Raw genomic sequence first — 288,358 nt, 5'->3', positions numbered from 1 at the left:
TTGCTTCATAACTGTATAGAAAGTTATTCTACAAAGCAGTCACAAAATGCTGAATGAGGGCTGATACATTGATTACAGTAGTGTTGAGAGAAGGTTTGGGCCTAAAATATAGGCTGTTTTTGAAAATAACATTCCTGGCGGAGAGGTACGTGAAGGGGTGTTGTTGGAAAAGTAGTACCCAAAGAACCCAAAGAAGTTTCTGCTGTTCATCGTTACATATGTAATGGAGAGAAGTAGGTACACTGGTGGTTTTGAATTCTGCAATACTGCACCAAACGGTTGTACATATATATATATATATATATATATATATATATATATATATATACCTTTATTTGTATATAACAATGATGGAAATGTTGGATGTAGACACTGTTGGGTCGTCTTGTTGCATGTCCAAAACCTCAGACAGAGTCGAGCCATAAGAAGGAAAACAACTGCTAGTTAAGATCATCAACAGTACATGTGAGCCATTGTGTTATCCCACTGGTCCTAGTTGTGCAGTATTTAAATGTGGTGGTGCAACTGGACCAATACACTATATGTCCAAATGTTTGTAGACACTCCTTCTAATAAATGCCTTCAGCTTCTATAAGTTGCATCTATTGCTGACACAGATGTGCAAAATCGCACACATGGCTTGTCTAGTCCCCGTAGAGAAGTATTGCCAATAGAATTCAATACTCTGGACCTGATAATCATGAACCTATTGGCACAATGTCTAATACCTGCCGTGGGCTAGAGGGGTATAAAGCCTCCCAGCATTAAGCTGTGGAGCAGTGGATGTGTTCTCTGGAATGAAGATCATCCAACATCCCGACCTCACTAAAGTTCTTGTCTGGATGCAATCAGATCCTCACAGCAATGCGCCAAAATCTAGTAGAGAGTCTTCCCTGGTCAATGGAGAGAGTTACTCAAACACAAGCAGGATACACTCTTTTTAATAGCCTTGATTTGAGAAGAAACGGTGAAGGAGCTGGTGTCTGATTACTTTTGTCCATATAGTGTGAATAAAAAAAAAAGAGCTCCGTCCTATAGCCTTCAAATACCTATGTGATGTATTGGTGTACTCTGATCTACAGATGTCGAGTACTGCAGATTGTAGCGGGACAGAATGACATTTGGTGTGAGGGAGATTCTTGGAAAGACAGTTTGGACTGTTAAGAGGAGATGTAGTTTCACTGCTTTGGGTAAAATATCCCAGTGTTGGTTGAACACCTGTGTTGAATTCCCTCTTACATTGTTCATTTGTGTCCAGCTGGACTACTTGGAATAATTTCAGCTCAGGGGATTCAGTAATTTATTGACTAATCCAGTGCACATGGCTTACAGTAAGGGATGAACAGTATTGAGATGTCCAGATGTTTTTGTACGCTTGCTTATCCAGTGTTTCCTCTGAAACCAAGCATATTTATAGAGCTAATAGAGGCCTCTACTCTTCTGCGAAGGCCTCACACGAGATGAAGGAACATTGCTGTGAGGATTTAATTGCATTCACCTGTAAGTTCATTTGCGAAGTCAGGTACATTCTCCAGAATAAAGGTACTACAAAAGGTTCTTTGAACAATGCCATAGAAGAACCACACCTGGTTCCACATTCTTGGTTTTACAAAAGTAGTTTATGGTACTTTATGGAACCAAAAGTGGCTCATTTCAGGAATTGCTTAAAGAACCTTTTTAGCACCTTTGTTTTTTTAATTATTAGTTCTGGATCTGGATTAATTATTAGTTCTGGATCAAAAATGTCTCTCCAGCTCATCCCAAAGGTACTAGATGGAGCTCAATCACTCGGGAGAACACAGTTCCACTGCAGGTTTGTCAGTTGTCATGTAAGGTATTTGTAGATGTCCTGTGGCCTTATGAATACTGGCTTTCAGGCTGAATGGTAGTGCAGCATCACAGTTAATTGAACGTTTTACCTCGAATATGATTCATGAAAAATTGTATAAACTGCTGGAGTTGCTCAGTTGGCTTAGTGTTCTGAGTTCTGTTGCTTCCATGTTACAGACTGGATGGGGCGGAGTACATGGCTAAACACAAGGTAGTATCATTTTAAGGGGACAGTACATAAAAACACATTGGGTAAAGTATTAACATAAAAATAAACCAAGATTACGTCTGTTTCATTTAATTGTCCAGCACTACTGGATAGTGCGAAATTAGAGTATTCCATGTATTCCACACTGAGCAGTCTACATATTCTCAAGCTAAAATGTGACCTTAATTTCAAGTCATGGAAGTGATGTTTGCATTTTACGACCATCCATTGTGTCTCCTGCTTACTGAATCATCATGGCAGTCAGACAGAGCCCTGAGTATTCCCATCGCTAATGGAGAGGCATGTGCTATCTGATATGGGCAGGGCCTTCGGTTGAGATTCCTGGAGCAACTGTTGGAGAATGAAGGGACTGAAGTGGTCCGTCTTTTACACGGCCTCCCTCCCACCTTCACTGTGGTCTAGTGCATTAGGGTCATTTGGTTTGTCTGCTGCAGTCTTTTGCACTCTGCTGAGGAACCGTGTAGGCTGTTTGGATTATTGAACACTGACTGATACTGTCCTCTTGGGATAAATATGCTTTAAAGAAAACCTTTGCAGCATCATTGCGAGCGATTTACAATTAGACAAACCATAAATCCAATCACCATGCCGGTCAATTAGCCTTCTTCAGGTAGTCAATAGCCTTCATGAAAGAGTGGGTGGGGTCAAATCTATGCTGGTGGCCATGGTGATAGATCTAGTATTGAAGATGCCATCTGAGGTTTTTCAGTATTGAGACTAAATGTGCAAAATGTCTAAAACGCTGTGTTTTGTTGTTTTGCTGGAAATATAAATGTTGATGTTTGAAAAAAAAAGAAGAAGATTTTACATGTTTTCCTGATAAGTTGTCAAATTCACATTCACACCTCTGCACAGGTTAAGATATGTGATAATGGTTATTTCCCCATTTTTTTCTTGTGTGTGTTTCTTTTTTTTTTAATCTATTATTTCTGTTTCTGCTAAATTATTAATACTTTACATAAAAAATGTATTAATATGAATCTTCGGTAACAAAGTTTAATATTATTTAATGTTCAATGTCTTAAAAAGATGAAAAGGAAGTACATGCAAGTAAAATAAAATGAATAACAATTGTGTGGATACATTGCAAAAAATTTTGGTTTAAAATGAACAGAATTGTGCTTGAAAATAATCAAATACCTTCTAAATTAATTTCATTATTTTTTATATCTTTTATTTAAGTTGTAAAAACTTCAAAATACAATTATTTGAATATTGAAATTCTTAATAAAAAAGTTGAGAAAATATGTGAAATAAACATATATATCTTAAATAATAAGTAATACATACAAAGTTTAAATTGTTAATTATTAATGTATTTGTATTAGTATTCTTTTAAAAATATGCAAAACTACAAAATACAACTACTCTAATATTTCATTTTTAATGAAAAAGATTATAGTAAATAAGTAATACAAAGAATTTTTGTATAAAATAAATGAATAACAAATGTGTGGACACATTGCAGAAAAGAAAATGATGGTTAAAAAGAAAAAAAAAATATATATATATATATATATATATAATGTATGTGTACTGTTTATCTGCATAACAGCTGACACTCAAATACTGTATTCATGAAAATGGTTTGAGGCTTTTGACCCACCTTACTTTTGAGCCTCTGTCGCTCTTGTGAGTGATCTGTGCTACATGAACTGAAACACTTCCTAGAAGCTCAAGCTACTAAACTATCAACAGGCCAAACTCGTGTGCTGGGTAAAAGCAACTCAAAGCAGTGTAAACTGAACCTTTTATGTGTCCTGATTCCAAACCAGTACAGCTCTTAATGCAATACCGAGTTGAAGCCAATGGCTGAAAACCCTGCAGTGTGCTCATCGTTGCTGCTGACCATTAGCAGGAAGGTTAAGTGGGTTGTTTGTGTTGTTGCACTCATGTTGTATGACTGTCGTTCTCTGGGAGCGTTTTGTGGGTGAGGTCTCCATAGAAACAGACACCCCGATCTTCCACTTCAGTGAGCGGTTTTGTGACAGAGCTTGTGAATGGTTACTTGACTGGAAAAGCTGCAGAAAAAGCTGTTGAGATCAGCATGCCTTTTACATGTGAATGTTTGCAGTCAGTGTGTCACAGACTGAGGCACATTCACATGTAGATGTTCCGAGCACTGTGATGTATCAGGTTGAAAACGAAAAGCCTGACTCTGCTGAGCTGTGCTGTGTGCTCATGATGCAGCTTCTTCTGACACAATCGGGTGGTCCTCAAAGAAGCTAGTGATGAAAATTGGTTACTAACTTAAGGTGCTCCACTGTTTTAATAACCAGGTACCATACGCCTGGTTCTTGTGAGCATTGTAAAGTCTTCAGTAAGTAAAATCTGTCGCTTATTTAAAGGTGCCATAGAACATTCTGCTTGCCGTCAGCAGCCGGAGTCAGAGAGAGCACCTGGCCTTGGCCTTGCTCTCTCAGGTGTGGATTGATGGCACTTTGTCTCCACATCTCTCCTAGTGTGATGTTGGTTAGCACAGACGTCTGTTGGGTTTATGTGTGTTGGAGGAGACATGTCCTGGTCTTCATCCTCCTAGTGGGGGGTGGGTTCACATAAACAGGGATTGGGTATTTGTCCAAAATTGGGTAGAAAATGGGGTAAAATTAGGAATATATTATTAAAGGTGGCATAGAATGCATGTGACATGTGACTTAACAGGGTTGTAAAATTGTCAAATTAATCTGAGCATGTTTCACTTGCTAACTTATTATTTTGTTTAAAATGAAAGATGCTGAGTACTGCTTTGATTGATTGGCTGGTTTACACCACCACCTCGGCCCACAGCTGCACAGCATGCCATAACTTAGCTCAACATTGTAATCAGTTTTTGTAATTATTTTCAAGTTCTACCAGATAGTGTTGCTGTCCTCTTGTTGTCCTCTTGGTGCAAGGTGTGGTTCAAGAGATTGTAGCGGGTCGGCTGGGTTACCTTTTAGTCTAGCATCCTCTCAACAGCCATTTGCCGCTATCTCTACGACACACATTCAATGTATTGAAAAAGGTATTGAATCGAGACACACCTGTATTTACTGAATGAAATTCAGCATTTTGTGACTCGTTACACATCTAGCAGATTGGCGATTGGAGCGCCTTTTAATTTAGTTTTGGCCCTGTTTGGCCCTATGGGTAAATTGCCTGTGGTTTGATATCTCACACCAGCAGCCACAGTCCACCTCTTTGAAGCATAATGGTAGAGGTTTCCATGGTCCATCTTTCTAATGCAAAGGAGGTATATGACCTTTGAGTTTTGGACCACTGCTTCCATAAATGTGCTTGCACCAAGGTCACTCTGCAGTGTTGAGCCTGCGGGCATATGCAGTCTTCAATAGGCGTATAAATCAGTGGGATGGAGGGTCTGTTAGTGGATGCCCCTGGGCTATGCTGCTATGCAATTGCAGTGAAGGGTGGTCAGCAGTGGTCGTGTTACCCAGAAGCTCTAGGAAGTTGCAACACATCATTATTAAATGGGGCACTGTGGATACTGTGTGTGTGTGTGTGTGTGTGTGTGTGTGTGTGTGTGTGTGTGTGTGAACCGACAATCAATACATGAAAGATACTCATTGAAACAAACTATATTTCTCTATGGACAACAAGCAAGTATGCTGACAGTCATATGATGTGTTCGCTTCTATACATAGTGGTAATTGCTTGGTATGCATGTCATGTGATATGATAACGACCACTGGCCCATTCGTCTTAGCTCTAGGGAACCAACATCCATGGTATACATAGATACAAAGTATGCAGTGACCAATAAATGGCTGATGTAAACCATGTAAATACATGCCATTTCTCCCCTTATAGTGTAAACCGGGCAGTCGTACTCACCAATCTGAAGGCTGATGTGGTTTGTCCAGAACCGCAGGCATCTTCAACAAAACCATGCACCCCCCCTCTTTTGTTCATTCATTCATCCAGTCGGCCATGCTAGCATTCCATGTGTGTCCATAGCCCGGATGCACATCCTGCACTAAAGTAATTAACAAGCTTTTGTTTTTAAAATAATTGAGTAAAAATGAACAGGTCCATAATACCACCTCCTATATGTTGTTGCTGTCACTTAAATAAGCTTATCTCTGTGTTTCCTTTTTTCAATTATTTTGCATAATTTAAGAACTCCAGTCACCCCTTAGGTTGTATCAACATTGTGTAATGAACGGACTACAGAAACAGTCCAAAATTTCTATATAATAATTTTGTATCATTTTGGATCTCCAAGGGATTGTTCCAACAGCAATGATTTGTAGAGCCTATTTCACTCATTTCTCTCCCACTTGTGCTATAATGCATTGTGCTTCTGTGCTGTAGCAGGTTGGGAGTGTTAGACTGCTGTGCCTGAGTGTTTAATGTTTTTACCATTTCAATCACATCAGTATCAGCAGATACTTACTGAGGATATTTTATGATTTGCTATATATAAGAGTAGAGTAGTGCTTTTACTGCATTTGTAACCAGTTTTAATTCAAACTTTGCTGGATGTATTAATGAAACCCTCAATCTTCACCTCAATCACATGTTGAATATTTTACACTTTGTTCTCTGAGACGTGAAGGTAATCCACATGAGTGCATGGTGATCAGGCTGGAGTAAGGTTTATTCTATTATGTCGGTTTACGATGTTATTAAAGAACGGCTCATTAGACTGATGGCACTTAGCTCACTGAATGGCACTGCTGGGATGTGGAGTGGAGGGAAATATAAGCAGAGCATCTAAATGATCTCAGAATGACACAAGGACTCCCATCTAACTGAACCGCTTTTCACAAGGCAGTACATTAATCATAATATTGCTGAACAAACAATATTTGAAATTGTATTGAAATATATGCAGCTGCTCCCACTCTAGATTTGCCAGAGAGCATCCACATGTTTCCTACCTCTTCTTTCTCCGCCTGACCCCTGATATGAGCAGATGTCCAGTGATAATGCAAGTTCATGTGACAAGTTGTCTAACACATGACAACTAAACATCCCATTAAATAACCCTGGTTAGTTTTATTGGAAACACTTGTAACCAAAACTGTCACTCCTTCTTTCACCAGATGTTTTCTTCCCAATTTAGTCCTCCCCAATTTCACCAAGGACCTTTAAAACACTACCAGTGTTGTGCATGTGCTTCATCTGTGTCACACAAAATCAGCCAACCTTAGTGGACATCTACTCAGGCTTGGAGGTAAACACTAACTAGCAGACCCATCAGACAAACCCACACTAGCTGGCATTGCTCCATTCCACCGCATCGGTCACTGGGAGAGCCAGGTTATGCACTCTGGGATTCCTACCCCCACCGATGGCTCACAGACATCTTCAAAGATTGAAGCGGCAATCATCCAATGACAAGGTCTTCACTCCTTTTATCATTTTTATATGAGCATTTTTCAACCTCTCTTTTGTCTTTATACTACAATGTACAGGTTTGTTTTGTTACTGTGCCATTAAGAGTAATGGAAATAATAATAAATACATGTTTATTTGTTGTTGGAATGCTTCACTTTACATTCATCCCACCATGCTTCTGAATACCCAATGTTTACCGTATGTCAGAAAAGGCTAGTTGACTGTGGAAAACACACTAAGCATCTCTGGTGCTTAGCAAATCTCAGGGCAGCAGTACAGAATATACTCATACTGGCACAGGGTGTGTTTCAGGACCTTCACTTCATACACTCCCAAAATGAAAGTGAAACTGGCTGAACACACAAGCGTTCACTGAATGCTGTGGCTTCATCATGTTTTTAACTCCTTCATAGAGGCACACAAAATTATTAGTAGCATTCCCTATAGCATCCACTGGAGAATCAGCAGCCTATGCTGCTATATGCATGAGTGTAAAGGAATCGTAAAGGAATATAGTATATTAGACCCCTAAATAACCGAACCTCACTCTAAATTGCCGCATGTTATTTAAAAAGTGTGTCAAAGTGTGTATAAGTGGAAAAGGCTGTTTCACCATTGGTTTTATTATTCCAGTGTTGCCAGTGCATACTAAGGAAATTAGCGTGGGGGGGGGGCGGTGGGTTTGTGTACTTGCAGCATTGTTGATGTTAAGGCTGTTTTAAGAGCTGCTACAGTTTGGGGTGCTTGTAAAACTCAAGCGAAAACATCCAAGGCTCTCAGTTGGCTTCCAGTTTGTGCTGTGATCTGTGGTTTTACTCAGAACCCTCTTTCAGGTTTTTTACTCTGGGCAATTAACACAGGCTGGATATAGGCCATATTAAAACCTTCATTCTTTGTGTGTGTGTTACCAACCAAGCAGTTTATTACAGTTGTACACCTACTCATTCGTGCAATGATCTAATCACAGCTTACCCATTATTTTTTTTAACCCTTTCGCAAGTATGGTGCCACGCGTGGGATCCAAGCTCTCGGCTTCGAACATGACACAACAGTCATCTTTAATTCTACTGAATTCATCTGCAAATAAGTCTTCCCACAACATACATTGTGTCCCAAAAATGCAGCTCCACCATTAAAGGACAAATGCAACAGATCAGCAGCAGAGCTAAGGTTGGGCGATATGGTAAAAGTACTATATCACAATATGTAAAGACATTATTATGATACGCAATATTTGTCACGGTACATGTAACCACAGACAAAATGCATCATTAGTGACAGATTCTTAAAACCTACTATTCAGATACTCTCCTGTAATGAACACAGTGATTCTTATTCAACATCTGCTGCACATCTAATTAAACCGGTCTAATTACACTGTAATGAAACCTGCATTCTTTTAGCACTAGCAGTATCCTTTATATGCTTAGAAAAGTATAATGTGCATCACGATAACAAAAAGTATCACAATACAATGAAATATCGTTAGATTGCCCAGCTCTGAGCAGAGTTCTTACTTGTGAAAGGGTGACGGCTACTTCAGTATTAGTATAGTGTTCCTTATAAGGTGAGTGTCATTTTTTTTGTCATAGAATCTTTAAACATTCCATTAATGAACCATTTCATGGATTATTAGCAGAGTTCTGTCTGCTACCATAATGCTAATGGACATGTAACGCTCTGTTTAGTATCACTTATATAATTTTGGTATTTATGGTGTGTGAGAGATGCATGTAATGTTCTGTGAGTATTTTTTTCTGTCAAACCAGCATGAATCATATTAATCTTCTGAATATTGTCAAGTGCAAGCATGTCTTTACATATGTCAGGGCTGTGTTTCATATATATAGGTGTGTTCATTAGCCTGCAAAATATCTTTGTTGCTCGTTTCCAAAAAGTCAGGACACTAATTGAGAAGGATCCTAACCACTGACCGCTGTCCAGCTCGATTGCAGAGAAACTGGAAACGTTCCACCAAGGCTCGTCTCTGCAAAACTATTGCCGCCACTGCTTCAGAATTCCCAGAGGGCTTTTCATGTGAAACAAAAGATACAGGAAGTGGAGATCTGTGATAGGGCCCAACCAAGTCTATGCACCCAACAAGAGGGAGGGGGAAATAAGAAAGACAGAGAGGAGAGAAGCACTGTTGCGCACTGTATGTGCCACACTGTGCCACTCCCGTATCACACGTCGGTCCATGCAGGCACTTTTCAATTGCTCAGAGTCATGTTGAGACCAGAGAAAGCTACAGTAGACCATGTGTGAGTTAAAATTCACACAGAGAAAGGCATACAGTCTTTTTTTAACAATTAAATGCAAAGGCCCTGTACCGTTTGTATCTTTCAGCTTGTAAAAATACAGCTCACAGTGGGGGTAAAGATGGCATATGTTCAAATGGATCTGGGTCTTGAATCTTCGAGGAAACGCTGGCTTATTTATTTCATGATCAGTGCAGCCCTTAATCACATGACTGGTTGACTTGTATGTAGGGGCCAGGGTGAAACACCCCCATGACTTCAACATGAGTGGATGGAGCTGATCTGCCGGCTGAATAGACGAATACATATCCTGTGAATTAATTCATTCATTTATGGGTTTTTGGGACCCATATGTGGACTACATAGACTATGGAGGCAATGGTATTTGTGTCCTTAAAGTGTGGAAAATAATGTTTACATTGGTTATCAAATCTATTCTATATTTAAGAAAGTGAGAGGTTTTGAGATATTTGATGAATTGAGATATGGGCTCTTCTAACGGATCTCAGCAGTGCCAATTTTTCCTGAAGACGGAATTAGGTACAGCCTCTCGCTCAGCTTAGAGAAAGCATCATGAGCTTTTCAAAGCCGTTCTTTGTCACTTGTTCTTCGCCTCCTCCTCCAGCCCTCTCCGCACTCTTCGTCATCCTTGCTCGGACCAGCTGTCTCGCTGAAATCTTCTGAAAGGCATGAAATGATCTAACTGAGAAAGCAGGCAAGGAGTGAGGAGGCAATGTTCAGGTTGGCGGGCCAGCAAGAAGTGCTTCTCAGCTGAGTGGAAAAACATCTGTTATAGCTCAATTGCGTGTCTGATATGATTCCTAAAGGCAAGAGAAATGCCTCGGATTCCTGCTTTTCCAGAGGCTGCTTTTGGACAGGAGAGCAAAAAGCATCGATAGAAGCTTAATTGATGGAAGATGTGATTAGTTTCAGAAATGCGCTTGGAAACCTTAAAAGCACTTGAGGAGAAGGTTCTGTTGTTGCATGTTTCTCTGCGCTGCCGCCAGCGGGACACGTTGGCCTGTTATGCTTGTGAAGTGATATGAATTAGCTGGCCTGTCCTTTTAAAGTAGCGGAGAATCAGAAGTCAAACTAAGATCGTCACCCTCAGAAAAGAAAAAAGGATGAGCTGATGGTAAAACTCTCACAAGCAAATATTTGAACTTGTGATCATGAAGTCGATAGTACACTCACACAAGTCTGCTGCCTGTGATATTTCATTATTCCTCTGTGAGTACTTGCAGGAACAGCTTAGCAAGGTTTTTTACAGATTGAGACTAGGGATATGCACAAGTACTCTGCTAGATAGCTAGCTAACTGTTTGAGATGTGAGTAACAGCTAATATAGAGTAACTGCTCTCTCTACTAACATTGTCTACATTCAGAAACACTAGTAATATGTGTCTCGGACTAACTAGCAGGTTAGCACATCATCTGTTGATACGGAATTAGACGAATTAGACACTGCATTGCTGAGAATAACCCACTATCCAAATAATACCTGCTCTGTGGTGGTCCTGTGTGGTCCCGACCATGGAAGAACAGGGTGAAAGGAGGCTAATGAAGTATGCAGAGAAACAGATGGGCAACAGTCTGTTATTATAGAACTACAAAGTGCTCTTATATAGGAAGTGGAGCTGATATAATGGCCCAAGTTCATTCCAAACCAGTGGGGCCATAATATTCAGATATGACCGTGTACATTAGGTTAATACTCTCTAAAATGAATGATCATCTGGAATGATGGTCATAATGATGATGATCTGTGGATGGATTCAGTACCTGTTCATTGTGGAACTTCTTGTATGTGGTGTAACACAATTCTTTGGTGTGTTGGGTGTGTTGGTCTGATTGACGCAGACTGATGGATGACTTCACTTAAATGTGTTTAAAATCTTTGGACACATTTTATTACGAATTGAAAATTTGAAATTCGGAAACTTCAGAAAATGTACTCTGTGGCATGTGTAGAGTTGAGACTCTTGTGCTGTGGTGGTGTATTGACCTGATGACCAAACTAGTCCTGAGACCCTGCCATTGTTTGTGCTAATTTAGCATGTGACTTTGGGGAGTTTGCATCTGAATGCTGTGCTGAATTTGACATTCAGCTAAGTCTGAGTCTCTTAGGCCATAAAAAGCCATAAAGCTCTTTCTGCATTCAGTCCGAGTCTGTAGGCTCTTCCTCTGGAACATACCAGTGCCCCTTTCCAAGACACAGCGTATTTCATAGGCTGCCTTATCCAAGGACACTGGAAGCAAACTAGTATCTTCTTAGACTCTCTGTGTGGTGTATTGTCTTAAAAACGATAATCCTGGTACATGGTGTACAGATCCGAAAGGAGGCAGTTTGAGAGCTATTTGCTATTTGTTACTCCACTATTTCCCTCACAATACTGATATCATGTACTTTTATGCCATATGCCAGATGCCCTTATGCAGACCAAGCAATGTAATCATGTTCCACAGCTATGAGAATATTGGAGTCTTGTCAAAGGACTCTTACAGTTGTAGCATTGTGTGCTTGCCCAGGTGAGTAGTCTACTATCGGGATGGCAGTGGTGTTACCCACTATGCTATTCCACATTGCAGATGACTGTAAATGAACCTTTTAAGCAGTCACTGAATGTCTTATTTTGGTGCTTTGAGCATCGTGATTAACCACAGATGGTAGTCATCTGGGCGATATGGCCTTGAATCAATATCATGAATATCAATATTCAATCAATATTCTACCTCAATTACAGTTAATGAACGATTATATAAGCTGCTCGAGTTGCTCAGTTGGCTCGGTGCTGGAGTTCTCCTCAGTGTTGCTTCCATGTCGCAATGTGACTACACACATTTTTTTTAAGGGGACAGAACATGAACACAAACAGTGGGGAAAGTACTAACGTCAATTAGAGGTTCTAAAAATCAGTTTTTAATAATTATCAATTAAGTCCTATTTTCTGGGTGTTTGGATGAATCAAGATATTGAATCAAAAATCATGCGAGTCAGTGTTCAATCATGTCACATCAAGACTTCACCTATGCTCAAGTTGTGACACACCTCATTCTAACGCTCACTCTCACACTCAGTCATGTTTAGCTGGCTGATGATGCTCCACTGGGAAGCATTTTTTTTTTCTTTTTTTTCTTTTTTTTTTTCTCTCTGATATCCCATCTAAAGGTGGACGTATTTGTCAAATGTCAAAATGTGTCCTCCGCATTTAACCCATCTGTGGTAGTGAGCACACACTAGTGGACTAGGGGCAGTGAGTACACACACACCCAGAGTGGTGGGCAGCCAACTCCAGCGCCCGGGGAGCAGAGAGGGTAAAGGGCCTTGCTCAAGGGCCCAACAGCGGCAGCTTGCCAAGCCCGGGAATCAAACCCACAACCCTGTTATCGATAGCCCAGTGCTCTAACCGCTGAGCCACCACTGCCTCTTTAGCATTTTCTACTGATATCGGCCTGATAGCGAGACCCATCAGTACCGATATATCTTCTTTAACTGAGTGATTTTTACTATCCTATATAAACAATAAATTATTTTGTCGCTGTCAAACATGCTTGTCTCTATTATTATTGAAAGCAGTAACTGTTCTTAAGTTTCTATTAGTCCATTTATATTTCATAATGAATGGACTAATAAAATGCTCCATTGGAATTTTAAGTTGCTTTACATGAACTTCCATTAAAAGTATTTTGCCTTCTCCTGTAAAGTTACCATTTTTAACAGTGACCATTTGTCTACTACAAATTTCCGGCAATGATTCACCTACAAATTCTTATTTCCACTTAACAGTGAGCAGAGTGCACTTCAGAAATATCCCTGTAGGCCTAAATTCTAAAGTTTACATTTGGACAGACCAAGGCAGACAGTTGCACTGCTGCTGTCCACCACTGAAGCATGTAGGCTATAGTGGTGCCAGAGTGACCTGTCTGTGCCTGAAGACCAGACTAGCCCTGAGACCCTGTCATTGTTCCTCTTAGCTCTGTCTAATACACATGTGACAGGCGAGGGAATTAGCGTTCGGACGCTGCGAGACATATGATCTTCATTTCCTGGATGATCCCGGGTCTGCAGCTGTCCGTCTCTCAGAAGAGCAGAATCTGGCCAAGATGCTGACTGCGCCAGAGGCCGACGCGACGTTGCGTAATGTTGAGTGCGACGACGCTGACCCACTAACCCTGAACGTGTCCCTGCAGAAAATGAGCTGCGCCGCGTCCCTCGTTTGCTCTGTGAGTTGGGAGTGTGTTCGTGTTTGTAAGAGGGCTGCTGTTTTTGCTGTGGCAGCCGAGTGCATTATCGAGCTGGCGGGCCGAGCTCTGCAGCATTTTTGTGCTGCATCCTGTCATGTCATCCCGGGAGCGAAAAGTGCTGAGTGGGCGTACCTGATCTGGCCAGCCTGTGTGTGTTCTGCAGCAGCCAGGCGCGGCTTAGCATGACGCTGATCGTTAGCACCTGATTACGCAGAAGACTGGGAGCGCTGGGGTTGGTGTTAATGAAGGGTTTTCAGTTTTCAGATTTGTGTTCAGATTACTTCGCCTCTATGCCGATTTCAAAAGCCTTATCAAATAAGATAAGGCTAGGTAATACAACATGTAAAATACTGGCATCCACTGATATTGCCGTTCACTTTTCATTTTTAAATATATTTTAGTGATAAACATTCACCAAACCAGTTATTAGGCTGAACATTGCTCTCAAAACCACTTCAGTTTTTTGAGCCTGGGCTTTGCGACATGGTGCGCGATCATGCTGGAAGTAGCCATTAGAGTTACCATTAAGTTACACCAACACAACCAGCCTGGGCTGTTGACACAAAGCAGGTTGGGTCCATGGGTTCATGCTGTTGGAGCCAACTTCTGACCTGACCATCTGTGTGCTTCTGCAGAAATCAAGATTTATTAGACCAGGCTACGTTTATCCAGCCTTCAGCTGTCCAGTGTTGGTGAGCCTGTGCCCACTGCAGCCTCAGCTTTCTGTTCTTGACTGACAAAAGTGGACCTTGACCTAGGGTTCTGCTGATGTAGCCCATTTGCCTTAAGGTTCAACGTGTTGTGCACTCTAAGCTGCTTCTCAGCTTCACAGAGAGGTTAGCGGCTTCACAGCACTGGAGTTAGCGGTAGCCTTTCTGTCGGCTCCGACCTGTCTGTTGAACTCTCATCAACCAGGTGATTTCTTCCACAGAACTGCCTTTCAGTGCCCTTTACCTTATTGCACCATTCTGAGTAAAGGCAGTAATGAGAGGGTGTACAGGACATCGTAATAAAGTTCTTAACTAATGTTTTTGATAGACCATGGACATCATACACATAGACTAAGAGTCATAGTGGTGTAATATTTAGTTTTCTAGTGCCTTTTACTTCTTATTTATAGAGTGCATATCAATATTGGTGGCTAACTGTATTGGAATGAGATCAGTGGAAAGATATTAGACATTAGAGGGAAAAAAGAACGACTTCCAGTCCTATAACAAATCTATCCTGATAATGGCTTGTTTTAAAGGCGAGTAGCTTAGAATATTTTGGGCTGGTATTGGCGGATGGTTTCTAGTGGAGCTAGGCCATTTGAACTGAAATCAGTATCATGATTAATTACACATTTTACCTTGATTATGATTAATGAACGATTATTTTAATGAAAGACAGACAGCATTTTATTTGCTCAGGTTGCTCAGTTGGCCCAATGTTTGAGTTCTCCGCCATGTTGCTTGGATGGGGTGGAGTCTTTATGACTACACACACGGTAGTATGTATTTAAGGGCACAGTACAAGAACACACACTGGGGAAAGTATTAACAGAATTAAGTCTAATATAAGTTTTGCAAGTTGATTTCGATTCATTTTCAATTCGTTGCCCTAATTTTTGCTTTAGGAAAAGAAAAAGTGGTATTGAGCCATCTCCAGTGTTATCCAGGACAAGGGCGTGCCTAGACTGTTCAGAGACCCAGGGCTCAGCCCCAGATGAGATACTGCCCTATAAATGTGCATGAAACTGGTATCAAAATGAAAGCAGACCTTCCAGTGAGAGACTTTAGTCTTTTACAAACAGAAACAGATACATAAACTACTGCTGTTTTGCACAAATTAATACAAATGAATATAATCATTACTACTACTTTATTCAAACCTAAATCTATATATAGTGAGCTAAGATTTCAAGGCATTCCCAGTAATCAATCTTTTTTTGCAACATTCACTGAATGCTGGTTTTACTGAGGCGGTTATTTTACTCGATTCTGCTGCTTTTTAAATGATTATTATTCTTCTTATTATTATTATTATTACTATGATGCTATAGGGCCCAGTGATTCCAAGAACCATGTTTATAACAGATCTTTGAGTTTGTAGAACCTTTAAATTGGTGAAGAGCTAGAATATCAAGTAAAGGTTTCTCAAACGTTCCTAACACTAATATATTCCTATTACAAACATGGTTCTTTATTGAACAAAATGTGGCCTCGCTCAAAGAACCCTCTGAAGTACCTTATTACCTACACTTTATTATTGATCTATGCAAGTGTTAAGTGAGTTTCCTGGTTAGGGTAAACTGAATTGGATGCTAATGTTAGCTTAGCATAAACACTTCAGAAGATTGCCAATTCCCAATTTCGTTGCTAGACTGAAGTGCATGTGCATAGATTTATATTGTACTTATGAAGAACACTGTGCATTGAATAGCTATAGCTTGTCTAGATATGTAGGTAGGATTTGAGGATGCAATTGAAGAGATGGGTTTAAGGGATTGGTTTATGGGATTAAGCACAGTATGCTTAATTATATTGTATTTCTATTGTATTTCTATTGTATTACAGTGACTGTTCTGTAATACTTGGGGTGGGGGTTGTTAAATTATGATCTAGGAAGACAATTTTCCAATACATTTTTTTTGCAAATGTATAAGGATTAACTATAATAATAACTGACTCAATAATAATATTATGAGTCAGTTTCAGTTCCATAACTTCCAATTAACTGTGTATTAAAAATGCATTTTCAAACCTATCAAATTCTGTTTAAATGACTGTACTTGATCTGGAAACAAAGGTTTGTAGTATTCAAGTATACCAAGTTATTAAATAAATTAAATGAAGATACGTAAGCTATGTAGTTATGAGCGTGAGGAGCTGAAATATGGACACACACATGGGAACCTTGGAGTTTAGGGGGTTAAACAAAGTGCTATAAGTAGCATACAGTATGTACAATCAGGGACCTCAGAGGGTTAAATTAAGACAGGACCTTGATTTGGCTTTAGCAGGAAGACTACAGCATTCCGAGAATAGCGCTGTAGTGCTATATTCTTCACCACGCTCATTCACCTCTGCCTCCTGTTTGTACAAGTGGTGTGTGTTATGTAGAGGGATGTTGGAAGCGTGTGTGCGTGTGTGTGGAGGGGGTGGGGGGTCTGGGGGGCGTTTGGATGGGAAACACATGGCGGCCTGCAGGGTGTCAGGGAGTGGGGCAGGGCAGGGGCAAAATCCACGCATTCCTCTTCTCCCTCGTGGCCAAGCTCCTCATTTTTCAAACGCTCTGACCCTCTGTCCCTCCGAGTGGGGCAGGAGTCCAGGGGCTCAGACAGCCTGTCTGGAGTCTTTTTAGGAAACGTATGACGGCCCCTTACCGAGAAGTGGGAGAGTTGGTGCACGCATCTGTCGTTTGTTGTTGACACAGGCTACAGATCTGAGATCGGTTTGCAGTGATTCCCAGTCTAGGTCTTGGAGAGTGCTTTACACCAGTCTATAATACACCTGATATAACTTTATACAGTACTGTACAAGTATGTATCTCAGCAGTGAGTGTGTTATTGCCTGTAGAAATGCTGTATAACTTTAGAATAAATACAAATAAGCATAACGTCAGTGGTCAGAATGTGCTGTTGGTCAGTATGTTGGTTAGAAGAACACAGGTTTGGCAGCTGTGACGTCTCTGTGATCTCCAGGCACTGTGTGGATTCGTTCACTTCCACCATAAGCTCACCTGATTGACTTTAGTGTAGGATTGCTTAGATGAGTGGTTCTCAAATGTTTGGCAGCACTGGACTCTCTTTTAGACTCATACACACACATAGACACACACATGCATGCATGGCGAATGTAATGGGGTCTTGGCCAAGGACTACTACTGGTGTAGTTTGGAGGCCTTGCCTGGCCAGGGATTAAACCACCGGATAGGTGGTGAAGCTACGCTACTCCAACTGCAGTTGTGTGTACCAGTAATTTCAAATAAAGAGCAAAGCCCCACCTGTTAGAGCACAAGCCTTGCCTTTTGCCATCCTGATGGGGAAGTATCTGTGCAGCTTGGGCCACACTACAGGTTTTCTTACATTTTTACAGATCTTGAAAATGTGTATCCATACACAATACCTGTTTCCACCCATTTATTTGGCCTTATCCCTAAGTCATCACAGCCCCCACACTACACGATTTGAATAGAATACTAGAAACTGTCCGATTACACTTCCGAACCAGAGAGAGGACCAGAAGAACAGTTCTGTCTGCCAGGACCTTCACTCTTGCAGAATTATGGCCTTGGCTCCCCTTTCAGTTCAGTTCACCATTCAGCTCTGTTCTCATTGGTTAATGGACATGGGTTTCAAATGAAACCAGCGAACTATATAAGATTAAGTTGGCCACGACTGAACTGTTAGCTAGGGAAGGTAAATATTGGCGTATGCAAACCCCACACCACAGGATAGTCTGAGAAAATAAGAATGTAAAACCTGCCCGGAAATCCCATATTGTGGTTGCTCACTGAGGATCCACTAGCCTATATGGACCTGTTTGAGGGTGGGACATGTATACATCATTTAACAAGCCCTTCTTGAGCTGACCAGGATGAGGATGAGGACGCTGTCCTCATGGTTAAACAGGCTACCAGTTCCATAATCCGGTCTTAACTATCTCTACTGTAGGCGCGGCTAGTGGAAGGAGCTTCTTTTAGGAACACTGTCGTTTCTATGAAACATTCTTTAATTCCTGTTGAAGTCCAACAGCATGAAGCCAAAGTTGAGCTAACCCAAGTGCACAATCATGCAGCGTAGCGGGGCCTCTGTGCTGTTGTGGTTGGCCTACAATGAGAATTGCTCAAATGCTGTGAGGAATATTGCAGGAGACTGAGCATTGCTTGCTTAACCAAAGACCCTATGATTGAGTTCTCGTGAGACTCCACCAAATTACCTTTGGTCTAGATCTATGTTTCTCTTCTCTCTGTTTAATAGAATGTGGCTGCAATCCTAAAGGGCCTCCACGCAGTTTCCCAGCCCTTTCTGCTTCTGGGGATTTGGATGTAGCAGCTAAGAGTCAGTATTAACCATTTAACAGTAACACAAAGAAATATCCTCATTTTGCAGACCCATTCCAGAAGAGAATCTGCAAGTCAACCAGCCGGTCGACTTGCCCACTTAGGGTAATTCTAGGCATGAACTAACAAGTATTACAGAACAGTCACTGTTAAACTATTAATACAAAAGTACTATATTTACTGTGCTAAATAAAACATGGACACATATGCCCATCCCTTCGATTACAGCCTCACATACATGTTGTATTTGTAGTAAGATGTAATGTTTATAGCTACCTACCTGTCTAGATAGCTGTAGCTGTAGCTATTCAGTGCATCGGTGTTCTTCACTGAGGTTCAGCTATAATGGCTGTGGCAGGATAATGAGTACTATCAGCTCATATCTCATTTTGTAAAGGGTTAAAGCTTTAAATAATACAGCAAGCGTATTGATTATATTATCTTGTGTCAGTGTTTTTGCTGAGCTTACATTAGCCTCCAATTCTGTTTACCCTGTTTACCCAACTCAACTGAGCGGTCACACACACATAAAGAGATGCATTTTATTGTCACATTTCTTCCATTTAAAATACAATAATAATAATAATAATAATAAATATTCAATATTCATATTTTTCTTCCTTAACTTTTCATGTAGCAGTAAATGACCTCCTTTTAGGACATTGCCACCCAGTGGATATAATCTGCATTACACACTATTCAAAGAGGGGATTAAGGTCAAACAGCCAGAGATGCCAAAGTTTTGAAGAGTGCAGTGCCTGTTACAAGGTTAAATGTCATCGTGCACAGCCTGTTGTAGAAGTCTCATACAGTGTGAACATTAACATCTGGGCTGTTATCAGAGGACATGGATACCAAGACTGTAAATCTTAACTGATATTTGTTACGCATGCGGCTGAAATTACAGCCAAAAAAGGGTGAGCAGTCTGGGGAGCACTGCAGCAAAGTCCTATTCCACATCTCTGTGCTGAATGAAAACCCTAAGAAAAAGTGCTAATGTCTGGTTTTGGGTGTGTCTTTGTGTGTGTGTGTGTGTGTGTGTGTGTGTGTGTGTGTGTGTTGGTGAGCAAAGTGAAAAAGCTAGAGTGACTTGGAAAGGAACTGAATGCCTCCCTATTCACAGACTCAGTAGCTTATTGAAAATTCACAGAAACTCCGGATGCCGCAGTGAAAACACAGCGGATTGCTTTAGTGAGGGGAACGCAGCTTCCCTCTCACCCCATTGTCTCTCTTAAAGATGTGTCTCACTCATTTTCTCTCTCTCTCTCCCTCTCTGGCAGGATGTCTGAGGCACTGTCACAGCAGGAGAGGCTCCAGGCTATAGCAGTAAGTCAGATCCTCAAACCACATGTTCTCCCAGACCCCCTGTACCCTCTTAGCAAAATCACCAACTTCATCTACCTTCACATTCTTAATTTATGAAAAATCATTTTAATCTCCTCCCCCTCACCACGTATATGATCACCCAGAACATGCTTGATGTTTGGTGTCCCAGATGTTGCTACCGTAGTTTTACACTAGAGCTAGGGTTGTCCTTATATCCAAATTCTGATTTTACTTTAGACCAAGTGACCTAATACCACACAAAACTCGGTCAAAAAAAAATAATCAATGAAGACCAATGAAGTCTCATCTTGGACTACATTGATTTTGGCCGTGACATGGTTGATTCAGGTCCTTTGCTGTTGGGGATGCATGGAGACACTTGCGTCAACAATGGGGTCTCAATGCGTCTCTGACCACCTTCAAATGTGGTTTCAGTAATTATGATGCATCCTCGATATGTGTTGTGTTGGCCACTTTTGAATGGATCACCTAGGATATATGCCAGGTCTAATATACACTGGTCAGCCATACCATTCAACCCCCTTGCCTAATTTTGTGCAGTTCTTTGTGCAGTACCCAAAATCCCGCCAAAACCGCTCTGTCCCATCAAGGCATGGACTCTACAAGACCTCTGAAGATGCCCTGTGGTATCTGGACCCAAGACGTTAGTCGCAGATCCTTTAAGTCCTGTTGTTTTTGAGGTGGAACCTCCCAATAATTGGGCTTGTTTGTCCAGAACATCCTGCATGTTTTTTTTTTTTTTTTAAAGAAAATTGGATGCCAATTTTTGGAAGCTGTACTGGGGCGAGAGAGAGTATGAGAGCGAGAGAGAGCGCACAAGAGAAAGGAAAGAGAAACTGTTAAAAGCTCAAACAAAATCAAAGGAAGCAGACAGGAAGGGAATGTTCATCCAGCTGTTCGGGCAAAGCCTCCTTTCATGCGGTGTGGGAGGAGTAGGCGTCATAATCAACCTTCTTCTATTACTTCTATTACTAACAGGCTTAAATTATTAAACTGTATTATATTATATTATAGTTATAGCACATTTCTTCTGATTGATTGCACACACAGCCCATCAGCAAACAATAGGAAAACTGTTTGATGCCCCCCCTCATCCCCCCCCTTTTAAAGGGATAGTTCGGAGAAAATTTTAATTTATATAATTCATAACTTAACCCAGATGCTATCGATCAGCAAAAAGGAAAAAAAAAACATTTACTATCTGAAACTTGCTTCTTTAGTTTAGAACAGGTGATACTAGTCTAACACTGCTAGCAAACACTGGAGTTAGACTGTCACCGATCTCATCTCCATAAACACACAACCAAACATCATACTATGGTTTTGAACATACTATGTCTTACTGTAGTCTGCAGAGCTGAATAGTTGGGAAGTCCAGTACAGTGGCCGGAAACAGTATAGTGGTGTGTTTCCCTCGTTATTCTCTAAAACAGCATGTAAATGTTTCGCTTGGTCAGTCACACCTCTCGTCACATGACCGCAGCACACCATTTCTTACTTCAAATTCAGAATGTGCCGTTTTCTGACACCAGTGCGGCAGAAGCAATCCTTCTTGGCTTCTTACTGGAATTTTCCATTCCACCTTAAGAAGAAGCTATAGGCGGCACAATGCTGACCTGCAGCGTTATTCTAAGGTGGAATTCCAGCTTAATGCTGTGAGATTTTTTAAGCGCACTGCAAACCTTTTGTGTTGTTAATTTCTTTAAAATGTATATTTTTCTACATTTTATCACAGTCAGATCCAGTCAAGACATAAATCCAAGTCATGAAGTGTCTCATTTTATTAAAATGGGCAAAAAAGGCTATAATAATAATAATAATAATATAGTATTAATAATAAATAAATAAATAAATGTATATAAAGTAGCACAGGATTCTTGAGCAAACCCTGTCTGAACATTCACATTTACATTTATGGCATTTAGCAGACGCTCTTATCCAGAGCGACTTACAAAGTGCTTTGCTATTTACCCAAGAAAAGCCTTAGCTAGTTAGAATAGACTAATAATACAAAAGATACCTCCAAGCTTAGACATTGCTAAACACAATACAATAAGGCGTCCATAGAACTATTCGTCCAAGTACATTTCTTGCCTGTTGATTCTCCACACTGCTCTGCAGATGATGTGCAGCTGACTTGCTTTAGATATCAAACCTATCTTGGCTGATCAACTGCATCGGGGTCAGTGATAAATCATGTTATGTAGATTATTTGTCGAACAGTTCCATTAACTATTGACTGACTATTGCTATGCCTAGAAGGACTATGTAAATAAAATGGAGAAATCATGGCCACTCGCACCTTCTCCCACCCCCAAAATTTGTGCTTTTACTTTTCTCAGAAACGTGAGGTGATTTTTAATCATCCTTGGGCGCTCTGCACAATTCAGCATTGCTTTCAGCTGGATTGATGTTTGTGCCCAGGCCTCTTTTGAGTCGAACAGTAAGTAAACAGAAGCGTGTATGAAGTCACATTCCAACCTCCGCATCCTTCGCCCTGGTGCCAGAGGGGGGACTCCTGCTCCTTTATGTGCTGTGTTTCTCAGGCCCACCCAAACGTGTGTATACACACACAGCCCCACAACCCAGTCATTACTCCGCCTTCCTCAGATTCTGTTCGCAACAGGAAGGAGCTGAAAGGACATAATCCACCCCAGCGATATTAATTTGGCAGCACACACGAATATACAGAAATGAATGTCCAGGTTTTCTTCAGTTTAGAGTGTATGTAATCTGCAGCGGTTCCCAGTTCCACAGTCTAGCGCACTGTCCTCTTAATAATAGTATGAGTAGTAGTAATGAGTTCGATCAGGTGTGCCAGGTTGGGGAAAGCTCAAAATGTGCGTAGTGTGGGGTTCTCAGCACTGGGTTTGGAAACCCATGGATGCACTAACATAGTGGACTGAAGGTAAAATTAATGTGTGTGATTTTTGTATCAGCACCAGTCAGAGGATTCTGCCTGGTTGCTGTGCTTTTTAACAGCGCACAGCCATTAATCTTCACATGATCACCAGTTTTAATCACCGCCTTCAAAGTACACACACACACACACACACACACTTTTTGTGTGATTGTGTTTTGCTTACCACTTTCATAACACACTCCTGTAATGACTTTTTTTTTCTTCTCAGGAGAAGAGAAAGAAACAGACAGAGATTGAGAACAAAAAACGGCAGCTGGAGGACGACCGCAGACAGCTACAGCACCTCAAGGTAAGACATTTATGCAACATGCACTACTACATTTTGAGGAGCAACAAGATGATATGAGAATATGAATGGTTGTAGCTTAATATGTTATATTAACGATATATGAATATTAAGAGCAATATATGAATATTGTAATAATTCCATATGAATCACCCGGGTTACCTTAGCAACTGACTAGCAAATAGCACCACCCTTGCAACTACTAAGCAACTCCACATGAATACCATAGCAGCCATGTGGCAACACAGTAGCAACCACTAAGCAATACCATAACAGCCATATAGTTAGGTGGTGTTGCTAAGTGGTAAACATCTAGCAACCACCTGGTATACCATAGCAACCATCTATCTAGAAAACAAAGCCATATCCTAGTGACCAACTGCCTGGAAGTGGGATTGAAGACGTATTCTGAAGAAAATTCATTTTCTGTGAATGTTAACATCAATATCTTAATATTGTAATAACCCCATATGAACCACCTGAGCTACCAGAGCAACTGACTAACAACCACTTGCAACCACTAAGCAACTCCACATGAACACCATAGCAACCATCTAACTACACCATAGCAACACCTATGCAACTACTAAGCAACTCCACATAAACACCATACCAACCATCTAGCTACACCACAGCAACACCCTTGCAACTACTAAGCAACTCCACAGCAACATCATAGCAACCATCTAGCTACGCCATGGCAGCCACATAGCAACCATATAGCAACTCCCTAGCAACCACGAAGAAACCCACAGTAACCACCAAGCAACACAATTGCAACACCACAGCACCCATCTAGGAACACAGTAGCTACTACTAAGCAACACCATAGCATCTATCTAGTTAGGTGGTGTTGCTAAGTGGTAACCATCTAACAACCACCATTGATTAATGTCATTACATTTCGGATTCATCAGGAAAAGCAAAAGTACAGCTTTTGAATGATGGGAAGCAGCGTTTCTTGATGCACTTTGTCATTTCCATCATAGGAGCTAACATGCCTTCCTTCAGCATGCGGTCGGATGACACCTGACCCTCTATTGCTATACCACTTTCCTGGAGCTGAAGCTGCAGTATTATCTACTAGCCTCACTTGCTTTGCTTTTACTTGTTTATTTATGAGGGCTGCGCTGTTTGCTGGGCCCGCCGTCCTGTGCCAGTAAATAGCCTGCTTTCTTGGCATCATTTCCCCACACGGCAGGGGGAACTAAGGCAAGTCATAAAAGTTTTAGGGTTTAGGAGAAGGGGGGGGCTCTCTGAGCTGGACACAGCAGGGGGGGTCCTTTGGGACGAGAGGGGATTAAGCCACAGTTTTGGGCATCTCAATGTGAAAGTGTTCTAGAGGTGCTAGCCCGGGCCAAGGACACTCATCCATCAGACACAGGAAGAAGAAGAATCTGGATTTTGGGGAGGTGGGGGGAGGGAGCGGTAATAGGACATCCTGTTTTGTGTGAGGGGGGACACTATGCTTCCTGTAGCTAAATAGATGTTGATGTTCCCCAGTTATAGTGTCTCTAGGTTTGGGACATGTTGTTTTTTTTTGTTTGTTTTTTTCCTCTCGCTGTTTCCCTCTCTCTCGTTGTGTTTAAGGCCTTCTTCAGAACATTTGTTACATGTTAAAATGGTCTCAATGTTGTAACCCCTGGACCTTTTTCCGCCTGGTTTGAAACAACAGTTCAATTCGAGTGGAGCAACTGAAATGCCCCAAAACCTGACCACTATCCCTAACATTGCACTCCACCACCAGGGGCATTAATATGGAGTTGCCTTCACTCTTCTGAAAAGGCTTTCAACAAGATCTTGGAGTGTGTTTGTGAGAATTTGTGCCCATTCGGTCCAAAGAGCATTTGTGACCTCATCCGGTGCTGTTGAGCAAGGCCGGAGAAGGCATAGCTCAGAGCTGACTTTCTAATTCATCCAAAAGTTGTTCAGGGGGTTTGAGGTCAAGGCCAGTGGAGTTCCTCCACATGAAACTCACCAAGCCATGTCTTTATGGACCTTACCTTCTGCACACTGACTTTGTTCAGCTTTAGAATTACAGTTACCCTTCACTAGAACATTGGGACACCCAGGGGAAGTTCGTTCCACCACTTTGGTGCCAGGACAGAAAAAAGCCTGGACGCTTGTCTTCTGTGGATTTTAGTGAATGGTAGGTCGAGCCGAGCCGTACTTGAAGCTCGAAGGGCGCTTGGTGCAGATCGGCTTTTGATCATTGCCATCAAGTCTGGAGGGGCTGAATTTTGAAACGTTGAAGACGGCCCGTGCCGCTGCATTTTGGATAAGTTGCAGGGGTCTGATGGTGCGCAGAGGGAGACCAGCCAGAAGAGAGGTGCAGTAGTCAAGTCTCGAAGTGACGAGAGACTGAATAAGCATCTGGGAGGAAGGGCCCTAAAGATTTCTCCAGATAGCAACACCATAGCAGCCGCATAGCAACATAGTAGCAACCGCCTAGAAACCACTAAGCAACACCATCTACAACAACCATCTAGTTAAGTAGCATTGCTAAATGTAGTAAATGTCTAGCAACCACCTGGTATACCATAGCAACCACCTTGTAAGCAAACAAAGTTATATCCTAGTGAGCACGTAGCAACAGCCTCACAACTGTCTAGAAGTGGGAACCATTTAAGATGCACAGCCATTTTGCATTTAAGAATCTATACATCAGGTTTACTCCCTCAGATTTTTGACTACATAGTGTACACTATATGTTCAAATGTTTGTGGACGCCCTTCTAATGAATGCAATCAGCTACTTATTTTTCCTGGTCAGTAAAGACAGTTACTCCAACAAAAGCAGGATGAACTGTTTTTAATACTCTTGGTTTCAGAAGAAACAATGATTAAGCAGGTGTCCCAATACTTATGTCCATAAGTATTTAACATTTTGTGGGCATGAAGATCTTCAAACTAGGAGATTTGAAGCGTTTCATATGATGGACACTAAACAAAATCACCATATTAATTTTCATTTTGTAAAAGAAATGGTAGATTTTTATTCTCTGTGTTTTTAGAGTTACTGATCAAACTTTACTGAGCAGCTCCAGCAAAGGGAGACTTTTGCTGTGTTAGCCAGAGATAAGATCCAAAAACTCTCCATTAGCAGTTTCCATGGAGCTTGGATTCGCAGTCAGCAAAATGCAAAATGAGAGCGTGCGCGCGCGCGCGAGAGAGAGAGGCAGAGCGAGGGGGGAGAGAGAGTTGGTTGAATGCTCAGTGAATGGGGAGTTGTGGGCCTTTTGAGACAGAGGGGCCACTGAGAGTCTTTAACTGTATATAGTTCATCTCTGATATATAGTCATACGATCACAGAACAATACTGATGCCTTTAAAGGCAATGAGGTGCCTCTTTTTATATTTAGCACGGCATCAGCAACCATTCCTATAGTAACGGTAGGCTATATTGCAACTGATATACGGATATGGCTTCACAATTACTCATATTTTATTCTTAGCATCTCGGTTTCTGCATTTAACACACTGTGAAAAGCTGCAATGACAGAACGGCATAAATGGAATAGTGGCATGACTGAACTAGATTGGTGGGAATGCAGCAGTGTCTGATTTAAGAGTGGGGTATGCTCTCCTGAGCCATGCTCGAACCTCAGCCTTCTATGTTTACAGCTCCTGACTTAACTACTCTGCTATAAAGATAATTACAAAGAACACAAACCGTTCTCAGCTTAAAAACTGCTTACTATCCTTTAAAAATGCATGAGACTCTGCGTGTAAAACGTGTGAAGCAGTAAAGCCACAACAACAACAAACCTGTATTACCATAAGGAGTGTAAGGAGTTTTCATTCCAGAATGACGAGACAACTTCAGTGGTCTAACTTTTAATTTTTGTTTAAAGCAACACTATGGAGAATTGGTATTTCTTGCTCCTGGGCTCCCCCTACAGCCGAGAAGTGTTATTCATGCTTTAAGCCAGATTTACACTAATGTGGTACAGTAATATTGGGTTTTTACACTGGTTACGCAGAGTAACACATGCCTCACGAACGTTATCCTCTCTCCTTCTTCAAAGTTACATACTGCAGTTAGCAGCATGCTGAGATACTAAGTCATTATTCAGAGATACTATTTTATTAACATACTATGTCATTTTGAGATACTGTTTTTAAAAAGACAGTCATTCTGAAGAACCAAATCATTATTCTGAGATACTGTCTCATTATTTTTTAGATACTAAGTTATTATTTTTAAATACTACTTCATTATTTTTGAGATACTATTTTATAAACAAACTGTCATTTTGATTTTGAGATATTATTTCATATTCTAAGATACTCATTTTTCGAGATTTTATAAAGAGACTGTGTCATTCTGAGATACCAAGTCATTATTCTTAAATATATATATATCTTTATATATATATATAAAGTATTTATTTCTTTTATTATTATTGCGATAGGAAGTTATTTTGAAATACTACTTACAATATTTTTTAGATAGTATGTTAATAAAGTAGTGTAATTTTGATTGAGATGCTATCTAATTTTCTGAGATACTCAATATTTTAAGATACTATTTCATTATTCTGAGATACTATATACTCAATAATGAACTTGCAGCTGAAATGAATGACTTACCATCTCAAAATAATGACATAGCAGTTGAATGTTTTTGGGCTTCCATTTATTTCTACTAAAAGTACTATCAGTCGTAATATAGAATTGCTATTTCTTGTATGTGTAAAGGCCACTCTTAACCACGCATTTCATGAGAAGAAAGGTGGTGGTGTTTAATTGTTAAATTGTTTTGGACAGAATTGTAATCATATTTCTCATCATCATCATCACAATGTCCAACAGCTTTAGCAAAGATGTCTTTAGGTCCACATCATGCAGCTCTAATATGCAGACTGACAGCTTTCTTTTTAGGGAAAATTTCCCCCATTTTTTATTTTGATTCGAGGCATAATTTTAGTCACTTAAAGGGAAAAATGTGACATTGATTAAACTTTAGCCTGTTTTTACTACAGTGAACCGGATGTTCATAATCTGAAACCAGATCCTGTATGAAAATACACATATTCAAAACAAATATAGTTTATATATAGGAAAGGGTGGAGGTAGGGTTATGGTCAGTGCAGGATGGAGAGCCTGTCCTGCATGTGATGCTTGAACACTCTCAGATAAAGCCTCAAGGATGGAGACAGGCTCCAGGATTAAGGGTTTAGGAAATAAATTAATGTCACGAAACTGAAGTGGAAGTTATTTGAACTTTTGGTTCTACCTTAAATGATGCTTAATAATAATCTGACTGCTGCATCATTTAAGTTGAGCCACTTTCTGCTTGGGAGGGAAACTTTCATACAAGTTTACTTATTACAGTTCTGTATTATTAACATACTGATTTCACAGCCGCGGAGTCCTGTAATCACAGCATACATCAGAAACCTTTTTACACATTCACAGCAGACTGTGGATATACTTCACTACATAGTCACTACTCAGCAGGATGTGTTACTGATGTGCTTTGGCTCTTCTTTTTCCGCTGTTTTGAAACACTGGTTAACGAGCACAGGCTGATTAAAGGAAGGCTGCAGTCCAGGAGTTCATTAGCACAGGATGCTAATAGAGCTAATTGGCCTGCATTGGTGTGATTGGTGGTGTGGGACAGGGTATGGGTCTGTAGACTGAAACACTCTTTGGTCTTGTTTTCAGTCACCAGTCTGTCCAAAGTGAAGCTTTTTTTCTTTTTTTCTCATGGTCAATTTTGCCATTTCAGAACAATGGCAAGGCACCGGATGCATATGGGGGAGCTCATGATGCTTTGTCTTCTATTTTTGAACTCATTGTATCATTGTGGAGGGCGTGTGTGCATGTGTGTGTGTGCATGTGTGTGTGTGCATGTGTGTGTGTGCATGTGTGTGTGTGCATGTGTGTGTGCGCTACATGCTCCCACAGCAGCCCTTATGGGAGTATTAAATGAATTGAAAGGAGTGTTCAGCACAAGAAGCAACCCAGCATAGTCACGGTCTGAGAGATTGAAAAAGAAGATTGGATTCCTGCTCATTTAATGATATACCACAGTATAAAAGACTTTTTTGTTGTTGTTTTACAGTAAAATACAGTAAAATTCCATAGTTGGGGCCTTAACAGTTTTGAGGTCCTGCAAATTTAAAATTCACCCAAATGCTACCTTTAGTATGAGAATAACATGCACGTTAGGGCATCAATAACAAGTGTGTGGAAGCAGGGCTGAGTGAGGAGTGGGTGGGGTAGAAAGGGGCCAATCAGAGATTTTTCTGCTTTGCAAGTCATCAACATCAACATTCCGAAGGTTGCCGCCCACCGCTTTGCAATAATGGGAAAAATCCCCTCTATTTCTTCATCAATTGAGGCGGAGTTCTGGAACTGAATTGTCATCCACTTGGGGGCGCAACAGCCAGGTCTAGAACAGCAATGTGTTTATTAGCATAACATGGCTTTCATTGGACAGATCACTTGTTTGAACAAAATGCTATAAGGAGAATGTCTGTTGGAAATTTTATATAATTAATTAAATTAATAATAAATAAATTAATAATATATATATATATATATATATATTAAACAATATAAAATGTATATATAAAACAAATTATGTACATCTTGCACATTAAATGTGGTCTCTGTTGCCCCATTTTTGTCAGTCAGACTCTGATCTGTTATAGTTGTAATCTCTGATTGTTATAGTTGTAATCTCTGATTGTTATAGTTGTAATCTCATTTTAGTTATGTACAGCTTTTGTTATTATATACAGCAAAGAGTAGGGGCACTGTCATCATTTCATATGTACACTACCATTAACAAAAAATTGGAATCTGTGTTTACATGAAAATGTCACAGCATAAAGAATAAAACTGAAATTTGATTAATATCCAGAATTCTTTATATTTTCTTTATGTAAGATAAGATCTAATAAGGCATAACTTGACAAAAAAAAATATTCAATGTTCTTCAACACTCTTGATACATTGAATAAAACATACTTCTATATACAATACATTTTACATTGTATGTTATGTACACAAAAATCGACAAGTTGAAGTGCTATAGGCTGTTTTCAGGTATAGGTATAGGAGTTTTTAGTTGGAAATTATTTTAAGCATGTTCACCTCTCCAGTCTTGTATGTCACAATAATTTATATCTGGGAATCAGAGAAGTATGGCTAACAAAGCAATATTTTTCCAAGAACAGTCAGCGGAACTGTAGGGCATAAATCTAAGTATTCTGCGTTAGTCACAGAGAAGTGTTACTGGCCTTGTGCAGGGAAGCTGACTGACATCTACAAAATCTTGATCAGGAACAGCTGGGAGAGGCAAGAATGTCCATGGCCTGCAATGCATTGTATGTTATGCCAAGAAGCCTCCTGGGGCTGAACTGTAGCCAAAAACTACAACCCCGCTTGCCTGAGTGGAGTAAGCTATTGTACTTGCGCTGGTTTCTGTTTTCTCTTTTGAGGATTATGTGACAGTTGAAACGTTTGCACCCCCATTTTTTGTTCAGAAAATAACCATATATTGCAAAATTCTGGCCCTCTTTTTCAATGCCATAGTGGCTCTTTGTCATGTATAGTTGCCTTATGTCAACTTGAATTGCACTGTTGATTACAAAACTAGGTTTCTTGGTTGCTTGTGTGTGTATGTAAAAGGGACCCTCTAACAAATCCAGGGGAGTTCCAAGATCCAGATGTGTGTTTCTATGTGTTTGTGTGAGTAACGTTTTACAGGCTTTCAGGTTTTTGAACGAGTACCCAATGAGTTCCTCTCAAAATCACCCGGTTTGCTTCCATATTACAAATTCAGCATAACACAGCATAAACTCCAAAGAGATCCAGTCACATCACTCACTCCCACTTCCTGTAGGGTTAGAAATTACATTGATCATAACCTTAAATCCACATAGGTAGAGCTGGGCAGTATGACAATATTTTATCATATTATGATCAATTTTGTTATCGTTATACACACAATATGCTTTTCAATGCAAATGGAGGATACTGTTAGTGCTTAAAGAACACTGATCAACTGCAGGTTTCATTACAGACAGTGTAATTAGACTGGTTTAATTGGACGAAGAGCAGCAGATGTTGAATATAAAACACTGTATACAGCAGGGGAGAGTATCTGAATAGTAGTTTTTAAGAATTGGATAATACTGATGTATTTAGTCTCTAATTAGTAATTAGTAGTCTGTAATTGCAAGTAGTAGTGGATGCAAAAGTACTGATCCTTGCAATAGTACCCCCCCTTAAAATGACATTTTATGTAAACCCTGAACTATCAAAGCTCCTTTGGTCAGACTGTAAATGCGAAGAGCACCTAGCATTCATAGGGAACTGGACATGTAAGAAAAGACATGCACAAGGTAGGAAAAGGCTGTATGAGGAGGGACTTCATAATGGTGATGAAGTATTAGTTTTTGTATCATAATGCAGTTAATTCAGAGTGTTGTAAATCTGGCCCACTGTGTTTTCATTACATTACAATCGCAGTTATAGATATATCGCAGTTATAGAATTTTCTGCCGTGCCAGGCTCTGGATAACTGGAACTGAGATGGAATCAGGCCCGGGACTGCTGTTGGGTCCTGAATGTCTGAGCCTGTCCACTGCATTATTCTCAAATGAATGGCTGTTTCCTGCCTGCGCTTTTTCACCAGCCAGCTGATGCTGGACCAACAGCAGCTCAAATGTCTGCCAATTGACAGGGGAACAGACACTCGATGCTTGCGCAAGCTGCTGACCAGTGTCCAGTTTACACGTCTCCATTTGTCATAGGTGAAATCAGCCGAGGACTCCGAAGAGCTGATCTTGGATCGGCTGTTTTGGAGCGTTTCTTTATTGCTAACAAGCTAAGCGGGCACTTTTAGCGCCCCACCCAGTGTCCAGCAAGGCTCTCTCAGATGAGCATTTGTTGGGCTCGGAAAACTGGGGCTCAGCTGGCATCTGCAGTTCCTAATGGCTCTTCTTTATAGGAAAGGGATGCATTAGCTTACCTCAGTGTGCTGAAGGCTAATTGACTGCTAACCGCAGACTGCTTTTGCTGTCTTGAATCTGTGCGACTTGGATGAGATACGATTCTGAGAAGAGACCAGCTGTCTGAGCAATACCAGTACCAAGCTTCGACAATCCAGATTTAGCGGCATTTGCCTAAAATAGCCAAGCAAGAGGTGTTTCATGTTTAGTTAAGCAGACGAGCTGAGATTGATTATGGTAAATATGAACATTTATCTGTAATGAACTGATGCATTGACACATCCTAGGATACTTTAGCGTATTAGCATTAGCTTAGCATTATTTTTTATTTAATTATTTAGGTCAAATTTCCTCCTTTTTGCTTCGAATACCAATTTACCCACTGCCACTGACAGTTAACCCCCCTGTTCTGGCCAACATCACTTAAGAATTATTGATGGGGAGAGTGCCACCTACCGCCAACTGTGCCCTTACGGACAGCAGCCACCGATGGCAAAGCGGTATAGCTCGGAATTTGACCCCCAGGCCATAGCGGTATGTTTTTATGTTTTATTTCATTATGGAAAGATGGATAAGGCCAAACATTGATGTTTCATTTTGATAAGACTGTTAAAGATGCCATAGAATACAATTATTCAGTCTTTGGTGTATAAACAGAAAGTATGTGATATTGGTTGGGGTGACAAATGGTTGATTGTGGGTTTTTAAGCCTATTTACAGTCCTGTTCAGTTGCCTCTGAATGAACCACTGCGACAGGTCACAGTAACCATGTAGTATAGATTAGAATAGCATAGCAGTGTTTTAGTCTCTGTACTTTCACATGCATGTTGAGCGGCAAGTTTCTCCAAAGTAAAATTTGTTCGCCCAGCTTGGTCGTGTTCATGTGGTTAGTGTGTGAGGTTAAAAAGAAAACCCAAAACAAAACATTGAGGCTGTCGAGACTATGTATATGTTATGTATAGATATTTATATCTATTTATTTTTAATGCAAAATACCATGTAGTAATTGTAGATGTTTAAAAACGGCATTACTATTAAAATTCATGTACTCATTTATTATTTGGTATTTTACAGTTGATTAACTGTTTGGCCATGTTTGCATTAAACATTTCAATGTGTCCGACCTCAGCATCCGACTTCAGAGGGTGTTCATGTGACGCTACCTGGTGGGAAACGTGTCTTCCCAATAAAACCAACACCACTTGAATGCAGCCTTGAATGTGTCCTGTTGGCGTCCAGTGAGCACAGTGTGAGGTTAGCTAGCTAAAGAGATGAATTAGAGTCTGCTAGGTCAGATTTTGGTTTTAGGTTAGCACCCATGTAGCCCCTGCTACAGTAGATTACTTAATTACTTATAATATATAATAATAGCCATAAAGTATATTATCCTGACCTAAAGACCAAGAAAAGGTAAGAAAAAAACCATTACACGTTTGTGATGTTATTGGGTGCATTACAGTAATGCAGTATTTTGTACTTTTTTTTTTTAATCAGTCAAAGGCATTACGGGAGAGATGGCTGCTGGATGGGGCACCCTCTGCTGGCTCGGAGGAAGACGAGGCAAAAAAGCAGCTCCAAGAAGATGAGGCCAAGACTAAAGGACTTGAGGAGGCTATTCTGAGGTAGGCTGATTAGTCCAAATATGTGGAGAAAATGTGTGCGGTCCACAGTTCGCTAGTAATGGCAGTGTCACTGGTTTCCATGGCAATGTCGGGGCATGAAGTCTGGGCTGGGTGGGCTGGGTCAATCAGTCTCTCTGCAGCACAGAAAGGGTTCAGTAGCCAAGCTCTGGCTTATCCAATTTGTCTCCGTTTTTTCCTGATCGTGAAACAGTGGTATCAATCTCCCCCCGGCAGACGGGTCAGTGCAGCTCCCCATCGGCCTGATTAAATTCCTTTTCTTGTGCTGTGGCAGCCAGGGCTCAGAGCAGGGCTTTGGCTCCAGACCAGCATGCCACTGAATGAGTAATGCTGGAGAGCTATTGTCCCCCATTAAAGCTTAGTGTGAAAATAGAGGTTGATAAAGGAATTATCAACGTTACTGTTTAAAGGACACTGTCTGCACAGTTTTTTTATATTATAAGGAGCACAGCAAAGGGCTTTTTGTCATTGGCTGATATTGTCTTTAGTAGATTATAAAACTATTAGTTTTATCTAATATCTAATTATTCAAGCATTTCAATTTGTAGTAGGGGTGTCTTGACATTACACCTACATAACATATCCAGTGTTGTCGAAAGCAGCATGTTTAGATTTTGGGCAAAAGAGAAAAATAAACGAAAAGAACTTTGTAGTAACTGTTAAGCATGATGTTGCCAGTGGAACTCCTACATTTCACATTTCAAGTGGATGTAATAATGAAGAAGGAGGGCTATGTCAAAATCAGCTAGATGGTCGGGAAAAAAATAAATAAACAGTGAAGTGTCAGAATCAAACACGTATTACAGCATCTGAATGCTAATGATACAGTGCCCAGGAACTCCTCCACTTCATTCCACTTAAAATCATGAAATCCTGCTCAATATGCAGAATTATGCAAAACAACAGAAACAGAATGGAAATTATGTTATTTTAGTGTAGCTAATTAAGTAATACTGTTATTGAAGATGTTCGATTTTAGAGGCACATTCTGTATCATATATAGTATAATCATTATAGTAAGTTTATTTTATGTAAGCTTTTTCATTGTCAGGCTCAGTTTTGCCCTATTAAAATGGTCACAAAAACTGCTCTTTTGTTTTTTTTGGTATTTTGAGTGTCTTGAATGCCAGTTTTGGCATGAATTTGTGGTGAATCAGTAGTTCACCGTATAGCTTTATGTATCAGTATAAAAGTACTTTCTCTTTGTTTTGCATCTGCATCAAGGCCTGGACACTTTGCGATCATTTATGGAAAAATAAATTGGGGGGGGGTTCATAGGAAACTTTAGGGCAGCCAACCTTGAACTGCATTGGGTAAGGCAACAAGACAGTGACCCACACAAGTAAAGCAAAAAAGACCTGAACATGGCTGTAAATGCAAGGCATCCCAGAAATATTTCAAATTTCGATGTTCCCAGAATTTTTATGTTGGTGCATCGGTAGTTTGTTTTCAAATGTAATTGTTAAACATAGTGTTTTTATTAGCCTACATTGCAAATTTTATATAAATATACATATTTATATATAGGCTCATACTGAAAAAAGTAATTTTGGTAAAGTAATTTTGGCAAATTGAATTTCAAAATATATGTGTATTTAATATAATAAATGAGTGTGTTAATTTTGTATAAATGTAATAATACTGCTATAATAAAACTAACATATGTCAATGCTAGAGTGAATGTGTTAGTCATCACCATTATCAGATGTCAAAACCTGAATCTGTCTGAAAGGAAAATTGACTGAGATATCAGACCTTTTTGAAAGACCTTATTTTACATTGCTAATGACCTTCATCATTATCATTAACTTGTTGTAAATGTTGTATTAGTTTTTATCTTGGTTGTGTGACTGTGTGATGCCTGTGGGTATATTAGGACTGGAGGGAAGGAGGAGCGATAGGACTCCATCCTACCCTCCCCCTCTCTATGTTTCTTTTCCTCTCTAGAATGGAGCAGGAACTGGAGGAGTTGGAGACAGGTGTGTCCGCAACGTCCACTAAAGAAAGCCTCTCAGATGTGGCCCAGCAAGAGGAAACCAAAGCTGTGGAAAGCAAAGTGAGTCTCAGCCCTCCATTGCTGCAGTCACACGCACACTTACACAGCAGGCCCACCATCCACAGAGTTGCCAGTATATTAGGCACATGGTCATTTTATCATCCCCTTCGCATCGTCTGTCATAGGAGCAGCACTGACTAGATAATGTTCAGGGGCAGTGGTGGCTCAGCGGTTAGAGCGCCGGGATATTGATAACAGGGTTGTGGGTTCGATTCCTGGGCTCGGCAAGCTGCCACTGTTGGGCCCTTTACCTTCTCTGCTCCCCGGGCGCTGGAGTTGGCTGCCCACCGCTCTGGGTGTGTATGTGTACTCACTGCCCCTAACACGTGTGTAAGTGTGTGTTCACTACCAGATGGGTTAAATGCGGTGGACACATTTCGCTGTACAGTGACAAATACGTACACCTTTACCTTTTCTGTGTTATTATTATAAGTGTCATTGTGGTGAGTAGGGTGTGTGTGTTTTACTGGAGATTTTAAAGGGCCCATGTCTTGAAACCCCGCCCCCTCACTTTTAAAAAAATAAAAGTTAAATAATAGTTAGATGTTGTCAGTAAACACTGTAAAGTTTCAAATCATACAGTTATCTTCCTACATACATGTCCATATTTGCACAAAACAGCCTGTTTAGATTTTTCCATGTATATGCACATTTTCCAGCACCTGTTTAAACAGAAGTTTAGAAACATAAGGAGCATGTCAGACACAATACAGAGCTGCCAATCAGAAGAGTGTTCATTTACTTATATCACACTTAAATGCACAGTAACAAAATGAGCCTGTTTAATTCCAAGGGTTTTAACAATTGCTTACTATCCACCAACTAATCATATCCAGCCAACCATGGTAAATTGGTCAGAGTCTCACACTGTTAAAGAGCTAGGGGATAACTACTACAGACTTGGATGCATGGATAATTACACATTAGCTGTAGTCTTTAACTGTACAGATGCAAGGTACACCAGCAAGAGCAAGATGGCCTGCAAATGTAGATACAGACTACCAGTGTCGGCAGGTTGGGTTGGGAGCAGTTTCATAAGCCCATAGGTTCCTCTGTTTGTTGGAAAAAAGAAAAAACCCTACAGACCAGTGTTTGATATGGAAGACTTTCATTATGACCGATGAGATCAGGTATGCACTGGCCGAACCCTGAGGCATTTCAACAGCGGCCTCAAAGAGAATTGTCTGCTTTCATCTGTAATTATGGTCTCTGATTGTGCTTTCCTGCACCAATCAATATCCATTTCCCCATCAGCAGACACTGCATCAGTATATCTGATGTTTTCTTGTCTCTGGACGGGATTCTTCCCAAGCACATTTTGTAAGCAGATCTTTTTACGGCTGGTAATTACCACTCGACTGGCTGATAGTCCCTGTAGTATGATGAGCAGATCCACTGTATGAATTAGTTGCACCCATTGCTAACACAGATGTGCAAATAAACACACACATACACACAGCTTGTCTAGTCCTTGTAGAGACGCACTGCCAGTAGAATAGAACTCTGGAGCTGATTACACATGAACCGATCCAATACTTTCCTGTACAGTAGAGATAGTTATTCAAAAAAACAAAAGCAGGATAAACACTATAGTACCCTTGATTTTGGGAATTAATAATGAACAAGCAGGTGTCCCAGTACTTTTGTCCATACAGTGTACGTGAAGGACACTATACTGGGACCAATACCGACTGGTTACCACTTGGCTCTGTAAACATGATATGATATAAAATGCTGTGCGTAGAGTCGTGTAGTTCTTAGAGCCTTTCAATGAATAATTACAGTGAAATACAGCTCCTTCATCCTGTGCTCTGTGTTTATGTCTATTTATATCCATTTATACATTCGCACTGGCCACAGCATCACAGAGGATATGTTGAGCTGAATGACTCAGTGTGCTGTTATACACCTACATACTATGCCTCCTACCTACATGTGCAGAACTGCTACAGCTCTGTTGTGAAGAGGGAAAATATATGATGACTATGTTTTTAATGCAGTATTTGCAGTGAACAAGCTTAAATTACTCGCTTATTATTCTTAGTAGTAAATAAAGTCATACTTTGTGTCAGAGATACAAGCACTTTGAATGACTGTTGGAGTAAAGTCTAACAACTCTAACATCTCTTTATCTTTCTTTCTCTCTCTCTCTCTCTCTCTCTCTCTCTCTCAGGTTGTTGGGGAGACTGTAAAAGGTAACTAATTCTAGCTCCATTATTTCCAGTGCTTATGATCATGTTCTACCAGATTTCATGCTCATTAATTCATTAGTAATGATTTGTGTAAGTACTGTGTAAAGAGCGGACTCTGTATACTGAAAGCTTTCCACCCTTTGATTTGTGTCAGAACAGCTGTATATCATGAGCATCTATTACAAAGCAGCAGAAATTAATAAGGAATAGGGAATAAGGAATAAGGAAATGGATTTTTTTGTCTGGACCAGATCTAACCAGGCTTTCATGTGCTGTTACTGGTTTTAGACTGGTTTGTCAATAATGTCACATTGAAGAGAGTGCATAAAAGAACAGTTCTAGATTGATTTAGAATTAAAAAAATATTTTATTCAGAGCTCATAGGTCAGAGAATAAACACTAGAGAGGCCAAAAACTGATGTCCAAAAGACCATGATGATAGGGTTTCAAAGGGTGGTAGCATCTGGAAAACTGCTGACTTAGTGGGATGTTCTAAAGCTGCCGTAGTAAAGGTGTACCGGGAATGGACTTCTCACACATTAAGTGCCTTCCAGCGGAGTGTCACATTCAACAATCATAGCTAAGACCATAAACACTAGACACAACACTTTCCAGTACAGAATGATTGAGTAATCAAGGATATTCAAGGATATTGATACCCCCCCCGAAACAACTAAACTCTAAAATGAGCTTATTTTATTTGACGACACACATAGCCAAGAATTTTATTCATTAAATTCTTTTTTAAAAACATCTATTTCAGCCTGCTATTTGCTATGCTATGCTGCATTCTGCAGCCTCATTAGTGACAAATTCCCTGTTCGTGTTTTTGCCCGTCAGTGTTCGCTCATTACAATACCCATTACATTAACATTACATACAACTGTTGGCAGAGCTACTAATGTAGAGGCTAGAAAATGCAGATGTGATAATTAGCATTCTAGCAGTAACATTAGCTACCATTGGCTTCCTTCTGCATTCCTTCAGGCCAGCTAGCTGGGGGTGTTTTCAACAGCTCACTCTCAGGTATCTGCCTCATAGTGCTTGTAGTTTTTCAAAAGCTTCTCCCACCTTAAATGACATCATCAGAAAGGGATTTCCTTGTCTTTAAAACATAAAATATCCCTCTAGAGACTACCGTGGTGTTACTATTGGAGGCAAGTTGGCATTAACATAAAGCAATATGTAGCCATGTATTTTTTTCCCACTTTAAAATAACGACATTCCTTATGTAATACGTCTACTTGCTCAATCTCAGTCACAGTTTTGTTCCAGAATTTGATCAAATTCATTCTTCTTCTTTGTTTTTAATCCCACAATTTCTGCCATCTGTAATAGAAGCTCATCTTCACTGAGAGTTGAATCGAATTTCAGTTCAGAGAGCAAAACAGATGTTGAGTGTCATGTGTTGAGACACCAAACATTAACACCAACAGTCTTGGAGGTTTTTGAGTTTTTGGGTTGTTTTTTTTTTGACGTTGAGCCAAAGCTCACATCTAGGTTGAAGTGTTTTAGGCACAGCCGGACCTACTCCGTTCATCGTGTTCCTGCAGCATGCTGTCTGTACACATGGCGTTCTCCTCTCTGTCTTCTATCTTTTTACCACTCTCTGTCCTCTTCTTGGCCCTCATGTCCTTGTTTCATGACCTTCATTAGTGATCAGAGAGATCAAAGAGGTCAAAGTTCACGTCAGCCCTCATCTGGAGAAATACAGAGGTGACTCTGACATGATGAGAGCAGGTGAGTGTAGCTCATGCAGAGACACGCTGTTCATGCCTTAACTCACTCTGCATTACGCCTCTTTGCCAGAGTTGAAAGTGTGGGGTGTTTACAGTGTTCAGAATAATCTGAGAACACTTTAGTAATCCGAACGCTTACGTGCGTAGTTCACCCAGCTGATTGCTGATTTCACGTGACGTGAACCTTCCACATTGCTTAGCAGCTCGCCCATAAAACACAGCAAATATGTGCAGTACAGCGCGTAAAGAGCAGTTGCGACAGGGTCCATCTACTGGGAAATGTTTATTTGGGTTTTAATTTGACTCCAAATTGCAGGTAATGTGGTAATGTGTTCGTATTTTGCAGTTGTAGCTGTTTCCCACGCAGCTCAAAAATAAAGAAAAACTAAATGAAAAAGGTAACATGCAGGGAAAATCTGATGACTGAGCTGGAATCCAGGTCTTTTTATTTAACTCTATTTTATTTAACTCTATTTTTTTCTCAGAAATCAGAGGCTAGCGCCCTCTGTATTGGCTTTCACTGCTTAGCCAGGTGGCTAATGTCCTTTCTCTTGGCTCTTGCTACTGAGATAGAAAGCATATGCATAAATAAATATATATATATATATATATATATATATATATATATATATATATATATATGTGTGTGTGTGTGTGTGTGTGTGTGTGTGTGTGATGTTACAGATTTGAATGCTTTTAAGACTGAAGATCTGCCATATCATGGGGCCTCTACTCACTCCTCTTTCTTGCTCAGAGGTTCTTTGGCTCCTTAGTCAAACATTTACTTTCATGAAACAGTGAAACAGTAGTCGTGAGAGGAGGGCAAAATGGCAGTGAAGGGCCTCTAAGGGCACTGAGATTACCCTGGGAAAGAGACACTGATTAGTCCTCAGGCAGCACTGCCTAACTGTCCCTAGGAACCGTACAGAGTCTGGTATTCAGACTCAGAACTGCTTTACTGAAAAAAGTTTTACAGACAATACAGTTAAATGTATACAACGTGTCCAAAAGTCTACAGACACCTCTTCTGATTAATGAGTTCAGCTCAAAGGGGCATTTATTGCAATGTTTCTTCTTATGTCTAGTCAGCATGGGTCAGAAGGGTATGAATTCTCCCAGCATTTGAGGAGCTGTGGAGCAGTGAAACTTTGTCTTGTGAAGTGATGGAGCTCTGTCCAATACATTTGGGATGAGTTGGAATGACATTTGTGATCCACTTTTGTTGGAGTTGGAACTGTTGGAACATTTATTTTACATTTAAGGCATTCAGCAGAGGCTCTAATCCAGAGGAACTTACAAAAGTGCTACAAAATATCAGCTAGAATCCAAAAGATACCTCTAAGCTTAGATGCTACTACATACAAAAGCTAGTATGGAGACCACAATACTTGACACTACACTTCACCCAAGAACTCTTGGAAGAGGTTTTCAATCTGCGTTTAAAGACATTGAGCGACTCTGCTGTTCGGACACCCAGGGGAAGTTCGTTCCACCACTTTGGTGCCAGGACAGAAAAAAGTCTGGATGCTTGTCTTCCGTGAATCTCAAAGGATTGCGGGTCAAGCAGAGCCGTACTCGAAGCTCGAAGGACTCTTGGTACAGATTAGCTTTTGACCATTGCCATCAAGTACGGAGAGGCTGGTTCATTCTTGGCTTTGTAGGCCAGCGTCAGAGTTTTAAATCAGATGCGGGCAGCAGCTACAGGAAGCCAGTGAAGAGAACGCAGCAGAGGAGTGACATGGCTAAACTGCAGGGGCCTGATGGAGCGCAAAGGGAGACCAGCCAGAAGGGAGTTGCAGTAATCACATCTTGAATTGACAAGAGGCTGAACAAGCACCTGGGTGTCCTCTCTAAAGAGGAAGAATCCAGTTCTTCAGATGTTGTAAAGGAGAAGTTTGGAACAGTCCATAGATGGCTTTCTACTAGATTTTGGAGCATTTCTGTGAGGATTTCATTGCATTCAGCGACAAGAACATCAGTGAGGTCAAGAAATTGAATCATCACCACCCCACCTCATCCCAAAAGTATTGGATGTAGTCCAACCATAGTTGCAGAGAACACAGCTCCTCTGCTTCACAGGTCAGTGTTGGGGGGCGTTATACCCCTCTAGCCCACACCTGGCATTAGGCATGGTGCCAATAGGTTCATGTTTATCTGCTCCAGTAAGTCCTATTCTATTGGCAGTGCTCTTCTACAGGGACTAGACGTGCTGTGTGTGTGTGTGTGTGTGTGTGTGTGTGTGTGTGTGTGTGTGTGTGTGTGTGTGTGTGTGTGTGTGTGTGTGCCTTTAATTATGTGTTTATATGCTGAAATGTTTTAGGCTCTAAAAAACCTGCCCTCCATGAACAACTTCTAATCGTGTGTATTTTATCTAATATTGTGTGTGCTAATTCTCTCTCTCTTTCAAGCCTTTGTCTGTGTGTGTATGTGTGTGTATGTGTGTGTATGTGTATGTGTGTGTGTGTGTGTGTGTGTGTGTGTGTGTGTTGGTGTGTCCAGTCAGTGCAGTCTTGCTCTTATATCGAACCGTCCCTCGCTTACAAACACAAGAGTTTGAAGAGCAGAAAGGGAATCATTAGAAAAGTTATTTTTAGGCAGAGATTCTTTCCGAAAAGATGAGGTTGCCATGGCAGCCGCGCTCCAATGAAAGGTAACCTTGGTGCTGCTCGCTTAGCTGTCGCCATGGCAGCATGCGACTCGCAGGACACAATACTTAACTACATAACCTTTGGAAAATGGGCCACTGGCAGCTCTGTAATTGAAGTCATGATTGCCGTCTACACAACATTTATCTTCCTGTGACCTAATCCTATATTACAACACTGTCCATAATAACCACAGGGATACGCATTACACTAAACACTGCCCCCCAGAATCAGTGGCACCTTTGGTGAACATGAGAAGAAAGGCAGTGGAAAAAATGGCTTTGTTGTTAATCAGCTCAGTCTTGCACTGTGACTGAGAGTGAAATCTAATCTTTCAGTCAAGCAGAAGTATTCAAAGCAACCACTAATCTGTGACTAACTGAATCTCTGCCATATAAAATAAATGCAATTGTAATTTATGCAGTGTTCTTAAGAGCCAAGGTTGGTATCCTATTTATTATGTTTAGGGTTATAGGGAATTCTGTTCTGCATCATCTATACCAGGGGTACCCAAGTTGATTTATATAGCACTTCTAACAAATGGCATTGTGGTAGACCAGCTGTACGGAGATTACGGAGGGTTGAAGGGGTTATAGTAGAGAACCTTATCCCGTCAGATTTCTCTACAGTGGTGGAGAAAAGAACCCTTGTTGCAATATATGCAAGACAATATAGCCATTCTTTATTATCATTATTAAAATCAGTGAGATTGAATGTTTCTTCTTGGTTTAATTAATAGTGGTAAAAATAAGTATTTCTATTTAGCTTTACACCTTGTATGTACCCCTACACAATTTCATAGATTAAAAAAATATATATTATAATTTATTAAATAAAATAAGCTGGATAATATTAAAATAATAGTATCCAGCTTATTATAAAACAATAGCTGCGTTCCAAAGCCTAGGCTTTAGCCAAAGTAGGCTGCATGTCTCGTTCACTACATTGTTGAAGACTGTTCCACAATGAAGGACTCTTCGTATACAACTCAAAAATGTAGCTCATATTTAGAGCAATTTGGAGGACACCACTGATGTATCCTTCCTGGCCCTCGGTTACCCACAATTCTTTGCACAATACAGGGGGGAAAAAAGGAAAAACAGCATGGCAGAAATGGCACAAAAGGAAAGCGCCGGAACAGAGTTTGTTTTGTTAATTTATTTAGTTTTTATAATTATAATTCTCGTGATTAAATGAAAAAACAATTTTTTTAAGAGGGTGGGACCTTTTCACTGATGTCACCACGCAGCTTAGCTAGACTGTTCCATTTGTGTGACCAGTAGGCTACTGAGAAGGAGTTTTCATAAGACAGTCCTACCAAGGACCTGCCCAACCTTGGCTGCAGCCTAGGCTTTGGAACGCAGCTACTATCTGTGACCTCAGGCAACATTTATAATTATTTCTACAGATAATACAGAGTTTTAATCTGCATCACTATGAACAGTTCTGTCTTGATAAGTCTCTCTAGATCTGAGCATTTCACATCAAACCATGTTGGTTTGTGTGCAGTGATCTATTCTGATCATCTTTGATTAGCTCCCAGCAGCTATTCAAGGGTTTACACAGTGAGTGCATGACTGACTGCTTGCTTTTGCGAGAATGAGAGCGCCCCCCTTTTGCAGGATGTTAATCTCTTCTCTTGTTGGCTGCCCAGCGATGTACTCCGTAGAGATCACTGTTGAGAAGGACCTGGCCACAGGCGAGACCAAAGTCTTGTCCACCAACACACTGCTCCCCAAAGACCTCTCTCAGCAGGGGGTCAAAGTGTATGAGGATGAACAGAAAGGTGACTGGTGCAGGAGGACATAACGTCAGGCTGCTTTAGTTACAAGGCTTCTTTACGAGAAGTGCAACTGTAAAACATCCTTGTAAACTTGTTCATCTTAAAGCTTACATTCGGAAGAAGGAGTATAAGTGAAAAACAACAGCCTAAGGAGGAATAGTTTAATAGTTTACTCTGTGGAATCAAGCTTTGACAAAAAGCAAAAGAAGCATTTGCCCAGTCCAGTCATTTGAAAGGGTCAAAATGGACCCAAATGGCAGCTTCTCGTAAAGGGAAACTTCAGTTTAGCATGGCTTTGCTGAGCCATGGCGACTCTTGGAATTCTTTGTTGTCATTCTAATATCCCTAGAACTCCTTTCATTTTGAGATCCAAATAATTCATTTTGGTGTGCTTTTTACAGCATTATCATTTGCCCCTTGAAGTGAACTTCATGGCTAGTTTGTAGGCATGACGTGCACCTCCACCCAGCTTGGAGCTTTCCTGCCCTTCACACCTTTTGGATTTTGATTTTAGCACCATGTGCTCACAGCTACCTCAGATAGCACTTGTCTGGTTCTTATTTCTTATGGGGATCATTTAGGTGCATTAAGTTTTTAAGATAACGCACAGTGATTTTGTGTCTTAAAAACTTTCACATAAATCCAAATGAAATATAGGCACCCTCCACCCCTACAGACCTGCTAATCCTGCTAGTTGCTAATGCTAACCCTGGTTCTGATCCTTTGATGTGTTCACCCCGCTTAGCCCCTTTGCTCTGTATGCTAAGCTTGCCACAGCCTCTGGCAGACACTTGGACAACCAAGTGTCTACTTTCAGCAAGTGAAGTGAACTGTTTCCTCCCACAATTGCCGTCTTCCTTTGGTGGCTGTTGAATACGATGTTCATTCACTTTACCGTAAGGCTGTCATAATTTTGTAAGATTTGATTCCATCTGTTACTCTTAGCCTAAAACTTATGTTGCGTTCCATTTACTTCAGAAGTTGGATGACGGAGCTGGGAATGACGCCCCGGACGTCATTTCAAAACGTTTCCAAAAAGTTAAAGACTTTAGAGTTTACCACAACTGGTTTGATAATCCTTTACTAGTGTTTTATGGTGAATCAAACAATCCTAAGGAAAATAATTCATAAAGACATTATTCTGTTAAAAAAGCAGTTCATTTATTTACTATTAATAATACTATTAATTTTCTTTACAGTAAGAACTGCACAATATTTCATTGGATGCCTTAGCCATTACATTAGCTTCCCTGCTTAAAGCCACCTTGTAGGTGGTAGACAAGCTTAGGGTATATTTTCTTTCAAGTTTGATGCTCAGTTGTACCCAATCTTAGTCCTGGACTAATAAAACCCTGTAACACTTTAGGGGTATTTGAATAATACAGCTAGCTGTGTTAGATCTGAACTACTAAGTCTACTATTACCACAGTTACCATCCTTCCACTGGTGGCCATTGACTTGGTAAAAGCATAATAAGCCTCAGACAGGCGAGCGCATGATGCTGCACCAATAAGAGTGTTTTGGCGAGATGTACAGTCACTCTGGATATACACTTCAGCCAAATGCTGTCAATGAAATCTCCTGGACCAGGATTGAGCTGACTGATTGTGTAGCTGGACTACTGGCATGAACAAACAGATTGCCAATTGTCATGACCATCAAAGGCCAACTTGGACCATCTGAAACTGGCCACCAGTAAAACACTAGGTCTTTATAAATTGACTGGTGGTTTACATTAGCAATATTAGTTTGCTAATATGCAGTAGAAGCCATAGATGAGTAGCTGCACCTCTAACTGCAGTGTCTACTATTATGGCAGCCTTACAGTGAAGGGTACGAATGAAGTTTTACCAAACATCCAGGGTGCCCTTTATAACTCTCCCTGTCCCCTTTTGCTGTCTTTTGCAGTGGTGCACGAGGTGGGCGCAGTGGCCAACGGCGTACACCAGCTCAGCTCATCCGAAGTGGAGGAGCTTATCCACAAGGCTGACGAGATCACCATGAGCGAGGGTGACGGAGCCACACCCAAAAGAGAGGCGGAGAAAAACGAAACTGAGACAGGACCAGAAGACAGTGGGCACACGCCCATTATGGAGATCACAGGGGTTGAAGCCAAGCCAGCAGCCACTGTCCCACAGGAGGAGGTAAAGGAGGCCAGCACAGAGAACCCGGTCACCATGGTGTTCATGGGCTACCAGAACGTGGAGGACGAGGATGAGACGAAGAAAGTCCTGGGGCTGGAAAGCACCACTGTAAAGGCTGAGCTGGTGGTTATCGAGGATGGAGAAAATAAGAGCGCTCAGAGCGAAGCCAAGGAGGAGCAGGAGGCTCCCCCCAACGGAGGTCCGGCCGAGCCGGTCAAAGTACAGGAGGCATCCGAGGACGCCGTAGAGCCAGAGCCCATCGCAGCCGAGGTCAAAGGCAAGGAGAAGCAGCCGTGCAAATGCTGCTCCATCATGTGAGCTGAGGGGACGCTCCCATAAAGGTGGGGTTGTTGGAACTTGACGCTCAGAATGGTGCACCCTGACACCACGCAGACAAACCGACACCGACGCAAAACGAGAGGAGAGAAAACATCTTGTATCTTTTGATAGGAAGCTGTTGTTTTCTTACTTCATTTGTACCCTTTTTCATAATTTCCTTTTTTTTTTTTTTTTTTTTTTTGAAATTTTTCTATTTTTCTCTTTGTATTGTTTCCTCCTTCCTCCGTATCTTTCTTTGTTTTGGTTTTGTGACTGAAACGAATGCTCTCAAACGAGTGGAGCCTGTTAACACACTTTTTTTTGCAGATGAAGTGTTTTGCTTTTTTTCATTATTATTATTATTATTATTATTATAACTCATTTTTTTTTACTCTCGCGTAAAATTTGCCAAGCATCGCTCGACAAACCCCAGTTTTCCAGCTTTCACCTCTTGCGCATTCATGGATTTTTGTAGTCTTACCTTTCCATATGAAGGACTCTGATATCTCTGTATCTATATAATATATATGAGTCATTTATTTTTTAAATATATTTATTTTATTTTACCTTCTCAAGCTCCCTCATTTTTTATTTTTATTTTTTGCAGAAGCATGGTGTGTGAAGTGCTCTCTTGCCCCGCTAATGCTTTTTTTTTTTTTTTTTTTTTTTTTGTCTTTCTCCTAAAAGAGAACTTTAGGGGGGAAGAACTATCATCTCATTGTGAAATTGTGAAAAGGGACTGCCTAAGCTGTGAGAAAAAGACATTTTCCTGCTACTTCCGAAACGAGGATTAAAAGAAAAGTAATGTGGGACTCTGGAACCATACGCCATATGAATACTAAACTGGAATAGTCCTTGCAATGGATTGTCAATGGTGGGGAAGCTTACAGGTCATTTGAGTTCACATTTGCAGTGCGGCATGTAAGTGTTTGTGTGTGTGTGTGTGTGTGTGTGTGTGTGTGTGTGTGTGTGTGTGTGCGCGCGTGACTTTTAGTGATGGTGCTGCTGTTTAAAATAGTGAACCACTTCTGACCTGTCTCAGGCAGCAACACAAAAAAAGAGAGCAACCAAAAGAAACACACTTAGGCGGCACAGCACTGCACTTCCTCACCTCCTTTTATATGACCAATCCTTCCCAACCACATTCACCATTCACAAACACACACACACATGCCTGCACTCACAAACACACACACACACACTTCCCTCAGTTAGGTTAACTCTCCATTCTCTGTCTGTTTGGACACTTTCCTTCAAGCCCAACAGACAGTGGTCCTCTATATTCCGAGACATAATTAAGGAGTAACCAGTATTAAAGAGAACAGTCTTTCATATTGAAAAGTCGGACTGAGGAAATATGATTTCTCTTCCTCTCTGCTTTGATTTCTTTGCATTCAGTATTTAATTTTTTTTTCTCAGTCAGTATCCTTAGCACCTTTTAACCCCGCTGAGCCCTTTTTTGTATGGATGGCCCGTTAAAGGACTTCCCTATGTATTATGTGGATTGTAAGTTTTGCGTATTCAAACAGCCTGGGGTAGAAAGCTGGTTGTAAAGCGAGGTGGCTCTGCTGTCAGTCCAGGGTGGCACACTGTGCCAATTTACACTGCCTTCGGTCTCCTCTCAGGCAGAGCCATCCGCAGCGAGAAATTCCCGATTTGCTGGAGCCAAAACCTATGCAAGAACCCTCATTTACGCGAGTCAGCATCATCCAAGTTCATTCAGTCCGTTCAGCCTCGATTATAAAGATGTGTGAGATGGTAAATTTAACATGCACTATCCCATGCACTCACACGCCCACTTTCGAATGGCTCGGAAACTGCTAGTCACTGATTATGCGGTGTCGCAGAATTCTTAAAGGGAATTTCATCACCATGTAGTCTTGGTCTGGTAGGTAACATTACACGAAATATCTGCATGCCAAAAAGTAGAACACAGTTAAAACCGTAAACAAGATGAACAAGAAACTATCGGCCGAAGAGTAAATAAGTCACATGCATCATTTCTGCCGCAACACTTGCGGTTACGCATCCCCTTACCTTAATGACTTCAGAATCCTGCCAAGTAAAGACTGCTCCATGCTCTCGAGCATCCTGTCCATTTTAGCCCACTTCAGGATGAAAGTGGCTGGTTCAACAGATGGGATGGAACACTGGGAGCTTTGACTGATCCGCAGACCTCACCAGATCTCAATCTGAGTTATTAATCTGGAACAGAAGATAAAATGCTGCAGTGAACTAAAGTGAGCTTTAGTTCATGGTAGACTGGTCAAAAGCGGACTGAACTATCTCAAGAAACGTGTGCAATCCTTACTAAAGCTGGGCCTTTCTACTTCTTTTAAAGTAGAAATAATGAACGGCTTTCAGGTGAATCACAAGGAAGGGTTTAGGGATTAAGATCGGGTTAAAGTTTTATATTTAGTTGATAGCTCTGGTGTTAAGAAGCGAAGATATTACAGTGACTCATTTAGAAAAACATAGGTTTCATTATTTAATAAAGTAATGGAGGCTGCCTCTTCAGATGAGCTGCTGCAATGGATGCAATGGATGCGGATGAAGCAGTTTCTCCTTAGTGCAAACATGGTAGTTTGCCAGAGAAAAGTATTTTCACTCCTACTGAACCTAGATAACATCAGCTGGAGTAGTTAACATCTTGCTAACATCAGTTAAAGGAGCTAACATCAGCTAGAACAGTAAACATCTAGCTAACATCAGCTAGAACAGTAAACATCTAGCTAACATCAGCTAGAACAGTTTACAGCTAGCTAACATCAGTTAAAGCAGTTAACATCTAGTTAACATCAGCTAGCGTAGTTAACACCTAGCTAACATCAGCTAGAACAGTAAACATCTAGCTAACATCAGCTAGAACAGTAAACATCTAGCTAAGATCAGCTAGAGCAGTTTACAGCTAGCTAACATCAGTTAGAGCAGTTAACATCTATCTAACATCAGTTAGAGCAGTTAACATCTAGCTAACATCAGTTAAAGCAGTTAACATCTAGCTAACATCAGCTAGCGTAGTTAACACCTAGCTAACATCAGCTAGAACAGTAAACATCTAGCTAACATCAGCTAGAACAGTAAACATCTAGCTAACATCAGCTAGAACAGTAAACATCTAGCTAAGATCAGCTAGAGCAGTTTACAGCTAGCTAACATCAGTTAGAGCAGTTAACATCTAGCTAACATCAGCTAGCGTAGTTAACACCTAGCTAACATCAGCTAGAACAGTAAACATCTAGCTAACATCAGCTAGAACAGTAAACATCTAGCTAAGATCAGCTAGAACAGTTTACATCTAGCTAACATCAGCTAGCGTAGTTAACACCTAGCTAACATCAGCTAGCGTAGTTAACACCTAGCTAACATCAGCTAGAGCAGTTTACAGCTAGCTAACATCAGCTAGCGTAGTTAACACCTAGCTAACATCAGCTAGAGCAGTTTACATGTAGCTAACATCAGCTAGCATAGCTAACATCGAGCTAACATCAGCTAGTGCAGTTTACATGTAGCCAACATCAGCTAGCGTAGCTAACATCGGCTAGAGGAGTTAAAATCTAACTAACATGAGCTAGAGGAGTTCACGTCTAGCTAACACCAGCTAGAGCAGTTAGCTAGCCACATTAGCAATAAAGCTTTATTGCTGTATGAGCAGTATTTCCACCGTGTTTCCACTCCAACAGTGTGCTCAGGGCAGCAGGCTAATGCTTAGGTGCTCATTTTGCAGAGTTGCAAAGTGCAGTATAATACACATACTTATTCAGAAGTACAAACAATTCTGCTAGCCATTAAAATGGCGTTTCCCTGTCTAGCCTGTTGGCTTGTACACTTTCTAAATCTTCCCAAACCAAATCCTCCAATAGTGATTTCAATATTCGAATACAGACTCATCAAATAGTTTGAGGTAGCTTGTGTACGCCTGCAAATCTGGAATCATAAGGAAAGGGGCTGCGTAAACAAGTCGAATGATGCCTGCTGCTAATTTTCGGCCTGGTGTGTTTCTATTAGTTAAAGACGTTGATTTTAGTGCAAGAAGTGCTGGTTTAGGTGTATTACAGCGGCGGACTGCATTAAGGATTCTCGTGGTGCTAATAGATCATGCAACTGGTTCTTTTTTTTTTTTTAAATGCATTTTTATTTTGTTGTTGTTCAGCCAGCCCAGCCTCGCAGTAGCTACAGATAGCATCACTTACTATTCAAGTGTATAAGATTTACCCTGAGAACATCTCACGTCTGCATTTTTTTTTACTTTAAGCATGTGTGCTAACAACAAGGTCAATTTGTTTCCCTAATAATTTGCCTAATGTCATTCATTTATTCATGGTGAACAGATAGTGAGCCTCACTACTAGCTAACCTGTTTTTATTTAGAATCATGAAATTGCTTTGTGCTTTTTCAGTGGCACTGCCACCTTAGTCTGGAGGTAATATGTTCGGGACTGCTTGGTAGTGGCGTGTGCGTGTTGGTGTGTGTCCGTGCGAAGTGCGATGTGTGTGTGTCTGAGTGAGCGAGCATGTGTGCATTCCTTTCAGAACACAACGGCATTAGCAGTAATCTCGTCTGTATAACTGCACTTAATCTGGGAAGATTTCCGCGGGGAATCTTTGGTGTGTGCCTTGTGGCTAGAATAGTTCCGAAAGAGAGCCAAGGGTGGACAGAGCTAGTGGAAACCCCTTTGTGTGTCCATACGAACCACGAGACCTCCTGTCCCATTCACAAAGACGCATGTTGTTGTTGTTGTTGTTTTTATTTTTTATTTTTGCCATGGGTGTGATGCAGCATTAGCGTAGCTTGCGTGGCTATTTGGAAGTCCTAATCTTGACTGCTGCTTACCCACGCCCTGAAATGCCCGATATGGCCTCAAAAAAGTTCCTCGAAGCCCAAATGTAGTCGATCAGCCAAAACTTTGTTACTTTTTTACTAGAGCTGGGAGGCTAATATGGCGTAAACAAATTAGCATTGCGCACAGTAATTAGCATCATGTAGATTACTTAAGGCCATGTTCGTAACACTTGTTGGTATCGATGCGAGCGGGAAACTCCTTGAAAACAAACATGGAAGCTCTTCGCAGTTACGCCAGTCCAGGCACATTTTAATGAGCAGGTTACTAACTATTTGAAGCCGATCCACATCCGATATCTTGCTTTTACTGCTGTCGGAGGCTCCAGAAATGGACATTAGCCTGATAGCAGTGAGATGTGGTTCTCAGAAGGTAACAAAGCCAGGGCTCAGAGTGGCTCGGTGGTCTAATGCACTACCACAATGGCTGCAATTAGCTGATAGCGCTTTCCTCGGGTTGGTAGATGGCTTCTCTTAAGCAATGTTGACTGGCACAGACGTCTGTTAGCTGATGCTGGGGACCCGATGCTTTCCTTTCGTGACGACTGCCAGGCAATGCTGCAACGGTGGCAGGTTGAAAAGAGGCGATGGCTGGCATTTGAGATAAGATATAAAAAAATATGTTTAATGGATAAACACCGCAGTCATGGTCGAAATCGAGAAGGCATCTGCCTAGCATAGCACATTAACAACACTTATGTGAACTCCTTACACTTTCACAACACCAAATCAGCAATTTCACACATAAAGGAAGGGCATCTTTCTAAAGTAACGTTATTATCCAGAGCGACTTACATGTGAATCCTGTTACAGGTCGACGAATGTAGGGATAAAGAGTCTGGCTCCAATGCCTCTTTTGGAGTTTGTTGTAGCCAGAGTGCTTGCCTGGCCATCAAATTGAACCCTAGGCTGCCAGAGGGAAGGCAGTGGTGTTACCCAGTACGCTACACTGGCCACCAATAATCTGGGATCAGGAAAATTCATTAAATTGTGTTATATGATTCTAAACAGATTTTTAATGTAGGCGAAAACAGTTATCAGTCTGGAGTGGTTTGACTTTACATGACTTTTTACGTAAATTGGCTGTATCGTCCAGGAAAATCAAAGATCGATTTGAGATCAGACGATACCCAACAGGGTAAATCGCTACATTTATTATTATTTTTTTAATCACTTGACCTGTTTGAGGCCAATGTGGTGATCTAGCTGGCTTTTCCACACTGCTAGCAAACTGAGATGCTCAAGGTTCAATTCCTTGTTAGCTACATTAGCCACTTAGCTCCAGGGCAAAAAATGAATGAAGGTGTCAGCTGATCGACTACATTTGGGCGAAGTAGAAAATGGAGTAAATTACCCAAGGCAACGCTTTAAACCCCCAGCTGCTACGGCAGACGAGCAAAAATGACCCAAAGCGGTGAACCCGGGCTTCCCCTACCATCGCCCTGACTAGCACAGCACTGTGAGCAATTACGGTTACCTCAGACTTCTGCTCTGCACCGCCCCCTACTGTTTGTCAGTACTAACATTCCAGTTCCAACGTGTTCCACAGCCCCGAATGCCTTGTAGCCCGGCCGCCTCTGGCCGGGCCTTTCTCTTTGTAAATGTGCATGCCTTTTATAGCTATATCCATCATATATCTACATATCCATATTCATGTTGGGTGATGTCTCCTCCTCCTCCTCCTCCTCCTCCTCGTCCCCCCTGTAGTCAAAGCCTCCCCTACCTTCTTCCATAATGTCAGTAAGATAGATGTATTGATCATAGTGTCTAGAAGCATGATCAGTGAAGGGGTTGGACGTCCTGAGAGCGTGGACAAGGTCACTTCCTTTGTTCTTTCACTGAAGGACGAACCTCTCGTACCCTGGGGAATGAGTGTGCATTTGCGTGTGTGAGTGTGTGTGTGTGTGTGTGTGTGTGTGTGCGCGCGTGTGTGTATGTGCTCCCACTGCCACTGCTCTGTGCTTTGTCAGTTGTGAAGGTCTGCTTTCTTACCGACTTAAAAGTGCTGTAGAACGAGTTTGAAATGAGATATTAAAATGTGATGTGCTTTAAAGAAGTGTGTCGAGTGTTTCTTGTCCTCTTTTATACAGTCTTGTGAAGGGCCCAGATCAATTAAACGCCTGTTTAAATGAGTATAATGACCCATGTAAACTGTTAGTGTTTCCACATTTCACAATTCATAGAGTGAATCAGTCAATATATGGAAAATAAGGTGCATAATCAGTGCAAGGTTGTGATGTCAGAATTCTGAACACATTTGCAGTTTAGACCTCTCATTCGCATGTAAGTGATTAGGAGTGTTATTGCTGACTGTAGTCTCTACTACCCCCGTTTGATTTGGGAAAGAGTCACAATATGGAGATTAATGATGATCATTTACATACAGCCATTTTAAAAAACAAAAAGTATACCTCTTTAAATTATGTGGTTTTATGTATCAGGACTTCAGCAGGTCCTCCGCAGGTCCTAAAATTAGGTAAAGAAAACCTCAAATGAACAAAACACAACAGATAAAAAAATTAAGCCAAAATGGAAAAGCTATGTATGGCAAAACTAAGTACACCCCATGAATCCCCATGAGTCACCTTTAACACCAATAACTTTATTAGTCCATAGTTTATCATTCTAGAAGAATTATGGCCTGCTTTTAACAACATTGCTTCAGTTCATTGAGGTTTCTGGGCATTTCTTTATGCACAGCTCTCTTAAGGTCCTGCTACAGCCTAACAGTAAGATTTAGGTCTGGCCTTTGGGTTTAGCTCTGGGCCATTGCAACACCTTGATTTTCCTCTTTTTTTAGCCAATCTGTGGTAGATTTGCTGGTGTGTTTGGGATCATCATACTTTTGCATGACCCGATGTTAGTGAAGCTTTATCTGTTGGATAGATGGACTCACATTTGACACCAGAAAACTTTGGTATACAGTGGAGTTCATAGCTGACTCAATGACTGCAAGGTGCCCAGGTCCCGTGGCTGTAAAAAAAGCCCATATCAAAACTTCTACTTGCTGATGATCACTGAAACAATGGCTTTTGATTTCTCTCACTGCTTCTGCATTTTGGCCTATTTTTTTCAGAATCAGATGTCTTTTATTGTTGTTATCATGTCCTGATATGTTAAACCATACAATTCAAAGACTGTATTGACTACGATTTACTGACGGACACAGTAGCAAAAGCGGCTTGTTTAATGGTCTGTTTACAATGTAACACTAGGCTAATGATTAGGTGATGTTATTCAGTGGAGCATTGAAGGAAAAACTCTGCCAATGTATACAGCAACGACAGCACACTGTCAGGATAACGCTCTGTGAAGAGTTCATTTTCCAACTTTTGCTGTTGACTGCAGCAGTGGATTAAATTGTATGTTTACATATTTCAGTTTTCCTTTTTAAATGGAATATGGCATAAAATGTATTCCATATTCTGAATAGCTGAATCTGCTGAATCTTTTTGATATTTTCAGAATTTACAATACAATTCAGACATTATTTTATTGCATTTATATTTAGAAAATACACAAAATTATTTCCAATGATCTGGAAAAATATACAGTGGATGAGATTTTTGACCTTATCCAGTCCTAGCTCTACTGCAACCAGAGTGTTTTTCAATGCTAATCTAACTGAGGCCTTAGCGTTCTTGTTGCCATTGTTGGTGGCTAAAGGCCCTATGAGGTTAGGTGGGGCCGCATTATGTGGATGGTGGTCGGCTATTCTTTGCTTTTGTCTAGGGCTTGCTGATGGTCAGCAGCATTCCAGCCTGATATCCCTGCTCTCAGCACACACACTAAACTCACACATGCATGTACACACACACACACACACACACACACACACACAGCTGTAGCCAGAATATAACACCACCCGTCTGCCATCACACCCAGTTTGGGCTTTGTCTCTTTGGCTAATTCCTCCTGGACCACATACTCAATTGGTGATGCTCTGAAATGTGCGCACACACACACACACACACCCATAAACAAGCACATCGAGCTAGAATGGAGGTGGGGCTTTACCAGAGCCATCGAGCCCAAACCACTACCAGTGGGCCAGGATTTAGCAGCAGGCCTGGCCAGCAGTGTGGGAGACATCTGTACACACTGAGATGGAATAGACAGATGTCTGATTGGGACACCGTTAAGAATGAGGTGAGCGTCCATACCTCCTGTAGACATTCTTACTGAGACCAGGCTAACGTAGACTAACTGATATATCAGGTGTATTTGTTATGTGATGCAACCTGAATATTTCAGTTATCGGACATAAAAGACATCATATCTTTTTCGTATTCTTTAAAGGATAAACTGAAAAGACTGTCATTTAACTCTATGCTACAGTGTTTTATACTACAACTTGTCTAACAATGATCACCAGTATATTAAAGATAACCCATCTCTCTTTGTCTCTCTCTATCCCACACCAACATCATCCTCCAGCGTTTCCTCAATATAACTGTGTTGAGCTTGATTGCAAACTGGTGACTTACCTCAGAGAGCATTCTTCATGCCTTATCCCTGCTGTGTGGAGGATAAAGTGGCCCGGGTCAAGAGCCATGTTTAAGTACACACCTCCATGGCAGGTGCTGTGCCAGAGCTTGGATCATGGTAGTAGGGTAAGAGGATGTTTTTGTTCTGCACACTTTATACAGGTCTGACCATACACTGTATAGTGTAGGGGAAAATGAAGGCCCACAGAGGCTAACCTGTGCAGATGAATGGCATGGAGCCACTAAAGAAATTCTCCTCCACAGTCCCATTTTTGATATATACTACTACTACTATTACTGCCAAAACTTCTGCTGCTGCTACTACCGCTACTACAGTACTATTACCACTAGCACTACTAATACTACTGTTACTAATACTAATACTAATACTATTACTACTACTTCTGCCACAACCACCACTACTACTGTACTATGACTACTACTACTGCCACAACCACCACTACTAATGTTACTCCTAATACTATGACCACCACCACTACTACACTACTATTACTACTACTACTGTCACCACAACTACTGTGCTATTGCTACTACTTTTGCCACAACCACCACTACTACTGTTACTCCTAAAATCAGACTAAATTCTAATCTAATCTACTCTGTTTGTCTGTGTGTGCATTAGCATTAGCCTCGCCTTGGTGCTGCCTGAATGCATCGTTCAAAGCTGGTTTAGAACCAAAGAAAGGAGCGTGGTTCTCTCGCTGGTAGAACTGAGTATTTCCACCATAGTTGGGTTTCTAACCAGGTAAATTCAGGAGTAAAGACTGGATGGGAGTTAGATCTTCCCAAATGGATCTAATGGGATCAAATATCTGTGATATGTAATGGTAGTGTCTGTAGCAGTAGGAGTTAATGTCTTCGCCAAAGGACAAAATAGGAGGCTGGTCATATCCAGTATCCAGTATCCAGTCACTCCTGGTATTTGAACTGCTGACCTTCTGGAGAGAACAAATGACATACAAGTTTACAGATAAAGAAAAGGAAAAATAAGACAAGGGTTTTGCTAAATGTCTAAACCCCGAAGCAAGTGAAGGATGGAAAACTATAATAAAATGCTAAGATCAAATATGAATGACAAAGATAGGCAGCTGAATTCTGCATAGTCTGGAGTAAGGAATCTAGTTCCAACACCTTGAGTAAGAGGTTGCAGTAATCTAGGTACATGGTTCTCAAGAACATATAGTCAGGGGTCTGTGTTTATATTTTTCAGTCTATGAAAACACCATCCGCTGCTTACACAGAAAAGCTGAGACGAGAATCCAGAATCTATCCATTCAGTGTTAACCTCAGCAATGAATAGCATCTTCTGGCATTACAAAGTTCTTCCAGCAGATGTCAGGATTTGTGGAATTTGTAAAAGTTGTTGGTCACTTTGATTGATAAAAATAGATGCCATCCAGTTTCCACCTTGTGCTTTTCACTTGCAAGTGTTGATGTCCCTTTTTACTGAACTTTAAGCTTTTTTTCTTTGTAATTACAGGCCATGTTTATAAAACGATCATTCTAAACCATTAATATGCCTGTAGTTCAAACATGTGATTTCTATTAGTTGCAAATCATTAACCATTAATGTTAACATTAGTACTATAGCATAAAACAGCCATCAAGAAAAACTTTGCATCTCCAAAATGGTAAATTTACAGGAGGAGGAAACAACCTTCTAAACTTTCAATGGAGGTCAATGTGAAATTAATTTATTCCATGTCGTTTCTGAGCATTTCTATTGGTCTATGATTAATTTTACACAATGTCACAGTCACTCCTGGGATTTTAACAGCTGACCTTCTGGGGAGAACAAATGACATACAAGTTTACAGATAAAGACAAGGAAAAATAAGACTAAATGTCTAAACCCCGAAGCAAGTGAAGGATGGAAAACTATAATAAAATACAACCTTCTAAACTTTCAATGGAGGTCAACATGAAATTAATTTATTCCATGCCATTTCTGAGCATTTCTATTGGTCCATTCATCTATGATTAATTTCACACAGTGTCAAATGTCAAAAGGTTGAAAGCTATATACTAATTATATTATACTAATACATGCTTGTACAACACAACCAAACACTATTAGGCTAAATCTCCGGTGCAGAATAGGTAGGACATGATGTGATATAATGCAATAGACAAAACACGAGATAGGGTACATAGACAATAATTACAAAGACAATTAAATACAACAATATACAATTATGTGTATGAAGGCTGTGTGATTAAGGTTTAGACTAAGTTACTACAATAACAGTAAAATGGAATAAATATGTAGAGCAGCGATGTGTTGTGCTTGTAAATAGAAGCGTAAAAAAAGTGCAGGAATAAGTATAGCAGCTTGGTGCTCAGGTAAAGAAAATACACATCTTATGTACAGAGAAGGATATCTGTAACTATATAGGATAGTGTAATTCAGTAACATACATTTTGAAGAATGGGTTATGTTAGTGAATGTATTGTTTATCAGACAGTTTCTTCAATAAAAAGTTTAAGGACTTAAAAATGTAGATTATTTTTCAAATGTAGCAGTTTTACAGCACTTTTTTATTTGCAATTTTTCATAGAGGTTTCAAAAATGCAGAAATTTTAGAAAAATGCCACAGTGTATATTAATAAATGTAATTAACACTGCATTTCTATTACTGTCATATTACTTATATTACCAGTTGTAAAATATCTATGAGCACTAAGTGACTGATCAGAGCCAAATATCACAAGACACTTTTAATTCCTTTGTGTTCAGTGGACTTACCTGTGCTTGTGGGACGTCTCTTTCTGATTATTTAGATTGTGTGGTGTCTGGAATATAGTCCTTCTCTACAAAAACCTATGTTATGGACATATGTTATGTATTTATGTGTGTGTGGGTGTGTGTGCGCATGCGTGAGGTTTCTTTTCCCTTTTCTGTAATCTATCAGCTTTGTACAGTCTTTACTGTAAGGCCGTGTGTGGTGGGTGGGGCTGATTATATTGCTTGAACTTTGTCTGTGAATTCAGTGCAATAAAGCCTAAAGGCGGCCAAAACAGACATAAGGTGAGTTTCCAATTTTTGACTTGCTTAAATGTTACATTGCATGTTCAAGCTCTTGTTTGTTGAAGCTTCATTGAGATTTAATGCATCTAGCTCAGTAGTGATCATAAAGGTTTCAATGGGCTCTTATGGTTTGCTGGAGGAGTTTGAGAGTTTCTATTAGGTTTCAGGTGTGATTCAGTTGAGCTTAGACTAGTCTAAAGGTTATATAATGTGACTTCAATCGGTCATCATCTGAAGTGTTTTACAAGCTGTCCATTGCCTCACATTTTTATATGTGACATACAAGGAAGCGACTGATAGATAGTGTGCCATAGTACGATAATAACTGATAACAGGGAGGTAGAAGGTGAAGTCTGCCTATAATATGTGTCATTATTATTTTTTTACATGACCATTTTCTAACTTCTCTCTAAACCTTAGAATTAAACATATACATGTAATATGTATATATACATATATATGACCTCTGTTCTGATTGGCTGCTCTGTATTGCACTTCACGAAAAAACTTCATCCAGAACGTCAGGGATGAAGTTAGACAGAATTGGTGAATATACACTGTTTATCACAGTAATATCACATCCTTGTTTCTACACTTAAATGTCCATTATTTCAGCACAGCTTACTATATAGAAGCCACATTGGATCAGACCCAGAGTGGAGTTAATGTTATGGCTAATCGGTGTATACATGAATTAACAATTTATATAAAAAAAAGTTATTATAAAATAAATGAATAAATAAATACATAAATACATTTCCATAATACAAGCCTATAGAAAGAGCTTTAAAACAAGCAGTCTAACCACCTTAAAAGACAAGAAATATATATTATAAATATAAATATCTAATCTATTTTCCTCCCCAAAAAACCATAACTATATATATAGCTTTATCTAGCTCATAACCAGTGTGTTTCTTGCCCCACCCCTAGTTGTCTAACCCCCCACCCTTTAAATCTTTGCCCCATTTGACTACTGTGTATAATACCTATTGATCAAAGCCACCTGGAAATGCTTCACATGATAAAAGTTGCCATTATAAAAGTTGTAGGGACCAGTTGGCATTATTCCAATATTATCACTCTACCTTTCATTTTGCTTAGAAATTAGAGTTAAGACTAGTTCAAACTAGTTCTGCTGCCTTAGCTGTTGTTTCTATGTTGCAACCCGTTCTACAGAGAACTGTCAACATCTCAGCACACCAGAATGTACTAGTGAACGTTTGACAAATTTGGGACAACCCCCTTCGTGGGGCCTTCCCACCAGACTGCCTCACCCAATCAGCAGAGTGTAGCAGGAAGATTCCAAGAAGCAGCATCACGGCAGGTTTATCAGGGGTATGCAGTCCACTATGTCACGTATGGTCACCCTCTGACAGTCAGCCTGGGGAGCTACACTCCTGAACAACAACGTCAGCCTGTTCACATGAGCAGACTGTTATCTAATGCTTTTTACTACATTCAGACGCTCTAGTGGACATACTAGACAATTAGACATAGTAACAAGGTCCTGACTAAAATCCTCTGGGTGCTGGAAAACCTGTCATACCTCTGTGAAATAATCTCTTCAGGTAAGTGAGAGCTTTTCAGACCAAATATAGACTTATAAAGTAAAATTGACTTGGTTTTCGTGTGGTATTTCATATTCCACCCAGTGTTTAGCCTAATATTCTGCCTGACTTTCAATACTAGCTGAATTCTTCTCTACCTTAGATGAGTTAATCCTTGAGACACCCAGTATTATGTGGCAATTACAACGCAAACACCTCAGGGTGAAATCCTTTATTGTCTAAAAGCACTGGTTGCATTCTTTAGTGATAATGGAAGCTTAAATTGTAAATGATTGAAATGGGAGTGACCAGTCTCTTGTACTTCTCACGCTCCCTTTATTTGACTCATGTGCTTCGTCTTTAAAACTGGATTGCCTTGTTAGCCATAAAAACACTGTAGAATGATCTGCTGAATTTGACAGCCCCTCATGTATGGCACCTGTGTCTGTGCATTCAAGCAATTACAGCAGTGTTTTGATTTTACAGAGACGAACAGCGTTTGTATCGAGCAGTCCTCAAGATGCATGCAAACCAAGGGAAGAGCAAATTCTGAGCCACTCACATCACCCTGCTGCCTCCCCTTTTCTTGTGCGTCCTGAGGACCATTTAACATCTACAAACACAATGGGCAGCACTCCTAAACGCTGGGTCCTGAAGCCTTTGATGCCTAAGCTAGAGAAGTCTGACCTACGGGCCATGTTGAGCCCTGGCAGCGAGTCCCCCCAGTCCCCAGACATCAGCTGGAGTCGAGGCCGGGATGGAGATTCACCCACATTTGGCTTCGATAACATATCAGTGACTCGCATCCATTCCTCTGTGACTGTGTCAGTTCCTAACGGAGAGGATGCTAAGGATGTGGTGGTTCTGGCCAGGCAGGTGGCCGTGTCTGAGGAAGGCAGCACCACTGAAGACGGGCTGCCAAGCGATCCCAGCAGCCCTGGCACTCCCAGTAGCACAGACTCCCGTGTGGGATTCTACTCCTTTGTGGAAGACCCGACAAGCCCGGAGGCAGAGAAGAATGAGGCCTATATGGTTTCACCTGAGAGACAGGCCAAACTGTCCACGCTGAAGGAGAAGAGCAGTTTCAAGCTGCAGACGTACGTGGAGGAGCGAAGACCTGAGAAGCTGTTTGAAGAGAGTAATGGAGATTCACATTACAAGGTGGAGGATGCCTCAGCAGAGGACAGCGACGAGGAGAAGCCAGACCGAACAGAGATCATCAGGAGTCAGGCGCCCAAAAAGAACCTTGTCTTCAAGGAACAGTGGAGTTCTTTGGAGAACTTGGATCTCAGCAAGAATCCACACAGTCTGGTTGAAGGGTTTAGTCTGTGCTTCAGCCCTGTGAGCACTAAAAGTCCCCAGACGGAAGTAGAGCCTGGCACCATTGATAACCAGCAGATTGATTTTAACACAGCACGCAAGCAATTCCTATTGATGGAGCAGTCAAAGGAAAACCCCTTTCGGTACAGCCCTCAACAGATGCCGCAGTTTTCTAAACCATGGGTTAGGTCTCTTTCAGCAGAGGCTGACCTTTTCACAAAAGACGTTAGTAAAAATAAGAGCTCCAAGGATGAGTCTAGCCAGAAGATACAAGAGGATAAGACAAAAATGACAGTGACTGTCTATGAGGATCCAGATGACAGGATGCAGGGTACTTTGATAGATGACCTAGACTCAGGATTTGGAGACAGAAGCGCACCCGATGAAATTCTGCCTTCCATGTCCGAGATGTGGAACACCCCAACAGTGACTAGCATGAGTGAAACACCCATTGAGAGGGAGATCCGAATAGCTAGGGAACGAGAAGAGGACTTGCGACGATTGCGAGGAATATTTCGTGAAGATACATCAGAGATGGTGGAGATTAAGACTAAACCCATTCTGTCCCAGCCAGCATCACATTTAAAGCCCATCAAAGCCAAAGAGACCAATAGGGTGAGTTTTCTTATTCAACGAGAGATGGACAGGATGAGTCGGAATCAGGGACCTCATGACCAGGAGACTCCTAGCGATCTAGACGAGAAGAGGAAAACGTCTGGGTCTCAATCGTACCAAGAACCCATTAGAGCTGTTACCGTGGAAGACCCTTGGATTGCAGAGAGACCTGTACTTCTAGAACAGAGGGATGTGCCAGACTCACAGGAGACCCTCTCGCCTTGTTGCCCCCATCGACACAAAGATGAGGCAATGATCCAGAAGTGGCCCACTGAGGAATTTCAAGGCAGAACTGTCAGAACAAGTTTTTACGTTAATGAGGGAGCGACCGAGTCAGAGAAAACACATTCCCCTATAAATTCTCCGTCCTCACCACTCGAACCTGTAAGAAGGAGCAAATCCATAGCAGCTAGGAGATCCTACTGGGAGGGCTCAGGCGAGTGGCCCAGATTGCAAAATACCTCTGATGTAATCCGCAAGGAAATCGAAGAGGATCTCAGGCGAGAGCAGGAGCTTCAAGAACTACGAGAAACCAGCAACCTGACCCTCACAACAGACAGAAGCACCCCCGAGCCCCCAACCTCAGAGCCCATCCCTGGACAAAACGATGTCGAGCAGACTTCACTAAACAGTTCACGGGAGAACTTGGTGGAGGTGGAGGTGGATGCTGTGCTACCAGAAAGATCTACACAGAAGCCCACTTACAATCTCTCCTATTCCTGGAGTGGGGATTCTGCCCCTACCCGCGTGTCATTGGCAGGTACGACAATTTAACTTGCTCGAGTGTAAGAAGTGTAAAAGTGTAAATGATTTGTAATAGATGCTGCAATAGAAACAGAAAGTACATTATATGGGCAAAAGTATTTGGACACCTGTTTATTCATTATTTCTTCTGAAATCAAGGATATTAAAAAGAGTTTATCCTGCTTTTGTTGGAGTTACTGTCTCTACTGGCCAGGGAAGGCTTTCTACTAGATTTTGGAGCCCTGCTGTGAGGATTTGATTGCATTCAGAAAAGGGTTAGTAAGATCATGATGTTGGTTGATCACCGCCTACCTCATCCCTAACTCCTCAACAAAAAGTATTGGATGGAGCACCATCATTCCAGAGGACACAGTTCCACTGCTCCACAGCTGGGAGGCTTTATACCTCATAGGCATTTGTGTCAGCAATGGGTACAACTCAAAGTAGCTGAATGCATTCATTAGACGGGGTGTCTGCAAACACATGAATGGATTTCATGGAGCTTGAGATCATTCAAATTCAAGGTATTGGCAGTGCCAAAATCAGACCATTTAAGGTAACTAATCAAGGGTAACTACTAAAACCAGTGATTGACACATGTTAGGCAATGTGGAGAGTGCCTGTACAAGCCAAAGTGAGAACTACAAGAGTCTGTTACCTGATGGTACCCAATCCTGCGTCTCTATCTTCTCATGCATACATTTTTCCTATAAAGAATACCAAAAACTGAGAGTATGCTGCTCTATCCTTTTTATCAAGGCTCTATTCTGTGAAGTTCTGTTTTTGTAATTAAAAGCTTTGATATATGAGCAAAACCGTGCTTTGGAGAATGATCACTTCTAGAAAACTGTCTATTTCCTGTATATGCAGGATCTTTAGGTCTCTCACAATGATTCACTGAGCAGGTAACTGATTAACTTTTGTGTTCCTTGTTTATGGATGTCAGTGTTCGAGGATGAGACAAAATAGCTTACTTAATTAGCTTCTGAACTTTGATCATGACAAGAAAGTGGTTAATTATTGATTTTGTGGATATTGCTCTTAGAGGAACCTTCTACAGTCAATTCGAAATTAGTAAAGCTTGCTATGTTGTCTGATTAGGCTGATGCATCAATGTTTACAGAAGAATCAGCAGTGAAGTTTAGACTAGCAACAGACATTTGCTAGTTTTGCAGAGCATCCTGCAGATGTAGAATGGAAAGATGTGCTTAAGGGGTTGTCCTAGGAAACCCTTTTCACCCTTGCTGCCCCACTGACACTAAGATTAGGCACTGACTCAGAAGGGGCCCCGTTGTAAAAAGACTAGGCAGAACTGTCTAAAACACTAAAGAGGGAGCAACAAGACACTGTACAGGCCACAGCCATGCCTTTCAGAAATGTGTCCATTTAAATACTATTAAATGCTTTGTTCTCGACAGGCCCTAGTTCCAGACTTCCTTCCATGTCCATTGTGACAGCCCAACCTTGGGGCAGCCCAAAACCAGTGTCCCCTGCAGTTCCAAGGGCAGCTCCGACTGTCCTGGCGAGCCCGCGGCCTGAGGCCTTCTCCAGCTCTTCCCACAAGGGCCTGACTGAGACGCTGCTGGAGGACTTCGAGGAAAGACGGGCCAGACTGAAGCTTGAGGAGAGCTCTGTGAGTTTGAACTACTTTGGTCGACTGAACATCTTTGTACCTTTGTTCTGAGTACCTCCACCAGCAGAAATCGGTCACTCACACTGTCTTTCTCCTGCTCTGCAGTATGCTGGGATACAGCCAATTGATTCCATCAACAATGAGGTAGGAAGTGTGCTGTGATCCACATTTAACATATAAACCTCCAGCTCTCTAGAGCTACTTTCCCCTTTCCCTGATTTCTGACTGTCGTGTTGCTACAGGTTGTAGAATCGACTCGCGTAACACGGCACAAAAACACCAGGGCCCTGCGCTGGGAGGCTGGCGTGTACGCCAATGAAGAGAACTGAGTCTGCAGATGCGGTGAGAGTGGAAATGTACAATGCCAATGCTAATGCCAACACACCAACTATCTCCAGACTGGATCAACTGGACAGGCTGGGTTGAAATGCCGTGGAGACACCACCCTATAGTGACACTCAACCATGGAGGAAAGGAGGACCGTGAACAACAGGAAATTGCATGGCTTTTTTTCTGCGTCACAATAAATACGAACGCAGGCTGCTGTTTCATGATTCGAGTGTCGAACGTAGGTGTGGGGAGTTCTTTTACTGCATGTGGTGCAGTGTAGGCTATTCCTTTGGTGAGCTTTAGCTTCTAGAAGCTTTGGTGCTCTCACAAAGACACAACAACCCTCATTTTGCTGGGCCTGTCTGAAAGCATTGGCATAGGTTGCCTAAGCAAATGTTGGGAATCTCTTTCTTAACGGCATCAAAACAAGGCCTGTTTATATGTATGCAATAAAATCAGATCAGCCTTGTTAAAGTCGGTTCCAGGCAGGCGTGTCTTTTATTTTGAAGTAATCTTAAGCTCATTTTATGGGAGAGGAACGTAAGCAATCACTTTTTGTTCTTGTACATGTTTTTTGCTTTGTGATTGCAAGCAAATCCTAGTATAGCACAAAAGCTATGTTGTAATGATTGTAAAACACTGAATAATGTGACGTTATGCTTTTCTGCTTAGAAATGGAAAGAATATGGACTGCATCCGCTGCATAGACAGACTCTTAATATGATATTTATTATGACATAAGTAGGGTAAGTAGGGCTTATTGAAGGAACTAGGAACCACAAACATTTGTTCCAAAATCGTGCCGTCCAGCACCTGTGTAGGATATGCAAAGGAGCTTATTTAGGTTCCATTTGTTCCCTTGTTGAAGAGGAGAGCTTTCTTTCTATTGGAATTAGATGGGATCATGCAGGGGTGGAACAGGTGCAAGCACCTGTAGCCAGAGATTTAGAACAGTGGTTCTCACACTGGTCCACAGGGACCCCCAGATGGTCCACCTTGTGTTCTGTCTTGAGGTCTGGTTTGAGAACCACTGATTTAGAAGTGCTGGTATTTGGAATCTGCAGTGGAAGTAGAGGACACTTGACCACTAGTGGGAGCTGGTGCCATGTGTTCTTTTTGAATGCGGTGAGGCTCAGATCTCAGTGCTCTTTCATTGAGACTGTTGTTTTAACTCAACACAAAGGAAAGGTAGAACAGTTTGCACAGTATTGAACAGTATAACATGAAGGCAAGCAAGTGTGTACTGACAGTTCTTCTCACTGTGAAACAGTGCGCTACAGGCTATATTTGTACCATGGGATCGATGTCACCGTTTAGTCATGGTATCAGAAATGAGAAATAAAATGCTTAATCTAATTTAAACTACCTATTTGTACCCTAATGTGAAAGTTCTGTTTTTGATTCAAGGCTGATCAGCTGGAATTGAACGAAATAAAGTGTCAAACCCACGTTTCTGGCTTGAAGGCTTTTAAGGTTAAGGGCCTAAAGGATCCATACATTCCTAGTGCGGCACTTTTTTAAAAGTTTTTTTTCTTAGTACATGTTATGCAAAAAATCATACAACATTAAACCAACCATTAATTAGTCATCTTACCCTGTCATTTTGATGCTACTTTGGTGTTTAGTACCACTTGAGCACCACTTTGGAGAAGCGCCACTTGAGAATGTCTTCCTGGTTTGTCAGACACTAGAGGGCGCTCCCGAGCTAATCCAAAATGAATGGATTCATAAGGAGCATTTGAGTCAATCCTAGTTTATAAGTGTTTGATCATTTTCATACACATTATTTTTTATTATTTTGGTGTTTAACTAAATATATAAAATGCTGAAACTGAAGTTGGTGATGTTGAGGTGAGACAATCATGTACATGTACATAAAGGAGGCAAGAAAGTACTAGTTCTTTAAGAGCAAGGATGGGTTGAGGCATTTTTCCCAAAGATTTAAGGAATCTGGTTAAATATCCGTGTGTAGAGGGCAAGGCCAAAAAACACTTCTGATGAGCATAACCTTAGGGCCCTCAGACGTCTTAAAACCATCATGGTCTGACCTGAGATTGACAACAGATCAGTAGAAGAGTGTTTTGTGGTCTGGCAAGTCAACATTTCAAATAGTGTTTGGACAAAACAGCTGTGTATATATATATATATATATATATATATATATATATATATATATATATATATATATATATATATATATTGTCCAATACTCAGATTCTAAAGCCAGCATCTGTGATGGTGCAGAAAAATAAAGCATGTACAAACTCTATAGTGCTATATTGTTGCTGTCATGCAAAAAACTCTCCAAAATGGCAACTTTACAGATACAATATTTTTTTCAATATATTCATATGAAGTCATTTTGGAGCATTCTATTGGTCTGTTCTGTCAGACAAAGGACAACTGACATATTCAGATTTGATCATAAAGTGAAAATTGATTAGAATGAAGATGCAAGGCTTTTGCGTATTAGCGACGATATGCTGCCATCAGTATGCTGTCCTTCCACATTTTCCAGCAGGGCAACCACAGACCTCATTGTACATTCATTACAAGTGCATTACAGTAGCAGTGATGCTAGCTCTAGTTTCTATTTCCGTTAAATATGTAGAAAAATAGAAATACACAGTAGGTTTTCTTTTCTTTTTTTGGTGAAACACATCATTTTACTTTCCAAAATTTAAGGAAGATTCTGCACACAATTTTCACTTTTTTTAACCATGAAACTCCATTCACTCCTATTCATTGACTCGCTCATAGGCTCCCTGTGCTGCTTTGCAGTCAATTTTTATAGATGGGTTTTTGTGCAACATCAGCACAGGAATGTGCGCGCAACCAGGGGGCAGAAAACAACAGGAAGCTGCAGTCTTCACACTAAATGACCATGGGTTGTTATGAAGTAAACTGCACCAACTGCAGAGAAGATGGATGGAAATGTTTAATATTAACATTTTTGCCAAAAATCATAGAAAATGAAGAACAAAACAAAGAGAAAAAATCAAAACAAACAAACTGATCAAACTAAATTGTATTTTATTATTAAGTCAATAAGACTTTACAACCTAACATTACAACCTATTGACCGGCTATGTTCCCAAAGCGTTTTGGCCCCCCCTGCGCGTGCACCGAGAAATGTGTGTAAACAGGAAACCAGTCTGTATCTCTCCACTTGTCAACAAATGCACCTTTATAGCAGGTTGTATTTTTCTTCAGCAGTGTAACAGTGAACTACACTCCCTACAAAAGGGGGAGCCCCATAGAAATAAACTCCCCTATCACTTCTCGTATAAGCATTGCATTGCATATTACAATTGTTTTTACTAAAGAATCGCTGAAAATGCTCCCTTCCCTTTTTTAAACAGGCATGTATCACTACATGTTGCATAGTTGCAAGAGTTACAGGCAAAAGCGAATCATAATGCTGGCCACGGTCCACACAGATTGAATTTTGCGTGCATTACAGATGCAGAGGGTATTCCCTTTCTTCCCTCTCTTACAATTTCACTTCACTGCCGCAACTTCCCTTTAGCCAAATTTTGTCCTGGTATCACTGCAGAGTCAGTGTCAGAAGATAGGTGTGGGGGGGTTTCCTGTATAGCTGGGCACTTTTGGCATATAGTGGTTTAATTGTCACGTTGAAGTCCACTGAAGCAGACGAGTGGAGAAGGCAGAGAGAGCTGCAGGTATGTACAGTAACTGCATTCATAAGCCTAGGTTTCTCCTATGTGCTTTGTTTTATTAATGGTATGTTCAAAAGCTCCAGCATCTCTATGCTAGATTTATATCTATATCTAAAGGTGTAAATCTTTTACCTTGGAATTCACATTTTTTTCCAATTCAATGCAACTCTCAAATCTCAACACAATTGTATTGTTTTTTTAATGGACTAAATATCTTCAAGAGCAAGGATGGGTTGAGGCTCCCCAGTTTTTAAACCGATGTGTCATTAAATAATCCGGCACTTTGAGCACAAGGTTTCCCAAAGATTCAAGGAATCCAGTTAAATATCCGTGTAGAGGACAAGGCCGAAAACCACTTCTAAATGAGCATAATCTCAGGGCCTGATCTGAGATTGACTGAGATTTATGTTCTTTATATGAAACCATTTTGGAGCATTTCTATTGGTCTGATTACCTAGAAATTCTGACACAATGTAAAGAACAACTGACTGATTCAGATTAGATCTTAAAGTGAAACTCGCTAAAAATGAAGATGCAAGGCTTTTGAGTATTAGCGACGATATCCCTGCATATCCCCGGATATCCCTGCATAAGCAGAGAGTGGGGGTGCTAGATTGGCCTGCCTGCAGTCCTGACATGTATTCAATTGAGAATGTGTGGGGCATTAAAAAGCACAAGATACAGCAACAAATGCCCTGTACAGCTGTTCAGCTACAGACCAGCACAACAGAAGAACTGGGGGAATATTGCGCTTGCTAAAAAGCTCAATTTCTCTGTACATTTTCTCTCTCTCTGCTTAAAGGTTAAGAGAACTGAGACACTACTTGGACGGCGTAATGGAGCGACTTCTGACTTTAGTGGAGCCGGTGGTGATCCTCCATAAGCTGGGCACCTCCTTTTTTGAGATGTCGCTCACTCTGACAGTGTACAACCACTCACTGGAAATGGCGGATGGACAGGCTGACCAGGCCCAAGCGGCCTCCTCGCGCTTCTTCCTCATTCACTCCATTATTTCCACCATAGCAGCCATGCTGTCCATCGTGCCGTTGGGCCGTGTGGCGGACCGGAGGGGGCCTAAGGTGTTTCTGATGGTCTCTCAGCTGGGCTCAGTCTTGGGCATGTGTGTCCTTCTTGTTTTTCTGTTCTTGAAGGTACCTGTGGAGTTCCTCTTCCTGGGCTCTATAGTATATGGCCTTAGTGGGGGCGCTCCAGCGTACTGGGCTGGCGTGGTGGCGCTAGCGGCTCTCAGCTCCAAGCAGAGGCACCGCACTCTAAAACTGAATGTCGTGGATCTCTGTTACGGGATCGCTGGTAAGAATGGGCGATATCGCAAACATCATGATGCTTATAGCAATTTTTCAATGCAGGATATGCATCAAGATATGAGTGTTTGTGAACAACGTGGAACAGTACCTGTAAAAAAATGTGTGTGTACATAGGGGGGATATTCACTTTGTTTATTTGGGAGAGTTAGTTGTAACAGTGTGTTAAAACTAACCCCACCATGTGGAGGCTGTATCTTAGCCTGGCTTTTACTGAGAGTTGTTTACCTTCTTCAAAATTATTCTATGTTAAAGTCACCAACACAGTAGTTCACATAATAAAGGTGCAAAAAAACTAAAAACAATTTTTAAAATAGTCCTTTTCATAGTTAGGGGTGTAACAGTACGTACATACGTACCAAACTATCACGGTACGGAGATCATGATTCGGTGAAAGCAATCGCATGGAGAATACACAGTATGTGCTATTAGGGTAAATACAGTACTTTTACAAGTGTACATGCCATAGTGTAAGGCTTTGGATTTGCATGGTATTGGGGGAACTGCAGTGGTTTAAGAGTATTGCTGTGGTAACTGTAGCCTTGTAATTGGGTCAGTTTATGGCTTTATTCTAAAACTCAGTAAGAGGTAAGTGTTGACATCAGGCTGCTAGAGCAATCAACTGATAGCTGTCTGCGTCCGAATACTTTACTGAAACATCCCTTTCCTAGATTTTGCCTGAACTGGTAGCCTTGTGGATTCGCTAGTCAATTCTGCTCTATTGACTGAGGCCAGGAGCTACAGATCAGGCACAGTCACCAAACACAAACAGTAAAGAAACTAAAACTGTCAACTAGCTACTGCTGCACACAAGTTGGAGCTTATAGTGAATCTTGAGGTCATGTCTGTCATGGAGTCTCCAACCAAATTCATGCATTTTTCTCTGTAAGGGACGCTCTTGAATGTTAAGGCATCTTAATTATTCTTAGCTTTCAAGCATGGTTCTATGAATGATATGTAAATCGATTACTGGATAAATGAGCTGCAGCAGTTCTCTCACTAAATCAGAACTTTGGGAGAAGGCCCACCTCTCCCTCATGAAGATTCTGACACTCTGTTACCCTGTTGTCCCACCTAATATAGATGCATGTACATGTAGACCAGATGCTTGTGTGCCCCAGTCCCAGTTTGCAAGAGAAGTGCCGGTACTGCACTTTGAGCACTGGTACTGATGACACCTACAGTGTATTGTGAAAAGCATATCATGCTGTAAAACACAGTAAGACAACATTATCATACTGCCTGCCCTCATTTGCAGGGGTGCTGGGTGGTCTGCTGTCCGGGTATGTGTACCGGATAGGCCACAGAGGAGTGGTCCTGCTTGGAATGGCCATTTTATTCAGTGTGGTCTCGCTCCTCTACTCGACCTTTCTCCTGTCCAGCTCGATGCAAAACAGAGATGAGAAAGAGCTGCTGCTGTCCAGTGCAGAGAGAAGCGAGAGGACAGACAGAACAGCGGTCTGCCTGCTCATGTCCACCATGGTGCTGTTCATGCTGGGCATGATCGGAGCTGAGAACGTTCTGACGCTGTACGTGCTGAAGCCTCCTCTCAGCTGGGACTCGGTATGGGCAGGATACGGCAGGGCTGCCACTGATGCTATGTACTTGAGCAGCTTCTTAGGGGTCTTGGCGCTGTCTGGAGTGCTAGGGGACATGGCCCTTACTCTGCTGGGTATTGTGTCCAACTGTACTGGGATGGCAATCATGGCGTTCACAGAGAAGAGCTGGGTCTACTTCATGGGTAAGTAAGGATAAAACAATGATCACTACTGTCACTACTGTAAGAAAACCTACGGTAAGTTTTCTAGAATGGTAGGCACAGGTCATGAACTATCACTGAAGAGTGATATATACTAATATACTGGAGCCTTCAACCATCTTCATCAATAAAGTTGCCAGATGTTCTTTGCACTGTGTAATGGAAGAACAACTCACTCAAGTCACCTAATATTGAGTAGGTCCCCCTTGTGACCATTCGAGGCATGGACTCCACAAGACCTCTGAAGGTGTCCTGTGGTTTCTGGCACCAAGACGTTAGCAGCAGATCCTGGGGCTTCTATTAGCATCAATGAGTCTTAAGTTCTCACCAGTTCACCAGATGTCTTTTTTTGAACCACTTTTGATAGGTACTGAACACGGCCTACCAAAAAAAACCCCACAAGATCTGCCTGATGTTTTGAGATGTTCTGACCCTTTTCCTGCTTTTAACACATCACCTTCATCACCACTTGCTGCCTCATATTTCCACCCCTTGGCAGATGCCACAGTACATAAAGAGAAGTCATGTTTTTCACCCATATGTCCAAATAAGACCATTTAAGGCCCCATCTGCACTGCAGGCCCCAATTACACCTCAGGCTGGTATGGTGCTGCAAATGAATCATAGTAGTTTCATTAACAATGAACAATCTTAATATTAATAACTGAATTATAACTGTAAGGTTTAAGGTGTTAATGTGGCTTAAAAAAATCTGATGGTTTCTAGATTTCTAAATATTTGTTGTTATGGGATGTTCATACAACGTTACAGGCTTGTGTAAAACACTGTGTAAAAAAGACTATATAATGAAACATGTTGGGCTTGGATGATAGATACCAATAATATTTATTAAATTATACTAAAATTAGAGGGGAGGGAAGTCCTGTAGTGCCAGTCCTATAATTATCTACAGTTTTCCTGTGTTTTTCCCCTCCTCTTCTCCCTAAAGGTCACATCTCTGACTAACAAGAGCAATGTGGCTCTTTCCCAACCATATTTCACAATATCTGAAATAAATGGATATGGTTACTATGTTGAAATAAAAAAAATGTTACTATGTTGAAATCAACGCCAGTTGAGTCGAGCTGTCCATGTTTTTTTCACCTTCTGTATGAACGTTTCTTCACCAACAGCTCGAGGAATAATGTTGTTTGCCTGCGTTCCCATGCCGACACTGAGAGCAATGCTTTCCAAGGTTCTGGATGCACAGCAATACGGTAATTGAGACATGGAACAAGAAGCAGGATAGCTGCTGATAGTGACAAGTGGAAAAATCCCCACACATCCACATTTAGATAAAAAAACATCCTGTGACGTCTAAAGAATTACAAATAGCAGCAAGCAAATTTCACATCATCCAAAACTGTAATATGGTTATGTGTACAGTACTGGGCAGATGTATTTAAAACCATTTAACTCAGAAAAAAACTCCAGATCACGTTAGTGAATACAGTGAAAAGGAACAAGACTTTCTCATTTTGAAGAAAGTAGTTGAGAGCTTGTAAGCTAGCACAGCATGGATGAGCTCGATTCCATCACCAGCTCACCTGATTTACCATCATTAAGCACTGATTTACCAAACCAGGTGTTGGATGATAACTATAAATAATACTAGACTCCCATGAGGAGAGCTTTAGATATGTTTTAATGAATATTTTATATATATATATTTTTTTTTGTATGAATATTTATTTTATTATATTATTTATTTATATTTTATTATATTATTCATTTATATTATTTATGATGATTCTTATATTAGGGTTTTACTGTGGAAACAAACACTAACTTCCCAGATAAGTAGCTTTTTTCATTCTTATTTTCACAGATGCCTAAACCTTTTGCACAGTACTGTATATTATATATACTAGTTTATCTTTCATTAAAACTAGTAGATTTGAAACCTGTGAATCATTTCTAAAATCACTCAAATCAAATGAAAATGAGGTGGACTAGCAGATACAATCCACAACATAAACATTAGGTCATACATGAGAATCAGGAAACTCGTGAGCGAGAGATCCATTCCTTAGAATCCCAAAATTAAAAGGAGGTGTCACCACTTCTTCTTTGTGTTTTCACTCTCACTGTGTTTATACACGAAAGCTTTTAGGTGGAAGCACTTTTAGGTGGGAACTGAGTGCTGTGTCTGCTGTGATTTTAGGCCGTATTTTTGGAAGGCTGCAGTTGATTCTGGCTGTGACTGAACTCCTCTCCACAGTGTTCTTCACCTCCATTTATCCGCTCACTCTGGACTCCTTCAGCGGCCTCTGTTTTCTCCTGTCCTGCACCATCAGCTATCTCGGCGTAATCCCAGTCCTGTAAGTGTCCCCTCCCACACACTCTTTGACAGGAATGTTCTCTCAGCAGAGGCCTGAATCCGGGACTGCAGAGTGACTGATAAGCCTGGTTTCGCCATTGCAGTCGTAAAGCTGTGGTTTCAGTGGATTCAGCCGGGCAGCCAGTCAGCTGCTAGCAAACTGTGAATCGGCAACCTTAAATGAACTTGTTAGATAAAGGCAAGGGGCATGGCTGATGATGCCCAGCGAAAGGCTTTCTCTGGTGCTCAGATCATCTCTAAGTACTTCCACTAGTAATGGCAGTGTGCTTCATTTTTTTTAGGTACTTGAAGTTCAGACAGAAGAGGGAAGACTATCCACCCATATGAGACTATGCTGTAATACGCGGGCATGGACTCAACAGTATATTATATTTATTAAACACACGTATCTGAAAAAGTGCTTGGATTGTGTCTTAATGCTACTATTGTCTACAGTCTGCTTTGACTGCCACTACTGTGTAAATAGATCTACAAATGTAATAACATTAAGGCCATTAAACAGAATGTACTGCAAATTAGCCACATGAGTGTGGACTATATGACTGTTGATATTACTATTATTATTATTATTATTATTTTATTGATTGTTTTGTATCAAACCTAGAAATGACATGATCCCATTTTGTTTTTGCTAATGTGCTGCACCTGATTCTATTTTTAGGGATTTTAAGTAGTAATAAATGTGGATGTGTCCTAACTTTTGTTCTCACAAGAAACTTTTTGATCATTTTACATTACAGTTTAACAAAAATATTAATAACACTTTATTTGGAGTGGTCTGTTTTACATTAAATAAACCCCCATCAGACTCTTAATAACATCTCAACAATGTCAGTGAAAATCAGTGATGTAGCAGCAGTGAAGCTGTAGCTTATCAAGGTGCTTTTAATGAACTTCATAAATAAAGTGTGTTTATAATCCGCTGAATTCAGTTCAGGTCAGGGTTAAGAGTAGGACCAGGATGAGGGTTAGGTTTAGGTTTTGGGTTGAGGTTACAATTAGGACTATATCCAGGGTTAGGATTATGTGTTGGACTGAGGTTAGGGTTAGGACTAGGGCCAGGATGAGAGTTAGGATTAGTGTTGGGATGAGGTTAGGGTTAGGACTATATCCGGAGTTGGGATAAGATGTTGGGTTGAGGTTAAGGTTAGGACTAGAGCCAGGATGAGAGTTAGGATTAGTGTTGAGATGAGGTTAGGGTTAGGACTAGGGCCAGGATGAGAGTTAGGATTAGTGTTGGGATGAGGTTAGGGTTAGGACTATATCCGGGGTTGGGATAAGATGTTGGGTTGAGGTTAAGGTTAGGACTAGAGCCAGGATGAGAGTTAGGATTAGTGTTGAGATGAGGTTAGGGTTAGGACTAGGGCCAGGATGAGAGTTAGAATGAGGTCTTGGGTTGAGGCTAGGATTAGGAGGAGGGCCAGTATGAGAGTCAGGATTAGGTTTTGGGTTGAGGTTAGAAGAAGGATCAGGATGATGGTTAGGATTAGGTTTCGGGTTGAGGTTAGGATTAGGGCCAGTATGAGAGTTAGAAATAGGCCTTGTGTTGAGGTTAAGGTTAGGACTAGAGCCAGGATGAGGGTTCGGATTAGGTTTTGGATTGATGTTAGAAGAAGGATCAGGATGATGGTTAGGATTAGGTTTTGGGTTGAGGTTATGGTTAGGACTAGGGCCAGGGTTAGGTTTTGGGTCATAAAAATGATAAACAATTACCCGGGAGAATAAGATTCCAGCACTAAAAACAATGTTATCATGCAAAATGTGATACTTTAATCCAAATACACCACATAACCAAAAAAACTGTTTTACTCATTGATCAAGCCTGTCTGCTTCCTTGCTCTGATGGTCTGAATGCATTCACACAGGTCCTTTATAATTTTCTTCAGATGCCATCTGCCTAGTGGTACCTTGCTGTACCACACCCTGGCATCTGGGATGGCTTTAGGTTTCAAGTAGAACTTGTCTTTCATATGCGGTAATCGCCTGCTATGCTTGGTTGCATACAACTTGAAATCCTGTAGGGGACAGCGGGCTGGGTCGTCAACCAAGGCATACATTCTGCCCATACAGGGCTCAGGAGGGCTGCTTCTCCAGTCCTTCCACTCCACATACTCCACATTGATTCTGTGGCCCGAGGCAGGCTGCAGCTCGCAGACCAGGGCAAAATCTCCAAAGCACACAGGCCTTCCTTTGTCTAGGTGCTCCTTCCCAAAGAATCGCAAGTTGTTGAGCAGCACCAGATTGAGCAGGCCCTGTGGTGTCTGGCGACTGAGGACACCACTCTCTCTCAGCTCCTCTTCTTCATCCCCCTGGATGGTCAGTAGGATGTCCAGATTACTCTTCAGTTCCTGCCACAGCTGCTCCGATATCCTGGCCTGAAGAGCCATGTAAGCATTGATCATCTCCCTGGACTTGTACAAGTTAAAAGGGCAGCCACATTTCTGGATGTAATAGTTGATGGCGCGGCCTTGGGCTATCAGAAACGCGCTGCTCATCTGCTGAGTCTTGATCTGCTGGAAGTATGACACCAGAAGGTCGTCCAGCTCCTTACCAGAAAGGTTGTTGAAGGAGAGATACTCTCTTGGTCTGTGAAGGATTCTCTTGAAGATCGTGACCCAACACCCGCTTTTCTCCGCTTGTTTCCTTTTCTTCTTTGACTTTACTAAACAGGACAGAGAAAAAGGGAGCGACAAGGTCTCAGATAATCTTACAGTTCACACAGGACACACAGTCTGACAGGATGATTTTTACACACTGATAAGAGCTTTGTTTTTTACCATGTCATTATGATTCTGCTTACCATCTATATGGCAATTAACTGGCCTCTTTTGAAAGAACAATTTTTCGGGTGGAAGAACAGGACACAGGTCAGTGCTTCTATGCTTCCCCTTTTTACCCTTTTTTGACATATATAACTATTACATAATATATAAACATGGGTTTTGTGTTTTCATAAATAATATCAAGAATGCATGCTGAGGTATCAACTTGCTCATGATAACATTTTTGTTCTACTCCTTACGTATGTAGGTGTCACTATCAGAAACATACTCCCTGTTTATCACCAAGTAGTCTACCACTACCATTCCCATATAAGTTCATATGCAAAGCACCTCATAGACCTGGGGCTGGATTCACAAAAGCTTTCCTAAGGAAAAACCTCTGAAGGGTCTCAAGATAAACACCAAGAAGTTGGAAATAGAATGTTCTTAAATGCAATTCTCTAAAAAAAAAATCAAGAAGCTCTCAAATATTCTCTTAAGAAGTTCTTCCTAACATTTTCTTGTTTAGGCCATTTGTAAAATATACTTTTATGCTGCTTATGATAAATAAAAAAATTCCGATATTGAATTAAATCCATGCAGTGGAGGTAAAATGGAGGAAGACTCCTCCAAGTTCAGTAAATAAGAACTAGAAGCGAATTTTCCAGTTTAATCCAGGAAATTTGACATTCATTCTGTGATACAGCTATTTCAACAGGTCTTTTCAGAGACATATCTTCTAAACTCTTACAGTCTAAGACAAGCATATGGTTAAGAAAATATGTAAGAACATATTTTGCTGAGAACACCAATCTTTCTTAAGTAAAAAAAATAAGAAGAAAAATCTGAAACTTCTTAAGATTTTTCTGATCAATTTATATAGGAATGTATGCTAGGAATCCTTGACAGCACAACTGGTCTAGGTCTCTCTGGGTGGGTAGTAAGACCTCTTCCCAATCAATAAGCACAATGCTAGCCAGCATGAGGAGTCTAATTTAGGCCTTGTTTGACCTTGTTGATATTTTTAGGTCAGTCTTTTGGTGTCATGGGTCATTTAGTTTAGTGCTTATTTCTACTTCTGTTTATGTCTTACATTTAATATTCTGTTGAAGTATTGTTGCCAATGAACCCTGCATTAGTGTCTGATAATCTCTTGTTGGTCTGATTCCTTACAGCTGTTACAGTTTCTGTAACAGCGATGCAGGGCACAAATGTTTTCCCAGTTGCGATGTAAGTAGCTATTAGTATTGAGTAGTGAATTTTGCTTTGTGTTTATGTTCCTCTAAACAGTGAGATTTGCAGATAAATGTGTAAATAACAGGTTTTGATCCAAAGCTTTTTTCTATATCTGTCCTGTTGATTGAATAAATACTGTAACAATGATATGAAAATATTTACATTTTACAAAATTTATCACTTTTACCTCATCACTGCAACACACTGACAGCTAGTCATTTTTTATATTCCATTTTGCCACATGACATAGTTTTCACTTTGCCACAAGACTGATGATTTTGCTGTTTTAGCTCACTTCCTTACAGATTACTTGGAAACTGTTTAAAACATTAAATAAAATTCTATTTCCCTAATTTTAAAAATCAAAAACAGGATATAGCATAGAAATGACAAACAGATGTGCGACAGATAACAAGAATTAAGGTTAAAATAATTATCAAACTAAATTGTGTGAATACTGTTTATCTAAAGTGATGATTATGACACTAATATTTATAGACATGGTTTAACCCCTAATGCTCCACTACTTTTATTACAGCCTTTAACAGGATTACTCATTGGTAACTACATGCAGAGCAATGCAAACTGTGTCCTAGGTTATAACAGTGGGCTAAAAAGCCAGAAAACACCAGTGGTTCTGAGGGGTCTATGAGGTTAAGGCTGGTTTATGAGAGGGATTTATCAGTTGTTAATGTACACAGCAACTAGAAATCACCTTTCAAAAACCTAATCCTGGCATTTTCAAACATATTAAACCATATCCATATATACTTACATTATTTTACTGTTTGTCTTGTAGCTTCTCATAAGAAATATTACTGAGTAAACAGTGAACAGACCAACTACCAGTCTGACACATGATAATTGAAAGGATTGACCACTGACTCACCAGTTAGCCCTGTGCAAAGGCTGTCTATCTGTTCCTCAGCAGAAGAGGGAAGCAGAAAAAACTATCAGAAGCGTTCCCATCACAAGCTGGCTCTGGAGTGGTGCAGAGGGGTCTAGGAGAGCCACTCTTTAGAGAGCTGCACAACATCTCCTCCTTTAAAGGACTATCAACATCTAAGTGTGTGTCATCCACACAGCCAGAGAGCGAGAGAGTGTCATTGATATTGGAAGTGCTTGTGTTTCCTTCTAAGCTTGACCATTCAACATTTGACCCTCCATGCTCCTTCTCCTGGGAGTTTTCAAACGGCAGATCCGTGAAGGTGCCATTCCATGCAAATTCAGGGGGGCAGTCAGGAAGATTACATTTACATTTACATTTATGGCATTTAGCAGACGCTCTTATCCAGAGCGACTTACAAGGTAGTGTTAGGAGTCTTACCCAGGGACTCTTATTGGTGTAGCGCAGCATAGTCACCCAGACCGGGAATCGAACCCTGGTCTCCCACATGGTGTTGTTGTAACACAATGGTAGGTGGTGGTGTTATCTGTTGCGCCACACCAACCAAGATTGGGCTCTGTAGTGGGCATCAGGGGTGAGGCCGAGCCGGCTCTAGGCCAAGTCTTGTATCTGCGATCATGTTAGGGTCAGGGCTAGAGGTCATTCTGCCCAGTTCAGACACAAACCAATTCTTCTTTGAAGTGTCGCCCTGATCCCCAGAGACAGGGATAATCAGACTGCAGAGACTCTCATCAGAGTCGGAAAACTCATCTTTCTTCTTCTTTGAAACGTAAACATCATCTAGGCTGAGATCTTCCCTGATTTCTGGCAGATGAGACTTTTTGCGCTTGCCCCTGCTGCCCTTGCTCTCTGGCTCATCTGGCTGATCATGGAAGGAAGGCTCAAACAGCCACTTGTAAGCATGTCCTCCTTCACACTGCCAGTAAAGCACACAGTTTCGGTCCTGCTCCTCTGAAATATTCGGCTGGTGAGGACAGATGTCAGCATGGGAGTGAACCCAAGTGACCAATTTTTTCAAGTCTGGTAATGTGATGACACGGCCACAAGAAAAACCCTGACAATAAATAAAGAAATAAAAATATAATTATTATATTATTTGAATTGTATTTTTTAACGTTTTAAAAATGGCATTGTTACAAGAAAAAAAGTCGTGAAAAAGTAGGACTATGAAAACCGTTGTCTTTTTAACATATTTAGCTAAACATATGGACGTTTGAGCTTTTTTTAACCAATACTGACAAAAAAACAACAACAAAAAAACCCCCGAAAATTATTTGAACAACAACAATGTGTAAAATATAGCTAGCTATGGCTAATTTAGCTATCTATGCTAGCTATAAAAATGCAAAGTGAGCTAGCTAGCTAGCTATTTAATCGTAGCTAACTAGCTAACCAAACTAATGTAAGGTTAACATGCATAAAGTCTGTATTTAATAACTAACTATTTAATAAATAATAGCGATATTCTGTCAATGTAGCTAGTTAATAAACATGTAAGACGTAGCTAGCTAGCTAGCATTAGCTACAGTCATTTTAAAGGTGATTAGCTAAATATTTTCGGTGTGGAAATGGTAGCTAGCACTATTTCAGTTGATATCAGTTTTAATGAGCAGGCAGCTTTGTCATTAGATGTTATCCTAAAGAAAATAAGCTCTATAGTTTTTTAGCTAGTTAGTTAGTTATAATTTACGGCCGATAATAATGCGCTAGCTATTGAAGTGATCCACTGAGGATATCGCTATCGCTAGCACTGCGTCCCCTGCACCGCTCTTCCTCTGTAAAGTTAGCGCCATCATTAATGTGCAGCAGCAGGTGATCCAGGAGCGCAGGGGTTTGCTGATGGAACTTCGTTAAAAACAACTCATTTTAAAAGTCATCGTTTCTCTTTAAACTCGTGTTTTCTTCCCAAAACACAACGAAACACAGACTATTCTTTACATACAGCCTAATCCAGACCGCTCAGTAGTAGCTGGATCTTTAACTGTAGCTGGAAATTAAAGTTTTTATTACAGTATTTTCATTTTTTATATTCCATTTTGCCACATGACATAGTTTTCACTTTGCCACAAGACTGATGATTTTGCTGTTTTAGCTCACTTCCTTACAGATTACTTGGAAACTGTTTAAAACATTAAATAAAATTCTATTTCCCTAATTTTAAAAATCAAAAACAGGATATAGCATAGAAATGACAAACAGATGTGCGACAGATAACAAGAATTAAGGTTAAAATAATTATCAAACTAAATTGTGTGAATACTGTTTATCTAAAGTGATGATTATGACACTCTAATATTTATAGACATGGTTTAACCCCTAATGCTCCACTACTTTTATTACAGCCTTTAACAGGATTACTAATTGGTAACTACATGCAGAGCAATGCAAACTGTGTCCTAGGTTATAACAGTGGGCTAAAAAGCCAGAAAACACCAGTGGTTCTGAGGGGTCAGTATTTTCATTATTTTTGGGAATAGCAGCTTAGTGTTTTATAATTTGTGATTATTTGTAATTTTCTAAATCTGCCACAAGGTGGTGCTCTACAGCGAGTATCACTACTGCCCTCCGGCCTTCAGCTTTGGATTTATATGTAATTATTCTTCTCCTTCATTTCAAGTAAATTATGTCAAATTAATATATATGCTCTCAAAATCTCAAGAATACATTGCAAAAAGGTGAGAAAGAAATTACCAAAAAAAAAGATAAATACCACCTACGAGAAATCTTAGCTAACATGCTGAAGAAACCTTTTTACTTCTTACATTTCCATTTTAATCTCCCAAATAAAATTAATCTTTCATTTTATTCTCGCCAGTCATTCGAGTTACTGTGAATTTTTTTATTCTTTTTTTCATTAATGTTAAACATCCTTTCAAATATATCAGTGTAAAAACATACTGCCCACAACTATGATCATTTGTATTATTATGTTAATTTCTGATTGGTCAACTCCCTTCACCCCACACCACCATAACAAACCAAAAACATTTCATTTGTCTGTTAAAACTTATTTTTGGATGCTGTTTGTTTTCACCTTAGTATTTTTAGCTCCATACTTCCACTTTTACTTGCAGAACATTTTGATAGTGTCTGTACTTTCACTTTCTCTGTATGTTTAACACCACGTATTAAACTATTCCACTGTGAGCTACTCAGTAAGTGAACACAGTAAGTGCAGCATATGACTTTGCATGTAGTTAAAAAGCAGAAACTGTTCTATGAATGAATAAGTGATCAAAACAGTCAGAGCGATATTTCTGAGGCTTCGCCCATTTATATCATCAAACCTTTCTTTTTCATTGTACGTTGTGTGAAGAAGTCAAATACTTGTAGCCCCCCTCAGGTCGCCTTTAATTTAACATTATTTATTTATTATTATTATCATTATTTTCTTTTACTTTATTTGTGTAGACTTTATTATTTATTTACAGAAATAACTGAATAAATGCCCATTTATATCCAGTGATTGTAGGAAACAGTCCTTGGTTGACATGTGCATAGGTATAAGTGATAAAAACGCTGAAATGAACAAGGGAACAGATATTATATAAAGGAAGGAGAAAGAAGAAATATATAAAGAAGAAATATATAAAAAAGACAAATATATCAAATTTACACTTATTAAATGTTAAGTAATTAAGTAAACAACTCACAGTGAGAGGCAGTCGGCCTTAAGTGCAGCTTCCACACAATGAACAATACCTCAACAAGGCCCCTACTGGTAACAATAAAAGAATATCAATAAAAGAAAATGTATATATCAGCCATATAAATTCAAAGCAGGGACATCTATGCAATTTAAGGAACAGAGTTATTGAAAATGCACCACTTTGGGGTTAAAAGTCCAGCATTTGACCCAGTCTCTTTGTAGATATTGCAGATATTTGGCCTGTATTCAGAGCATTGTGTTTGGCTTGCTTTCATTTAGAGCAGAGAAGTACAGGTACTTTTATTTAGCCATTATTTCTCTAAAGTAACTGGACTTGTCACATGAACATGGCTTTAAGCTCCTTCACTCACCTCTGAAAACGCGTCATGTTAGTTATCAGAATAGTAACAGTTTATTGTCAGAGGCAAAACACTCTCTGTCTCTTTCTGACCTGTTGTTTGGTCTCCCGCTTGTTGTGGCCTCAGCTGCCTTGGAGACAATGGGTCTCAGTTTCTCTTGCGGCCTCTCAATCCATTATTTATCTTTAAGCAGGTGTGTAACCTGCACCCACATGGAAAAGCAATTTCCTGAGAGTGAGACGTGCAATTATTAATGACAATACCTGTCTCTAAAGGTCTTGTTGGACAGTCCTGTTTTCGAGAGGAGTAAATAGGAGAGTTAGGAGAGTGCAGTGTCTGTTTAGGTAGGGCGGGTCGGTATGACCATTTTTATCGTTATTGTGAGGAATGGCGTAAAAACACTGTGGATATCAGTCAGCACTTCTAGAACTCGGACCAACTGCTAGTTTCATTGCGAAGAGAGCATAATTACATTTGCCGTGGATCAATCTACATATTATAGACATGAATCCTTGAACAGAATGTGGCACTTAGTTCATAAATAGTTCATATTATTTAATGTGTGCAGTGGTTGATCACAGTTAGCATGCTCTTCTTTACTCCCGCAGAGGGTAGCAGTTGCAGGCCCTGAGTAGGTTTAATCTGTGAAATCCGGAGCGGCAGCTGTAGGAAACTTTATCTGTGGTCAAATTCATCCAAAGGTTGTTTTGGAGAGGAAAGAGGAGTCATGTGGAATTAGAGCAAACTGTGTGAGGCTCACAGCCAAAGCATGTGGCTCGGCAGTCCTGGAGATAACACAGTCCCTTGTGGGGGGGCTTTACACATAACAAAGACATAGCGCGCTTGACACATTGTTGTTTACCACAGGGTGAGACAGAGGTGATTTTCTAAAAATCTCATTCGTTTCTGCTATTCAGAAATCTAGCTTAGACCCAGAGCTCCTGATATGAGAGGTCTGTTAGCAGGTAGCCTTATTCTGCAAGTGTGATGGGATGTCTAACGACGTCGCATTCTCAGCTGAAGCCTGGCGGCACTGCTAGCCAGCTAGGGGGAGATCACTAGACCTTAAAATTGCCAGTAATTTTGGGACATTTATGATAAAAATCTTCCCAAAAAAGAAAAGAAAAACAAGAATACAAGACAGATGAGTCTCTGGCTATGTTTTATATATCTAAACATGTCTCCTCAGAGATTAATATAAGCACTATACCTGCATTTGTGCTGTAAGGTCTTCAGGTATCACAAACTGACATTTTTGCTATAAGGCCCAACCCAAATTGAATTATTATTTTACACTGATTTCAAACCCATTAAGAATTAGTCTTGCATTTTGTTTCGTCAGACCCATAATGTGACAGAGTACTTCTCCGGGTCCCTGTCTCATTGAGGTGCTTTCAGAGACATCTAGGAGACCAAAGGAAGGTCTGAATGGAACTATCAGTGCAGCTAGATAAGAGTGCGATCAGCAGACTGTGGCAGTGCTGAGGGGGCTGTTAATGGTTAAGACCAAAGGGCTACTTATCAGTCTATTGTCCAGGAACCTATCCGTCATTCTAATAATTGCTGCCCTCCTTGCTGTTATTAAATCAGATATAGCTTACACAGTAGATCATTCTCCAGAGTTTTGATATGCATTATACATTTCCTGGTGCTTTATGGTCCTCGCTAATGACAATTGGGCCCACAACCAGGGCTCGTCTGGTGGGGAGATTGTTACTGTTGTTAATGTGTTTTATGGATATTATATTTTATTTATGTTGTATGACCTTAATTCAGTGACACGATCTACATTTATTTAAATAGGTCAGCATAAATTAACTTGCAATTGCAATGAATGTCATTCGGTCAAATAAACCTTTTGTCCAGGTAAAGAAGCTCTGAAAAAAACTGTGCCACAAGTCAAAAGGTATATCTACACTCACGGATCCCCTCCATCAGTGTCATTTGAGCCCACCATCCCCCTTTTTTCCCTTTCAGTTTGACTACTGCCCATAACAGAACACGCCCTGTGTCTGTGGGTGCGTACTTGGGAGACACAGGCTACCTTATTAAATATGAATATGTGCAGGCCAGCAGCAGCATCTTCTTTCTAAGCAGCACCGTTTCAGGACACAGTAACCACCTGTCGTTTGAACATGCTATAATACAGCTAGCTAGCCTAGGTTGTGGTCTGCAGTCTGTGGGGGTTTGCAGGGCATATTCTGGTTACAAGCAGGAAAACCTAAAAAAAAAAAAAACAACGCTTATCAAGGAACATTAATCAACGCGTGACGTTTATAAATGATTTTTTTTTATGTAATATAGCTTTTTATTTTTGAACAATAAACTATGGAGCTCAGTTACTGTTTACACGGAGATGTTTAACATGTTATTTTCAATGAATCGGTTGAGCCGACTCACGAGTCCAACTGAATCGAATTATAAAGGTCTTTTATTATTGATCCATATAAATACACAACAACAAATACTACAAATAACACGCCTAAAACTAGCTTCGTGGTCCCAGTAAACAGAACAGAACTCATCACTAGTATCTGATTCACCCGAAAGCTGTGCCCGTTGTTTGTAAGAGTTGTCTAACCATCGTGGCCCCGAACCGAAACTGTATCACTGAATCTCGCATTTTGTTTTCAAACAGAACCGTTCGAAAGAATCGGTTCGGGAAACTGAACCGAACTCATCACTAGTATCTGATTCACACGAAAGCTGTGGCCGCTATGTGTAACACATAACTAACCATCGTGATCCCGAACCGAAACTGAATCCCTGAATCACTGAATCACTGAATCCCACATATATTTTGAAAGGGACCGTTCTAAAGAACTGAACCGAGCTCATCACTAGTATCGCTACTATCTGATTCACCCGAAGCTGTGGCCGCTCTTCGCGTTTATCTGGAGTCTTATCCAATCAGAGCGCGGCTCGTGTACCCCCCCCGTTTTCGCGGCGTCCAATCAGCGCAGACTGGTGTGTCCGCCTCAGCGCGCGCCGCCATTTTGTTGGGCTATAAGAAAACTCAGCCAAGCAGCAAAGTTCCTGATTAGAGCCGAAGTTCCTCTTTGTGCAATGGACGGGTAAGTTTAGTCATCATTTTTTTTTAAATGTTCGCCCTGCAGAAGTAGCTACAGTCGTCGTTTTTGTTATATCTACTTTTACAGTTCACGCATTTCCCTGCTGTATAGATAGCTAGCAAATAAATGATTTGTTGGCGAATCGGTAAATTAATGTGTTTGAGCTGCCGTTAGCGTGCACGCGCACTGCTGGGTTGCGATGGAAACAAACCGATAGCTAGTTTTCCACGCTGCTGTTAGCGACGAGCTAACTTTACTTATAGCTACGTTAGTTTTATTACATAGCAGTGCAGTGGTCTCTCTCTCTCTTACTTTGCTTTTGTAGGTCTCGTTCGAGGTGTTACCGTGTTACTAACATTACCCCCCCCACCGACATAGCTAGCTACCAACTTTTCTGCGGTAGCTGCATCGCTAGCCTACCATTTAGCTAGCTGGTTTGTTAGGCACAACTCCGCCATCCCTCAGAGCATCGCTTCTGCGACCACTTGTTGCACTGCAGTGTCTTTATTATTATTTTTATCTAACTAGCTAAATAAATAAAAGCGTGAAAGTTTTGCTAACCGAGGGCCGCAATGTGGATTTGGTTAATTGGACCCTTTCTGTAACGTTTGTCTTATTTTGTTCTGGGATCTTTTTCTCTGCAGCCGCCTCGAGACTGAACTGTATCCTATGGGATCGAGTTACGCAGAATTAGAGTAAGTCCACATGTCTTTAAAGCTTGGAGCCAGGCTGTGTCTTGTGTTGCGAGGAAGGATGTCTTCTAATTCGAACAGCCCCCCCCCCTTTTTTTTTTATAAGCAAATTTTTAAAGTAAAAATATCATCTGTTAACTATCTTTCTGGTGGGATCAGGATCATTTGCACAAGCACAGTCAAATGTCTTCTCTCACAGTTTCTGTTACCCAACTATTGCTAAGCTGTTTATGGGGAGATCCTTTGCTCCTAGCTTTATGAAGCACTGCATTAGCCAAGGTCTTCATATGCTGTGGCTTAGACAATATGTAGAGCATATCTAGGACCTTCACTTTTATTGCAAGATGCTAATTTTTTTTATTCTTTTTGCACTGCTGTTCTTTCTTCAGCTTAAACAAAATTAGTTGGCTCGGTACAGCAAAGGGGAGTTCTTCGGCCATTACGTTTCCTGTAAGATCATGAGAAACAGGATGTGGGGGTTAATCTTCAACCAGTGCCTGGCCCCAAATGCCACTCATATTTCTTGCTTTGAGAGATCTGTGGGAAAGAAAGACGGGATGCAGTTTAGTCGTCGTAATGCACTCTGGTTGTCTGTAGTGGAAAAATGTTAACTGGACTAGTTCAGGTTTTTCTGCTTTGCTTCAAGGCGGCATTACAAGTTGGTCCAGTATTCTTGCCAGCCCCCCCAACCAACCCCCCCCCCCCCCCCCCAACCTTTATTTGTACAGTGATGCTTCTTTGACTGATCTAATTAACATTTAATATGCAGCAGCAAATATTACAGGGCTTGCATACTATTCTCACTAATCCCTTTGCTAATGTACTTTGATACAAACCCCAGAGTTTGTATCAAAAGCTGAAGACTTCTATCTATATTTGTGTTTTTCTACATCACGTTTGTTTCTCTAACGTTTTCTTTGTCCTTTACAGTGTTGTCCATGACATTGCAGTTGGTACCAAGGTAAGCACTGCTTCCTTCAGATGTATTTTAGCTATTTTAAATGGTCTACTAACTGGCTGTGGGACTTCAACCCCCCAGTAACCTTACTCCCAATTCAAGTCCGCGGCTGAGGTATATCATGTAGGCTTCACCACTCCCATCAAACTGACCTGACTTGTTTTGCTCTGAAAAGAAGGATGTCTTGGTGGAATTACGCTTGCTTGGCCAGGACAATGCCCCTTTTAAGTAGCGTCAAACATTGCTATCCCATGTTTTGCTGGTTAATGTTATGGTTCCTTGGTGCGAGATGGACACGCTGTTTTGAAGTCACATCACCTATACTGGAAGTGTAACGCAGAGCTTCCATTGTTCTTCAGATCGACCTTCAAAGGTTACTGCAACATGTGCATTCCTCCCCAGTCTTTCACTAAAGATAATCATCTGTGGTATGTGGGTAGTAATGGGGGATCTACAACATTTCAGAACAAAGGAGCAATTCATAGCCCCCCAGCCTTTTTTTTTTTTTTTTTTACATGACTAGGTTTCAGGGCCACGAGGTGATCTTGGATACTGTTTGTTGTGGCATGCTACTTGGAAGACTTTAATGCTTGAGTTTTGTCTACAAGAGAAGGCATTTAGGAGATGAGAGACATGTCCCTGCACACGAGGACATGTGATTAAGTTCTGAAAACAGGCTGATATGAGACTTATTTGGCCAATGCATGTTAACAGTAATCTTTAGGTAGGTTTCTAAGCAATGTTACTCAAGGAAGTGTGATGCAAAGCTTGTGTAATTTGAGAAGCTGTTCAGTCAAGTAGGATGAAAAGCAAGCAAGAGGGGATTGTAGTGATGGATGACTAAGCATGTTAGGAATGTGGGTTTTTCCCTTTTATAATTTGATTCATTTCATCCTTGTATTATGGTGCAGAGTTTTATGGGCTTTTTAGGGTTTTATGGGTTTTTTTTGTTTAACCTATAGGTTCAATCCTAAGCAAGGCTGGCGTTGTGCTAGTTAATTGTATGCCCTGGCTCTGCGAGTAGACCCATTTTAAAAGCATTCCTCAAAAATGGGCTTGGGTGTTGACACGATGACATGAATGGAGCCTATTCATCACATGCAAATATGTTTGCCTCTCCCCTCTGTATACACGTGTGTTGCTCTTGTGTTTGTTCAGCAGTGCTGATTAGAGACAAGGTGGTTGGGGGAAGTGCTAATGGATCAGACCAGGGTTAACTTGGTACTGTTGGCCTTTTGTTGCACTTAATTCGGTTGTAAATCAGGTGTGTGGCGTGTTGTGCACATGGTGAAATTGTGTCTTTCTTGGGAGGCGAGGGCAAGGCGGAGGGGTAAATCTTTGACTAGCTTGAACAGTAGGAGAAATGTACACCTGGCCTTCTGAAGACAATCAGTCTTGTGTATTCAGGCCAGAGAGTCCTGGGTTTGGTTTCATTCACCTGCAGCCACAGGCACGTCTCCATGGTGAGCGAATGACAATCAGGGCTGCCGTGGTAACAGCCCCGTTCTTGGCGTGAATTGTTGCCTTCTCCTACCCTCCTCCCTTTCTCCACACCTTTCTAATCCCTTTAACCTGGTTTCACTTCACTCCCTTGTCCCCACCCTGAAATCAGTTGCAAATTCCTATCTTCGGTGTGCCTTTGTCCTCTTAAATACACTCTCTATAGCTACAGTACTTGATTCTCAAAGCCAAACAAATTATAAGCACATCCATATAATCAGTTACAGTCCAAGTCTCTTATAAGATTCCAGTTCTGTCTAGAGGGTTTTTTGTTTTTGAAGTTGTGCAGACCAGATGCAGCAGCAGCAGCAGCAGCTAAATGGCTAAAAGCAGCATGAAGTGTTGAAACAACGCTGTTGAACATGCATTTTCCCAGCCTTTTCTTACCCTGTTAGACCTTTTAGTGGCACCCTCCCCCCATCTGAACCTCTACATATGTTTCTAATTGAGTCCTGTGGCAGTGGAATTTTAAATGCATGGCGGAGGGTACATGCATGTGGCCTGCTTGTGCTCAAAAAGCTGCAGACTAGGATGATTTGACTCCTCTGGTCACATGATCTTGCTTGACAATGCAACTGAAGTATTTTGGGATAGTTGTTCTTCCCCCTCCTTACGGACCAAGACATCCAGTTTCTTGCTAAAATGTGCCCTGGAGTTATTCCGTGTGGTTGTCCCCTTGTTTCTGGGAAATACACCCCATCCCCCTTCTTTCCCTCCTTGCGCTGCTTCACTAATGTAACAGCTGAATTAAATAAAAACTGAATGTGGGAGGTGTATTTAACCCCACAGTGCAAGCTAGATAGCTTTTTTATTTATTTATTTTTTTTATTTCTCAATTTGTAATACAAAAAGTTGTACAGGGTCTTTCTTGTGAGCGAATCTAGCAAATGTCGGTCTGCCCACTCATTCCTCTTGCCTGATGACCCAGAAACTCCAATATCCCTCACACCCCCACCCGGCCTTAAAAAAACTCAGGAGTTCCTTCCTTGTTCCCTTTCGGGTGGGTTAAGGGAATGTTTAGGGCTGTTGGTTGATCTGTGACCCCACCCTTTGCACAGGAAAACTGAATGCTGTCACAATGCCCACTTCCTGTCCCTTTTTTTTTTTTCTTTTTTTCACCATGCGAAATATAAAATATAGCCCAAGGGTGTCCTTATTTGGTAAGCTGGCGGCCTCTTGTAAGATTGCGGGTGCTCAGCAGCTTCCTGAAGTTAAATGTTTCACCATGTCTGTTCTTGTTCCTGTAGTGTGAGGACTTGTCTGCTTGCTTGATGCTCTGTTTAGTGCATGCTTTGCCTTTAATGAGGCTTTGCAATAGTAAGAAGGGGGAGGGAAGGGTGGGGTAAAGTTGTGGGTCACTTATCAATAAAATCTGATGTCTAGTTACAGTTAATGAATGCGATTCCTTACTTTTTTTCTTTTTTCTTTTGTTTCTTGTTTTTTGTAGAGAGGATCAGACGAGCTTTTCTCCTGTGTTTCCAACGGGCCGTATATCATGAGTTCAGCAGGTATATTTCTCAGAGAAACCCTATGCTCCATTTGTCTTAGTTTGTGAGCCTGTTAGCATTTGCCTAACAAAGTGTTTTTACTCTACTGCAGCTAATGGTAACGACAGCAAGAAGTTCAAAGGTGACATCAGAAGTCCTGGTATTCCATCCCGTGTCATACATGTACGCAAGCTTCCCAGTGATATAAATGAGGCTGAGGTCATTTCTCTAGGGCTTCCCTTTGGCAAAGTCACCAACCTGCTCATGCTTAAAGGAAAAAACCAGGTATTTTAACAATGCACCCCTCATTAGAATAGGCCTATTATTGTAGGGAAAACCTGAAAGATTTAGAGCATGTCTTGCTTGGCTTTTAATGTCTCTTTGGTGGAAAATAAAACCTCCATGAATGGTCAAATGGAAAAGGTTGACCATATGGGTTTACATAAATATTTTCTTATAAAAAGGTTAGCTTGTATCCTCTGGAGGCTGTGAAAGGAAATGTGTGTTTATTTTTGTGATCTTGCATGTAGCACTGCTATTCTTATGTCCTAAACACAGCTTGGTGTCCCAATAGTCCAAACCTAGTCTAGAATTCAGTAAATTGTGCTGTCTGTAGTTTTGCAAACTCTTGTTTTGTTTGCCTAGGCTTTCCTTGAGATGAACACAGAAGAGGCAGCGCAGACTATGGTCAGCTACTACTCCTCAGTCACACCAGTCATCAGGAATCATCCAATTTTTATGCAGTATTCCAACCACAAGGAGCTGAAAACCGATAATTCACCAAACCAAGTGGTATGTGCCTAGTGAGAGCTTCCAGCTTCCTCACTTGTTGTTTTCCCTTATTCCCTTTCCCCCTCTTCTCTGCAACTCTGATTAAGCTCTGTTTATCAAATTGGTGCTGTTTTTTGCAGTTTGATATGACCATATTTCTGTATTATATTTTGCAGAAGAGTTCTTTAAGGAGTTGTTAGCAGATATCACACAACCCATGTACCTCAGGGTTGCTTGTCATTTTTTGTAGTGCAGCTGTAGCCATGATTACGGTTCCTCCAATTGCAGTGGAATGTTAATATAAGCTGAAGGGGTTGTTTACTGCTTTGCGTGTATCTTGCGGTTTTCTGTAATGTGCTGCCCAAAAACTGCCCTCCCTTTTTTAAACAGTCTCTGTGCGATCTCATGCTGCTTTGCAACCAATGCATTCCACAGCTGAGGTCTATCTACCTACTCAATCCATTGATTGAGTTGCTTAGTTTGTTTATCTGACTGGTTACGTAATCTGTTTGAATATATACTTGAGAAAGGGTTTAATTCCAAATAAGATTTTTTCCACTGTGCATGTCCCCTGTTTCCTTATTATTGGTAAGCTTTTGTGATCCGTAACATGGTGTGTCCCTCTTATGAATTTACTGTGGGTTTTCCCCCCCCCTTTCCTGTTCAATTTTATGGCAGAGGGCACAGGCAGCACTGCAGGCCGTAAATGCAGTCCAGACAGGGAGCATGTCCATTGCTGGTGTGGACCCCTCTGGTATGACTGGACCAAGCCCTGTCCTCAGGGTTATTGTGGAGAACCTTTTCTACCCTGTTACCCTTGATGTCCTGCACCAGGTAACCTCTTTGACTTCTTCACTCATCAGCTACTGTCTTTGCTGTCAACAGGAGTGTTTTTAGATCTAGAATATCCATGCCTGTATTCGGTTGGTTTGGTTTTGTTGCCCCCCCATTAATCCCTTAAAATATATTTTGTTTTTGTCAACAGATCTTTTCCAAGTTTGGCACAGTGCTGAAAGTGATTACCTTTACCAAAAACAACCAGTTCCAAGCTCTCCTTCAGTTTGCTGATGGTCTTACTGCTCAGCATGCAAAGCTGGTAAGTGCTGCCATCTAGAGGTTGACTAGATTTTGAAGAAAAAATATATATGTATAGCGTTTACAGGACAAACCAGGACATGTGCATTGTGAAGTATTTAGAATTGAAGAGGAATACCACACAGTATGATTTGTCAGTTTAACAAGATGGCTTGGGGCCCAAAGTAAAGTCTGCGCAATGCTTTTTTTTTTTTTTTTTTTTTTTTTTTTTTTTTTAAAATGATGATGACTTGGTGGGGGGAGGGGGGAGAAGTCAGCTTTCATTTGAAACAAGCCAATTACTTGATTAACTTTTGATTATGCACTTTTGGGAAGCTGTGTAGTATTCTTGGCACTTTATTTAGTTGCATTATATAAATGACAAGTGTCCTGTACTGCTTTAAACCTTTCAGCTAATGTTTCTCTAATGTTGTCTTCGTCTAGGCCCTGGATGGACAGAACATCTACAATGCCTGCTGTACTCTGCGCATTAGCTTTTCCAAGTTAACTAGTTTGAATGTGAAGTACAACAATGACAAAAGCCGAGATTACACACGACCTGATCTGCCCACTGGAGACAGTCAGCCTGCTATTGACCACCATGCAATGGCTGCTGCATTTGGTAAGGCATAGATCTTGAATCAAACTCCCTTTTCAGTCCCCTTAATGAAGCAGTAGTGCAGTTTGTCATTATTTGCCTAACCCATATATAGTAATTAATTTTAATAAAGCAGCAAGAGACCTTAGTTTCTAAACTTGTCACCTTTATCGCTGCTTGTGAAAATGTGTTTAATGTCTGGCACATGGACTTTTCTTCTGTAGCCACACCTGGAATTATTTCTGCTGCCCCATATGCTGGCGCCCATGCGTTTCCTCCCGCCTTTGCCATTCAGCAGGCAGCAGGTCTGTCAATCTTCTGTACTGCACTTCCAGTTATTTAAAAGGTATATGTGCATTATTCATTAATTGTTATAAATGTAATGTGGTGTTTCAATCACAGGGTTGGCCATGCCTGGTGTTCCTGGCGCCCTGGCCTCTCTGGCCATCCCTGGGGCGGCAGCAGCTGCAGCAGCAGGCAGACTGGGCTTCCATAGCCTTTCCGGTGGTCACTGTGTCATGCTGGTCAGCAACCTGAACCCTGAGGTTAGCAACATTGTATAATTACTGCATGTCTGTACGTACACGTGTATGCATCATCCAGCAAAATTTAGTTAAAGCCTGTTCAAGTGAAGTGGGTTTTGTTTGGAATATGCACCAGTTCTACCATAAAGGAATTGAGCGTTGGGCAGATTAATGAAGGGTTTATTGTATAATCTATGGTAATGTGGGTGGATTATTTCTCTCTATTTTTTTTTTTTTTTTTTGGGCAGTTGTGTATTGTGCGAAATGTTCAAATTTTTGAATATCTGTTTGAGCTTTGCTTTTCTCCCAGATGTTCATCCTGTCTTTGCTTAGCTTTAGATTCGTAGTCTCTCTCTAACATTTCAAGTTAATTCAAGCTTTATGTATTTTCAGCTAACCTATTTTAAATGAATATTCCAGCCAGTTTACACAAGTTCGTTGTCAAGTATTGGTTCAATTTGAAAAACTTAACAATGACTGACAGTTTGGAGCTGTGCAGGACCTGCAGCTGGAGTTCATGTGCATCAGTTTTGTTTTGGTCTTTTGTGCAAGTCTGATGGTACAGTTTAAAAAAAGTAGAATACTTGATACTGTGAACTTTGTAAATGGTTGATTTATTCTTTTAAAAAGGCTCCAGCAGTTAGACATGCCTTTTGTTTATCTTGAGGAATGAATTGCTCTTATCCTTAAATTGTAAGAGAAACGGCACTTTCTTCTATTGGTTAATTTTCTTAGTTAACTTGACCACTATTGTATTTCCGTATGTATACTGACCTTGTTTTTTTACCTCCCTTTTCTCTCCCTCCCTATTCCCCTTACCCTTTTCTTTATTTTTTGTTTTGAAACAATGTCGTCCTGCACGCACGTCCACCTCAATCTGATTTTTACACTGTCAAAACTGCATCTCACACCTAAATACACATGTGCATTTCACACATACATGTACACACATTCAACACATTCAATATACCTCAATGTCTACCCTCCCCTCCTTTTTCTGCTCCCAATCCATTAACCATCTTCATGATCCAACCACCGTTTTTCGCCATTTCCCGTGGAACTGCCTCCTCGCTGTGGATATGTTGAACCTCCATTCTGCCTCCGATCTTTACCTGTCCCCTCTTCCCTCCGCTGCCTTCCTCTGCTGTCCTCTAAAGAGAGTTACGCCCCAATGCCTCTTTATTCTTTTCGGTATGTTATCCTTAGCATCTTTTTATCACTTTGTTTGTTCTGTTCTCTTCCAATTTCTTCCCTCACAAAGCAGTTTGACTCTAAAACAGGAGTGCTTTTGGTTTCTGCTGTTTTTGTGTGTTGAGAGATGTATCCCAAAAAGCTGCGGCACTCTCAGCAACACTTCTTTAAGGGGCTGTTGCCTTATTCCAAAGCTCCAAACTGGATGAGATGCTGTATCTTTTTGTGCCTTACTAAAGAACGTTTTACTATTTTAAGATGCATGTCTTTTTGTTTCACCTTTTGTTTTTGCATGTTTTCTGAGGGAAGCTTTTAAACTTTGGTAAATAGTCAAGACTCCTATCATTCGTTTGTGTAAAAACAGCCTTTTTTTCACCCAACCTTTTGCCCTCAAGCTAGCCTTTTTTACAGCGGCGTTTCGCTCCCCCTCCCACCTAAGTTCGTTAATTCTTACAATAAGGAGGGGAAACTAAGTCCATTCCTGTTTCCACAATCTGTGAAAGTCCCCCTGTGTTCCCTTCCTCTGTCCTCTCGACTAGAGCCATTTTCGCATTGCTACGTATCTTAAATGCTTTCTTTAACACACAGATTACTTTGTTAGACTTTTATTCAGGTCATGGGATCAAAGTCCATGGCACCTAAAATGGCCAACACAGGCTGACTAAGCATTAGTAATGAAGGTTTTTGAGTGGCACTTTTTGCGTTCTATAAAAACTATGCTGCACTCATTTGATGGAGTGTCTTGATTGTGACCTGAAGTTTGTTTGTAGGGCTCAGGTTTTAAGTGACATTATTAAGGAAGTTCTGCAGCTCTATCCTGACACATGGCCCTTTTCCACTTCTATAGGTGTATATGGCGATGTGATCAGGGTAAAAATCATGTTCAACAAAAAGGAGAATGCTCTGGTTCAGATGTCTGATGGCACTCAAGCACAACTAGGTAACTAAACTTCTACCGTTTGTTCTTCCTAAATTACAATTAATGAATTGAGAAATGCATTATTTTAACTGTATAAAGTGTCGTTGGGTGCATGACTGTCTTCAACATCAGTCTCACTTGTGTGTGGTGGGTGTTATTTATTCATAATTTTTTCCCCTCCCCAACTTAGCAATGAGCCATTTGAATGGGCAGAAGTTGTATGGGAGGGCATTGCGCATCACATTATCCAAACATACAACTGTTCAGTTGCCTCGTGAGGGACATGAGGACCAGGGGCTTACAAAGGATTACAGCAACTCTCCCCTTCATCGCTTTAAGAAGCCTGGCTCCAAGAACTACTCTAACATCTTCCCACCGTCATCAACGCTGCATCTTTCTAATATTCCGTAAGCAGAAACAACTGCATGTTTTAGTTTCCCCTCCCCCTACTCCTTTTTAACTTTTGATCGAAAATGCCTGTACAATAGGTTTGACTTTTTTTCTTCTTGCCCTTTCTTTAATAGTCCTTCAGTTGTTGAAGATGATCTCAAGATGCTGTTTTCCAGCTCTGGTGCCTTGGTCAAGAACTTCAAGTTCTTTCAGTAAGTCCTTCACAACATGTTTCTTCATTATTTTATTTATATTTCTTGATACTAACTTTTATTTTTTTATTTCGATCTTTTTCAGGAAAGATCGCAAGATGGCCCTGATTCAGATGGGTTCTGTGGAAGAAGCAATCGAGTCGCTCATTGAGTTCCACAATCATGATCTTGGCGAGAACCACCATCTTAGGGTGTCTTTCTCCAAATCCACCATTTGAGAGAGGGGAGGCAGATTTAAAGGAAGGAAAAGAGACTGATTTTAAGGCTGGATTGACCAGTCCCATACAAACATTAAAGTTGAGATGACTTCAGCTTCAAGGAAGACTCAACCATAAATCACACTTCCAGCATTCCTCTATTGTATTTATGAAGTATATCTAGTGGTTCTTATCTAAGGGTTTTCTTTTTTTATATATATAAATTAAGTTTCTGTGAGGACTATCAATATCCATATTACCTTTTACATGTTTGCAACACATTTTGTTCCACTTTGTATTGAACACTTGCCATTATGGGCATTAGTCCCCTAAAAGTACAGCTCTGCTTTTCTGGAGGTGCTTCTTGTGCCTTACTGTTTCTTTTAATCTTCTGTTCTTTTTCCTAAGACTATAAGTAATGATTTCTGGTGTGAAACCAATATTTTCTGAAGTTTGGTTTACATTCCATTTGTGTACATGTAGTTAAAGGCTACAATTTTCCTTCAGCTAGAGAGCCTTAAGGAAATGAATTTTAACTTGCCTGAAAAACAGGCTCTTTACAGGCCCAGTCCTTGTATGATTCCTTTCACATATACTGTATCTATAGACATAGAATGTTTACATTCTTTTTTTTTTTAATTTAATGCAATCATTTGTGTATAAATACAGCATTAACTAATTGCCTTGATGCTGTAGGCCATTGCATGTTGGCCTCTGGTCAGTAGAACTTATTTTCCTATCCTATGCTCTTTTCTGTACCTTACATCTGAAGTAGTGACATCATGTGTTTGTGTTTTTTTTTGTTTTTTTTCTGTTTTATAACTGCTATTGTAATGCTCAGTATATTTAATGTACTCTTGTAGCTTTTTTTTTTTTATACATACACTACAGCTTGAAACCAAAGGCTCTGTTCTTAAAATCAAAAGCTCTTTTTTAAAATGACCAGTTAGAACTTCTTTAAAGGATGGGGGTTGTAGGGGTATTTGTATCTTGAAACGCCTCCATAAAAGGTTTAATTTCTACCAGTCCGCATTGGAATTGCTAAAGTTTCTTGATTTTTGTATTTTAGATTGAGGATTAGTTTTATCCGTTTCCTTTCTTTGATGTTTGGCTCTGGACCATATAATACCTGTTCCTAGCTGTCTTTCAGCAACCCATACAATGATTTTCTATGTAGATGCATGTTAAGTCATTTTTAATCATAAACTCTTAATTATTTTTTTAAACATATTCCAATGGCCTTTACATGGTTATTTACAGTAATCACCTTTGTGCTTTTTTTATCAGTGTAGCAGGTTTTGCCTCTGCATGGGACCAATGTGGTAAAATTCCTAATGGAAGGGATTGGCCTTTTATATTTCAGAGTAAAAAGTGCTGGAATTTGATATTTCTCATGTGCAAAACAAAATATATATGAAAGGAAAAAAAAAAAAAGAAATGATGTAAAATATACAGTTACTCTGTGCTGTTGAACATTTTGTACCAATGTTTTGAAAATGGCAGGACTATATCTTATGCAACATTGCACAGCATTTGACCGACCTCAGTACACATCATCTGCCTTTAATGATTTAATGCTTTTGTTTCCCCATAGAAGTTGATAGATAAGGTGTAAATATTATTTTTGTACTGCAATATAAAAAAGCAATAGTTTTGGGTTTTTTTGAAACTATGAAAGCAGATGTGTATTTTGATTACAGCTGTGGACCATGAGCATGCAAAAAATAAGTAGGGTTACACTGTCTTCAAAATCTGTTAACATTCCTTTTTTCTGGAGAGTGTACTTTCTGTGTATGTTGCCTTTATTAAACATTTGTTTACTCAAATTCTTTGTAGAATTTCTTGATTATAGTATTATAATATTCATTTAGACAACCATAGTCCTCATTCCTGCACACCTGAACAGACCCACTCCTTAAAAAGCACTCGGAGTTGGAGCAGGTCTGTCAAGTGGTCTTGCCGGGGTTGGGAACCACTGCTCTAGCACTAGGTTATTTTTGAGGATGGACTCTTAAACCTAGTACGGTTGTACTTTTTCTAGTGTGTACATTTACGGTGCATTTTAATTACGGAAAAAAAGACGTACTTACTTTGGAGGTAAATCTGACCTGCCTTTTGTTTATAGTATTGAGGTGTCGTGTCGTTTTAGTAACCTGTAGTCTGGAGCGACGTTAGCAGAGCTCTAACGGGCATGTCTATGGTTAGGTGAATTAGCTAGCTAGCTAAACTGGATTATTTCAACTGACAAGTAAAACCAAATGTATACATTTTATTTTCAAGCTAAATACTAAATAAAAACTAAATAAAGTGAATGAATAAATAAATGAAGTAATTTCTAACACTGCGTGTGTGCTGCAGTATTTCGCCCCTGTTTCCTTTCAGGACTGAATTAACAGAGGCACTGAACGTGCGTCGTCGTTCGGGACGAAACAGGAAGACCGCTCGGAGTCCGGCAGTGTACGCTGCTGTTCAGTCGCTGTCTTTAACACTAGACAAGTGAACGTCAGTTTCTCCTGACTGTCAGAATAATTCCAGCTCACGATGATACTGCGAGCTTTCCTCTCGGTGTGTGTGCTGTTGGCCGTGGCTCTGGCAGAAGGCCCTACTCCAGCGGTGCCCGCAGCTAACACTACCAAAGCGGCCGGACAGGGAGCAGCTCTGAGCGGCAGCACCAGCAAAACCAAACCGGAGACCAAAGCCGCGGGCAACTTCACTCTGACCAGCCTGAATTTGGAAGGGTCTATGATTCAGAGGGCTTTGTACGTCCTCATCGGGATCACTATTATCGGGGTTCTTTATTTTCTAGTTCGAGCAGTCCGGTGAGTCTAAAGTTTTTCACGTTAGCCGCTAGGCTAACTTCAATAACACGTTAGGTTAGCTAGTGCTAGCTAGCTTCCTGCGGGGGAGCTGGCGCTTAGTAATGTTCGGAGATTAAAACTAGCTACCTTCTTTAAAATGACCTTCTTTCTTCACCTAAACATGTCTGTTTTCGTGTCCCTGTCCTTTCAGCTTAAAGAAAACAACTACACAGAGGAAGAAATACGGCCTTTTGTCGAACTACGACGACACAGTGGAGATGGCACAGCTGGAGAGCGACGAAGAGGACACGACTGTTTACGAAGCCAGGTCCCTCAGAAGGTGACACTGCTGCTTAACGAGGACTTGCTACTTACGTTAGCTAACGTTACTTTAACCATTTAAGATACATAGGGTCTCATTGACCAGCTGTTCTTCAGAAGAGATTCCTAAAATCTACTGAGTTACTTAGTTGGGAGTTATGAGAACAGTGGGAGTCTTCGTTGTGGGAGCATCATAAAGCTTTTCTCAAGAACAAATTTAAAGACATTATTAGGAAGAGTTTGAGGAACGAGGCCCAGATGTAGAGCAACCTTGGCCATCTAACTCATGTTCATCAAGCCACTCTGTGACAGATTGAAGACTACTCAGTCACTCACCCACTTACACCTGTTCACCTCACGCAGGACAACTCAGTCACTCACATTCTGACCAATCCACTCTGACCCATTCCATCACCATCTCACTCTGTCAGTCATACACCTACTCGGTCATCCATCCATCTCAATTTAGTTCAGTTCAAGGTGTTTTATTGGAATGACATAGTGCTACATTTATTTTGCTACAGTTACAGGTTTCAATGTTTTAAAAGTAAGAGAATTTAACAGATTACCTCACACCCTTTTCATCCGTCACTCATTTGCTCATTTTCATTTTTTTTTTAAAACTTAGTTACTCACATCCTCGCCCACTTACTAGATCACCCTCTCACACGGTCACTCTCATTCACCCGCTGTCTTAATCACTCACACACTCACCGTTCCATCTACTCAATCAGCCACTCACTCACTCACTCACTCACTCACTCACTCACTCTCACCCTTCCATCTACTCAATCAGTCTCTCTCTCACTCCCACTAACTCACTCAACCTTAATCACCCTGTCTCTCAGTCTACCCTACCAGCTCTTATCCAGAACAGTTTAAAGTGCTTTGTTATTCTCTCAGAAATTATTTCTAGCTAGCGTAAACAGTCCAAAGTCCAAAGATGCCTAAGCTTAGAGACTGGTAAATACAAAAGTCGATTATATATACCTAGATAGACAAGATACGCAATACTCACCAGCTTGGGCTATGCTCGCACAGCAGGTAAAGTGGCCCAAATCCAATTTCTTACCAAGTCCAATGTTTGTTTGTTTGTTTTTGCCCCCCCCCCCAAAAAAACAAACAAAAAAACCCCACATTTTTTTATGTGACCGATGTTTGAAATTCGTCTGAACAGTTCACACTCCTAAATTGACGGGCATGCACAAAACAGCAATGCTTCACGTGAGGTTTTAGTTCACAAGGAGTTTCAGTGGCTGACAGCTGGGCTTATCACAGAGAATGCTTTCGAGCTAACTGTAAGAAGGCCATGTTATTTTCCTTCAACGCTGCAGCTGCGCCCTCCTGTGGTCACAATCGGCCATTTTCACTAGAAATTTCTTCAAAAATGGAGTACTTGCGATATGGACCATTTTGTTTGAACAGAGGGGTCACCCCAAATATTAATGAGGCCCATTTCCTCACTATCCCAGCACTGAAAACGTTCGTCCATTCCTCAGCGAATGTCGGATTAGGTCGACGTAAAAGTCACATGAGTTCCAGTCTGGCTGTTCAGGCTGCACGTTGCCCTGTATCAGATTCACTGTGTTTTTAACTGTTCACACTGCCACACAGATAACACATATGTCACCACATGCCAACAAAGATTTTGGGCCACTTTTACCTGCTGTGTAAACGTAGCTATGGTGTCTACCCAACACTATACTGTACTATGACGAAATGTAGGTTTATTACCTTGTCTTGCTTCTTAAGAGCCGTGCTTTGCCTCAGTAACCCTGTGCCCTTGTTTGCTGTCAAGTAGTGATTTTCTTTAGAGCTAAACCTTTACACTGACACCACTCTTGCACTCAATCAATGTACTGATTAGAGGTGTGGTTTTGCTGATCTCTCTGATGTGCTTTTTATCAGATGAGCCTGGAGCACCAAGAGGAGGAAGGCTAAGAGTGTAATGAAGACAATCCATTCTTTGGGGAGAGTAGAGGAGAGAACCTGGATAATGCAATGCTGGAGGTGTACAGTTGTCAGCAATAAAGTGGAATGTGTTCTTATGATGGACATAAATGACCAAAAAAAACCCAAAAACAAACAAACAAAAACAGGCCGTCTCCGAACTTTAGAGAAGGTCCTGATTTATGCATTGGAAAGCTGGGTATTGAGCGTGGGACTAAATCTGTTTTGGTGATGTCCTTGTACCAAAACAGTCTTTATTTCTTTCCAGGCTCTTATTTTTATAATGAGCTCTCAATCTGTGTACTAATCAGTCGTACTTCTGAATGACCACCCTTTATCCTGGGAACTATGATGCTGTATTTGTTTGATTCCACATTTACTGTCAGTGATTTTGTTAAATTGACCTTTTTTTTCTTTTGTTTTTTTTTAAGCTTTGTTATGCATTGCATACTGTCCTCTATGTTTAGTGGACATGCATACATTACTACAGAACTCCAGTGGGGCAGGTTTTGAAAAGTAGGCGGCAGGCACCCGTCCGTAAGTCCAAGACGGTCCCCTTTGAGAACATTCCTGTTTAGAGTTGCATCATCAACACGATATGAACGTTCCTAGAATTGTCAAATGGTTTGACACACTCTTTGTTTTGCACTTTGAGAATGTTGGTGAGTTGTTTATTTTATTTATTGTGGGCTGATGTTCTTCACACAGAAAGAGGAGGAGCAAGCATTCAGCGTTATAAAGCTGAAGACAAGCTGATGGCAGCACGCTCCTCTAACTCACATCTGATCTTTTTGACTGAAGTGCAACAGAGTTTTGTCTGTACTGCCCTACACTGTTAAAATGATTAAAAAAAAGAAAAAAAAAGGTTCTTCAAGTGGTTCCTTGAGTCGTGCCATAGAACAGTCACTTTGGACAAACAGTGGTTCTTTATGGAACCAAAAGTGGTTCTTCTATGGCATCGCTCTCAGAACCATTTCAAGCACCTTAAGTTTTAAGAGTGACTATAAACAGATTTCTTACCCCTGCGAGCCGTCGCTGCCAAAGCTGCAACCCCCGATGACCAATGTGTCAAATAGCTGTGATTCCTTCTGGAGGAAAGTGTGCAGTCTTGCTGCTTCTGTATTTGTTCTGCAATGAAAACGTGCATTTTTTGGTGTGAGATTCCTGTAATTTCATAAAGGCTAAAGTTAAGAGCTTGTACCGACCCTTACTGACTCCTGTTAAAGCCAGGGTGAAAGGCGTGAGGCCAGCTGACTATTGACCACAGTGTTTGCTGTTGTGCCATTTGGGTGGATTGCATGAGATATCTGCAGGTATTTAGTACTCAATATTCAGATGTCTTATAAAGTGTGCCTTTGAGTGTTTGGGTTTTTTGTTTTTCTTTTTTTTATATATATATATATAATTCAACAGATTTGTGATAATGCTACTCTTTGCATTTTGAAAGCTTTAATTTTCTTTGTAAAATAAAAATATTTTCTATTTAATATATTTCTAAATCCTCATCAAGGAATGTCTTGCTGAAGGCTGACAGGAAATTTGTAAACTGCTAAAATCCAGAGCTTGCCTTTAAAGGAATGGTTCACTCCCAAACATGCCCCCCCAAATCCAAATGCAGTCATCTGCCAAAATATATTTGGGTTCTGACTGTTAATGTAGCTAACATATAATATAAGTCAGTGCCACTGAAAATGGTTTTGGTTGTCACAGACTTCTATTACATTAGCTCTGGTACAACACTGACAAAACTAAATGTCAGAACCTCAGGTATCTTGGCTGATCGACTGCCTTTCAGGCCTTATTTTTGTGAACCACTCTTTAAAGAGAATATACAAGGCCTAATTAAGAATGTAATGCTTTTGCCCTGGTTTACACGGATCTGCATGTTCAGACATGATGTGTACAGTCAGTGGTTCAGACCCAAGTGAGAATGAACTCACAAAGTCTTTAAACTTTGAACAATCCAGTTTCCTTTGTCCTATGTTAAGAGATAGGATGCTGTACCTACACAGGCTGTACGGTTGTACAGGACGGCAGGTTTGAACGTGTGTCGGGGCGTTTGCCTCTGCTGCTCTTATTGAAAACTGCTGTTGACAATTAACAGCACTTCCCTGAAGTTGATTTCAAATAAAGATTCTTCAGCTAAGTGTGGTTGGAGTATTTATTTAGTTGCTCTTCACAGTATCTATACAGCCCTCAGGTGCTCCATGTTCTTGTATTTTCCCTACTCTAGCATTTCTCCAGCATGTGAGAAAGTGTCAGTTTTAGGGCCCTGTTTCCCGAAAGCATCTCAGTGTCAGGATCCTGTCTGGTAGAAGGAGTATGCAGTCGGACACTTGTTTGACCCTTTAAGGATATTATTTTTCCTGAGACACTTTTGGGAAGAAGTGAAGTGGCTCAGCGGGCTAAGGTGCTGACAATATGATCCAAGGATTGCTAACTTGAATGCCAGGTCCTGCAGCTTGCCATCAGCACCCAGAGCCTCAGAGAGCACAACTGGCCATGCTCTCTCTTGGTGGGTAGATGGCGCTCTCTGCCCACATCACTCTCACTGTGTGATGTTAGACAGCATGGGTGTCTGTTAGTTGATGCATCAGAGCTGGGGTGTTGGGTGCCCAGTGATGTTGCATCAGTTGCAGTTCAAAAAGAGGTGGTGGCTGACACTTTTGGGAAACCTAGCCCAAGGTGTGCATGGGCCAGCCAGTCAGAATAAAGGCAATTTACATATTTTACTGTTAAAGGCACAGTGACAACAATTTCCTGGTACTATGAAACAAAATTATTACTATTATTCAGAGTAGGTTTTTCCTGGTACTTTAGTTTCCTCCCACCTCCCATAAACACATAGTAGGTGAATTGGTCACAAGGTCTGACTGTGTGTGTGGAATGATGGGCTGGCACCCTGTCCAGGGGGTGTTCCTGCCCTATGCCCAGTGATTGCAGATAGACTCTGGACCTACCACCTGACCAGGAAGAGGTAGATAAGAAAGTTAAATTATTATTATTATTATTATTATTATGTTTGTATGCTCCATCGCTTGGGTGTTATGTATAATGTGTGTGTGTGTGTGTGTATATATATATATATATATATATACATACACATTTTTTATCATATATATTTTAACTCAAATGTAAGTGTCTGTTCACTTGCTGCCTAATATATACACCCCTTAACATATACCACTGTGGACAGAGATAATGATTGTTTTTCACATCACCTAGCAGTGGTAATGCTGTGGTAGTACTAATGTAATGGCTGATCGATGTATATAATAATTTTATTGTCAAGGGATTTTCTTTTTTTTCAGCACTCCTGGATATTCTCAATCAGCCACCAGGTGGCGCCATCTGTCTGTCTACATCACAGACATGGCATAAGGAGGTTCAGTTCAGTGAGATGAATGGAGGCAGCTTCCACAAAAATCAGTGTTTATGCTGCAAAACCTAAAAGAAGAGCAAACACGTGACTTACCACCACATCTTCACTTAAAATATAGAAAATAAAAATAAAAAAGATAAGACTTAATTCTCTCTGCCAATCACGAAGACTAAAAGGTCCTTCTGGATACTGCCTGTGGACGGTAAACCTTCCTAAAGTAGTTTATTTAGCTGAAAAGTAACATCAGCAGCTCTGAGCTGTAATATGCAGATATAGACCAATGAGTCCCAAAAATGTCCAGATTTCTGACCTGTTTATTAATGTATAGTTTTTTTTTGGCAGCGCCTAAGTCTAGTTCTAGTAATCTTGCTGGAATATTCAATTTATTTTCCCAGTGACCGAGTCCCGGATTATGAGAACTGTGTGATTGGATTCTGGACTCATGTCAAAAACTGCACTTTAAAAAGCATCAAGAGGGAAAGCAGGAAGGGGAACAAACACCATTGACTTGCTCGGCTGGTGCTGCGAGAAAAATGGCCCCTACATTCTTCCCCCAGTCCATAAATACACTGGGAACACAATGACCGAGCCATATAAAATTCCACGTTTTAAAAAAAGGGACAGAAATCTGGATCTGCTGAGAGAGAGAGAGACGAATTCATTCATTCCCTCCAATAAAAAGCATACTTAGGGAGAAGGTGTGCTCCGGCTGTGCGGCTCCTGCATTTCAAAGCCGGAGTGAAAACTGGAGTGTTGTTGATGATTCTTATTTTCTCCGGCTCGATTCAGCGGCCTTTTCACTTTCACGAGAAAGAAAGAAAGAAAGCCGTGAAAAGCAGCCGCGCATTGCTACCTTTTAGATGCTATTCAGCGTATAAAAAGTTACCATTGTGCCTCTTTGTGAAGGTCTCCCAAATCTGCAGGAGATGCAACGGTTTCCTGTGGAGATCTTTAGCCGCTTGTGAGGAGTGTGAGCTGTGTGTGTAAAATAACGGCCTTGCCTGACTTTCAGCACACACGAGAGCTTACATCCTGTCGCGTTCTGAAAATCGGCCTACTTGAAGGCCTTCAAACCATCTTTATGGTCTGTGGGAGCTGTGGGAGCGATGGCCAGAGGTGGAAGGGAAGGAAACTATCTGTCCAGATGATTGTGAATCAGTGGGGACCAATGTGCTAAGAGGTCTGATTTATAGCTCCCAAAACGCTCCAGCAGGTTGCTAGTTTGTGGCGACCTGCTGAAAAACAAACACAGAATAAACCAGCATGAATTCTAATCTGAGCTGGTTTATGTTGGTCTGGAACTGGTGTGTTAATGATCAGTATATTAACTTCCATTGCTAGTCAGCAGTGCTCTCAGTATTCTCATTAATGCTCGCTAATGCTCTATTTACAGATCAGCCATAACATTAAAACCTGCTGTGAAGTAAAGTGAATCACATTAATTGTCTAGTTATCAGTGGTGGCTGCTGTCCAGGGGTGGGATATATATATATATATTACGCCAGCTCTGGAAGCTGATGTGTTGGAAGCAGGAAAAATAGGCAAGCTTAAGGGCCAGAGTCACTTTGAGTAGGATGCATGGTGACTGGGTCAGGGCATCTTCTAAACGGCTGGTCTTGTAGGTCCCAGTATGCAGTGTTCAGTCCCTACAAACCAGAAGTGGTCGAGGGTTCACTGATGCACATGATGTACACACTGGTGAGTTCTAGTTTAGTGGGAAACTTGTACATAGTGGCTGCTTACGGTGCGTTAAAAGGGCTTTCGGCAACTGGTAAAGTAAGAAAATGACTTGTCACCCAACCCTGACTAACACCTTTTTCCCTGAACCAAATCGTCCACCTTTTTGGATTGAGTGTATTGCCTGTGCTTTTTGGGGAGTGTCCCATTTCTCAATCTACAATAACACAGGAGCACAAGTAATGCACATAAATCACATCAAATTTTCTCCAATATTTTATTTACTTTCTAGGAATTCTTCAATTTGAAACTGTGGAGGAACCTTCAAGGAATGTTTTTCTTAAAGTTTTAAATTGAGGAAACCCCAAACTAAAGATTTCTTTACAGTGGTGTTGATCACAAACATAGCTGTTGTATAGACCACACCTGTCTTCTGGGTTTTTATATACAGTGATGGTGATGAATCTTTTTTTTCTATTCTGCTTTACAACAACCTGCATGCAGCGCTCCATCATAAACACATTTAATAAAAACATTTTAAGCTAAAATTTTTAAAACAACTGTAAAATAGTTGTAAAATGAACTGCCTTCATTACTACTCATTTCATGTAGTAGCTTTCTACAGTTTAGCTTTAGAGGCATTAGGAGTGTCTCCATAGAGTGAACAACTGTGACTCAGTAGGTTTCTCATATGTTGTATCATTAAACCTTCAACCGTCTTTTTGACACAGAAACTGAAGAGTCATTGATTCATATGTTTACCATTAGTCTAATGCTGGTGATCGTGGTTTACTGTGTTCACATGGTTCTGGAGAACATACCGGCTGGTGGCACATCAGAACTCCTAACCTAGGATTAAATGGAATGGATTTTTTCCACTTATTTCTTCCAGTCATTCATGTGCAGCCTTGCTGTGATAAACATGAACATTCCCGAATTTAAGAAATGGTCAGGGCTGTCCAGATGTGCCATGAGTTTTGTTGGATGTGTGCTGAATGTGAATGTTTTTGATTATCGTGACAGTGCCGATCTTGGGAGGCACTTGCTGTTTTTTTTATTTGTGCACACATACAGGATCACAAGTACAGAGCAGTATGGGTGGAAAGAGGCAGTTACAACACAGAATTAACAATGTACGACAAGACAGGACAACGGACAGGGGGTGTCATTGTAGTAAAGTATTGAGCAGGCATGTATATATAAATAAATAAAATAAAATAAAATTAGTGAATTTAAGTGGAGGGATCGGCTCTTGATCATAAATTGCAAAAATGTGATAATAATAATATATAATATATATAATAATATATTTTATGGTAAATGTAAGTCGTTCCAAAATTAAATATTCAAGTAGCAAATTTTACCAGTGCTTTATTGATCATTTTGTTCGGTCTTTCCAGTTAGGTAAAATCATTTTTTTTAGCCACTGTTTTAGAAATGAGGATGAATGTTTGCAGATGTTTTGGGGTTGATAGAGAGGAAAGGTCAACAAGCAGGGCTATGGTGGGGGAGAGTGGGATGCTGAGGCTGAGGATCTTGGATAGCTCTCCCATGACCTCCGACCAAAACTTCTCCCATAACCTCCGACCAAAACTTCTCCCATAACCTCCAACCAAAACTTCTCCCATAACCTCAGACCAAAACTTCTCCCATAACCCTCGACCAAAACTTCTCCCATAACCTCCGACCAAAACTAGTTGCTGTTTTTCTGTTTGTTTGTTTTTTCTTTTTGTCAGAATTTTAATCATCTGTTCTGTGCACTGTATCCCCATTCATAATGAACGGACCAATAGAAATGCTTAAAAATGACACAGTGTAAAATCTGTTTACATTGACCTCCATTGAAGATTAGGAAGGTTTGTCCCTCTCCTGTAAAGTTGACATTTTGGAGATGCAAGATATGTAAAATCAGGTGAGAAAGAATGCTAAAATTTTCATCAATGCTCGCTAATGCTCTAAACACTGATCAGCCAGATCAGTGTCAGTGTCAGAATCTGTGTCAGTGAATACCCATGACTGTGGGATAGACATAAGATTTAGGCCTGTATGACACGTAGGCCGTAGCTTGTGCTTCATATGATCTAGCCATAACTTTTATCCATATATATTTCATTGTAGCCATATATTATCCTTAGGATATATATGGCTGCTTGGCATGTCACTGTAATTCTTATTCTGACGTAAATATTGTATCAGAATACCTAAAATTGAGGGATTGTGAGGTGAGAGTAAACCATCCCGCACACCCCCCCCAAAATGATCTTCTCAGGAGGACATCGTTATGCAGCCGTCACAGAGTTTGTGTGGAACCTCTGCTGTAGGTTCTGTCCTCTGATTGAGATTCTGGGGTTAGACTTGAACCAAAAAAAAGTGTTTGATTAATAAAGCAGGTCAGAAAAGTCTGGCAAGGTCAGATTGAGAAAGCTCTATGAAGTAAAACAGCGAGGATCTTCTCCTTTAGGTTCTTCTCCTCCCTTCTTGTCTTGAGACCACACTCCTCTCTATCTCTCTCCCTCGCTCTGTCTCTCTCTCCCTCGCTCTCTCTCTCTCTCTCTCTCTCTCTCTCTCTCTCTCTTTCAAAGTCACGAGAGAACTTTCCTCCTGACCTTGCTGGCTGCTGGATTGCCGGGGCTGCCTCTGCTTGACGGAGTGCCACAGGGGGACATAATAAACTGCGCCCTTTTCATCCAGGACACAAAGGCTGCGGAGGAGAAGACTCCGGCCTCAAAGGAAGTGACAGAACAAAAGAGACGAGACCAATAGATCTACTGAGTGGCAGAGGAAGCTTGTACAAACTCCCTCTCTCTCTCCCGCTTTCTTTCCCTCTCTCTCATTCACACATACATAATCTTTAACGGCCTGATAAACAAAGACGGTTCAACTGATGAAGTAGACTGGGATTCATCAGTTGTTGAGAGAAATCGGGGAGGCTTGCGCCTTCGGGTTTGGGGAAGTTTTCATATCTAGACAAACACAAGTAGAAGTAGACAAAGGTCCAAACACTTCCGAAGTGAAGAGCCATTAGTCAGGACTCTTCATTCATGCCAACGCAGTGGCATCAACACTAACATTTGGCCCATGGTTTGGTAGAATGGCTGTAATAAATGAAAGCGAGGCACCTGGAAGCTGTGAGGTCTGCGAATCGGTGAGGCTGTACCATGAATTTGACAATCATTGACTGCATCCCAATTGCGTACTACACACTAATACTATAAGGAATATACTCTATAGTAATCATAATAAAAAATTGGCAGATTAGTACACAAAATATCAACATACTATAACCTGTTTTCAACTAAGAGGAAGTGATGAAGTGTTGCTATGCCAACATACACCACTACAAGTTCTTGAACCAACGTTGCCACTGCACTTGCTGTTGTTCAGAGTGTTCAGATGTGAGGAGCTCGTCCCTTTTTTTTAAAGTTATATTGTAGGATAATACGGCCTGTTCACACCTGGCATTACCAAGCGTTTTCGGTGATCGGATCATGTTCGGTTTCCCTTGTCCACATGAAAATCCAGATGTTGTCCCAAGACACAGAGACGGATCTCGTCCACATTTAATTTCACTTGTCTGCATGAAAAGTCAGGTGTGAACACCCCTTAAGACGCACTGTTTACAGTTGGATCACTCAAACCACAATGTGTTTTCGGTGTTTGGATTCTGTCAAAAAAAAAAGAACCCAAAAAGTTAATACGAGTAATAATTACAGTGGACCTTGGCTTCTGTCTCTCATGTGTGCTTGTGTGTACACTCGAATTCGAGCTCATTTACTAGTAGATGGGAGCAGTATTACAGAGTTTGTACCCTTGCGGTTGAAATCGTCTGACGCATTATGGGAGTGTGAGAACCATCTACCATTCCACCGTGTTGTAGAACCCCCACATTCCTCCAAACTGTTCACAGTCCCCCCTAACTGGACAGTGTTGATTACAGTGTTGTTTACATGAAGAAAACTGAAAAAGGGATGTATGTGTTGGTGGGCTTCTCACGTGGGAGTAAAATCCGATCTCTTCTGGTCACACTGGGAACACATTTTAATGACAAGTGTAAACAGAATCCGGTCAAAGTAGATCCAGATACTAACTGCATACACAGGTCCATAGTGTCCAGCCTAACCACACCCAAAAACTGAGAATGCTTCTTGGATATTAGACCATACTCAACTTTGACACTTTTATCTGTACTACCTACTTCATACTCAAAAACTAGTTGGTATTAGTAATTAGTACGCAACTGGGACTCACCCTTTTATCTACTTCTGTTCTCTATACGTGCTTCACTGTTGAATGAAATCCACCAAGACCTGGTGTCTCCATCCAGCTAAATAGAGATCTGAGACCTGGTGGACATGAAATGCATAATACAAACTGGGGTCTTTGGATAGAAACAATAGAGGAACCCATTATTCCTTCAACAACCTTACCTTGTCTATTCAGAACAATGCAACCATTTATTCAATTTAATTGTTTGAGTTGACCTCTTCTTTTTTTGGTGGATCATCCCAAAAGATGACTTGATCAGCCAAGAAAATAATTCAAGATAACACACTCGTCATGTGATGGGCTGAGGAGTGGGGAAGTTCAGGTTATGGCATAGACTGCAGATTTACATGCCTTTTGAGAACTTTGTAGGACTGTATTGAAAGCCAGCCCCTACAGGATGTGCGAGGCCAGCAGTGAGGAACATGTGGAAGAAAGGTAATTTAGATAATTTTAGGAAAACATGAAGAGGTGTGAGGGGGTTATCAGGACTGGGGTGAACCTACAGAATACTGACACACACTTTTGTCTGTTGTCTGTTTTTTGACATGTATCAAAAATTACACAATGAACTTGTGACAGTGGTGGCAGTCTAAAGAGCTGTTCATGTTAGATGTAAGAGGTAGGACTGGCTGGGGAAACACTGTTTTATGGAAGGTTCAGGAGAATTATTAAATAATGGTTTTCTAAAACGTTCTTGGCTTAATTGGTTCTTGGTTTACATTAATTAGTTCAAACAGGTCGTTCACACTCACACACTTATCTGCAGAAGAGATATTTTGAAAGGTTCGACAGTTGTCCTTCTATCACCCCAAATAACCTTTTCTTTTGGTATCTTTATATTGTACTTCTCATTGAAGGGTTCTTTTTTATCACTCCAAAGAAACATTTTAGATACCTTTATTTTTTACAAATCTATTGAAAGTTATTCAAAATACCAAACACAGTTCTTCACACACTTTCTGGTACCATTACTTTTTTACCTTTCGATGAAAGATTCCTCAGGGAATCTTAACCATTCAGTGTAAAAGGTTCTTCAGCAAACCAAAATTGGTTCTTCCGGTGTTCCAACAAAACATTTTTGGTGCCTTTATTTGTAACCTTTCATTTAAAATTCTTTAGGGCCCAAACTTATTTCTTCTAATGCTTTAGTGAACCTAATTTGGTAGATTCACTACCAAAATAAGTCCTTTTTTAGCCATTCCTTGGACGTTTGTTTAGATACCCAAAAAGTGGTTCTTCTATCGCTGCAAAGAGACAGTACCCTTTTCGGTATCTTTATTTGTTAACATTCATTGAAAGGTTCTTCACAGTAACCAAAGTGGTTCTTCCATTGCTCCATTCTTAAGAGTATATATAAGATTTCAGCAGATTATTTGTAAAGTATCTTAGCATGTGAAACCTGATTTAGTCCAACAGTGGGGCCTACATTACCACACCCTGTCCACGTCTAGGTTGGAGGCCAGATATGAGCAGCTTTATCACTATAAAGGTCGACTCGCTCAAAGAGTTTCTGCGCCTGAGTTAAATAGGGGGTGAGGTGGGGTGTGGTGTGGTGGGGTGTGGAGGTGGGGGAAGAGGATAATAAAAAGGAACTGAGGCGTTTTTCGCTGGAGTAAATCTCATGGAAATGAGATGGAGAGATAGAAGATTTTTTGGAGAACACAAGCTAGCAGCTCTTCCAGTTCTTTAGATCCATCCCTCATCCTCTCTCCATCCCTACTCTCTCTCTCTCTGTCTCTCTCTCTTTCCCCACGTCCTCCCCTCAGTGGTCCGTGGCCTAGCATTTGCGCCGTGACACACCAGCGAACAAAGCTGGATTGTGGGAAAGCGTCGGTCACACACACCAGCCAAGCGGTGAGCATTCCACCAGAGTCATTTTTTCTTTCTTTTTTTTCTTTTTTTTTTTGAATTTTTTCACCCTCATTTTTTTGCTTAATCCCTCGCTAGCCTTTTCCCTCCTCTTCTCCGCTCCTTTTTTCCCACCCCTCCATCTGGCCCTTCCGTCCCGCTTGTCACGGGGAGATGGCTCCTGAAACTTCCCCCCGTAAGGCTGACGGACAGTTCAGAGGAGCGCGCAGACTCCCAGCCAATAGTCCTTTTCAAATAGGTGATTAAAGATTTCTCCTTTTTTTCGGCCCCTCCTTTGACTCCCTCTTTTTTTTGAGGGGGGGGGTGCGTCTCGCCAGCACAAAAGCTATGAGCCACTGTTTGGAAACAAGCACCGTCCTCAGGAACGAAGGTGGGACTGTAGACTGTGTGTGTGTGTTTGGGGAGGAAGGAGTAGGGGGAGTGTGGAGGGTGCTACTCGTGACCTTTCCCTTTCTTCTGGGCAGTTCAGCCTGGCCTGCGCCGATTCTGTACGTGTGACCCCGGTGAAAAGGAGCTGAACTCATTGTTTGTTCACCCGGCTGACCTATCGACCCCTTCGACACTTTGCGTTAATCCGGTTTGAGCCGATTCAGGAAGGGTTCATCTCTTTTTCAAGGACCTAGCCTGGGCGCATGGGACAGTCGTCCTACGAGCTTTGGAATCAAGTGTGATTGAACTGTTTTTGGTCGCTCTTTTGCAGACAAACTTTTTTTTATTTGCCTTCATTAAGAAAAAAAATCGAACACTAGAGCTTTTTCCGGACCCAGGTCTGCTTGCTCCAAGAATACAGAACATTTGGTCAAGTGTGAAAGCTGAGAGAGTCTGGGAGCGGTCCAGAGCACTGCTCCTCCTGATGTCCCGTGGTCTCTGGTTTGCTCCAAGTGAACTCTGGTGAAGTGCACAGCCAGCATAGAAGCTATCCATCCCGGCGCCACGTGTGGTGTTGTGTAATTGATTACATTTTTTACTCGACTGCTTCGTCTTATCGCCTGCATGGCTAAAAACCTACTCCCATGAGAATGGCTCCTTGTTCTTAGGTTTCCTGCAAGATGAAATGCCATGATTTCAGATAAGCGCTTCTCTTCACTGCCTGAGTGTTTGTATCCCAGGAAAATAATGAAAATCGCTATATAGATGAACCTAGGCCCTACTATTTTGCAAAGTTAACGATCCACAATTTGTATGGAATTCTTCTGTGTGAACATCAACCAGGGATAATGAGCCCCTCCCCCAGGCCAGCCCAGAATCGGTCCTGGGTGCGGTTTTGTGTATTCAGGCCCTTAGTTCTCTAAAGCCTGAGACTTTTCAGAACACAACCACTGTTGTTCTGAACATAATTTGATTTTTCATCATCATTGGATCATTGGATCATCATCATTTGATCATCATTGGATATTTACTAATATATATATATATATATATATATATATATATATATATATATATATATATATATAGTATATATAGTACATCATCAGTAATGAAAAATTAATTACATTTGTTTAAACTGTTTTTGCAGGAACTGATGAACTAAGTATGTCCTCTTGAATGAAAAGCGTGGACGTTCATAAAGTTTTCAGAACTTTCTGTGTTAGCTGGTTAGCAGAAGCAAGTTAAAAGATAAACACGTTAGCAGCAACCATCCTACAGCCCTGCTGTACTGGGTACTGGGTCCACTACTTGGAAGCTACCATAACCTCCTAAAATTAAAGTAAGTCAACTTTTAGACACTGAGCATACTGTATCTTGGCTGATGGTAAATTAGATTTTTTTTACATTAATACTGAAAAAAAAAACTTACAATGAATTCACTATCACAGGAACATGTGACTCTTCATCAAAATAAGCCCCAAATGTCTTGAAAACAGAAATAAGACGAAGAAAATAAAAGTACTGCGAAAATAAAAACGTAATTAAAAAGAAAATAAAGGTTTTTTTCTCCCTATCAGCCTTGCATAAACGAATTCGACTTATTTTCCCATAAATAATAATAGCCTTTGAAAAAGCCATTGTGGGAAGGCAGGCGTATCTGCCTCTGTGTGCCGCAAGATTTCTTTGACTGCCTCTCATTTATCTGCTGCATTCTGCCTTTGAGGTGTAGCGCACTGGGCCAAAGCAATCCCAAAAACATGACTCAAATTAAATAAATGGATTTCTTTTCATTAAGGATCACTCCATCTTCTCTATTTAATAAGTGTGCTCGGTTCTGAAGAATATTTTCTCGGGAAGGTGCTGGAAAGTACATCATTCAGTCTTCTGAGGTCCTGAGTGCTCACATAATGTGGGCTAACACAGGGGCCTATTAAGTGATATAGTGGTGCCTGAATATGAGGGTATACTGTGCCTCCTTACATGGAAATATGTTGTCAATATAAACTTAATAGAATTTACTTAAAGGCAAAAAAATGGTGTGGAGATTTTATGTAAATATGTCACATATATACGTATATAGATCTCATGTGAAAGGAAAAAATACAATTAAGGATGTGAGAGTAAAAGCATACTTCTGCTGTCCAATGAAAACCATGTATCTCCATTTTTGGTAGGTTCTTAGCTTTCTTGATGGTTTGAAGGCTGTAGCTGCTCCTGTGTACCATGCAAATCATTCTGGATGAATGGACTAATAGAAATGCTCCAAATTACTTGGAATAAACTCTTATTTTACATTGACTTCCATTCAAAGTTAAGACCGTTTTTGTCTTCTGTAAAGTCACTAGTTTGGAGATACATGTTTTTCATTGGACAGTGACGATATGAAAGATCTCAAAGCTGACTTGCTGGACTGGAAGGTAGCAGTCACTGTTACTGTGGTTCTGTTGCATTTGCTAAGTAGCATTGCATTAGTGTTATCCGTGACTTATGAGTGTGTTGGTTTGATGACTGAAGAGTTGTATGAGTAAAGAGCATGACGAGAGGACAAAAGAACGTCAGCAGAAACCTTGCAGGACACTGGCTGCATCCAAGTCTTTACATGAATCTTTCCAGCCTGCTCTCCATAGTTGTAGCCCATTGCTTTACTAATTATTATCAGAGCTGAGTGGAAATTGGCTCTACCTGGCTACCAGATCAAGCAAAACCGCTATACTCCTTCTATAAGCCTCTAAAGGACACACTGTGGACATGCATTCCTGGACAAGCTGAGAGATACAGAACTGTCAATGAATATGAAAGAAGCATGTGGACTGATGCAGGTGAGTAATATGATTTTACATGAATATTTGACTCGGGATATGCAGAATTACACAGTTCTTGCAAGTGTTGTCCTGCTAGCTCACCCAGAGTTACATAGCGCAGTTAGCGGTGTGCTAAGTTTCTCACTCTTTTTAACTAAAAGAGCTTGATGTTGTGTGTAAACGTGTGCTAAAGATTCCAAACTTGTATTTATTCTTCAGGTCATACAGGGCCTGTAGGGAACCTGTTGTTTTCACACATGCACTCTTAGACAAACATGTAATGGTAGTTAAGTGGAAAGGAATTATGTGTGAACTCAGTGACGTTTACTGGATAACCTACCTTCATGTATGCCTTTACAATTCTCTGGAAAAAAGGAATGGGAGGGCTCAACCAAAGACTTGACCATAATGAGAAGTGGCAAAATTAGAAGTTGCTGCGGGAAAAAGCCTTGTTTCGTGTGTTTTGTACATGATTGGGCAATGAGGGTGTTGTGTTGGATGTTAATGCAAAAGATGTTAAGAATTAGTCATACTCTCTGAGTGGGTAGGATAGCCCTCACTCTCCCTTCATCACTCAATGTGATGCTAACCAATGTGAGGGCCTGCTGTACGTGCTGTGTTCACCGTTCATGTCCCTGCAAGCTGCTGTCCACACCACTTACAGAATACATGGTGCTTGCCGTTTGGGGGCACAAATAGCAAGGGAGGGTCTACAAATGTGTACTGGCTAGTTGGACACATTAGCTTGCTTGTTTATTTCAGAGGCTCTCTCTTCTTACTTTCTTGTTTCCATGCTAAACGTTTTATGATAGATCATGCTTGGTTTTCAGACTGGTTTTGTACAGCTCTGCTCAGAGAAACCCTGTAGAGAATTTTTTTGCATTTAGTGAAAAAAAAAACAGTCTTAGGAAGTCACATTAAGCCAGCCAGCTTTCACCCTCCTAGCACTGTTAGCAATGTGTGATGGAGAAGTTTTAGCTAGCGTGTGGAAGCTGAAAATCAGCAAAGTGATACAAAAAAAGTTCAAACATAACATTGTACATCTGTTCTTCATTGCGAGGTATACACTTAGTAAATATGAAGCCGGGTGCTGCTAAATATACCCAAAGAATCAGCAATGATGAAAATCGAACATCAAACAGCAAGGCGTATCCAAACGTTTGAAGGTATGTACAGCCGGAGGCCTAATGCTGGAAAGCAGATCAGAAATCCAAATTACTGCCAGTTCATTTCATAGAGACTGATGAAGTGTAAGAGGGGGAGGACGCTGAGCTTACCCTGAGGATCTGATGTCGGTGATGAGGCCACGAGTGCAGGCAGAATGACTTTTTTTTCTCCAGTTTGGTTTAATGAGGTGAATATTGCTCCTTGTGAGTAATGAATTAAAGCCTGCATTCTTTTTCAAAATGAATCAGTGAGCTTCTCCACTGCTCATTTCACATCCTACACCCCCACCACCCCCCACCCCCCAACTTCCACTGTTCTTTGTATTGTGCCATTTCATAATCGGGTGTCAAGTGGCGGGACATAATAACACATAATTTCCTATTAGGCTCATGAAAAAGTCATTTGCGTTTGGGGGACTGGTGCGAGAAGCTGCCACTCTGGAGGTCTTTTCACAGAGTCATAACAGGTAAAAATAGTCCATTCAGTGTTGTTTGTGAGGTCCCAAGACACCTTTGTTAAGTGGCTGTAGAAATGGACTAAAAACTTTTGTTCTGGGAGACGAGGCCATCTGTGGTCTGCATGACTTTTTTTTAACCTCATCCTCACATGGTGTAGGTGTAGCAATTTCATACAGCACTGAAATATCAAAACAATGAAAGTTCAAAACAGGATATTGATATTAAAATCATGGATGCACTCCTCCGTACACTTCTCCGTATCTTAGAGGTACAGCTAAGATATGGAATGGAAACATGCCGTGCGGGGTTTTAAATGAGGCAGTTCAGGGGTTCGTATTGTTCACAGTTATAGTTAGAATATTGTTAGATCAGTAGTCAAGCAATATTTGAATGATTCCATTCTTGAATTCAAGCACCAAGATAACATTCCCAATGCACATGACAGCTGGACTATTTCGTACTATTTTAACAGAGAAGAAGAAAGTCACTTGCTTAATCTGCCAGAGGATGGCGCCACACACATGCCCATGTTGAGCATGGTAAAAGTATGTTTTTCGTACTATTTAAACTTTTCTGTTCTAGCGTTCCAACTACAACATGACATTCACAATGCATCTGACAGACCCGGTACCACTCCTTAAAGGTAAAGAAAGTCACTTGCTTAATCTGCCACAAGGTGGCGCCACACACATGCCCACATTAGCCATGGTCAAAACATTTTGTAATGCTGGACTAATGTGTTGAATCTGCAGAGTCTAAGCAGTTCTGTGTTTTCTGCCACTACATAACAGACACAGCAGGATCACTAACATGTTGACTGAGCACAGATTCTGAGTACGTATTTGCATTCAGGGTGCTGATTGGATTGAAAGCATGTATTATTGTCCATTTATATGAGAACAGAATATTGCTGTTGATGTGTTGTATCTTTCACAGTAGTTTTTTGTCACACAAACACTTTAAAAATGGCAGAGGTTTCAGCTTTGTTGGGTCACGTACACTGCATGTCAAGATAATGAGGAACAACAGTGCTAAGAGATCAGGTTATTAACAGGCCCCTATAACAGTAGTAGAAACAGGAGCTTTGAAGACCTGTTGGTCCTGACAGGTGGCAATTAAATTTGACTATGTGTGACCCAGTAAACTGCTCCAATTTACAGCAGTTTAACAGCTTATAATCAGCTCATAGCGGATGTGAAATCTTTTTTTTTTTATCACATCTTGTGGAATTCCACAAGAATTCCTCAGAATTCCACATCTAATCATGTTCATACAAAAAAACTGGGGTGATTTAAGATACTAAATATTATATGCTACATGGAGAAAAAAACATGAGTGATGAAGTGAATATTAGCTACCTTTCTGGTATGGAATTTTAAACACCATTACTTTTTAGGTATCATTGTTGTTCCTAGCAAAAAAAAAATCCTCAAACTGGTTAATAAAGTATTGACAAACTCTGAATCCAATATAATATTAAATCAATTCAACCATGTTGAATCATTACAGCCCTAATCTTAACTGAAATCATCTAGGAATAGCCAATAAAATGTAGTAGTCTTATCTAACACTGCATTCTAGATGTTCTGAATGGAGGATCTACCAGGCTTCTTTAGACATAACCATTGAAACTAACATGTTTGAGCTTACTTTACTAATATTAGCACCAGCATAATGCTAGTGAACACCCATTAGAACTAGCCCACTTGTTGTCATTGTTTTCAATGTTTTAAAACAACAGGGTTCAGGGGCTAAAGGCAGAATCATGACAACTCAAAGCACAATTTGAATGCTAAACTGATTCTTTGCCTGGTTAAATGGTTTATGTCCATGATAGAAAATCACTTGTAGAAGCTTCTTTACTTGTCTGTCCCTAGTAAGGTGTCTTTTATTTAAAAATGCAATTACTAAATTAACCTCAACCCAGATTCCATGTGCCTGATGTGCAAACACATGCCCTGCGCATCAAAATGCCCTCATGCATGTAGACACACTGTGAGGTGGCAGCAGCATTCACTGGGTCGGAAAGTCCTCAGGGGGCTTTAGTCTTGTGATCTGGTTTGAGGTGGGTTTCTTAGTGCGGGGGTCAGGCCGAATTCTTCTTTAGAGTGGACCACACAGTGAGGGGCTGAAAAACACCCCAGTCTTTAGGATTAAAAAAGAACTTCTTTTGAATCAGTAGTTTAAACCTTTCAAAGGATAGAGTCACTAAAAAGCCCAGATTTTCCTTCTAATCTCCAAATGCAATTAATACATTGTTCATTTCCAGGTGCAGTAATGGAGGGACGTTAAGAATGAGTCTCAGATCCTGTTGGAGTGCTTGTTTTGGTGATTTCCTTGTTTATTTGCTTCACTAATGTATCTGTTTTACTTTCTGTTTGAAAAAAAAGTGCTATCTGCTACGGCCCAGAGGAGGATAGGATTTCTTTATATGTCTTGATTCCTTTCAATGTGTCTTCCACAGTGGTTTTCCTGCTTCTGTCACCCTAAGCTTGCTCATTAGATGGGGGAACCTGCATTTTTGGAAAGCTGATTTGACCAATATCCTACAATCATATCTTTACCCAATGTCTCTTTATGACATTTGTAAGTGGGGGATATTTAAGGGGGCTATTTACCAAAAACAGACAAGGCAGGAATATATATAAGAAGCCATATAATAAGGGTGGTTGGTGTTGCCTAACAGATAACACCAATATGCCATGTAGAAGACTGGGGGTTGATTCCCAATCTGTTTGACTATGCTGCACTCAGGGGTGTTGCCAGGGATTTTGGGCCTCATGAAAAGATATTACACTGGGCTCCACTACTTTAACAATTCTGCCAAAATACTCAATTCATAAGTTTTTAGGGTGCCCTGTCAGCCACAGGCCATTAGAATAGTCCTAAACTCCCCTCAACCCCCATTCAACACCACTGGCAGCTCTACACAAGTCCTGGGGCAAGACTTCTACCCCTGTAACATAAGTAACAAGTAAGTCGCCCTGGATAAGAGTGCCAGCTAAATGCCATAAATGTAAATGACCTTTGTTTTGATTGTCTGTCTTGTTCTTTGATCCATAATAATCTGGGCTGAAATATATATATAGCCTAGTTTACATATGTGGACTGTAGACTGAAAATTACATCCATAGAAAATCCCATTCTAATAAAAGCGTAATAAACTGCACTGAAAAATTTTAATTGTGTTCTATTAATGATTGAACTTTATGTTAAAATACCAAAGTCTGTTTATGCTGACTAATTATTCTTTAAATTAATTGGTAAACTGTAGTGGATTTAGTGTTTTTGGAAAATGTGTAGCTTATTCAGTCTGCTTGCTTTTTCCAAATGGATAAAAACATGAATGACCATGAAAGATGACAGACAGCAAATTGCTAATAAACTATGGTCATCTCAAGTTTGTCTGAAGGCTAGAGGTGCTCTTGTAGCCTTTGACTGTAGGCCGCAGCTACAGTCCTGCTCCTGCGGTCAGTTCCACGTGGGAGGCTTCTCTGGCTCCATTTCACTCCGCGGTGCGCTGAAAGACAAAGTCAAATAAACTCGGAGGAAATGAGACAGAAACACAGCATCCGGACAACCCAAACCGAGGAAGCTGTGATAGTGATCATGTGAAAACACAGATATTGAGATTATCCTCTAATACCAGGAAGCACAAAGGTGGGTTTTGTTTGATTCTGTGGGGACAAAGTCAGAAAAAGAGCCAAAATAGATGTGGTTCAGAGACAGATTTGTTTTAAACAGTTAGAAGTTAATGGTCTCAAATGTCCAGATCAGATCTTACAATCAAATGTATCACTATGGAGAGGAAAGACCTGGAAGAGTCTATTGAATTAGATGGACACTGGACAGCCACCTCAAAAACAATGAGATCAAGGCCAAATTATCCAACTCTTATGTAGACCTCAATATACAAATCCAAGCATGGCTTTCTTTGCATTTGTCTCTATATCTGATGTTAAATTCCCTCTGTTTCATGTGATGTGGTTACTTCATTTTCTCATTGATCAAACTACATGGCTAAAAAATTTATCACTCCACATATCATCTCAATATTTTGGTCACATGAGATAATTTAAATTTGAGTGTGAATAAATGTATGATATGATATATGATATATAAAATAAGATATATTATTCATCTAATATCTAATATATCCCAGCTATGCTATGGACCGCCGGTGGGCCGAAAGTGTTATTACAATCTTCTGTTACCAGAGAAGAGCCCCTCCAGTTTGTACAGAAGTGCCTGTAGTTACTGAATAATACACCATAGTGTGTAACAAGCCTTGGAGTGTTAAGGGGTTAATGGAAAAGAATGGGATAGTAGTAACTGTTTGCTTTGAGCCAAATGATGAAATAAGTGATAGCTTCACAAAAAATAGACACAATAAAAGTTCTTTCCAGTGTACTTTTATTCATTTTATAGACATCATACAGTATTACTAAGAACAACTTTATACAACTGACTGGTGTGCTCGCTTATTTATACCTCATTTTGTCTCTCATAGTTGAGGTCTACCTATGATGTCAATTACAGGCCTCTCTCATTTTTTTAAGTGGGAGAACTTGCACAATTGGTGACTGACTAAATACTTTTTTTCCCACTGTATAGCAAACCCTGTCACATGGCATCGATTCATTCTAAACCAGGGGTGGTCACAATATTCTGATATGACTGTGACAGTGGGCGAAAGGCAGAAGTTGCTAAATTCGTTGGACGTTCTAGAGCTCCAGTAGTGTCATCCGAGCCAAGGGTGGTTGAATTTGGATTCAGAGGCCTCGTGCTGAGGGCAGCCATGAAGGCATTGTCAGAAGTATCTGATAGATCTAGTTAGTGGGGAAGGGCAAGTGTGTGACTGCAGGTGTAGCATGGTGGGAGATATAGGCTGCGGTTTGCATATGCTGTTGGTATAGTGTTATCAAAAGTGTCAGTAATCCTGTGATATCCAGGGAAGTGAGCTTGGAGGGTATGGGGTATTGAATGCCAGGCTTCCCTGTTGAGCTTTCTGGAGGTGTCTTGGACACTTATGAAAGGAGGTGCATGTAAAGAGCTTGCGAGGACAAGACAAGATAAGACATACATTCACCATTTGTGTTGAACATAGGTGGAATTTGGCCTTTAATCCGTGCATGCAGTGAACATACACACTTGTGATCAAACACACATGTAGTGACAGTGAGCATGCATGTCTAGCCATCACTTCGGTGCCCCAGGGAGCAGAAAGGGTTAAGGGCCCAACAGCGGCAGCTTGCCAACCCTGGGAATCAAACCCACAACCTTGTCATCAATACCCCGATGCTTTTAGTACTGACCAACCACTGCCCTCCAAAATCAGTGGAGAGCACAACCATAGTTCCTCACTACGAGAAATCATGCAGTCGAAATTCCAGCATGTGAGGAATTTGCAAGGGTCAGTGCAACCCAAGTACAATGGGCGAACCACTTTTGTGATCATGGGATCACCCCTGCCAGGCCGTGGGTGAGGAGAAGGTTATATGTAACTTTAATGGTGGGTATAGGATCTTGTCGGTTGAACCATAAACGGCCACAGCAACCATACCTGTCAGGTGTAGGATCTTGGCATTTCTGTGTGTTACTTCACTGTAAAAAGCTAAGGAGGGAGGTGTCTACCTGACAGAGCTTGAGGTATACTGGGTGATTAGAGTATGAGGCAAAATGGTTGGCCTGAGTCATGTGTAACTCCAGTTGTTAGATGCAGGATTTTGTCCCCTTTCTGTAAAAGTTCAGTAGTAACATACTGTAAATTAGTAAAACAAGAAACTGTAAAATGTAGTGTAAATTTGCTGTAAAATTACAACAGCATGCAGGAAATAAGCCTACAGTTCTGTGTCAGTAGAGTCTGTGTCTGTGTCAGATTTATCTGTGACAATCCAAGTGTATAAATTATCATTAGTGTCAAAAATACCAGCACTGACTGATTCACTGGAGTAAAATTGAAACATTCAACTGCCTTTCTCTCTCTCTATTTGTCTCTCTCTTTGTCTCTCCCTCTCTCTCTCTCTGTGAGTGGGCACTGAGTGGAGAGCCATTAAAGGGTAAAAGGAGATAAGGGAGAAATGTCTACATTAGGAAAGCTTACGCATTAGAGTGGCTCGAGAGAGCGCAGGGAGAGATGCACGAGCCCATGAAAGGCTGCAGCTCACCAGGTATGACCAACAGGCACACATACCTGATTGATGCTGAGCACCGAGGGCATGTGCGTGGAATGAGGGCCAAGAGGACGAGAGAGAGAGTGACGTAGTGTTTTCAGGTAGAGCAAGAAAGAAACACTTTGAGGGGATGAGAGAACTTGTGTGTGTGTGGTGGTGGTGGGGGGGGGGGGGGGGTGGTTGAAGAGAAAAAGAGGTTGCTGGAGTGTCTGAACTCTTGATCTTCAAGCACTGTTATTTAATCAGCTGCAGAGATACAGTATATACCTAATCTTTAATGTAGGGATAGAAACTGTTCTTTGAAAGGGTGAAAAAAAGTACTCGTATTGTCACTGATCCGAAGCACCACTCTGCTAATGGTGCCTTGTTGTGCTAATAGCACCTCCTTGCCTCTCTTAAAATAATCCTGTAGCAGTTTATGATGTAGGCATTCAAAGCTAAAACCTGCTGCAAGAGAGGGTACGGCACCACAATACATAGAGAGATAGAGAGAGAGAGAGAGAGAGAGAGCCTGATGGGATGGAAGAGTTTGTGTAGGGGGGTGGGGGGTTGGAAGAGAGTGTGGTTGCTGGAGAGCGGGACATGTGCTTTTATAGGGTTAAACAAGTACACGCAGTGTTATTGATGCAAAGCATCACTTTGCTAATAGTGCTAATAGCACCTCCTTGCCTCCTTGAAAATAAACCTGTAGCAGTTCCCACTGTTAGCATTCAAGGCTAAGACTTGTTGTGAGAGAGGGATCATGAACATGAGATAGAGAGAGAGAGAGAGAGAGAGAGAGAAAGTTTGTGGAGGGGCTGTGGAAGAGAGAGGGGTTACTGGAGTGCGGGAGAACAAATACACACTGTGTCATTGATGCACAGCACCACTCTGAGTAATAAATAGTGCTAATAGCACCTCCTTGGATCCTTTAAAATAAACCTGCAGCAGTTTATGCTGTTAGCATTCAATGCTAAGCGATAGATGAAGCAGAAACATGAGACAGAGATAACCATAGAGTAAGTTAGAGAAAAAAAGAGAGACACTCCAAGGGGATTAGTGTGTGTGCAACGCAGATCACTGGTCTGGATATGACCCCAGCAGAGAAACATTGGAATAAAAGCATGTCATGTTTTATTGTTACTCTATGCTAATAAGTGCTCAGTGATCTGACTTCTGACAAAAGGGAAATTCAGTGCAACCAACAGTGAAGGCAGCCTTGAGCTTCTTTTATGCAGGGGTAGAAACGAAGAGCAAGATGTTTGGAAAGAAAGAATAAGGGAAAAGGCCTTCATTTTTCCTTCATGCTCTCTTGGTCACAGTTCAAGCCATCATCTCTTCTCTCATCTCTTTCGATTTCCTGTCGAGTCTGTTAATAGGTTATCACCCCCTCACGCGCACCTCTGGTGTTCTGGCCCCGTCACCGTCGTTGGGTCGGCAAGTCCACCCGCTCACGCCGTTGTCTTTCCTGCCATTGATTAGGGGTTTCAAGCCCCATCTGTGTCCGCTGGCGGCCGCCTCGGAGGAACACTGCCACTGTGCGTGTATAATTAGACATCAGCTCGGGGACGCTCAGCAAGCGCCGCGTGACTGAGAGAAGAGGCCCAGAGGAGCATGAGCAAGGTGGTGCTAAGAAGCTAATTATCAGTTTCCCGGCTGTGAGTTGAACATCTTTCTCTCTTTCTGCTTCTGACATGGATTCATTTAGATCACTCCAGCTCACTTCATATAAACTCATTCAGCAATTTAGCTTCCGCTGTTCTTTACGCTTACAGGCCAAGACATGTGTTTCGATCACTGAAAATAGCAGATACAGTCTAGATGCTAAATGCTCTAAAAACGCCATTAAATTACATCTGTGTTTAGCAGGCCTGGGCTAGAGGGGTATAAAGCCCCCCAGCATTTAGCTGTGGAGCAGTGGAACTGTGTTCTCTGGAATGACGGTGGGTGCTCCATCCAAAATATTTTGGGATGCGTTGGGGAGTTGAGGGTGAAGTGGGGTAATGATCAGCCAACATCTTGATGTCACCAAATCTTTTGTCGCTGAACGCAGTCAAATGCTCCAAAATCTAGTACAAAGCCTTGTTCCCTGGACAGTAGAGACAGTTGCTCCAACAACAGCAGGATCAACTCTTTACCTTTTAATACCTTTGATTTGGGAAGAAACAATGAATGAGCAGGTGTCCCTGCTAGTACGAAATATATGTCATGCTGCTTCACCATCAGCAGCCGGAGGCTGAGAGAGCACAATTGGCCATTCCTTTCTGGGTGGGTACATGGCACTCTCTCCCACATTAATCTCTGTGTGATGTTGGCCAGCACAGGGGCTGGAGACCTAGTGCTTTTCTCTAAGTGCATTGGCTGTCCAGTGATGATGCATCAGCAGCGGTTTGAAAAGAAGGTGTGGCTGACCACACATGTATTAGAGGAAGCATAAGCTAGGTTTCACCTTACCAGTGCTAGGAGCATTGGGAGCATTGCAAGTAATAGGAGTTCTAATAAGTGGGTTGGGCAACTGCCATCTAAATAGGTGAGGATAATTAGGGTCAAACAAAATTATAATAATAATTATAATAATAAGATACGATAAGATAATCCTTTATTAGTCCCACAGTGGGGAAATTCAAGTGTCACAGCAGCAAAGGGTAAGCCAGACATTCAGATGCAAACACATAGATAAATGACCAATATATATATATATATATATATATATATATATATATATATATTTATATATATATATATACAATATAAATAATAGTAGTCAAAAGCTCTGAGGAAAAACAATATTATTTACAGATTGTTTACAGATTATAATAATAATAAGTGACATTATGTTGCAATTGCACCTTAAAATAACAGCTTTAAATCATGTCTGTCATTGTCATTCTGAGCGAGATTGCTACTTCTGCACTATAGAACTTTTGTGGAGCTGCATGAGACCTCACACCAGAACTGTGTAATGCTGCATAACGGTGTCATAACTGTGTGTAAAATCCTGTAATATTACTCCACCTTGTCAGTAGTTGGAGTGAAGTAAAAGTGGAGTAAAAGTAAACTACACTCCGCACCTGCAGGGGGAGCTGAGGAGCAACAAATTTTAATTCTCACAAAATGCGCTTTAATTAATGGCATAATTTCCACATAGCCTCCACAACTGGACAGGTGCACCAGTGGGCAGGCACAAAGCAGGAAGCCCCAGGCAGCACCATAAAAAAGCCATTTAAGTGCACATTTCCACCTGCCTCAGTGTGAGGCAGCGGCACCAGGCTGAGGCAATTCTGTGTGGCCTGAGCGCTGGGATGACAGCCGTCCCTCCCACCACACCAGCCTTCAAAAAGCCGTTTTTCAGAAGTACATTGAGATCCCAGGCTCGCCCTGGCGTTTCTGCTGTAAAGCCATCACGAGCATCCCCGGAACCCGGCCCGAGATCCATGCAGGAGATTGAGGCTGAAGTCACTGACTTATTCATGTGAGCCGCTGGAGTCACTTTATTATGCTTCCTCCGACGAAAGCAATACAGACGTCACTGTTTTTTCAGCGGAGCTCGTTCTTGCGCTTCAGTGGCTCCTCATGTTTGGGCCCTGCTCTCCGATTGATTTGTATACAGACGGGGTGTTTATCGAGGCGGCCGCACCCTGCTGCCTCTCTGTATGATCCTGCATTGAAGCGCTGGGACTTTGTCGATATTTGCTATGTCCTCCGTGCTGTCTTTCCGCACTCAGGAGGTATTGACACTCCGCAGCTCCTGCTGACAGACTATCGGCGTTCCCCTTCACTTTGCTGTCACTCTTCCCCCAGGGCCAACTAAACTCCAGACTTTGAGCTGAGTCTAATGCACTCGCGGGGGATCGGAGGTGGAGGTGGGCCATCAAAGCCCTGTTGCTCTGGTGCGACTGAGAGGTCACCCAGTCAAGTTACTTTACAGGTGCGCCAGTCCTTCATCCTTCACGCACTCATGCACTACAAAGATATGTGGGCCTCAGTGGAGGTAGCAAACAGCGGTTGTGGGGTCTATATCTACACCAGTGCATCCCAACCCCAGTCATGAGTACCCAGAGTAGGCAACCCTTGCCCAGCACATTTTGGTGCTCCAACACACTTGACCCAACTAATTGTCCAGTTAAGCCTTTAAATGCCTCATATTAAGACATTTAGCATGTACTGCTATGAGGCTACTATAAGCTTTGTCCACAGGTCACTGTTGGCTGGATATTTCTGGTTGGTGGACTATTCTCAGTCCAGCAGTAACACTGATATGTTTAAAAACTCCAGCAGTATTGCTGTGTCTGATCCACTTGTACCAGCGCAACACATGCTAACACTGCAGTGCTGAGAATAACCCAAATCATACCAGCTTTGTGGTGGTCCTGTGGAGTCCTGTTATTATTGTTATGGCTGATCGGTGTACTGTATAACTGTATGCTGTAGATGCAACAGAGATTATGTTGCAAATCCTGTGCAAAATGTGTGTAAATATTTCTTTTGCGGCCCGAGGAGGCATTTAGTTTCGTCATGCATGGCATAGATACCTTGTGTCTAGGCAAACCTCAGTCAAATCCAGAAGACAAGCCAAAAGACTCCTCAGAGGTCAGATGCTTCCTTTCAGCTTTAGGCTGGTTATCATCACATTTTTTGGGAGAGGGTGGTAGTGAGTAAATTGAGGAGCCACTCCCATCTCAGTCATTTATGAGTTTTCTTATCCCTATAAAGCCAGTCATACATTTTACAGATATCCTGTAGTAAAAATACATTACTGTACCTCTCCATATAAAACTAAACATGAAACTAAATACAAAATCATTTATTTATACTGTACCACCCTTGTTATATTGCTTTATTCTGCTGTATTGTGTAACTGCTATTGGCTGCAAAATTTCCTTTGGGATCAATAAATTATCTATCTATCTATCTATCTATCTATCTATCTATCTATCTATCTATCTATCTATCTATCCATCTAGGGCCAGCCCTTTATGGGGCCCCTAAGCAGATTTTCATTTGGGGCTCCATACCACCTACCACCACCTCAGCACCAGATGCTTAATCATACTGTGAGAGATATTGTGCAATGCGCTGAAGCACCTGGGCCTTTATCGACTACCCAAGCAGCGCATATTTGCATTTGCCCAACAGTGGCAGCAGCTAACAGCAGAAACTGATTAACCTAGTATTGCCCGAAGAAATCTTCATTTTTATTTAATCGAAAGCAGAACCCTATATAAAATAGCATTAACGCATTACAGTAAAACTGATGACTGGATGACGTTAGTGACAGGAACCAGAGTCATAACTAGATGGTAAAACTCTCTCCTCACCTAGCTGGACTTTTTTCTGCGCTGGAATACATTATGCTGTGTGTTGACGACTGAATCTTGGCCTAAGTTTCTGTTCACTGATGCCTCTGTCTGAGTCTTTAGAGACTCCTCCGGCCTTCGACCATCAGCGTCATCGATCAATCTCTCTCGTTCTACTGCTCTACAAGCTGTCAGTGGAGGGGAGTGAGAGGTGTGTCCCGTGCTGCTGTCCACACTCGCTGCTCTTGACATCCTTAAGGAAGATTGGCTAGCCTAAACGGAGCGAACACCATGCTTCAGCTGCTTCCACTCTGCTGGACAAAGGCAGGGAGAGAGAAAGATAGGAATAGAACACAAGGAAGAGAGAGAAACTCACTTTCTACCCAGGCAAGGGCCATAGCCCCGGGCTTATTATTTATGTATCTGTTTGCGCTGGCCCTTATTTATCCAGCAGATTGCCTGCGACGTGCGGGACGTCCCGGAGGCAGGAGACGCTGCCGTTTTCGTGCTGAGAGGAAGCGGCACCGATTTGGTCGCCGTGAAGTTCATTTAGTGCCGCCTCATGAGAGAACCAGCGGCATAGCTGGGAAGTGCTGATGAGCCTTACAATTACATTAGCTTCTGTGGATATGAACCAACAGATCGCTCAAAATCTCATCACAGCCAAGGTCTTTAGGACATTTGTCACCTAATTAGATACTGAGCAAACCCATTAATTACCTCACACACACAGCCTTCCTTGTGTGTGTGAGGTGGCGGGGTCATGGCGCCTGTACACTCCCTTAATGCTTTTGTTTTCTTTCAGATGAGCCTCTGCAAGAGAGAATCTCATGACAGTGTTTGTAGGCGAGTGATTTTTATAGGAGTGGATTGTTGGATTTTTTGGTGTATGAAAAGCCCTGGGAATTGTATATCTGCAGCATTCCCTGCTCAAAAAACAGCACAGCCAGCTCAAGCTAGTCATGCTGGTCTATAACACGATCAACCTGACCAAACTTAACAACCAATATGACCAAGCTTGACCCGGCTGTTCGACCAGCATGTACAAAGTATGACCAAAATCAAATGAAACATAGACTATACTGGTCAAGATCTGGTCAACCAGCTAGCTTACCAGAACCAGTGTCAGTGCATACCCATAATTGTGGGATAGACATGGGATTTAGGCATGTATGACACGTAGGCCATAGCTTTTGTTTCATATGATCTGGCCATAACTTTTAGTGACAGTCTTAGTGGATGAACATGTCTCCAATTTATCTGTTGTTTAGACTCGTCGACCCAAGATGTCATGACCGTCCTTGGGGCTCAGAACATATTATCTATTATCACATGATTACGTAATGACTTTATGTGCCTCTCCTCTGTTCAATGTATATATACTCTGCCTTTCTGACCAATAAATGGGAAATCATTTGAGTACAGACCTGTCTCTGTCATTTCTTGAGTTCCCCCAGCTGGCTGCAGGATCGGGAAGGACGGAGGGCTTCATGCTTGTACAGCTCTAGTATTGAGGTCGAACCAGAACCAGACTATCAACAGACGGTTCTAACAACAGGGTGTTGCTTAGGTGTGCTTTTGTTGAGTCGGATGGTTTAGCTGGTCTACAAGCATGATCAACCTGGCCAAGCTAGACAACCAGTTTGACCAAGCTTGACCATGCTGGTGGACCAGCATGACCTGTAAGACCATGCTGGTTTACCGCACACTATTACTGTTTAACCACTATTCTTTTTTTGTCCTTTGTTTATGTGTTGCTGTTCTGTACCAAACAGTACAACTGCTTTTTTCTTAGAATCTCTGGCTGTAATCTTAAGATTTGTGGTCCTTTTGACACTAAAACAAGCGTTTGACAGTCATATGCATGAGTTAATTAACATGTAGATTTGATCAGCTGTTACTCAGGTCTTGTATAAAATACTGCAGCTGTAAACCTTCTAAAAATCTTCTCAGTGTAGCCCAGTGTGTTTCATGTGTCGAGGTATTCCCAAAAAGGTCAGAAAGTTAAACTGCTTTCGGGTGGTGAATTAATTATACAAATGCTGGCTCATCCCAGAAACCACCGCTGGAAGAAAACAAACTCATTACTTTTTTTTACTCTAATGTGGTGGATGTGCTGAGGAGAGCTGATGATGGGAATGCCACAGGGCTTTGGTTCTGGACGCGGCCAAAGCGGTGGTCCTTATTTCATACAGCTGCGTGATGACGAGAAATGGGCTTCAGGGCCCATCACATCAATTATGCATTCTCGTTGTGATGCTTTAAATGCAGCTCGTTGGAGAAATATGTATACATATAGGGGAAAACCACAAGCACGCATTTCAGGGTGATGATGGGAAAAACATGGATTGGTATCTGTTTCTGTTTATTTACTTTGTGGAGACCAGAGTGATTAGGGGACGCATAAACAAATCTGGGAATGCAGTTGCTGCATGTTTAGGGTTAGCGAGGCTAGCCGCCGAATGATGTAGCAGCCTGTGCCTCTGAGATTCAGGTCTTCTGAAGCTCGGAGGTTTGAGTTTCTTTCTACCAGCACTGACCTGTGCTCTGCTCTGCTAGGTGAACCTCCCACAGGGCAGGAAAAATGGGCCTGTGTGTCTGTATGTCGAGTGCTGATGTCCACTCAGGAAAACTGCCAGACAAGAAAATTTGCCATTTTTCTGACTCGCTGTGAGCTAATCTCTCCTTTGTCAGCTTTTAGGTACATTTTTTTCATATTCAAGTTCAAGAGGCTTCATTGTCAACCACATAAAAGCACACATGGAAATAATGGTCCTCCAGGATCATGGTGCAAGATATAACACAACTGCATGAAGAGCAAATGTGCAAGCCCAGAGCAAAGAAATAGTAAATTTAATCATTATGGACGTGAAGGATGGTAGACACAACTCGAAATTCCTGAAGAAATGCAGAATGGTTTCACAGCTTAAGCAGTACTCACTTCCAGGCAGTTACTAGGCTGCTGCCATGCGGTCAATAGGGTGAAACAGATTGCTAGGTGGTTGCTATGATGTTGCTAGGTGGTTGCTATGGCATCCCCAGTGATTGCAACAGTGTTGGTAGTGGTTGTTAAATGAGTGCTAAAGTGTCACACGGTGGATGCTAATGTGTTTCTATGTGATTACTGAGTGATTGCTTTATGGGTGCTACAGTGTTTTAAGGTGATTACTATGTTATTTCAGGTGGTTGCTATGGTGTTGCTTAGAGGTTGCTTTATGGGTGCTGCAGTGTTTCAAGGTGATTACTATGTTATTTCAGGTGGTTGCTATGGGGTTGCTTAGTGGCTGCTAGTATGTTGCCAGGCAGTTGGAATGGTATGTCAGGTGGTTTCTATGGTGTTGCTAAATGATTGCTTAATGGGTGCTACAGTGTTGCAAGGTGATTACTACGGTATTTCAGGCGGTTGCTATGGTCTTGCTTAGTGGCTGCGAGGATGTTGCTAAGTGGCTTCCTGGTAGTTGCTAAGGTATTGCAGATGGTTGCTCAGGTTACTCTGACTAATGCCGGACTGCAGCAGACGTTTCCTGAGAAAGTGATCAAGAAGGCTAATAGAGTTGGGATGTGCCAGCTGAGTTCTGAGTGAGTGATGGGGGTCAGTTCAGCCTCTTAGTGTTGGAAAGTCTAATGGCCTGGGGGAAGAAGCTGTAGCACAGTATCTTTTGCCAGATGGCAGCTGTAGAAAGACTCTGTGTGAGGAATGGGTGGGGTCTTCTACAATGTATCTAGTGTAAATGTTCATGATGGAATGGAGCAAGAGAACTAATGACCTTCTCAGCTGTCCTGACTATATGCTGTAGGGTATGCAAGGCAGAGATATTGCAGTTTCCATACCAGACAGTGATGCAGTTGCTCAGGATGTTCTCTGCTCAGGACAGTTCCTCTGTAAAACATAAGGTGAAGATGGAAGGGGGGAGCTGAGTTTACTCACTCTCTGCAGGAGGTAGAGATGTTACTGGGCTTTTTTGACTGTGGAGAGGGACCAGGTAAAGTTGTTCGCAATGTGGACACCTGTCCTCTTCTCCAAGGTTCTCAAGGCAATGATAAGTCATACCAACGTCCAATAATTGGCTGAGTGCACCCGAGCAGAGCACATGAATGTGGAAGCTGAGAAATGGAAATTCCTGGGAAGCTCTAATCCTGGCAAGGCATGTGATTGACCACTCTTCTAACATCTGTCTGTCAGTTTTGGGTAATGCCTGAGCAGTTACCTGTTTTCTAGAAATACAAGACTGCAAAGGGCTTACACCTGTAGTAGCACTCTTACACCTTGTAGTATTATTTACTTCCTAATTTCTGCTCAAATGGTGCAAAGAAAGCCCCCTTTGCTTTTGAAGGCCTGCTTCTTTTGAAATGTGACTGCATACTCCTGTGAAACAGTAGAACAGAAGTCTTCGCTAACTGAAGCATTGCTAATACCTGTATCGCCCAGACAAGTTTGGCTTCCGTGATGAAAACATACAAGAAAGCTCTTTGAGTGAACTTTTGCGGCATTTGGTAGCAACTGTTGGAGGAGAAACAGGGAGTTTTTAAAGTGCAGCGGGGGGCATATTGACTGAGCACACAAGGTTAGCTAATGCCTGGTGAGCAAGTACTTTAAATGCTAATTCTTCAACTGCTGCGACTGCTACCCTCCCTGAAACACCAGCACGCGAGTGCGTGTCAAAAAAATACCCCCATTGCTTTTCTCCAGCCGTGCTAACTACTTATGAGACATCTTCCTGCCATATTTTGATAGCAATAAGTGCCGCTCACTCGTAGCCACCCCGTCGAATAAGAAGCCGCACAATGGCTGTCAAAGTGATCAATACAAATTGCTGTGCGCTGCTGTTGGGAGACGTGGAAGGATGTTGGGAGATGAAAAAAGGGCCTGAAGAAGTGTTTGACTTACAAGCAACAAGCGGACGATGAGTGCCCATGCGTGATTTGACATGCGAGGCAGGACGACGCTCGGATAAAGCTCGCCACGAGACCTTTCTGACAGGTCCATCGGCTGGAATGTCCGCAGCCCAGATGCCTTTGACAACTTGGTGCTTTTGCCTAAAAGGGGTATTATGCAAAGGTATGGTCCAGTGCCTCCCATCACGAGGGCTTTTTTTCCCCCTGGTGGGCAAATTCTCCACCTAATACCCTCCTCCTGCACTACCCACCCCACACCACCCCACCACACCTGCCAGCTTTTTGCCTGTCCCATTGTTTATTTACAAGAACCCCCTCCTGCGGACGGGTAATTGCTCTGGCATGTGAGACGTAAGTAATTGCCAATGTTCCTCTCACCCCAGCCTCTAACCACAATGCGCCGCTGCCGCCTTCTCTGAAGACACTATTAATTGGACACATCTTCTGTTTTCAATTACCCTAATTGGTTGCACTTGTGAGTTCCGCAGTGGGCAGGAGGGAAAGGTGCATTTTTCCCTCCTCATCCAACCTGCTTTGCACGCTACCGGAATTTTTATCGCCTCCCACTTCAACCCTGAAAGGCTTTTTTCGGATACTTTTATTGCAGGCTGCAGTTTTTCCCTCCCTCGAAACGCAAAGTACAGCCAATTAATGCTTGATGGATCCTCAAGTGAACAAGAGTGTATTTTTATTCCTTTTTTAATTCCCTTGAAAATCAATGGTGATTGACATCTGGTCCGTCCTTCAGCCCTCGCTCCGGTGCCATGCTTCTGCCTTTGGCTCATGCCTCAGAGAAAGAGGAAGACGAGGATGAAAAGCACTTCATCCTGCTTCGAGTGCTTCCTTGTTCGACCCGGTTGGAGGTGAAAGGAAGGAGGGGGGGCAGTAATGTTTCTCACGATGCAGATCCGCAGGCTGCGATCATCGCCCTGAGGGGGGCGCTGGTGACAGTAGCCTGTCAGACAGCTCCGGTGGCTCACTTTCGCTGCATTCCTTCCATCAGTATTCCTCCAGGTAGCAGCATCACTGTCAGCAGCCGCCGTTCTCACGTAGGCCACCGTGGAGAGCCTGTCCCTGGAAAGCTTTGATGAATGGCCTTGATTCTTGGAAGAATCCAGCTAAGCCACTACAGGCAGTGGTGAAGTGTTTACTGTATGCCAGAAAACAATGTTCACATAGTAAGATGCACTCCTATTACAAGTTTGTCAAAAGAGAGGACTTTGGAGCAATGCTGTAGAAGAACCACTTTTAGTTCCCCAAAGAACCTTTCAACGGTAGGTTCTTCAAATAACCCTGTTTTGATGAAGGAGACAGGTGAAGACGAAGACCTCAAAAGGTACCACAAAGGGTTTGATTCTCACTTTTACTGGCTTAAAAGAAAAGAAAAAGAATTTGGAAAAGAAATGCATGAGTGTGAAGAACCTTTGACAGGTTTAAAGAACCTTCACTGAATGTAAATGTTGCAAATGAAGGGTTTTCCAAAGACTTTTAAATTATGTGGAGGTTTTCTTTCACATTTCAGCTATCTGACTGATGTCATTGATAGAAAATGTAGTAAAAGGCTCTTTAGGGAACCAAAAGTGGCTCTATGGTGTTGTGCAAGGAACCCGTTTGAGTCTTTTTCATTTTTTAATGATTTGGTTCTTTAAACTTTAAAAAAATTCTTCATACTCACAAATCTTTTTCAAACATGGTCCTTTAGGAAAGCCAAAATAGTTTAATTCAGGCATTTTTTTGTAATGGCATACAGAACCCTTGCGTTGAGGCCATCTAGGTTTAGTTGTTTTGCTATTTGTGAAGGTTGCACAAGTCCGAGCAGGAAATAGGAGTATCTGCAGACCTTTTCCTCTTACTTTTCTCTGATGCCAATTTTGAACATTGAGTTCCTATTACTTTGACAACAGAACTTACCTTTTTTCCTTTTTTCTATGGCATTGCTATAAGAACCATTTGTGCCTCTTCTTGATTTTTTTTTAGGGAAAGTGTGAGTGCTTTAAATTCCAAACTTTTTCAGATTTTTTAGATCTGCACGAGAACCTTGTAAAACTTGCAGATGCTCGGATGAGTCCGAATCCACCCATCTGGGTTTTTTTTTTCTTTTTTTCCAAAGTGTTCCAGCCCAAAAAGCCCAGGGTGGTATGTGTTTAAGAGGCGGATCATGGTGCTGACAGCAGTGCGAAGAGACTCCTGTTATGAGCGCATGGAGAGAAAGCAGAACTCCCTGCTGTTAAAGTGAAAACCAGCAAAAGAACAGGAGGCCTTTAGTTTGAGACATAGAGAAGACAACTATCACCCTGACAACTGCAGAATTACAATTATACACAAACACACAAAGATAGACAGATGAGTGGGCAGGAAGATCCCAAAATACAACAAACAACAGACACAAGTTTCACAATGTTTTTATTTATTTATTTATTTAGATACATTGTTTATGCCTGGATCACAATGCTGACAGGTCATAAAGTATAATCTTATTTCACACCCATATTCACAGAGGTTCCTAAATGGTTGGCCTGGTGTTGACATATTGGTGCCCAATGTGATGGAAATGGTTCAATAAACGGTTCTGCAAAGCTAAATAACCTTACAGTTTAAAGAACATTCACATAAAGTAAAGGTTCTGTACCAAGTTAGGAGTTTCAACATTATATGGAATTTTTTTGATTAGCCTGTGAGTATATCTAGCTGAAGAGATTGTAGCTGGTCAGCTGGTGTTAGCTTTTAGTCTAGCATGGCTACCTGCTCGCTTTCTTGTTGCTTTTGAGCTCCTTTTTTCATGTGTGGTAAGCTCTAGCCTGAGGCAATCCAATTGGTTTTTAAGTGTGTTAATGTTAGAGAGAAGAGATGGATGCCAACAGTGGTACCCTTCTGTGGACACTAGCCCAGGAAAAGCTGCAGTCGTGAGCACTGGTTTGCATAGGGTCTGGCAGTGATGTGATGCTTTTCTCAGAAAACATCAAGCATCAACAACACCATACTCTAGTTAGGTGGTCGATGCATTGTATCATGTCACAGCTTTAGTACTGGAAAGGGCTTTCACTAGTGGGATGGGTGTATATAAATTTGGGGGACGTAAATAAAATGAGCTAAGACTGTTACATAACAACCTTGGGGTTTTAGAATTGGCCTGTTTTGGTAATGCAGGATTTTCCTTTGAATGAAGACAGCAGTGTTTGAGGTTCAAGATATGTCTCTTCCATGTACCAAACTCTCATTAGTCAACCATGCTAAGGAACATGTAGATTTCCATTGACACTTACACATCTGATTTGAAGAAATAGTTCTTCAAGGAACCATCAAGTGAAAAGTTTTTAAGGGAACCAAAAGGGATTCCATGACATTGTGCTGAGAACCTCTTTGGCACCTTTATTTTTTGAGAAGGTCCAACCATTATATTTTAGTGTTAAAATAGGTGAATTGAGGTATCAATCACTTTTAAAAGTTAATCCTAGAAATGACACAGCATTCCCTAAACAGTATCACTGCATTACGCTTCTGAGAACCACATAGCTCACAAAAGTTGAGCCGCAGAATCACAGACTCTTTGAGGCTTTGAGAAGGTAGACACTTGTTTGGGCATCGAGAACACATGTTCCTTGGTGACCTTTCCCTGCAACACACCCCACCAGCCCCTCATTGTACTGAATAATTATTATATCTGTGCTCTGCATGGAAAGGCATGAGGTCACTGTCTTCATTCAGAAGACCCAAGGGAACCCGGCTAAACGCACCCGCTGTTCCTCTATAATGTCTCTCCTCTACTGACCTATATAAGTGAATGGGTATCCTCTCTTAGTTTGGTTAAACAGCGGTGATTTGCTCCTTTCTCTGCATACCAGCAGCATGCTGTTTCCAATCAGGCCGTCTGTGGTCAGCTCTGTGTCTGGGAGCAATCGAGCCAACCCAACGCCCACACCGCCATACCGGTGATGTCATTACCATTGAAGCTGTTCTTTTTTTCTCTCCTCCTCTTTGCTTTGTCTTTGTCCTGTAGAGGTTGTCCACAGTAATGGTAATAAAAAAAACGTAGATCACAAGACAACATAATATTTAAAGATGTGTATCTGGGTAATAAGTGTTTATTTGGACAGAAAATACATGAATAGTAGTACAAATACTAAAAAACACTGAAATGCCAATATTCTCCATTTTTCTGGTATACAGTGTGGTCCTGTACACACTCTCTAATCTTTAAATCTATGCAATGATATAAGATAAAAAAAAGCTGTTTTTGCCCACCCACTGGCTAGGTTTCCATCTTTCAGGTGAAAGGGTATCCTTCAAGGAAGGTGAAGGATAGTAGGTGCTTCTGCTGAATCACATGAAGCTCCAACGCATCTTTTTTATGTCATAGACAGCTCAACACGCTTGGAGGGGAATGCTAACTGCAAGCATTACATTTACATTTACATTTATGGCATTTAGCAGACGCTCTTATCCAGAGCGACCTACAAGGTAACTCGTATTACAGAGGTGGGCCAATGTAGTGTTAGGAGTCTTGCCCAAGGACTCTTATTGGTGTAGCACAGCACAGTCACCCAGACCGGGAATCGAACCCTGGTCTCCCACATGGTGTTGTTGTAACACAATGGTAGGTGGTGGTGTTATCTGTTGCGCCACACCAACCAAGCATCATGCTAAGTAAAAGGAGGGGGGTTGTGCGGCAGAGGCTTCCAGAGCCAGTTGTGCTCTCTTTAACTCCCAGCCATAGATTGCTGTGATAGCAAGGGAATCGAACATTAGGAATCTCCTGGCGACAAGTCCACCATTTACACAGCTATGCTAAAAATGGTAGCTTTTAAAGATGCCCTAGAATGGAAAACTGTATTTGTCTTGGAACAGTTGAACAATGAGAGTTCATAAAGGCAGCTGACACATCCTGAACCTCAAACCCTGCTGTATCTGCTATCACCAAAAAAGACCTCTAAAATGAGTCAATTCTAAAACCCCAAATCTGTTACATCTTGACTCATTATATTTACGGCCCCCAAATTTGGCGCAGAGGTAAAAAGAAAGACTTAATTTAAGAAAATATATTGTTGTTGAAAATATGGGTTGCTGCGTGAACCAGACTTTGTGACCGAGGCCTTTCCTATGCCAGTGTCCGCATATGCAAAACAGCGAGCTCAAACTCAGCATGTGATGAAGTAAAAAGGAATATGTGCTAGGCTTAAAGCTTATCGTAGCTGATCGGCTTTAACCTCATCTTTTGTCCAATATTCACCTCCCATGAAAACAAACTGGACTACCTCAGTCAACACACAGCAGAAGTAAAAGCACTGGCCAAACCGAAGGGAAAGCGAGTGGCTTCTAAGCTAAAAGATAACCCGGCTACAGTCTCTTCAGCTTGCTAACCACATACTGCGCAGAGAGAATGGCAACACTGTCCAGTAAAATTCTAATATAATTACCAAAGATAATTACAGTGTTTTTGTCACAGTGGTGAGAACTATGCTATGCTAAGCTGTGTGGCTCCTGTGATCTATTGTGATGGCGTAACCCAGCCAAGAATAGCAGAGCTTATCATTTATTTCTCATGAGCCCTCAGTAAAAGGAAAATCAGTGTGTTTTATGCAGAGGAAAATAACAGGGTTGTAAATAGGCCTTTTTCGCTCCAACAGAAGTCACATGCTTAATGCTTACATCAAAGAACACGTACAAATACTCAATAAATGCATTCCTCGGCACATCATATCTCAAAGAGTTCTTTAGTTATTTAAATCTGCATAATGCAGTACAGTACAGAAAGTAAACAAATCTATGCAACGGCTGGAAAATAGAACAGAACAGAAGTCTTTATTCCGATATTATGCATTATTTCACAAGCAGAAACACGTTTCCTGATGTCCAGATCAGATTTATGTGGCTGGTCTAAGACTTGCACTGTGCTGTATGAAGTACAGTGTGTGGTCATTTAATGGCTGCTTTTATGCTCGCTTCTTTGTCTGTTTTGTACTCCCATGTTGATCTACAAGACATGTACTTCTAGTCCAGCTCTTCTAACTCCAAAACATTATGTCCTTTGTGTTTCCTTTTTTCTTTCCTTTTTCCTCCTCGATTGGTTTATTTATATATTTTCCGCGTGGGCATGTTTCTGATCTGAGTCATTACAGGGACCGGTGACGGTCGCGTAGCCGAATGTGCACAAACATCTGAGTAACAGGCACAGCATGCGGCCAAGCAAATGAATCCAAATGAACACATCCATTGCAAACAGAGCAACTGTGAGCATCGACTCACTTATTCTTCCTCCTCCGTCGGGGCCTAAACCTGGGTTTAATGAGATGATCTCCAGATTGGCCTTTTTTTTTTTACAGAAGAGAGGCTGTTAGCTAATAAAATTCAGAGAAGCGCTCCTCTATAATTTCCCCACCGGTCACGTAACAGAACTGGATGTTGAAAACAAGAGTGGGCTGAATCCTTTGACTCAGCAGTGGTCTGTGCTTGCCAAGCTCAGGAGCGTCCAGTCATACAGCACTGAGTAAAGCACTGATAGCACCGAACACTGCTAACTGCATTCCTCTGCTCTCACATCTATCATTTTGGAAGGTGAGGAAGAGCCCCTTGCAGCCCAAGGAAGTAGATGAATTCGCAGGTATATCAAAGCAGTCATCTAGGTCTACCAGCAGTGTTTCAGAATTGTGGCTGAAAGACAAGACTAAGGGACAGGGACTGCTGTCGTGTTTCGTGGCTTGTGAATGAAAATTGCTTCATTTCAAGGGAAGGAATCAAGAAGTCAATGCAGGTAATTCACAATCAATCTCTGAAAGAACTCTCTGCAGGGAACTGCATCACATGAATATATGGAGCAGAGTGTCACGCATGAGTCTGCTCAAAAATGACGAGAGTTTGTCTGTAGAATGTGATCTCTGCCACTGCTGGTAGAGCCGTATGACCATACGCTTCAATACATCTGCAAATTTAGCTACTTCCTTCAAACTATGGCCTTTATCACACCCAAATGCAATCACTCATTAAAATCTGCTTTATTATATTTATTATTTATTTATTATATATATATATATATATATATATATATATATATATATATATATATAATCCAGTAAAGTATCTTTAATGTTTATCTGTACCCATTAAAACCTGTATTTGCCATGTGTTTTTGTGTTTAATATATTCTCATATATTTCACAATAAACAACTTTTAAAATGTAGTATATATGCAATAAATTCTGACATACTGTGTGGAATTTATTTTGGAATGAAACGCAATGTATAAAAATACATTTCCTTATATTTATTTTCCTATATGAGGTCCACAATACCATTTGTGCTGTGCAAATAAAATAAAAGAATATTTATATATATATATATATATATGTGATACTAAATGAACCATGAACTACTGTGAAACCAAAGCAAAGTTCCTCATGCAAACACACTGGAACCAATAAAGCCTAAATTTGGGCCTGGAAATGCAGGTGCAACTACCCAAATGGACAGAAGAAGCGATGCTCAGCTAATTGGCCACAATCTCCCAGTCACTTGGCTGGACGTCTATTAAATGGTGCTGCTAAACATTTACCCAGTCATTATTCCTGCAGTGCTCCTCGTCCTTATTAGCATAATTAACAACAGTGCTTATTAACAGAGTAACCTAATAGCCCTGTGCTGCTCTCTCGTACAGTATCTTATTGTTCTTAAATGACTGGCTTTGAAAACTCCCAACCCCCTGATTAGCCTCAGCCTTACCTGAGTGCTAATTAAGTTCATTACATCCAAGGCACTTCTAAAGGTGCTTCTTGTAATTCTATGACGCTTCTGAGCCCCGGGTTGCGAAAGTCTCCAGCTCGGAGAAAACCATGTCTTCCCACCCTGTCATATTAAAAGATCATATACATCTTGAATTACCATCTGAATCCATAAATTATAGCTTGAAATTCTGATAAACCATACGGCCGGTCAAGAGGGTAATCCGAGCTTTGAAAGTCGCGTAAGGCCTGTAGCTGCCAGAAACCACTCAGGACGAGGTTTACAACTTCCAAGTGTGAAACTATTTATTGCCGACTGAAAGGAGAATCTTGAGATCATGGACTTTATGGGGGAAAAATGTCTTGATGAACTGAAGTGTTCATGCTGAACAAATGGAAGCACTCTGGGCTCTGGGAAGTGAGGTGTCTATAAAGGAGTGAATAAGGTGCACCTGGAGTCCAGAACTCAACTGGTGCCACAATAAATAAAGAATGGCTCCTGGCTTCTCTCTCTTGCTGTCGCTCCCTCTTGCTCTCCCTCTCTCTCTTGGTCTTTCTTTTCTTTACCAGCTAAAAATAAACCCGAGCACTAAGCTCCATTCTCTGCCCTGTCTTGTCCGTGACTACTTAGGCCTTCCTCACATATACAGTAATAGCTGAAATACTCTTTCCTTCACAGCTTACTTATGGGCTGAGGAAATCACAGAGGGCCAAACTGGCCTTTAAAAAACACAGAACTAAGCACAAATGCTTATTTCGTTGTGCTGACCTTGGACATTCTAGGTCCAGCATTTGTAGAAAGCTAGCTTCTTTCAAACTCTAATCAAACTAGACTTCTGATGCAAGCCATTAATGAACACACTACATACGGCCTACTACGCACAAGGGAGGATCCTTTCCCGTGTAAAACTGCTATTCCTTCTGTGGATGTGATCGGATCATGTTCGGATTTTACTTGTCTGCTTGAAAGGCAGGTGTAAACACCAGCAGACGCTTTGTGATCATTTGGAGGTGGTCAGAGACGGATCTCGCGCATTTATTATACAGTGTATACAGAATGTGTTTTCTGTGATCTGACTCTGTCAGGCAGGCAGAATTAGGTCTGTCTAAAAAACGTTAATATAGAGTAATAATTACTGTGGACCTTGGCTTCTGTTTTGACACTTTTCTATTTAATCCAATAAAATACAGTCTCATTATTGACCCTTTCGCAAGGGAGTTCTGGCTGTCCGTAACGCTAAACGCTTGGCACTAAAGCGTTGCTAGTAGAGTAGAGTAGGCTAGTACCAGAGAGCACACACACGCTCACTGCACAACGACCACAGGACTGTTCTCATGTCCACTTGACTCTAACTCTGAGGGCTAACTCACCATTACAAGATTAGAGGAGAGACAGGGAAGAGAATTGTGTTCAACCACATCAAATGTAAAGATAGCTAGTCCAACAACTCTCTCTCTTTCTCCCTCTCTCTACATACACACTCACCTGGACTTTCTGGACACGCTAAATGATGTTGAAAAATACAGATCTTTCTGGGGTAGAACTGCACTTAAACACTTTCTTTCATTCTGTAAAGTAAAGTTCAAAAGCTGTGTTTTAAAGATTAGAATGTTTGAAATGTACTTCAGCTGTTAAATATGTGTATTGGTAACTGTATAGTAATTACTATAGTAAATAACCACGGTCAAAGTTAGAAGTTGTGTTTTTGCTATGATGCAGTTTGCACTATAAACATTGCTTACTTACTTCATAAATTGTTTGCCATTTGTTTAAGCCCTTATTATATACATGGTAAAGGGAATTATTTTTATATTCTATGTAGCTACTCTTGACACAAAAATGATGAAATATGAAAACCTATAGAAAGTCCATGGTGTCCACAGCTTTTTACTGTATTTCTGCTGTCATAAAGATTTTTCATACACTGATGACATGGTTACATTTAAAATCAATCATGTGAAGCTAATCATCAATCAAAAGCAATTGCTTTCAGTTTGGTTTCATAAATTCTGATTTTTTATTGTAAGAAAACAGTCTATTATTTAAATATGTCACAATAAATGAATCAATAGAATTGGTCCAAAATCTCTTGGAATAAAACCTTGTCACATTAAGGTATAAAAGTTTTAAAGTATATATGTATATATATGTATATGTATGTATAAATGTAAAAGTATAAGAGTTTCCCTTCAACGTCATAATATCACAGACATACCAGGTTGCTACATCATTGCTGATATGGAAATTGCGTGGGCAGTTACGCAAATAACAAACGTGCTCGGTTAACTATATAAACTTCTGATAATGCGATTATACCAGGCTTGAGCCGGTGGTCGCCTTTTTGCAGTACCCTCTGAGTGGACACCTCCCTCCGCAAATGGATTACTCCCCGAGAATTTGAGGGCACCGATTAGTTTTATCCATTACAGTACATTTGTGTATCCCACCATAATTGCTCTCACAGCAGGCAGTGGAAACACAGAGTTCTGCTCCGGGTTTGTGTTACAGGCCTGGATGGTCTTCCATTTACATTAATGGGCCCCATTTTCCTCTGTAAAAGCCTTGTCCGTCCATTTCATACATCAGAGCCACCTCCGCTAGCCTGTAATTCCAAAATGCCGAGCGCGGGACTCCTCTCTGTCTTCTCAAGCCGTGCTGACAACACCTCTCATTTCGTTTCTCTGACCCGTTTGTGTGCAAGAAAAGCTCTGATAGATGTTTGGCAGGCCTGTTTGTTGGCAGCTGCTAAATGGCATCCCTTTCAGCTAACCTGAGACTGATGTTGTTAATATGCTGGTCAAAGATAGGATTCAGGTAGGGAAAATTGGCTAGAGCGGTATTTGCAGTTAGTTTCTCAGCTAAGACTGGGTATAATTTACATCAGAAAGGCTGCTTTGTGAACAGTGATAACACACTGGATGTCAGATTAACTGTAAAATCCCTAGATACCTGCTTGCTAATGGCTGCAATGCATTAAATTGAATTGCCACATGAATATGGCAGTAAAATACGCCAGTAGACCTTTCAGTGTATGTACTTTTGGAAGTTATGGGGGTTAATGTTGAGTCCATGACAAGTCAAAGACAATTACTAGTCAAAACTGAGTTAAGGCTGCTTGTAAAGGGGGTCAAATCCAAGGCCCAAAAATCTTCATTGAGACCAATCAATAAATAGTGATTAACCCTTTACATTTAACCCCTTCACAGAAAGGCTCATTTCACACAAAGGAATATTACTTCTGTACAAACTGAGAGACCCCACCTGGTCTGGAGCACTGAATGTAGAGATAATCTCACAGGCTGTTACAGGAATGATGGTAATGTTGAGGACGGTAATCTATTGTTCAGAAATATGCAAAAGTTGTATAGATATGAAATTAAATAATACATTATGCGTATTTTACAGAAAACTTTTTTATCATTTTATTGGAGCAGACAAGTCTTAAAGAGTAAAGGACAGAAAACCAAATATTAATTTTTAAAACATAAAAAATGCTTTTGGTGTTTAGTTGTTTACAATAAAATATATTTCACATCTGAAGTTAATTTAAGACATGTTTTAGTATAGCTAAAAAATCTTTAAGATTAAGATTCCAGAGCTATATGGTGATCAGTAGAAGATGACATGCACATTAGTATAACATGCCTGAACAAAACAGAGTCAATGCAGATACTCGTTTGCCTTGTTTGGCCTAGCATACTTAATAGTATCAGCATTCTCTCTATGTAGCCCACTGTAGTGTACCATAAATTCAAAACACTGTGGAAATGTAGACATGACAATTAAGCTAACAATGCGTATGTGTGAGCCATTCAGTCACCTAATGGTCATTTTGCTGCAGTACCATTTTTGCACCAGCTTTTATTATCACAGAAACTTTCATTTAAGACTTTTATCATTTAACTAAATATCCATGCTGCTATTGTCCTGTTTTAGTTCTGACCCTTTTATTATCATAGAAATGTATGTTTATTAGTTTTATTATTTAACTTTTTTTAAATGCCCATTTCCATCTTGTCCTGTTTCAGCCCTGGCTTATTAGCTGTTTTATTGGCACCAAATATAAGGACTTTTATTCCTTTGTTATTTTTGCTGTTGTTTCATTTTGGCATCTTCTTGTTAAGCCTCTAATTTTGTACAATAAATAAACAAACAAACAAACAAACAAATAAATAAATAAATAAGTAAAGCCTGTTAAAGCCTGGAAAATGAACCAAACAAACAGCGTCATTTTACCTTTTCTCCAAAGGCAGAATGTTAAAAGTGGATCCCCTCTGCCTTTGGCCCTTGTCCTCTTGGACGGTGACCGAGGCTGTCTAATGTATTGCTGCCTCCATTCCTTCTCGGTCTCTGCCAATATGAGGGGGCCTAATATAATTGGTGCGAGCAGCCGGAATCAGATGGTAATTAGATTGCACACATAATGCACACACACCATGCCAACACATAGGGTACACATAGTCCCTGAATCTCTGCTGTGAAGGAATGAGACACGTTAACCCTTAGTGGACCGCTCCAGCCTGGCTGTTGCAGTTCAGTTAGCCATGAAAGCTAAACTGCATGGGGATTAGCATTAGCATGGGACTTGTTGATCATTTAAAATGAATGAAATGTCTCTGGTATGTTTCTGCTGTCTTTGTATCTGATCAAATTTGGTTCTGTATTTTTTTGAATGAATAATACATGAAAAATATTTAAATGCTGCTCATTCTAGGGATTTAAATTCTGACTAATTTTGATAAAATGAGGAACCACAAGAGATAACCGTCGGATATCTGGTTAGGCTGTAAAGGACAAAGCAACAGCAACAATGACTTTAGGAAAAAGAGTGGAGTTGGAGGTTTACTTTTTGGATGATAGAGCTGGTGTTTAGGATTAGGAGGCTAATAATAAGTAACGGAGGCTGCTTCCAGCTAATGAGCTAACAGAGCTAACTGGAACTTGAATGCTGATGAGGATTCATCGTTTTCTGCACTAGGTTAGCCTGTCAGAGACATAAATGTGTACCTATATATATATATATATATATATATTTATTTAATATAATTTCATAATATTTCAATATAGCTTCTGGATCTAGATAACATCAGTCACGTCTACCCATTTTTGTAGAATAGAAGCCCAAAATTTTGCAGTCCTGTCCAAACATGTGTTCTGCTATGAACAGGATGAGCTGTTCCGCCACTGTTTTGATGCTCATTTGTTTGGTCTGCAACCATGACAACAGAGCTCTGATTGGTCAGCCTGATTTTAACGCTTCGGAAAATGCAGAAAATAGAGCATGCATGAGTGAAAGCGTTGCAGTCCATCAGTTTTTTCATCCGTAAAAGTGAGACTTGTGTGAAAGGTCCTTAACTTTTTTTTAATGTTCTTTAAGGAACCAAAATTGGTTCTTCTACGGTATCACTCAAAGAACCCTTAAGTTTTGAGAGTATGAGACAGGAGCTTTGTTTTATGAGGACACATGTTTGGTGACAAAACTCACAAGTATGATATTTTTGGTGTAGATATGAGACTGTATGGTCAGACTATACATTTTTCTTTGGAATTTGAATATTGCTGCTGTCCAATAAAAAAAATGTCCATTTTTGTCCGTTTTTAGATTTGCTTATCATTTGAACCCTGTAGCTGCTCTGTATACTGTGTGAATAATTCTGGTTGAATGGACCAATAGAAATGCTCCAAAATGTCTTGGAATGTAATCTTTAACATTGACTTCCATTGAAAGTTTAGAAGGTTTTTGCTTTCTCCTTTAAAGTCATCATTTTGGAGATACATGTTTTTCATTGGACAGCGACAGTATATGTTTTTAAAAGAACAAGTAATTAAAAATCACTGGAAAGTAATCAGATTACATTACTTTCATTTACTCATCCTCTGTTACAGTTACAGTCTTAGACAGGTAATCAGTAATCTGTAACAATACATTTTAAAGAAACCCTCCCAAGAATAGCTTGTCAAAATACAGTGAGTACCTGCATAGTAGCGTGATGCCACTTACACAATGCTGACTGCTGGCTGTTCCTTTTCATTGTCTTTCAGACTGAGCTGTTCCTTTCCGTGTGTGAGGTTGGTTTGCAGTACCGCTTGGCCTCCACAGGGGGGGTGCATAACAAAGATCAGCAAAGCCTGCAGTGAAGCTACAGGTAGGCCTGAAGGCAAGGCCTGCTGTTCATTTAACACACACACACACACACACACACACATCTGCAAGCGGTAGACCCTGATGACCAAGAAACAGCGTTGGCACTGGAAGCATTTCACCCATTGATTAAACAATTACCGTCCCATATTCGCTCTTAAGCCTCTGTAAATGCTTTAATTATGTTAAATAGAAGTTGAACAGATGGAATTGATTACGGAGGCTTTGGGCTGGTGACCCGATCGCAAACTCAAAAGCATAAGTACACTGAGAGACTGTCCTTAAGCACTGTGTCGAACATAATGCCTACTGAAGAACTGCAGTTGCTGCCATTCGTTCCTAATCCGCTCGCAAAATCTTGCTCACAGCCAGCTGTTTGTCTGGGTTTCTGTACGTGTGTGTACTATGTGTGTGTGTGGGTATGTGTAACCCACTTTTAGCGTTCAATTAAGTACGCCTGTACAAGCTCACGTTTTACTAACTGCACCATATTCCTGTTTAATCACTGTAATAATTTTGGGGATTTTAACGTGCCGTATTATGGCTTCCAGTCCTAATGCATCTGCTAGGCACGCAGACCTTGTTCCTGGTTATTTGCACCGTTATAGTAGCTCAAGTTAGATGGACGCCATGATTCCGAGTCAAAGTAGCTGGCCTGTAAGGCAGCCCCAGGTTTTCCACTACATTGGTGCCAATACGTATTTAAAGTTTATATCAGGGCATCATAAAGGGACTTTGTGACCTTCACACACTGCATTAGAGACGGGCTGCCTTCACTTCTGCAGCCACTTTAAGTGCTGTGCTTTCTGTCAGTGACACTCAGTGCTACAAGGAACAAGAGGCCAAAGGTTTCTTCAGTTACAGCCGCCTTTTGAAAGGCTGTATGGACAGGCTAATGCACATGTGTAGGCTACACACACACACACACACACACACACTCAAACAAAGGCAGGCACTTGTTTTTATACAGTGTCAGGATGTTGGGTTACACATGTATATACAGTACTGTGCAAAGGTTTCAGGCATCTGAGAAAAGTAAAAATGATGTAAAGCTATTTATCTAATCATTAAGCACAAACCCTAACACAAAATACGCTGGAATAAATAGAAATAAACATTGGGAATGTGTGGGTGTGAGTGTTAGCCTAACCATTTTTTCAAAGCTCTCCTCGATGAAGGCCAGATTTACAGTTTCCATATCTAATCAGTTCTTCATTAAAGTAACTCTAAAGGCGAGCTGAAACTGAACAAATTCATACAGAAGAAGAAGTGAAGCACACGTGTTCTTCTAACTGGATACTTACGTTTACATTTACATGTATGCATTTAGCAGCCGCTCTTATCCATAGCGACATTACATTATTCCAAGCTAAATAGCAAGAACTTTACTATTGGTTCAATGAAAAAAAACAAAACATCTACACAATTAAAAAGGCAGCTGGCTTTTTAAAAATGGTATAAAAACAGAGGGGAGTAGTAACTAACTATTTACTGTTTATTCTTTCGCATGTACTTTTGAATGTCCACTTTGAACATTCTGCCTTAGGAGGCAAAGCAAGCAAAGTGTCGCTGTTTGTTTGGTTAATTTCCTAAGCTTTTTATTTATTTCTTTATTTATTTATTTATGACAGCAAAAATAACATTAAAGAAAATAAAGGAATTAAAGTCCTTATTTTTGGTGCCAATAAAACAGCTTATAAAATGCTCAAAAATGCTGATGGATTTGTATTGTTCTGTGTGTTTTTCTATGCTTAAGCTTTTGCCTCTACATAAGTACATCTGTGAAATATGAAAAATGTCTTAATTCAGTAAACATTTAGTTAATAACATAGTTGTCTAATCAGTTGTAGTTACATATCATTGTCATGATTCATTTCAAATGATTATGTTGGGGACATACATACTGCTTTGTGATTAAACACCTCTCCTTTTAGAGCTTTATCGTTCATTTTTAAAATTAATTTTGAACAATTACATTTTTACATTTTTACTTGTACTTATATTATTCTTTCAATGAAGTAACAATATTTGCACTTGAGTACAAGTTTTGAATCAAACTGTAGCTACAGGCCAAAAAAGTTCAAACCCGCCTGTGCAATTACGATAATTTCTGCTAGCCCTGCTATCGGACTCTAATAATATGTTAGTGTTAAGCTTGAGTGCGCTTGTAAAAGTCAATACATATTTGACCCTGTTTACACCACCTTCTTCATGCTTCTTGAGTATCATGATTATATCTGGATAAGGCCAAGCAACATCAAAGAAATGCAAGTGTTATCACACCCAAGGCGCATTTAAACCGGATACATAAGCAGATACTGCAGGAGACGTGGTCTGAGACATGTTTGAGACACAGGTTATAGCAGTCTAAACGCATCCATATCTTCCCAAGATGCACTCAAAAACCTAAACTCCTCCCAGTATAACCGAAACACCATACCATCAGATTTCAGTCTGATTTACCTAAGTGTAAATGCATGTGACTAAAATCTTATCAGGATACAATCCAGATACTAGTCACATGCAGTGCCCAGGTGTAAACGGGGTCTTTGATATGATGTTTGTATGAAGTATATTTCACCCTGTATGTTGCTGTGGAACCCTAAAGGCCACCGCCTACATTTTTCCAGGAAAATACTGGTTCCGCCCACTGCAAATCTAAATATGATTGGGGTTTGAGGTTGATTCCTCTGTCAGTTCCTTATTGTGTTGGTGGTTAATCTGACATGTTACGCTTTGGGTTCTACCAGGGAAGTCCTGACCAATGGGAGAGCTCACTTGGCTGTATGTACCAGTTGCCAAGATCCCAGTTAGGAAAAACAAATACTGACTGGACAATTTTCTGTTTAGCATTTCCCAAAGTTGCCAAACAAAACTAAATAAACCTTAAAAATCAATTACCAAGATGCATTGTAGATGTAGAACTACATCATTGGACTGAAAATGTATGAAAACACACATACACACACACAGGCATCTATGTTACCCTATACTGAGATAATCCCCCAAATCCAGTCAAACGTTTTCATGGAAAATGAGCATAAAAAGCCATACGAGAAGTTTATAAAAGGGCTGTGCTTTTATGAAATGCAGGTGTGTTGCGCTCAATATTGCGCTATCGTGTCATTTCTGATTTGAGGATTCAGAATCACAGGAGTGTAATGGTTATCTCATTTATACTGGGACTCAATTATGCCAAGACTAAGCCTACTTTCTTATCCCTTGTGAACCCATACTCCTTTCCTGTGTGTGTGCGTGTCGGTATGATACATCCCACGACTGACTCCAAAGAAACCTCTGCTGCTGCCCAGCTCTAGAAAGACCCTGTTTGAAGCTTTATTAAAAAGGTATGCCTGCTCCCTCCAGGATTGTTTTACACACCCGGTGGTTGCTGGCGTGTGCTAGCGATCGTTTCTGGAAAGAAAAAACAGATGTGGCCTCTTCTCTCCCCTTTACCCACATCTCTCCTCAGGCCTATATACATTTCCAACTGACTGCTTTTCACAAAGTCGCCCGTTATGATGACAGATATATTTTTCAAACATTGTCCGGCCCTGTCAGATGATTGCTGTGTGCTGTGTGTGTATGTGTGGTGCTGGTAGTGGTGGAGGTGATGGCGGGGGGTGGTGGAAATTAGCTCGTGCACAGCCCATTTGCAGCAGCGCTAACACGGCATTTCAGGGCTTTTAATAATGACTTTCAGTGGATGCATTTGAATGCTGACTGATCTAATGCTGCTGTGGCTGCATGTAAACAAGGGCATGTCAACACAGCTCAGATGGGATGTGAGTTAATGTATTAGTCACACTGCCCCCTGCTGGCCTAGTCATGATACGGAGCTCAGTGCTTCTTGGCTACGCTCATATTTACAGGCCTTATATTCTTCAGTTCTGATCAGAACTTTTGGCCTCACTGGCTTGCATTTGTGTTTGCAAGCCGTCCTTACAATACTGTGTGAACAGACACCTGCTCTGAAAGGACTCACTCAGTTTGTCATCATTAGTCACTACGGTTAACTGTTATGTGCACACAGTGATGTGATATGTAAAAACACAGTTCTGCTCTATTGATTCTACAATATTTGCAAGTCCATGTATTGGATATGTATCCAATCTATGACCAGATATGAAAGGTTATGAGCCTTGTTTTCAATTCTGATTCAATAGTCTGAATATCTGATCTAGATATTGTCACTATCCAATAAAAACATATATCTCCAACATGGTGACTTTACAGGAAAGGGGCAAAAACATCCTTAACCCCTGCTGACGGGCCAAAAGTCTTAATACCAAAGAACAGCCCCACCAGTTTGTACAGAAGTCCTTGTAGTTAATGAGTAATACACCTTAGTATATAATAAGCCTTGGAGTGTCAAGGGGTTAACTTTAATTGGAGGTTAATGTACAATAAGAGTTTATTTCAAGTAATGTGGTGCATTTCTATTGTTCCATTCATTCAGAATTATTTACACAGTGTATAAAGCAGCTTCAGGGTTCAAACCATGGAGAAATCTAACAACTAACAGAAATGGAGGTGCATGAATTTCATTGGACAGCAGCGATATGTATCTGATCTAGATATGTATCTGATCTAGGACCACATTTTAAAACTGAGGTCAAGGAAATCACTGCACAGGTCTGAAACAGTTTAAGCAAAATGAATACTTAAGTAGTTAAAGCTACAGGAGTTTTGTGTTTACACACCTTCAAAAAAAACCTGATTTGATCCACTTACTGTGTAATTTCTATGATATGCCTTAAAATGACCTAACAGTAACTGTGCTCATCATTTTCACATGAATACAGCATGATATTACATCAACACACGCTTGTCTTTGAGTCTAGTTGTGCTGTAATGAACTGTAAAACATGGTGTTCTAACTTAAACTAGTCTACTAAAGCTCTAAAAGCTCTTATAGATAAAAGTTTAAATGACAAATCAGACGTATCTAACTGATCTATCCGATCACATATTAAAGTACTGTCTGAGTCAGCCCACTTGCAACCCTGCTGGAGACCCTGTTGACCTGTGAATTGACCCTGCTTTTCCTATTCAGCATGTTGACACTGCAGCTCAGGTGCTCGCCGTCCTAGAAGAGGTCTCCCTTTAGCCATAGGGCGAGGGCTTGGGGGGGTGGGAGTTGTTTGTTGAGGGCATTCTGACATTCATTTACAAAACCATTGCCCCCCACCCACTCCTGTAACCCCAGAACTGATGTAATTGGCCTCATAAAGCCTTCATGAGAGAGGGGGTGGTGGGGAAAAATATAACCTGTGACTCAGACGTCTGCCCTTTGCCACCACTGCAATGGAGAGATGAGTCTCTGTGAGTTGTGCGGCGGCTTCATTGATTGCACATGACTGTCAATGTGCAGACAATTCTTGTACTGTTATTTATCTACACGCTGTCACCCTTAGCTGCTAGAGTGAGTTATGGGTCTAGACCTGAGTTACTGCAGTCTGGGCATATATATATATGTATGAATAGGTCCCAACACAAAGCAAGCCTCTGTACTCCCTTGTCACATGTGCAGATTTCAAATTAAATGGGAATTCTTCAGAATTTTTACATATTTGCATAATTAATCCTTAGGACATAAATAAAATCAGTCAGAGTGATTGGATGGAATGTGCCGATGTAGAGAAATGAACCAGACATCTGAAGAGTCTCTAATGTCTCTAACAGCTATTGTACAGAGATTTACTATTTTAAAAAGTATATATATATATATATATATATATACACAGTATATATATATATATATATATATATATATATATATATATATATATATATATATTACTATGCTGCAAGGTATCATAACGAGGTAGAGAGATACATACAGGTTGTTATAAGGCAAAATAGTCCCCAAAGTAGAAGATGTAGGTTCATTGTTCACTTTAGCTAGAAAATAAAATGGCTATATTGGCGTTGTAGACATTGTGACTCCTGGTTCCTATCACCACCACTGTAATAAAATCTGAGTCGGTAATTTTCTCAGCAGGGCACCGTTTCACATTACTCTGAATGGCTTTGTAGTCACACTTTATTCAGAGAGTCTCCTGTAGATTATCCACAGATAATCAATTTGTTTGAACTGTTTTGTTTTGCTACTCAACAGTGTTAAGGTTAGGATTAGATTTTAGGTTGAGGTTAAGGTTAAAGATAAGGCTAGAGTCAGGTTTCACATTTCTATGGTTTTATGCACCAGAATTATTCAGAAGTGTACCCGACCATTTTCCCAACCTTTCTTTTTTTACTTAGAACAAAAAGAACTATTTCTGTTACTGTGCCTTTAAGACTGTTTGTATATGTATAAAAATACAGGGTACTGTATACTGTACTGTATATACCCCGTTCTAAATGTCTATGCCATTCAAAAAGCGGCAAGGCTGATACACATCCTTATAACGTTTGGGCTGCACTAAACACTGTGAACTTTTGATGTTCTTTCATTTAAAACTGTAAAGGAAGCATCACATTTCGAATTAAAGAAGCCCCCAAACGTTCCTCAAGGAACAGTGTTAGTGTGGGCTGAATAGTAATGTGTTAAATGTGTTCGTTTTCATGACATCACAAGAAAGCTTCATTAAATCATTATAAAAGGGAATGCACTGTTGATAATATCTAAGTCAGGCTGGCTTAAAACCATGAAGTCATTTCTTCCTATTCTCAGACTCCTGTCTGTGGAGGGCTGAGGTGTTGCTGGGATTCAAACGTATGGTCTCCTGTCTCTTAACTAGCCGGCAGTTAGACAGTTGTGCCACTCAAGAGCTGTAAAGCTATGTCAGTATCTGTTTTGAAGAAAGTACGAAAAGGTAAATTTACTTAGAACTGTGTTTTTATGTAGTGTATTTTTACAGCTGCTGTCCCTATGATCTAAAGGCCAATTCATCAAGTGTGAGAAGATCATAAGTGCCAATTCCTCAAGCGTTCAGTGCTCTATTCTCAAAGGCCTCCCAGTCTGGGGGCATCACGAGATAGAAGAGGTTCTAAACTGTGGATGGGAATAAACAGTAAATGAATAGATGCAGAGGAACTAAACATCGTACAAATCTAAAGCTATTTCAGCTGCAGCTCATTTACCTGTGTTTTTATTATTGATGACCAAACTGAGATGCAATACTAAGAAACAAGAACTTGAGTTTGATTAAATTGAGTTTATACAACAACAAAAATCCCAGTAATCAGTTATTTTAGCATTTTAAGTTTGCCTGACTCTAATTTCTTTATAGTGTGTATGATTAAATAGTTGAATAAAATATTAAATGGATTAATTAAATATGGGTCAGTTAAAGTTCATACAATGATTCTCTTTTCATTAGGTTCACACTCTTAAATATAAAAGGGCTACACATGGTTCTTTGAGGGATACAATAGAAGAATCATTTTTGGTTCCATGAAGAACCATGTTTATTATAGAGATTTGTGAGGGTGAAGACCTTTCTTTTGATGTAAAGGTTATTTATCAATTGAATGGTCACATCTCTATTACAGAAATGCTTTTTTTATGAAATCAAAAGCTAGGTTATGTAAGGTTATGTAAAGTTCAAAGAACCTTTTGTAGCACTTTTGTTTTTTTAGAGTGTACCCTAAACGAGTTCAACCCTAACAGTACTTTCTCATAAGTGATTATGCTACTTGTGCTGTTTCCCCCCAAACTTTTGCACTGCTACTGAAGGCAGATGCGATTAAACTACACTTTTGAATCTTCTGTGTGTCCATGCTTTTTGATTAGCCCAGCACCCACATCTTGTATTTATTTGTTTGGCTCTGAATTGGCACTCTTTTGCCTGGAGTAGAGTCATTTCAGCAGCCTCTGCCACAAGTTGTCCACTGCCCCCAAGCCCATGCATATATGCATAAAACCAGCTGAAACTTTTATAAGTGTGCACCATTAATCTCTGTGCCATTTTTAAAAAGCGGAGGAATTAAACTTTCATTTGTATTTTTCTTTCCCTCTGCCACCCTCTCCTTGGCTAGCCCTGTCCACCAGCCGCCTACCCTGATGGTAAAATATTTATCGGTGCTGAATCACACATTAGAGCATCTATGCTTCTGCTCTCTGACACAGTCACAACAGAAGCACTCCGCACACAGCAGCCAGCGGAGCAAGCGGGCCTCTCTGCTCCACAGATAACTCGAGCTGAAGGTGAAGTCGTAGGCCTGAAGTAGCCTATGAACGTACTGTTGATGGACATCTTGAAAACATCCCAAACTGTACACAGTGTAGTCACTACTGTATATGATTTAAAACTGCTACAGATGCACATTATTTTTTATTTTAACTAAAAGAAACAAAGAAATGGTTTATAGACTAGCAGATGTGCAATAGCATGTTTCTAATTCTGTGTATAATTAATAAAATATGTATAATAAATAATGAAAATATTTATTATATATCTTATAATCAATATGATACATAATAATGCACATATTGTATTAAGTCCAGTAGTTGATATTGTAAATTGATGCATGAACTGTCATGCAAAATGGTACATTTACAGGAGAAGGGAAAAACCTAACTATCAATGGAAGTCAATGTAAAAAAGTAATTTTGGAGCATTTATATATGAAAATCCATTCATTATGAACTTTTGATGGAATGTAAAGGGAAAAACAAGTTAATTAGAATTTTTTTTTTTTAAAGTTTAAAAAACTAAAATGGAGATAGAAATGACAGCGATGATATACAATATTAATAGATTTAAAATATAAACGAAATATAAGCAGTATCTTTATAGTTAACATTTTAATTATATATCACATGTAATATAATGTATAAACATTTACAGTAAACAGTATGAACACAACATTTTTATAAGCACAATATTTTAATATTTATTTGACTTTGTTTAAAAACTGAATTGTTTTATTATATTCATTAATTATGCTTGATTTGTTTTATTTGTTCAAATTGATATAATATTTATTTATTCATAATTTTTTAATTATAAATATCAGTTCGTTTAAAAAGTAGCTGCTTTTTTTAAATCCCAAAACTTTACGCTCCTCACTCTGTGTGAGGGGGGCTCCGCCCCCGCCCCTCGCGCTCAATCCTCGGCCTGTGATTGGCCGGCTGCGCGGTCACTCAGCAGGCAGGCGACACACACGCGCGCACACACAGTGAGCTCGAGCGGAGGGGGAGCGAGCGGACCGGAGTGGGAAAGAAAGCGCTGTAGGTCGGTTTATCTCAGAGTGCAGAGCCGCTGAGTGGAAGGCGACACAGCAGAGAAAGTCACGACACGGAGACCCGCTGCCAGAACTTCGGTGAGTGATGCGGTGTCCCCCCATCCCCTCCCCCTCGGACCCCTCAGCCCTCCGTCGTGGTTTGGCAGCGAGCCGGAGAGAGAGCCCTCACCGACAGCCCCGCAGAGGAGAGGAGGCAACTTTCAAACGACAACTTCTCAGTGAGCTCCCGGAGGAGGTGGACGGTACGCCCGGAGTAGCCGCACTCGTGGACTGTTAGAGACGAGGCTCTCTTTGTTTTTGCTCCTTCGCTGAGGATACTCCGCTTCTGAGAGAGGACCGCTCTGCCTTCAGTAGCCGGCGCTGCTCTCTCTCTCTTTCTTCCTCACGCGGTTGGAGCAACTTCAGCCCGGCGTGGCGCTGAGTTTGGGACGCGTTCACTTTACCCCACTCGCAGGCAGGCAGACAGACAGACGGACATGTGGAGGAGTAAGTGAAGAGGGACGGAAGGAGGGAGGCTGTGGTTCGAAGGAGTGCTTTATCTGTAGGTCGCCGCACGCATGGCTGAACGGGGGTCCTTTGAGCGGCCAGCTTCTCCAGCTTCAGCCGCCTCGTCTCAGGGCTGAGGTTGAAAGTTTTTTTTTTTAGAGCTGAATTGCCGGAGAATGGCTTTGAGAGGGCTGTTGGGCTCACGGCGGCTGACCAGAGATGTGTTCAGAGGACCTGCTTTCTTGCACTGACTGGATTATAGTGGACATGGGAGCGCACTGTGTGAAGTTGGTCAACGCCAGCGAGGTCTGAATGAATGTAAACAGCTCCAACACACTGTAGCCTAACTTCAGCCTTTTCCTGCTCCACGCTTGATGTACAGATAGAATTGAGGGCGAAGAATGTGCTGGGTCCAGCCAAGACCTTTCTGATTGGACGCTTTAGCACATAACCTTCATAACCACAGCACGGACAGAACTATCAGAACTATTAACCTCTCCTAAAGGGACTCACACACACACTTATATACCTTATACACACACACACACACACACACACACACACATATATAAAACAGTGCTTTTCTCTGATTCATATTTGGAGTGACCCCAAGGCCAGCCAGCTCTCCCCTTTGAACACGATGGACAAAAACTGCATCGCCTATCAAATGGAGTTGACACTTTTGATGGTTGCCCTCCTGTTTTGGGTCACGGTTTGGGCGGACGACAGCAAGATCATTTCAGACAGATATGCTGTATACTGGAACAGCACGAATCCCAGGTAAGCAGGGCCCACTTTAAAACCCCAGTTTGTTCCCAGGGCAGCAGGGGGCTTTTTGGTTTGGGCCAGTACTGATCATTACTTTGCTACATGCCAGTCTGGACCAGTGAAGTTATGTGCTGGTGTTTCTTAAATTTTGGTCAATTAAAAAGTAGCCTGGCAAGCCTCCATTCACTTCACTGCAGGCCAGCAAGTTGTCCCATGCATTACTTTCCATGTAGTTGGATCCATCAGGTGAGCTCAAGTGGGAAGATTTTGCCTTAAACCTGAACCTAATAATCACACAGCCTGATTGCTGTGCAGATGGCTTCCACTTGGTGTGGTAGATTCTACGCCCCATATATTCCTGGGTGCTGTAAGTACATGATCATTTTTAGGCCTCATTTGCTGCATACAGTAACCTTTGCCCGTTATCTCTCTTGGCCTACCAGTACGCTGTTGCAGTCTTGTGTTGGATAGGTTTAATGTTTGAACTAACTGCTCTGTCCATGTTTGGAGGTGGTTATTTTACCATCCACATCTTTTTTTTTCTTCGGTACATTTCTCACATGAACCAGTGTTTTTGACTCTAGTCAGCATATGGTTCAAATTTAGAGATGAAATGCTAAAGCAGTCCCACCTCCCCCCTCCCCTCCTCACACCGACTCTTGGGCAAAGTTCCAGTCCGTCATTGGCAGACGGCAGAGCTTTGTCTGTAGCCTGCAAGGTTTCATAGTTTTGAATCCTTGAAAACTTACTTTTTCGACATTTTCACAGCACATTCAGGAGCTCTCTTTCCTTGGTGATAGTGCCTGGTTGAGCCCGGTGTGTGCTAAACATCCGAAGGTTATTAGATCAATAGTTGCATTAAGATGTAGGAAGCTTTGGGCGACGGGCTTTGCAATATTGTGCGGCTGTGGCGGCAGCAGCAGTCAGTAAAGTAAACTGCTTGACCCAAGGCTGTGCATTTGTGCAGTTGGGTAAAAGTTTTCTTTGAATTATTTATTTTTTGAAGGGAAGAAGTGAGGAGGCCTTTTTCACGGTTCCAAGTTCAGCAAAGAGAACAATTCTCAGACACTCATTTGTAACTTTTAAGTGTGTACTTCTGAATCAAGTGCCAGACTTCCTCAGCAATTTCATAAATGCCCATAATTTACCGTCACCATTTAGCAGCCTATGCTTCTTATTTTGTGAAGGAAATTTGGCCATAAATTGTCCTTTGATGGAAGAAAACAATCATTCACTCAGCAAAATAAAGCCATGGTTGTTCTGCTCTTCTGGCAGTTACCTTCAGGATCACCGCTTCTTGTTAAACTACATAAAAAAGGGAAACAAAGGGGAAACGTTTTCAGAAACTTGGAAATGTGATTTTAGGGGTCTGGCTTATTCCGTACTCCAGCTTTATCCACACGGACATGAGTTAGTAAAGCTATAATGAAAACAGCGGGTTGTTATTACCTTGGAGACAGACATGTAACCGGTTCTTTAGTGTACTTTTCTCTGCTGAGCTTTCAGATGAAGTCCCATCCACAGTGAGGGAATTGAAGAACAGCTGTGTTGTATTTAGTGCAAGTTTGCAGTTCCAAGTGCATTTGTGAACACTGCCAGGATTATGTAGTAATGGGTAGATCTGTGCTCAGTTCATTTATTACACAGCTGTAAAGTAGAAGTCTGATTTTGACCTGGATAATTTATTAATCCATATCCATATATATATATATATATATTGAAACAACTTTTTTTTAAAAGCCAGCATTAAAAAAACAAATTTTTTGAGTGTTTGTATTCGATATTTTGAGTTATAATGTCCTTAAGTAAATTAGACTGATTAGAGTGAACCTGCGGCCGACAGACTCCTGAGTTCTGCAGTAAGGAGTAAAGGGTAGAAAATGAGGCCCATACTACAAATACGAGTTACAGCTGCAAGTACGTCCGTCAGGCAGTCTGTGGTGCTCATGAATTTAGATTTTCCTTAAAATGGGTTTCTGTTGGAGTTTAAAATATTTGAACCTGTGTCCAATTCACCATACTTACTTAAATCTGCTTTTTCCTGCGTTCTTGCAAATTTTTGCCGTATCAGGTAAAGAACACCCAACCACATCCGTTCTTATGCAAGTTACAGCTGCGAGCACGTACGTAAGGCACGCTGGTAATGTGTATCTTCATGCGATGAAGTGGTTAAACAGTTACTTAAAAGCTAATGAACTATTTAGCTTCATTTGTAGTGTAGTTTTTTTTTGTTTTTTTTTTGTTAGACCTACGTGTTTTTTGTTTTTTTTTCACGTTTTTTTCGAAATGTGAAAATGTGAGTTTTAAGCTCTTATATAAAGCTTTCTTGATCTGCTGTCTTAGTTCAAGTTCAAAAATAAGTTCAAATGCTACATTAGAGGTTAACCAATGCACTTCGGTTATTTTTATATGCGTTGTAAGCATTTTTTAAATTTTTTAAAATTTGCGATCCAAAAAATGCCTTTTTATGGTCTTATTGTGTTTAATGGTTGTTTATTCAAGTAAATAATTTTCTGAATATTTTCTCTAGTGTTCTTTGAAAAGTATGAGGTATAAAATACAAATATAAATAAAAAGAAGAACGCAGCATGAAAAATGCGGCTCTGTGAAAATACAAGGTCTTGAAGTAGCTTGTTTATCAGTGCTTACCATGGACACTGGCTCAGGTCTGCTGGGGACAATTTTCAGCCAGTTTCTGAGGTTTTGAATCAGACTTAAAACCAGTATTTCGGTGTAACAGACTTTCGCGGAAACAAAGCGCTGTTCGTCATTTTTTATTGGATTTTTTTATTGCACATTGCATGAAATAGCTTCTTTAACCTGGTTTCAACAGCGTTTATTTGCAGTATATTGGAGCGAGTGAAGTTTTTATGAGTGTCTTGATTATCCTGACGTCTTGTAGACCTACATTGCAGCACTGTGGTTGAGCACTGAGTCAATGCGGAATTTTTCTGTGTAAGATTTTGACGCAGTTGGGATCGCACAGCCCTCTAGGTGGCGTTCCGCTGTGTTTCACCTCAACTTACAGTTTCGTCCGCCATTTTCTCAACCTTCTGAGAGGCGTGCTTGCCCTTGGAATGGTGTAAGCTGGTGTCAAGAAATGGAGCACAGGGTTAAATTGGTTCTGATGGGGTAATGCATGAATCTATACGTTATATCAGATTAGTAACAAATGAGAGAACAACACAGGATTTCAGGATTATTGCGTGGTGGCTTTACAGTATAAAGTATGATGTTCGGTACTAATCAGCGAACTCTTTTTTTATTATATTAGTTATATTATGTCCTGATGAAGCACTTTGTCCTGAGTAAAATATTCCGCATAAGGTAAACCGAGATGTTTCTTGACGTTACATGTTTCTGATGTGTATTTCCTTTAAAAAATTTTCGAATGGAATTAAAAGCCACAGTTAACATCTGTTTATGCGATCAGGGTTGTAATATTATATTTTCCAACAACAGTTGGGATGCACTTTGGGGTCATTTTGCCTGTTTGTGCATAAATCAGCTACGTGAGTGCTTGTAATTAATTAATGGCGTCAAGAGAGTGGCAATTTACTGTTTAATTTCTTCTTCATTGTGTGTGAAATCTACCCCCCCTTGAAATTACACACAAAGCAATAATGAGTGTTCCATCTGCTTGGAACATGACCTCCTATCTTGAAGGTCAGAAAAACAGAGCCTGTCCTCTCTCTTACGGAAGCGTTCAGCGACCCAAGCGTTTTAACGTTTTAAGATCGCTGGACTTTCTAATCGCTGCTTGTCCCGTGACTTATTGCGCCGCTGTCATGAGATCCCAGTTTATCTGGGCGGTTTAATCGAATGACCTAAGCTATTAAGTCACTAAAAGTATAATCATTGTGTTTTTTTCCAATGACTCTTGTCCATTAATAAGCAGTTAGTGGGGTATAGGGGAGGCACTTAAACTGACATAGAGCAAGACGCAGCATATTCGTTAGTTTGGAAATGCGATTAAGCAGCAATAGTGGTCAGCAGTGTCTACTCGCCAAAGACACACTGCATCCTTTAGGATGACCATATGGAGTCACATTGGCTATTCCTTCATTTCTATGAGATTCCAGGCTTTTTCTGTTGGGAGAGAATTTAGTTACTGAAGTCTGCAGATCAGATGAAGGCCTGACCTTTAGGTATTGCATTTATAAGTTATAAATGTTACCGTTTAAGCCTTTAAACTCTAAAGGCCTGTATGTAGGCCCATTCACAATTCAGTTGCTTGCCCTCAAATGACGCGAGTTACACATTAGTTTCACATTAGTTAAAACTCAGACATTAGCTTAGGGCTTAGGCCATCATATTTACACTTAACATTTAAAAGTCAGTTTTACAAAATGTAAATCTTATTTATTGATCTTATATATTACGTAAATTTCTGGCAAACAAACAAACAAACAAAAAAAAAACGATGCCTACATCAGTCAGCGTTCCAGTATTTCTTTAAATTGACTTGAATATAAAAACCAAAAAGCTAAAACCGTCAGTTCAGATAATCGCTGCGGGGGAATATCTGGGGTAAATGCACAAGCTGCATTCCTTTTTTAATTTGACTTAGCTTCATTAACGAAACTTTGAGCAAATATATGTAAATTGGATCACCAGTTCAGTCCCTTTTTTCCTGAAAAAAAAATGGAAAGAGAAGAGCTCCCAAAAAAAAAAAAAAATGCTATCCATCGGCAAATTTTCTCTTAAGTGTGCCACAATGCTACATTAAAAGGGCTTGCTAACATCTCATTAAAGATTAAAGTCGATGCGTGATTTCTGCAAAAGCAATTGGTATGAAAGGGGAATTTGCTAATCAGTAATCTAGGTTCAAAGCTTCATTAAATAAAACGACCCGGAGTGAGCCGGAGCCCAGAGCTGGTTTCATATGGCAGGACACAGCATTTCATTTCCAATGTTAATCAAGGTTATGCTAATGCTGGACAGAATAAATGCTTCAGTCTTCTCTCTCTCTCTCTCTCTCTCTCTCTCTCTCACTCTCGCAATCACTCTGTCTCTCTCACTCTCACTCTCTCCGAAGACTGAACAGTCACAAATGATTGCAAATATCAGGTTTTTGTGTTTCTGCTGTAATATTATCTGTGTTGGCCCATTATCGGGGCCCGTATCCCGCGCCCCTCTCCTGCTACGGGAAGGCATGGTATGCAAGGTCGTTCAAGTAGAACGTGCTCGGCTTCCAAAACAACTTACCAAAAAAAAAAAGTTATCAAATAGTGATTAAAATATTATTATTTCATAGTTTTATTTATAGAAAACTATAAATAAAATAACTATAGTCAACTAAACTCTAGAAAGTGAATTATTTCATTTGGGCTGTTTTTAAAAGTTGGCACAAGTTATTTTTTTCCACTAATGCAGGAGGAGGTACGGGAGTATCTTAATTCTGCACCTGAAACTCATTGTGCTTCGTAATATTTATAATTATATACCTTTAGATATGTTCTTAGTACATCCCACACAAGTAGTATCATCAAGAAAAGGACTATCATTCTATCATTATATTTACCACAAACTGGAAAAATGACCTGGCTTCTTGGAAAACTACACCTACATGGAACAGCTTCTTAATGCGGTCACTATTAAGGTACATGTACAGAAAAGCGTGTTTTATAACTATTTATCTTAATTAATAACATAAACTAGCTGCATATTTCGCTTTAGTGTAAATAGTCAGATCATGCTTTCAGCATATTACCTGATGAAGTAAGGCCTGTCTAAAGTCTGGCCTATTTATTGTTCCTTTCTGACCACCTCCAGTTGAAATTTCACACTAAATACTCATTGATTAGCTTTATTCCCGGTGTTTATTTTGTTCTGTTTTTGTACCTAGCAACAGCCCCTATCTTCACGTCATCATCATGCCTTCTGCACTTCTCATAAATTTTAATGCATGACCCACATTCATTTTGCACATTGGCAGTCACGTGCAGCAGGAGGACTCCAAACTTGATTTGAGCTAGGTGCTTAAAGAACCCCCTACACCCAGGAAGAGCATGAAGAAGGATGATTTCAGAGCTGTCATATAGAGTGAAAAAAAGTTTCAGGCTGAGTTTTGCAGATGTTGGTTCTGTTTTGCATTTTACTGAGAGCTCTCAGCTTATTAAGCGCTGGACATTCCCCCTTGTATTCCTATTTATGCCCAGGCTTCCAAGAAGCCTCCCAGGGTTGAGCTTTTTTCTCGATGCCTGCCTATTCAGCGCGGTGTATTTATGGTGGAAAAAGTGGCACTGAGCCCTCTCTTTGCTGCATTATGTGTTTTAAGTGAGGTGAGAGTCAGCCTTAAAAGACTCTAAACTGCCGTTTATCCTCTTGGGATCCTTGCGAGTTGAGGAAAGCAGCATTTTTAAAGCCTGCTTCTTTACATATAAACTGCAGACATATACATTATAATGGACTGAGACATGTGCATTTTATTTTGCTTGTGGGAGATTTGCATAGTAATTTCTTTCTGTTTTAAGGAAAATACACCATAGCAATGCTTTTTGTCCCTGTAGAGGTACTGTCATAACTTTTGGCCTGATGACCCATGAAAATGTCAGACATGTGGCTGACAACCTTTTTTTTGTAACTGTTATTTTTTTCGAAACAAAGTGATCAAAGACTGTAAATATATACTCATTTTAAAGGGCAGTTTTATGGCACACAGCCTGTAGCTTTTTACCATTTTACCTGCGATTGGACTCAAAATTGATTTAAGAATTTGGTCTAAGCTATTTGTGATACTATTTTGAGAATTAATTTTAACATTAAAGATTGTGTTAATAATCTTTTTTGACAATGGCAGGAGAGTACTGTTGTATCTGAAATGAAAGGAAAAGTAATAACCGTATATTAAAGCTATTATAGCCTGAATCCAGCTTGAACAAAACCTGCAATCTGTTGTGAAAATATGATCATAACTTGTAGCTATTTAGAGAATGAATGAATGCATTTATGTAGCCTTAGCAGTGTTGTATTGCCCTCTTCACATGTTTTAAAGGGCCTATGTCCTACATTTTGTATTTAATTTTTTTCTGTAAGGCTTACAGTGTTTGTGTGTTTTTATGTTCAAAAAATGACCATTTCCAAGCTCTTTTTATCACTTAAAATAAAACTATAAAATATAGTACCTTTAAGACTGTTATAAGGGAAGTAAGCTGTGTTCTGATTGGCTGTCCTGCGCCACATTCGAAAAACAATCAGCTGATACACTTTGATCGAATTTTTATATAAATGGGTAGGGCTTACATCATGGTATGCTTAAAATTTCAGTGTATATCATAAAACATATATATCATAAATGTATATCATATACTTTATCTAATATAAACCTATTAGAAAATAGTGAGCCTGTCTTTATGATTTAACAGTGACTTATTTGCTACAAATAAACAAATTTAACAACTGAATTGTCAGTATTAATTATTTTGATTGTTCAAAATAGAGAAAATGGTTCCTTAAAATCCAAACTGAGAGTAAAAGTATTATTATTGTTATTATTATTATTATTATTATTATTACTATCAAAGTATGCTAGACTGGTCCTAGAATTGTGGAACTGTATGTCCTTGTGTAAATGAACCGTCATTTCCAGCTTTGCTTTTCTGGCCATGCACTGCCTTGTGAAAATGCTAGTTCCAGCAAGGTCTGACCAGGTGTCTGACCCTTTCGGGTTTCACAGACCCCGCTGGTTGACGACCTCACATCTAACGACTGTAATCGCAAACTGTCCTAATATTCAAGCACATGTTTAGTTTTGAGGTGATGAAACAGGTTGCTAGTGTTTCCACCTCCGGACATAACAAACTTCAGTCAGACAACTTCAGACAGACCAAGCCCCTTCTTCGTCATCTCCTTTCTGTCTCTCTTTACCCTGCCTGTCTGTTTATGTGTGGCTTGCAGCGTAGCTCTCACTGGTGGCTGTGTTCGTGTGGTTGCGTGTGTGCTAGTCTTTAGCCACACATTAGTGCGAAGCGTTTGTGCCGTTTATTATGCGTCTGCATTTTCTGATTTTACTAAATGTAGTTCTGCACTTACGCTTGTTGCATACTGGTATTAAGTTAATTACGAACAATACCTTCGGATAAACCAGTATATCATCCACTACTAGCAGGGCTAAACTGTGGTAGGCTGAATAGGCGGAGAGATGTAAATAAGTTTTTACAGCTTTTCACAGCTTAGTTTCCATATGATCCATATGGTCTGAATGATCGGGGAGGGAATGGTATGATTTAAATTGTTAACAGTGTTGTTATATTAAATGTTTGATGTTTATATAATAACTTGGTTTCATCACAGTGAAATAAATTCAGTTTTCCATGATGGGGAGCTTTAATTAAGTATAGAATATTGCACTCTGATACTGTAGAGAAGTGATCTGGTTTGTGAACCCAGATGACTTTTTTTAAATTTACCTTTTTTTTTAAAGGGAGCAAAAGTCCAAATTTGTGTTGTTAGAGAATTTCCAGGTCAACATTAATTAATTAATTAATTCATCGTTAATTCATTAATTTAGTTAAAGCAAAATAATATTTTTCATGACTACATGGCTTTTATTTGCATTTTTAAAATGTTTATTAAATTTAATAATTGATTTTGGTGATTTAAAGTGTTGTTCATATTACACTCGTATAACTTAAATTCTTGTAACTTAAATATTTGTATACAAAAAAATTATTTTTTTTTTTTTTTTTTTGGATTTCCTTAAACTCATTTCCCTGCAAAGGTCTATTTTATAATTAAACTTTTGAGCTACCCAGATACAGGGATCAGTCATTACACACGATATTAGTTATACACACTATTACAACATTTTACCACATCAGAAAAGTTCGGCTTGAGTTTATCTACGTATATTCATATAATTTATGTAACTGTAGGTAGCTTAGTATCTTTTTTAAAAAGAGCAACTTTCATTAACTTCTAATGTACACATTTTAGCGGGACAAGCTCTCGTCACACAGAGAAAAGCACTGAGAAGCTTACTGCTATGTTTTTCTTTGGCCTCTAAATTTGATGAACAGTGGTTTTGTTTCTCAAACTCACACAGAGTAACCTCTGTGTTTCTAATGCCCCCTGTTTTTATCTTAGCACTGACCGACCAAAGCCACCGAGCACACGGCTCTGTCTTTGAGCGAGAGGGCGGGCAGTCGCCATTCCACAGAGTGCAGCGAGCTTTGACCTTCAAATAACTTGAGATTTGGGAAGGGGAAGAACTGAAAAGTGGGGGGTGGAAAAAGGAAAGCCTGTGAAAAGTGTAGCATTGCATCCCAAGTCATCTGGGAGTTTTCTCTCCTGAATTGCAGACATGTCAAACCTGTCATTCTCTCAAAGACAGAGGAAGGGCTTTTATCTGGGGGTTTGATGGCAGATGGGGGCTCTGGGGTTAGGAACAGTCTGAACAGAAGTGGCCAGCCTTTCCTCTAAATACCTACTGTAAATTCAGAAATTGGACTTCCCCGGACAGTTTTGATATACAGAAGTGCTGGATGACAACAGCACTGCACGGCAAAGTCCAAGTGCTTCTCAGCTCGACAAATCCAGCTTTTCTCTGGTGGTTTCAATCGTAAACAACGCGACTGTATATGGCTTAGAGTTGCACTTCTTAACACATCGCAGGCCTCCTCGCTGAATTTAGCACTGATTTTTAGTAGTCACAGCGCGCTGGTCTACTTTTTTTTTGCACGAAGTTCGTGTCTGAAATACTTAAAAAGAAAAAGATGTTGGTGTTGATATTTCTGGATGATTAATTATGGATTGAATATCCGATATTTATTTATTAGATGGGGTGTTTATATTTTTAGACTAATTTGTGCTGCAGTTTCATGTTGGAGCTTGGCAGTAGTATAAACCTGATGTGAGTCTGTATATTGTTTATGTTTATGTAGCCTGGTGCGATTGGTTCAGTAAACTTGTATCAAATCTGTTGATGTAGATATTCATTCCAACATAAGGGTCTTATCGTTTTACCGCTTTTTCTTCAGTAGTATTTGCTCTGCTGCATTATTTCCTGCGCAGATTATGCTGCTCTTAACACACCACATATGGTAAGTGCAGACGCCTGCACTTTGTTTGAGGAAAACATGTGAAAATTGGTTTTATTTGAGCGTATTGTTCGTGCCCAGTCCTGTTTTGGCTTGCGAGTCCCTGTTTTTGGCCAGGTGGCTGGGGAAACACTGCTATATAAAATTTATGAGAGTATAAGTCAGATTTAAGAACTTCCTATGTGGGCCAAATGTCTCACACTTGAAATACACCATGTTATCCACATATGGTGTGTCATTGGTTCACATTATTGGACGAGCAGCAACAGAAAACCAAGGCTGATTTAACTCTACAGATTTAATAGTATGGATTTTTTTTCTTGCCATCATAGCGCCCTGAATGATTTGCTCTATAAAGCAGAATTGCTACAAAAGAAGGACACGACAGATTTTCAGCCGCCTGAATGTTGTTCCCTGTCAAAAGGCTTTTGGGACAGGAAAGTAGCCTGAAAGAAAGGGTGACAGCACGACCACCAGGCTGTGATATAAGAGAGTTCGGACAAGTTCAGAACTTGTTCTCAGAGACAGAATGCTGTGTTTTCTTTTGATTCCCCGTTAGGAACAGGAATGTACCCGGAACGCCTCGAGCACAAAGGCCATCAGGCCAGTGACATTTTAGAGTTCCTCTGCCAACAGAGTTCAGAGTGTAAGAGTGAGAACGAGAGAGCGAGAAAGTGAGAGACAGGAAACTTAGCAGTGTTTTTTTCCTACCGATTTAATTGTGTATAGTTTCTGGTTTCCAAGTAGATGTCCGTTCCACAAATGCAGGCTTCCACATTCACTGCTCTGCTACTTAGCAATTGGGAACACATGATGCAGCTAGAGCCTGAACCTGAACTTCAGTTTGACGTCGGCAAGATGCTAGACTCGAACCTCGAACATGTTGTGCAGATGTTGAATTTTGGTTGGAAATTAAAGTCATATATCTTCCAAAAACTCAACATTAAGTTAACATCAAGCTCCAATGTTGGACAAATGTTGAATTTTGGTTACTTAACACCATGACTTAAAACCAACAACATATCAGTGTCTAACAATGTTACTATTATAAGGTTTAGCAGACGTTTTGGGTTTTGGTCACCATATATCACAACTAAATGTCCTATCTATATAACGTTGGCATGTAGCATTTGGAATACGTTGAATTTGAATCACCTTACGTCCCAACCTACATATAACCAGATCAAACGTCTAGCGATGTTGGCTGCCAGCTAGACGTTTTTTTTTTATAAAAAAATAAAATATTAAAAATATAAAAGAGCTCAGCAATGCGTTCATCAGGGTGTGTTAAATGAAACTAATTAACTTACAAGTCTCAGTGAGATCCGAGAGCGAGAGCACTGATTGAGCTGTGCACCTGCCTCTTTGCTGTTAGGCAGGCCTGAAATCTGAAGTGATATTTTGACTGGAAGTGATCTTTTAACCCATCTTCAAGCTTTATTATGAAAGAGCTATAAAGACGGAAGTGGTACCAGGAACAAAATGGCAAATTACTCTCGGCAAAATCAATGTAGTCAGAGTCTGTAGCCCCAAAATTCATTGACTGCCTGCCAATGCGCTTATGTTCTACTTTACCTATAGCCCAATTTTAGACCCGTGGATGTAATTACACTATTACGGTATTACGTTCATTGGTTGATTGGTTTTAGCATATCGTCACTGTCATGCAAAAACCTTGTTCCTCCAATCTCCAATTTTGGCGGTTTTCATCTTTTGACATAATGTGAATCTGGTTGTTATTTTCATTGTTAAAGTTTTCGTAATAAACAGACTGATATAAACTCTCCAAGAAGACCTGGAGTAAAATCTTTTTACACTGATGTCCATTGAAGGTTAAGGAAAGGGTTTTTTTTCTGAAGGGTTTCTAAAGGGTTTTTTTACTGAACATATATGTATATAAAAAAGGAGGTGTGGTAAATATGATGCCAGCATAGTAATACAACACTGCTGTGCACACACACACACACTGTGAACACTGCGTTTTTGAGCTGACCGAGTATGAGCAGTAACAAATAGTAACTTGTGACAGACTCAGGAGTAAGTACTGAGAGGGAATTCTTACGGATTCCACATGAGAACACAGGACTGCACACACTACAGTGCTGTTTAGACAGTGTATCAGTCTCAGTGGGTATCGGTATCGGCCTGATATCAGCAGATGATGTATGGGATATCAAATCTAGTCTGAAATAGCACATTCTACATTACATTTACACTGTACGGTGTAATGTTGGCACTACTTTAAGCCTATGTTTTAGATGCTGGTCTTGTAGCAGTGAAGTACAGCTTATTTAAAAGCGTTGTATTTTTTTTAAAGAAGTAGCACTGGATCTGTATCGAAGAACCCTCTAGTGCCGTTCCATTTATAGAGTTACGGCACCTGCTGTTTTTTAGGCCTCAGTCACTAATGACTCTTGCTGAGTGATGCTTAGGAAAAGCATGAAACCTCCAGCAGACGCTTCCTTTCTGCCGGGCCTGTTTACACACACCTCTCAGGCTAGAGGACTAACTGTGATATTGCACCAGAAGATTGGGCAGTAGGGTAATCCAGGTAGAGGTGTGAATGGCGCCACTGCTCCAGCTCCCTGTGTGATGATAAACTGCAGTCTCACCTCTGGGCACTAGTGGAGCCAGCTGAACATCAGGATATGGGGAGATTACAGAGCCTGTGTAGTGAGTTTAAACAGGATTAGCCATTCCAGCTCAGGTGCTGCACTAATAGGATTAGGGACTCCCTTTTCTTGTTCATCCCACCGTTAAGCCGAATTACGGGTCCAAAACAAAGGTATGTTTTGGGTCCGTGCAAGGACATTGGGGAAGCGCCAAGCACTTGAGTGGCATCCTCGCTTTTTTTTAAACCTGGGGTGCTGAATTGTATTAATTTAATCAATGATTGATTTACTATGGCATTTGGTCAGGTCATCTAAAGCCCACTACAAATTGCAGTAACAACAGTCTTACCGGGTTATAGGTTATATGTTGAAGAGTCCATATGATGTAGAGATGATAGGTCTACTATGTAAGAAAATGACTGTGTCATGCCACCCACACATGGGCACTTTATCGGTCAAATCCAAAGATCTGTCTTATGAATTTCCATCATTTATAGGAAAAGATACACAGAGTGGAAAAAAAATTATAGAAACCCGCAACCATGTTTGACAAGGGCAAAATTGTAATGGCCAGGCGACTGGGTCGTAACGACAAGGCTTGCAGGGTACTCCGGGTCAGCTGCCGTCTGACCGTCTGCCAGAGGATAGGCCTGGCACAATAACTTTTTTTGGTGGAATATTGTCCCAGAAATAATTGCAATATATGATATTGTCATTTTAAGATCATTGAATGCCACTGATATCATGATAATATAGTAATACTGAATTTACACCCTTTAAAAAAGCAGTGAACATTTACTTGTTACTGAAACTTTAAGCTGTTATTTTCATTGTAGTACGGATCAGATTTTTATAAGCAAATATCTGCAGAAAGCAATATCAGCATGGATCCCTAATTTGTAGAGAGTTTGACTCATCTAAATAGTTATTTTAAGACTTGCAGCAGCATTTTTAAGGAAAAATCATGAATTCCTGACTGATCAGGCACATTATTCAAGAAGTTGCTGAGTGGGTTCTCAAATTTTGCACATAAGGCACTTGGTGCCATAGCATTACAGAATGTTTTACAGTCAGTCTTTAAACACCTAAGCCACATCACAGTCCTTCCAGCTTGGCAATGTTGTGTTTCTTAACAAAAAGAGTGAGTTAGGACACGAAAAGCTTCTGAGTCTGTGTATGTACGTGTAGCGTTGTGTAGACTTGAATGTCAGCAGGTCTTTCTGTAATGACTGCAACAAATGAACCAAAAACAAACAGCTGTGTTCTCCCTCCACATCTTACTTGCCAACATTGCACAATCCTACTTTCTAGGTGAAAGGGGTCAATGACTAGTTGGAGCTCTGTGGTCTTTTAGGGGCTAAACAGAAAGAATCCCCGAAGGAATATGCCTTTAATCCCTGGATTTTGCCTTGAAAACCCAGGCTCCTCTAAAAGGCTTTGAGGTGCTTGGAGAGCTTTTTATTTCTGAACCCTCTCTAATGGAGTGTGGAGAGATGTTTGGTATGAGGGGGACTTGCATGTTTCATCTCAGAGAAATGCACACAAGGCCAAAATCAATCAATTACTGGGAATATGCTCTAGCAATGTTAACCTCCAGAAGCAAGCCAGCGCTGTGTGAAATTCCCACAACAGAGTACTAATAGATGTGTGTCCTTTCAGCACTGCCTTTCTCCAACGTCTACAATTAGTTCTATTGCTCAAAATCCGTTAGAATGTATTTACTCTCACACTTTACATCAACTAATCTTCACTCCCTCCAGTCCCTAAAACACACAGTTTCTGAGGTGACATGTTTACCATCAAATGGAAAAAATGCAGTGCAGAGGTTTCACATGAAGCTGTGTACCAGATGTGTACCAGTTGTGTACCAGTTACCCCTGTCTGCTGTAGATACATGCACACATGCTAAACTCAGCTGTCAGTGCTATTTTCTCTCTCCTGAAATTGGCAATAGGAGTGTTTATGTGAACATTAGGTCCTTATGCCAGATTGTAAGGCCATAACACTGTCCACATCTGTACTTGAACCTGTTCTTGTCATCTGTCCTACTTCGCTATATTCTCTGGCCCAGGATTCATTCTCCAACTCTGTTTCAGAGAGCAAATGGGGCAGAAATAGTCCGGTCACACACGTTCTATTAGCATGGCATTTGCGAGTCCCACACAGCATCCACAATTGTTCATAAAGTGAACCGCAGTGCACACTATTATGAGCATCCCTGGAAAATAGCCTCTGTCTTGTATATCGTTTTATAGTCATATGACTCTTTTTCCAAAAAGCTTTTGGCAGCGGTCAAGGTAACTGCTCGCTCACCAGGTGTCCAAGCACTTAGTGATTTTGAAAAGACACTGTCTGGTGCCTCAGCATTTACTCAAGCCAGGGAAGAATTTCATGGGTCATTATCATCGTTCATAACCACACCTCAAGCAAAGGACTTTTCAAGATGCGTTCTTTATGGCTTCTCCGTGACGGCCCATCTCGGGCAAGAGCAGTCTGGGGCCCACACCCATCACTGGGCATAAGAGGTGTTTTTGAGTGTGAGCTCCCTGCTCGGAGGTAGACTGGAAGACAGCCATGGTGAAGCTGAAGACTATTAAAATGGAAAGATGTGGTGAGTGCCCTGAAATAGTGGGGCTGAAATTGTACAGCTATTCACTTTGGGCTCACGTTAAGAATAGCAAGCCTAGGGGAGGGTGTCATGTGGTTATCAAGAGCTTTGTGACCCCTGCACAATCTTGGATCTCTGTTCAATGCTCAAAACCACAGACCTATGGGTGCTGCCCAGGGCGTGGACTTCTCTGATTCTCGCCAAGGAAGCATCAGGACTGTACTGACCCAGAGTACAGTGGAAAATCGTCAGCGGCTGTTGTAATCTGTCTGAGGAACGTCCAGTTAGGGAATCCTTGGAAGAACCAGGCTGCTGAACTCTTTGTTACAAAGCTCACTCTATACACAGGGATTAAACTGGCCGAGAGAGACTCCACTGGAAGAGTCTTTTCTGCCACATTAGCTTCAACAAAAAGGATTTCTGTGGTCCAGGAGCTGCAGCCCCCCCCTCCCCTCTTTGCTTCTCCATCCCTGTCGGAGTTGAGCAGTTGCAATTAACTGGAGTTCCCAAAGAAAGTGCATTTGTTGGGCCGGTCACTACGAGGATGCCTCGGGCCCATGCCCGCACCCTTAGAGTTGTAATTAAAGCGAGACAACTCTCGGGTATGAAGGGACCAAAGGGGGCTAAAAGGGCTTTGTTCAAGTTCTTTTTCAAGGAAACCAAGAGTTGTTAGTTGAACCAGTCTGCATGGCTGATCAGCTTGAACAGACTTGAGGGTACGGATGGGCTTTGTGTTTAGATGTGGGCGGGTGGAGTGGTGGGTAACCAATAAAGTTCAGTGAGCACTCAGATCACTTCAAAAGCCTAGTCTATCAGACTTGCCTTTATCTAATGTGGCAGTTCAAGAAGAATGGACTCTTAGTCTATTATATGGATTATGTGTCAAAGGAGCACACTCTGACTTGAAATGTAGATGCAGGTAGCATTCAACTGAGAAGGCGAACTAACTCATGAACCTTACAAAGCCTGGAAGAAATTGTGGATCTAAGACACGGATATATTTTCGATTTGCAAAAGAGGCGGTTGGATTGCATTGCAGAGAGACGGTGGAAAAACAGCACTGAAAAAGGAAGACGGCTATAACAACAACAACAAGCTGTTGGTTGCTCTGCCATGCTTAAAGAATCCGTCCCCAGCTTTGTCCATGTCCAGCTTTACATGGTAGGACACTGTTAAACAGTGCTGGCCCCTCCAGTGCCAGGGTGGGTCGTGCTGGCACAGAGCACTGGGCTTGTTAATGCTGCCCTTAATCTTTGCCTCTCAGGGGGGCATCATGCCCGCTCTCTTGTCGTTTGGAGGAAGTACTCTCCCAGCACTCGGCTAAGTACCACTCGTTCTGCTTAGACAGGAAAGATGGAGAGTATTAGAATGGCCTCAAGCCCTCACCTTGGCTTAAATCAGGAGCCCAGCCTGAGTTGGAGCTCAGCAATAAAGTGTGTTAGTGTGTTGAAAGCTATGGAAATTAGCACTTTGTTAATGACGCTTGCCCAGGATTGTGCATTCCATGAATGTTTTGGTGTTTTAGCTAAGATTAGGTTTGTTTGGTTTTATTTCTTCATACTCCTACAGAACGTGTTCTAACAGAGCTATGTTGAAGGCATGTAACGATACACTCACGATACATACAAGTCACTTTGCACATGTGTGTGTAGTGGTACACACTCTGGAGTGATATCTGTAGACTGTACACTGCAGACTCTAAAATCTTTCATTTACATCTGAGAATTTCCCTACTGCTTCCAACTAGGCATTTATGTCTGTCAGTGGTGCCTTGAGGACAGCAGATAGAGCTCTGAACGCTGTGGTTAAAACATAGACTTAGAACTGCATTGAAATTAAAATACCGATACCCAATCTATTAAAACATGCTCGGATCAGATCGGGATATCCCTACTTCATATATCTGCACATATGCCCTTATATACCGGTCCCAGAAATAAGCTTAGGAAATTTGGGTCCACGTCTAAACGACTCCCAAAGTGTGTTGAATACAGAACACCTTTTCTAAAATACTGCAAGCTGTGGCCTGCCCTCAGCTTTTGACCAGATGGCGCAGCCAGACGTATAAAATGAATGTTTTCATTATTAGTTATTATAACAAAGCCTCATATCTGGGAATTGGATGCCCCCCTTTCTGCCTTGGCTGCACTGTTATAACTGTACTCAAGCACAAGATTTCTCTTTAATGAAAAACAAACAAAACTTGTTTTATTGCCTTTCGCTGCTCCATGGTTTGATGTACATTGTTTAACTTCCATTGAGTAATATAGAATATGCTTATGAAAAGGAGAAAAAATAATGCCCTTGGACCATTCATTATAAATGACTTCAGATTAGTGTGTGGCCTTTTTCATAAATTATTGAAAGCCAAAGTAACGCAATTGTTCATATCTTCCTCTACCCACAGGGAGCGAGACCTAGTTACACATACAGTAGGTTTGAGCTATCCGGATCAGAGTTGAAGGAAAGGGAACGGATTATGTGATGCATTTATTTATGTAATGGGAAATTATATATATATATATATATCAATTCTACAACTGAAAAGACTGAAGGTTGGATCTTGCAGCACGCTCCTGCACTTTTGCACAGTAAATCCGCTTGGCTTTCAAAGCCAGGCCCACATTGGAGTGATTAATGAGTATTGATCACGGCAAACACGAGTGTGTTGTACAGTGTATCATTCAAACATGGCCTCCCCCATCCATCATGCTGTTTGTAAGGGGGGGGGGTGCGTGTCAGGAGGGTGTTAAGGGGGAATCTGTAACATGATGCTAGTGCCCAGAGCATTCCATCAGTGTGGCTCTCAGTCTTGGCTAGGAATCAGTCAGAAGCACGGCGGTGTGAATTCCCATCCCGGTAACCTGAAACCAGGACAGATTTCACCGACGTGCATTACACAGGTAGCCGCCAGCCCCGCGTTGGACCTCTGTTGTTCAGTGTGCTTCTCTGTTGCTCACAGTGGCGCCCAGGGGGAGTCTTTATTAGGAGCATTTTCTCTGGGTAAAACCTTAACAGATTGCTTATTGATCTGAGCTGGAGCCGAACGAGGGGGAAAAAAGAAGGGAAAAAAAATTCCGCCACTTCTCACTGTAGCAGGCCCGACTCGCCTGTGCCACGTTCTATCTTTCGCGTTGCTGCAATATCCAGCCCCTGATACCCCTTCATCCTGTCCTGTTCCTGCAGCAGCAGGCATAGCACTGGCATTCTCATATATCACTGCCTTTAGTGGGGGAAGTGTGTGTGTGTGTGTGTGTGTGTGTGTGGTTGTGCACACTTATGGATAATATATGCGTGGGCTGCTGTTTTTCAAATTGTCATTTGATTAGGGTCTAACTCCAACCCCTTGGCCGCTGTAATTTTCCACGTTTTCCTGCTTTCCTGAATTCAGGCATCTTGAAGTTAAATCATCTTGTCAAGTCAGGTTTGCTAAACTAAATGTAGACTAGTTTAGTTGCATTCCTTCACCATTCCTCAGGCAGTTGATACAATGTTTTTTTAAAATGACCAGTGTGAAAAATAGAGTATTCCCTGAAGATTATCCTGGTTATTATTTTCAAGTAATTGTCTGACCGTTTGTCTTTAGGCTTTTTCTGGAGGATTAGTCATAGCGTTCTTGGTTAACAAAGGCTGTTAAGTTTGGCTCTGGAATCTACCAAATCTTTGTAAAACTTTAAGCAGTGTTCCAATGGCTGATGTCCTAAGACAAGTCCTAAGTTCAACTCGAAATATAATTTACACCAATATGCCATAACATTAAAACATTTAAAGGTAAAGTGAATAACATTGATTATCTTGTTACAGTGGCACCTGTCAAGGGATGAGATCTACATATTAGACAGCAAGTGTACAGTCAGTTCTTGAAGTTGATGTGTTGGAAGCAAGAAAATGGGCAAGTGTAAGAATCTGGGCCGTTCTGACAGGAGTCAGATTGTGATGGATAGATGACTGGATCAGAGCATCTCCAAAACATCAGGCAGGTCTGGTTCTTCTGGTATGCAGTGGTTGGTACCTACCAAAAGTGCTCCAAGGGAGGACAGCTGGTAAACCTGTGACAGGGTCATGGGTGTCCACGGCTCATTGATACAACACCTCACAACTTACTTAAACAACCTAAAGAATCTGCTGCTAATTTCTTGGTGCCAGAAACCACAGGACCCCATAAGATGTCCTGTGGGGTCCACGCCTTGATGTTGAAGAGCTGTTTTGGCAGCCTATGCAATTTTAGGTAGGTGTTTTTTTTTAAGTTATGGCTGATGGTGTATAACATACATACCACGATATGTGTAACTTTAATCATTCTGAAATGTTAAATCTTCATTAATCTACAGAAGATGGAACATTTTAGTTTAAGGCAAGTTCAAACTCGTTATTCCAACCCGTTGTTAGAGTACATCTTCCTTGAATATACTTTAATACAGTGGCAGCTCGTTTTCCTGAAATCACAGTTATACACAATTATCACAATTTATAGTTCATTAACTGCAACATAATTGGGCCTGATCGAGGATATGCTATAAAAGGCTCGTCCTGGAGGACCTCAGTTTTGCACAGCTTAGTGTGTTGCCTGCTCCGGCACACTTGATACAAGTCATAAAGGACTTGATAATTGTCTGAGGAGGTAAATCATGTGTATTAGAGCAGGGAGAACACAGCATTTAGCTGAGCTCTGGCTGGATTAGCTGTATACAAGACTGTTGAGTTTTACTGTATATTTATATTTTATATAAATAGAAATCGGAGTATTCTTTATACCTTCTATGTATTTAATAGGTTTGGGTGCTAACACATTGAGCTGAAAATGCCAAACACAGCTTTTTTTAAGCTGCTAGCAACAAAATCAGACTTTAAGGCCACTGTTGACGTCCAGTTTCAGAGAAAGAGCGAAAGCATTATCATCACAAGTAAATGCTTCTACAGTTGTCTGTTTTTAAAATGACACCTCAGAGGAAACTCTTCCCAATGATTTTGTTTATTTATTTATTTTGTTATTTTTATTATCATTATTATTATTTTTTTACCTTTCCTCAGACCCACCTAGTTCTTCCTTTCTTTTCTTTTTCCACCCCTGTACGAATGTTGCAAAGGATTGTCGTAAAGGCAGCGCAATAACTGGAGAGTTAATGGGATTATGCAAATTGGAGCGCTCTTAAAGGGCCCATTTGAAGTGGTTAATGGAGATTATGGAAATGGTCCACTGACTAAGGCGCTTGGAGTGAAAATGAAAAGGCAGTGGAAAGGTTTTGGGAGGAGGTCTGAGGTAGGAGGACGTGCGCAAATAAATAAATAAATAAATAAAAAAGAACCCAACCGGCCCATTCGTGAGGATTGGGGAGAGCCGCAAAAGACCAGGTGGAAGAGAAGGCATCAGAGCGTGGAGGAGGTGCAGCAAGGGAGATGAAGGAGGGGGGGGGGGGAGAGGTCATGCTTACTATACAGATTTTTTAATATCACACAGTTTTACCAGCCCATTGTTATTCATCCCGGCTACAACTGAAGTTAATGATACAAGATACGAAATAAATAAAGAAAGTAATACAATAAGAGAGCAGAAATTGCTGAGTGGAAACTTTACATCAGGGACGCCACAGCTTTGCTGATGTTCTTTGTGTTGCTTTTGGTTCCACAAGACATGTGAACTGGCGCCTTTCGACGATAATTAGCAGGATTTACACTGAACTCGGTTCTTTGAGGAAGATTACAATGTAAAGTCCATTATAATGAAATCTGTCCTGTCCAGTAGAAACCTTTCCCGTTCTTTCATCCTTTTTTTTGTTTGTAGACTAAACTCAGGCCCGATTTATTGGTGACCAGGGAGCATTCTCAGTGGACAGAAATTAGCCTCCGCAGGAAGCCAAGTCATTTTCCTCCAACCGGAATGTATTACTTATGTTTAATTTCCATGAAAACTCGGTGAATATTTTCCACAGTTTCTACAGAACACACAGTCTTGAGCTTATACAGGCTTAGATCGCTGGTCCCTCTGTGGCTCCGTAGAAAAAAAAAATCACCTCCAAGCTAAGCTCTCCTCTAATATATTTTAAATGAGCTGCGGTTGACTCAGCAGTTCCATATGTAGACCACCGATCACCAGCTTGGTTCCAGAAAGGAAATAAAACCTCAGAGGCAGGCTCACCTGATTAGGCTGGTCAATTGCTCATTGGACTCAGTGGGCACAAACAAGCCAACCTCCTCGCCTGCTCATTCGAAAAAAGCTGTTCCTCTCTTTTAATTAAAGGCACTTGCAGACACTGGATAACATGACTCTTAGCTACAGATTAAAAGGCTGTTAAACGAGTCGGTGGCACAGAGAAACCCAGGAGCAATGGCTCGGTTAAAGATCAGCGACAGACAGTGACCTCAACCTCAGTTTATGTATGTGTGTATGCTAAAAAATATTTTATAATAATCCTGGCCTAATTTGTTTGTTTGTTGTTTGTTCTTCAAAGGTTCTGTAGTAAAGGCAATCATTCTGTTGTATATATTACCATGACAACTTAAAGAGCTCTTTGAATGCTTTCTTTATCTGGTCAAATGATTCTTCCCTGTTGTTAGAAAACCTTTCCTAGAAGAACCTAGAAGAATGTCCCTGTTTAGCGCCCAAATCTGTTCCACTGTTGTTACCAGTCAAAGAACTGCTTCCTTTCTTTAATGATTGTGGTTATTAAAGCGCCATCTTCTACATGCTTTGTAATAATGTAGTGCTTAGTAGTGTAAATACACTCCCACGACTCTAAGGGGATATTCTTCGCTTCGGCTTGAAATATTACGCTGCGCAACACGGCAAGGTCAGTTCAGCAGCTTCACTGAGATCCGTACGCATCTGTGAAGAACATTACATTTGCAAATGTCATTAAGCACTCAGGGAGGGAGCATTATAAGGATTCTCAATGTCCTACTTACAGTTTAAGTGCACGTAATCACATACGGGAGAAATCCCACATCTTGGCCATCAAGAGTTTTATAGATATTTTTTGTGTCTTAATTCTTAATGATGTTTTCTTTTCACACGTTTCTACAGCTCGGTTGATGAGAGGTGTATTTTTCAGGCTGAATGAATGTCATCAACAGGAGAGTTAATTTTAGACAGAATTCTGAGCAGGATCACAATGATGACTTTCATTTTTAGAAAGCCAGGATTACCTGCAACACTAATTGCCATCCGTCCCAAAATCACAGAGGCTCAGTTGCTGTTATACCTTATGCTGGAGCAGTTATTTCAGTCTCTCTACAGTGCTGCGAAGCGTTGGGGAAGAACTGTTTATTTATTGTTTAGCCTGTTAATTAATTACAATAAAACCATTTTAAGTGAAGGAGAAAACACTCCACAGTGGAAACAACAAGCACCAAGAAAGTCTGGTTAAATATGCAATGACTAGCTAATGATCCCGTAACTGCTTTCCGCAGGCTCACGAGTGGCCTTCGCTTCTGCTGTTTAATCTACTTTTCACAGTTTTTAACGTGACATATCACTGATGCTGTCACATGTACATGTTGTGTAGTAATCATGCTCTATGAAAGCTGAACCCTCAGAGATTTTAGGGACCAATCAGGGCAAGAATACAGTATGTCTAAGAACTTATCATACAGCAAGAAAAACATGGTATCACTGTAACTGTAACTCCTGTACACTGTAAAGAAATATTCAACCAGTTGGTTTCCATTCCTCTGGCGGAATGGCCACTAGGGTATTGCAGTAACTGTCTCTACTGTCCAGGGGAGGCTTTCTTCTAGATTTTGGAGCAGTGAGGTCCGGATGTTGGATGACCATCACAACCAACTCCCCAAATGATCCCAAAAGTATTGAATAAAGCACCAACCATCATTCCAGACAACACAGTTTTACTGCTCCACAGCTCAGTGCTAGGATGGGGGGCTTTATACCCCTCTAGCCCACACCTGGCATTAGGCATGTTGCCTATAGGTTTATGTTTATCTGCTCCAGAGAGTCCTATTCTGTTGGCAGTTGTGTGTGTGTGTGTGTGTGTGTGTGTGCATTTGCACATCTTTGTCAGCAATTGGTGCATCTTAAAGTAGCTAAAATAGATATAGTACATATAGTGTATGTTGGTTGTAGTGGAGCAATTAAACCTAAACGATAAAACTATAAAGTGTAAGGTTGTCTTAAAGAAGTAGATAAAAAAATATATTTATCGATTTTGTATTTTTTGTGAGTAATATTCTCGCAATATGTTTTGAGAATATGGGGAATATTGTCATGGCCGCTAAAAAGACTGAATTCAAGTCATTGTCCTTTTTGTGTTTATTTTTTAAGGCTCTATTTTTTTGTCTTATCAAATTGAGTATGGTGGGATGTACTGTGAAATTGTCTTAAATATAACAATATTATTTTTTGCCATATCGCCCACCTCTACTTCTTTGAGTATCATTGTATCTGTCCTCTCTCTTTTTGTTCCCGCTCTTCCTCTCGCTCTCTCCTTGCAGTGCCACGTCACGACCAATTGTTGATTGAGGGGCACCGTGTGTAACGCTGACATTCGGCAGCCAGGTAGCGGGCCACTATTTTAAGTGACAGTCCATATGCCTCCTCTCCCCCTCTAGTCTACTCTCAGCGTCGTCTGTGGCTGCTGAATTAACACCGGCCCGGTGGAGGGGAATATCAATGAGGTGGCCAATACGAGGACAGGAGCACAGACTAATGGTGGAGTATCAGAGGAGGGCTGCATTCAAAATTTAAAACAGCTTCAGACATCCTGTTCTGTCAGGCTCACTTCAAAGTGGCTGCCAGTATAAACCAGGAAGGGTGAATCAAATTGACTTTGTGAAGTTTTCAACTTTAGTCCTCCAAATAAAACCCCCTCTTCTTGTCCAGAGTTTGGACAGAAGCTGAAAGGAAGAAGCTTCAATGCCGAGAACTTCGTGGGTCTTGCCTACACCTGTAGCACGGCTAAAGATTGATAGCGCTGGGGAAAAAATGAGTTGAAAAAAGAAAATCTCGGAATAACAAAGCATCCGTCAGTGGTAGCTGTCTGTCCTGTCAGTCTTTCCCCCAGTATGGAGGTATTTTAATAAATAAAAGTCAGAACACCCTACCCATCCCGCTGAATGTGCCTTTTTGCCTAGAAGTGTCATCCGCCGTTCTTTTGACTCCCGAGGCTTCTTTTGCCGGCCCTCCAGTGACTGGAAAGATGGGAATACCAGTCGAGGCACCACATTAGAAAGCCCTCACTGGCTCCTGCGACTTAACTTTCATTTTATATAATTGATATTGAAAGCAATGAACTGGATGAATTGCCATCAGGGACTTGGGGCTTGCTCCCCCTCCCTTTCTATGGCGAGGCCAAATGAGGTAGATTTAGGAGATGGAAGGGTATCTTAGCATTAATGTAGTTCTACTCCAGAATGCGGCGAATATATTTCAGCCAGCTCTATTATGGCATTTTCAAAAGGAAAATAATGACCTCCACATTTCAGATTGAAATTGAAAATCTCTCTCATCTTGGTCATTACTTAAACCATTCTATTTTGTGCCCAACCATCAGGCTTTTCTCGGATGATGCTCCCTGGATGGTTTTAGCAGAGAGGAAGGGCCTTTCCTCCTTCTGAAGGACCCAGCTTTAGGTGGCCCTTGTTCTTAAATGATGTGATTCATTATTTTTTTCTTGACCTTTCTTGGGTTCCTGTAGGTCTAGCATGTCTAGAAACAACGGCCTTGAGAATCAGAGCTGGATGAGAAAAGCAGAAAAGCTGATGACAAATTGCACCCAGATTGATAGCCAGCATCTTTTCCTTCCTGGACTTCGCTTTTGTTCCTCTCCAACCTGTTGAGCTCCACATAGTAGGCTGAAGTCGTTCCGTTTAAGCCCAAGCCTCCTTCTCCTCTTGGCTCCAACTTTCATGTTAACAAGTGCTCCCAGGTGGGAGTTGCCATGGCAATTTCCCTGCGGCTGCCGTGGAGACGGGATCGGGGCGGAACGAAGAGCAGTTTTTTGCCATAGACAGCTGAACCCCCCCCCCCTCCTCCCCACACTTCCCCTTCTCTGGTTTCCTCCTCGTTTTGATTTGTTCCCTGAGCATAGCCTCATAAGGCCGGGTAGTAAATCTGGATCTTGGGTCCATCTGCAAAGTCGTAACATCGCGTCACCAAAGCCAAATAAATTTCCCCAAATTTCACTCGAAGTGCAGAATTGTCCAAGTCTCCGTTTATATATAATATAATAGATACGCCTGAAGAAAGTAGTCACTAGTATAATACAGCTTTGTTTTACCAATAGAAATTTCAGAAGCGTCTGAAACAATGGAGGCGCCCCCAGAGAACCTTCGCCATTATCTGCTTCCTAATTTCATGAGGAGATATTATTGGTTCGAGTTAAACTAAGCATGTCTAATCAATTCAGTTAATTGTACGCAGCAAGTAGTCAGTGAAACATAGTCATACAGAATATCTGGAAGGATGCCATGGATGGATAGATGGATAGTTTTTGGAGGGATGCCATAGAAGAACCGCGTTTGGTTCCCTAAGGAACCTTTCAGCAGATGGTTCAGATGGAACGAGATTTGAGTGTGAAGGTGTTTTCTTTCATTTAATGATCAACTGTATAATGTAAACATCCTGGTCCAATTAACAGTTTTAGCTGAAACCATTTTGAGAATCATCTATTAAAAGGTTCCTTAAGGAACCAAAAGTGGTTGTTCTGTGACATCACATAAAGTGTAAAATTATCTAAGCAAAAGAGGTTTTTTTTGAAGCAATGTGAGAAAGAATCACTTTTGGTTCCTTAAGGAACATTTCAGGAATGGTTAAAGAACCATCTTTGTCAGAGAGAAATGCAAGTGTCAATGCCATTCCATTGAAAGGTTCCATATGGAACCAAAAGTGTTTTTTTATGACAGGAGTCAAATCTGGACCTTGAATCCAGTTTCCACTTGGTAATTCTTGGTAGGTGTTATACTAGGTGCCCTATCGATTACATTAAGGGGTCCCTTGACTTCCAACAAGAACAAAATCAGGACTAGAAACTGGACTCGGGTCCAGATGCAGACCTGGACTCTATGACATTACTTGACTTGTACAGTCGTCTGAGCAAAAACAGTTATTTGAAGCAGTGCCAAATGCAACTTACTTTTGGTTTCCTAAAGAACGTTTCAACTGATGTTTTTAAAAGAACCATCTTTGTAAGAACAACACCTTAATGTCAGGCAAAAAAGGCAAAAAGGAAGCCAGAAATGGTTATTCCATGGTGTCAGTTGACATGCGCAGTTGTCTGAGCAGGATAGTTTCTTTGCAGCAATATCACAGAACCAATCTTTGTTCTTTTAAGGTGCCACTCATCCTGTACAATTGTCTGAGCAAAAACTGGGGCAATTCCAGAGAAGAACCACTTAGGAACCTTTCAATGAAGTTTTTTCCTAGAACCCTATGTCCAAGAACCATTTAATAACCCTTTAATTTTAAGACTGTAGAAGCGGTGGACAGTGGTCCCCTTTCTTGTGCGGCTTTTCTCGTTGTTCGCAGAAACACTGAGAACACCACAAGGTGGTCCTGTTTGTTTCCACCAGGTCCCCCCTCGTTCCTGGGTGTCCACATGCCCTAGCGGCTACCGTGTCCAATTTATCACAGCGGAACCTCCTGGATGCCGCTGCCCCGGTGCTGACTAATTGGCTAACAGTGCTGCCGTGAAAATAGGTCCTCCCTCGCTCCCTCAGCTGTAGCGACCGTGTCCTCGTCGTCCCGTACTCGCAAAGTCGGGCCTGCTGCTGAGAGGCAGAGAAAAGAAAAGAGCAGTAAAGAGAGATAATGTGGAAATGGGAGAAATGGGGAGACCGGGCACAGCGCAGGAAGAATGTTTGGGCTCAGTGTGCAGGTTGGCCCCTGTGGGGCGGATCAAGCAGCTAACGGTGGATCCACCTTGGGGAGATCTATATCCTCCACAGCTCTGAATTATAGTAGCTCCTACTTCTCAGCGGCGCGAAGCAGCAGCTTAACCATGCCAGGCTTTGAGAGAGAGAGAGAGAGAAAGAGAGAGAGAGAAGGGAGAGAGAGCTGGACCTGACTTGACTCCACTCTCCAAGGATATGTTCACTGTTTAGGGCCTGGGCATTAAGATCAACATGCGGAGGCAATTTCCATACTGGCTACACTGCTGCTCAGATGCTACCTTTCATGTGCTCTAACCTTGTTTGGCCCAAATCACAAAGTAATTCACAAACTCCAGCCTTCATTCAGGACGGCGCGCCGAGGAGGACCGGGAGCCACCTCTGCCCTCGGCCGGCCGAGTGGAAGAGTGTGACAGGAGATTGGCTCTTGGACCTGATGGATTTGCTCTGGCGCCGGAAGAGTGGTGGAAAAGAGAGAGAGCGTATGGGAGAAAGCAAGAGAAAGAGAGAGAGATTGCAGCTTAACTAAATCAGAGCATGTCCTTGTGTTTGCCCAAGTGCTCCTAAGTAAGTTTCAGTGTGTGTGTGAGAGAGAGAGGGGCAGGCGTATTGGTGTTTGTAAAGGGTTGTTTACTGCTGACATAACCTGAAGGCTGTTTTAAGGCTATATATCAGTTTTTCAACCTTGATGGAATGATAACACTTCAGCTCAGCTGTTGCACAGTTGAAAGTAATGAAGTAGGCGTTTAAAGGAGGATCTGTACCACATTTGCAGGCACTTTTTAACCCCTTAAAAATCCCATTAAAATGTTATTACAAACTAGGGCTGGGCGATATGGTAAAAATACTAAATCATGATATTTAAATACTTTTTTTGCGATACATGATATTTATCCCAATACATGTAATCACAGACTAAATACATAAATAGCGACAGATTCTTAAAAACTGCTGTTCAGATAATCTCCTGTACTCATACAGTGATTTATACTCAACATCTGCTGCACTAATTACACTGTTTGTAATGAAACATGCAGCTGATTAGTGTTTATTTGTTTATATTAAGAAAAACATATTGATATCATGATAAAAACATTAAAATAAAATATCGTCATATTGCCCAGCTCTGTTACTGACTTATTCTGTACCGGTTCGTACAGACGTCCCTGTATTTACTGATTAATACACCTTAGTGTGTGATAAGGCTTGGAGTATTAGGGGGTTAAAACACTTCTCAACTGATCTGCACTGATAATAAACTTATGCAAATGGGTTTTATTTATTTTTTTAAATGTATGTAAGTATATTCATATATTTTACTAAATAATACAAAGACAGCTTTACAGCACCTTCTGTTTGTGAACAGGTTAGAGTATAGGAACTGCATTCAAACATGCACAGCATACCCTGTACCCGGAAACCCAGACCGATGGGCTAGTTTTAAACAGGTGCTAAAAAATCTGGTAAAGCGATAAAAGCACAATTTCATCAATACTATTCTATGTTGTTTGAGCCAAAGGGGTTATCTTGCTTATTAAAATTACAGTAATAACATACAGGTAAATGTGGAAAGAGACTGTGTGTCAAACACTGATATGTTTGTTTTTACTGAAAAGTAGAACAGCAAATGTCAGCAGCAAAAATGGAAAGATTTGATTTACGCATGGGTGGAAATGAGACCATATTTTGACCATATTGCCCAACCCATGTGGACATGAACTTCTCTTGTTGTTTATCCAAGCGTTAGAACTAACTAACTAAAAAAGAATTTTCACCAGATTTCTCCAGAAGTCAATGATCCAACATATATTAATAATACACTCCTGTGTATCCAAGATTGGAGTATAATAAACAATTCTGGTGAGATATAATCTGCCTCTGCCACTGAAACTGAGAACTGTGCCAATTTCCCTTTTATATCAAACAAGTTGTAGCATGATGTGTTTATTTCATTTCTCTTACATGACATTGCATGTCCTGCCATGTGACTGTTGTGACATTGTGACGTTGCGATGCAGATGCTGAAACCACATATTGTGCAGCACTAGAACTAACCCCACCATATGGAGGCTGTACCTCAGCCTTGCTAGCTTTCACTGTACTTTAAAATGGCATTAATTACAGCCCCAAAGGGGTGAATAAAACAATATAGGATCGAAATGTACTCACACTTATACTCAGCAATCAGAAACACTTACGATAGAAAGAGTTATTTTAATGGACAGAAAATCACCCTAACTGTAGCACAAATGCTCATTTACTGTACTAAAAAAAACGTTACAAAGACATGTATTAAATAACAACCCACGTTAAACAGCTCGCGCTTAGCACATTACCATTCTCTGGATGAATGCAGTATGCACTTTGAATATAGCCTATTTCTGTAACTGTGGTGAAGCTTTAGCAGCAGTGGGCAGTGGTGAAAGTGGTATTTTAGCAGGAGACAAGTCTGTGATAGTATTTGTTGTTGTAAGTGCCTAAAATGACGGCTGAACAAGCAAATAAGCAAAGAAAGGGCTGAATAGGCCTCCGTTTTAGGTTTGCTGGGGAATGATTTACAGAAATGGGTTTGAACACAGATGCACAAATTCCTGTTTCAGCGCAGTTTCAGCGCAGGGGGGCATTCATGTATAGCATTTATCTCTTTTTAACTCTCTGTTAATTTTATGTCCTGCGTAATGGTGGTAATGATTATATTATTGACCTGACGGGCAAAACAAGATTGGTGTTTATATCAGGATCTGCTTGGCTGCTGCGGTTAGCAGTTGTTCAGCTTAAATACTGGCGATTGATTTTCTCTGAACTGTTAAAAACTAGTTGGAGTTGGCGTTGCTTATGAGAGTCTTAGAAATCTGAAAGAAGTCTCCAGTGCTGTTTGTTTCTTAGATGAAAACAAAAGAAATATCAGGTTGTGAAGGGCACGAGGACTGTAATGACACACTGACTCCGCAAGGCCATTATAGAGGGAACAGTGATGCTTTTGCACTTTTTTTAAGGTAAAAGCCGTAATGCAAAGGCGTGTCCTTTTGTTAATGCTCCCTCTAGGCTGAAGCCTGAAAGCGAGGCAAGGCAAGGACAAGGGGCTTTGGCTGGCCAGGACAAGCACTGTTTTTCTTCCCCCCCTTTTTCCAGAATTGAGGGAACCATTGTGCATTGCGCCGTTGGTGCGGCCTTCCCCATCATTTAGAGACGCTCTCGTGATGGGGATTTAAAGTCTCTCGGAGTCGTTCCGGCCCTCTCTCTCTGCCCCCTCTGTCTTTCCTCGCGTTGGGAGGCGAGCTGGAGTCGGTAGGCGGAGCCGGTGGACCTGCTGGCCGAGGAAATGGTTTTTATTTAATGCATACATAAGCAGGCTCCCTGTCTGTTCTCTCACCTCTCTGCCTCCCATCCGCACACTGCTGAAGAACACACCGCTGCACCAGGACAAATATGCATTGTACACTCACTTACTCACACACTTAGACAAGACACGGGTCAGTCAGAGTATGAGCCTGAAGGCACTGCTGTGCATTTACAGTATCCTTATGTCTCCATATCTCCTTATGTCTTTTCTGTGATGAGAAAAACACAAAAACACACACACACACTTAAGGCCCTATTCTTGCGGTGAGCAGTGTCTAACATTCTTGCTTGTTTTTCGGCCACATTCCCAGAATGCTTTTAGTGTAGTCTTTTTTTTTTGTCCTTCTTCACTCGTTCCTGCTGCTCTCCGCTTTGCTTGGGAAAAGGGCCTGCTCAATAGAGGCCTGCGGTGCCCATTTTCATACTAAGTTGAATCACTTAGGCCACTGAATTGTGTGCTTTTTTAGCTATTGTTTTGGAAAAAGGGGAATTTTCACTCACAGAGGTTTTTGGAATTTTACAGTTTTTTGCTGTTTTAGGCTTTTTGTCAGATTCCTTTGTTTGATTGGACAGCGATTTTTTATTTTAAAGTCCTAGTGCTTTTGTAAGCGTTGTAAGAGTAAGAGAAACTGACCAAAACAAAATGTGACAATTCCAGAAAGTAATGCCAGTTTTATATGCTACATGGAGTGTCAGAGAAAAGAGAGAGGGACAGAGTGCAGTTTGGAAGCAAGTCACACTAAAAATAAATTAAAAAAAGACATCCAGGTTTTGAGGCTATTGTGTGTAATGGATCACTGTCAGAGCGGTGCAAGCAAAGTATCATACTGTGGTTCTGATGCTACATTGATTGCAGTGCCTTTTATTCTTAATCAATAATGATTTAGTCAATTAAGTAACATCATGTGCATGTCTTATTCATTTTAAACAAATCTACAGAAACATCTAAAGCTGCATGATATGTAACTCAATGTATTGATTTTGATGGTAATAATTGTAATTGCTGAAAAAAGTATCAGCAATAATTTTACTATTTTCAGAGTTTTAAAAACCAAACAATCAATAATATAGAAAATAATTAGGTGATAAAATATTTTTTATTATTATTAATAATAATAATAATAATAATAATCATTACCTGGAAACAAAATAGTTAGAAAGAGCTCCACCTTATGCATAGCTTACTTTCTTATTTATTTATTTAATATATATTTTAAATGACTTTTTACATATCCTAAAAATTCTTTAAAGGTCATTGTAACTGATAATAATAATAGAGTTAGAATTAGAAGTAGAATTGTAAAAACTGTAGAATTGTATACTGTGGTTCTGTAAAAATGATTTTTTTTGAGATTGTTTAAATGTGTAATCTAGAGCTGAGCAATATGACAATATTTTAGCATTATTGTGGTATGCTACCACAATATTTTTGAGCATATTGTGGATATTATCACTACCAATAAATACAGTTTTATTACAAAGTCCTGTTTAACTAGAGGTAGGAATTTTGTGAATTGAAATCATTGCACTGTTGGAGGTGAATTTTGTGAAATCTGTGTATTTACATGGTATTATCCATAATTATATCTAAAATCGTACCCAAACCTGAAAATATATCTATCGTTATACCCTTAATTATGGGCCATCATCCAGTCAGTCCCTTGCCGCTATATGTTTTTTTGCAATACTTGCAATGAGCTCGGGTATAAATTGTGACATAATTTTGCATGATGATAATAGAAATATTGTCATTTTGCTTACCCCTAATTAAAATGCTAATTTGCATATTGCGGCCTTCCGAGATATTAGTGTTGAAACATATATATAAAGTGCAGTCCTGAAACCCGTCCTCACAGGGCTCTTGCAAAGTAGACTTTCCCAGGTTTTCTCAACAGTGAACGAGTCAGAGTCTTGGATGCCCCACCTACTTTGCCCCCCCTGGCTCCACCCCCTCCGTTGTGGCTGCTCTCCTGAGCTGCACCCCTCTCAGTTTAAGGTGGCACAATGTGGAGCTTTCAACTTGCTCGGTTTAATGCTGAAAGACAGGCCTGCATAAATAATTCATGCTTCCTTCACCAACCCTCTCTCTGCATACAGTGCTAGTGTTAGCAACGGTGCATGCACGTCACGTGTGTGTGTGTGTGTGTGTGTGTGTATGGGGTGGGGGTGGGGGGTAGTAAGCAACCTACAAAGGCAAAACTAACGAAAGCTGGAGCCTGGGCTAGCTTACTGTTTAGCATTGTAGATGCACCTGTAGAGGGGTGAACTGCTCTCTCTTTCTCTCCACAAGCACATATTTGCACTTAGCTCATATCAGTGCGTGTGCATTCATCACTGCATTGGGAAAGATTTGTTGGGCTGGTATTACTACATCATTTCAGTAATCGTTCTAGGTAAAAGATCATGAGAGGAGCTGCCTGCGATTTCATTTTACGCCTCACTAGGGTTTTATTGCAGTGCAGCAAAATACAGTAGAGCGCCGGCAAGGTCACGCAGATTACCACCTCAGCGTCAAAATCTCACTTCATGTGCCTTTCTTGCTTACGAATCCAGTCAAGTCAGTTCCTTCCTGAGAGCTGTGGAAGTACTTGGTAGGTGAAGCCACAAAACCTGGCATCTCATTGAGAGGAACTTTAATATTAAAAGTAGGGATGGATGATTATGTACAGTAATGTCTACTTTTAATCATTATTATTTTCCATTTTTATTGTTTTTTACTTTTGATATAAGTAGAATCTGATTTGTTCTTTGCATTAAGTTAAAAGTTTATGATGAATCGACCAATAGAAATGCTCCAGAATGACTAGTATCTTTTCACATTGACTTAAAATCAAGTTAAAAATGTACTTCTTTTTTTTCCCTACTCCTCAGTTGACATTTTGGAGTTTAAAGGTTTTTCCATGACACTGACAATATAGTTTAGTTAGGAAGCCACTTCCTTAGGGTACTTTCCCACCTACCTTGTGTAGTCCGGACCTTCAGACTTTTCAGTTCGGTCCAAACCAAAATAGCAGGTGTGAAAGATGCCACAAACCACAGTCTGGACCAAAGGACTATGGTTTGGTTTGTTTGCAGTGTGAAAACCCACACAAAGCCCACGTTTAGTGTGCTCGCTAAACTGCAGCGTGAAACCCAAGCGAACCGGACCAAATGTAACAAATGTAACAAAACTAAGAACCTTGCAGAACTTGGTCCGGACTCACTGGTCAGGTGTGAAAACGCCCTTAGTCAAACGGAACTCAAAATTTGAGGAAGAAGCTGGTAAATGAAAAACCAACTTCTCATTTTTTATTATTTTGATGTTTTTCCACTAACCTATATTCAGCCTTTAAAAATGTGAGATGAATATGAGGAGTCGTAGCTATGACATGATTATGACACACTGTCAGGTTCATTATTGAGTAATCAGTGTTAACAGTGTTAACTAACAGCAATGTTGCTAGTTCAAATAAACAGCAATGAGGAATTGAATGGAACTGAATTCAAGTTTAGTTTCATAAACATTTTTTTCATTTTAGAAAATATGAATTGTTTAGAGGTCTGCTACATGGAGAATATATCTGCTAGGGTTGGGAGATATGCTACAAATATCATATCACCGTATTTAATGGTAATTTTACAATATGTATCTCAATATTTTAACAAAATGCCTCAGATTTTCAAAACTGTTAAACAGATTGTTACAAAGGATGAATTATGCTATGTGTGATGAAATGTAAAGTAATGTAAACCTGATAATGTTTATGTAATGTAATGGTAATGTAAAGGGCTGCTCACTTAAAATAATAAAATACAGATAAACATAAAGTCAGTGGTCAGAATGTGTCACAGGTTGAACACAGATGGACACAGGTTTGGTTGCTGACTCCTTTGTGAACTCCAGGCACTGTATAGATGTAGTTCCACCAGCAGCTCACTTGATTTACTTTAATAGAGGACTGATTGGATAAACAGGAATTGGATGGTAACTGTAAGTATAGGGCTCGAGAAGTGGTTTAGTTAAAACACCCACTTGCATCTTTTGTTTGCTTAATTATTACTGTTTTTCAAACAAATAAGGGATTTCTGCCCAGATAAATTGTTTTACATATAATTTATAATCATAAGTTTAGCTCAGTCCTACAAGAAGACTCTGGACACATGAGGACTGTTGACCTGTTGATTGTCTTTGGCGTAGGCCCTATCGTCAGCCCAGGTCTTGAACCATAGAGGACTTTTAACGCAGGTGATGACGAGTGATTGGCTGAAGGGCGGTGATGCTGAATTGGAGTTTCCTGGTAGAACTTTCACTAGAGCTTTCATTTCTTCCATGCAAATAAAAGTAGAGACTACCTAGACTGGGAAAACTGACCTCCCTACTTAAATACTAGACCTCCATTCTAAAAGTACTAATGAAGACATGTTGCTTTTTAGGAACCCAAACTATTGTACCCACAGTGCCTTTCAAGAATATAAAATATTTCCCTGTCTTGCTCTTAAGCTAGAGTTCTTTCTTCCAGCCGTTCCACCAGAAGCTTTGGTCTATCTGTGTCTCTCAGTGGTGGGAGCCGAGGGTGGTTCTGGCCATGACGAGTGGGGGCTAGAGGGCAGTGCTGGTTTCTGCATGTCCGTTACCCAGAGAGGTGCAGAGTGAAGCCCTGCAGGAGAGCCTCAGTGATTACGGGTGCATTAGGCCTCTCCCAGAGGAAGCATTAAGGAGTGCAGCTTAATTTTGCCTGGTCGCTGGCCGTGTCCATCGTTAAGGAGAGAGAACAAAATTGTGTTTAGGAGTAAAGAGCCTACGCTTCTGCAATTACCATGTCTGGGTTCTGCCGTGAACCAAATGGCGAAGAAAACCTCTCTTTTTTTACTCTTTTCTTCAGTGCTCTGCCTTGAAGGCCACTGTGAGAAAGCAAAAAGGGAAATTCCCCACTGGAACTATCCTGTCCTTGCTACACATGGACACACTCCCTCATATTTTCGGTTCTCCAGTCCTGTCCACAGCCAGTGGTGAAGGTGGTGTGTAAGCGTGGCGTGGTTGGGACGCGGGGACATTGGTTAGTAAGCATGGGGGTGCGTCCCTGCTGCGTCCCGGAGGGCCTCCGTGCATCTCTGCTTCTGTAATTGTGGACATCAGCACCCAGTCATGCAGCCCTCCGCTCTTCGCTCGCCGGATGAAGCTCCACACACACTGGCCAACTGAATCGGACAAATTCAATTCATTACCCAACCTCACGTTCGGCCCCCGGGGGAATCTTCACTCATGAGGCGCTGCTTTGTTACAGTAATTAGCTCCATATTAATCAGCCCCCTCCCTCGTTTTCCAATTCCCCTCAATTAAACAGAGTGTTTAAGTAATGGGTTTGATGACCGCATGATTGCCACCAGCGCAAAAAAAAAAAAACACACACACACCCCTAGCTTGGGTCACGTAATTTGTGTTTCCTGGCAGCGCCATCTCGGCCCGACTGGGCCTGTGTCGTGGCTCAGGAATATGTCGGGTTCATGACTCCCATGAGTGCGTGTTAGGCCTGTTCGGTGCTGCGTGGAGGAAGCTGTAATTCATTTTTATGCTCCTCTCCACGCTGCCCCTAATTGCAGACCAAGCTTCAGTTGTCTGCTTGCGCTCACCTCAAATGACGCTAATGGCTAGGTGCTGTCACAGCATGTCGGGAGTAGAAAGCGGCAGTACTCAGCTGAGGAGTGGAGAGGCACGCATCATCACTGTGGCCCGCGTTAATTTCCAAATGTGGTATTTATTGGCAAAGTCGTCTGAGCTCTTATTTATTTATTTGCGTGGTTCAGAGAACGCCCATGTCCTTGAACTTCTCCACATGGTATTGCCAGCATCTTTGCAAGCAAGATAGCAAAACAGTAGGTCAGATTTCTTCCTATGGGCCCCGCGTTCTCCTGCATTCTCTGAAGACACCAGTCAGCACACCCCATCTGACAGGTTCTCCCCTTTTCTGCCCTGTTCTTTGAAAGGGTTTTCATGTGGCTCTAGAAAAACTAAATCAATCCACTTCAGTCGTCACATGGATCACTACCAAAAGAAGTATTGGCAGTAGGGAACCGGCAAAAAGACTCCAGTCAGCAAAACAAAGCAGGCTGGAATGGATGGGAATGGGTTAAGAGAGACTGTACTGCCTATCTCAGAGTAGCCAGAGTAAAAGGAAGCCGACTTCAGAAGAAAACAAGCAAGGGTTTGGCACATTATCGTCTACACATTTCACAATGGTGTGCGCTTTAATAAGGGATCCCACTGCGTGGTAAACAATGCCGTCTTTTCTTATGGCAGAAACTGTTGCAATTGTCCAGTTTCTAAGTTATCAGAAAAAAGATGTACTTATGTACTGGCCCGTTTCTTGCCAATAAAATATTTATTCAGACACACTGGCTTGCTGTTTCTCAGTATCCCTGCCTCTGGGGGCTGCTCCGGGGAAGACTATACTCAGGCATTTCTTTGCTATGTGTTTGTTAGTGGTCCTATTTGTATTTGGTGTTGGCAGAGATCCAGAATTTTTTTATTTGTAGATTTTGCTCCCAATTTGGTCCTGCCGATTAACCCACCCGTTGGTAGCTCCCCCTAGCACTAACTTGAAAGGTAAGGACTCAACACATGTGTCCTCTGATACAAATGCCAGCCACTGCCTCATTTTGAACTGCAGACGATGCAGCATCACCGGGCAGCCGACACACTCAGGGGCAAGCGCCGGATGCGCCTCCACACCAGCTAACACTTGCCTGTGCCAACTAACAACTATTGCTTAAGAGTGATGAGGGAAGAGAGCGCCATCTACCCACCTGGAGAGAGCATGGCCAAGCGGCACGGCTCAGAATGTGAACTCGCCATAGTGGTGGCGCCTAAGACCACTGAGCCACTCGGAGTCCCAAAAATCCATCATGTTACTTTAGTTTAGTTTTTGGGGTGAAGTACTTGGTTTCATAGTGTCATCCCTTTTTCCGATACAGAGTTCATCCTTGTTCACAGGAAAACATGACATTATTCCATAGACATCATGAACACAACAAAGATATGGAAGATGTTGAGTTCATTCATTGTAGGACCGGGACATTTCCACCAGTGTTTGTCCCACTGTGGTCAACATGGAGGTGACTGAAGTGACCAGAAGTGGCATGGAAGTGGCTAAAGTGACCATTTATCAACCCAGCACTTAGCAGAGACCCTACAAAACTAACCCAAAGCACTTGTTTTGGCTCGGCAGGGTGATTAGTTGCAGACATCCTTCAGGGCATCAGAACTTTCGGCAGCACAGTAACGTTGGTTACGCTGGCGTATATTTTTACCACAAGCTCAAGTTAAAAAATAATTGCTGCACATCAGCCTACAGACTGCTGAAATATAATGTGATGTGTGAGAGCTGTTGGGATTAGTGGGCTATAATTCCACCATAATCCCCTGAAGTAAATTCACTAATGACATTAGGACCCTTTCTCTGTTCACACTGAGAAGGAGGTAACGCAGGTAACCTTGTTGAGCGAAATTACCAACTGGCGCGCTACCGTTTTTTTGCGGCACAGCAAGGAGAGTGAATTTGAATACCGACCAGACCTGGAGAAGAAGAGGAGCGAAAGCAAACGTGTATTGATTTCAGAAGCTCAATTACTGAGCAATGCAATCCCCATCTCCTAGTGCCCTTGATCGCATAGCATCCTCTGGGCTCTTCATTAATAACCAAGCACATGCTCTGTTTCTTATTAATTCGCGTGCACGTGTCCCTGTCATCGGAAGAGGACCCCCAACCCCAGCTTCCCCTCCTTCGTCCTTATTGCTTTCCCTTCCCGAACCTGCTGCGCTAAGTTGCATGATTTATACGTCAGCCCTCTCTGGCAAACAGACTCCCTCAGCCTTGTCAGACATGACAGTGGGAGAATCTGTGGGTGATTAATGAATTTGTGTCCATTACCGACTTCAAACTGTCTCCATCAAGACATCAGCGCTGCTTATGGACTGGAGCAAGCCGCTGACAGTCTTCGGCGGATTAGTTTGAGCCGGTCTCAAGGTAACCCTGCGGCCATCAATGCGAGGCGCTGAGGGTTTAATCTGGACAAACTAAACACTGCCACGACCTCCAGAAAAGCTTAATTCACTGCCTCATATGAGACGCTCTTTATTTTCTGGCCATCTTGGGAGTTGTTCTTGGAGCTTGATTGACACAGAGGTCCAGAATACACCACGTGATCAGGAGTGCTCCGCAGTGCTCGATCAGGAGGGCCATTCTCGGGCCTTGCGCTTTTTCTTCGAAAGCGTGTCGGCCAGAGTGTTGGTCGGAAATCAAAACCAGATTGTTCCCAGTGGGAGTGAGGATGTCTTAAGGCTTGCACAAGACCGTGCTAGAGTCTTCCACTGTGAGAATGGCAGCACGTATTAAGCAACTGTGTAAACGGACAGACTAAACTTGCGAGCTCCCTGTCAAAATTGCTCAGTTTCAGATCTATCGGTGCAAGTGTTCGTCTCCCTCTGTTTCCTATCAGCCACTGGTGCTGTAAATTGTTTAAGCCAAACTTGAGCAGTTCTTCTTGAATCCAGAGCTGTTGCTGTGTCCCGCGTGTCTCTTTGGATTAACTCTGGCCACTGATTTTTTTTTTTTCCTGGTGGTCTAAGGAAGCAAATGGCGAGAAAAAAACACCTTCTTCAACCTCAACGAATTTTCCAGGCCTGCTTAAGTGCTCTAATAAAGGGGGCCCAGGCATAGGTTGAACGCAGTTTATGGCCACATGCAGATATGGATGACTAGCTGCCAGTGGCCTTGTTAAAAAGTGCACTTCCTGGTTACATTTCATTAGAAAAAAACCTCCCCACATCTTTGGGTTACATTTTTGAGTATTAGTAAGGCCTCCAGACCTCCTGAGGTCTCCTCAGGTTCATCAGAGTAGATGTTGTGTTTTTTGCTTTATGTTTTTATTGGAATCTTATCATTGTTCAGGTCGTATTGACTATATGTGTCGCAAGTCATCTGGCAACGGCAGTGCTCAATATCAATACGACGTGATATTCTGTCCATATCTTGCAAGCCTAGACTTTGCTGTTCTCCTCTTTCACATGTTCATTCGAAAACTGATGAATGAGACTGAAAGTGTGAGAAAGACAAGACAAGTGAATGTCACTGTAAGGAAAAGGCCGCCAAGAAAAATGGAGCCTTCAGAAACTCTCCAAATCTCTCTAAATTGCATTTCATAGCTCTTAATCTCTCAAGAAACATTTTTTTCTTGCCGTAAAACATAAGGTTGAATGACACAAGTAAGAGCTTTCTTGACTCTCCGTTGTAACGACAGAGAGGGATCTTTCCTGCCTTTCCCCTAATCCTTTGCTTGATGGATGGTATCGCTGTAGCAGGCACAGTGGAGCAAGGGCAGGCTTGGAACAAATTATTAAGCCATGTTGCGGCTGCTGATTCATAAGGACCTGTCAGAAAAGGGGCCCTAATGAGGTTCTTGAATCAATAAGCCCTTAACGATAAAAACGCTCTGATGAAGTGGGATGGCACCCCCCCCCCCCCCTTCCGTATTTCCCTCTTCCTGTCTCTTACACACCTGCTTCGCGGGCCTCGGCGGAGATCCCAGTTGTGTGCGAATGATGCGCTCCCCGCTATGCGCCTTGTCAGTCAATAACCTACAAAAGAGTTTATTTGTAAGTATTGACAAGTGAAATGATGAAGTCAAGATAGATGTCGTTCCCAATTGGGCAGAAAATCTCATTTAACTTTCTTGGAGCTTCGATAGTGGAGCATATGATGTTATTAGTGTTCCTGTAGCCAACTATATAGTAGCACTGAAATACAAACTTTACAAATGTGATTTGTGGAATCAGCTTTTTATTCTGATGTTTATTACATAATAAAATGGGACCAAAGTTGACTTCGGAACAGCTTGTGCTTTATATTAGTGTCTTATGATGTTTTCCGGATATCTTGGAGAGCATACAGATAGTGTTGTCTCTGATTTTGCTTCTGTTACTTTGTTCACATTAATGGTAAGGACAGGCAAAGGCAAAGTGTCCATTCTATCAGGCACACTATTATCAGGCAGATCATGTCTATTTCTTAACTCATACTATCAGGTACATGCAGATGTAAATGGTAGTAGAACAAACACAGTCATATCTGAATACTATGGCTACCCCTGGTTTGGAATGAACTCCATGGCCCATTATATCAGCTCCACTTCCCAAATATGACCATTTTGTATTTCTATAATTACAGACTGTAGTCCATCTGTTTCTCTGCATACTTCGTTAGCCTCCTTCTTTCACCCTGTTCGTTAATGGTCAGGAACGCACAGGACCACCAGAAAGCAGGAGTCTTTAAACACTGTGTCCACTTACTGTCCACTCTATTAGACACTCCTAACTAGTTGCTCCACCTCCATCTGTTGCTGCAAAGCTTGTGTTAGTCGTCCCCTAGTCCTTCATCAGTGCCCACAGGACGCTGCCCATGGTCATTGTTTTTAGAATGGCCTTATTTATAACAGATAAATGGAGGCTCAATAAATTTTGTCCATGTTGATCTATTGTCTTTGTTCTAGTAAGCAACAGGTCTCCAAAAGTCAGAATGCCTGGAAAACTCTGCTTTTATTGCATGGCTTTTATTCAGAGTTAAACTCATTGAAATCAGACTTACTACAGCATTTTCCCTGTGTTTTAGTCCCAGAGTAGACCAGAATTTCCATTTGCAAATCAGATGTTCCAAGATAAGATCCTCTTGGACTGCAGGAGAAAGGTTTCTCAACTTGTCACCTTTTCCAGTGCTGCTGAGATTTTCATGTCTGCAAATTGGCGCTGGGGCACTTGAGGACATGGTTGAATCTGCTGTATGATATGCCTGTGCTAGCAGTGTCAGCTTAGTAGAAGAACGACACTTCAGCTTTGTGTAAACATCAGATCACAGTATCCTACAATGTCACACTAGCATTATGGATGAATATCAAGACGAGCACAGTTTGTATAACAGGCTGTGAACTGAGTGCAGATTCACTCGGCAGATAAGAAGCAATGAGAGTAACCCGCCACTGCGAGCGTGGCTTCGGTGAGCGCTAAATGGACGTCGGCTACAGCAGCATGTTTGGAATGGAAAATGGAAGTGAATCTCAGGGATTTGTTGGGGAAAATAGCACAATTTTGCTAGCAGTGAATTGCCCGCAAATTGCCTGAAAGTGGGCATGTGTAGAGGGGGACCTTGGGTGAGTAACCCCTGCACCGCTGGGTGGTATCTTCAGGGCTTCTAGAAGGGGGCTGAAGGGCATGTTCCTGTCAAAAGGGGGGTCATTTCTCCACACAGCTGCCACTCACAAGCAAGGCCAATGTTGCCCCGGGTAACGCGACAAAGCCAGCAATGATGAGGTCATCGGAGGTTGGAGGGAGAGCAGCACAAACCCCACTGCTGTTTTTTTTTTTTTTTTTTTTTTTTCTTGTTTTCTAGTAAAGGCTGGGCAAGGGACAAGGAAGGGGCGGGGGTCAGGATTATTGTGGGGGGGACCTTTTCATTTTTTTTTCTTTTTCCAAATCTGATTAGCCCTTGAGTTGTGTGTTGAGAAAAAGTGTGAGTGGGAAGAAGATGGCGGGAGGGGGTGTGAGATCCTCATCCGCCAGCTTTTGTGCTCAACCGAGGAAAGACCTCAATATATCACGGCAAATTAGGCTCTTAGGTTTCTGTCGTTTGGGAGAAGCTGCAGCAGTAACATCCGTGTTTCGGTTTTCCTCACACTGACCCATATCCCAGGTCTTCTTAAAAAAACAAGACCAAAAGCAGCCGTTCTCAGAGAGGGATGGGCCTGCAAAAAGGGCAAGGAAGGGGGCTTGAGCAGAGGTGGGAGAGCAGAGATTGGGCTCAGGACATGTTTTCTTTATCTGTTCTTCCTCCACGCCAGCCTGCACTTCGCAAAGAGCGGCAGATTAGTGGTAGTCCAGTTCTAAAGCCAGCTCGGGCGAAGGATGGGGGTGCTCCACAGTGCTAAACTGGGCACGGAGCCGACGCTACAGTAAATTCATGACACAGACGTTTGGCCTACACTTTCTCCCCTGTGGAAAAAACGGCATCCAGGAAGCTCTATCTCTTTGTTCGTTCTCCCACTCGCTCCACAGCCTTGAAGGGAAGGAGCCAGGCTAACATGGCTTGCGAGTCCGCTGCTGTCCGAGCAGGAGAAGAGGGCAAAAGATGTGTGAAATTTGCAGAACAGATAAAAGATGCCAGACAGCTGTGAGTTGACTCTTGCGTGGATTGGCATTTTATGCGAATAGCCATTAAAGATGGATTGAGCCTCAAACTGATATTTCATAGTCCGCTTTAAAAGAGGCTGGTCTGTTATTCGACACTGAGCAAACATGCTCCCAATTCTCTTGTAATAATATCTGATCATAAATGCACATAATGCAGACGCTGCTTCTCTTTATTCCCCCTCCATCATGCACCAAAGCGCTGTACTGAAACCTAAGATGCCTGTAGCTGAAATTGTTCTAATTTTTCCATGCCATCCCAGACACCTGTATTCGATAGCGCGCTCTAGTTGCCATTCCTCTTGAACGTGTTTTACGGCGTGTTTATTGTTGTTAAGCCGCGCTGCCTGACTTAATGTGTTGCTAATGCGATCGCGCTGATTTATAGAAAGTGCACTTTGTGCAACAGTTACCGGAATAGCTCTGAGGTGAAGGCAGCGAGAGTGCAGATACCCAGATTTCGGCCAAGTCCACAATGGAAAATGCACTCCCATTTGGCTGGAGCAAGACAGCCGTGTGTTTTCACATTGTCATTAATTTTTTTTCGGAAAAATGTTCGAGGTCAGGTTAAGCTGAGCGTAGAACCTCATCTGCATCAACTAAACGCTAACTCATGGAGGATTCCAGAAAACACTCGCAACTTGCTCTAATTAATTCCAGCTGCGAGTTTCGTTCTTTTCCAAATCAACAGAAATCAAATACAGATTTCCCCAGGAGAGATGGGACAGTGTTGTGTGCCGGAACGAGCGCTGCTAGTTTGCCATTGTTAACCCCTAGATCCACATTCCAGTCTCTGGCTGCTCCTCTCTTAAACAAACTCCCGTAGAAGCTTTCCGAGGCCCACTTGAAGTTACCGGGCTCCTTCAGGAGAACAATGGCGACGCTCTGAGAACTGAAGACCCTCTGTCTGGAAGGGGGGCGAGATCCTGTCCCTTTGTCTCACTGGAGACGAGCTCTGTGACCAATTAGCGTTTTATTGGCCTAGCAGAAAGCAAGAGCCTGTGTCGTTCGTGGCCTTCTTAGGATTGTGCTACAGGGTACTTTGCTCTTCCCTCCCAGCAACCTCTCTCCGTCCATTCAGGAAAGATACACTCTCTGTCCAAAGCTCATTAGAGGCACAGAGAGGATATTGTCGTTGGACAAAAAAGAGCCTTAAAAAATAGGTGGCCCTCGTCAAGCTGCTTTACTCTTAGCCTTTAACCAAAGACCCCAGTACGCGGAGTGTATGTAAACATGGGCCGATGAACATATTTTCCGTGTTCAAACATGGCCCCTTTTTGGAAAATCGGAACTTTTCGATGCTGTCGCAGCTCAGTCATTCTGGAGCTTCATCATTGCTCTACTTGATTGATGTGTCGTTGTAGACACTTCATGCACATCACTTTGTACACATTATGTGCTTCACTTTCTACACGTTATAGACTTTGTCCCACCCACAAACACTTAGGCATGTCCAATTACTGGTGCAGTACTTGATGCAATCAGGGGCAGTGGGGAAAAAAGCTGAATGTGGGATATTTAGCAGAAATTTGTTGTAAAAAGTTGCAATTTCTTGGTTGTAACTGACTTCATTTTTTTTTCTTTTTTCGGTTGACCATCTGCTGTGTCCATGTGTCCTGAAAAGGTAAGAATTTTTGTCTTTATTTCACTTTTTGTTGATTGTTTCTTTCTTGGTGTATTTAAAAATAACAACAAAAAAACTCTATATAGGTTTATATTTATTTACCTGTTAATTTACCCATTATTTGCATACAGATTTAAGGATCATGCCGTGTCTGAGCTCGCAATAGTCTTGTATGCGGATTGTGTTCTTTAGGTTGTGGCCAACTATTTAGGTCTTGTTTGATTGATGGAGCTGGAGACAAATCTTCCTGTTGGTGATGGCTTGCTCATGAGAACGCATAATCCAGGGTAGGATTCCACCGTAGCCCTATGCTGCTCCGCCTGACAGCGTGTGGTCTGCGTTCTCGGTCGTAATGACCGGACCGCTGGAAGCCTTCGTGTGTACACTGCAAGGATCAGGGGACCTGAAGTGGTTTTAGCCGAGCTTTGGGACAGAAGTGAGGAGGCGAATCCATCCTCTCTTCAGACTGCTCCTCTGAACTTCAAACGGAACTGTTGACTCAAATGGAGACTGCTGCCCAAACCCTGTTGGTTTTCAGGCTGTTTGTTCTTGAGGAAAAGTGGCCATTTAGGTCTGTAGCCTAGTCCTAGACCTTCGGTGCAGATTAGCAGCGTGATGTTGAGGTGCCGACAGACGCGGGATTGCGTGTGTTTATGGAAGAGCGCTGCTCTGAGAAACAAAATTTGGTTGCTTTGTGCAAAAGCCAGAAAAGCATATGGTAAACGTGCCTCGCTGCTTTTTCCGTCAGCTAGCCGAGACTTAGACTTGCTTTGGGTGGTGTGTGTATCAATACACTCTTAAAAACAAGAACGTTTGGTCTTTAGGATAGGCAGTTGTTCTATGAAAACTTAACCATGAAAACTTAAAGAACTATTTTTATAATTCTGTAATGGGTCTTTGCCTGGTACATGGTTCTTCTCTATGATGGAAAACCTCTTTTATGTGGTTCTTTAAAGGTGCTATAGAATGCATTTACGCTGTATTCTAAATAGTTTTCTGATGTCTACACAGAAGGTACAGGCCACAAATGCTCAGATGTGGTTTTACGAATGCTCAGATGCCTATTTACGACCCTATATTTTGGGCCTTTTGAATGAAACACGCTGATTTTCCTTTTATGGTGGGCTTGTGAATTATTTAATGAGCTCTGCTTTGATGGCTCACGCAGAATCTACACAGCATAGCTTTGCTATGTTTTTTAGCACTGTAACATTTGAACATTTGGATGTTTTTTTCTTACTGAATAGTGCTGCTGTCCTGTCTGCATGGCATGCACTTAGCTAGAGATGGTAAAGCCGGTCGGTTAGGGTTAGCTTTCAGCCTAGCACAGATATCCACTGGCTTCCTTGTGCCCCACTTTTTGATTCCCAGTTCACTGAATCAGGCTTCAGGCAAAGCCACAGTCAGGAGGCCTGATTTGTGTAGCAATCTGTTTTACGATTTCTAGATATCAGAGTAGGGCTGGGCGATATGATATAAATACTATATAGAAACTATATAGACTATAAATATCACGATATTTAAATACTTTTTTGCAATACACAATATTTATCATGATACGTGTAATTACAGACTAAAAACATCACTAGCGACAGATTCTTATTTAGATATTCTCCCGTTCTGAAGAGTAACTTTGTAGTGTTGTTATCACGATCACGATAACAATGATACAATACAATAAAATATTGCCATATTGCCCAGCTCTATATCAGAGTCTGGAGGTGATGTCCAGCTCTCCAGTGTTACTGAAGAACAGTTTGAAGGTCTGAGTAAACGGAATTCAGGTAACAAAAACACTGTATTCTGCTAAAGTGGCCATTGCAGTTTACCTCTTTGCTAGCCTGTTTTGGAACGATTTCGGTTATGGTTATGCCTGATTTTCTTTTTTCGTCAGGAGACAATGTACCGAACTCTCATTATAGACTTCCACCATAGTAACTAGTCAAAGGACACCTCTTCAGTATGGCATGAAACCTTTTTTGCTATGAACGTTGGTGTTGTGGGTTTGTTATCCATATCTGCGGATCTAGATTACAGAGATGTCGAAGGTTTCAGAACAGCTATTTTGATATTTGTGACTCAGGAACTCTCAGCCACATTCACCCACAGCAAACGGACTGGCAGCATAACTTTACACTAAACAGAGCTCAGCAAATTTGCCAGGCTATGTGTAATTTTCCCCTTTTGTTTATAGGCTTTTTTTCATTTACCTTTCCTTTCCCCTCGCTTCTTTTTCTTTTATGCCATGAAATGAAGACGAATGACTTTTGCTGCACTATCACATTACTCTCTGATTGGGACTACTTTGCTCTCGTCATACGCAATTCACCTCAGTATCACTCGGGAGCGGAGAAAAGGCAGCAATTACAGCTGAAGTGATATTTTCTAGTGGATGTGGCAGGATTAGGTACTTTCCATTCAAATGGGTCTCCTCATTCAGGTATATTAGAGAATTTATGTTAAAGCATCTGTTGGAAAATAACTGTCATGATTGTGCAGCGTCGCCCTGCAGCGCCGGAGCGCTTGGGTTTTCAGCCCTGGTTTTTACCCTGCTGTTGTCATTTTGCTTTAAACAGCTGCTGCCCCTTGCTGTTAAGCGAACAAGTAGTTCTGTTAATAAAACTTTAGTAAGAGGCGCTCTCCGCAGTGATATTTCATGATTCAATTAGTACTGATCTAGTTCAGCTCGTCCCAGAATAGGTTTTCTGTCCCACTCCTCATAAACCGACGTGATATTCAGTCCTCTGTTTGAGGCTAAATGGGATAAATCACTATTGGCAGTGCAGAGCACTTTCATAATCGTGAGCTCAAAAGATTAGTTTAGTATTAAGTTTAGAGCAGGGGAGAGTGGGCCACAGCTTTGGTTTTTGCTAAGTAATTTTTAAAGTGTTTAAGAAAGATTATTAATATTGGGATTGTGTGCTGATGTGTTTATGAACAATTCAGACAAAAGCAGACTGAATGAAACGGTTATAAGTAACACCAAAGGCAGGCTAACTTTGTAAAAGGGCTAAGATGATGTAAATGTAACGTTGTGTAAATCAGGTGACACATTTAGCTTTTTAAAAAAAAACTAAATACATTAAAATATGTGCATTCAAATAAATATAAAAACATAAATTACAGGAAAACATTTAAATAATTACTTTCTAATTCTGGCATATTTTATTGAGCAATAATTAGAAGAGCAAATATCAGAATTGACCAAATAAAATGTATATATATGTATATATATATATAAATGTGTATACATATATATAATGTACTACAGAGTATCTGTAGTACATTTTTTAATAAGAATGAATTTACATGGGAGACTTTCATTTCATTTCAGATTTTCATTATTTTCATGGTAGGCTAACTAACCCCTCTGTGTGGAGGCTGTACAGCTGTACAACTGTCTAGCTGGCTGTAAGTGTCTGCTATTTATTTGCTTCATAGCGATGCTGTTATGGGCACCTAGATTGTGATTAAACACAACTCAATGATCAAAAACTCACATACTGAAAAACGTTACTTTATGATACATATGAGTGAGATATTTGGCTTCTGGTTTCTATTAATGGGTTCTACTTTGTGTACAAGCATATCGCCACTGTTGGAACCAAACCTCGTATCTTCAGGAAAGTAAGGAAAAGTAAAAACACTCTTAACTTTCAGTGAATTAACGCAGTAATATTTTATTTGATGCATTTCGTACCATTTCTGTTCATCTATTCATCATGGAATCGTAACACCTTGTAAAAGACAGCTGACATTTTCAAATAAAGTAAGCAATGTAACTATATATATATATTTCATTTTAAGAATTTATAGTGCTGACCACGGTGCCATTTAGCTTTGTCAGAACTGATGAAGTTCATAAATGTAAGGTCATGAATGAGGTATTTGAATTATGAGTGCTGAAGCTCGTCCAGTGTTATTAATAGTAGTGAGCATTTTTTTGCAACCATTGGGTAGCCATTGCTCAGCACAGGCCTGATAAGGAAGCACAACAAGAAACAGCTTGTTCTAGATTTATTTGTGTAATGTGTTGGATATGCTGGAGCTTTTTTTTTTTAAGTGACCATTAATCCCCCTTAAAGTTTCTAACAAAAACAACATGCATTGTGTTTGCCTGAAAAAAGCAAATGTCTTCCATTTCCCGTTTGTGACTGGAGAGTTCAGGGAGGTGCTAGAGTCTGTCATCAGCCTCACTCAGTGAGGTAGTCTTCTGATGAATGGAAGCCTAAAGCCATCTTTCACACTGGCTCCATAGCTCACGTCTCTCTGACCTTTTCATTTTTCACTAAGGGGGATCCTCCCTGGGTTCAGGCCAGGGACAGCATGTGAAGGAAGAGCTTGTCAAGGGTGGTCTGCTGAAGCGGACCCCAGCTTCGCTTCATTGCCTCTGTGCAGGTTACTTACCTTTTGGAAGCTCCAGCACAGGTACAGGGAGCCATTTAGTTTGGTTCAGTGTAATTGATAATATATCCGAGCAGTTTAATGAACTCTCCCTTAGCAGTAAAAACGTTGTCGCTATTGATTGTGGTGGTAAAGGAATATTAATTATTTTGACAGTTAATCCAGGAATCAAATATTTATATTTTTTATAATCATAAAAAATGATTAAAACAATAAATTAAATGAAGCATGTTTGAACAAAAACAACAACTTTTAATGGAAGTTAATATTAAACAAAATATGGTATTTTAGGTTATTTAGAGCATTTCTATTGGTCCATTCATCATGAAATTGAAGCAAATTGTAAACTGTAAACTTGTAATTGTAACTGCTACATATCAAATATGTACATGTATCATATCATGTAAACGTCTAATCTAATCTAATCTAAACTGATCCAACTTAAAATAAAGTAAAACTGATAATCGAACCATTTACTACAAACTTTAAAGCTATTTTTTTATCTTAAATTATTTTTTTGAATTTATAAAATAATTTACATTTTAACCCAAGAAATGTTATAATAGCAAATATCAGCAGTTTTTAGCATATTGTTGCTGTCATGCAAAAATCTTGTATCTCCATTTTTCACTTTTTGATGTAATCTGAATCTGACAGTTGTTCTTTACATTGTGTCAAACTGTCATGATGTCAGTGATGGTATGTTGCTAGATTTTGACCCTAAACCATGGAAATTAGGTAATAATTTACCTTTTATTGATCAGTATTGGTTAAAACTTTTATGTTTTTGGTACATTCATCATAAAATAGGCTAAAATGAATTCGAAGGCAAAATGTGCAAATAATTAGCTAGTTTGCATCAGATCTCCGGTACTTGCATCATAAATATGGATGAAGAAATGAGTAAAACTATCAATTTCCAAACTTTTTTTTTTTTTTATGAACTCAACGTTTACAGTTTGTGGTGTACTCGTGACAGCCCTCTACAAACATGCAGGATGGAATAGCGTACACAAATACTGACAGACTTTGCAAGGCAGTACTAGAAGAAGAAAGCCTGCTAGAGCCACGCTTGAAGGCTTCATAGCTTTGACCTTTACCACCCGAGTGACCCTCCTCTATTCTGTCTCCAAGCTTTGGTGGTTTCTCCCGGTCATTCTTCAGTAGCCTAGCTTCAGGGGACACTATCTGCCTGCCGCCCAGAGATGGAAAACGGGACTGGGGACCCGAGCCGGCAGCCCTGTGGTCATCTCAGGGGCCACTGGGCTGGTTGCTAAGCTGCGCGGGCACTCATCTGGAACCGTCAGCACTCAACAGATGCTTCTGTCCATTCCCATGTCTCCCATGCCAAAGGCAGTCCCACTACACACATGTGCACACACACACACAAATACACACATACACACACACACACACAAGCACATGCATACACTCATTTCACTCCACTCACTACGCTCAGGCCTGCTGAAGGGCATTCATAGCTTTTCATTTAGAGGTGCCCAGCTGTTGGAGAGGTTTTCACCCCCTCCCCAAACGTCTCCATGCCTCTGTAGAGTTCAGGCCAAGCTTAGCTAATTGTTTAACCAGCAACTGCAGATTCATCGGCTGTCATGGGGCCCATTTAGTTGGTTTTGTCGCAAATCCTCCCTTTGAAAAATCATGTCGACAGCTACAAAATAGCAGGTTGGGGGAGTGGGGATACCTGAGACACTACTTTAGTTTCAAGGCTGCGTGTATGGTTTAAGCATAATGTCAAGGCTGAAATGCGGGAGTCATTTTTTTCATTGCTTTTTTTTGCGTTCAGTGACCTTTCTTCTGTTAGCAGAATTGTACCGCTATTGATGTATTTCAGTAATATTCAGCTTCTTAACGTTGAACCATAAAAATATGATATATCTTGCAGCATTAGGAATGAACGATTGGCATTAAACCGAACATTAAATCATAGAAACAGATGACTGATTTTTTTTCTCCTAATGGAAAAAGCAGACTAGACTACTGCTGTTCAAGTGTGGCCTTAAAGTGGCATTCAAGATACATTAGCACTCACCGAGTGAAACTCTTTCAAGGTTTGCCAGCTTTAGACCACAACTGTTCCTCAACTGTGGCATGAACTTTTCACTTATGTTGGTACACCTGGTGCTTTTTTTTTTTTTTTTAGGACGTAGGGTCCAAAATTCACAAAAGGGTCTTTCTTATCTCATACTTATCTCATATTTCATACTTCATCATACTTTAGAAAAGTTTTAGGGTAAAGTGTTTTTGTTCAAAATTTTTTAAAAAATATATAAATATTTTCTTAACCTTACAACAGCCTCACACTTGTCTTCGAATTCAAGTAAAAGTTCAAATAGTCAGCCTCTGAAATAATCAGTAATTAAATAGTTAAATTACTGGAATTATTATATTATTACTGTTAGCTATCTACGTAAGGAAAATTCACTTCTAATGTTTGTTAATTAATATATGTTTGAACGCTCAGTTTATTTTGCTTATCACTGCACTGAATTAACTGAATATTGGAAAATTAAAAAAAAATATTTTACTTGTTTATAATAAGCTGTGGAATGCAGTATAAACAATCATGCTACACAAGTGTCTTAAGAAAATCTTAAGAAAATAATAAGAATTTCTTTATTATTTAAGTCTTTCTTAATGACTTAATGATGAAATGTCCTGACAAAAAAGTTCACTTCAGATTCGTGATATGTTTAACTACACTCTTATAATGATGGATACCATTGTTCTCATGAATCAGAATCTCCATGAAATCTCCATGAAAATTGTGCAAGTGGGTTTTAAGAGTGTATGTGAATAAGGCCCACTTTTATAAAGTATTCTTCTGTATTCATCTTTAGATTCTTCGCAAGTTTTTTCTTTTTGAACCCACAACCCTGGTCTGCTTGTTCCTATTCCTGCTTGCACAAACATTGTAGAGACTTTGATACTGATTGCATCCCTAAGTCAATTGTAAGGGCTACTCCTGGGCAGCTCCGTTTTTCGCTTCCATCAACCAGTCACAGATCGCCTTTCATCCCATCCCAAGGGTTTCCTCCAGCAACACTGGAGCTTCTCCCCGCCGGTGGTTTAATCGTCCCAATCGCTGGCTGTGGGTGCGTTTGTCTGCGGGATTTGCATGAAATTTTAATGAATGATTGGATTAACATGGCTGGGGCTGTGCTCCCAGCAGCCTGTGGTCTGTAATCCCAGCAGTGGCAGGCCAGTGATAAGTGCACTCACTTGTTCAGTGCGATCAAGACCAGAGCGTGGCCAAGCTCTGCCGCATTGGATACCCGGATGCACGCGCCACGAAGCTGCGTCTGATTGGTCCTGGCCGATATCTCTCCTGCTCACCTATTGGTCTGTGTTATGCCACCCAAAAGCGTGCACCGTTTCAGTGGCTCAGCGAGGGATCTGCCTCCAGGAATTGGGATGATTTGGGATGCTTATGATTGGAGGTTTTGGTGGTGCACATGTGGAGAAAAAAAAAAGTTCATTTGGAATTCCATTCTGTGCCCCCCTTTTTTTCCTTGCAGTGATTTTAAATATACATATAAAAAAATTGGGCCATTTTCTGGGGAGCGAAATGAGAACAGATTAATGAGAAATAAAGTGTTAATCATCAGTCATGCAAAAAAGAAAAAAGAGAAAGCACAAGTCTTTCCATTTGGGAAATGTGACCAATTCTTAAATAATAGTTTTTACTGCACAATGGAATTACTTAAAGAATAAGGGAAGTGGTTCATGGCTTTAGAGTGCTCTGGGAGTTAATATGTGTGTGTGAATTATAGTTCTGTACTAATTTGTGTCAAAAGTATAATGGAATATGAGCCCAAATATACCCCAAAGAAAAACCTGCTGGAAAACTGTAGCGTTATATTCATACATGATTGAATGCATATAAATGTAGATGTATAAAAACAGTAGTCCGGTGTTTATTGAGCAATTAGCAAAAATATACAGCCATTTGCGTGTGGGTGTTCTTGTTTTTTTTAATGATTTTTTTCCTCCATATCGTGGGATTTGGAAAAGATTTGTGTGGCCCGGTTTGATCATTCCAGAGCCTTTTTGTTTGAGCAGTTTGTAGACTCATGTGTAGTAGGTCGGTTAAACATGTCCAGCGCCCGGAACAAGAAAAAGTAGACAATGTTTATCTGAAGTAGACTTGTTTTATATTGAAACCGCAAGTGTTTAGATCACATGTAAGCACCAAACGTCTGTTATTCTGGCCTGTCTGTGGGTTTTTTTCTTAATTTGATCATTGCTAACGTTTATAGAAGATATTTTTTGGGGGGTTGGGGGGGGGGGGGGTGTCTCCAGATCTGACTACATACAAACAGTGCATGGGAAAATCCTTGGCTTTCTCACAGGGAAGTTTTATTGTTGTCCAGCCTCTTTGATTTTTCTTCCATATCCAGTGCTGACAGGCCGCCACCTCAGGGGTTATGTGAATAAAGCAGGGGTGCGCCCAAGCAGAACAAATCCCCTACGCCTGCTGTTTGGAAGGGCTTCCCCCCCCCCACCCCCTTTCTCAAGTATTGTAGTTCAGGACACTTCAGAGGTAACCTGACCACTACACATGGTCACACTGAGGTGGAGCAAAAGGTTGGCATTCGAAAGTGTGTCAACATGTCTGTGTTGGGTTTAACATGTGCATGTTCCACGAATCCTCCAATCCAGGGATCTACAACGTCTGTTATTTGGATTTGATTATTTTCATGCAAAAACAGTCATCATTTTTTTGTGAATAGTGGCGGTGATAAGGACCAAGTCGACCTTCAGCTAGTGAACTGAAAATGAGACTATATTATTACTCCAGCCCAAAGCTGTTAAATAGTTCCATCTCTAAGCTTGAAATTTAATAACACTCACGGCATGTGTTTGGGAGAATGCAACGGCATGGGGCTTTTTTTTTTTTTTTTTTTTCTACTTTCCTCGTTTTCCCCCTATAAAACCCAGATGAGATTGAATTACTCATGGAAGTCTGGAACAAATACATGTTCTCTTTTTCACGTTTAGGCCTCTTTTTCTGCTTTAATGACTCCCCTCTGCGAAGGTCCCCCATAAACACAGTGTGCAGACAGGCCTGGGAACAGGTTCCACCCGCCCGCACTGACACGCCGCCATCAGTGCACCCTGACTGCGAAGGCGCAGGCGTCTGGTGATAAGCAAGCCACTCCTGAAGGAGCTTCGTGCCGGTTAGAAGCCATGCTCTTCTCTCAAAGCTCTGGCCTGTATTTCTTAACTGATATGATCTCTACACAAAGAAGCAACCAGAGTCATGGTGGGAATACTGACAGTCTAATACAGAGCTGTAGAAAGGTCCCGCACCAGTGCACTGCTGACAGTTCAAGAGTCATACAGTGTTGCAGTATTGTGGAAATGATCTTGTAATTATATGACGTTTTATAGATAAGGCCCAGCTTATCACTACATCCAGACACACATTGCATACATTTTGCGAAAACAGCATCCTTATATATATGTAATAGCTGCATGATTATGTATATATATATATATATATATATATATATATATGTAATATAAAAATATTAATTTGTCAACAAACAGCAGTGTCTTAGATAGGCGTACTCAAGAAATCAATGGAGTCAAAATAAGAAATAAGACAAACGGAACAAAATACAACATATATAGAACATGTAACCCAGAGTGAGCAAGCCAAAGGTGACAGTGGAAAGAAAACGCTTGAGGAAGAAATCTTGGGAGGAACCAAGAAACTCTTAATGACTAATAAATTGTATATAATAGTAGCTAGATGGTCTTGACGGTTCATACATGTTTCTTACGTATTTCTTACGCAGGATTTTTGCGCTGCGTAATATAGACCCATCACAAACAGCTGAAATGTGTAGAATTGGGTTGCTAGCGACTGTAGGCTAGCACACAAACGCTCCCCAAGGTCCCCTTTTTGTTTCGAACCTGCTTGCTTCTGCCGGCGAACTTGCCCTTATAGAGGTGAGGCAGAAGTTAGAAGTCCTATAAGATCTTTGGGAGAGGTTGTCAACCAGTGGAGTCCGTGAGACACCTCAGCCGCAGTGAAGCAGTAAATTACAAAAACTGAGCTTTAAGTGGCTTCAAAGACCTAAGGCCTAATGTTTTAAAATGATCCTAGTTTAAAAAAGAAGGTAATTCATGAGTCAAAAATAAATTAATATATGAATAAGTTAAAATACCTTGATATAACATGAAACTGTTAAAAAAAAAACGGTGATACACGTTTTTAGTCATTCTGCTCAGCGCTAGTATAAAGTCACTTTTACACCACACAAGTCCATTACTATGCTCAGGTGCACTGATATCATTGATGTGCTTAGCAGTAGTTATAGTAAGGCTGAATGCTAAATGGAAAGCTTGAAATCGCCCGTTTAAAATCTCTCATAAAAGGACATACTGAGATGTTTAAAAAAAAAAACAACAACCTGGATATGCAGCCAAACGTCAGGGAAAAATGCTACATCATACTTCATTGATTTTCTGAAGAGCTCTGGCAGAGTACTTGCAAATAGTTGAGCGAATCTACCTGTTTGAATAAGGAAAGATCGCTCGTCCTGGGACGCCGTCAGTGGGCAGCATGGATTTCATGATGGGATGCTCATGCATTCCCAACGAATGACTGTATGAGAAAGCAGAACCTGAGCCCAGGCTCCAAATGGAGATCGCTAAGACAGTGGAAAATCCTCCAGTCCATCCGTAAAACGATCCGAGCCTATTTGAAGATTAGCCCATTATCCATCGCACATATAAAAACATTAGTGAAATCCAAGCGGCGCTTCAAAAAAAAAAAAGAAGAAAAAGGCTCTAGTAGGCTGCTTTATCGCTCTCCTCTGTTAGGCATGTCACAGAAAGACGGGATATAAATTTATTAGCTTTTGCTGCAGTTGCCGCGTCGACTGGCCGAAATGAAAAGTGTGGCTCCATTGTTTGGGTTTGTGTTAAATACCTTCTTGAATGTCATAAGCTGTTGAGGTGTTGCAGGAATTGAATTTCAGCCTCTGAAGTGCTACAAATCAATGTCATTGACCCATGACTTTTACAACCCACTGAGGCTCAATGATGGACAAGCCCTTACCGAGTGTCTCTTTTGATCAAGCATCTGAAAGCTGAAAGCAAGCCTCCACACTTCTCCGTCCCTTTACTCTGTGGCTCGCTGTAAGAGTGTGTGTTTTTTACAGAGCCGTTTTTGATTAACAGCACCTCCACTGTGATGTTTGCTTTTTTGCACATGTTTTTGGCACAAGAAGTGAAATACTTCTCCTCTTCACCCCCTTTTCCAAAGAGGCAAAGTTGAAATGTTCTCACACATGGAGCGGTTAAAATTTCCACGACCTTGGGCTGTCTGACGCTGGCTTCACCGCTCCCGAGCCCCTCATTCCACTGTACTGCACTGCAGATGAGGAGGGGGGCGGAGGGGCATCTGAAGTCTGTATTTGTCTCTGAGTGAACTCTGCTTTGACGGCTGGTGAAACACTCAGGCCAAGAGCTTGTGTCAGCGGCGATAGAGCTCGAGAGCAAAAGAGTGAGGAAGGACCATGTGGAAGCTCTTTAAGAAATTAAATGCCATGAGTAATAATGGGAGACGGTTCGCTCGGCTTGGCTTTTTTTCGCCGCCAAGTTCCTCCGACTCCCACCAAAAGGCAAAGTTTTGCAAAATCGTTTTCCTTTGTCAAGCGTGTGTCAGCGTCCGGGGGTGGAATGCACCTTAATCAGACCCAAGTGACATTTTGTTAATGTGTTCCTTTTCTTTTTGGTGGATCGATTCTCCCCGCTTCAGAATTGACAGATGCTGGCCGTATGTGGGCTGAGAAACCAATAGGAATATATCTCTCGCAAGTGTCAGCACATGGTTAAAGCCTTTAAACTCAGCCACCATCGCTCTTCTGGCTCTTTTTTTCTTCTTCTTCTGTTCCTCTTGTTGTTGTTTTTTACGAGTTCTCCCCACCCTGTTTGAACCTGCCTTGCTATTCACCCTGCGAAGATGAAAAATACAACAGAATTGGTACAGATCGTTGCGCTTGTTGGTCGCTCATTTATTTATGCAAACAAATGGAGGTGGTGGTGGTGGGGGAAGAGGAGGATGGTAGCCTGGAGAAAAGAAAAGGACCCTGAAAGTGAAGACGGGCCAAAGCTTTAAGATCGCAGGCGGTGGGGGTCGAGGCAGGGCTGTGCCTGCTGCGCATTGGGCCACTGAAAGGCGTTTGTCCTCCCGATAAACTCCCCCCTCTGCGACCCCGCCTCTGTGTGAGGGAGAAGGAGGCGTCCGGGCCAGCAGCATGCAATCGATTGGACACGGCCACGCGGCGGGTTAAACAGCAGCGAAAGGCTCCCCCGGTGCCCGCCTCCCCTCTGGCAGATGTCTGGGAATCATTGGAATGGAGGTGGCCATCCAAGCGCTAATGCGCTGCGGTGATAAGTCAGCCGTCGTCCGGCTCAGAGAGCCGCTGTTGACAGACGGGACCTGCAGAGGCCCGGATGGCCCAAAGCCGAGAATGGGGTCATGGGTCCTCTTGGGCTCGGGATGCTGGGACTCGCTCTCTGACTGCTCTAATTGAGTTCCTCGTTTACTTAACGAGTAGTCTCTCAGTCACACATCTCCTACTGCCTTTGTGGAAGACGAACACAAAACATCATTAAGCAGAGGCCTGTAATTGCACTATGGGGCCGCTAATTTCACTTTGTGGAAATGCTTGCTTTAATGAGACTCAAGATCTGTGTGGCAAACACTGCCAAGCATTGTTAGGCAGATGTCTGCAGATAGGGATCGATGTAGCCTTCATACATGGTTACTTGCAGGGTGAAATGAGTTCATTTTGTAGAGAGCCAAAGCCAATATTCAGAGCGCACTTCCGATACGGAAAGCTACCACACCGCCCTGGTTCATCTTTTAAGCTAATAAACCAAAAAAAGGAGAAAGTTCAGCCACAAAGCCTCCACACAAATCATTGGTGAGCACAGGAAGAAGCTAACCTGATTACAGATGAAGCAAATAATGATACACTAAATAGACAGAAGTATTGGGACACCTGCTCATTAACTGTTTATTCTGAAATCAAGGCTATATTAGGTTATTCAGCTTTTGTTGTTTGAGTCTGTACTGTCCAGGGAAAGGCTTTCTACTAGATTTTGGAGGAGCATTGCTCTGAGGATTTGATTGGAATCAGCGACAAGAGTGTTAGTGAGGTCAGGATGTTGGATGATCACTACCCTACCTCATCCCCAACTCTCCACCTTTTCCCAAAAGTATTAGATGGAGTGCTGTCAATTCAGAGAACACAGAGCTCCACAGCTCAGGGCTTTATACCCCTTTAGCCCACACCTGACATTGGGCATGGTGCCAATAGGTTCATGTTCATCTGCGTCAGAGAATCCTATTCTATTGGCACTGCATCTCCGCAGGGGCTAGACAAGCTCTGTATCTGTGTCAGCAATGGGTGCAACCTAAAGTAGCTGAAAACATTCATTGGGAGGAGTGTCCACAAATATTTGGACATGTAGTGTGTATACATAGACTTTTGTTTGTTCTACTTAATTGGTTTGCTGCACTTTCTAGAATGTGAACCTCTAATTACCTAAAAGCATGGGGACCTCCGGGGCAGACTTCCAACTGTAACAGCAACAGAGTGATTTCTGCACAGCTTTTCTGCCTGTATCCTTTATATCAGGCGGTGTTTGGTTGTAGCGGTGTTGTGTGTTTAGTTGTAGGTGCACAGTTCAGGGAGCAGCAGGCCACCACCTAGTGCAACATCAGCTGGACACAACAGTTCGGGGCCCTGAATATTCTGCCACACACTTAAAACACAAAGTAAACATAAGTTGGTAGGTTGCTAGGTCCACAAACCCCACCAGCCCCAACCCCAAAGCATGACAGATCCACCCTCATATATCTTAGGTTTCTCCAATCGTACCCTGGACGCAGCCAAAGAGTTCTGTTATGACTTCAGTCATCAGTCTGCAGCGCTTGTTTCCAAAGGTTCCCAAGGTTAGATACAGTTAAGTTTACGGATTTATTCTTATTACTGCACAGTGGAATGGTGCACCACCCTCTTGACTCAGCTAACTACTAATGCAGGTTCTTGGCAGTCATATTCAGAGCAGCTCATTCATCTGAGTTTGTCTTCTAGATCCCGTCTTGATCTCCACAGTTCCCCTGAACTGCCATCTTTATAATTACATGTAGAAACCGCAGCCTGAAAATGCTTGGCTATCTTCTTACAGCCGTCCCCTCCCTTGTGGGCACTGATTACTTTCAGTTTCAGATCTTAAGACAGTTGCTTATAGTTGCTTATATGGTTTCTGAGTGTTGGTACAAGGTCAGAGGAAATTTGCTTGGAAATTTGATTCAGCTGACAGTTTCTAATTACAATTGGTGATATGCCCCAGGCTTGCTTTGCTAAAAGGGAACCTCACGCAAGAAAAGTCCATGTTCGAAAATCAGCAACTGCAACTGCTCTGTAAATTAGTAAACACTGTGTAAAGTTAGGCGAGCCTGAAATTGTTTTTGCTAGCTAACTATAAGTCATTTACAAAGCTAACTAAGTAAGTCACCTACCTTTTCTTCCTCCCAAACCAACAACATGATTCAAAACTTCTAAAGATTAGCATGCATTCAGCTATTTTAAATTGCACCTATTGCTGACACAGATGTTTAAATGTGCACAGAGTTTGTCTAGTATCTGTAGAGAAGCATTACCTCTTTGGATCAGGTCAACATGACCTATTGACATTATTCCTAATGCCAGGCATGGGCTAGAGGGGTATAAACCCCCCAGGATTTAGCTGTGGAGCAGTGGAACTGTGTTCTCTGGAATGACGGTGCTCCATCCAATACTTTTTGGGATGAGTTGGGGAGTTGGGGTGGTGATCATCCAATATCCTGACCTCACCAGCTCTGAATGCAATTCCAACCCTCACAGCAATCCTCCGAAATCTCGTAGAAAGTCTTCCCTGGGCAGTAGAGACAGTTACTCCAACTATAGCAGAATCAACTCATTTTATTCCCACTAATGAATGAGCAGTGTCATGTCCCAATACTTTAGTCCATATAGTGTACTTTTTTAAAATTGGCTTTGCCTTTTTAGATTTTGGGTGCAATAATGTCTCCGTGTCAGTACTGCCTAATGATCCAGCATGGCCGCCACTTCTACTTAGTTTTTTATTCAGGAGAGAACAGAGGTTTACTTCAGCGAGCTATTAGCATCAGCATTGAGCTCGATTTATACTGTCAGTCCAATCACCGGAAAAAAAAATGAAATGAGCTGCAGTGGAGCTTTTGCAGCTGCTCTTATGAGTATATATTTGGACAAAAAAAAGAGAATGAGTCCAATGAGAAAAGTAAAAATGAGGTGAGGCTGGGGGTGGTTGGTCTTATACATACATGTATAGGACTTAACCATGTGCTCAGAGAAGGCCTAATTGTGAAGTGATAAAAAGTGACAGGGAAAAGTGTAAATCATTCAGTCTGCTCACACTCTGTTGGCGCACAACAGCGTCTTTGACAGAGTGCAGTAATTGGGAAAACCTGGCTGTGGTTAATGCCTCCTATTTTTCCCCCTGCTCGCACCCGCTAAGTCTTAGCCATTCCCCATATACTCCAGCCTCAGAATCATCCAGATCCAACATGCGTGTAATTTCCAGCAATTTAGCATCCGCTTTCACAGGGACAGGTTTTATGAAACCTGAGGCCGTGGCGAAATAGGGCCTCGCTAAGAGGTGCGGCCGTGGGGCAAGACGGAGTGTAAATTCAACTCTGCGACTGGAGCTAGCACTGCACTGAGCCAGCCCCCCTGCGTCTGTGGCAATTAAATGCTTTTCTCCTTACTGGAATCGAGCAGTCTGTCATCAGGTCTGGGGCCTAATATATAGTACACATGCCTTAATGGCGAACGAAACCTTCAGCGAAATAAAAAAAAACAGGATCCAGGAGGAAGCCTTGCAGGTCAGCAGTTGCACAGTTGGGTGTGCACTTGTATGCCTCTCATAGACCTGGCAGCAGGCCCATAGTACGGTCCAGAGGCGAAAGGGGACATGCTTTTTTTGTGTTCGCGGGCCAGACCTGTTGCCATGACGGCAGCTTGGAGCCTGACCCCCCAACCTCAACTGCAGTGCCAAAAGTCCTCTCCCAGCAGGTGAGGCTTCATCATTAGCAGCAGGATAATTAATTGTCAAGCACACAAAAGGCAGGCCTGGACTTTTGGGGACCCCTTGAGACCTCTAGCCCTATGGTACCTTGTAAATAATGTGGCTGTTAGGGTCATACCTTCAGAGCATTTTTTTGCCCCCCCCCCCCCCCCCCCCCCCTCATGTTTAGGAAGGGGATTTTTCAAAAGCCCATAATGCAGGTAATACATTTTTCCCACAAAAAAAAAACACATTCCCACACAAAGCCTGTGTGGGAAGTCCCTTGTTGGAAGTTTCTTTGGAATCAGGTACGGCTTCTGTGGAAGGAATGTTCTAGATAGACGTCAAAGACATTGTACACCCTTAAACATGTACGTTCCTAAAGGGTTGTTGACTTGAACGTAAATGTGAATGAAGCAGATTTTATTTACAAATTTTTTTTTTTGATAATTTTTTAATGGTTCTTTTGGGAGCCAAAAAACGTGGTTCAGTGGTTCCTCCAAGGCATCACGCCTAAGAACCTTTACTAGATTTCATGTGTAGAGTAGTGTAGGTTTATTCTCAACAGCAACTAGCAGAGCGAGGGTGCCCCTTTAGCCAGCGAAACAGCTGTCAGGTTGGAGCAGTAATTCTTCCACTTGCACACATGTACACACACACACACACACTCAGTGTGAGTGTGTAAAGGCGTTGGGCAGCCAGTGTGTATTGGGGCAGGGCAGATGGCAGGAGGCAGTGTGTCACCAGGCACTTGAGGATCCGCCAGTTACAAGTGCGATGGGAGTTTGCGGGCCCCCGGTAGGCAGATGGGGCTTTGGTGAGGGAAGCTCCAGCCGGGCGTCCCGAGGCTGCTGGGGTGCGCTCGGGGACCCGATCTCGGCCAACTCGCGGCCGGGCTGGAAGAGATACCGAGCATCACCGCGATGGAGAGATGAAGGACGGGGCGGGGGGTTACGACAGACGGTCAGACAGACACCCCACGTCTCATTAGGCGGCCTCATTACCTCGGCGGTAGCGGAGCAGCCAGCCTCGGCCTTGCTTTGAGTTGCACACACATACAGTTAACACTTAGAGGGCGCAGTCAGCGCTGGCGAAAAGCAAAGCGTGGTGTGATTTGATATTGATTGTTTGGGACTTGTAGCTCATTAAAACAAGCAGAAATATATACTATTTTTAAAATAGTATTACAAAGGGCTCAGTGATGGCTCTTAAACAGAGGTGGGCAATATGCCAATATTTTAGCATTATCGTGATGCACAATTTTTATTTTGTGATAAACAGCATATCTTTTTGAGCATATCCTGATATTGTTGAGATAGTCAGTCCCCAAAGAACAAAGTTAGGAAAAAACACGATTGTACAGATTTTAACTGTTAAAAAATAAACAGATATATATATATAATATATATATATATATATAATTTCAGGGTGACATTTTACCGCAATTACGAGTAATGAACAATTATATATTCTGTTTCAGTTCTCTTCCATGTTGCTTTCATGTTGCAGATTGGACAGGGTGGAGTCACATAACAGTACCAGCGAAATAACAAAAATGTTTTTTTATTTGTAAATGAATTTTTAAACATAGAAATAATCAACATTGGCAAGATTATAGCGATTATTCATTTTCTATATATTTTTTAAATAATTGCCCAGCCCTAATATATATTTTATAATTATATATTTTATAAAATTGTTTTAGATTTTTATAAAATTATTTTTGCCAGATTTCCCACCACAATCTGTATTTTCCAGTAATTTATACGAACAGTTCTGTAACCACTACGGCCCAAATTTAGGGGCTAGAAATTCACCCTAAAAATTGTGATATCTGCCCGATTCTTTGAATTGATAATTATTTTACTATACTCATGTACTTCAGTAGTTTTAGTGAAACCATGCTTTACTGTTTTGAATTGTCACACTTCTTAGACTGAAATAAACAGCAGAAAACTACCTACAGTCCTTTCTGCGGTTTCAGTCTCTATCTACTGCCACACTAGTGGGTATAAGTTTGTTGGCTCTAGACCCACAGATCGGTTCTTAGAGACTAACGGGTTAAGCGCAAAGCAAATGAATGAACGCGTAAAACAGAAAAGTCCTTTTATTTTTTTCCATCCAGGAATGAAATTATAGCCATGTGGCCCCCACTGAGTGCAGTGTTCTGCTTCGATCCCTCAACATTACCAGATGGCTACTGTGATTCCTCTGACACTCGTAGTGTTCCTCATCAAACAATTAACTGTGCTAAGATATTTTCCCAGCTGGATTTTTGAGCTCCGTTTTCTTCGCAGTTTATCCACTAAACAGGCAGTGAAACGGTTTTGTGTGTGGTAGGGCTGCTGGAGATGTTTCCATATCGTTGCTGTGTATGTGTGTGCGTGTGTGTTTTGTTGTATCCATGTGTATGTGTATGTGTATGTGTGTGTGTGTGTGTGTGTGTGTGTGTGTGTGAGCAGCTCCTCCTCTGTTAGATCTGGTTGGGAGAAGTGTATTGACGTTTTTTGGGGGGGGCCCATGGGAGGCTGCAGCATGGGGAATGAGGAGCTCACGTTTCAGCCTCCTCCACTTTCATCTTCAGCGGGTGGAGAAAACCCAACGAGAGCAAGTTGCACACAAACAGAATTTGGCAAAGAGGGCCTGTCACTCGATGGGAGTCTTTGTGCATGCATCTTTCTGTGTGTATGTGTGTGTGTGTATATGTTTCTGTGTGTTTGTGTATGTGTGTATGTGTGTTTTGCGACTGTCATCCCCCTTTATTAATCTGCGCTACAATCACGCTTGGTATTTTTGTGGCTTTCTTTTAACTTTCTCCTCTGACTGTAGGGAGTTTTCGATTAGGCAGCAGAGTGACCTAATTCTTACGCGCTGAATCACACAGACCTAGAGGAGGACAAAAAAAAGCCTTGCGTGGAATTTGAACAGCCTGCTGGAGATGAAAGGGAGTGGGATGCGAAGAATGTCCTTTGAATGGAATTTAGAAGGGAAGTTTTGTAGAACACTGTGAATAAACGAATGCGGCGCGAGAGCAAACGAGATCGCACCGTTACAAATGATGTGTACACTTATCCGCCGCTTTATAAACGCTACAAGCCGTTAGGGGTAAAGGTTGCGCACATGCAATTAATCAGGGTCCTAAGTAGGTTGCCTGGGCTGTAAACGAACACTTGGGTGAAAGATTTCAGGCCTACATGTTCACTCGATGTGGACTGATCAATACACTCGCGCCTCTTGCGAGTGTAAATGTAAACGCTCTCAAATCTGCAGAATCAGGTATCAGCACAGACCAGTTTTTTATCATTAAGCAGATTTTAAATAGTGATCCTACGACTGAATGAAGAATCGAGGCTTGCTATTATTTTGCTATTATGGCTCACAAAGGATGGCTTCTTTCCAAAGGAGCTAGACAGGCTTTTTGTTTTTTTCAATGCAACACTGAATAATTATTATCCCAAATGCTAATACAGGTAAACAGATCTCTTATATACACACTCAAAAGCGCCTGCGTTTTAAAAATACAGCGTTTTGTTTCTCCCTCCACGTGAATCCAGACGGTAGCAGGTTGAAGAAATACAATAGCAGGAGCCTGCTCCATGTTTTTGCTTGGATGAAATGAAGCATTAAAATGGGGCCGGTTAGCTGGTAGTGCAGGTGGCTAAGGAACATGGAGCAGATCCCATGCCAGTGGCCGTTCTGTTGTGTGAAAGTGCCACTGCAAGCATGCAGCCTGATAATGCCATACTGCTGAAGGCTTCCAGTAGAATCTGGGCTCTAGTCTATCTGGCACAGGTTAAGTTAGCTTTGGCATTACTAGCATGGATTAAGAGCACAGCTTGGATAAATGTTGTAAGAAAATAATATTTTGTGTGTGTGTGTGTGTGGGGGGGGGGGGGTATGTACAAATGCAAGGTTGTTATTAAACACAAATGTCCAGCATTAACTGACATGAGTGTAAGATAAAATATTATCTACTGTAATGATTTGTTATAAAATATGGTAATTTCACTTAATATCTGATTTGTTTAATGTAATTTTTTTCAGATGCAAATGTTTTCTTTATATTTTCTTTAATGCTATTATTATTATTATTATTTCTTCATGTATGTATTTATTTCATTTTTATGCTAAAAAATGTTTCAATATAAAATTCTAACAATCTAGCCAAACAGGCCATGATAAGCGCTAATTCCCACTGTATAAGAAGGTAGAAAATCAGGACTGTGGGAAAATCAGGACCTTTTTCCGTATTAATTTTCCAACCACATCATGTCGATGATGCCGAGCTTGTGGTGAGGCACAGCTAAGCAACATTATACCGTAAATTTTCGGAAATTCTGTTCCTCGTAAGCCAACCAGCTGCGCTGTGAAGGGTGAAATGTCTCGCACTTATTTCAGTGTATGAGCGGCAGCCGCTGTTGCTTAAGCTCGATTGCTGGTTGTCATCACAAGTGAACCCGTCATTCCTGATTTCAGTAGAAGGCCTAATTCTGACTTTAGGCTTTTAAAAGTTGGTTACGTGTGTTTAACTGCCAGGAATTGTGACTAATTTGACGAGATATTAAATTCCTAGATTAAGCTCATAAGCTGTTGTGTTGTAAGCTCCGTGGACTGAGAACACTCCTTATTCTGGGGCGTCTCTGAGGGATTTGCGGCATCATTTGCGGCAACACCCTTAATTACAGAATTACAGTGGAATATACCTTTTTCTTCTTTAGTGCACAAAATATGTCTGTCTGTGCATGTGTTTATTTTATTATTAGCTTTAGTTTTAGTCAGAAATATTTAGAAATTGTTCTCAGAATTTTGCAATTGAATGTTATTAACTGTTTTTTAAACTTTTGCACTTTGCTGTATTGATCTGATGGGAGCACAAGCTGTTCTCCTGTAACGTGTGGCTTTAGCTTTCCTCAAACTGCTGATCTACAAATAGTGTCCAGACGCAGCATTGAGTTTCTCTGAAGATTGCTCTTCTCGTTCTTACGTTTGAGGAATTCTTCTCTTTTGCTGGTGTAATCAGGGTGCTATGTAACCAGATGTAGCTTGGCCGCCTGCCTAACTTTGGGTCAGATACATTTACTTAGTCCACTGTCACTGTTCTCACTAAAACCGAACCTGATGTGATTGGTATTGTTTGATCTTAGTTGTTTGATTTTAGTTGTTTTACTGAGTGATTGGCGTTGTGGCTTTTTGGCATATTTCATATTAAACTTATATTGACACTGAAAAACTGCAGAGAACACACTTGTACATGCTGAAGCATAATTATTGTTTAGCAGCCTAATTTAACACATTTCAAACTAAATGTTGAATGTGTACGAAAAAAATGGCACATTAAATATGTTATGTTTTATGTTTTCACATTTTTGTTGTTTAGGAACATTCTGAAATGTTAAAGTTGGTTTCCTGTAGAGGATAAATTCCCTTATTAAAACAAATGAAAAAAAAAATTATATATATATAGATAGACAAAAATCATATTCCTATATGAAAGTTTAATTCAGTTAGAAGGGTGGTGCACTGTTCCACTGTGCAGCTTTGCTTGCACAAACATAATGTACAAGCCTTTGACAAAGGGGTTAGGGGTATCCACTCTGTAAATTAATAATAATAAAAGGGTGCCCAAACTTTTGCATAAGACTATATATATAGTGATATATTAGTATAGCGTAATTGTGTAGCATACTGTGTCTCACACACTGTCTCTGAAAGAGCCTCCATTACAATGCTGACATTAATTAGAATGCATGTTGCTTTCATATGCATCTCATAATCAATGCAGTTTGATTTAAATTATTTCTATTTGCTCAGAGACAACAGCGCCAGACAGTTACACACACACACACACATACGCTTGCACATTATCCCCTCCTGAGACAGTTTTATCTGGAGGAGACGAGACAATCCCACTTATTGTTATGTATCCATTTCTGTTATTGTAACAACGTAACGTCGCCTGTTGTTGTATTTCAAAACAGTAGAGAGGGAGAGGGAGAGAGAGCGGGAGGAGACAGGAGAGATGCAGAGGGAATACTGACGCAGGAGGTTGGCTCTCCGGGGACGTGGCGCATTTCTTAAAGGTGTTTCTCTTTATGAGGCCCCAGGGTAGTACCGAGGCTGCTCGGCGTGGGGCCCTGTGGTCCGGGTGCACATGTGCAGGAGAGCTTTGAGATTGAGCTGTTTGGATGCAGCGGTGGAAGAGAGCAGGGCCGCAGAGGGGCCCCACCTGCATGCTGCCGGCCCTCTCCGGTGGCTTCAGCTCGGGGACGGAGAGCAGGCCATCGCAGCTACCTGATGTTCCTCTAATTGGCCACGGGTGAATTCCACTTGTCAGCCCAGGCAGGGCTTCTCTGAGATCAGAGAGGGGGCCGACATTAAAGTGGAACACCGGCTGCCTCGGCGCGGCCAGCCCAGGCCCTCCTTGCGTTTGAAAAACATCAGGAGGCTTCTTTATATGCTCGACCACCATCCCCACCTGTGGAACAACGCTCAGTGCCACAGTGCCACAGCTTCAGGGCTCTGGAATTTACAAAGCTGCCCCTTTTTCTGAGGAACAGGAGGCTCCAGACGACCTCCGAGTCTGTTATTTTTTTTGTTCTCCAAAGACTGTGGCCCATTTTTCATAAGCCCTTTTAGTGAAATGTAAATTGAGGGGAAAGAAAGGCAAGAAAGCAACCCCTGCCCTCCCCACTCGTCCCCCAGTGCGCCGTCTCGACTCTTGTCAAAAACTGCAACAGGCCAAGGGTGTCTCTACCTAGACTTTGGCACCCGTGTTTTTGTCGTTTTATCGCTCGCCCACCTTTCCCCTCGTCCCTTTTGCCGCATCTCCAGGAACAAGGATGAGGTCCCGTGTCGTTTCTGTTTATTTACTTATTTATTCCTGCTTTATCTGCCCCTTTTATTGGTTAACACGGCACTCCCTGCTGCTTTACTGGTGTTCACTTTCAAAGTGCCGTTTGGCTTTTAACGCCGCGGCTCTTCAGATATGCTTAAGAATGGCACTAGCTCCAGGAATATTAAAGACTTCCCCCCTTTTGATGCCTTTTCAGGGCGAAACAGAACCGGCGCTGGCATACCGTGGGGAATCGGAGTGAGGGATGCATTAAAAGGAGCGTGCTTGCTATTAGGATAGTGAATTGAAAATTACGACTCCCCCCTCCTCTCCGGCTAGTCAATCAGGAGCCCTCATCACTGGCTCTGGCGTAGCTCTCCGGCACGAGGAGTTGCCATGGAAGCTCGGGGCAGAATATGGCAGAGGAAGCCAAGTTAGTCAATAAGAAGTATTACAGTTACAGAGCTGTGATTGTGGTGGTAGAGAGGATTACTTCATCCACTGTTTATTCATATCAGTGATGCTGCCATATGAAGCTATTTGTGGACACACTTACAGTCACTCCAGTATGTTGAGGTCTTTCACAACATGTAACAAAGCTACTTAAAGGTAAGCATTTGAACCTGTAGGTGGAGATGCTGGTGTCTGGAGTCCATCTGAATAACAGGCCAACAGAACACTGATGCCAGCAAAGCATGCATGTCCAAAGCACCAGGATGCCACTTTGGCCTGCTGCTAACCCTAGTTGGATATGGATGCCATACTGTGTGTTCAGAGTGGATTTCAGATCATAAATGACATACTTTTCATTTTATTTCATTTTTATTTATTTTTCTAAATTGTTTTGATATTTCACGATACATGGATGAACCGGATAAAATTGTCCTTATGCTAATGCTAAATGTTATGACAGCGATCCTCCCTTTATATTGCTAATAACCAACTTCATTAAGCTTGCATTTTTGGCCACGGTCGAAGTGACTATCGCTAAACATTCCATGTTGAGTAAAGTTTCAGGTGCGCAAGGAGCCAGTCCGGCAGGCAGGAGCAGCGAGTCTGCAGCCGCTAATCTGAGCTGACTGGGATTAATAGCTGTTGACTGGACCATGTGGAGCCCATGAACTGAGAAGCAGGAGACAGTGGGCATGTGGAGGCCAGTGGTCCCACAGCCAGCGAGTGAGGCTGGAGGGCTAAGCAGCCCCGTCTACCTCGCTCTCCTCCTGGGTCCTTGCATTCACGTCCTTCCCTCTAGCTCTGATTGATCTGGACATAGGGTGACCTGCACTGTCAGTCAAAGTTGCCTGCAAGGTGTTCGCTGTCATACACTGCCGCGATTCCTCCGCCATGTGCTTGGCCATCTCTGTTTGCGCCGACTACACCCTCGTGCTCATGCTACAGATTCCTAGAGGGTTCGGTTGCACATCAGATGTTGGGCCTTCTATCAGCGCAGCACATTCTTTAACCTTCCCAGGTCCCTGTGACAGGTACCATTGTTTATGAGTTATTCCTTGCTTGAGTAGCTGAAGAAGTGATAAAAGTGATAGAAGTGCAAATGTGAAGCTTTCAGTCGACAGTGCATTTTTGTCTTTAGGTGGAAGAGGGGATGTTTTATGGTTAATGAAGTGTTTGATGAATAAGTTTTCATTGAGAGATTCTAGGCTAATGTAGCTAACAAGCACTAGACCTAGACTGGACCCATATCAAATCAGTAAATACATGCCACAAATGGTTTAGTAAAATACCACTAATATTTAAACATTATGCTCAAATTAAAACTACTTTATTATGTGCATATCATCCCACACTGTGGTACCATGTTTTGTAACTATAAACGTATGCGACCCATCTGTTTTGTTCTTGAAACTGAATAAATTCATACATCAGTTATTAGTAACTCTATTTGTGATTGCTATGTAGTTGCTAGGCTGATGCTATGGTTGCCAGGTGGTTGGCAATCCCAGGTGATTGCATTGGTTTCAATGGGTGGTTGCTATGCAGTTGCTATGGTTTCCCAGCTGCTTGATATGGTGTCTTGAGTGCATGTTGCCAAGTGGTTGCTGTGGTACCCAAAGTAGTTGGTTGGGTATTTACTAATGTGTTTAGTAATGTAGTTGTTAGGTGATTGTGGTTGCTAAGCAGTTGCTATGGTGTCCCATAGATGGGATAGTTGTTGCTGTGCAGTCTCAGGTGGTTGCTAGCCTGTTACCAAGTGGTTGCTGTGATACCCAGTGTGGTTGATTGGGTATTACTAACGTGTTTAGTAATGTAGTTGTTAGGTGGTTGATATAGTACTGAACGTGGTTGGATATTACTAATGTATTTGTATCATTATGCCATAAGACATCCAGGGAAGTCTTCCTGACCTGATATCCAGCCCTGTAGCAGGTAGCTGGTCACTGACTGGTCATCTGATTGGAAGAGTAGCGACAGGGGACAAATAAGACTGCTATGAAAGACTCACTGGTTCCTGTTTAGGAAGTGGAATTAATGGACTCACACTATTTTTGTACAGGCATTGATGGACTCAGTGCTCAGTGCTCAGTTCAGTCCAATGAAAACGTGGTTGGGTCCACATCCAGGTGACGACCCCTGCTTTAGAATGTGAATTAAGCCTGTGCGAGGCTTGTATGTGCAGCAGATGACAGACAGTTATTATCATACAGTGCAGAAAGGAGCTGGAACTGCGGCCCACGATTGTTTATTTAAGGCTTCCAAGGATGTCTATGTTTCATTTATGAAAGTATTACTTATGAATGTCGCATAAAGTTGTTATATAACAGCAGGGAAGTAAAGCGTTAGTCATCAGAATGTGCTCAGGGAGTTAAAGAGCTGGGATTGGAATTAGCGGTTTAAGGAATTCCTGTGATGGAAGAAAGCCTACAGCATGGCGTCACACTTAGCTGTATTCAGGTTATATTAGTTGTGCTGAGCGAAGATTAGGACTTCTTTCATTACGTTTTCAGGCCAGAATAATTCATGTCCTGGTGCTTCTCATTCGAGTCGTCGCAGAACCAAGGTCTCCATTACATTATGGAGGGAGGAAAAGGAGCTTGCTCTTAACTTTTTTTTTTTTTTCAGCCTTTTATTTTTTCTTTTTTTTCCGATCTGCGGGCCACTTAATAATAAATGGTGTTCTGAATGGGAGGAGGAAGTGCCTCTCGCTGGATATTTTTACACTGCAGACTTTACAGTGAGAAGACCGAGAGCTGTATCATGTGTGGTGTTTAGTCAATAATTCAGGGCGGCGGAGATAAAAGAGGAAGAAGTGGATTTTGGGAAGGAGTCGAAGCCGAATGAAAAGCCACTGGCTCTGATTGCTGGGCGGTAATAAGGTGTCAGGGGCGTAAACAGGTATGACAGAGGCAGATTTGAAATGACAGATAGAATGTGTGTGTGTGTGTGTGTGGAGGGGCTGTCCGTGCTCTTTGTCCCGTGGAGCGCCCCATCTAACGGGCACACATGCACACACACACACACACATATACTCACTCACAGTCAGATAGGAGTCATTGCTCAGTCAGCTGAGCTCAGTCATCTTCACTGACAGCTACACCTGCTTGCCCTGATAGGCAGAAGCACCTCAGGCCTGTCACAGGGAGTTAACCCCTCCACCCCCACCCCCCCAAGCCCCAGTCTCCTCTATCCATAGCCCCCTTGATGGGCGTTGCCTCTCTTGGATGCCCTCCACCGCAGGCAGCCACCAAACGCTCCGTCACCCACGCCCTGCTAGTTTAAAAGGTGGGGGGGATGGGGTAGGGGATGTGTTTTCCACAGCGGCCTTGCCCAAGACACCGTCCAAGCGGCTGCCTGCTGTCAGTCCGTCGCATGTGGAGGCAACGTCAGTCACCCACCGATTCAGCTGGAGCGCTCCTCTGCACATGGCTAGCCACAGTCACTGCTAGCACACAGCAGGGGACAGCAAAAAACCTGAAAAAACACATTTACACAATACCCCCACACATACACACACTATTGGTCAGTTTCCCAAATGTGGATTAAGCCCTAGTCCTGTACTGAACTATAGTGCTTGTGATAAATTGCCACTGAAAAATCTTTTAAGGCTGGATTTATGACTAATCTGGGTCTGGGACACAGACCCTACAGAAGGAATTTGTACGAGATCTACGGTTTGGTAGGCCAGCACTCACATGGACGCTCTCCTGGATACACTGTAACATTTAAACATACACACAGACGTACAAAAAAACCCCACTGTAGCGCACAGGCACAAAGCGCCGACGGACCTCCCCAGCCACCCTTCGGCTGTTTATGTGAGCCCCACTAACTTTTCAGAGGCGTGTGTGTTTATCTCAGCTAAATGTTTTGTTCACAGCATGTTTTGACTGACAGATGTGTATATTTTAACAGTTGCACCCCCTCCCTGCCTCTGCTATTGATTTTGTTAGCTGAGGTGCGGGGGGAGCCCTGTGGGATACGCGGAGGTCATGCGTGTCACTTTGTTTGGCGCTGATGGATATTTGGTCGCAGCGGTCTAGAGCTCCAGGGATTACTGGCTTAGAAAGGTCTGAGAACTGCTGTATGTGGCATGTTTCATGTTCTGCGTCGGCCAGTTTGACACTGATGCATCCCAGCATTTGCAAATATAATTTGAGGTCTTAGATGACCTGCTGATACGAGCCAACCCTACATGCAGAATGCTGATGTTTGAGGAGCGATTGGATTGTCAGGTGTGAGTCATTGATGGATGCGGTTGCGTGGTGGCCAGCAGCCTGAGGATTTTCCTGCGGAGTAAATTGTGAAATTGGAGAAGTTTTGAATGTCAAGGAAGTTCCTTAAAGTTGCACAGGTGCTTGATTTTTGGCAAAATCCCATTATGGAGCCAAAGTCGAAGCCCTCATTAATCTTTCAAACAAACAAGGTGCAAGGTTTTGTTGCAGTGGAAGTCAACAGGAGAGAAAGACCTTCGGTACCTTGCCAACAGGCAAGTTCAACCTGCTTTACATTAGCAGTGAGGACAGGTGTCGAGGCCTGCTTTGATGTGGAAATGGATCTTTCTTTTTTCTTTTTTTTTTTCTGTCCCATTGACGCTGCTTACTGGCTGTTTAGGGTGGCCAGCATGCCACTGCTGCCTGTTAGAGGCCCTGATAGATCTCACTGTCTGATCCTCGCTTAGCCACAGGCACTAAGACACAGGAGGAGAAGCAGCCCGCAAACACATTATCAATGCAAGGAAAGAGAGAGAGAAGGTGGGTGGCACGATGCAACTGGATGTAATCTTAAACACAGGTGTGACAGAAGTTCTTCTGGGACCACAGAACTTTTTCCTGGACCACACAAATCCAGCTCACCCTTGGCATTACGCAAGGAAATCGCGCTGCTTCTGCTGCTGCTGCTGCTGCTGCTGCTGCTGCTGCTGTTGACCACTCACCTCTCAAGCACACATCACCTGATGTGATTATGAGCAATGGGCGGATGCTAATTGAGAGTTCGGTAGTGCTTTACGCCTTTTCGCTCCTTATCCCGGCAAAGGAAAAGATCTTCGTGCATTCACAAAGCATCTCAATGACAGACAAGTGAAATGAAATCCGGAAAGCCCTCACAAAGTGATGATGGCACTGAATACTCCTACGTCCCTCTCTGAGTGGGGAAACAGGACGAATTTAATTTCGTGACAGTCTTGAATTGCAAATGTCGAAGAAATGGTTGGCAGCTCTCCAGAAGAATGAGAGAAGCGGGCAGGAACGCCGAAAGCCTGACAGGCTTGGCTGCCACATTAGGCAAATGAGAGGTGAAGGCAGAGCCAATCATCTGGCGAAGGTAAAAAGCTCCTAACGGCATCGCCCTGACAGTTCGAGCCAATCGGGAGAGGAGACGCTCTCGGAACAAAGTCGCAATGCAGCGGCCGGAATAAAACCGGATCAATATGAGCGATTTCGAATGACGGCCCTTAATTAAATAATCTCTTCGTGTGGGTGGAGGATCCAGTGGTTGAGCGGAGGCCATTTAGCGGGACTAATGCATTACCGATGACTATTAAACTCCATCCTGTTTTTGTGATATTTAAGAGTCTTAGAGCCCTATCGATCTTTCTCACGATCACGTCCACGGCCTAATGGTTCATTGCAACTCTCTGGTAGAGGGAAAGTGTTTTTACACTAGAACTGAGCGGTGTCATTCAGCACTGCTTGCGGTAATTCCAGCAAGTGGCCAAACTGCACAAGGCCAATCCCCCAAACGCCGGTTCTGTGCCTGGGAGTTAATTGAAGTGATAAACTGCCCATCATCTGCCATGAGAGAGCATCTTTCAAAGCGGAACCCGACACGTGGGGCACATTGATCCGGGCTAATTCCGTTCAAGATATTATTAGACCGAAGCTCAGCAGTATGTGGAAGATATCTGGAGCTGACATGTTAGGGAAAAACGTAATGGATCTTCCTCCTTCATCTTCCGTCATTCTTCACCCCATATGCGCTCATCACGTCTCCCAACTCCAGCCGTGGCCTTTAAGACACCGCTGGCACAGAGAAATTAGTCGCAGTGCTTCACCGTATGCTATGTCCCGGAGTGGATTGACCCCAAACAGTCTTTCTTGGCCCCTTCCTCGGCTCTACATTTCGTTTCATCATCCAGCTGCTCGCGCGGAGCAGCGCCTCGGCTTTGGGCTGTCAAGCCGAAGTGCCACTGTTGAAAGACTGAATCACCTCAAATCTGTCGCTGCTCATCTGAAACGAGTAGTTACAGTTATTCAAATGGACCGTTTGCCAGAACAGCACCATCGCTACCTGCCTTGACAACTTCCAAGAGTGTGCGTAAACCAATCACATTCCACACAAATGCCTAGCTTGCCTGAAGTACTTTTCGGCTGTACCATTTCAGCCCTGAAAGAGGCTATTGTTAGTACTAGGTAACAGTGTTCTACTCAAAATGATGGGTTTGCATTTTAGAATATGTCTTAGCAACTTTCACCATTTTTGCCACTCTCGGTTTTAGGGAGAAAAAGACAGAAAAGCCATATTCCAACCATTTAAAGTGTATTCAGAGAAAAGTCTGCACAGTTCAGTGGCAAACTCTGATGAGCTTCAGTCTGGAGACTATCAGGACCCGCCCGTTCCTGAACCACCCTTCAACCCGAACAGAAACGCAGATCGAATCCACACATTTTCTGATGTCCTACATCATTAAATCATCCTCATTTACACCGCCCATAAACACACAAGAGCTGGAAAGCATTACAGGATCCAGAGGAATTCACATCAGGATCTGTTGCTGGGCCGAAGCTGGTGAGCTGTTTATTTGTCTGGGAGACCGAAGGCAAGTCCCTTCTGTTTGATTTTGCCCAGAAAGTTTCTGTTTGCCCGGTTGAGGTTTTTTAGCCGTGCAGTTTCTGTTTTGGTACTGGATGGGATTAAGTTCTGCATCTTTGTATTTCTGGGCACCGTTCAGTGCGGAGTGTTGCAGTTTTGGCATAGCTTGCCTATACTGAATTCATCAGTCTTTTTGTTACGGGGCTAACAGATGAAGCCAACAGATGAAGCACAACTATAACTTTTACAGCCAGATAGAATTAATGAAGGTACTGAGCACATAAGCAGCGATCACATTAAAGCTAACCCCCTTTTTCTTCAACATAGAATTAATTTACCATGAGACATTTCACACACAGTTATGAGTTCAGCATTTTTCACCTTTTCTTTCAACATTAGCCAGTAAGTGGTCGATAAATGTTGTATCAGTACATGTAAAAACACTTATTTAGCATGCTAGACCTGCAGTGCTGGGAATGCCATCTTAATGGTGTGCTACAATCTCAAACTGTATTCATCTTGAAATATTTGAATAATGAAAATTCAGTATGTGGAAGTGATGTGATTGTTTCATAATTCAAAAGAAAATCACACCTAAGCTAAAAAGAGCTTTAAACCGTGTCAATTTCACAACCGCAAGTTAAGCTGTAGCCCTAAAGCTGCACCGTGGTGAAACACAGCGGCCACGTCAGGAGAATGTGGTGTTTTTAACATTTTTAGTCAGTTTTTTAAGACAGGCAGCACATCGCTGCCAGGCTCTGCTAGTTAAAGGAAAATTGGTTGCTACCAGGCTACGTGACTGCGACTTTTCCTGTGCCAGTGCTTGCCAGAGAAAAACTTGACGAACGAGAAAGCAAGAAGGCATCCATTCCAGGCTAAGAGCAATTCCCAGCAACTTATTTTTAAGCACATTTATTTAAGCAAGCTCAGAAAGGGTAGAATAAGGACTGTAGGACTGTTACATTTTCCACTAAATACATTATCTTTATGTCTTATGCAAAATTCCTGTATAAAGCATGACATCAGACATACTGATTACGTTAATGTCTTAATGCGAGTCTAAATCCAGAGACGCGGACGGCCTAAATGAGGCTATAATTGCTTGGGTTGGGACTAGCATCTCTCTTGGCTTTGCTCTCTAAGTTAGATGAGAGTAAGAGCCTCTCAATTTAACCTTTCACCTACCCCTCTTCCCCCATCAGCCTTACTAGCTTGTTAGATTATCCACCAAGGCCAATCAATACAGCCATTAACCGTATCAAGCTTGCTCTATTGGCATTGCTGCTGTTTCTTTCTCTCTTTGTTTCTCAGCAGTGTGTGTGTGTGTGTGTGTGTGTGTGTGTGTGTGTGTGTGTGTGTGTTCATACCGAACCAGTACGGTACAGGGGGCACGCAGTTGCAGTCACGGTACACATTATTAGGGTAAATATAGTAATTTTACAGAATTGAACAGAAGGTTTACATTTTACTGCTTAATTAACACACCACAGGCTCTACTGACTACCTCAGGGGAGACTATATGGCGCTAGATGGAGCAAGCTGTAACTTGCACAAGTGTCTGTTCAGATTAGCATTGTCCTGTTGTACAAGCCAGACTGGTTTGCTGGTATGTTATGGAATCCATTTTTCCCTCCCCCAGTGCAATAGTGCCAATGTCACTGGTGGCAACACAACCCCAAAACTTGAGAGACACTCCCATGCTTCACAGTTAGTGATGCGCTTCCTTTTTTTTCTTTTCATTGCTGATCGTGGCTGAAGACTTCTATATTGGCCTTCATCAGGTCACCTTACTTGTTTCCAAAACCCATCTGGTTAGTCTAGATGTTCTGTAGATTACTTCAAACTTGGAGTTTTGTGACAGTGGGACAGTGCACCACCACTCTTGCCTCTTTTAGCTAAGCCTTCCTGCAGGTTCTTGGCAGTCATATGGGGTTTGAATTTGCATACTTACCAACGTATTAGCAGTTTTTCTAGCATTCTTCCAGATCTCATCTTGACCTCCACAGTTCCCCAGAACTGCCATTTCTTAATTGTGTTCTGTTCTGTAGAAACCGCAAGCTGAAACCCCATCTACTTATAGCCTTCCTCTGCCTTGTGATCTTTTAGGCAGTTGCTTAGACGATCCCAAGATTGATGAGTGTTGGTACAAGGTTTGAAGAGTCTGAGAATTTATGAAACAGGATTCAGAACATGATTGAACATAAATTGGCTGACAGGTCCTAATTACAATTTTGTGACATACTTCAGGCCTGAGTCAGGGCCCTGTCAAAAAAAATCTGATCTTTTGCAGTACTTAGGATGTCTTAACTTTTGCACATTTGTGCTATAATAAAAAAAGGGCATATTGTGCATTAGGATTTACTGTAAATATTGAGCTTTATGGTTTATTGGCTACTAAGGCTGTTTTTACCATGTGTTTCATTTGGGCAATGGTGCCTAAAATGTCCATTATAACTGAATTAGTGCATATAACTCACACTTGTGAATCACAGCCTCACCTTCTGTTTAATTGGCCAATTCTATACTGTATTAGTTTTTCCTTTTTATTTCCTTGTTTAAAATAAAAGTGATTGCAAACCTCATTAACACACTTCAAAAGAAATGATCAAAAATTAATAAGCAATGCAACAGTTTGGGAAAATTAAATAATTTAGTTGTGGTGCTTATTCGTAATTCCCCTGGATTCTATTAGGAGCCATAGAGTGAAGCTGGTGAAAAATCTCTTTCTTTTGTTTTTTTTTTTGGCCCTCATACATATTGTATTTTCTCACATCACCGTTTTTCATTGGAACATGTTAATGTTTTGCATGTCATACATCAGATGTCAGGCGATCTGCGTGAATGTGTGAATCGTTTGCTTATTAACATACATCTTGTGTGAGACCGGTGGGGGAGAGGAGAGATGTACAGCGGAAATCTAAACGTAGAAGCTTCATGTCTAAACCCTGGAGACTGACGATGGGCTTCTAGGCATGAATATGAGAGAGCATGAAGGGGAATCATGTTTTGACAGATAAGATGCTTCTTTTTTCACAGATAGATAAAATGCATTGGGGAAAGTAAAGCTGGCAGAAATGTGGGGATGTTGGGTTTTTTTTTGACTGGTATGTTTTTCTTTTTTTTTTCTTTTTTTGATTGAGGTATGTCATCTTTTGGTGTCCATAGTGGTGAGGTCAGGGTTATAAAGGAGGGCAAGGGCCAGTTGTGGTGCTTTTGAAGGACCAGAGTGGGGAGGTCAGAATGACCCTTGACATACCCTTCTTGCTTTCTTTTCACTGCTCTTTCTTGTTTTGTGACAAAGATGACCGAGGTGGCCTATTCATGAGCTGAGCTGGTACTTCTCCTTTTTCCTTTTTTCTTCAATATTTGCTAGATTTCTTTAGTCTTTTATCGTTATTACTGCAACTTAATCTAATGGTCATTTCAGGTGGACAATTCAGCATTTTCAAATATTCAAAAAGTCATAGAAAATTAGGATTTTCAATATGCAAATGAGCTTCTCTCTAATATTCAGCATACCAATGAAATATAAGCTCCACTAGAGCACAGTGTAGAAGAGGTCTGGTCAGTTTCGTATCCATTTAGTTCAGCAATGGAAGCATAGAAATGCTACTGTAGCCTGCTAAAGTCTACTTCCACTGCAACCGCGTATTGGAAGATATGCTTCATGACATGCTACCCCGGCTTTTCTGGCGTCAGGCTGTGGATAGAACACAACATGGCTGTATTGCAGAAGAACGTTAATAATCAAGAAGCTGAAGTTCATTTTACATATTTTACGTATAGATTTGATCCTAATCTTCAAGTGAATATATCATTTGGTATGGGACTAACTGCTAACTATTCACAGTCTGACTGTTTGCATCCTAAAAGAAGAGGTAAAAATAGGATGCAACCAGTCCTATACTTTTTGTGACGGGGGTGTAAATGACTGAAATGGCAGCAATCTCTTTAGAGTTACTTAAAACATCAGATTGCAGAACATGTTATAGTACTGCATGTGGCATCTGGTACAAAAGCCATGAGAACAGGACACGTTCTTACAGCCGTATTGCTTTCCTTAACCTGAAGCTATTTCCTGTTCCAGAGCCAGATATTTTTCCACAACATACAGTATATTTTTCATGGAGCCTAAAGCATAAACCAAGTGTGGTGTGCATTACAAGGTTGACTGCAGGTTTTTTTTTAAGTTTTTTTTTTTTTTTTTCTGTAGTGTCAACCAGGGAACTGATAGAAGCTGCTCTACACTGAGAGTGAAGAGGGGGAAAAAACTGGCATAGCCTCTGAAATATTTAACCTAAGCTAATTGGAGAGCACTTCCCATTTCAGGATTCCTGAACCTCTGCAAAAGCAAGACCAGATCAAAGGCTTCTGCTCTTCCCTGCAGGATACTGATGAGGGAGAGAGAGAGGGAGAGTGAGAGGGGAGTGATGTTGGGAAGGAGGAGATATCTGGATGGGGCGAGTGAGAAGGGGTTTTGAGGGAGAATGTAAAGCAGAGGGAAAAGGAGAGTGAGAGAGAGAGAGGGAGAGACTGAGCTAGCGTGGCATGACGGGTGGCGGAAGAGGAGGGACTGGAGATTAAAGGGGAGGATGTAAGCCATAACGCGATGCACTACCACGCGACGCTGAAGTGTGTGGCATGGCTCTGCGAGAAGAGGGCTCCATGAATAAGAGAATAACACAGATGTGGCCCCTCTTTGCGCTCTCTTCTTCCCCTCGCTCCTTTTCTCTCCTCCCTCATTTGGGCGCCTGGCGCTCGCTCACCCCCTCCCAGCTGTTCTGCCTGCTCCTGAAAGACACCAGCAGAGGAGCAGGGCCTCTGGCCTGGCTGCTGCTCCACTCATCACAAGCTTCCTCTCGAAGAAGGGAAGGGAAGGGAGGGTGTGGGGGGGTTCTTTCATTCTTTCAGAAGTACTGCAATGGAGGCCAGCACGGTAAGGAGTAGAATGCAGGTGGCTGGCAGCCAGCTGGTGCCTGGAGACCTTTTTTTTTTAAGACTGTGGGTTTACAAGGATGTTCCACGTCCCTGTATTTGTCGCAACCCTAGCTCAATACCGCATCCCGGGCAACTCCCTCCACAACGCTGCCCCCTCATTGTGATTGACATCTAAAGCTAATTTCATAATCCGGCCTTCTTGCCTTCCCCTGGCTCTCCGACTTGACTTGAGTCAATTAAAAATCGATACAATGCTCATCTCTAATCTCCCTCCTGTGCTCCTTTGATCCATGGCTCATTAGAAGCAGGCTTGAATCTACCTTTCTTGCCAGACAGCACACAGGAGCATTAATACCACACACACACACATATATACACACACACACACACACAAACTTTTTTCTTCTCTGCTTCCCTGCTTCATTGTCACTTCCTACATCATTGTCCTTCCTGCTAAATCACTCTTACCCAAGGGTTTTCGTGAAAAGCGTCTTTTTGTCAAGGGTCTTGGAAAAGACAGAGCCGCATTGGCTACCATAACCGCAACTAATTTGGCATCTGTTTTCAGTGCATCATCAAAGGCTAGTGAAGAACTGCTCAGCTGGAAGTGCTCACAGAAGACAGATTCCTTGAAGACAGATGCCAGTTTTACACACCTGTGAATCAGACCCACAGGTGGACCCATAGCTGGTGAAAACCTTTGGTCAGCAGTCACTCAGCTGTACCTATTTGAGTGCTTCGCCAATTCCCCATCAGGTCAGTGTTTTGCGACCTCTCTCACCACCCTCCAATAAAGCTGTCCTTGAGTTAAAGAGCTTGTTAGCAGCAGGTGTGTGTCCTTGAGCGGTCAGACGGAGGCCACCCTGGGACACAGGGACATATTGGAGGTTTGAAGGATGCATCTAAGAAGGATACGTCCAACTTCCACCCTGAACCAATATTTCGTCCGGCTGCTGATGTGACGGAATCGTATCAAGTCCACAGACCATGTTTTTACCCTTTTCCCACTTGTCTTTCTTCCCTCCTTCTTGCGTTTATTGGGCTAAAATTGGGCTAGCACTGAGCCGGTGCCTATTTCCCCAGAGGAGGAGCCTATTTCCAGATCTTTTCAAGGGGTGAGGTTCACGTGGAGGGGAAAAAAGCGGCCTTGTTTCAGAAACGAGTGAGTCTTCCTGTGCAGGCGCCCCTCTTTTTTCCCTCCTTCCACCCAGTTGAGCGGCTGGAGAGGAGCACGCCAGCAGCTACGAACAGCCGTGCGATTGAGCTCCTCTTAGACACCATGTGGTCGCCGTCCTCTCGCTGTTCGGCAGCGCTGGAGAAAGAGCCTTTTATTACAGGACTGGTTATCGAGCCTAACATTCCACTTAAATCTCCCAACACCAGGAGTCTGCAGCCTGTTCTCAAGTATGACAAGTGGTGCAGTGATGCACTGTATCAGATGTTATTGAGCTCTGAGTGCCACACACATATTTAAGAACTAGCCTGTACATATTTATGACGATCGTAATTGTTAAAGTATCTGTCAGCGTCAGCTTATCTGCCTTCAAAACAGTCTTTTGCGAGAAATCCGAGTTGTGCACGTCGAAGGCTGTCACCTCCAGTGCTAAGTTATGCACATGTGGGAGTGTGCGATAATCGAGACTTCATTATGCAAATTTTGTGAGAACTAGTTATTCAATGTCACATTTTCCTCGACGTCGGTTTTCCAGAGACTGTTTCTCCCGTTCCGCTGGTATTTGTTGTGGTGCTAAAAAAGTCCCTTCCTGCAGGGCAGATTGAGACGTATTTTTGGAAGGAGCATGGCAGCCAGCCGACTCTCACCGTGTGCCGATGGCTCACTGTGCCATGCTCAATTAGCCCGCCAGTTGGCTTAATGGCCACTGGGAGTCAAGGACAACGGTTTGGCGGGACTCTGGGAAGACGTGTTAGCACGAGTCAGTCACACCCTGCATTGGGATTTACCAGCCCAACTGCTTAGCCTTGTAGCTTTTCAGACACTGTGATTTATTCCTTTTGCCTCCTGCTGTATGAATTCTGCGACAAGCAAAACCAAAGGTTCTTTTTGATGCATTTTAGAACCATTGTTATAAATGAAGGCCCATTTAACATCGTTCTTCATAGAACCGTCACCTTTACTGAAGAATCAAGTGATGTAAATACCTTTGCTGTCTAATAATAAAAAAAAACATGCGTCTCCATTTTTGTCCGTTTTTAGCTTTCCTCGTCATTTGGAACCTGTAGCTGCTCTGTACACTGTGTGATTGCTTCTGGATGAATAGACCAGTAGAAATGCTCCAAAATAATGACTTCCATTAAAATTCAGGAAGGTTGTTTCCTTCTCCTGTAAAGTTGCCTTTCTCTATCTCTCAGATAGGTCCACATTTTGTCCTCTTATCGTTAGATACACCTTTTGGGAACGTGAGCTGCTTACTTCCAAGTCCACTTCATTTAGGACTTTTCTCTAGTGACTCTCTCAAGCAGTTGCTACTTGCTTCATGTGCCGTATGTTGCCATAGTGTGATGGATTAAGTTGTCCACAGCAAACAAATCACCATGTCACAGTGAACCAGGCCTACAACAAGCCATGTAATAACCAACAGCTTTGATTTAAGAGCAAGAAACACTTCATTAGGTCCATTTATTACGGCTCCCTTTACACTCTCTATGTGTGTGTGCTAGTATGTCTATACATGGTCAGTTTAATGAGGAGGAGTCTAAGTAGTACCTAAAACTGGTTACTTCTGAATTTCGTTTACGTTATCTAGCATGTTGATTTCATGCTGATTGCCGCCAACAAATACAGTTTGGAAAACAAAGCTGTAATTAAACAAAATCCTTATCAAGACAAAAAAATAATAATGTTTAATTTCCTGATTAGGCTAACTACAGCCGACCGAACCCATGTCCATCAGCATCGACTTTTCTGTTTGAAACCTCACCATTACCAGCGAGCTGCATTCTCTGGCCAAGAGCAGCTTGCACTGAGCTCAGAATGACGTTTCCTCCGAGATGAGAAGGTGGACAGATGGAGGGTTTGGATGCTGTCGGCTCAATTAGCGCACATTTCGGCCTCACTGCTGCTAGCAACGGTGGCCAGCCAGTCCCAACCTTTTATGGTTATGGGGTGCCAGCCAAGCAAGGGCTGGACTGGATGGAGATGAAATCAATCTAGTCCCGCTGTCTGAAGATGATATGACAACAGCATCCTTTAGTATTTCAGCACAAATGCATGCTGGGTAGCAGCACTGTAGGCTGTGGAAGACCTGGTGGCGTGGTGGAGGAGAACTCGAGTGACAGGCCCCAGGAGAGCTTCTCCGCTGTGCCGGCTGCCGCCTATGTATGACGGGGAAATCGAGGCCGGGCAGCTCCGAGCCGATCCCCAAGCTGTCCGTGAATGAACTCATTGAGAGCTTGTTACAGAGCGGTGTGAGGATTTAGCCCTTGACGTTAATTTGTTGCCTACCACAGTCGAGAGAGAGAAGATCAAGCTCAGGGGGGTTTCAGCAGTACCTAATAAACAGCCGGCCAGGGAACGAAGTGCTGCAGCTGACCCCAGAGGCCATCCCACTGATGCCCTTGCCATTCCTTGATTAACAGAGTGAGCGCTAAATGCAGCACCCCCTCAACCCACCACCTTTCCCCTTTTTTCTCTGGGCTGCAACGGATCGATGGGCCAATCGCAGTTGTGTCATTCAGCAGTTTGGCTCTCCAGACTGCACAGGCCAGAGGCCATGACCCTATTGATTCATCAGTTAGGTGCTCGTCTGGTCTGGTCATGGAGTCAGTAATATGACTCACTACTGGACCAGGAAACGCAAGGGGCGATTCATCTTTAGCATTTGGCATTCCCGGTTGTAGCTCCCGGCCTCTTCCATTGGCTTGTATCTGCAATATTCAAGTCAATGAAGCATGCCTTCATTAGCCCCACTTTAGACCTGGCCGCAGACTCCCAGCAGATTGCTGATACGCAGATAACCATTGGATTTCTGTAAAGAGTTTTTCCACAAAAAAAAACCCAAAACAAAACAAGGAAAAACTGCTAGTTGTTTTATGAGATACAGAAGCATTAATGTTTAATGGCACAGGAACGTTGTAATCTGTGAATAGACATCTTACAGGAGTGTCGCATTCACGTTTAGTACTCTACGCCCAGACACAAGTTCAGCATAAGTTCAGAATGGGTCGACCGTAATCAGAGACCAACGAGGCTTTGTGGTTGGGTTTCATGTAACATGTGGCATTGAGCAAGTTGGTGCATTGGGGCTGGGCGTGATCTGGCAAAGCTTATTTTTCCAAGACTGCACCAACTGTACCAGCACTAAGTGCCTGATCTTCGCTAAAGAGAATCATCGCCAGTTTACAGTGTTCAGTACTAAAGAAGACAGTGTCTGTCGATTTCAACCAGCCCCACACACCAGGGAAGTCCATCCAAATATTATTGGAGGAAGCTGGCAGTTGAATGGATTTCGGAAAATGCTGCAAACCTGAATGGGACATATGGCAGCGATGGGCAGAATACAAATGGCAGTTCCTGCCTACAAGCTTGTGGAGTACATACATAAGGTATTCACAGTCAGGCAGGTGAGCAGGGTCTCTCCGCCCCTCCATCGCTGGAACACGAACACTGAACCGGCAGCTCTGCGTCCTCTATTGTTGTTCAGGTCATGGAAGCATGAGTGAGGTTCACTGGCAGCACCGTTTCTGTCAGGAGCGCTTTACTGTACTGCCTGCTCAATGCAGCAGGCGAACTCGCCTTTGATCCCAGAGCGCCTTTGATTCGCTGGGCTACTCCAGCCCTGCGTCGTGAAGGCAAACAAGGAGACGTGGGGTCGAGGGAGGTGGGGGAGAGGGGTGGCTGACAGCAGTGTGTCACTGACAGCTTCTCGGGAGGCCTGAACACACGTCCACTCATTGCCTTTGTTCTGTCGGGACCGCTTCCGCAGAGTGGTCGGAAGTACCTCGCCGTCGCTTCACGCTAATTGATTTCATTTCTTTGCTCGCGATTCCGAGGGGCTCTGAGGCAATCAGCGCGTCATGTACAAGGTCATGAAAAATGCATCAGCTCCATTCGGAGAGCACTTGTCCTTCCTCCTCTTAATGAGTGTCTCGTCGTCCTTTTAAAAAATATGGGATGCCCTTAAAAAAGAGGGCTTGCTTGTTTGTGTCATTGGGCACAGAAATATGGACTGAATAAGATACTTCGGGTTAGACGCTTTATCAAGTTTCTTCCAATACCTTTTTTCCTAGCCAGAGGCCTTTATATCGTGGTTTAATACTTTCCATTAAAAAAAAGTTCTTCTCTATTATGTGACCGCAAGTAGTGGAGAACATTGGAGATTTGAGAGTCTCGGATGAAAAACCTCTTACCCAGCCCAAGGAAAAATATTGCTAATACATCAGAAATATACCCAGTCTCTGAAAAAGAGAGGACTAGGCATGTGACAACAGACGTACGTGTCTCTTAGCGAAATCTGTCATCTCGTCACTTCAGGAGAGCTTTGCAGGCAGATACCTGACAGGGCCTAACTGTGGCAGTTGAGAAGACGAGTGGGTAGGCCGGCGTTATGGGGGGAAGGAGGGGGGATCCTGGGAAATGGGTGGCAGTCGAGGCTTGGGTTACCCGTGTTGCGGAGCTGTCCGCCCAGGGGGCCACGCTGTGCTGCCACTGTCTACTGCCCCTGTGGGCGTTTTAGACACACTGATCCAGTGCCCACAATAGGTTCGGGTTTCCTGCTTCCCTGCTGGCCGATGCAGGCCACAGATAGCTTTGTCTCTGGGCTTGTATCTTTTATCTCACATCTGGGAGCCCTGCCTGGGAGCTGGACGGTGACTACACTGCCTGCATTGTCCCAGCCTTGTCATTACAAGGCTCAGGTTGCGGGCGGTGCAGGCCATCCTCGAGGCACCATGGTCCTCTGCCCAAGTGTGCGGACCATCCCGCCACACACCTACCTACGAGAGACGACAGGGAGCGGACGACTATGATGTTCCTGCCCTCGGGCACGGCTTGGAACGTGCTAACTAATGAATGATGAAGAAGTTCAGTGATAGCGGTCGTCCTGAAGGCTCTCTTTACAAATTTGTCACGTTAGGACATTTTCTACATGTTAGGAAGCCTCAGTCTGTCTTCCTCCATTTCATTTCTGTCCTCCCTCTCACTCTCTTTTTGCTTGTTTTGCCTGCATGCCCACATGGTATGCAACTAGCGGTAGTACTTCCATTAGAGCACCTCGTACACTGATCCAAAAGGAAGATATAAAAGATACAGTTACATAAGAGAAAGTTTCTCGGATTTCCTGCACAGCGTACCATATCGCCTGAGAATCACATGGACTTTTTAAGGTTTTTGGGGTTTATTTGCAAGCTTAAAGCAACATTGTTGAAGAAAGCCTCCACTAAACAGCCATCCAATGAACCACTGTCTATTATTGATGGTGCCCCTGCAGATAAAGACAGCAATTTGTCAGAACGTGGTGATTTCAGCGGGAGAAATATGCAGTATGAATACGGCCGGCTTGGAAAATGATGACTAATGATGCAGAAGGTCCCCCACTTACGTGAAATATATATTTAATCAATACCTACTGTGGGGACTGGGGTAGGGGGGTGCATATTACTGTATAAATCAGTGTACAGCACACCAGTCACTTTACACTTTAAGTCATGCCTCGTAACACACTGCTAGCTAATCCATATGCTCCTGCTCAGACACTGCGGCCCCTTATGTGGAAGATGAACGCTTAATCTGCTGGTCTCTACTGCAAAGCACAGCGTACTGTCCCTGCTTCATTTGGCCTGTTGCTTTAGGGTTTTGTGTGCATGTGTAGGCTTCATGTTCTGCTTATATGGTGGTGGTGGTGTTGTTGCTGTTGAATCTGTTCTATTGTTTAATCATATTTTCGGTTAGCCCGAGCAAAATACACCTTTGTGGAGGTCTTTGATTGAACAAAGTGCACCGCAAATGTTGGTGCACCTGGGGTTAGCGGAGAGCATCTCCATTTAAAATGTTTCACAGCAGCTTTTGAAATGAGACTTTTGAAGATGCCAGTGTAGGCCGTTTGAGGCAGCTGGGTTTGTTGCTGGCTGTTTGACTGAGGGGGACAATGGTGGTGAAATGGGCCTAGTGCTCAGAGGGGGAAATAAAAGAATACATCAAGGCCCTTTAAAAGGCCTTACAGGGCAAGATGAGAGGAGTCGAGTAGATGGGCTCTTAGGCCGAACGCGTCACCCAATCCCTCTCCTGTGGACCGGGCCCAGGCTCTAACTCTATTAGCCTGCACTTTGCTAATGGTGTTAAAAAAGACAAAGAGGGCAGGCAGCGGAGAGTAGGCCTGGTGATACACTTAGCTCTAGAGTGCATGGCATCATTATCATTTTCGGCTTGGTGTGCCCCTGCCCTCCCCACAACCACCCCTCCAAATATACATGCGCTCACACAAACACACCCACACACACACACGTACCTCCTAGCACGTAAAGCCGGAAACCAGAGATGAAAAGATGCGAGGTTTGCATCTCATCGTCAAGCTGCTTTGTACATTTGCTTATGGGATGTATGAGGTGTTGGAATTTGTGTGAGTGCGTGTCTCTGTCAGTGTGTATGTGTGCCCATGTGAATTCATGAGCCTCCATGCCTCTGTAAGCATGCAGAATCACTTGTGAAGCTGCTCTTGTTTGCTTTCCATAGTGTGTTTTTCAGAGACAGGTGTTTACCCACCCCATGATGAGACAAACAGGGTGTAATCTCAGCGTCGTAAATGAGGATGCTGACTACCTAGCTGCAAGTGATAGATCTCAGAAGCCCCCTAGAGGACAACTTATGCAGAGAGGTTGTATCACATGTACCCCACACCCTCCACCCCTCCACCCCGGTCCCTATAATCAAGTTAATCTGGTAACCTGCCATGAAATCCTCCACTTTGTAAAACATGAAAGTAAGTGATTGCATATGGCAGACGCAAGGAAGGTTAATGTCCCGTTGAAGCCCTCCTCCTCTGATTCCCTCCCTATCACTGAGTCATGCACCCTAATGTTTTCAGAATGCTGAGTATGTTTCAGCAAATTAAACGGAAACAAAACTCTCGGCAAACCCGTGATTAATCTAAAGTGCTTCTGTCAATCAAAGCAAGGGAAAACTCACCTAGTCCAAATACACAGTTTTGTCACGAGTCAAAACAAATAGCACTGATTTCAGGGCAAGAGACCTGAAAATATTTGGATTCTTCAAGACTCTGGGGATGTTTTTTTCCCCTTCCAAAAGCAAAAGCTGATGCTGGAAAGTGGCTGATGTCAGTAACGGACATGTCTTCGCTAGCTTTTTCAGTAGATCATGCACTTTAAGTTATCATTTTTCATACTAATGCTGGGTGGTATGACCTCAAATCTGTATCACGATTAATTGAACATTGTACCCCGATTATAGTTAATGAACGATAATAATAAGCTGCTCGATTTGCTCAGAGTTTCTCCTTCCTGTTGCTTCCAAATCTGGACAGGTTGGAGTCATATGATGGAGTACATGAACACACACAGTTTCAAAGTACTAGCAGAATTTTTTTAAGTAGGTATCACTTTACTTGAATGGTCCAATGATGTCTTGTAGATGCTCACCTGATATTCAACTGACATTCAACTGAAAATCTACATGCAAATGTCTCTATAGTGAATGTAAATGACTGTCTGTTGAAGGTAACCCTGCACCTAACCCTGACCTTAACCTTTTAGGGTTAGATTTAAGGTTAGGTTAGGGTCGGGGTTAGGGTTGGGAGTTAGGGTTGATTCAAGGGTTTGGCCAAGGTTAGGGTTGGGGTTAGGTGTAGGGTTGCATTTAATAGATATTCAGTTGAATGTTAGTTGAATGGCAGGTGAGCATCTACAATAGCCCATCCAAATATCTGGTAATACTTTTTTTTTATTCAAATTGGAATAATCAACATGGGCAAGATTAGAGGTTATGAATGTCGGTAATTGTCGATGCATTGCCCAGCCCTGCTTCGTGCTGTATCTTTTCTTATACCTTGGGTGATCTGTCAGTAAGCTTTTATTTGTTGTAGACAATTTTTCATCAGTTATTTGTTTTGATTGAGATATGAATATATTATTTGTTGAGATTTTCAAACACAATTGTGACTGTTGATTATTTTCCAGTTCATCAGGAATTCAGTAGACCACATCTAAAACAACTATTCAGCTACTGGAAAATACTTTTTAAAAATGCAGCAGCATCACCCAATTTAGTCTTCAACAATAAAGCCTGGGAGATCCTAATGGTTCTAGCTCATAGAAAGTAACGAAAATGTGTGAGTGTGTTTCATGTGTTTCACCATGTTCATCATCCATGTTTTCATTAGGTACAAAACATCTGAATCGACTATTAAAAACTGAATCAGCTGCTAAAGCGATTAGTGTATCTCTAAACACAACCAGTATCTGCGGAAAGTCTGCAGAAGGAATTCAAACTGTAATAAATAGCAGCTGGAGTTATAGTTGTATTGGCAGTATGAAGCAGAATCATCCTAATACTTTTTTAATGCTTCTTTAAATTCAGAAGACTTTATGATTTTGCAGTGATTTTTAGTCTTAATTGACTGCTTTAGCAAATAAATCATTTCAGTCACATTCACAGCCACTATTTTCACCAGTATGTTTAGCACATGTTTTGGCCCTCAAGGAGAACACGGACAGCTAATAGCACAGCACTCAATAAAGCCGAGTACTTCATACAGCGCTAATCAGTTAAAGGAGACCCTGCAGGAACTGCTGGAGTGAGAGAGAAAGACTGTGAAAGAGAGAAACTGGTGAGCAGCGCATGGACCATTTACACAGTCAGACTCACACCTGTTAAACACTGTTTGATAGTTGCTGCTGGTGTTAATAAGCGCCTACTCATTAGGGTTCACATGAGGCCGGAGGAAGTCAGCCAGCAGCAGCTCTACGCCGGAGGAACAGGACCATAATTTATCACAGCTCTGCCAATAGTAGTCGGCTTTCATCAGCGGGCCATCGGGCAGTGGGGCAGCGCCGTGTTTGACCCACCTCTTTCTTTCTATCTCGCTTAGTCTCAGGCCTGAAGGCTGTTGATGAGGCCGGACGAGCAGAGAGGAGTGCTCTGGCGATGGCCCAGAGAGGCCAGGATTGCGGTTGCTATTTAAAGTGGTTGAAAATCATAGCCTAAATGATGCTGTAGCCCCAGACCCCCTGCGTTTGACCTGAGGGCTGTTAGATTGCAGCAGAGTGTTTGTTTGTGTGTGTGAGTGTGTGTGTAGGAGATCTCCATGCCTACGCGCACCCCCCCCCCCCCCCCCCATTCTCAAGGTAGGTGTGTGCATGTGTGTTCGAGCATTCTCAATTAGCCCCCCCATCACCCAGCCACCCGCAGACCACTCATGTTTTTGTTTTTTTTTCTCCCTAAACACACGAGCCATGGCAGATGTGCTCTGTTTTTTCCCTGCTGCTGTGGCTGTTGTGTGGGATTTAGGCAAAGATAAATAGTTTCCCCAGTCAGAGGGAGTGTAATTATTCCTCCCTCGTTCGCGGGGCTGTGGGAAACAAGACGAAGACGCGGCCTGCCTTCTCGACAGGCGACCGCAGGTATATGCAAAAAGTGCACCTTAACCGTTGCTCGGCGCCGAAATCTCGATTCCTTGTACCGTTAATGCAGCCATTGAGGCGGGGACCAAAAACACACATGCAGAGTAATTGCACATCTGAGGATGTTAATGTGCACGGTACGAGGGGGGTCATGGTAACTACCTTGATTACACCTTGCAGAACAAGCTAACTTCAGAACTAAATGACTACTGTGAGTAGCACTTCCTTGGCCAGGTTTGCAGCACATCAACAAGCAAGCAATCAGTACACTCTTATAAAGAAAGGTTTCTTTCAGCAAACCCTTCAGCCTTCTTTTTAAGATTGTACCAGATGTGGTTCTGGTGTGCTCAACACAAACATGTTTGTAGAAGATATATGTGAGTACGAAGAACCTCTAAATTGGTAAAGAACCTCTACATCAAGTGACATTCTTCACACTTACACCCTTCTTCTACAAACATGGTTCTTTTTCATCATTTATTTCTAATCATCATTTTCTTCCCAGTTTGGAAGGCCAATTACCCCATCCCCGTTCATGTGAGCTCCATGTGAACTAGCAGTGCCCCCAACACTAAGAAGGTGAAGACTAGCACACGTCTCCTCTGACACATGTTAAGCAAGCCACCGGCTCTTTTTAAACTGATGCAGGGAAAGCGTGGCTCCCCAGTGCCAATGCAACGGCTAACAGATACCTGTGCTGACCAACATAACTCTAGAATTGATGAAGAGAGAAATGGCCATCAGCCCAACGTGGTATATTGTGCTCTCTCTGACTCCGGCTGCTGATGGCAAGCAGCATGACCCAGGATTCAAACCAGCGACCCTAGTGGCAGCGCCTTAGTCCAGCTGTAATAATATCCATGAGATGGTCTTCATATTTTAAAAGATTGTTGAGAAACTGAAATGAGGGTCAGTTGGCTGCTCGGTATCTGATCACTCTTACTGTCAACACATATTACACAGGTGTGGTACTGGAAAATAGCCAGTCCCTGAAGACACTCATGACCATGCTTGACATGCTGGACAGCAATTTAGTGATTTTTTACTGAAACACGTGCTTGTGAGATTTGGTTCCACGTTACGTTCATCAGTCTCTCCACACACTTTTAGGCCATGCACACCGTCCGCACCGCTAGATTCTCATATTTCATAAGAAACAGGTTTACTGTGCTTATCGGTTGTTCTGCAGTTTGCCTGGACTGAACTGGCCATTCCTCTTTGTTCTTTTTTCTCCCACCTTTTTTCTTTTCACCGCAACCCGGCCAAGTGACTGAAAGGTCTGAGAGAACAGGCCGAAAAACAAGGAAACGTAATTAAGCGGAGAAGCGCAGCTGCCCGGTGAGGACGACGTTCTTTTATTCCGCCGCTGTCACTGCATTGTGACTGTGGGCAAACGAGGACACCCCGTAGGTTTCGACGCACGCTTTTTCTTAATGCAGCGTTGCGTAAGCCACAGCGCTAATTACCACAGACCTCCCAAAATCCAGCTGTCTGGTTCAAAACTTACACATAGGAGTGAAAGAGGGATGGTACGGGAGGGGAAAGAAGAGATCCATCTCTTTCATCTTTGCCAAGCTGAGGCAGTTTGTCCCTCGAGGCATTCTCGTTTTTTTTTTTCTGTTTGTTTTGTTTCTCAAAGTGTTTTTTTCTCTTCTCGCTAGCACTGACTGAGCGTTAGCTGGGGGTTAAGTTTGCGTAAACGCAGTGATAGGAAAATTGCTCAAGCCGAGTTGGAATAACAGGCAAGATTGCGGGGAGATGCTGGGGTGGGGAGGTGGAGGGTGGTTGGTTTGAGCTGGAGCTGAGGGGGGCTCGGCGTCTGCCTGACACGAAGAACAATAAACATGTTCCACATGGGGAGAGGTGGGCTGCAGTTAAAGTCCAAGCCGTTGCACATGGAAATGGCTTCCAGACCTGGTCCCGCTAGCACAAAGAGCCATTCTGAAACACACATTTGCGCGCGCACACACACACACAGCATGGCCTCCAACACTGCTCCATCTCCTCCAGTCAGTCTATTATAAACACTGGCACTGTTCTGTCACATGTGTTGCCGGACCTCTGCCACAAACTGACCTGCACACAAAACCTCTTTCTCTCTCTCTCTCCATCAAACACTGTCGAAAAAGGAGTCCAAACACCAGCACGCCAGTGGATGGCGAGGATACACAAATGTCTGCTATTTGCCTTCGATGAGACTCAAACATAATGGCACTGGACTTGCAGCAGAATTAGTTCTGACATGTGTGAAAAGGTTGTGTCAAGTTATTAGCTGCCTATGTTTGTGTTAAACAAACTCAGCTGGGTCATCGGTTAATTGCAGAATAAATTCATCCATTTGCCTCGTCTGGAAGTCAACAAAAGGTGAAAGACAGACAAAAATCAACAGCAGCGTAAAGGGGGAATTGCACATGATGTAAAGAGACCTGCGTTTCATATTTACTCCATTTCTGGCCCTCAGACTGTAGATTTTGTCTTCTAAAGTGAAAGGCTTGTTATTGGATTCATTGATTCATTTTGTTGAGCCTGACAGGTTTCTAATAGGGGTTATTTTGCATTATGCAGTGCCAGCAAGCTAATAATGAGAGTAAAGAAAATTCTCTACTAAAGACTTGAGACTCGACTGAGACTTGCACCCTAGAGAATCAAGACTACACCCCAGAAACATTGAGACATTGCTGGAGTCTGAGCCCTCTGACTTCGATCTGTTGGTGTAAGCTATCAGAGATCCAGCAGCATATCTCCCAGTCTCACTTAAACTCTCAAGGCCAACTTTATGACTCCTAATGGCTTTAATGACTCCTTGGCTCCTTGATTGAAACCGTCAAATGCCGTAATGAATTACGGGAGCTCTCTTATCAGATCCACTTGTTTGGTTTTGACCTCTTGCAGTGCAGATGCTTCCTGCTTCGGCCCTTAAAAGCAGGCCCAGTTACAGACAAACATTTACCAAAGGAAGTCATAAAGACCGGAGCTGGAGCACATTGCAGGCTCGGGCGAGTCTGACGCAACAGTAAATCAAGGGCGCTTCAAACCCCTGGGAGAGCGGCACCGGTTGAAAAGTTCACGCTGAGAATCTCCTTCTTCTAAACACGCCGAATGCAAACAGTTTCATCTGATTAATTGAAGTCCCATGGGGATTTTGGTGGCCAAGCAGAGCACCAACCGCTCCCGAGGAGCTTCAAAGTCTGTGCACGACTTTTAGTTTGAAAGCCTAATTGATCAATCACCGCCATGTGTTCCTTGTTGTCTAGAGTGCACGCAATCGAGAGACTGCAGGAGTTGGTCTGCGTGGGATGCAGGACCAAAGGCCCGTTGCAACGCCGCCCGTCTGGGGCACTGATATTAAGGGGAGGCCAAGCTTTGCGTTAAGGGGGACTACTTTTCTCAATCACCGTTGTTGAAACGCTTGACCTTCGATCAGTGTGGTGCGCCACAGATTTTATCTCCTATTTTGTCGGTGGCCTGGCATCGATCAGTAGTTGAGAAAGTTGATACCCCGAAGATATTATTGGAAGTAACCATAGTATTAGTGGGTGTTTGTCTCCTAATAGCTCTGAATGGGGAAATTGTTTGGGGAGGCTGATCCTAAATCAGCACTGCTCAAAGAAAGCAGAGCAAGAAGAGGAGTGATTGATGAACACAGCCCTCTTAGCTGCATGCATTAGCTCTCTCTAACGCATCGGGCACTTTTATTGATATTTTCATCTGTCATCTCGCTCCCTTTCCTCTCAGCTCCTCCTGTATCAACCAGCCGTCGTCCTTTAGGTCGTTTTTTACACTCAAGCGCCTCACGTCTCAATCAGAAGGAATCGCTCAGACTTTAGGAATGTCAAAGCATTTGGCAGCCTCAATTGCCTTTAATGCCATCCGAGAGGGAGCCCTGCTATTGATTCACTGAGACATAATGCACATTAGGAATCCAAAAGAGAGATGTTACGCCCTCGCAACGTGTCGTAATGATATGTGTTAGCCATTAACGGGCTCCTAACACATGTTTTTATGGCCAGATGATTAAATTTAGACCGCAGAGTTGCATCAGGAAGGTCCTACGACACACCCAGCTCTTTCATTTGCTTTTCTCTCCAAAGCCTCCCGCAACATATCGGCAAAGGGGTAATCTCGCTGCAAGCCCAGCACTTTTTCCTCACAAAAGAACGACCCGAGCAGGGAAGAGTAGCACCCCGGTACTAAAAGAAGTATTCTTGTGTAGATGGAGGCCAAAGTAATAGAGAGAGCTCTCTGCCGAAATGGGATGAAGTGTTCCTTTCTAAAAGTGGATAATCCCGGACAATACAGCCAGGTTCTCCTTATATTTTATTTAGGCTTTTTCAGCGCACTGGATGCTTGGCGCGAGAGTGTCGAGCAGGCTGTCAGCATTCGTGCAGTGTGTGGGTTTCAAGAGTGCCAGCGATGGAAGGAGAAGAAAGTGACATGTTGGAGGGAACAGGAGGGAAAAGGAGTAAAAAAAAATAAAAAATACAGGCACTGAAAAGGGGGATTGATCTCTGGGCAGCAGCGATAAGGGAGGGAGGCGTTTGGAGAAGGCGTGCGTGGCGGCAGCTGGAGTTTGGCCCCTCCGCAGCCCTCTGACAGTAATTCCACACCCAGATTAGCTGTCATCTGATGCCAAGCCCTACTCCGAGACCCCCTCCCTTCTCTCCCCCTTTGCCCCTTACCCCCCAATACCCCTCCCCTTCCACCCCAGCCTGGTCCTGCCCCCTGTCTCTTTCAAAGACCCCAGACTGCAGTGCTGTGTGCTGTTCTTATAAACATAGACTTAAGCCTATAGTCTAAAAAGGGCCCCGGCGCTCGCTCGCCTGTTTTGGCAGCAATGCTTTTGTAAGGTTGTGGTGTATGCTTTCTGAGGACAATGGACCAGTTTGGAGCGGAGGGGCTTTGTGTCTGGGTTTCTTTGCAGGGTTCATAATGAACCATGAACTGTATTTACACTCATTTTTGGACTCATTTCTTTTATATAAAATTCTGCAGCGTGCTGAAGACCATGCTACCCAATATCACCTAGTGTTTTCCTGCATGCTTTTTCAAACCTAATTTGGTAGAAGTTCTCACATTTTTAATTAGCGCTGTCCAATTTCCAATCTGCTTCCCAGAACAAGGACTACAAGTAGTGCAACTCTTAAAAGGCCTCTCTTTTGTACCCTGGCAGTCTAAGTGCATCAGTATGGAGCAGGTGCGTCAGTTGTGCTAGTAACAAACCATTTGAGATCTCTCTACCGGAGCCGTCACATCTCATTCACACAAAGCTCACAAGGCAGAAGAAATAGGAACACTTCCCCCAAAGAGAACACGACTCATCACTTTTCCCGGCTGTGAAACAGCGCACAAAAAAAATATTATACACGCCGAGTGCTAAGAATAGGGCCCAGGATATGGAACAGATCCGCATCCATGTGCGCCATCATCTTTTGGCATTTGACCAGGGTGTGCAGATAGCTGTAGGTTCCAGCAAAGCTGCGGCAGTCCTCGGGATTTAGCCAGCTCATGCCACCATGCAGGTGCTCAATTTGTATCTAAATTGCCCCGGCCGGCAAACTCATTTCAGCCGAGCTGGGCGAGAGCCAGACCTTGTGAAAGCGCTTAATGAAGCCGCTCTCACTCTGTGAACCCCTGTCAATCTCCTCCTGTCCCATGCTGCTTGGTCATTCCAGTCAGTCCCTCTTCAGCACCACTGGCCCACATTATCCTCACCTGATTCCCCCCCACCATCACCACCACTTCCACCACCACACAACCCCTAGTCACGGGGTGCAATGAGAATATCTCCCGCATGAGTGACATGTGCCATCAGCTATTTGCGCCGGCTTGATGAGATCATTTTGTCACTGCTAAAAGTCTGGTTATGGGGCTGGTGGTGTTAAATGGGACATATGGATTTGTGTCAGCTGGAACCTTCCCTTCATGTAGTTTTGTTTATATAGGGTCCTGTAGGGATGTCGCCATTTTCTGGGGGGGGGGTGTTGGTCCCAACCAGAGTCATTGTAATTATCTGTAAGTATCTGTAGATGTACAGATTCAGTAATTCCTGGGTGAAATTCAAAATCTGCTTGCAAAATGACTAAACTGAGCTGACAGTAAATCAAGTGAACGCATTAAACGATGTACTGTATGTAGGCTAGAGATCGTGGCACTGAAATCCAGAGACGTTTCTTTGTTTTTTCTGTGTTAGATCATGATGTCATGTTTTCAAGTGGAGCAAATCCTGTAGTTGGGAAGTTCCGGAGTGTTGTATCCTCGCTTGCTGCTCAATATAAACAGAGATTAGAATGAAGGACATTTGTATAGCTTGTTTAATGCCCCTCATAAAAAACCTGGACAGTTGCTTGTGGCCAACTTGTTTTTCCCCAAAGTGTATTTGCTCCTGCAAAGACAGGTGCCTGTGAGAGAGGTGAACAAACAATATTCGTAATCAATGTCTTATTTTCATTATTATTATTATTTTTCTACTCACCCAAATTGGTACTGCAAGTTAACCCACCCGTTCATAGCTCCCCTCAGCACTAGCAATTCTGCCAACACTAGAATATGTCTTCTACGATACAAGAAAAGCACTGCCGGGCAGCTGACACACTCAGAGGAAAGCGCTGGCTCCCAGCTTCACCACACCAGCTAACAGACGTCTGTGCCGGCGTACATCGCCTAAGAGCGATGAAGGGAGTGAGTGCTATCTACCCACCCGGAGAGCATGGCCAATTGTGCTCTCTCAGACTTTGACCGCTGATGGAGAAGCGGCATGGCTCGAGATTTGAACTTAAAGTGCCGATTTTTTGACACTTCACTGTAGACCTAAATTTTATAATTTATTTTACAAGCAAAATATTTGATCTTTTTTGGTGGCCAAAACTTTGATGCATCCTTTATTTGTGTTTTTGTGGAATGTATATCTGCACAATACACGAGTACAAGTTGGGTAGATATGCTAAGCAATCTGTTTCTACCTGTAAAATACCATTTTAAAGCAACCCTCTCATGGAGTCTTCGGTACTGTATTTTAGATTGCTCCATTATGTACAAGGTTCTCCATCCTCTTGAGTTTTAATATGCTTCTGCTCTGATTTTAAGTGTAAATTAACCAAGCTCTTTAGATTTCAGATTTGGCTCGAGACATCACCAGCATATTTAAGCTTTTAAGTCAGTCCCAAAAACGTAGCGTCATTATGTTTGCTCTCTGCGTTTTTTCTGCAGGTTCGTACACGGGGAGTACACAGTGGAGGTGGCCATCAACGACTACCTGGACATCTACTGCCCGCACTACGAGGTGCCACTGCCACAGGAGCGCATGGAGCGCTACGTCCTTTACATGGTCAGCTACGACAGCTACATCACCTGCAACCACCTCATCAAGGGCTTCAAACGCTGGGAGTGCAATCGGCCCCTGAGCCCCAACGGGCCGCTCAAGTTCTCGGAGAAGTTCCAGCTCTTCACGCCCTTCTCCTTGGGCTTCGAGTTCCGCCCAGGCCACGAGTACTACTACATCTGTGAGTAACCTGCTCTGCCCCCCCCCCTTCCCCTTACTCTTCATACAGATCCCCCACGTCTGCTGCTGCCCCTGACCAGGTGTCCTTATGGCCCCAGGGGCTAATCATCTGCTTAATTGATGGCTCTCGAGTTACCGGAACTGGGGTACATAGGGCAGAGGGAAGGCCCGCTATTGGGTGTGCAGGTTTCTCAGTGCCTGGTAATCAATAACATGTGTCACTGAGATCCATACCGGTATTTGTTATAGTGGCAGCTGACTGTGGCTGCTGTCTCTAAAGATAAATGATAGAGAAAAAAATAAACTAACATTTTGGTATTTGTAATTGATTAATGGTCAGCATTAATCAATCTTGAATTTCAAAAAGGTTTGGGCACTTTTGTTACGTGTAAACATGTCTTTCACAAGCCATAGCAGTTCTTTAGCGTCAAAACTTGTGAAGGTCGACGAGTGAAGCAGTTAAGCTCACTCTATTTAGTTCATGAATAGTTTGAAAAATGCACTGCAGGTGATGTTTTCCGAACAATTCCGGCATCAGAAACCTTCAAGTTTCTTTCTCTGTGATTTTCCTATTGTGATTTGCTTGCTGCTCATTTCTGAAGGACGATTTGATCCTGTTTTATGAAGCGCGAGAGAGAGAGGCACACAAACGGCAGGGGTTTAATTAATAGGCTTTGCTCTGTAGTTTCATTTGGCTTGCATGCCACCGTCCTCCTCCTAGGGCTCTGAACCAGCTACCGTTTTATGTCACCGAACCATCATCTGCAGTTTTGACTCTGGTTTAAACAGCCCTCACCTTTACTCACATCGCTGCCATTAGCGTGTGAATAATACATCTGCCTAATTCAAACTGTATTCAAGACAAATGGCAGCAAGCCGGGGCACAGAGTTTATCCCCACCTTCTGGACAGCCCTTGGTCCAAGTTTGCCTGACCTTCCTCCTCATTTTTTGTGCTTCAGGTGCATCCCGAGCTCTCCCCTGGATGAAAATGTCAATTTGTCAAATGCTCCATACGCTATTAGCCCAGCACTTAGCCGCGCAGGGCGAGATCGGCGCAAAACCAGTTACGGACGCCGCCAAGCGGAACATTCTCCAAATTATGCTGATTGGTCAAATCATATTTAGCAGGGGGGAAACCTGATGGGGGTAATTGCGTCCCCGACAGCCCGAGGGCGACGGTCATTACCATTTTTCGGACAGGAACAGCTAAAAGCCATTAACCTCAGGGAGGTGGGGGAGGGGTTGGACGGAGCCCGGCCCGTCTCACCGCTGACGCCTCGTCTTCCAGATCGCCCCACGCCCACCGGGCCAAGGTCACAACAGCCGCGCCCCTCCGCCTACCCGCAGGACACCCGCTCCGTCCTCCATCCACCTCTCTGCCGGTGCATGACGGGGGGGTATTTGCCAGGGTGCATCTGTCCCTGTTTTGCTAATGGCCCAGCAAAAGGTGTCCTTTGGCCTGATAAAAAGGGCTCCCGCTGGGCCTAGGCAAAAGGGAAAGGCTCAGGGCAGCACGCCGGATGCATTAATGAGGCAATTTCAGCTCTTTTTTTGTTTTCCCCTCTCTCTCTTTTCTTCACTTTTTTCCCTCTAGTGTGTGTGTGTGTGTGTGTTTTTGTCACAACCTACGAGGATTTTAGAGGAAAGTGAAGTTCACGGCTAAAGGGAGGGAATAAAAAACACAAAACGAATATGGCTTTTCATCTTAAATGAATACAGCTCATTATCTAGTGTGGTCTGATTCTTTTTTTCCCCTTCTCCCAGCCCAGTCTCATGTTGTTAGGGAGCCACCGCTTGGACAGTCGGGTTGGGCACAAAGGTGAGGCTCTGTGGTACGGAGCAGAGCCCTCCACCACTGCCAGGACCTGCCTCCAAGGACCTGTGGCTCTGCTGCACACAATGAAAATAACATATTATGTACTAGGACACTTGATCCTAAAAGCAGCACCGTACAAATGGCTCATTTGAGGACTAAAAGCACATTTGTTATAATCACTGGTTATGTGGTCATTTGTGAATGTTCGCCGCCATCTGTTGTCCTTAATAACCGAAAGGCTTGGAGGCTGGAAATGCACATCCTCTAAAGCTCTGCCACCTGCAAGTCAAAAGCATTGAGAGCTGTGGAAATCTGAAATTGTCAAGCTATCATTTCTTTTCCTCTTTAAAAAAAAGCATACAAATATATTTTAAATATACATTTCAAAAATGAAATTCACAACACACTGAGCCTAAAACCATTGCTGATTTTTTTTACTTACTATTCATTAATATATATATATATATATATATCTACAAGGTAATGAAATAAAATGTTCAATAGGACATTATGATTTCAGGAGCTAAAGTGGACCGATAACTGAGGACTAGGGTTTTTCCTAAGAGTTGCTGACACTCTTTGTATGTATCAGTGACGAGCAGTGCACACAATTTCTGTGATATAACCAATTAAATGAGGTCTGTTAACTTGAAAAATTGGTAATGTTTAGGGGACAAATTCTAGCTTTTGTACTCTTTACTTGGCCACATATTCACAATATCACTGTAATTTCAGTGGCTATGTCCATTGTAGATATTGTGCTGTATTTACATTAATTGTGTATACAGAATTTATGTATATGAGAATTCATGCTCTTTGCTGGTAGGAGTGGTAGTGAAGCAGCATCAGGCCCCTGAGCCAGAGTGCACCATGCAGCCCCATCAGGCCCAGCTCCACCTCGAACCTCCAAGGCTGTCCATCTCACCGCATATGGTCCATATTTCCCTGCTTATTATCTTCTCTGTGATGGAAAGCTATTTTGTCTGGGGGAAAAAAGCAGTGAGCGTCTGGAAAAAACGCTTGCCCCCCCTACAAGCTTCCCTCCACTAAGCAGCGGGGCGTCCTAAAACTTATTCCCCTCCACGGGACGTTGTCAGTCCTGGAAAGAGGCAAGGCGGGAGATGGAGAGGGCGAGCGACAAAGAAAGAAAAGAAAGAATGGAGGGTTCAAAGTTTGCATTCAGGCCTGGGTGATTCTTCTCCATGTCCTGAGCTGTTTTTAATGCTCTCCGCCCCGCCGCTCGGTCCCGGGCCGGCCATTGTCCCAAACAGCAGCCTGGGCAGGGAAGCACTTATGCTATCTATTCAACAGGGCTCTCCTCCCTCCTCCTCCCAGAGAAGTGTTTGGCTACTACCAGTATTGTAGCTGTCGTGGCCCCTGGGGTTATGGGGCAAAAGGGGGCTGCCAGAGAGGAATGGGTCGTGATAGGGGGGGTTAAGGGGGCTTAGCTTGGTTATCCTCGAACAAAAGAGTATGTCCATCACCCCAGGACTGACCCCACCTCACCCAGCCCAATCGGATGAGAAAATGAATGGCAACTGTGGCAGTTTCACAGGACTATCTGCTTGTGTACAGCTAATGTAGGAGTGTGTATGACCAGGACTACATACTGCCTCTTGTTAGGAATGTGCATTCTAAGGCAGACATGTGTATATAATAAGTCCATATAAATCAGTGATGGTAATTTTAAGAAGCATGGACCAATAGAATCATTCCAAAAGGACTTTTCTTTTTACATTGACTTCCATTAAAAGTTAAGAAAAGTTTTTCTTCTATTGTAAAGTTGCCATTTCTGACATATAAGGTTTTGATATACACGAATATAGTCTTAAAAATAAAGATGCAAGAAGGTTTCTTGTAGCAATATCATAGAAGAAAGACTTCCAAAAGAAGGTTGTCTGTTTAACCCCTTTGACCCTGTATGTAAGTCCAGAAATAATCACTCTCATAAATACATTACTTTAATAGTTAATTCATCAATTTCACAGGCCCTAAGATAGAGCCCTTTGGGACTCCACAAGATATGCAAAACCAAATGGTTACCAATTAATAACTGAATAGTAAACCTAGGGTTCAAGGGGTTAAACCTTTAAAAGGCTCTTCACATTCACACATCCTTATTGCAAACTTGGTTCTTTATGGGTCTAAAAGTGTTTTTTTATGGCATTGCTTTTCAGAAGGGTGTATGCTTCTGACAATCTAGTTTTCTAAATGTGGTGAAGAATCATTATATTATATATACTTTTTTTTTTTACTTTTAAAAGGTTCTTATTTATGTACAATAATGGTACTCTGAAGAAGGATCGGTTCTATCAGAAAAGTTCTTGAACCAAAAAAGGCTCCTCTCTGGCATCACTCCAACAAACCGTTCTCACACCTTTATCAAGTGTACTCCAATAAATCAAAGCCCCACCACCAAGTGCATCCGGCCCACTGCAGGGTTTTAGTTCCCATAGCAGGATTTCTCACTTAGCCAGCTAACTGAAGCTCGTTCCCTGTTTAACAGACTCGACTTTGGGCTTAAGTTATGCATCGAACTGAGAAATCCTGCTTTATGAAATAGCAACAGTTTAGAGTACTTGTACACACACGCAAACACTCATATCCCTGAACCCACTAAACTGTCTGATACCCTCTTGCTTTATGCACACACACACACACACACACACATGCAGAAGGAAGGGCTGGTGCTCAGTTGGAGTTTGCAGCTTGGGGTTATAAGGTCCAGCACCAGGGGCCGTCAAGCAGCTGTGATCAGCCGTCACTTTGAACTGCTCTTGAGAAATCGGCTTATCACAGTGAGATTTCAGCACATATTTTTCTAAGCGTTCACGTACTTAAGAGCGTTTAAATGGACAATCATGAAAGCATACACGAGTGAGCGCAAATTACAGTACCAAATCCAGTAATGACAGGCTTTGATTTCTGTCCATTAATCAAGGGTTGTAAATCTAGACGTATTTTTATTGTTTGTTTTTTTTTCCTCCCCTCTTATACGTCCTTACAGTATAAGGAACCCCTGCTGCCAATTTTATGTCCATTCACTTGAGAACACCTGTTAGAGCAAAATATAGCTGCAAGAGCCTTTTAGTGTGGAAGCCCTGGAGAACTGTAGGAACGAAGGAATTTTTATGGATCTGAATAATAGAATAAGAACTGTGTCACGGCAGCTGTGAGCAGTCTTCCATTTGTATTCTTAAAAAATTTGTCCTTGGCCAAAAACACATTACCAAGCTTTTGAAGAGGAGGGAGGGGAAAAAAGGCTTCATTCAGCTAGGCCCTCAGTATGTGTCTGCCACTGATGTTATCGTTGAAGGTGCATGGAGCACAAGTATTTTTCACAAAGCCATATGGTGTGTGTGTCTGAGGCAGCAAGTGTGTGCGCACAGCCACATGGGTCACCAGACGAGTGGTGATGATTTGTTCTTTACACTTGAGTCACAAAGCAGGCGGCTTGATGGTTAACACAGGCGAACCCGGTTTGCTCGCTGCCAAAAGCATCTCTGAGGCCAGGGCTGCTTCTGCCGTCTTGAATTACTCCACAACTTTCATTAAGATTTTAGTCTCGCTGGATAGTCTTGTGTAAATGAAGTTGTCTGTTAATTTGTTCAGAATATAAGTATTAATGTACGTGTTCAGGTAATAACTGTTATTTTTCTTCAGTAATCTTTTTGAAAACCTGGAGCATGGAGGTTTTTGTAGGACAGTGGCAGAGTCAAAATATAAAAGATACAAACACCCACTTAGACTATTAATTCAGTGGTCCTTAAAGTTCCAAAATGTTTTTTTAACTTGCCAAGCCCTCTTAACTTCCTGTTAGTAGTCATGATTTACTACAGCTTGTAGCTTCTCTATGCCCATATCAAAAGGGTCTGTTTGACGGCATTTATTGAACTGCCCAACTCACAGTGAAATGGAAAATTCCAAGCAGTTCAGTGCAGAACTGAGAAGGATGTTCGTAGATTTATGCAAGTCAGGAATGCCATTTGGAGCCAGTTCTAAACAACTGCAGAGTCCAAGTTTATAATTTCAAACAGTTGCTCATGAGTGCAAGTTTTTGGGAGGTGTAGCCACTTTGTCGAGGTCTGGAAGAAGACCCAAGCTGGAAATTGGTTTTGGAAGGTCAACCCAAGAACCACCAAGGTACTGTTCTGCCATGAACCAGAGGATACTGGAACACCAGTGTCACTATCTACAATCAGGCGAGCTGTAAATCACCACAGAGAGGCTGCCATTGACAAAAGAAGCCATAGCTCCAAATTCAACACTTTCAACTAAAGTTGCTAGCTGACTACAGGGACAAAGAAATGGCATTCTGTAGGAAAGTTTCATGGTTAAATGAGACGTAGATGTACAGGAGTAAAGGTGAGGCATTTAGCCCCAGGTACACTGTACCAACTGTTAGGCATGGTGTTGGGACCATGCTCCAGGGCTATTTTGCTGACCCATTATTCCAGTGGATAAAATTATGAAGAAATGTTGTCACACATTTTGCCACAGAAAAAGAACAGTTTGAAGAATTTGTTGAATATTGACATAACATAAAACTGTAGCCATGTTTTCTGTGCTATTACAATTAGCAATGCAGCCAACACTAAAGGACATGTTTTTGTGGACAAGCTGAAAGATACAGAATCGTCACTGAAAGTAAAGAAAGTAGGAGGCATTAGAGTAGTATTACAGGATTTTACTTTAATATGAGGATATGTAATGCTATGCAGTTCTTGCAAGCTTTACATTTCCTGCTTCTCCAAAGATACGTACTGCAGTTGGGAGAGTGCTGAGACCAGAGTTGCAACTGCTGCAACTCTATTCACCCTATTACAGTCTGTGGAGCGTCAACATGATTTTGAAGCTGTTATTTTTAGGTAAAAATTGCTACAGAGTGCTGCTGTTCGATTTGAGAGGGTTGGGGGAGAGTCAGTTTTAAGGAACTATAACTCAAAGACAGGAATGGCTGTAAATTAATTTTAATTGGTGTTTTGGAAAATGTCCAGTCATACACGAATATGACTTACATTGAATCCATAACAACATGACGTACTGCGCACTAAGTCTCTGCCTCTTTTGTTTCTCCACAGCCTCCCCACATCCAAACCTGGCTGGGAAGCCTTGCTTGAAGTTAAGAGTGTATGTCAAGCCCACAAGTAAGTATACCCATGAATCTTAGCTCTGAACGTCTTCTGCCCATTGCTGTTATTTATGCTCCAGGTCTGGTGATGTGAACACAGTGGTACCAGGAATCCTGCCGCCCTGCATCTAGATCGCCATGTCTTAACCCAGCATGAGATCCCACAGAGTTCCCGCTACAGTTTTAAAGCAAGAGCACCTGTATTAGTCTCTCTGATGGATAAAATCCACAACCTAACCATGATTTATAATGCTAAGCCATGTTCTCAGGCTGTGTATGAACAGCACAGTATTTCAATCCAGACCTCCACTCACGACTTGATGGTTTATAGCCTGACCTCTCAGAGCCACAGACATAACCCTAGAGAGATAATAGTGGCCCCCTCAGGGCTAGTTCTGTAGGAAGTTATTCATTTGACAAGGGCCAGATAACAATCGAAAAAAAAAAAAAAAGCATCTGACCTGGTGTTAATCATCTCTGAGGGGCACACTGGGCTTTCCAGCCAGACGCTAACTCGTCTATCTTCCAGCACTGCTTGCGTTTTATACAAAAAAGCACTTGGTTCGTTTAACCCCAAGTCTTAGCTAGGCTCTCAGTGAGGCCACTCTAGCTAACCTCTTTGAGGCGTCTGGCGTGGACTGCTATGTGTCAGCATTCGAAAAATGTGCACGCTAAGCCAGTTTCCAGTAAACAGGGGCATTTAGCCTTTAGCATGTAGAACCTGGCAAACGTCAACAAGAGCTTAAAGCAGAGAAAGCAGCCGGGGTCAGGCCTGGTTTTAGTGACTGAAATGAGACAGTTGACACGGGAGTTAGCTATAGTGCTACACGTATTTGCACAATGCCGAGAGGAATTCCATTAGGTGCTGCAGAGCGTTAAGTGGAGTTTGCCAATATTTGCTGTAGCGTCATTTGAAAGAGAGGCATTTCCCCGAGTCGTGTCTTTTCAGAGCATGTTATAAATTTGGAAGAGAATCAGCCCATTAGTCCTGATGTAATTGTTAGCAAACAGACTAGCTCTCAGATCATCAGTTCCAGTGAGCAGTTAAGACAATTACATGCAAATGTGAAATGATGAGCTCCCCCACACACACAAACACAAACACACACACACACACTCTAGTTTGTTAATGAGAATACAAAAGTAACATACAGTGCCCTTCAAAACAGCATAATTTCACAAGTTTGAAAGTCTTTATTAATGTCTTAATTAATGAGGGATGCTACATTAATATCCATCTCTACACACCACTGTCGACGTTTACAATACACAAGCTACACATTACGGAGCTAACGTACAACTTCTATGAGTACAGCAATCTGTGTCTCATCTTTGCAGTTTTTTTTTTTTTTTTTTGAGTGGGGAGCTCTTCAAATTACCCTCTTCAATCATTTTATTAGGAACACCTGTACCATAACTGGTTTGTGTAATTATCCAATCAGACAATCATGTGGAAGCAGTGCAATGCATAAAATCATGTAGATACAGGCCAGCAGCTTCAGGTAATATTCCCATCTGCCATCAGAATTGGTGGAAAATATGATCTCAGTGATTTTGAGCGTGGCATGATTGCTGGTGCCAGACAGACTGGTTTGAGTATTTCTAGAATTTTCAGCACAACAGTTTCTAGAGTTTGCACGTCCTGAGAATGTCAGTTCTGCCGGCTGAAACACCTTATTAATGAGAGAGTTCAACAAACAATGACCAGACTGGTTGGCCACTAACTGAGAAAGCCACTCTGAACAATTCTGGTGAGCAGAAAAAACATCAAACCTTTAGGTGGATGGGCCCTGGCAGTAGAAGACCACATCTGGTTCCACTCTGTCAGACAAGAACACAAAGTTGAGGCTGCAGTGGACACCGGCTCACCAACCCTGGATAGTTGAAGACTGGAAAATCGTAGCCTGGTCTGATGAATCTTGGATTTCTGAAGGCTCCCAGATGGCAGGGTCAGAATTTGGCGCCAACAGCTTGAATCCATGAACCCAACCTGCCTTGTGTCAGCAGGCCAGGCCAGTGGAGGTGGTGTAATGAGTGGGGAATGTTTTCTTGGCACACTTTGAGCTGTTAATACCAGTCATTATCCGAATGCCACAGCCTGTTTGCATCTTGTTGCTGACAGTGTGCATCCCTTCATGACCATAACTTACCCATTTTCTAACAGCTACTTCCAGCATGATCATGAACCATCTCACTAAGCAAAAGTCTTCTCAAACTGCTCTCCTGAACATGACAATGAGTTCAGTGTTCTTCAGAGGCCTTCCCAGTCAACAGATCTGAATCCAATAGAGCACCTTTGGGATGTGGTAGAATGGGAGAAATGAAGCATGACAGTGTGCTTGGGAAATCTGCAGGAATTGCATGATGCAATCATGTCAACATGGACCAGAATCTCAAAGGAATGTTTCTGACATCTTGCGGAATCCATGCCACGAAGAATCGAAGCTGTTTTGAGAGCAAAAGAAACCCCCTACCCAGTATTAGTATAGTGTTCCTAATAAAACGGGTGTATTTTTCAAGTTAGACATTGATTCAAGCCGTAGCTGTTGCAATATTTACAGTATTTGACTCCATTTTATAGATGAATGTAGTAAAGCTCTTTTCGTTGCAGTCAGAGCATTGACTGGTGCAATAGTAGTGGGATCACAAAAAGTGACACAGGGTGGAATTTTGTAAAAATAATGTGTAGCTTCTGATGTTATTGGCAGAATGATGTGGCCTAGGAGCTGTTAAACACATTACTGGTAGTTAATCACATTACTATAAATCGTATTGTAGTCAGTGATGCAATGAATCATGTGCAGAATGCACTCTAATGTTTGTGGTGTAAATGTTGGCACCCCATTGGCCGGCAGCAGTTGGCGAGTTTCATACTTTATTCAGTTTGACTGAGGGAGGTGTGTGTGTGAGTTTGGCACACAGGCTGGAATTGTGTTTTCTCGGAGGGCGGGTCCTTGTGAAATGCTGTATTCATATGTTAGAGAGGAAGCGTTAGAAGAATGGCTGCCTGTCACCGACGCTCTTTCTTATACAAAGCGACCCGTCTGGCCTGCCCGCCAGCTCAGCTCCGACCATTACCATAATTCCTTGCGCTCTGCTGTGGCCCTGTTTATTTTCACGCGCTCTGCCAGAGCACGGCCCTAATCTTATTTCAGAGTGGGATGGTAGCCTCAGCCCTGCACGTATGCAGTGCAAATATATTTCAAAATATTTTCTCTAAATAAATATAGCTGTCTAAGGTCTCTAAATTCAGTTAAAAAGTTGAAACTATGTTTCAGTTGTTATCATTGTGTAGTTGGGTCCATAAGTGTTTCAGTGTAAAAAAATTTACGTTTTTTTTTTGTTGTTGTTGTTGTTGTTCCTCCATTTTCTCAGGCTCAAAAGTAATTGGACAGTTGAGTGACTTTCAATCTCATGGGCAGGTGTGGTCCATTCCCTCATTATTTAATGACAAATTGAGGAGCTAAAAGGTCTGGAGTTGATTCATAGTGTTGAATTTGGATTTGGTAGTCGTTCATGGAAACTCTTTTAATATGCAGTATTCTTGATTCTTGAGTCCATTGATGTGGTGTACAGAGGCAAAATGACACAAATTTGGTCACTGTGCAAATACTTACAGACTATAAATAAATATAGCTGACTTTATTTTTGGCTTAAATATTTAATATTTTTCCTTCTGAGATTGTTGTAAGTATATACAGTTAAAATGTAGATACATTTTTCTTTCATAAACATCAAGTAAAAAGTCATTTTTTTTAACAGTAAATGTTTAAATGTAGATACTATTTTATTTGAACTTATATTAATATTAATAAAGTGTCAACATTTAAACATCAAGTGTATCAAAATAAAAAGTCAGTATTTTGAGATAAAATGTCTAAATATTTTACTTTCTCTTAAGTTCATCAAAGTTAAAAAGTAAATATTTCCATTTTTACTTTCACTCAGATATCAGTGTTTATCAGTGTTTACATCTAAACATAGTAATAAATCAAGTAATATTGCAATATAAAAACAAGAAATAACATAAAACGTTTACTTTTTACTCTCAATCATGTTTCTAAACATAATTTTTTTTTAAAAAGTTAAAAGTTTATATTATAAGAGTAAATGTTCAAAAATGGATACTTTTTACACTCATGTAAAGAGTATCTCCATTTAAATCAAGTAAAGCAAGTAAAAAGTCAATATTTTAACAGATAAGTTTAACTGTAGGTATTTTTTACTTTTACTTTTGGATATTTTTCCACATTTAATTATATATCCCCATACCCCCATTAATTATATATACCCATATCTTCACTTCAGTTCAGGTTCTCTCTGTGCTTTCACCCCAGGTTTTGCTGTGCAGTTTTGTTGCGAGGTTGTGAAGATGACACTGGAATACATATATATATATATATATATATATATATATATATATATATACATATATATATATATATATATATATATATATATATATATATATATGTTGTGTCTCGCGTTTTAAGATTTCAGTCCAGCGTTTAGGGGGATGTTTTTGATGGTATCTGTGTCGCAGAAATCCATCTAAAACTTGCTCCTGACAAGTGTCACCGGCATGTACAGTACGTTAGATGCTCTTTGATGCTATCTGCATAGCGAGAGTGACAGCAAGACTGCTGCAGCCCTCTTTTCAACTTAATCTAGGTCAGCCAAGACAAGAGCATTCAGTCAGTGCACTGTCATTTTACTGAGTCTGCCTTTCAACCCTTGAGTGTTATATTTAAAAAAGAAAAAAAAAGTTTATATTCTGCAGCTGCAGTCTCTCCTGCACTGTTGATTCACCTCTCTCTCTCTCTCTCTCTCTCTCTCTCTCTCAGATGGCTTTAGTGATTCAGATGAGAGTTTTTTGACATGGAGTGTAATTGTAACTTTCCAAAGCAATAAGAGGAAATGCTGAATTCGAGGGATGCAAGTTGATATTGGAATCATATCAGTATAAGCTGGTAAAATTTGCTCAGCATTGGACAGATGATTATATTCGAGTATTACTAGTATTTCAAACTGAAATTTGATCATGTTTTTATTGAACTCCAGACATCTGTATTTAATTTATATTGCAATATTGCACATTGAAAAGCACTTCTAATAAATGCATTCAGCTACCTTACACAATTATTGCTGATGCCACACACACAGCTTGTCTAGTCCCTGTAGAGAATGATTGCCAATAGAATAGGACTCTTTGAAGCAGGTAAACATGAACCTATTGGCACCATGCCTAATGCTAGGCGCGGGATGAGTTGGAGAGTTGGGGATGAGGTGGGGTGGTGATCATTCAACATTCTGACCTTACTTGCTCTTGTTGCAGAATGCAATCAAATCCTTACGGCAGTGCTCCAAAATCTAGTGGAAAGTCTTCCCTGGACAGTAGAGACAGTCACTCCAACAAAAGCAGGATAAACTATTTTTAATACCCTTGTTTTCGGAAGAGACGATGAATGAGCAGGTGTCCCAAAACTTTTGTCAATATGGCGTAACTCAGAGTTGCTCCACTGTAAAAGGGGTTCTTTGACTTGTAAAAGTAGTGTAACTCTTTTGGGGGCTATGTAATCCATTTTAAATGGTTTTTTAAGATAATCTACAACAGGTTCTCCTTATAAATGAAGAACCACTTAAGCAGGGTTAAATAGGGTTTTTTTGGAATGTGATGGTTCTGTATAGAAATGTTTAACAAAATGTGTTGTCCCAGAAACCCCAGGGGTCCACAATGTTAAGCGAGCCAGCGGGTCTGTGATTTTTTTTCTCCAAACCAATATAAACTTTGACGTGAGCCAAAAGAAACAAGGGCTTGTTGCAAGTGGTTGCCTTGGTGTTGCTAAACAGTTTCTCTAGTATTCAGGTTGTTGCTATGGGGGTGCTATGCGGTTGCCCTGGTGGGTACACAATAAGGGGTCCCTGTCTGCAAAGCGCTTGACAACCCCTGCTATATAGAACCATTGTCTTTACCAAAGAACCCATGCAGAACCAAAGAACCCACTTAGGTGCGTAGATGTGTACATGAATCAGATTTTGGCACTGGTCCAGAATCGTCATATTAATCTTCACATCAGTCATAATACTGAATAATCATGTTTGTATGCATCTCTCCTCTCCCCTCAGATGACTCGGTGTATGAGTCTCCGGAGCCGTTTCTGACAGACGACACCAACAGCAGCCGCGCGCTGGCTCCCTGTCTCTCTCTGCTCTTGGTCATGCTCCTGCTGCTGCTTGGCCCCTCCTAGCACAGCGGCCCGCCGCAGCTCCAAACCCAGCCCAGCCTGAAGCTCACCACCACCGCTGGACCCCTAAACCCTGCTCATCCAATACAGCTCCAGCCAGCCACCTACACCTAATAGCGCCATACGATCATCTCCGTTTCTACACCTTCTGACCATTTCATCTGATCATAAGGGTCAGCCTATGAGAAATGACCGCCACCCCTCGCTTTTCCCCACCATGCACCAATGTTTCTAGCCGCCTTCCTCTGAGTCTCCAGAGTGATTTCTGCTTGTTTCACTCGTCTCTGTGCTTTTCTCTCAGTGTGCCCTGAAGACACGCCAACCGTCTGAACCACCGTTGTTCCTGTTGATCCTGTAGTTTGGTACATGCACACATTTACTCTTTTTTTTTCTGCAGTGAGAGAGGGAGTGTGTGTGTTTTTGCGAGGTAAGCATTCTGCCTTTCACTGAGAAATCCCCAACGCCATTTCTGGGAAAAAAAAAAAATCCACTAGTCTTTCAGAGTAGAAAACGCTCTTTTTCTGTGAATCTGCCAAAGACACTAGTTTAACTTTTATATAGGGAAGGGGAGCGGGAAGCCTTGGCTCTGGTTCGAAATCACACACAGCCAACACAGGAGGGGAAATGCGTCACGAAACGAAAGTGTAGAATTTTTTTATTACAATCTTTTTTGTCATACAAAAAAATAAAAGAATGTTGAGTAGATTAAAAAAGGAAATAATAATAATAGTTACAAATGGCCTTTTTTTCACTGGTGCTCAATCTGCAAACAAATCTGTCTGTCACAAAGCTACAGTGCCAAGTGGAAGGGGGGCATGCTGTGTGTGGTGAAGTGTTTGTGTATTTCAGGTCTTTCTCTCTCGACCCAAGACCTTTCTCTCTTTCTCTTTCTCTATATCTCTCTCTCTTTCTTCCTGTCTATCGCTATCTCTGTCTGTCTCTTTCTCTCTCTCTCTCTCTCTCGCTCTCCATTTCTTGAATGTGATGTTTTTTCTATGTGACGAGCAGCTCCACATAGATCTCCTGCAACTGCACTAAACCCCCCCCCCCCCCCACACGCCCCCACCCCAACGAACTTCTTTTTTTTTTTTCGCTAAAGAAGTGAGCAGGCCTAGAGAGCGAAGGCCACTGGACTCTAAATAAGCTGGTCACTGTGAAACTGGACGACCAAGGCTTTTTTTTATTATTTTTTTCCCGCTTTGAAAAGACCACAAGAGAGAGAGAGAGAGAGAGCGAGCACGAACAGATGCCTCAAAACTCTAATTGTGGGGGGTTATGGGGTTATGAATTCGAGTAGCACTATCGCTTCAGTGGACGCTTTCATTATAGAAAACAAGAAGAGGAGAAGAAGAGAAAAAATCAAAAGGTGGGATTACGCGTGTGGTTGAATTATTTTGTGACTGTACAAAAAAAATGTTATTAAAAAAAAGAAGAAGATGATTTCGGGGAGAGCCGACGTCAAACATCAGTAAGATTGAAAAATGAAATCCGTCTTTTTGTTAGTTGGAACTTTTATATTTTACTTTATTCCATGTTATTTTTTACTTTCATTTTCAAAAAAAACAAAAAAAAACAAAGCAGCGGACATTATTCATATGTGATATGAAATTATAATGTAGACCCTCGATTTACTAGAGCAATGATGGTACAAGTTCTGCAGTCGAACAAGTCTAGAGAAGTCCAGATGTTTGCTATTGTTGTTGTTGTTTCCTGCTTGTATCACATTCTGGTACTCGTAGTCCTGTAATGATTTTTCTTTTCTCCTCATTTCGAGTACAACAACCTTTCATGGTGTTCTTATCAGATCATTTTTATTTGGTAATCATGTGGAGAAAACAATTTGCGTTCCTGTTCAATGTTCCAATGTTTTGGAAGAGGAAAGCTACAGGAAAAAAAATGGAAAAAATGAAAATAAAGCTTTTTTGTCTATCGCAGAATCTCTTCTCTTCTGCAGATTAATGTGGAAGGTGCTCAGCACACGACTGCAGCTGGAGCTGATGGTATACCATATGGCTTGGGCTGTAGTTTTCTTACAGGCTGGTATATTCAGCATTTTCCAAGGTTTATGTGGTTAAATGCACCAAAAGGGTCAATTCACAAATCCACAAAATTCACAAATCCACCAAATTCACAAATCCACGAAAACACAATTTTTCAGCCGCTCTTTATTCCTCACACGTAATCAGACTGTTTTTGTTATTGTATGTTTAAGACTAAGCTATGTACAGTCTTGTGCAAACGTTTGGGCACCCCTGGTCAAGTTTCACTCTTTGAAATGTAATTAAATAAACAAGCATTAAAAATCAGTAGAACATGGAGAGCAGCATGGTGGAGCAGCAGGTAGTGTTTATGCTGCACAGTTCCAGGGTTTGGTTTGTCCTCCTAGTGTCTTGTGTTGGTTCCCTTCCAAAAACACATAGTGGGTGAATTGGCTATGCTAAATTAGGATTAGTAGATAGATGAATGAATGTTGCATGGACAAAGATTATGGGACATTTTACTTCAATAAAACTGTGTTCTGAAATTTGCATAAATAAGTAGTTTCCCTGTTAAGGTTCTGTTCAGATTTGTTTGCTTAGAAAATCAAAACAAGCAAAAAAATTTGATCATTTGTCCAAACTTTTGCATATGACTTAGGTGCCCTGTATCGGGCCTCATTTAACCCAAAAGTAGCCCAGGCCGAAACACTATTTATAACTTAAGCGGAGCTAAGCTGCTGTAGGTTATTAAATATTCTGGTTTGTGTGACATCACACTATGAGCTGCCTTTACATACACCTCTTCTTATGAGTGCATTCACTTGCTCAAGGTGTCTAGTCTACTTGTCTAGTCACTGTAGAGAAGTACTGCCAATAGAATAGGACACTCTGGTGCAGACAGTCATTAACCTATAGGCATCGTCCCTAACGGCAAGTGTGGGCTGGAGGGGTATAAAGGCCCGCAGGGCTGAGCAGTGGAACTGTGTTCTCTGGAATGATGGCATGGGATGATTTGGGAAGTTGGGGATGAAGTGGGGTGGTGATCATCTTGTAGAAAGTCTTCCCTGGACAGTAGAGACAGTATGTCCAGCAAAAGCAGGATAACTTCTTTTTAAGACCAGTAATTTCTAAAGAAATAGTGAATGAACAGATGTTCCAGTCCTTTTGTCTAGATAGGGTATGTACTTTATGGGCTGGGGAGGGAATGAAACGTTTTGAAATTTAAAAAATGTTATTTTAGTGGGGGGGATTTTGAATTTCTGTGATATGAGTCCTTTCATTTAAAAAGAAATCAATAACAAAACTGTTGATAGAACGAAACTTCAAAAGCATATCTCCAAAAGGATAACTTTTCAGGAAAGATAAGGAACCTTCTTAACTTTTAATGGAAGTTAAATGTAGAAATATTTGATTTGAAGCAATTTTAGACCTTCTCTTTGAACACAACGTAAAAAAGATATTTAAAAAAAAAGAATGGAGCGCGTTTTTGTCCAGACAGCAGTGGTATTAAGGATTAAGAAGTTTTGGTAATTTAAGCTCTGGGTTTTTGTGCATTATTTGATAAATTAACTCCACTAGTCAGTCGTTTGACGTTCCAATTAAACAACTTTAATATTCTAATATTCAACTGAAGATTTTAAGCTGAACCTTTGAGTCAGGAGGATAAGACGTGTTTTAATCAAAGGAGACACCTTCAGTCCGAGGCACATGACATCCACAGCCTTTCTCAAGGGACTTAATCTAAGCCATATCAATCATACCAGCCTTTTCCCCAAAATAAAGGCTTCCATGAAAGCTCCTGCTTTGATTCTGGACTTGAAAACCACTGCTGTCCATTTCTGACCATGTCTTATTAATGAGATCTAAAAGTGGCAGCAACTGTACTGGACCCTTTCCTAGCTTTTGATATTGGACTTGAAAGAGGCAGCTTCTTTCTCTCTGTCTGTAACAGTTGACGGACACATGCGAGTCTAAACACATGCGCTGACATTTACACACATGCTGCCCACACACTTTGGTGTTCGGTTGTCCGGCGGGCGGGAAATGTGGGTGCCTGTGGACAGCTCTTATCCAGAATGATAACAGAGAGGGGATCTGAAAATGGTGGCTGATAGCTCTGAATGCTGTTTGTGTTTCATGCAGAGATGGTAACCACCAGGCCAGGGAGTCTGATATTGGAATGATAGAGTAATTGCAAAAGTGTATTTGGATTCCCTCCCTACAATTGTGGGTATTTTCTGTCCTCCTGCAGATGTGGAACTGAACAACAGACCAAAAAGTTAAAGAAGGTTTGGGCCTTGCAGATTCATCCCTCGCTTGGAATTGTACCAATGAAAAAATATTTACTGTATGAAGCTTTTTTTTTTTAGATTTGCACTGTAGCTACGATGCAAATGTAGCTAATAAGTAGTGGTAGCTTATACCGACCACTGAGCATTGTGCAAACTGCATTTCATCATCACAACACTGCCTCGAACTGCATCAACTAATGTCAAACTGACTTATTTACCAATAATGGACAAAATTACTGGTAAATTTAGGCTTCAGGATGGCTTTGACAACTGTTTTTAGCTAGCACTAATTTAAGCACTCATTAAGCTAGCACTATTTATATTATTGCCGACCCATCATTATCAAAATTGCTGAATAAAACAAAAGAATAATAAAATAAAAATGAGTAAATCGCATTAAAGAAGAGTCAAAGAAGAGTTTTAGTGCAGATAAGAATTTCATAACGATTTACAAAATGTCAAATTCAGTTTAATATGAAACAATGCATATAGTTTCAAAACTGATGTTGATTCCATTTGACCGTTGATATTTCCTATGTTACAAATGTTAAATATTGTACAGAGCTCTGATGAAATATTACATGTATCAGTTTAACCCCTTAAGCCCTGTAGCCACACTTATTCACTTCCATTACTGTCAGAATTAACATCAGTTTCATAGGCCCTAAAATAGAACCCAGTGGGATTCCACACGATGTGCTAAATTATCAACTGTTGCCAAATGATTCATAAAATAGTTTAGGCATTAGGATTGATTATTGAAAACTTAACCTAGGGGTCAAGGGGTTCAATCGATACTTCTCCCATAGAATGCACTTACAAAATAACCCCCACAAATCACAACCTCTATAGAACTGTAAAAGAGTTCATTGACTCATAAAGCTCATAAAGGTGCTATATACAGTAGCGTACAACCATTTACAAAAGATTTCCCCCAATCCAAAGAACCACTTTAACATCAAATAAGCATTGAAGCAGTTAGCATGGTTCTAGCATGGAACCACTTTTAATTGTATAAAGCACATTTTCTTGATATACAGGTTATTTGCACTCATACATATCTTTTACAAACATGTTTTTTTATGGAGCCAAAAGCGACATCGCTCAAATTCGCAGCATTGCGAATTCCCAGCCCCCCAGTCAAGCAAAGCCCACCATGCTAAACCAATAAGAGTCCTACGGCAAGACCCTTAACACTACAGTCACCTACCTTTGTAACATGATTCAAATGGTTCAAAACATGATTCAAGTCACTTCGGCTCCAGCCAAATGCCATGAATGTACACTATATGGACAAAAGTATTGGGACACTTATTGATGAATTGTTTCTTCCAAAATCATGGCTATTTAAAAAAAAGTTTATTCTGCTTCTGTTGGAGTAACTGTCCGTACTGTCCACGGAAGATGGCTTTCTACTAGATTTGTGAGAATTGCTGTGAGGGTTTGATTGCATTCAGCAACAAACCCTGGCTTATCCTCAACTCTCCAACTCATCCTAAGAAAAACATAGGCTTGAGCAAACTCATTCCAGAGAACACAGTCCCACTGCTCCACAGCTTAGTGCTGGGGGGCTTTATACCCCTCTATAGCTCACACCTAGCGTTAGACCACGGTGCCAGTAGGTTCATGTTTTTTGCTCCAGAGAGGGCTATTCTGTTGCTAATACTTCTCTACAGGGACTAGACAAGCATTCAACAAGCACTCAGGGGTGTCCACAAACATTTGGACATGTAAAATAATTGTAAACCACTTTTATAGTTCGGGGTGTAGTATAAGCCCCTCCCTGTCCTGCCTACTTTTCTGTATGATGCACTATAATGCCTAGTGTTGATGGTTGACTAATGTTTTCACTGAAGACGAACAACGGTAGACCTTCAGAAGACCTTCGTTAGCTGCAGTGTAAAACTAGAGGAGCACTTTAGGCACCAAATAATGTATAAATTTGATAGATATATCGATTTGTAGATATATTATTTTGGAAATATTGCCAGGCTCTGAATACACAGACTTATCTCCCTATATACACACATCTTATCTCCTAATCCCTTATATTGAGATGAACTATGGCCACGGTTACTAACTTGTCCTGCCTTCAGATGCCCTCAGAGTCAAGCCAATTGACACCAAGCCAACAAGTCCATTGAGCAGATGTGGTTGGTTTATTATGAGGAGAGGGAAGTGAGTGGCTACTCTGAGAAACGTGAAAACAAAACCGCTCTCCGAGATCGCAGTGAAGTGCCACTCCACCTCAACAAGTGTCGGAGCGTTTAGAAGATCAGATATGAACTGATTGGTATTCCTGCCTTCTCCTTCACCCTCTCTCGTTTTTCGGACGACGGTGCCAGTGCTCCTGTAGTGCTCCCTCGCGCTGCCACTCCACTGTCCCCTCGTGAGATAACAAAGCTCAGCTTGACCTTTCCGCAATCAAAAGCCCAACAGCTGAGGCCCCATCAATGTCCCAGTGTGGGGCTCCTGTTCTCCGGCTGCCTAGCGCCCGAGATTGCACCCCAGGCGGCGCCTAACAAGATAAAGCAGGGCTGCTATCATGGCTCACTCTTAACAAATTACCACCAGCAATCTCATAGCTGTGATGCCCGAACCTGCTGAGTGCCAGCACACACGCTACATCAGCAGCCACAGTAATACCCTGCTCTATGAATAACACTCAGATAGCCTGTCATTCCTTCTGACTGGGTCTGACTGTGACAGCGGGATTAGTAGACGATTGACTGCTAAAATCATTTCAGCGTCATATAAAGAGAAGGAAAGGGCGGAGGCCTTGTAGCACAGCTTGATCAGAATCCCTGATCGTAACCGGGTAAAATTTCTGGACAAAGTTCAGCACAGGAACACGGTGCTACAGAGTGGGAATAGGGACCTCACTGCTGGTGGCCTTTTATTTCAGATTGTCAGGACAACAAAATAAAGATCCCTAGGAACAGTAGGCCTCATGCACCAACTGTTCTAAAGGTGAAATTTATAAAACCGCAGTTTTCACAAAGATTCTGACCTTCACCAATGTGTTATTTGGGACAATGGGCTCCATCAGATAAGATGTATATAACAGCAGAGCTGTGAACAATTCTGCGCTTCAAAAACACACCAGGAATCTGACGTAGACTTTCTGTTAGGACTTCAAGAACAATTTGTTGAATGGTAATCCACCATGCGGATAGTCTTGCCAGTTTCTGTGTGAACTTCAGACACTAAACAGTCCTCCACTGATAGACTATGTTTATAATAAGGAGAAAATTAGATTACAGTATATAGATACAGAAGTGATTTTTTAAAGAACCATCCTTTGAAAGGTTTCTAGAAGACAGCAATTTTCAAACCAGTTCTTGGTGACCCCCAGGCAGTCTACATTTCCTCTGTACCTATGCAAAATTTGTTGGGCTGGTGCAAGTGTGGACCCTTTGGGGGTTCCTGTGGACCAGTTTGAGAACCATTGCTTTAGGCAACCAGAGAATATGGCTTTGTTTGTCCAGCTTTATGTTTTAAGAATCTTTAACAGTGTTTACGAATTCTTTTAAACTCCTTTATTTCAATAAAGTGAGGCAAATAAAATTGTAATTATTTAAAAAGAATTACAGTGAACAACAAGTCTATGCTGTCATGCAAAACCCTCTCTGAAATTGCAATTTTACAGAAGAAGGCAAAAAAACCCTTCAACTTTCAATAGAAGTCAGTGTAAAAAGATTTTATTCCAAGTCATTTTCTACTGGTCTATTCATCATAAAATGGCGAAACAATCTATAGAACAACTGCCAGATTCACATTGTGTCAAAAAGTAAAAAACGATGAGCCAATATTTGCTATGAGCCATTGGAAAAGAAGTTGCATTAACCCAATAAACACTTCTTTCACTGAAACAATAGAACTGACTCAGGCCCTGGCCACACAAAAACTCAATTACTGAACACGTAGCTTTTCGAAAACACTCACCAGAGTGGAGATTTTTCCGAAATCTCCATTCTACTGTTGTTAGTGAACTTTATTAAAACACAACACGTCACAACACATGCATTTTTCTAGATGGATCTCAAACACCTGATCCATGTAAATACTAGATTTAGAATCTGTAATGCACTACCTAGGGAGCAATTTATGTGTATTTGAGATTAAACCGGTGTTTCCTTCCTTCTTTTTGGTCTTTTGTTGTCTCTCTTTATGGTGTACTGTTGTCTCATTCTTCTCTGTGTGGACAGAAATATTTTCCTAAAAGGGAGTGTCTCAGTTTCATTCAGTTACATGCATGTATTAAATCATATCAGTAAAAGAAATCCAACAACCGAGTGAGTTCATTGTTAGCTACTACTTTGCTGGGCAGTGGCATTTCAAATGTATCTATTTTTGAATGTTTTAAATGATTACAATAATATTTATCTTCTTATCCACTCCTTCCAACTGGCTCCTTATTGGGCACAAGGCAGGAATAGCATCCTGGGCCGGGCACCACACACACAAATTCAATCACACCTAGAGGGCAACTTAGCATAGCCAATTCACCTACCATGTGTGTTTTAGGAGGAAACCCACACAAACACAAGGAGAACACACAAAACTCACAACCCCAGAACCCTGGAGCTGTGAATGAAAAATCAAAAAGCTCAAATATTGATAATCTTGGCGATTAAAAACTCCAGCTAAAGATGCAGTGACTTGAACACTGATTAAATAATGAATTCAAATAATAAGCATTTTCGAGAAATCCACAGTAACAGAGCCGAGCTGAGATTTTAGTGAACTCCATCCTCTCCCAGGATGGAGAGTCCGGTCCACAGTCCGGTCATCACTTGCCTGAGCTGTTCTGCACCATCACGCTGTCTGCAGGTGTTTGTTCTGATCACGCACCACCACACCTGAGTTCACTGATTACATTAGGTGCTTCTCTTTGTTCAGTAGCTTTGAGTGCAGCCCTTGAAGGGGAATTTTGATCCCCTTAGTGCAGCACTGTGCTATTCTGTCAATTTAAAAATGTAAATATGAAAAAAATAAAAACGTGAGACTATGAGACTATGACGAGAAATGATTGACATGTATTGTTACATTTTCTTCAGTTTGTAAGTTTGGGAATGTGAAATAAAAAAAAAAGATTAATAAGAAAAGGTGGCAGATTTAGGTATGGGCCACCAGGGCGACATCATGTGAGGGAGGCGTCACAAGGTCAGCTGACCTTGTTAGAGTGGGCACCCAGATTAGGCCTTACCCTTATGTCTACCCTCGTGTCTGCAGTTTTTGGCTGTGTCCGAAGTGGAAGGCAGCTGCCTCAGAGCCTTGCCGTCTATTCTGTTCCATAGGACAGTGCCTTACGAGGCAGCATGGTGACGAAGGTTCCTACGAAGAATCAAGTTTGGGATGCTCTTGGAGGGCAGCAACACGTCATGATGTTGCCAGAAAACCAACAACTACTGTCAGCAGGTGCTGTAATTAAAATCATTAGACCTAAAAAGACAAACTTCAGTCATTACACCGACAGTTTCTCCTCAGAAATCAAATATTATGGGACAATAATCATAAATAACTTACATCTTACAGACTGCTGCTTAAACTGCTTTTTCTTATGAGACAAGCTGTCATTAGGCCAGAGGATCATAGTATACGTAAGGCTGCAAAGACCTACCTTCACAAACCTGCCTCCACCAATACCTTAGCAGGCAGCCTTTTCATGCAAACATTCAAAAATGACTCTGTCACTTCCTGTCTTTTAATACTCCCTGAGTAGAGCCTTTATTATGTTTCAGACACAGCCCTTGTCTCTCTGAAAACGTTACCTGAGCATGTGCTCGTCCACGTGTTCTGTCTCTTCCCTGTTTCCTGCCTTCTCCTTATTGTATCCAGATGTAATCATCATCTAGCCCCGCCCCTCTTGTTATTGTTGCCAGGTGTTCATTGTTCTGTATCTGACTCCGTAGTCCTTTGTTTTGTGCAGTTCTTGTCAAGTCTTGTGTGCTTGTTGTGTACGATACACACCAGGCGTTAAGGGCACCACACAATCTAGAACTGCCAACACTTCACTTCTCTGCAGATCTATGACTCAGGTCAGTGACACAAACATAGGAAAGTCTTCTGTTGTCAGGCCTTAAAGGCCCTGATGCTCATTCTGTACAACTCTCTGAAGAGGCTGTTTTAAATGATTCTGTGTGGGTTTTTTTTTTTTTTTACTCCGGACATGCTTCAGAACACACCGCAACTAACATTTCTATCTTCACAGTCATATTCTTAGACAGTTCCAGGGCACTGTATAGGCCTTCTTAGCTCCCTTAGTTTAGCAATATTTTAGCATAATTAACAGCAGCAAAACAATCTGCCAATTGGTTCTGCATTCGGGCAGCTAATTCTTGTTCACTGGAGATATCAGTCTTTAAACTCTCTCTCTCTCTCTCTCTCTCTCTCTCTCTCAAACACAAGGGTGAAAGGCTGGCTTTCTTTATTAATGAGAACCATCTGTGCTGTGGAGGGAAAGAGAAAGTTGGGGAGGGCGGGAGAGAAAGAGCGAGTGAAAAAGGGGGATACGGAGGAGGAATACAGTAAATGAGCGAGCAAGATGATGAGGGGCAGCACGCTTAGACCATCTCAGAATGCCCGTTTTTTGGTGTATACACGGTGGCTCTGTCTTTCATAAAAGAAAACATTAAAATCATCAGTGTGGCCGGTGTAAAATTTTGGGCACCCTAAGCATTGCAGCATTTTTCGACAGGGTCTCAGACCTCGATTAGCCAATTTGGCCTGAGGCATGTCACCAACTGTAATTAGAAACTGTCAGCTGAACCAAATTTCCAAGTTTTATACATTATTTTTCCCTGACTCTTCAAACCTTGTGCTAACACTCATCAAATATGGGCTCCTCTCCAAGCAACCGTGTAAAGGTCCTAAAAAAAAAACTAGCAATGCCCACAGGTCACTGGAAAGCTATATAAGAAGTATGCTACAGAACATCTGGACAAGTCAGATGAGCTTCGGCGACAATTGCTGTGGACAGATGAAGTCAAAATAGACCTCCTTGGCCTCAAACAGCACAAAGGGACATTTGGAGAAATTCACAAAATGCATTTCATGAAAAGAACACCTTGCCAACTGTTAATCATGGGGGGTGGTGTTGCTGCCAGTGGCACTTTTCAATATTGCTTGGGTGGAAGGAAAAATTAATTCCATGAAATACCAGCAAATCCTGGATTCAAATGTTAAACCATCTGTTATAAGGCTGAAACTGAAAAGAGGCTGGCTTCTATAACAGGATAATGATCTACAATTCACCTCAAAACCATCATGGGCTGCCTGAAGAGACACATACTGAAGCTTTCAGCTCTCAGAACTGGAGGCCTTCTGCAAAGTGTGAACTTCAAAAACTGAAAGACTTTTAGCTGCTGCAATAGCATTTGCAAACTGGGATTTCTAACAATATGAGTGTTACTTAGTCCTGACTATGTCAATATATTTAAGTATATTTAAACTATATATATTTATCTTTGGCACATATACACATATTTGGGCACCCTTGGCCAAATGACGCTTTTTCCTTTTTAATAATTTTTTTTAAATCATACATAATACATGCTCTTTTGTACTTGCACATGAGTTTAGGAGTGTCCACTGTTCAGATAATTGTGGAATATAGGTCACATTAAAACGATCGTGTGAACAGTCTTAAACTATCATCAGATCTGGTGAGAAATTTGGATCTGAGCCGTTTTACCTGCTGTGTGAACGTAGCCTTGGATTTTCTTGTCCACATGTCCTGCGTCTTGTCCCTGTTTCTCCATCTTCTTTTTATTGTATCAGGGTATTATCAGTATTTAGCCCCGCCCTCCCCTACCAGGTGTTCATTGTCCTGTTTTTGACTCTATAGCCCATTGTTTCGTTAAGTTTTCAATTTTCTAGTGAAAATTCGTACACACACAGAGAACACATTTCTACACATTCTAAAGCATAATTAATGTTTAGCAGCTACATGTAACATATTGCAATAAATGCACATTAAATATGATTTTTTAATTCAGAAAACAAATAGGAACTGAACTCCCACAAGTTTAGATCTTATTTACAACTTGTTTAGAATTGATTTACTCAACATCAGCATTTGTCGTTTGACCAGGGGCGTGTAAAACCTGAGCTAGCAAAAACACACAAACTAAAAATACATCATGATCCACAACACCATTTTTTAACCCTGAAACTTAAGATCTGTTAAGATGCGTTGTTACAGCATGTAGTCTGTCCTCACTGGCTGATCATCGAGAGTGGAATCAGATTCACTCACTCTGAACTGACTCATTTTCTGCTGTTTTGCTCTCTTTTGTGAAACGACTATGGGTTATAACATGAACATGTTCATTATTCACATCCATAATCAATGTACAGGAGGGAAGGGAATTAATCATCATTAATGAAACCAATGCACGCTCTTAATTGGTGAAAAGGGAGTGATTGTCTCACAGCGTTCAGCGCTCAATACTCCACTCTGCGGCTTCTGTTTTAAATGCAAGGAAGCTCGCTCTCAGTGCTTTATCTGTTTGCTAATGCCCAACATTAATCTTTTGTAACCAACCACATACGTTTTCTCTCCTCAACATCTGCATCAGCTCCTTCGCCCTGTATGAAGCTGTGCAGCACTGTCTGACTAGACCAGACTAAACAATCTGTTCTAGTTTGATACAAACAGGTCAGATCTAAAACGGATCCACTTGTACAGCAACTGTCCATAAACTCATAATCAGTGGTGGACAGTAATGAAGTGCAAGTAAAATTGCTTATGTATCTGTATCCGTAAGTATCTGTGATTTATTAAGGTATCTTTACTTTTTTACATTACTACATTTCAGAGAAAAATATTTTGCTTTTGACACCACTGCTTTCTGTGATAGCAGTGGACAAAGTAAAGTAATTGTTGACTTGAGTAAAAGCAGATGTTACCTGGTTGTGAATGTAGTTTTTTCTATATGCAAACTATGCCAGTTGTTAAGGCCCCCTCGCCAGTCAAAGGATCCCATTATAGCAAGAGTGACACCATGTATTACAGTGATTTATTAGATAGGATATTATTCATTTCCAAAGAACGTAAGTGTGCAAGGTACCCAGATTAGCTTAAGCAGATTTGTGATGTTCACAATGTACTGCGACAGGATGGCTTCACAGTGAAATGATCCGTCTGGGGCTGAAAAACAAAACCAACAAAGTTGCAGACAGCGAGAAAGTCACAATAGTGAGAATGCTGGAAACCTATCTGTACCGCAAAGATTTGATACATATCCACACAATTGCAGACCTTGCACTTCTGATGGTTTCAGAAATATAGCTTGTTTGTGTACACCTTCATCAAAACAAGTGCGGACTTTGGGACAGTTGCTTCAGGCATTTTGTGACCAGACCTTGAAAAGCTAAGTGAGCTAAGTGCAGTCAATACTAGTATACTTCTTTCTTCTGCTCCTTCTACACACTGGCCTACTTGCTAGTGGACCTTTACATACAGTATCATCACTAGAACAGGATCTTATATATATTTTTCATATACAACTGAAAGTCTACCCCAAGAACATTTGAACTAAGATATTTCATACATATTTTATGACCTATGCTACAGCTCCCATCCACTGGTGGTGCTGTTTTCCCAAATATAGACAACCTTTCTGCCATGTACTTGAAGAAAAAGTAAGAAAACAGTATCACTACAGTTATATTCATGCTGCATTTCTCTGTTTCTCTGCTTTGTCTGTGTTTACACTGACCCCCTGTCCTGTTATGCGACACTCCTTAACACCCCATTACTCCACCCCCATCTTTGTGTGATTGGCTAGAATGAGTCCTGTACTGCCAGGTTCTTGATGTTCTACCAAAAATACTTCAGGACAAGGAACATGCAAACATATGGGCAAACGCTGGAAGTGCTTTTCCAAAATGGAGAAAATTATTATATATGAGAAGGAGATACATTTGGGTGCAGAATTAGAGACATATTCCTCCTGGACATGGACATATATGTAAACACTGTAAATCTGTATAATGCTTTGAACACCATCAAGCCACCCCCCTTCCCCAGATGCATACTCAACTGTTAGAGGTGGTGTTTCTAGAATCTTGACTAATGTTCCTTTAATCTTCATCGAAAGCTAACCACCTGCTAAAGTGTGTTAATGAGATATTTGCATTTAGACAAGAAGACAAGAGGACAAGAACAAATTTTAAGGCTCCAACATAACTTTTTAAACAAACAAATTTCCCATGTATGTTGCCTTGAGCGTGCATGAATGGAAGGTCAGTATTAGCACTCAAAAGACTGGAGCTGCTGCTCAGATGCAGAAAAAGCTCAAGGGAGGCAAGACTTCGACAAAGGCATCAAAAATCACGCCAAAAGCACAGAGCGGGCCTAAAAAACATGAAGTGACCTCCACAGATTCAGTAATTGCCTGTTCCTCTCCCAATAATCCAATTAGCTTGTCCATCTGATTGCATTTTGAAAGCATTATTTTGTGATTTTGGAAAAGGGCAAGCTGACCATGCTATCAAAGTCATGGGACATGTAATTATATCATACCACTGGGTCACCCTTGAGGACCACGGGTGGCTAAAACACAAGGGCACAGTAACTTTGAGAGCCCCCCTAAAAATCCACAGGCTGCACGCTCACATCTATTGAGATGTAATTAACTAAAGTTGTGAAAGAGGAGCGACGCGGTAAGAATGGGGATTTTTATCTCAACCTATCAATAAACAGGGGAGGGGACAAAAGACTTGATACTTTTGAGACTTTTGATCATAGGGGTGCTTTTTTTCCAACAGCGGGCCACCTAAGCGAATAAAGAAATTAATCTGCATGTTGATACTGCGCTCTTTTCACAGCCACAAAAGAGCACTACAGTGTTCCCCAGTTTTTGTGGAAAGACACAGGAGCGGTTATGGAAATTTGGTTATCAGCAATATGGCCGCACCTTCTGAATGGACTTCATGCTAAGATATAACATTTAGAATTAGGAGATAGGGAGACAACAAGATATGACTCTTCAAGGGTGAGATTCCCAAAATTGTCGGAGCATAAAAAGATCCTCATAAGATGACAGAGAGGAAGTTCAAAGTGATACTTGCTTTATCAAACTTATGAGGATCTCTTAGGATTGCTGATGAGACCGACTGCAGGCTGGTTAGGGAATGATGGTGAATACAAGAGAGAGAAATGAGGGTTGATTAATTGTACATGCTCAATGTACTACAAACACTTACACTCATGAAGTGCTGCAGTTGGTTCTTTGAGCGATGCCATAAAAGAAGAAGTGTGAAGAACCTATAAAATTTAAAAGAACCAACACTTGATGTAAAGGTTCTTCACACTTACTCATCTCTATTGCAAATATGGTTTCTCATGGAACCAAAAGTGGTTCTTTGATTTTTTAAAAGAGTGTACACATGTCCTTTTCACGCTCAAGAAGGAACACCTTGAAGTCTACAATTATCACTGTACTAACTTCCTTCATTTATATGTAATTACATTAAATGAATGAATTACACTTCATTCATATCTCAGATCAACCTCATCGAGCAAGGCGATCGCAGCAGCTGATCGTTGCAGCCAACAATAAATTCAAGACAAATTCTAAAACAAATTATAAAAGCAGGTAAAAAAAATGTATAAAACGGTTACCTTAACTTTTCAGAACTTTTCATTAAATTCAATTCATAGAAAACTTCTCCTCTCCTAGTTCTGAACACACACACACACACAGTGAATCCATTGAAAGTTCTGAATCCAGAGTTTCTCCACTTCTTTCACTGAGCTGTGAGTGTGTGACTTATGTCACTTATATTTGACAGTAACGTGTCAAATATGAGTGACATAGTCTCCTTGGGACCTACAAGGGTTAAGACCTAACAATAGGCAATAATACTTGCAAGTCAGTCAGTTACGTAGTTTACGTGAGTTTCATAGTTTCATACTTTGCCTTCCAGCTTCAGTATCAGGCTTTGCATTATTAGATAATGGAACACATGTAATCAGGATACAGTAGAAAAACAGTGTTGCGTTGGAGAAAACCAGCAGGACGTTCTGTAACTACTTACAGAGAACAGGCAGGATTTCACACCAAATGAGATTCTGACACAAAATGTAATTCCTTCCCCGTCAGTGTTTTGCTATCTTTTGCAGGCAACATGAACTCATTCCACCAACCTCTGTTGCTTTCTCTGTGATTGGCACAGCAACAACCAAGCTGATGGGACAGTCGGGACCCACAAATGTCAAAAGGCTTACATTAGGACATACATCAAATGCAGTGCTGCATCTCCTAAAGCAGCTCAAACCTGGCTACAGACATTCAAACTGTCTGTGGAAAGTCTGAAGTCGGTGTGCTGCTTTCCCTTTTTCCTTTTTTTGTTAAGAGCAAAGACATTTGCCATCTGAAGACTGTGAACATAACCACAAACAGCACAGTGGTGGTATCATATCTGATGTTCATAATTCTGACAGAATGTATGACTATAATTTATCACAGTGCTATAATTTATCACAGACATCTTAATCTTTTGTATCCATTTGTTCTATTATAGGATTTTAATTTAAATGTAAAAAAAAAATAAAAAAAATAAAAATGTATTTCAATTTTACAGATATGCAATAATCAACAGATTATTCATAATAAAAGAGCAGAAAAATTGCGACCTGCAGCCGACTCAAGGACTAAAAATATGTAAAATGCTATCTAACTGCACAGGTCATGAAGTCAAAGTATTTTTATGTTTTAAAATATAATTTGAAAGAAACAACACGAAAAGTTTACTGTACATTAATCTTGCATCATGAAGATAAAATTCCACCTTGAAACAGTGCTGCCTCCTGCAAGTTTTGCCCCATGTAAGGTGGAATGGAAAATTCCAGCAGGAAGCTGAAAAATAGCAGCTGTGAATCACTACATTCTGAATGCAGAATAGTTTGTTATACTGAGGTTATGGGAAGGTTCAATTTCCAAAACAGAGTATTTCCACAGGAAATCACATCACAGGAGTGTTTTAGTGACAAAGTTTCAGTGAGCTTAATGAGCAAGTGTGTGGCCAGTATGACCGGCAAACTTACGTTGAATTGCACAGGCGTTGCTGTGTTTATGTGCTGGGGGAAGCCGGTTATATGAACAAGTGGAATCGATGTAGGTGACATATAACATATTGTTAACTCTGACTGGTTCTTTGGCCGATTTGACTGCAGTTGAACATCAATGCTCCAAAATGTAGTTGAAAGCATTCCCTGGACAGTAGAGATAGTAAGTCATCCCTTAATACCCTTGATTTCAGAAGAAAAAATGAATGAACAGGTGCCCCCCGTATCCTCAGTCTTTGACTGATCTGACATCAAAGGGGGCAAATTTAGCCCCGCCCAACTTAAATCCAACAGAGGAAAACTATAGAACAAACAGTGAAGAAAGGTTTCTCCACAGGAAAAAAATTATATTTTTTATTTCTGCCAGTTCAGAGTAAATTCATCACAACAACTCCAGATAAAGAAAAGTTTCAGGGTCTTCAAAGTAGACAGGGTCTTCAAAAAGAACAATATTCCAACAGCAACATTTTTAAACTAACCCAGCTAACCCTGTTGCTTGATTATCCAAGGCCTAGATGATTTCCTACGGAAATGTGTTTCCTTGTCCTTTTTAGTCACCAGTGTGCTCGCCTGCTGTTTTTTAAAGAGATGTTTATGTCCAGGCCATCAGCCTTGCCCACCGCAAACAGAGCCCGCTAATGGAAGTGCAGCCCGGCCTAGGCCTCTGTAATCTGTTGCTAATTGCTAATGTGGTGTGGTTAAATATTCATGACCGCTCGCGCTACCTCAGGTCCAAAATTTCTTGACTCATTCAGCACAATCTGGTCTGCTTGGAGAGCCGCTTGTTCTGAAGATGCTGCACGCATTTACCACAGCTGGCAGAAATGGTCCATTAGCAAGGCCTATGTTTTTCCCCTCCTTTAAAATCCAATTTGAGAAGGTAATTGCAGTGATTCTGCATTTTTCTCTTGAGTTTCTTTCCTTCACATAATTGTTCAGCCAACGTCAAGCATAGATTGGGATCTTGCCGAAAGCCTACCCTCATTACAACAAACAGGGGAGTCAGGAGAGGGGTG

The 288,358-nt window shown here is 41.6% G+C and overlaps 6 protein-coding genes across 9 annotated transcripts in view; all 6 read left to right on the top strand.

Annotated features, from left to right (window-relative positions):
- The window catches only part of palm1a (paralemmin 1a), a 55,163-nt gene extending 1,278 nt beyond the window's left edge, over nt 1-53,885 (top strand). The window contains exons 2-9 of one of the 3 annotated variants that reach the window (XM_072660179.1): nt 20,229-20,274; nt 23,427-23,507; nt 33,968-34,095; nt 36,061-36,169; nt 38,343-38,364; nt 40,018-40,101; nt 44,400-44,531; nt 46,437-53,885. In XM_072660179.1, coding sequence (XP_072516280.1) covers nt 20,230-20,274; nt 23,427-23,507; nt 33,968-34,095; nt 36,061-36,169; nt 38,343-38,364; nt 40,018-40,101; nt 44,400-44,531; nt 46,437-46,990 — 1,155 coding nt within the window. In that variant the 5' untranslated portion in view covers nt 20,229 and the 3' untranslated portion in view covers nt 46,991-53,885. The remainder of the gene's footprint in view (nt 1-20,228; nt 20,275-23,426; nt 23,508-33,967; nt 34,096-36,060; nt 36,170-38,342; nt 38,365-40,017; nt 40,102-44,399; nt 44,532-46,436) is intronic. The other 2 variants (XM_072660180.1, XM_072660181.1) reach the window with 2 other exon arrangements.
- A 6,776-nt stretch (nt 53,886-60,661) lies between these two features.
- misp (mitotic spindle positioning) lies at nt 60,662-67,049 on the top strand. Its single transcript, XM_072660226.1, has 5 exons — nt 60,662-60,936; nt 61,402-63,610; nt 65,013-65,227; nt 65,333-65,371; nt 65,470-67,049. The coding sequence occupies exons 2-5, from the start codon at nt 61,540-61,542 to the stop codon at nt 65,554-65,556; spliced, it is 2,412 nt and encodes an 803-aa protein (XP_072516327.1). The 5' UTR covers nt 60,662-60,936; nt 61,402-61,539; the 3' UTR covers nt 65,557-67,049.
- Nucleotides 67,050-70,073: 3,024 nt separating this feature from the next.
- On the top strand, nt 70,074-75,200 carry LOC140538404 (solute carrier family 46 member 2). The gene is made up of 5 exons (XM_072660911.1): nt 70,074-70,548; nt 71,818-72,300; nt 73,452-73,535; nt 74,483-74,639; nt 74,941-75,200. The coding sequence occupies exons 1-5, from the start codon at nt 70,074-70,076 to the stop codon at nt 74,984-74,986; spliced, it is 1,245 nt and encodes a 414-aa protein (XP_072517012.1). The 3' UTR covers nt 74,987-75,200.
- Nucleotides 75,201-86,581: 11,381 nt separating this feature from the next.
- Nucleotides 86,582-98,982, top strand: ptbp1b (polypyrimidine tract binding protein 1b). 2 transcript variants are annotated; one of them, XM_072659996.1, is made up of 16 exons: nt 86,582-86,646; nt 87,288-87,338; nt 88,266-88,296; nt 91,241-91,301; nt 91,393-91,565; nt 91,926-92,072; nt 92,730-92,885; nt 93,037-93,147; nt 93,570-93,747; nt 93,948-94,028; nt 94,126-94,268; nt 95,405-95,438; nt 96,286-96,378; nt 96,548-96,764; nt 96,882-96,959; nt 97,045-98,982. In XM_072659996.1, the coding sequence occupies exons 1-16, from the start codon at nt 86,639-86,641 to the stop codon at nt 97,175-97,177; spliced, it is 1,695 nt and encodes a 564-aa protein (XP_072516097.1). In that variant the 5' UTR covers nt 86,582-86,638; the 3' UTR covers nt 97,178-98,982. The 2 variants fall into 2 exon arrangements, 1 of the variants encoding a protein (XP_072516097.1); XR_011977682.1 differs by lacking the exons at nt 95,405-95,438; nt 96,882-96,959; nt 97,045-98,982 and having other exon boundaries at nt 86,587-86,646; nt 96,548-96,635.
- Nucleotides 98,983-99,548: 566 nt separating this feature from the next.
- Nucleotides 99,549-104,371, top strand: fam174c (family with sequence similarity 174 member C). The gene is made up of 3 exons (XM_072660166.1): nt 99,549-99,975; nt 100,166-100,294; nt 102,184-104,371. Exons 1-3 carry the CDS (start codon nt 99,698-99,700, stop codon nt 102,185-102,187), a joined length of 411 nt encoding a protein of 136 aa, XP_072516267.1. The 5' UTR covers nt 99,549-99,697; the 3' UTR covers nt 102,188-104,371.
- A 53,143-nt stretch (nt 104,372-157,514) lies between these two features.
- On the top strand, nt 157,515-271,431 carry efna2b (ephrin-A2b). Its single transcript, XM_072660454.1, has 4 exons — nt 157,515-158,875; nt 256,510-256,802; nt 263,700-263,765; nt 269,876-271,431. Exons 1-4 carry the CDS (start codon nt 158,736-158,738, stop codon nt 269,995-269,997), a joined length of 621 nt encoding a protein of 206 aa, XP_072516555.1. The 5' UTR covers nt 157,515-158,735; the 3' UTR covers nt 269,998-271,431.
- Nucleotides 271,432-288,358: the final 16,927 nt, after the last annotated feature.

Source organism: Salminus brasiliensis, chromosome 17, assembly GCF_030463535.1.
Source record: "Salminus brasiliensis chromosome 17, fSalBra1.hap2, whole genome shotgun sequence".
Classification (NCBI taxonomy): domain Eukaryota; kingdom Metazoa; phylum Chordata; class Actinopteri; order Characiformes; family Bryconidae; genus Salminus; species Salminus brasiliensis.
This window is presented reverse-complemented; position numbering and strand designations above follow the sequence as displayed.

What these genes read in the sequence shown, in the direction of transcription:
- misp (XM_072660226.1), top strand. Translation starts at nt 61,540, where the DNA reads ATGGGCAGCACTCCTAAACGCTGGGTCCTGAAGCCTTTGATGCCTAAG. An exon ending in TGAAGCTTGAGGAGAGCTCT is followed by an intron (nt 65,228 to 65,332) that starts GTGAGTTTGAAC and finishes CCTGCTCTGCAG; the next exon opens with TATGCTGGGATACAGCCAAT. An exon ending in TTGATTCCATCAACAATGAG is followed by an intron (nt 65,372 to 65,469) that starts GTAGGAAGTGTG and finishes GTGTTGCTACAG; the next exon opens with GTTGTAGAATCGACTCGCGT.
- LOC140538404 (XM_072660911.1), top strand. Translation starts at nt 70,074, where the DNA reads ATGGAGCGACTTCTGACTTTAGTGGAGCCGGTGGTGATCCTCCATAAG. An exon ending in TCTCTGTTACGGGATCGCTG is followed by an intron (nt 70,549 to 71,817) that starts GTAAGAATGGGC and finishes CCTCATTTGCAG; the next exon opens with GGGTGCTGGGTGGTCTGCTG. An exon ending in CTCGGCGTAATCCCAGTCCT is followed by an intron (nt 74,640 to 74,940) that starts GTAAGTGTCCCC and finishes CATTTTTTTTAG; the next exon opens with GTACTTGAAGTTCAGACAGA.
- ptbp1b (XM_072659996.1), top strand. An exon ending in GTATATCATGAGTTCAGCAG is followed by an intron (nt 91,302 to 91,392) that starts GTATATTTCTCA and finishes ACTCTACTGCAG; the next exon opens with CTAATGGTAACGACAGCAAG. An exon ending in CTGCATCTTTCTAATATTCC is followed by an intron (nt 96,765 to 96,881) that starts GTAAGCAGAAAC and finishes TTTCTTTAATAG; the next exon opens with TCCTTCAGTTGTTGAAGATG.
- fam174c (XM_072660166.1), top strand. Translation starts at nt 99,698, where the DNA reads ATGATACTGCGAGCTTTCCTCTCGGTGTGTGTGCTGTTGGCCGTGGCT. An exon ending in TTTCTAGTTCGAGCAGTCCG is followed by an intron (nt 99,976 to 100,165) that starts GTGAGTCTAAAG and finishes CTGTCCTTTCAG; the next exon opens with CTTAAAGAAAACAACTACAC.
- efna2b (XM_072660454.1), top strand. Translation starts at nt 158,736, where the DNA reads ATGGACAAAAACTGCATCGCCTATCAAATGGAGTTGACACTTTTGATG. An exon ending in TGGAACAGCACGAATCCCAG is followed by an intron (nt 158,876 to 256,509) that starts GTAAGCAGGGCC and finishes TTTTTTCTGCAG; the next exon opens with GTTCGTACACGGGGAGTACA. An exon ending in AGTGTATGTCAAGCCCACAA is followed by an intron (nt 263,766 to 269,875) that starts GTAAGTATACCC and finishes CTCTCCCCTCAG; the next exon opens with ATGACTCGGTGTATGAGTCT.